The 287,135-nt window shown below is 44.2% G+C and overlaps 3 protein-coding genes, 10 long non-coding RNA genes and 1 other non-coding gene across 16 annotated transcripts; 5 read left to right on the top strand and 9 right to left on the bottom strand.

The window, feature by feature from the left end:
• Positions 1-87,794: 87,794 nt before the first annotated feature.
• On the bottom strand, positions 87,795-93,053 carry LOC147648925 (uncharacterized). Its single transcript, XR_015279772.1, has 2 exons — positions 92,815-93,053; positions 87,795-92,004 (listed from the first exon to the last, which is right to left on the bottom strand). It is a non-coding gene; the product is annotated as an uncharacterized LOC147648925 (long non-coding RNA).
• Positions 93,054-143,496: 50,443 nt separating this feature from the next.
• Positions 143,497-146,948, bottom strand: LOC147648924 (uncharacterized). The gene is made up of 3 exons (XR_015279735.1): positions 146,319-146,948; positions 145,108-145,507; positions 143,497-144,872 (listed from the first exon to the last, which is right to left on the bottom strand). It is a non-coding gene; the product is annotated as an uncharacterized LOC147648924 (long non-coding RNA).
• LOC111938793 (uncharacterized) lies at positions 144,623-151,582 on the top strand. Its single transcript, XR_002869087.2, has 3 exons — positions 144,623-144,837; positions 147,379-147,535; positions 148,482-151,582. It is a non-coding gene; the product is annotated as an uncharacterized LOC111938793 (long non-coding RNA).
• A 15,320-nt stretch (positions 151,583-166,902) lies between these two features.
• Positions 166,903-170,953, bottom strand: LOC111938792 (uncharacterized). The gene is made up of 4 exons (XR_002869086.2): positions 170,738-170,953; positions 169,805-170,060; positions 169,015-169,110; positions 166,903-168,704 (listed from the first exon to the last, which is right to left on the bottom strand). It is a non-coding gene; the product is annotated as an uncharacterized LOC111938792 (long non-coding RNA).
• Positions 170,954-178,132: 7,179 nt separating this feature from the next.
• Positions 178,133-214,185, bottom strand: LOC111938794 (uncharacterized). The gene is made up of 9 exons (XR_002869088.2): positions 214,085-214,185; positions 210,035-211,291; positions 206,265-206,519; positions 189,189-189,345; positions 188,173-188,282; positions 184,834-184,942; positions 183,184-183,332; positions 179,426-179,776; positions 178,133-178,480 (listed from the first exon to the last, which is right to left on the bottom strand). It is a non-coding gene; the product is annotated as an uncharacterized LOC111938794 (long non-coding RNA).
• A 3,220-nt stretch (positions 214,186-217,405) lies between these two features.
• Positions 217,406-223,533, bottom strand: LOC111938795 (uncharacterized). Of its 2 annotated transcripts, none has more exons than XR_015279733.1 (2): positions 223,374-223,533; positions 217,406-221,083 (listed from the first exon to the last, which is right to left on the bottom strand). It is a non-coding gene; the product is annotated as an uncharacterized LOC111938795 (long non-coding RNA). The 2 variants fall into 2 exon arrangements; XR_015279732.1 differs by lacking the exon at positions 223,374-223,533 and adding an exon at positions 221,194-222,047.
• Positions 223,534-224,822: 1,289 nt separating this feature from the next.
• Positions 224,823-225,674, bottom strand: LOC147648923 (uncharacterized). The gene is made up of 2 exons (XR_015279734.1): positions 225,363-225,674; positions 224,823-224,879 (listed from the first exon to the last, which is right to left on the bottom strand). It is a non-coding gene; the product is annotated as an uncharacterized LOC147648923 (long non-coding RNA).
• Positions 225,675-227,602: 1,928 nt separating this feature from the next.
• Positions 227,603-229,739, top strand: LOC111938927 (uncharacterized). The gene is made up of 6 exons (XM_023940896.2): positions 227,603-227,846; positions 228,274-228,396; positions 228,649-228,738; positions 228,839-228,934; positions 229,096-229,294; positions 229,628-229,739. Exons 1-6 carry the CDS (start codon positions 227,705-227,707, stop codon positions 229,704-229,706), a joined length of 729 nt encoding a protein of 242 aa, XP_023796664.2. The 5' UTR covers positions 227,603-227,704; the 3' UTR covers positions 229,707-229,739.
• Positions 229,740-230,293: 554 nt separating this feature from the next.
• On the bottom strand, positions 230,294-235,548 carry LOC111938750 (uncharacterized). The gene is made up of 8 exons (XM_086865358.1): positions 235,415-235,548; positions 235,192-235,253; positions 234,570-234,720; positions 234,178-234,434; positions 233,889-233,974; positions 233,403-233,524; positions 232,862-232,970; positions 230,294-232,550 (listed from the first exon to the last, which is right to left on the bottom strand). Exons 1-8 carry the CDS (start codon positions 235,491-235,493, stop codon positions 231,377-231,379), a joined length of 2,040 nt encoding a protein of 679 aa, XP_086721484.1. The 5' UTR covers positions 235,494-235,548; the 3' UTR covers positions 230,294-231,376.
• Positions 235,549-240,174: 4,626 nt separating this feature from the next.
• On the bottom strand, positions 240,175-242,086 carry LOC147648922 (uncharacterized). The gene is made up of 2 exons (XR_015279731.1): positions 241,921-242,086; positions 240,175-241,814 (listed from the first exon to the last, which is right to left on the bottom strand). It is a non-coding gene; the product is annotated as an uncharacterized LOC147648922 (long non-coding RNA).
• Positions 242,087-247,655: 5,569 nt separating this feature from the next.
• Positions 247,656-260,161, bottom strand: LOC111938796 (uncharacterized). 2 transcript variants are annotated; one of them, XR_015279728.1, is made up of 3 exons: positions 260,083-260,161; positions 251,958-252,106; positions 247,656-250,537 (listed from the first exon to the last, which is right to left on the bottom strand). It is a non-coding gene; the product is annotated as an uncharacterized LOC111938796 (long non-coding RNA). The 2 variants fall into 2 exon arrangements; XR_015279729.1 differs by lacking the exon at positions 260,083-260,161 and adding an exon at positions 259,650-260,080.
• On the top strand, positions 255,305-256,084 carry LOC147648921 (uncharacterized). Its single transcript, XR_015279730.1, has 2 exons — positions 255,305-255,420; positions 255,680-256,084. It is a non-coding gene; the product is annotated as an uncharacterized LOC147648921 (long non-coding RNA).
• A 109-nt stretch (positions 260,162-260,270) lies between the features above and the next one.
• Positions 260,271-265,500, top strand: LOC111938797 (uncharacterized). The gene is made up of 3 exons (XR_015279727.1): positions 260,271-260,378; positions 260,711-260,895; positions 263,769-265,500. It is a non-coding gene; the product is annotated as an uncharacterized LOC111938797 (transcript).
• Positions 265,501-267,728: 2,228 nt separating this feature from the next.
• On the top strand, positions 267,729-286,248 carry ADRA1A (adrenoceptor alpha 1A). The gene is made up of 2 exons (XM_086865357.1): positions 267,729-268,733; positions 280,943-286,248. Exons 1-2 carry the CDS (start codon positions 267,851-267,853, stop codon positions 281,452-281,454), a joined length of 1,395 nt encoding a protein of 464 aa, XP_086721483.1. The 5' UTR covers positions 267,729-267,850; the 3' UTR covers positions 281,455-286,248.
• The last annotated feature ends 887 nt before the right edge of the window (positions 286,249-287,135 follow it).

Raw genomic sequence — 287,135 nt, 5'->3', positions numbered from 1 at the left:
AAAATGCAGGAAATATCTGAACTGTGCTGAGAATGCAGCTGTGTTTTATAGGGAATAGGACTTGCAGAGCATTTTTATGTGCTGGTCAAGAACCCTTTTATAGAGAAATAAGTCCATATTCTATCTCAGGCCTTTCCATTCCTGCTTGGGAAGATTCTCTGGCTGGGCAGATCAGTGGTCTGGGCTAATGTGGAGTTTCTGTATTCTTAGGGGGGAAAAAATAAAATGCAGTGCAATAACACACTTGGGGGAAAGATCTAGAAAAAGCCTAAAAATTAGAGTAAAACCATAAAAATGGCAATAAATTCATTTTCCCCTCCTGCGTTGCAATAGGGTTTTATGGGCAGCATTAAAACTGCAACATGAGTTATCCTTGCAGGACTTACTTGAAAGTATCTGGGACTGGAGCAGGGAAGTAAAATCCACCAATCCTGGGGGTGAACCCACTTTATATCCCCCCTAATTACATTCATAATCCACTCATTTGAACCACCATAGGTATTATTTAGATGTATGCTGGATGTTCTGGCTAAAATAAATTGAAATAAAAATATAATGCAGAGCTGGAAAATATACTCTGTGCAAAGTACTGCATCTCGCTGACAAGTACTTTAAAAAAAGGCAAAAAGTAATAAAAATTACTGCTAGAAAAATCGAAATGTTCCATTCCTAGATTTTATAGGGGCAATAAAAAATGAAAAAGAAGCTCTAGTTAAGCTGGCCTGATGAAGTGATATACAGCCAGAAAGGCAGTCAAGGTTGTGTGGAAACAGATTTAAAATTGATATATATCAAATACAATAATTCTGCTGCATATTAAATAGAGTTGCATGGGATGTTTGTGCAGTCTTGCACCAGATGATTGTAAATTAAATAAAAAAATAAAGCCGCAGCTGGACAAAATTGGGATGCAAAAGAGGTGGGATGGAGCTGTTAAGAGAAGCTTTACCCCTTTAAAAGGGGCAACTGAGCAACGCCAGAAATTTTGTTTATTTTATTTTCAGGAGAAAGGACCTGTTTGATGTCATTTTTACCATCATGGGAGCTGAGAATTAATGAGAATTTTGTGTTCATTTGGTGTGCAACAGTGGCACCAGAACAGAACAGCGTCAGCAACAGAAGTTAACAACGAGTTAAATGACCCCAAGTGATGCCGTGTTTATTTTATTCCCCATCACCAGCAATTACAAATCATAACGAGAGTCTTTTGACCTTTAGAATAACTGACACGTCCTGTGCGAGCTGAGCAGAGCAGCGTCCCCGAGAACACAGCCAGGGGAAGGAGTCGAGAGCTGTAATTAGCTGCGTAATTATTTTCCAAAATAAAACGTGCGATCTTCACCTCTTTGGCAGAGCGGTGTCACCAGGGCCGCTGTCAGGATCTGTGCACCATCACCGTGGGGCTCACCAGGGACAAGGAACACCTCTGGCCCGCTGGAGGATGTGCTCATCTCCCAAAGCCCCCCAGATCCTGCATTGGTGTCCTTGGATTTGGGGCTGGAGGGGTTTGGAGGAGGGGGAGGAAGGGGGTGACATCAGAACCAGTGGGGAGAAGGAGCTCCTTTCTCTCCTGGTGCTCTAATGATCCCTGAGCTTTAATTCTGGATTTGGATTTTCCTGCACTCAAAACTCTCCTCGAGTCAGGGTTTTATTCCAAGGGCTCAGGAAGAATCAAAACAAGAGATGGAGCAGGAGGGAAGGAAAGGGAAGGGAAGGGAAGGAAAGGGAAGGGAAGGGAAGGAAAGGGAAGGAAAGGGAAGGAAAGGGAAGGAAAGGGAAGGAAAGGGAAGGAAAGGGAAGGGGGAGGGAGGGAGGCAGGGAGGGAGGGAGGAAGGGGAGGGAGGGAGGGAGGGAGGGAGGGAGGGAGGGAGGGAGGGAGGGAGGGAGGGAGGGAGGGAGGAAGGAAGGAAGGAAGGAAGGAAGGAAGGAAGGAAGGAAGGAAGGAAGGAAGGAAGGAAGGAAGGAAGGAAGGAAGGAAGGAAGGAAGGAAGGAAGGAAGGAAGGAAGGAAGGAAGGAAGGAAGGAAGGAAGGAAGGAAGGAAGGAAGGAAGGAAGGAAGGAAGGAAGGAAGGAAGGAAGGAAGGAAGGAAGGAAGGAAGGAAGGAAGGAAGGAAGGAAGGAAGGAAGGAAGGAAGGAAGGAAGGAAGGAAGGAAGGAAGGAAGGAAGGAAGGAAGGAAGGAAGGAAGGAAGGAAGGAAGGAAGGAAGGAAGGAAGGAAGGAAGGAAGGAAGGAAGGAAGGAAGGAAGGAAGGAAGGAAGGAAGGAAGGAAGGAAGGAAGGAAGGAAGGAAGGAAGGAAGGAAGGAAGGAAGGAAGGAAGGAAGGAAGGAAGGAAGGAAGGAAGGATACCGAAACCTTGCTTAAGTGAATCTGACCCTACAGGAAATAACTGTACACTGACAGGGCCTGAGCTCACAAATAGCTGGATAATATTGTTTGTGTAGTGAAACAAGAATAACCAAGGTAATTTAATTATTGTTGCCCCAGAAATTTGTCATTACACAGTGTCTGTGCTGCTGTTTTCTATTTATCCAAAGCCAAGGTTACTCTGTTTATTAGAGCAGCAGAAGCTTTTCCCCCAATATTATTCTCATTAATAGAACTATAATATTATCATTATTCCAAAGCAAGCATGGATTGGAGAACTGGCACTCAAACCTGATTTGGGAGCCCTGGGCTTTCTTAGGACCAGGGTAACTCTGCTGAAACTGCAGCAGGAGCACTCCTGAATCCCTTGTTTGGAGTGGGAAATACCTGCAGGAACAGGACCACAAGGGGATCCGAGTCCTTGCCAGCCCCAAAAACTTCAGGAAAGTGCTCAGTGACATTTCTTCTTGAGGCCATGAGACAAACAAGAAACTCAGAACCCACAGCTGCCAAGGGACAGACACAGAATATTCACAGGTTTGGGGGTTTTTCATGAAGACAGAAAAATTTAATTATTCAGAACAAAACAGACCTAAAGGAGCCTGTCAATTAAAGTGACTGATAAAAGTTTAGGGTTGCTGTGAAATATTTAAGAGGGAATGCTGAATTTTTTATGGAAGAAATATTTGTGCTTGCCAGAGTCTGATGTTAATACACAGAAATTAATACAAACATCAAACCTGAGCTTTCGAGCTTTCAGAGAGGTGCCTCAGGAAAGGCTTTGTCCTCTGCATCTGTCAAAATTAACGCCAACAGGACCAAAACCAAAATCTGGGTAACTACACTCTTATGTCAGCCTGTGTAGCCAGAGTTGTCCCTACTCTGAGGAGTAGCTGCTCATTAAAATCTGTCCCCCAATGGAATTTAATCTAATCCTGACCACAATTTCTCCACTCCTAAAGACCAGAAATGGGCAAAAATTAACTCCAGGCTCCCCATTCTGTGCTTTTAACTGACCTTGGGTTTATGAGCACTTTTAAAATTAAGCAGGCTTTTAAATATTTATTGCAGCACTGCATTGTTTTAATTAGCAGAATGCAAAGCAACAAAAAGATGATGTGTGCATATTTTACAATCCAAAGAGCCAGATCATTCCCTGGTATTCCATTTTTCCCAGTGTTTTCCCTCATTTCTGGGCCGTGTTTCCAGTCTCTCCTGCATGAGTCTTGCCAAATTGAATCAGCAACATTAATTCTGACACTTGAACTCCTTGGGTAAATTTGAACATCACTGGGAAAAGGTGGTTCTGGGATAGTTCATTAGGGAATAAATGACTTCAGCACCAAGGCAAACTCTGTTTCCTTTTGCTGCCGCTTCTGAATCGTTCTCAGCCTGTTTCTGAGGCAGTAACTGGGCTTTCACTGGCCACAAATGACTCACCCCAGCCAGGTCCCAGGGCTGGAAACTCTAAAAAAATCCTTTTTCACCACACCAGTTTCAACTTCCCAAGGGGTTCTCCAGCACAGGTTGGAGCTTCACCACAGGAGTTCTGTTAATACTCAGATTATTGCAGGGCTTCTCCTTTGAACAGAGCCCTCAGCATTTGATGAAAAAGGAGCAATTTAAAAGAAAAATGAAATAAATGCCAACAATTTAAAAGGAAAATGAAATAAATGCCAACACTTGCTGCAGCAACATTGCAATATTCAGCATTACAGCTTCAGGATCACACTGGGAATGAAGGAATCGAGGGGATTCCACCAGGAAAGGCACTGATGGTGGGTAAAGCACCCAAGAGCTGGCAGGGGAAGAGCAGCACCCACTCAGCCTCATCCACAGCCAGTTTATTATTATTATTATTATTTATTATCCCACTGCCATCCCTGGGTTGGGTGTGCAGGGTTTTATTGGGAACTGGCCGAGGGAAATCATCATTGTTGGACACGATGTAGAAGTGTGGGTTCACAGCACACACCAGCACGAGTTGTCAGGAAAAGGGGCTTTTATTCTCTTTACTTTTCAGCTTTTATTGGGTTTTACACTACAGGGTTAACATGATTGATCAAGGGAACATCACCCCTTGTCCCATTGGTGGGACAAGAGAAAAACACGCTATCTACAGTTGTGCACAACTGTTTTGAGAAAGCAAGATGATTTATAAATGTTGTCCTTGAGCACGAGATTTCCCAAGAAATTTCCATTGGGAACAGATCAGCCACTGACAGCCTGCAGCTCCCTCAGGCTCAGGGAAGATCAGCTCCACAGGAAATCCCTGGACACAGCACGGGGTGAATCCCTGGACACAGCACCACAGGAAATCCCTGGACACAGCACAGGGTGAATCCCTGGACACAGCACAGGGTGAATCCCTGGACACAGCACAGGGTGAATCCCTGGACACAGCACAGGGTGAATCCCTGGACACAGCACAGGGTGAATCCCTGGACACAGCACAGGGTGAATCCCTGGACACAGCACGGGGTGAATCCCTGGACACAGCACAGGGTGAATCCCTGGACACAGCACAGGGTGAATCCCTGGACACAGCACAGGGTGAATCCCTGGACACAGCACGGGGTGGCTGTGGAGAGACAGCAGCTCTGAGAGCAGTGCTCTGGAGAGGACCTGGGGGACACCCTGCTATTAAAAAAGGCCCTGGAGAGGTTTCTGCACACATCAGGGTGTGCAGAAATGCTGTTATTTACTGATGGAAGTACTGTTATTTACTGTGGCACCAGAGGTGCTGCAGCCCCTGGAGCTGGGCAGGAACCCCGGGCTAAGGAGCAGCCCCAGTTTGGTGGCACTCGGACACATCCATCACCACCTCAGCTGTCTCCAGAGCCTGGAGAAAGATCTCCTTCCTGAAATTCCACTGCTGGATCCTGCCTGAAAGGCCAGGCAGACAATTACAGCATTTCCCGTGGCTCTCCTCTGCCAGGGAGAAGCAGAGGTGATAATCACAGGGTGCCTGTGCCCAGTCACATTCCTGTCCTCCTCCTGCATTACATTTTACCTTCAATTCAAAAATATAATTTCTCCCCTTGCTCCTGTCATTTCCTGTGGAAACCTTCCTTCTGTGCACTCATTTTGCCCTTTTCCTTCACTAAATTCTTCCCTCTACTTCTTTTCCCTTTCCTTACCCTTTAAATTAAAAATGTTGGGCTCTGGCACTGCATTAACACAACTTCATCGTGCTCTCAAAGGCTGCTCAAGTTCTCCTCCACACCAGGCAATATTTCACCTTTTCTGCGAATTTGTCTTTAAAAGGACGTCACCTAAAAAGAAGATAAAGTTGTTTTCTTTAGCATTTGATATATGCAACAATCCTGCTCACCTCAGTAAAATAAAAATGCATAATTGCCAGCCTGAAAGCCATAATTTGCATTAATATTGTGATTTTACAGCTCTTGTGCAGGCAGGGATGGAGTGGTGGCCTCAGCATTTGTGTCTCCTTTAGGTGGGCAGGGAGAAATATTGCAGGTCCCACCCATCCCCCCTGAGCATCCCCAGCAGAATATCCCTGATTAGATTTGGGAACCGGCTTGGAATCGGCTTTATCAACGATCCCCATTTCCTGGATAATGGAATTAATTTATTCATTAAAATGTTATCTAATTATTGAGAAGAAATCTCCATCCTGAGTGTGAGATAACAGCAGCTCTGCTTCCCATCTTCCCCCTTAGCAGGACTTCTAACTGGCAATATTGGATAGTGATTTTATTATTGTCATTATTCAATTCAGCCAAGCTTCTTTTTTTTTTTTTTTATCTTCTTTGTACTCTGTTTACACTTTTTAATGAGGTTTTAATCTTCCCTGACGTGTTTATTCAGGTTATTTATTTTACAAAAGGAAAGGGCCTTAAGTATAAGTGAGGAAATCAATGTTTTGTTGGGTTTCTTTTCCAACCTGGATCTGAATCTCTTTCTAATTCTCCTTTTCAAATATTCCTTCAGTCTGAGGGGAAGAAAACACACAGGGTTGTGGGGAATGTTTGAGAAAAGGATGGAGATTTTTAGATTAATTCAAGTAGAACTCAAACTCTTAGGGAAGAATGGTGAATCCTACGAATCCCCCTAAGAATAATTGATTGCAAAATATTAACTTTAGCTTTCAGAGATTTTAACCCAAAGTGCATCAAAGTAGCAAGGCAAGCCTGGAGCTGGCACTGGCCACAGCAAATCAGCATTCCCTGGAATTCCAGCAGGGCTGTGTTCTTCCCCATTTGTTCCTGCAGTGTTTGCACTCCTTGGCTGGGTTTGGTTTTGGAGGGCTCGGCCTGGAAAACCCAGCAGAGGATGAGGTCTGGATTTGCCAGGGAATAACCTGGAATAGGCTTTATGGACTTTTTCTTTCTATTTTTTATTTCTTTTGGATTTATTTCTTCTTTTAGAAATGCAGTGCTGGGCCTGAAGGGTCTTGGGGAGGAAATCCTGCAGCCCTGGAAAGCCCTGGAGCAAAGAAACAGAGGCAGAGGCACCTCAGCCTCGTCCCACAGAGGTGTGAAGGGAATTCTGTCCTTGCAGTGCAACAAAGAGAGAATATGGATTGTGTGGAGGATTCTCCACAGGATCCCCTGAATCTGTTCCTCCAGAGGGAATTTCTGCTCCTGTCCCTCCCCTGCCCACTCTGAACCAGAGCAGGACCCGGGGGTTCATCCCCTGGGGCTGGGAATTGGCTGTGATTTGGGTAATCCCAAATCCCAAATCCCAAATCCCAAATCCCAAATGCCAAATCCCAAATCCCAAATCCCAAATCCACATCCCCAGGCCAGCTCCTGATCCCTGATCCCAGAGCCCTGGAGCTCCATGGAAAGGGTTTTAGGGCTGGAAGGACTCTCAGTGCTGGTCTCAGCAGCATTTTTAGGTGAAATGAATTTATCAGGTCTCTGTTCCTGCCCAGGGAATTCCTCATCCCTGGGAATGTCCAAGGATGGAGCAGCCTGGGATAGTGGAAGGCGCCTCTGCCCACCTGAGTGGGATCTACGGCCCCTCCCAACCCAAACCGTTCCATAATTCCACAATTCTTTGCTCCAGACCTGCTCCAGCACCTCTGCAAGGAAGGGAGGGTGAAAATTAAGAATTTAAATCCCTTCCCTACACAACACCTCAGAAGGATTTCTGCCTTTGACACTTGTCATGCTGAATATCCCCCTCCTCCCTTCTGGAAGGAAGTTAATAAGATGCTTCCCATTTAATTTTTGGAGCAGCAGAATTATTTAAAGAACATTAATGGAGTCAGACTTAATTTACTCTTTTTCCTTTTTTTTTTTCCCCCCCTGACTTGCAATCATTTTTCCCCCCTCCTCGTGCTTGTTAGCTATTATTTTGTAAATGAATGACTTCATTTCATTTAGGCCCAGATTTAATTGTTCCTTATTGGAAATGTCAGCTTTCACAGCTCATTAATAAGGCACTGGTGGAAACAAAAAAATGGGGATGGGGAGACATCACTTGCCTGGTGAGGAGCTTTAGTTAATGCAGTGTCCAGGGTTGGGAAATCCAGAAGATTTTTTTCTGGAGGCCGATTCCCTGCATCCTGCTGGATGGAACTGCCTCATTTAATTAATAATTGCTGCCTTCAGTCCTTCCTGTGCCTCAGATGCTTTGAGGAAAACACAAACAAAAACCACTCCCTGCTTTCCCAGCTGGAGCAACACCGATCCCATGAATCCAGGCCATGAAATCCTGCAGAATTCCCGAGGGTGGCCCAAAATTACCTTTTTTTAAAATTTATTCACAAAAATAAAGAATGAAAACTTATGAATTCTTTCTTTGACATGTAGAATGTGACTGAAATAATTAATTGCCCTGATGGTTTTTTCCTCAGTGCTGATATTAAAGGGTTTTCTAAGTTTATCAGAGGCTTTGCTAAGTTTTAAGCTGAAGTGTTGGGGTTTTTTTTAGAGCAGTGCAACAGCTGTGACAGTGATGGAAAAAGAATAATAATTATAATAATAATTAATGTTAATGAATTAAATTACATTAGGTTTATTATTTCATTATTATTATTAATAATAATAGTCATTTATATATGGTACTATCACACATTATTATACTATTATACCACTATTATTATTACTATTACCAATAGTAATATTTTACTTTAATTGCTATTTTAATTACTATATTACATTACTACGATATTAAAGTTCAAGTCTGATCAAATTTTGTCACTCCCACCAGCTAAGAAAGAAGAAAATCCCCAAATAATCCATGAAATCTTTATGGCACGATAAAATCTAAACTTATTTATAAATTCAACAGCACTCCAACACTGCATGAATCCATCACCAAGGGGATATATCCTGCAATCTGTCCTGTAATTGGGATATTTCCTCTGGAAAATGCTTTTTAAGCCCAGTTTGGCTCATTTAGGATTTATAAAGCCCTTGCCATGAAATGGTTTTACCTCCATGTTGCTTTTTTTTTTTTGTTTTGGGCTGCCTTCTGCTGCTCCCACATGTTTAAATTAAAAGTTCCCAGCAGTTTTTGGGAGGAAAGGAAACAAAAAAAGGGAGGCAATTTTATTTTTTAAAAAGGAGTAAATAACGCAATGAGAATTGCATTAACTAGAAATAAACTTTTACATATTTCTGCAGAGCCTTCAAAAAGAAAAGGGGAATTTATTACTCATCAAAAGAGGCCAAATTGGCTCAATTTGCTATTCTAGAAAGAAATGGAAGATCTGCTGTGTTTTCCATAGACAAAGATATTAAAAGCTGGACCAAAACCATGGAAAATATCCCCTCTCTGAGGCTTGCAGATGGAGAAATCCCTTTCAAGAGAAAATATTTGATTTTGAAGGTCCCAGTTGAGCAGGACCAGCAGATTTGATGTCAGTAATGGGCCCCCATTCCCAGAGATGCAAATCAGGCACTGCTTCCTTCAAAAAGGGAACAAAAACCCACCCAGAGCAGCCCCAGGAGGTTTTTCCCTCAGTTTCCCCGAGGAAATAGCGCTGGGATAATCTTCCCTAAGAGGGGATTGATAGCTTTAAAACAGGGTTTCAAAACCACATTCAGATTTTAAGAAAACTACAATATAAATGCAAAATATTTCTATAATAAACACTCAACTGTACAAACTATAATAATCTTCATTTTTTTTTCCTTCAGAAGCAGCAAAGGCAAACATAATGCACACACTTATCAAGGTGAAATTATCCCATCTTGGAGAGGCTGTGAAGGGAAAATTCTAAGGTGGTATTTTCTTGGATGAAAGCTCCCATGCAAGTGTAAATTATTATCATTAAAATAATGAATTCTTTGCCCGGTTTAAGCTTTGCAGCTCACTCTGGAATTGAAAAATGCTCTGAGCTCAATGAAACTCTGGGGTGTAATGTAAATTTTCCACAGCATTTGCTTTTCAGCTGAATTGTACCCAGACAAAACTCCATTCCAAGAGGTTTGGGAGGGAGCACCAGGAGCAGCTGCCTCTCCATTAGAATTCCTGGAAAATGGGGAGGTTGCTCATGGTTAGGAAGTGTTTCCACACCATTCCCAGCTCAAACCTGGGCAGAGCTGAGCTCTCAGAAGTCCTGCACCAGACACTTTTTGGGGGGAATTTCAGAGAATCCTGGACTGGTTTGGGTTGGAATGAACCTTAAATCCCACCCAGTGCCACCCCTGCCATGGCAGGGACACCTCCACTGTCCCAGGCTGCTCCAGCCTGGCCTTGGACACTTCCAGGGATCCAGGGGCAGCCCCAGCTCCTCTGGGAATTCCATCCCAGCCCCTCCCAACCCTCCCAGTGAAGAATTTTTCCCCAAAATCCAACCCAAATCTTCATGTGCCAGCTTGGATCGGTCCCATCAGACGCAGTACCCTGTTCCCTTGGATTCTTTAACACCCATTTATAAACAAAACCTAAACCCAAACTCTTTCATGAGGACTTTAGGAAAATCCTTTTGGCATTGACAGCAGCCTCCTCCGTATTTCTTCCACATCACATTGGCCAAGTTAATTAATGCAGAAAGAGCTGTTTATTGTGGGCCTCTCCCCGAAGATTTCTCCCTTTTGGTGGTTTTTATCCCCTCAGTGTGCAAAGTGGGGCTCTCACCTGTGGCAGGGAGCTGAGAGACCTTGCCCAAGGAACAGACATCGTTCCCTCAGCTCTGGTTTGTGCGGGGCTGTGTCTGTGTCTGGGGGCTGGGAACAACAAATCAGTTAATTAAAAACAAACAAACAAAAGAGAGAGGGGCTGGACCCCTGCACCATCCACACACAAATGTAAAATGAACATTCAGTGGAGCAGAAGCAGCAAAAGCCCCGTGAGATGCAGCTCTGGAGCTGCTGCAGCATCTCCCCCAAACACGAGGTGCTGCTCTGAAATACCCAAGGAGGAGATAGGAAATTGTCCAAGAGATAAAGAGAATTACTGCCAGTGTTTGCCTTGAGCTGTGTTTGCAGTGTGGTGAGTGCTGGGCTGGCAGGAATCATCTCCTCGACTCCAAGGGGAGTTTCCATCCCTGGAAAATGTTCACATTCACCCCAACTGGTGCAACCTTTCTGCCCCATCCCTTTCCTGGTGCCTTTTCCTGCTGGGTCGGAGGTGTCCCATGGGCAGCAGGAGCCTCTCCACTGTCTCCAGCTCCAGGGCACTCCTGCTGGGAATCACAACCTGCAAGGCTCACCTCCCACCCAGGAGAAAACCTCCCACCCAGGAGAAAACCTCCCACCCAGGAGAAAACCTCCTACCCAGGAGAAAACCTCCCAACCAGGACAAATCCTCCCATCCAGGACAAATCCTCCCATCCAGGACAAATCCTCCCACCCAGGACAAATCCTCCCATCCAGGACAAATCCTCCCACCCAGGACAAAACCTCCTATCCAGGGAAAAACCTGCTATCCAGGACAAAACCTCCCACCCAAGACAAATCCTCCTATCCAGGACAAAACCTCCTATCTGGGAAAAATCCTCCCAACCAGGACAAAACCTCCCACCCAGGACAAAACCTCCTATCCAGGGAAAAACCTCCTATCCAGGACAAAACCTCCCACCCAAGACAAATCCTCCCTGTGCCTTGTTCAGTCCTGGAGGATCCCAAAAACTGGTCTGGGTACAACTTCTGGGATTTCCAGGCTGAAAATTTGCAACAGGATGGAGCAAACCTGGGGACAGGCCAGGGAGGGCACGGGGGAAAAGCTGATTTCCTGATTATTGATTTATTGATCACTGATTTAGCTGGGTGTCCAACCTCTCCCCTGTCCCAGCATTACTCTGACAAGGAACCTGACTGTAGGCAGGGAAGGAATATCCTTGGAGCCTCCCTGCTTTCCACAGGCTCCTTTCTCTGCCACCCACCTCACCTGCAGCAACAGCTCTTCTGCCATTAAAAAATAACATTAAAATAAAATAAAATAAAATAAAATAAAATAAAATAAAATAAAATAAAATAAAATAAAATAAAATAAAATAAAATAAAATAAAAAATAAAATAAAATAAAATAAAATAAAATAAAAATAAAATAAAATAAAATAAAATAAAATAAAATAAAATAAAATAAAATAAAATAAAATAAAAAATAAAATAAAATAAAATAAAATATAAAATAAAATAAAATAAAATAAAATAAAATAAAATAAAATAAAATAAAATAAAATAAAATAAAATAAAATAAAATAAAATAAAATAAAATAAAATAAAATAAAATAAAAAATAAAATAAAATAAAATGATGATGATGATGATGATGATGATGATGATGATGATGATGATGATGATGATGATGACACCTGCACACAACAGGAAAAAGGCAGTTATTTCCTCTTTCAAAACGCTTTAAAACATTCCAACAATAAAAATAATTATTCTCGGGGAAGGAGAGGGGGGACTGGAGTCCCAGAAAGTCTTGGAGACAATTTCTTGTCAAGGAGAAGAATAATTATTAACCAGAGCTGATCAAACAGCGGTATTTTTGCAGGCTGAGAAGTCATCCAGGAGATGTTCATCCCAGACCTGTCAGGAATGGTTAATTTGCTCAGGAACCCGTGCTGGAGGAGCTGCTGCCTCTCTCCCCTCAGCCACACTAATTGTTTATTAACATACAAAAGAACCCATGACCTTTAAAGGCAGCTTTTTGTCCCCGGCAGGCTGAGGAAATGAGCCCCGGCACAGCAAACGTGCCTGGGCTCCTTTTTATTTTTAGGAAAGTAACCTTTTAAGCAAGGAACTCTTCATCAATAGCGTTTTCACACTCTATATTTAATAATCATGGGATTAAGCAGAAACGTGTTATTTGCTGCTTCATTTAGGATTCAAAATTTACCCGGAAGAATTGAGGCTATTTTGAGCATTAAGTCATAGCTGTACAAATGGAAGAATTTGGGGAATTTAAAAACGTATAAAAAAAGGGTGGAGGTGTTTCATATCAAGCACCAGAACCACACATTGATGTGTAAACTTTTTGAAGGGTGAATGGAGCAAAATCACAGTTTTTCCCCTGGGTTTTTCATCACTCCCACTCGCTGTAACTGATCTGGGAGCTTGACTCTCACTTTTCAAAGCCACTTCCAAGTTTGGGACATTTATTGCCTTTCCCAATGGATTTGGTTCTTCAGTCTTGGAGGCACAGACCAGTTGTGGGTTGGAGGCAGAATCCAAATCTTCCTCTGGGAATCCTCCATGCAAAGCTGGGATGAGCTGCCCATGGCCACGGGAAATGTTGAGTTATCCCCATGGATGGAGAGTCCACATGGATGAAGAGTCTGGGAAATTCCAGGGCTCAGCCTCTCTCAGAGCAGAGAACTTTTAATAATGTTAAATGGAATTTCCTGCATTTCAACCTTCACCCTCTTGCCCTGTGGCTGGGAATGACTCGGGGAGCCTGGATCCACAATTCCAGCTCCCTCTCACCAGGGATCAGGATGATAAAGGCACCTTTATCTTTCTCTTCTCATGGCTGAAGAGGCCCAGCTGCTTCCAAAGAGCTCCCCTGGTCACTTCCTGGGGACACAAAAAACAGATTTTGGGAAGATCTTTGGGTGATCACAAGCACTGGATGTCCCAGGGACAGAGAAACCCATGGAGAAACGGATCCCATCCAAATTACCCTGGAAGCTGTGCAAAAATCAGGATAAATGCTCTAACAATGGACAAGTCTCGTTTTTTTAAGAGACCCAACCTCATGCAGGAAATAATTTTTATTCCAATTTGACATCTGAGCCCCTTTGCTACCAAATCATTCACTGTTCTCTCCCAAATCCATCTGAACAAAGTTTAACCAGCACAAGAAAAATGGAATCTTTAAAACACCTGAAAATCCCCTCTTGGCTCAACTTTTGGTTACTTTTCCCCAGCAGCAGAGCTGCTCCAGCATCATCTCATACAACATTTTTCAATGAGGTGAAACATTTTTCATCATGAGATGTTTTGTCTCTTTGAAAAAAATATTTCTATTATTAGTTACATTTATATAAAATATAATATAGTTTTGTCATTTATTTTATTATATATAATATAAAAATATAAAAAACATATATTGGGATACAGTCTGCAGATTTGGTTTAAGACATCTCTGGAAAGTTGTCCAGAATTTGGGACCTCTGTCAGAGCCTGAATCTCCTGCTCTGGCCATAACCACGACAGGAACAAACTTTCCACAGAAACTCTTGGGTGCATCTCTCAGCTCAGAGAAAAGTGATGATGTGACTTTATTCCATTTATTCTGTGAGAGGAGGCTTGGTTAAAGGTATCCACAGAGGGACAATTTTCAGGACCTCTCCGAGCCTGGGCAATCTGTTAGTGGGGAGAGTTTTAGTCCATTAAGCTGCTGAGCCAATTCATGAGAATGTTATTTAGTGTAAATTTTCATTTGGATGAATAGCAGAGAGCTTGATCTCTAACATCTGTAATTGAATTAGCAACCTCTTTGTTTCCCTATTCTCTTTATGGCCGGGCCACGGATGCATTTTGTGAGCATTCAAAATTACAGCAGTCGAGCCATTACTTGGGAAAAGTGCCACATAATGCCCTTCTGGAAGTGGATTTTTATTTCACTTAACTTTTTTCCCTTCCCAGGGAAGCGATGTTTTGCCTTTCACTGCTGTTATTCACCGGCTCCTCTTTAAAGCTGTTTTTTCCCTCCCAAATTTGATTAGCTCCCATAGATCTTCTTTGCATGGCTGATATAGTTTGACCCCTACAAGCCTGGAGCCAGAACTTCAGGATTCATTTGTTTTCCCATTATTTTCCTGCACAGGAATAGTAATGGGAGATTAGGAAAGAAAAATATAAGAGACTAATTTAACAAGGGATTTAAACACCTGCTTAATTACATCTCTGCTGAGGGCAGCACTGATTCAAGTGCTTAATTGGGTGTTGTTATTTGAAAATATGGAAGAATTGCATGGCAAGAGGTTTGTAAAAGTGCTGGAATGTGGAACAACATCCCCCATTTATTATAATGCTCAGCATTAAACCAGAATGTTGCATTTTGGGTTTAACCAGTGGAGCCTCAAGCTGGGTTAAGGCTCACTGAGGAAAACGGGTGAGTACAGAGGATTTTCTGCTTTTAACAACATAAAGATGCTCCTCCAGAGCCTCATTTCAATCTTTAAACATAATTTGAGCATTAAAAAGCCTGAATTCTCCTGAGGTTTGGGTCCATTCAAAGTCCTTCCACCAGGATCAGCAGTGAAGAGGAGAGACTGTGAAATGTTACTGCCCTTGGACAAATCGGGGAAAAAAGCGAGATTCAGCCAAAGCTTCGACTTGATCTTGGAGGTCTTTGCCAGCCCTAAAGATTCAGCAGGGTTTAAGTTCAAGGAAGGGAATGCAAATGTTAAAATACACCTAAGTTTAGCCCAAAATAGTCAAGTGTTGTGCTCTGTCCCTAAAATCTGTGAGCTGTCTGTGGCTGAGCCCTTTGACCTCCACAGAGAGCACCCAGCCCTGTGCAAAAATGGGAATCTCTGCTCTTGAACTGCTGAGGACTTGGGAAAGATTTCCCTGCAAAACTTCCAGCTGAATTTGAACCCAGTGAACCCCAAACCCACAGACCCACACGTTTATTATACACATGGAATAATTACAATAATTATACACATGGAATTAGAGCAAAATGAGATCTAAAGGTTGAAAAGCAAACAAGTGACAGGTGCCCAGTGCTGGACAACAAAATTCTGGCAGGGTGAATTTAGGAATTCCTCCTCCTAAAGGGAATTTATGAAAATTTTTTTTTTTTTTTTCCCCGTGGGGATATTCCTGCTGAACTCTGGATGATCTGAGTCCCCCTTTCCTCCTCCTCTGGGGTGTCATTCCTCAGGGCTCCTGCCAAGATCCACTGCTGGAGGCAGCTGGAAAACCCAGCCAGCACCAAGTGCTCGGCCAAGAGAGCAGCTCCACAGCCAATTCCTGCGGGGCCCAATTATTTGCCACAAAACTGAAGGACAGGGATATGTTTCCGACTTCAGACACTTCCCAGCCCACTTCATTTTTTCTCCCTCATTTCACAGCATCAGAAATTGAGGGGGAAAAAAAAAAAAAGCAGTTTGCCAAAAAATCGCAGTGGAAGAGCGTTTTCCTGAAGTTGAGGCTGTTTAATATTCATGTAGAAAACACTGGATATTCATGTAATCATCCTGATTATCCTCAATATGATGTTGCTGAAAGCTAATCTCTGTTGGGCAGAATTGTTTAAAGTAACAGCAATGTCTTTGCAAGCCACAATAATTTCTTAAATTCGTAAACATTGGAGTTCCCTGGGCTACTTGGGGATGGAGGGGGGGTGGAATATGAGATTTTGGGATTTAATGCTCTCAGTGGGAATTAAAAGCAATACAAACAAGAACCTTACCAAGTGACTGGGCTGTTGCTACAGGAAAAAAAAAAAAGGATTTTTATACAACAAAGTTTAATACAAAGCAGTTTAATACAGCAGAAAAGGACTGAGTCAAATGACAACAAACTCCATGGATATTGGGGCATAGACAGAGGAGATGAAATCAGGCTGTGGAAATAACTCACCACAGTGGGTTATTATTGCAAAGGTAAACTCCAAAAAAATCCTGGAAATGGTATTGAATGAAAAATGCACATTTTGCCAGCGCTGTGTGGTGTGAGAAGCTGGCCACCACCATAATTACAGCTTTAATGTCTTTGAATGTCTCCCCACACCACTTCAGGGACTCTGGTTCCAATCACTTGTGGTGGAAAGCATCAACTCAGGGCTTGCCCTGTCTCATTAAATAAATGACCTGACACCAAAAAAGGCAAATTATTCCCCAAGGAAAACACTGCAGGGAAGGAGTGGGGCTCTGAGGTGTGAAACCCTGTCTTCCAGAGGAAGAACTGGAGCAAGGAATGATCAAGCACGGGAGCTGGGGTGAATTTGTTGGGCACTTAAACTTCCAGAGCATTTGGCAGCTTAAAGGGTGGCCAGGAAAGGAGGACAAGGAGACAATCCTGGATTGGTTTGGGTTGGAAAAGACCTTAAAGCTCATTAATGCCAACCCCCTGCCATAGCAGGACAGCTCCCACTGTCCCAGGGTGCTCCAAACCCTGCCCAGCCTGGCCTCGGGCACTTCCAGGGATCCAGGAGCAGCCACAGTTCCTCTGGGAATTCCATCCCAGCCCCTCCCCACCCTCACAAGGAGGAGTTTCTGCCCAAAATCTCACCTAAACCTTCCCACCTTCAGCTCAAGGCTATCCCACTCCATGTCCTTGTGGAAAGTCCCTCTCCAGCCCCATGTAACCCCCTTGAGGTACTGGAAATCTATCCCACTTTTCCTTGGATACCCTGGCAGGTTATCCAGTCTCTGTGCCTTCATTCCATATTTTATCCCCTCTGTTTTCCCAGTCAACTCCTTTGTAGAAGGAGGACAAATCGTGGACAAATGCAGTGGTGAAAGCCCTGCAAAAGGAAAAGGTCCCTCTTGGGCCCATGTCCCAATGGGAACGGTGCCAGGTTTTCCCCCAGTCCCCTCAGAACCTCCCAAAAAGTCCCCTCTTGGCTCAGCTCAGGCCAAGGACGATTCACAGGGGATGGCAACGAAAAGCCTAGACTGGAAAAAGCCAATCTGTGCAGCAGGTGACTCGTGGCTGCCTTGGGGCCACGGGAGGCAGTTTGAATTCCAGTGGAAGCGACTGAGGAGAAGCGGAGCTGTCACATCCCACCAGCTGCACGCCCTGCCCGCGGCTCCAGGCTCGATTTGTTGTTGATTGTTTGATTCATGTTAATTCATTCTACTGTACCAGAGCCTTGCCGGGGCTCATCTGTTATTATTAATATTAATTAGCCCCAGCACTTTCATCCAAAGAGCTCGTGGCGCTTTACAAACATTAATTAAGGTTCACAACGCCCCCGGGGGGGGAGAAGGAAACTTTGGAGATCTCTTGGAAAGGTCACAGAGGGTTTGGTTTGAAAAGGCAGCTTTGGGAGGATTCAAAGGGCTGAGGAACGGGGGACATGAGCTCAAGTGGTGTTGTCATCGCAGATGCTCTTCCCAGAGAAGTGACACAGCCTGTATTCCCGGTGAAAAGGATGGATTCTGGGATAGGCTTGGTTTACAGCACCTGCTGCAGGGACAGGCTCACAAATTACCAGGAGACATTACCAGACACGGACACTGGAGACATGAGCAGAGCCTGATGAGTGCCTGGCACAGCTCTTGTAAACCATGGGCTCCAAGTGCTCCATAAATCCCACAGGAGCCTGCAGTTCCTCGGGATTCAGAGAACATGGAATAGTTTCAAGCTGAAAGTGAGTAGATTTAGAGTAGATGCCAAGGAAAAAATCCTTCCTTATGAGGGTGGGGAGGGGCTGGGATGGAATCCCCAGAGCTGCTGTGGCTGCCCCTGGATCCCTGGAAGTGCCCAAGGCCAGGCTGGAGCACCTTGGGACAGTGGGAGCTGTCCCTGCCATGGTGGCACTGGATGGGCTTTGAGGTTCCTTCCCACCCAACCCGTTCTGGACGCCCTGATACAACAATGGATAAAGATTCTGTGTTCCCATGATCCAAAGGCAAGGAGAACAGGCCTTTCCAGCCTCAAGGAAAGTGTTCCCACTCCAGGTGTGACTCTCACTCCCAGTATCCCGGGGAATGGATGCTGGAAGCCCCTTCAGCAGCCCAGAGAGGAGAGGGAGGAGCTCCCAAGGAGCACCACAACCGATGGTCCAGGCATCCCTGGCAGCAGCCCTGGGAAAACAGGCACGGGAGGAGGAGTCCCTGGGGATCCCATCTCACATCCAGCCCCAACACAGATCCTGGCTGAGGCCTGGGAGCTCCCCACGAAGCTTTCCCCTCCTGGATTCCTTTCCTCAAGCAAACGGCCCCTCCACTCCCCCAGCAGCATTTCAGGGAAGGAGATTTTGCTGTGATGGGAAAATCTCGGATGCCAGGGAGATGGGCAGAGATAAAAGTGAGGTAAGTGCACATTGAGTGCCACAGAATCCATTAGGGGAGAGAACACTGAATGACTGCAAATAACTTTTTAATATTTCCTTATTCCAGGAAAAACTCTCTGATGTCTAAAATGTGAGACATCACATGGGCTGGTGAATTAAGAGACAAATCTGGGAAAGATGAAGCAGTGAACTATAGATTTCTGAAACCAACATTAGCCGTAAGAATAAAACCCCTAAATTAGATTATTTTCCAATGGTCCAGCAGAACCTGCCTTGAAAATCAGGCTGCACTGCCTCCTTATAACTAGCTCCGAGCTCCTGCAAATGGATGGGTCCTAAATCTCCACGCTGGATTTATACACAGATGGATACTCCACTGGATTTATACACAGATTCTCTGCATCCTCCAAAATGCAAAATGATGGAAGTGATGGGGAAAAACCCCATGAGATGTTTAGGATCTGTCAGACAAGGAGCAGAACTGAGTCTAAACCACAGGTTAAGTGAGTGCCCAACCCTTCCTTCAGCACACTTTGATTTTTGAGGAGTTAAATTGTCCTTTGCTGACCCCTCAAGTTTCTCCTCCCTCCCTTTCAGCTTCTCTGTCAATTTTCTGATCGCTCCATTTGGAGGGGTGAGAAAGAGCAGGGCTCTGCTCGCTGGTTCTGGGACTGATGTGGGTACTTCTCATTTCAAAAGACACTCTGGGAAATGAAGGAAAAATTTAAGTAATTTTCTTAACCTTCTGGCTTCCAGAAGGCAGGAATGGAAGTCCCATATTTTTGTCATCAAGATGATAGCAGCAATCTGCAGAGCTGTGTGAGGCCACAAACATTTACACGGCAGGTTTTGTGTGAGTCGCAGGGAAAGAAAGATAAGGCCAGAGCAAAATCCATTTCCCTGGCAGTGTTTCTGAACAGAAGCATTGCAGAGAAAAAGCAAACAGGAGCTGGCTGTTTAAACCCCTCTCAAAAAGGGGCAAAAACTGAGCCTCTTTGTTGTGCTCTCAGAAGCTGCAGCAGAAGGTGAGCACAGCCAAGGTAATGGAATCTTTTACTGACACTTCTAAATTTCTTTTCACAAGTTTTGAGGTGAATTTTGGGTTTTCAGCAAGATCCTGCAGGTTTTTAGGTACAGCAGCAGGCCTTGCAGGGTTTTTTTTCATATTTCTGAGCTCCACATCAAGCACAATTTAAGCTGCACCTTGCAGAGACATCTCTGTTGCCAATGTGGGATGATTCCAGTGTTGCAAAACATACAATATAAAATATTTAAAGATTTAAATATTTTTGTATAACTTTGGTCAAGGGATTTTTTTACCTTTGCCCTGGGGAAAAGAACTTTGATCTTTTTTGTTCCCCAGGGCACTGTTCCACCAGGCAGGGTCTGATGAGCTCAACACATCCACGGACTGGGAGCAGATCAAGCCACGAACGGAACACCAGCGGCAGCTACCAACAGCTACCCTGCCTCTGGCAGAGCTGGAGACATCTCCTCTGGAAAATACCGACAGGAAAATCAAGGAATGACGATCTAATTAACATCAGAAGCGAAGAAATTCAGATCCAAGAGGAGACCAAATACGAAGAACTCCGTATTTGCAACTTGAAACCAATGAACTCCGTTTCTATGAGTTTTGACTGTATAAAAGATTTGGAAAATCTTGTCAAAGCTATGTGCCATGGAATGATTCTCTGAGTGTGCCATGGATGAGGTGAATTCTGTGGTAGATCCTGGCCAGAGCAATGTCCTGGCCAGATAATTAAGTAATGCCTATACACTGGACAAAAGCAGCCGAGTTTAGGTTATATTCACATTTAGGCTGGGTTTGGTGCTGAAAGGGAGTGGAAAGGACAAAGCCAAAGGGAAGCCCAGCTGTTTATGATTATTGATGGAATTATTGGGCATTTTGCATTCTGTTCTTCTTCTGACCAAGTCCTGATGGCTGCACCAGGATTTACTCCTGGAGACAATCCTGAGCTGATTCCCTGCCTTCTTCTCTCCTTTGAAAAAGGTAATAAAGGAGTCAGATGATCAATTTTGCAATTTGCAGTTGCCAAGCAGCTTTGAAGCAATTTAGTGATTTGGGTACTTATTTCCTGCCTGTCCTGATGGCAGGAGATGATATAAGGATATTGAGCCTTAATAGTCTATTCATTCCCCTGATAAAACTGAGGGACCAGGGAATCAAAAGTATCTTTTTTTCCTTTTTCATTTTTTTTTTTTTAATGTTAATTTTGGTTTTGCAAGAGCTTGTTGCTCATTGTCTTTGCATTCATTTAGGAAATCTCTGAAAAATAAAATTTCAAAGTATCAGACACCTTCCACCAGGCAGATCTGAACACCCATTCAGCTGGACATTCAGATCTGAGATGCATTAATTAAAGTGGTGGCGTTAATGAGCACAAAAGGAGTGTGAGCATCATTTCAGCAGCCAAGTGGCTCCTGTTCGCTGCAGTCTAATCCTCCTCCAGGGATTAATGGCAACAACGGAATTTAAATTCACTAAACACCTTATCAGATTGGCATTTACACCCTACTATTAAGCGTTTATCAGGACACCAAAAGCCTGGATTTCATTCCTTTCATCCTCACATCTCCAATTATTTGGGGAAAGAGCTCCAACAGATCATTCCCTTCCTGGCTGGATGCCCAGGAAGGCTCCAGGAGCACTCAAGGGAAGGGATCTGGGCACAGCCCCCTCCTGCTGTTTATCTGCCGGGATTCGGCATCCTCAGGTAGATTCCGTTTGGATATTGGGAGAAATTCTTCCCTGGGAGGATGGGGAGGGGATGGGATGGAATTCCCAGAGGAGCTGAGGCTGTCCCTGGATCCCTGGAAGTGCCCAAGGCCAGGCTGGAGCAGCCTGGGACAGTGGGAGATGTCCCTGCCATGGCACGGGTGGGAATGGATGGGATTTAAAATCCCTTCCAACCCAAACCATTCCAGGATTCTGTGCCTCAGGAACTGAGTTTGAAGTATCTGCAAAGTGCTTGAAGCTGAAGCTCAATTACTTGGCACACAATGGATTGGGGATGATCCTGTGTTGCCTGACAGCTCCTTCATGATTTTAAAATAAAACTCTCCTCTTTTCTTTTCTCTGTGGCAAAGCCCTCTCAAAGAGTCGACAGATTCCTTTCCCAAAGTTTCTTTGTGTTCTCCTCTTTGTGCTCACCCCCTTTGTTCCCGCAGGCCGACTGGGAGTAGAGAGGGCTGAACAATCCAATTTTGGAACACAGGACAAAACTCAGGAGTCAAAAGCTGCTGTGCTACTGTTCAAACAGAGGAGGGAAGGCTGAGCCCTGCACAGCCCCAGAGCCGTGATGCTCTGCAGAGAACCATGCCCAAATCCATCCCATTTGGTGACGCTCCCTTTTCCTACCCAAGGATTTGTGGTTGGCTTTCAACTCAGCACACACGAGCTGTAGCAAACCCTTTGTAGCTCCACCCCTGTGTTCCGTTCCACGGGAGATGAGAAACATCTGTCCAGCTGCACGAGTACAGGGGTGACCTTGGGGCAGAGCTCTCAGCATTTGGATTTCAGACAGATTTCGGGCAGATCTGAGCTCTCCGTGTCCTTGTTCTCACAGCCCACGGCTTTTCCTGACAAAGCCCTGCCGTTCCAGGTGGGAGCACTGCTCCAAGTCCTTCCATAACTCAGCAGGTCCAAGGCCCTGGGTGTCCCATGGGCTGATCCAAATCCCAGGATTTGGAACAAATCTGCAGGAAGGTCAGGGAGAGGCAGCATCACCTTTTAAAACAATCAGAATCAGTTCAGCCGTGGCTGAAGAGACAGATTTGCTTCCACGAGCTTGGAAACCATGCCAGCTGCCAAATCCAACCTGTATTTCATGGAAAGAAGAGGCTGAGGATCAAATCCCAGTCTGAGGCCTCTTTGCCACTCTTTTCAAGGTCTTCCAGCCCCTTAACCCCACACCCAGCCCAGCACCCTCCTCCCTGCAGCTCCTGCTGGGCTTGGGAGGCACCAGGAGCTGCAGGGTTGACAGAGCTGATGGTGCTGGAACAGATGGCAAGGACGAGTTAATTGATCTGCTGGGACAGCTCGAGGTGGCCTCGTGGAGCAGAATATGCAAAGATCCGTAATGAACTTTCATTAGCAACAGAGAGAAAAGTCCTGTGACGGAGACTTGTGCACTCTTCCCAACACAAATCCAAATCCTGGCTTCGCTCCTGCTTGTGGCCAGTTCAGGAAACTTCGCTCCCTGGCATGACTGTGGGGGGGAAAAAAAAAGTGCTGTAAAGCTTTTCTTTTAGCTTTTTTTTTCCCCAAAGTGAAATTTCTTCTGTGGTGCCATCCTCCTCAATAGGAGCCATAATTTTACACTGAGGAACAAAACTGCTCCCCTTTGCCCTTTCCGGGTTTTCAAGTCTTTGTTAGGAGAAAAGCATTTCTGCATTTTCTTACAATGTGTCTCTGACAGGAGAGAAAGAAACCTCAAGGAAGGATGCTAAAAAATCAGAAGTCAAAGCATTTCCAGCAGCATCAGGGTTACCCTGGAAAACACCACAGGCACAACCACCCTGGAAATTACAGCACAAAATTACAGCCCATTATTGAATCACAGAATGGTTTGGGTTGGAATGGACCTTAAAGATCATCTTGTTCCAACCCCCTGCCATGGACAGGAACACCTTCACTGGATCAGTTCTCAGAATAATTTACCAATTGTTGGCAACCACCAAAGAAAAAGTTGTTCAGATATTTAGAGTATTACTCAATTCTGGGTGGATTTCTTGTTTGGTTTTTCCTTCTCCTCAGATCAACAAATTAAGGAATATACACAAGATTAAAAGAGAATTCTGGAAATCTGAAGCATCAGGAAGAAATTCTATTCCTACTAATGTTAATGCTATAGTTTTGAGGAGTTAAACATTGTTCCTATTTCATGTCAGGAAGAGTAAAAGCCCTGTGGCAGAAAATGCAGAATCTTTAAAGGAGTCCCTGCACGAGAGTCTGGAGGAGCCCTGAGCCACTCCTGGACACTCCACTCCCTGCTCCTCAGTGCAGCCCTTGAGCGCCTGAGCTGTCCCAAAGTCAAGGAACAAGTAAGGAAAGTTTGGTTATTTCCCTTACTTTTTAAAAAAAATTGAACCAGTTGCTGATTTCTGGATTAATTCTGGATGTATTAACCAAAATTATCGTGCTGAAAATACCAGGACATCCTCAGTGTGCAGTGCAGGCTGCAAACCCTGCCTTCAGTGCATAGATTTAAAATACCACAAATCATGCAAATGTGTATTTAATGATAAGGAAATGTCCCTGAGGTCAGGAGATTTGAATTTGTCTCTCACAATTAAAATGCCTCTCAAAACCTAAAGACAACAAAAGCCCTACTGGAGTGACAGGGACTTTTAGCAGAGATAGTGATCAACAGGGTTCTGTATCGAATTCATTCTGTAGGAGTGAGGATTTAAATATCTAGCCATGGATTAGGAAAATAAAAGCCTTGCAGGTAACATGGAGAGTCTTACTGCTAGCTTGGAGAGCAGATCAGCCCGGAGCAGGGATTGATGAGGAATTCCCACTGGAAACCCCTGAGTTCCCACTGTTTTCCCTTTGGGATCAGAGGAGCAGAGCTGCACAAGGTTCTGGGCAGCTGCAGATCTCAAAGTTTTATCTTAACACCAGTTTTTGTGTGCCCAAAACACCTATTCCTCCTCTTCCTCCTCCTTGGAGTAGTGATCCAGGGGTTTCTGTGTCCTCAGGCTCCAGCACTGGCTGCTGGTGACCCAGAAGGACAATTCACTTTTCCATGTCCCCACAAATCTGCAGGATGGGGGCAATGATGCCGAGTCCTTCAAAATCATGGAAAGGACTCTAAGAGGCATTTGGAGCTTGGTGAGGAACAGGAAACTTTATTCCAGTCAGCCACAAGGGTCAAGGCCAGCTTGGATGGGGCTTGGAGCACCCTGGGACAGTGGAAGGTGTCCCTGCCCGTGGCAGGGGTGGCACTGGATGGGATTTAAGGTCATGTCCAACCCAAACCATCCTGGGATTCTCTGACTCTGCCTATCAGAGGCTTTTGTTCCCATTTTACACCACAAAAGCAACATTACAACTTCTCCTGACCTCCTACATAATGCAAGCGACACGATTTCATCTGGTAGTTTCAGCACTGAACTGGATTTATTTTTTAATAACGCCATATATATTTTATCCAAACTGTCATTCAGGCCCTCAGAGCTGGGAAAACAAAGACAAACATTACAGAAAAGTTTATGATTCCCTCACTCGGAGGATTTCCACTCTGCTCTCATTATTTCTGGCAGACTCGCTGTGGGGAGTTTTGCTTCTTCTCCTCGGTTATAAATATTCCATGCAGATTTTTAATTAGAGCAGCATGGGTTTTTTTTGGCTGAGACAAAAGAAATTGGATTCCCCCCCTCACCATTTGGGCTTCATTCATGTGGATGGACTTCCAGTAATGTACCCACATCAAATCTCTGCATAAACAAACCAGAGGCTGTTTTATTGAACTAAAACTCTAATTGCTTTTACCAACAGGTGTCTCGGAGTTGGAAAGCAAAACAAATGTTTGATCGGGTCCTTCCTCTAATTAGCAACAGATGAATTAGCAACTGAAGGGAAAGATGCACTTTTTAGCCCATTGTCTGGGTTTAAACTGCTCTTGTGGAATGCTTCATTCAACACGAATTTGCTTATGAAGGAGCCAGAATTAGTTGCAGGGAGCACTGAACCATAAGGAAAAGCAAAAAAGGAACTCCAGGGGGAAGGATAAAGCAGAAGGAGTAAACAGCAGAGTTCTGATTTCTGCCTTTCAGACCTCCTTCAGGAAACTTTTGCTGTGCTCTTCTTCCTCTGCTTGTGGATACCTGAATGAGGATTTTATTGGGATTTTTCAAACGAGCTGTCTCGTTTAGAATCGGAGCCTGGATTGGGTTGGGAGGGACCTTAAATCCCAGCCAGTGCCACGGCTGTTCCAGGATGCTCCAAGTCAGCTCCAGCCGGGCCTAGAATTTGTGTAGGACCCCTCAAAACAGGCAATTTAATCAAACTGAGTTTCCAGGTGTTGTCTCATCCTCAATCCCTCCCACTCCCAACCTCGCAGAAGCTCCCAGGATTTGCCGCTGGTGTTGGCAAATCTGTGTCTCTGTCTAGAGAAAGGAATAACAAAACCCCCAGCTCAGCCCTGCTGCCAATTCAGCTTTTTATCTCCTGATTTAGCTAATTAATTTACAAATTACAGCCATCAAAAGAATGCCGTGATTCTGTCAGGTTTAACACCCTGCACTGAGGGCTCCGGGCACCGATGACAACCAGGCAGGGGAACCACTGTAAATGGCTCTGAATTCCACATCAAAAATAAACTGGAAATGAAAATAGCAAAATAAGGCATTTCTACAGCACAGGAGTGTGGGATGCCTTAACTGAGAGCCTTCTGTCCTGAATTCCAGTGCTGGGCACAGCACACCTGAATTAGGTGTTGAATCAATGTCTGGGCTTTGCCATTCTGTTCCTTAGGAATCATAGAAGAACAGGTGGATGATGAAAGATTTGATATTGCCATGGATTTTTGTAGTCTGCAGGCAAACAAAATAGGGGAAAAGGGGGAAAAAATAAAAAAGAGGATGGGGGAGAGAGGTGTCTGAGCAGCACCCCCATCCTGAGCCCAGGGTGGCCGTGGGGCAGTGCTGCCCCTGTTCAGAGCTCCCCAGGGCTGCTGACAGCTCTGATCCCTGACTCCCAGCCCATGCTCAGCCTCCAAACTCTGTTTATTCACCCGACCTGGCCTTGCAGGCTCGTGTCTCCTCTTCCCTTTAATTGTTGCCACGACCTAACAAGCATTTCACAGGAGAAAGAAAACCAGCAAAAACCCAGCACACTGGAAAGTGTAAAAACTCCTCGTGTCCTTGTTCTCATAATTTTCTCTCAGTGTTGCACCCCAGGCAAAGAAATTCATTTGGCTTTACAAGGAATTCTGCTGTAAGTCAAGTGTTATTAAGGGCTTCTTCATATTGTTTATCACGGGAATCTGAGCTGATGTCTCGCTGAGCACTCCTAGGGAAGCTTGTTTATTAAAAGGTACAAGTGTTCCTGCAGCCCTACAAGCACGGCCCTGACAAGCTCCCTCTCCACACAGCTCCAGAATAAATAACTCGAGAGCCGAGGAGAGGGGCTCTGCCCTGGCTGACAGCAGCTCGTGGCTCCTGTGCTGAGCAATTAGGGCTGCAGCCTGATGCTGGAGAGCAAAATAAAGCTGAGCCCACGCTGCCTGCAGGGCTGGGAGCACGCAGATAATTCCAGGCCCTGTTAGCAGTGCCTGCCTTGCTCTGCCATCATTACCTGTTCCAGGCTCTGGAGCTGGGCTGTGATGTGCCTCTTGCTGGGGCTCCAGATCTTGCTGTGACAGCTTCCTGGTGCTGACAGAAATGCCACATAAAGGAGAAAGCCATGTGGGAAAGCCCAACAGCACCACACCATGAGGTTCAGAGTTGTTTCTTCTTTGTGTTGTTTCTTCTTTGTGTTGTTTCTTTTTTACATTGGGGTTTTCTTTGGTGTTGTTTCCCTTTTCGTGTTGTTTCCCTCTTTGTGTTGTCTCTTCCTTGCAGCTGATTTCAAATCCCTCACACTCAGTGTCATCACCCTGGTTCATGTCCCTGATAAAAGCAGCCGAGTGAGGGGCAAAGCCCATTCCAAAGGCTGCAGGAAATGCAGGATTGGCCAGTTCCAGCCTGCTGCTGTAGCCCAGAGCCTATCAATGAGCACACCTGTAGCATCAGGGTGACAACTCTGCGATATTTAAACAATGAGGAGCCTTAAACTGTCTGAACAGGCCCTGGCACAGGTGCCCAGAGCAGCTGTGGGTGCCTCTGCATCCCAGGAAGTGCCCAAGGCCAGGCTGGATCCACCTGGGATAGTGGGAGGGAATGGCAGGGAGTGGGAATTATATGAACTTTTATGTCCCTTCCAAGCCAGACCATTCCATGGCTCATGATTCCATGATAACAGTGCTTCCTTCCTCCAAATCCAGATTTGATGCTGGCCTGAACTTCTCCTGTTAAACCCCATTCTCAGTCAGGATTTTCCTGACAGGCACAAAAATCTGCAGCTCCAGCTGGTGCAGTGTCCATTTTCTCTGCTCACATTCTCTGTGATCCTTTCCTGATGGGCTTGTAATGTATTAAAGAAACATTTCCAACTCTCCATAAAAAAAAGGAGCAAGTTTCTCCTGAGTTAAGAGCACATTATTTCATGAGCCAAAAAAGAGAGACAATTTAATCTCCCAAAATTAGCATAACTTCCCTATTATTCTAGAGACTGCTTGATTAAATTAGCCTGTATCACTTTAAAAGGGATGAGGGATGAATTGTAAAGGAAGAGAGCTTAAAAATTGAAATCCAAAGAATAAAAAGCTCACAGGGACACATGAAAGTGAAAACACACGGCATTGCCAGTGCCAAGCAACAGCAGGAAATGCCACAAAGCCAGAGGAGGTGGCAGGCAGGGGACACCAGACCCTGACCCAAGGAGATTGTGCTCAGCTGGGGCTCTTTTGTCCAGCAGGGATCCCTGAGAACCTGCAGAGTCACCGGGGTAATGGGCAGAGCTTGCTCAGTCCTTCCCAAAAAACCATCCCAGGGTTTCAAAAGCAGCATCAGGTGCAGTGATGGCAAAGCTCATCTCTGATAAATTCAAACTGGAGTTGTGGGGTTTGACACCTTCACCCTGGATAAGAACCAAGTGGTGCCAGCACCTCTGTTCACGCTGCACAGTTTTATTTATTTTCTTCCTTTTTAACAACACTGCATTTTATTATAAGCCACTGCACAAGAAAATACATCACAACTGTAGGAATCGACTTTGTGCTGGAAGAGAAAAAAGAATAAAAGGGGGAGACACAAGCAAAGATCTGTAAAAGAAAATAAACCCAGTGCATAAATCACTACAAACCCAGGGTGGAAGAGGCTGCACTTCATAAAACCTGACACTGTCACCTCCAGTCTGCAAAAAGGAGATAAAAAAACCCCTGGATGCTAAATTTGCCCTTTACATTGAATTTGAAAATTATAACGTCATAAAATCAGAATAAATCAGTCAACTTCAGTCCTTGGGACCGTGTTAGGGATTGTGCATTAGGTATTGAGGATCTGGGAGCTGGATTTGTTTTTCATTTCAAGCCTGGACATTTTGACTTCCCACATTTGGGATGAATCAGACACCTCTGGTCCCTCACACCGCAGAATTTCTGTTCTGTAGATCCCACCTTAGATTCCAACCCTGATATAAGATTTATTCCTCCAGGAGCAGTGGTTTTGTGTGCTCTTCATTATTTTGCACAAGGAGCTTGGAAAAGGCAGCAGGACTGGCTTTGTCCCTGGGATTTCTACCTCCAGCCACAGCTACAAAAAGCAAAGGAAAAAAAAAATCCAGTCCTTGACCCTCAGTCAAATTGGAAAATTATTTTTAGCAAAGCCTGAAAAGTGCAGAAAGCAGGAGGGGGAGGGAAGGGATGAACACCAAGCCAGGTTTCAGACATGCCTGAAGGGAATGGCAAATATCCAAGGGGAAATGCAATCATGTGCATAAATTATGGCAATTTTTGTTTGAAGAAGTTTCTTCCTTTTTCTGTCCCTTTGGGGTTTTAGTTTTGGGGGTTTTTGTTTTGTTTGGGTTTCTTTATCTAATTTAAAAAAAAAAAAAAAGGGAGTAAGAAGTTAAATATGTTAAATATTGGAGAGAGGAAGGGATCCAACACCTGGACAAGACATGAAGTAATTTCACTTTTCATTTCAGCCACCAGCCCACAGAAGCCCCAATTTACACTCTGCTGCTCATTAATTTCCAGTGAATTACAGATGCATCAGCCCCTATTGATGAAAATATAAATGGGGGGAGTTATAATTGAAAACTTTCAGCATTGTAACCTCCCCCTCAGGAAGGTAACAAAGCCTGGGAGGAAGATGTGAGGTGCAGTTCACATTTTGTGCACTGACTTTCCAGAGGTCAGAGAGAAATTAATTAGGCCTACAAGGAAAAATATCCCACAGGAACTCCTGAAAATTCTGCATTTGGACAGGCTGCCTATCCCTAATCGTGGGATTTGCATGACTTTTGGGTACAGGTGTTTAAATTCCCCTTTGTGCTCTTGAAAATCTGCTTAAAATGGGACTGAAGAAACCGTGCTGGACTCTAAGACTTTTGCACAGATAAAGCTTGGAAATAATACTAATAAAATAATTAACTGTGTGGAAAAGCTTTTAAAAAAATAGAAAAATAACAGAACTATTAGAAGATACAGAAGACAGGCAGGTGCTCAATTTAAGTAATCTGGAAGAGGATTCAGCCCCAAAATCCCCTGCCCAAATCCCCAAAAGCTTGAGGCACTAATCCACACTTTCAACCCCCAATTAAGGACAACTCCTTGAGGATCAGATGTTAAAAAGCACAAAACAAAACACATTCAGGTTGCCTTGCAAACTGTTTTCACCCAAATGTTCCATTTTTCTGCCCTGACAGCAGATAATGGTGGGGAAATGCTCTCTGAATTTGTGAAGCAGGTGACTGTAATGTGGCATAAACATGTTCATTATGCAAATCTGATTACTTCAATCTTCAGCTGGAGCTCATTTGTTTGGATGAGGCAGAAGATGCTGAGTTCTTCGAGTTCCCTGGGTTTGTTCACCAGCAGATAATTGTTGATATTCCCCCCAAGCCATTCACGCTCCAGGGGAGCTCAGCTCTGATAAGGGAAGGAAATGTTACCTGGGCTTTGAGCTGGAATTGCACTGCCTCGTTCAGAGGGAGGGGTTGCAGTGATAAGAAAAATAGCAATGCTTCACCTTTGAGATATTCAGAGGCATTTTCATTTAATTCTCTGAATAGCACTGATGTGAACTCGGTTGTTTTTGGAAATTGGAGGGTGGGTATTAAATACCTGCAGGATAGGAGAATGAAAAAACAAAGGAAAGGAGGAACTGGGAAAGGTGAGCTGGGCAAACACCTCCTCAGGAGCACAGAGCAGGTGGTCTTTAGTCCATCACAACAAACTGCAGTAAGATTTCATCCTCGTGTACTTTCTTCTTCCAAAATCACACTGTTAAGGCCATGGGTGGCAATTCCCTGTGATCCTGCAAAGCCTGTCCTGACTAAACCTGCATGGGTCTATAAAACTTTCCTCTCCTCTCTCCTGTTTTTGTCTCTCAAGGCCACCTGATGCTGTTCCAGGTGTCCTGCTCTGAGGTGGAAGTGGCACACACACGAGGCATCCCCCAAAGGCCATAAAGGCCTGAAACTCAGGAGGATTTAAGGAAAGAGCAGCTCCCTCTTGAGCCTCAGCCTGGACAGGGGGCTCAGGAATTCCCTGGGTCCTTTAGGAGCTGCCACATTGTGGATGTGGATATGGATTTGTAGGAACATTTCCACGTGTCTGTGTCTGACACCACCAAACAATAACAATAACAATAATAATATATAATATAAAATAACAATAACAATAACAATAAGAGCAATCTTCAGCCCTTCAGGCAGCTGTTTCTGCCCAGGAGCTGGGAAAATCCAGCTCTGGAATCCTCTCCTGAGATCAAGCATCAGGTACTTGGATATTCCATCCTACCTCAGCTTACCAATACCTGGAATTTAATTCAGAGGGAAGGGGGTCCCATTTTCCATCCCAAGGGAGACTCCTGCTTTCCTTAGCAGACACCTGTATTTCAAACAAGAGAATTTGTGATCAAAATTAAGCTAACTCCTATCCATAAGTGAGTTTTTAAAAACCCTCCTGCCTCCCCAGCACCTGAATTCCCTGCAGAATTCCCTGGGAGGTGATCATGCTTCCCAAGGAGCTGCTACATCTCTGTGATAAACCAAACCTGGCATTTTAAGCCAGAATTAAAACACAAATAATGGGCAGAGGGTCAGGAGAGAGCCCATGCTTGGTTGTTAGAAGAAATTTATTAGCCAGGCCAAAGTGAATGGCACAAAACCAGGGCTTAATGGTCAGATCTATAAATATTATTATTGCTGTCACTGAAGACATCATTAACTTTAGAATATTTGCATAAGGAAGCTGAAAACAAAATCTTAATCTAGCAAAAAAGAAAAAAATAGTAGCTACTTTTTATTTTTATCCCACTCTCCAAATATTATTTGTGTGCTTATTTAGACACAAAATCCCCAGAGACTTCATCAGGATATATGGAGATTATTTGATAGCCTGGCTTCGTGTTATTTAATTCCCAGAAGAGAAAATAATTTCCCCAGCAACAACAAGAAACTTTTAATGTGTTTATTTCCTGCCAAGATCAGCACCTTGGCTTTTGTTTGGGGTGTGGGAATCACTGGAAGGGTCGCAAAAAAATCCCTGCCCATGGAAGGATCTGCCTGTTCCCTTCCACATCCAGAACTTTTAGAGATGTCTCTATACAGGGATGGAAAGGGGGTTTGTGGACTCTGAAAGGGGAAAATTTTGGTGGTTTCAGAGCTGGTGACCCCCGGTTTGTCCCAGTCCAAACCTTCTGCTCCATGCTGGGAGAGGGGAAATCCTCATTTCTCAGCAGTGGGAAGCAGCACCTCCACCCTTAGCTGGAGCACAATAAAAATTGTTATTATTTAGCAAATTGCTGTTTTTTATGGCAGTGGGGAGAGCACAAACCAGGCAGGGGATTTGGAGCACTCAGGTGACCCCAGGTAGAGCCGCTGCCCTTGCTGGGAGCCCCAGGCTGTGCCAAGGGAGGAAAATATCAACCTGGAGCCTGCCCAGAGCTCCCTGATCCCTTCTCCAGGAGCCTTTTCATCCCAGCAGGTCGCTGGCTCCTGCATTTCACACAATTCCACACAATTCCACACAAATTCCAAATTTCTGATTTTTTTCAATTTACCAAGAGCTAAAACCACACCAGATTTTGACAGGTTGTTCTCACTCTGCTCTGAGCTGCTTCTCTTATTGCAGCTCCTTCCTGAAATGAAACAACAGCTCAAATGCCTTAAGATTATCCTGTAAATGTTGTTTTTGATTTACAAAGGCAGCAAAAAAGGGGTGCAGAGGCAGAAGAGCCCTCATCCTGTGCTGCAGGAGTTACTGTAGGGGTGGCACAGAGAAAAATGCTTCCTCAGAGATGCAGAACCACAGGATTGTGGTGGAAAATAAAATAAACCAAGGACTCTTACTGATCAAACCCCTCATTGGAATGGAAGCATTTGGAGATTGCTTTCAGCTTCTGGAAATTACTGACAATAAACAAATTTCCAAACAGTGCCTCTGAAGCCATCACAGAGCTGTTTGTGGGGTTTTTATGCATCAAGGCAAGAAAGAGAAATAAATTTGTAAAAAAGGCTAAAAAAGGGATGAAATATTACCACCAGGTCCTTGAAGGAATTTCAGCCCACGGGATGATCTGGCTGCCATGAATAAAGCAGGCGACAAGGTCTGAGACGAGGTTTCAAAAGCAGGAGGAAGAGAAAGTGGAAAAGCCAAGATTTATTTGATTCATCCCAACAGCAAGAGGGGCTCTGTTTGCCAAGGTTAGCTGACACCAGCACAAAAATGGAATAGCCATAAATTTGCCTCCAACAAGATCTATTGTCACTTGGAGATGATGAAACCTGGTTTATCATCTGACTTTTAAAATATATACACACAGAGCAGGACATGCTGTTAACAGATAAAATAATACAGTCTCTGAAATTTTAAGAGGATGCTGGTGTGGATTGGAGTGGAAATAAAGGAGTGTGTGGTTATTATTTCCCCAAGGAACCTCCTCTTCCTGAAAGGTGTGCAGGAAGCCTGCACATCCCATTCCACGCAAATAACCCCACATAAATTTGCTGATTTGATGCCAGTTAAACAAAAAAGTGGAGATGGATTAAACAAATCCACCCCATGGCACGTGAATTGTGGGAAATGGCATTTCAGGAATAGGTTTCCTGCTATATTTTCTTAATATTCATGTGCCAGGATAAATCTTTTTGTGGTACTGGGTCTGAGCTCTCTCTGCTTCAGCCTCAGCCCATTCCCATGGATTGCTCTCTGTAGGATCCACGCTGAGAGCTCAGATTCACAGGGCAGGGCAGAATGACAGCAACCCTGAAAATCAGCCAACTGCCAGGCACTGGGGGCCTTCAGTCCATAGGAACTGATTCCAGCTCACAGGAACTGTTTTCAATTCCATAAGAGCTGCCTCCAATCCCATAAAAACTGCCTTAAATCCATAAGAACCGTTTACAGTTCATAAGAATTGCCTTAAACCCATAAGAATTTCCTTCAATCCCCTAAGAACTGCCTTCAATCTATAGGAACTGTTTTCAATCCCATAAAAGCTGCCTTCAATCCATGAGAACTGCCTTCAATCCCTAAGAACTGTTTTCAGTCTGTAAGAACTCCTTCAATCCCATAAGAACTCCTTCAATCCCATAAGAACTACTTTCAATTCAGAAGAATTTCCCTCAATTCCGTAAGAATTGCTGTTAATCCATAGGAAATGCCCTCAATCCCATAAGAACTCCCTCCCCTCTGGCTCCTTCTCTGCACATCCCATTTTATAGAGAGGCTTAGGAATTATTTGGCAGAACTCGTGGGCCCACTAAACACCTTACACCCACGGAATGTGTTAATCCAGAAGGAAATAGGAATGCTGTGGGAATGATGAACCACCAGGGAGGAGATTTCCCATCCTGCTGGGACCTGACAAGCTCACCCCATCAGCCAGACCCCACAGAGCAGCGCTTGGCTGTGCCTGAGCTCAGGGAAATATCCCGACACTCCAGCCCAGCTCCAGCCTCTCTCACTGAGGAAAAAGGGAAAAGCAGCTGGATTTTCTGAGCAGCTTCACTGCTGGTGATGTTACAGGGAATTAGGGCTCTCATTAGCAGACAGAGTGAGTGAATACCCCAAAAACAGGCCAGGAGAAGGCTTGGAGTGAAATCCTGATGAGCAGGGGGTGGGAATTTGAGCTGCCAGTCCCCTCTGGTCCCATCAGGGTTTCCACAGCACACCCCAGCTCAGCAAGGACCACCCAGGACACCACAGCCCCTCTCTCCAGAAGGGAAACTTCAATCCCGACTTCTTGGCATTCAGGAATTTCTTTTTCCTGTCTTGACTTGGCCTCACACAGGACCCCTGTACTCAGGATAAATCCCTCACCCTGCTCAAGGACCAGTGTTTAATACTCCAGATTTTAATATTCCTCTAAACAGTGTTTAGGGAAAGTCTAATCCCAGTTTTGAGAGTGGATTTGCTGTCCAGTCACATCAATTCTCTGCTCCCCAGCAGTGGCCACTGCTCAATCCCAAACATTACTGGAGTGAGCCACGGAGAGAAACAACCCAGGAGGGGCTTTATTATCCTGCAGAGCACTCAGTACATGAAATAATTCCTCTGCCAGGTCAGGATAAACCTACAAATCTCAATTTCCCTCTAACTTCAGTTGAATAAAGGAAGGAGGGACTTCACCCAGGTTACTTCTTCACTGGGCTTTAGAAATGGTTTTGAAAAGGAAGGAAAAGAAATGGCCCTTCCCAGGTTGATTCATCCCACTCTGACACAGGGCAGATAAATTGCTTTTATTCCTTCAAATAAAAGGAGCCATAAGAACACTCCCAGAGCAGGACTTCAAACGTGCCTACCCACTGACAGAGATGAATTTCATTCCAACTGAAAATCCATACAAACTTTAATTTTGAATGAACCTTTGATTCTCAATTAATTTTTTTTTTTTCCAAGTCCTTAATTTCACTTGGAGATATCGGTATTCCCACAGAACAATTCACCACCAGCTTTAATGATGGAGCATAAATTGCAGATTTGTTTTCTTTTCAAGCAGGTTTCTTCCATAATATAAAGCAAATTTCCAATTAAAGGCAGATCCTATTGGAGGCAGCATCCCAAAACCACAGAGTGCTTTGGGAAAAAACTAAGGGAACAGCCACAAAACCAGCAAATACCTCCAAAAATATCATTTTTGTTGGTCCTGCTGTTCTACTTTGGTTGGCATAGCACTTTTGCCTTAATGAATAACTCGAAGCATTAAAACAAATCCCAAGACCAGCTCAGAGGTGCTGAGTGACCCTGGATTTATGGCTGGCTGTCCCACAAAATGGAGTTATCCGTGTCCAGAGGGGCTGGAAGGGCTGAATTTTAGTAAAAATCTAACAATTAAACTATATAATAATAATAATAATAATAATAATAATAATAATAATAATAATAATAATAATATAGCATCCTGATGGCACCAAGCTTTGCAGGTCCCAGCCAGGCATTAAAAATGAGGCTTTTTGCCCAGGTAAATCCTAAAAAAAGCACCACAAAAGCAGGCACAGAAGGAAGTGGAGAACACACAGACGTGACACTTGGGAAAGCAGACATTTTAATTGGAAGTGACACAATGACATAAAAATAGACAGACATAAGAGTCCTGCAAGATTAACATGGCCTTTTCCAGGCCCTGCTGGAGGACTGGAGCCTGTATTTGTAGCAGGAATTATTCCACAGTCATTTCCTACAGCAATAATCTGAAATAACCCTCAGCTGGACACCTTTCCCTAAACACAGAGGAAAATTTCTGGGTAAAACAAGAGTGGACATTTCCCAGATCAGTGTGGTTGTCAGATTAATTATCAATTCAATATCACCTAGAAACTGTAGACAAAGCATTTAAAATAAGTAGTGTCCTCCAGAGATGCTTTTGAGGGTCCAGGGGAGCTCAGCTCCCAGTCCTTCACTCCAAACCCAGGTGAGCAACCCCAGTTTGTTTTGGCTTGGACAAATTGAATTATGGCAGCTCTGAAGACCCCAAAGAGCCCAAGGTGGGGACAGAACTCATTGTTGAGTTTGGAAAGGAAAAGGGAGGGCTAAAGAGAGCTGGGCTGAGTGTGGGGTGTGGGCTCAGCAGGTGAAATACAGAGGAAAGACCCCGGGGTGGTGTCACCTGTGGGGTCACCTGTGGGGCTGGGGTCGATGCTGCAGCCCCTGATTTACCCAAACTGAACCTGCCCCGAGCCCCAGCCACAGCCAAGCTCTGCCAGACACAATCCCAAAGCAGCCCCATAAATCCTGCCTCGGGCTAGGAAGGGATTTTCAAGGGGACAGGCAAATAAAATCAGTGTTTTCAGACATATCTCAGCTGCAGGGGCATCTCCGTGTTCTGCTCCCATGAGAAAACACTGCCAGGCTCATCCCAAAGCCCACTCCAGGGAGTTCCTCCCATGCAGACACTGTGGTCATAAACTCACAGAGGAGAATCCCCCCTTCCCTGCCCCCTCCTCAGGACAAGCTTCTGAACTGGGGGAAAAAACAAAAATCACTTTAAAGGATGTTTAAAGAAAGATTGCACCATTCAGGACTCGTTTCATCAGCACTGCCGTTGTGTACGCCTTCCACACAACAGTCTGAGTAACAGCAGAAATAATTCCACCTTTTTTTGGAGCTGGGCTGTTCCCCATCAGCAGTGAACAAATGAAACCTGATTGCAAATTTTGAATCCCATCACCAGATTCCTTTTATCTCCTTCTCACCTCTTACAACAGCTTTAGAGAGTGGCACATGAATGACACCAGTCTGTGGATTAATGAGCACTGGGAAATGTTCTTACGTGCAGAGGCTGAGAACATCAGCAGAGCTGGAAACAGAAGGGGTATTAAACAGGGAGGGAAACGGGATTTATGGCTTTCATTTACAGCTCCAAACTGTGAGGCTCAGAGTGTGAGACACCCCAGAAATATCTTTTAATCCAGAACTTGTGGCTCAGTCTCTCCAAGTCAGGACGAGTGGTGCAGCAGCTCAGCAAGAGCCACAGGAGAAGATGCTCAAAGCCCTCTCACTCCACACGAGGGACAGCCACTAATGCTGCAGTGAAATCCCTCACATTGGCCTGAATTGTTCCTCTCTAATTTTTCTTTCTGCTGTTTCACACCCCACTGGAAGTTCTGCCCCTTCTGGACCCCCCAACCCGCCCTCTCAGGGGGTGCAGGTACCTTTTGCCTGCCCTCAGACAACTTTTATAGCCCAATCCAAAAATTGTTTAGTCAGGCCATTCATCCTTTGTCACTTTAATCTCTCTCTATAAATCAAACCCTCAATCTTCATCATTTTCCCTGTCCTTCCACAGCAATCTATTCCTGAGTTTCTGTTCCCTTTGGCAAGTTGATAAAAGACAATAGCAAATATTTGGACGTGTCCTGCAGTTTGCAAATTGTAGCAGCAGCTTTGTTGAGGTCTGTTCTGCTGTTTGCTCTGTCTGTCCCCTGCATGCTTGTGCTTAAAGCCCTCCCCAGCCTTCCAGCAGGGAAAAGATCACCAGATAATCAAAATACCGAATACTGAAAAGGTCAACATAATACTGAACAGAACCTGAGCGACTCCAATGTATTGGGTATTAAAATTATTGCATCTTGCACTTGTGAGAAAGAGCAGGGGAGAAAAAGAGCAAAGGCTGGAGCATTAATCCACTGAGGTGTCAAAGGCAGCAATGAAAAGGAGAAGGAAGCGTTCTGAACCATTGATGTGCTCTGATTTCTTCTCCTAAAAAAGGGATTTCCCCTTTCTTATTCCAAGGTAAATATTCAAAATGAAGCAACTTTACAAAAAAATCTTCACTAGGGAAGGAATTCTGGCCTGGAATGGAACGAGCTGGAAGATTCTGCTACAAAATCCTGAAATATTTACTCCAGTGTTTACACCCTCAAGATGCTGCTGGTGCTTTACCCTAAAATGAGACATGGGAAGAAATGACTTTTCTCACAGAGTTTTCCACAGACAGAGCAGTCAGTGATGGAAGAGGTTTTGTTGCTCATGCTCAGGAAACAAGGGCTGAAATTCCTCCAACAACACAGACACGGGAGTTGCATTTGCATTAAAGACTGGCTGAATAAATAAATAAATCAGCATTGCCAGCAGTGAGGCAGCACTGGGATGTTGCTTGGTGCTGGTAATGTTACACCACATCTTAGGCCAGAGCTGAAGTTCTCCCTGAAAAGTGTAGGCAAAGTTCCTTTGCTATTTTTTTAAAAAAGGGAATAAAGGTTACCGCACTCCCAAAGTAAAAAAAAGAATTTCTTTTCTGCCACTTCAAACTGTTACAAAAGAGTTGAGGTGTGTAAACATCAAACGGGAAAATCTCAAAGCATCTCAGTGCTGGGATTCCATCTTTTTGTTCCTCATATTTTTCTTCCAGAGAACAGAAACTATGTTTTTTAGCTGTTAAAACTCACAAAAAAAAAGTCGATTTTTAAGGTGTTTACACCAGAGAATTTACCCACAGCTTTTTGGACAGTTCTAAGCGAAATAAAAAGGGGAGGTCTGGAAGGATGGATGCAGGCCCTGGGCCACACATCTGTAACACCCTGAAGGCTCTGCCAGGGGAGGAGGAAAGGCAGGAGCAGCAAACCAGGGCTTCATTCATCAATTCATTTGGTTTTTCACAATGCCATAAGGAATCTCTCAGGGAGGGTTTAATCCAGGAATTCCAGAGGATTTAATTCCACCCGGGGTGAGGGGCTGGAGCAGCTTTGCAGGCCGCTGTTCCCTCACACAAAAGCCACCCTTGGCCTGTGGCTGGGGCTGTTTCTGGGAGAGGAAGAGGCCACAACGTGACAGGATCAGCAAAGAACAAACTGCTCTGAAGTTTGGCTCCTCAATATTCCCCTGGATTTTGTTTCCAAATTTACCAGCAAAGGCTGATGGAGCCGTTGCTGAAAATGGGATTTTGGGGACACAACCATGAGCACCCTGTGATGAGATCCGACCCTCCCTGCTCCCCCAGACTTCCCAAGACACGTTTTAGCTTCTATTTCAGACAAATCCAAGCAGGAAAATCCAGGCTGGAGGCCCCAGCTCAGGCGTGCAGTGGGAACAGCCGTGTTCAGGTGGGTCACACCTGGAGCAGGAATTCCTGTCCCTCTCAAACAGCAGCGCAGGAAACATTGCTGAGCTCCACACCCAGCTTGGGCGAGTTTGGGATTTATCTCCAGGTCTCAGAGGGGTCACAGCTTTCCCTCAGACATCCCTGAGATCCTTGGGGGGGCTCACTGGGAGACCTTCTCTTCCCACAGAATCCTGGAATTGGGTTGGAAAGGACCTTAAATCCCATCAGTGCCACCCCTGCCGTGGCAGGGACAGCTCCCACTGTCCCAGGGTGATCCAGCCTGGTCTGGGACACTTCCAGGGACACTTCCAGCTCCTCTGGGAATTCCCCTCACCACCCTCCCAGGGAGGAATTCCTTCCCAAAATCCCATCTAAACCTCCTCTCTGTCACTTTGAAAACTGAAATAATTTGTGGTAAGAACCCCAGCAGAGTTTAGTCCCTAAAGCTGGTTCCTCTCTAAATTTTTCTTTGTTAGAATATTAAAAATAAAAGACAAAAAGCAACATTCTCCTGATCTATGTCTGCCTATGACGCTTTGATTTAAATCACATCCCCCTTCCCTTCTCAGATAATGGCTCATTAATTGTCTCTTTCTGGAAATCAGGGTTAAATAACAGTGGATACAGACACAATAAATTTCTAGATAAGAAGATATCCTTAATAAAACCCTGGGTGGCAAGGATGTTACCATATTAAATTCACAGCATCTGTTTAATAAACAATCTTTTCTTCCCTCCTCTACTCCAAATGTTGCTCCAGGAGATCTTTTTATGGAGGATAATTTTTGATTTTACGGTGGGGCTGTATGCAGGCAGGGAAGCCAATATTTTAGTCCATTTCTCATGCTGGGCTCCGCTCCTCAGAGTTCTTCACTAAAATCTGGTGCCCTTTTCCAGCTTGAAAACCGAAATTTCAGGAATTTCCTTTCCACTCTTCCCAGGATGGGTATTGCACAAAGACAGGTTGGGATGTGGGAGCAGCACACAGGGAAAAGAACAGGAACAGGGGCTAAAGAGAAAAATCCCTGTTAGCCAAAAACGTTAAATCTGGGGAGAAATCAACCCTGGGGAAAGGATGGTTTTTCCTGAAAAAAAAAAAAAAATAAAATTTGGGCTTCTAACCCAGGGGGAGAAATTTTATGGCTTTAAAAATGCCAAGATCCTGAGTTTTGTTCCATCCGTGCTCCAAACCCAGCATTTCCTGTCACAGTTTTGGGGCAGAAACAGTGAATTACCAGGATTCTACAAGCAAGATCCAGGATTTATATCCCAAGGATGCTTGTTGCAACTGGGGGAAAAAAAATAAATAAAAGGAATTGGGGAATATTTGCTCTGTTTTTAATTGTTATTGTTCTGATTGCTCAGGGAATTAGGAAGGGAACCCTCCTGGCAGAGCTCTCGGGATTGCTCTGGGTGCAGGTCCATGGTGTGCTCTGCCCCAGATGGGTGAATCCTGCAGGACTGGAAGGAAATTAAGAAACAAATAAAATCTATGTATAATGCAGTTTCATATTCACTGCCAAGGTGTCACACTTGGCTGATAGGCTGGGAAAGAACCCACAACCATGTTTCCTTTCCAAAATACCTGGGCATTTCAACAGTTTTAACAGAAGTCAGCCAAAAAGTGCAGGTATTTGTAAACCTTGAACAACACCAACAACAAAAAATCTCCTTTTTAAAAGTTTTACAGCTCATAAATGAGCATGATCATGTTTAAATCGAAGTTTTTCCCCACTTGACACCGTCCAGTTATATCTCTTCCCATCGTTAATTTGAGAGCCCAGGGACTCCATGAGAAAAGAAGGAGAAAAAAATAACCAATGGCTGCTCATAACTTTGCAATTTGTTGTGGTTGTTGCCAACCTGAAAGAAAAATCTATTTCCTTATTGACAGTTTTCTCTCTCCCCAGCATGGATATTCTGCTTTATTGCCAGTGGTTTGTCCGTTGTGGGCTCTTGCATTGATTTTTCTAGTTATGGTGAGGGTGAAAAACATCAGTTTTGGGAAACCAGCATGAAATATTGCATTAAAAATACCATAAACCCATTAATTTTGGGAAACCAGCATGAAATATTGCATTTAAAATACCATAAAGCCAAGCCGTGCTTTGGGGACAAGGCTGGATTTGTCCAATATTTCTAAGGAGAAAAATGCGGTGACTATTTAAGAATATTTGGAAATCAGAGAGAAGCAGTTATCCAGTGACTGGACAGCTCCAATGCATTGGAAAATTGGGATGCTGGGAATTTGCACAGCCACATTCCTTGGGTATTCACCCCAGGAATTAAAGCCCTCAGGTGATTTTTGACAGAATTACAAACTAAAAATGCACATTCATGCTTCAAGCCCACCTGCTGATTTGACATTCAGATGGAATTTGATTCCCTCAGCCTATTTTTGTCTGACTTGTGCAAGTGACCACAGGATTTTGTTCCTCAGGCCTCTCAATACTCCCATTTTCTCCCTTTTTCTCCCCATCCCATGGGGCTCTGGGTTGCACCCACCTGATCCTCAATCCCCCTCCCACACAGACCCCTCTTACAGCCCAACTCCTGCTCCAGAGGGTTTCAAAAGCATTTTCAACTTCATTTTTCCTGTGGCTGCAGGCAGCTTTTTCTTCCTGAAATACTGACTTTTCCTTAAAAAAATATAGAAGATAAAAAATAAGATATAAAGAAAGATAAAAATCTTTCTTGGATTTGGCAACATTTGGCATAAAAGCATTTCTATTCCATTTACTACCCTTTTGTTTGTTGTTAAATAAATCCAAGGGGTTACATCCTCTATTAACAATTATAAGAAGTGAATGTGCTAAGAACCGAGTTCAAATCACTTTAATAATTTACCAAAAGAAAGCAGGAAGCATAAACAAATTATAATGAAACACTTATTAATGAATTCACATCCCAGAGCACTTGTTCCCACTCCTAAGCAATTTCTCCTGTTTTACTCGAGCTCGTAAGGACTGATGAAAATTAAACATTATCATACCTACACCTCTCACCTCCAAATTAAAGTATTAATGAACTGTGCTTGTTTCTTCTCCTCCTGACAATTTTAACACTGCTTGACCTGGATACTTCTGGAAGTCTCAGAGTGGGTAAATCTCATTTCTGTCATGTCAGCAAAGCAACAGGGACAGACACTGCACTCATCAGAACAAGGCAGTACTTGTGTCAAAAAGAAGGGAAATGAAAGCAGATTAACAGAGGCACTCAAACACAGCCAAAGAATGCCAGGTATAATATCACAGCAGTGAAAAAAACCCAGGTAATCATTTCTTTTAAAAATCTGTTCAACACTGAAATGTCAATATTGTCCCCCATCACATGGGTGGATGCTGTGAGTGCAGCCCACACCCAAATCCACCTCCCTCTCACCACTCCCAAACCCAAACTGATGCTCTCAATAATGCAAAAAATGACAGGAAACCAGACAGACCTGACAGCCAACAAAACCAATCTCTGTATTAATTTCCAAGGCAATCCTGTCCCTTGTGTGGATTTGGCAGCTCAGCTTTTACCACGGAGCGTGTAAATAATAAACACAGGCTGCTTGATCTGCCTCTACAATCTCCTGCCTCCTCAAAAATCAAAGTAGAACTAAAAAAAGAGCCCAATTTGGCAGTGAAATGGCAGCAGATCTTGTCAGGGGTGTGACACAGTCACCTTCCCTCGTTTGTCACCTCCTGGGACTGCGAGAGCTGCATGTCAGCAGCCCCAGGGGTGGCTGAGCCACATGTGATTAGCAAAGATCAATATTGCTCTATAAAAAAGGCCACCTGCAGGTCCCCTCCAGCCAAGGGAATTAAGGAATGTGCCTTTTTCCCTGCAGAGGGAGAACAGGGAGCCCTTGAGCTCCTGCTCCCTGCCCAGGCTGGATGCTGGAGGCTGTGTCAGGCAGGGATTGTGTCCCCACGGGCACTTGAGAGCCAGCTGAATTCCTGCAGGATGTCCTGTGGTGTCCCAGTCCAGCTCCGCAGCAGATTTAGAAGCAGAGGAGCCAAATGCATTGTAGGAATCAGTTCTGAGACAGGGCTGATGTGGGCAGAGGGTCAGGACATGGAGCTCTCAGCAAGGAGAGGCTGAGGCTGAGCTGGAACAGCTTCTGCAAGGGCTGATTTCACACAACCAGGGAATTCTGAAATGCTTTGGGTTGCATTTTAAACATCATCCAGCTCCCCCTGCCACGGGCAGGGACACCTCCACTACCCCAGGTTGTTCCCACCCAGCCTTGGAGCTTTCAGGGATGCTGGGGCATCCTCTGGGCAATTCCCAAAGGCTTCACAGGCAATTCCCACATTCCGAGCCCAGAATATTCACCTGCAATATAGAGAACCTAACCCTGGTGTGCATTTGGGGATCCATCCCCAAGCTGAGCCTTCTCATTGCTTTGCCAAGTGGAATTCCAGAGCTCCTTGCAGCCCTGAGCTGCCAGGGTGGACATGCAGATCCTTGGGAGCTCCAAAAAGAGCAGGAACACATCCCAAGATCCCACCTGAGCAATGGCCAGCGCTCTCCAAAACACAAATCCCCAGCCAGGTTGGGAACAGGCAGCAGGAAAAGCCAGGAGGAGCCCAGTCCATGCTCTCCCAGCTTGGAAACACGAGGCATAAACAAGAATAAAAGACAAATAAAGGTAATAATTACATTTTATACTTCGTAACTATATCTATATGCAAGAAAAAAAATCCTGCTCGTGAGACCCGGGGAGCTCAGGGGTCTTTGATCTCCAGCTGATGGGTTCAAAGCCAATTTCTGTTAACAGCCACTTAAAGCTCATTTCCATTCCAAAGCCATTAGGTACCGCAGACAGGGACAAGCTGTGACACGGAATTGGTGGCAGAGGTGAAAATTACCTTGGAAATACCGACAAGAATCATACTGGCACTACATTGTTCCTAAGTGGGTAATTCAAGTTTATCATCCCTGCGGAGGGTGTGCCATGGAACGGGAGTCCTTTGATGCTCTGGAGATGAAAAGAAATTTAAAGTAATTCCTGGAAATGTGTGGAGTTTCTGCCATGAGTGGGGACCCGTATTGCAGTTGCTTCCAAGGGATTAGGTGAAGGAATCCCTGCACATTATCCTTGTTTTGGTGGTAATTTACATTCAATTCCCAATCAATACTGTTTATTTTGCCAGCTTTAATACAGGCACCCTGATATCATGCACTGGTTTATGTTCTGCTGTAATGTGCTGTAAGTTTCAGGTTTAAAATAATAGTTTGAAATACTTTTTAGTTGTTAGTTTTAAAGAGTTTTTGGTTTTAAAATAATAGTTTTATATTGCGTAGTGAGTAGTTCAGATTAAGATCGTTTGCCTGTCTTAATAAAGAATAAAGTTATCTCCTGTCTTAATAAAGAATTCATTTTTACAAACAGATAAGATTTGCCATCACTGGAACTCCAGGGACAAAGCCATTCCTTAAATTTAAACTTTTGCCAAAATCTTTAATGTACACAACCAAACACAGTATTTTAACTGGGGTGGATTTCCTGAGAGATTTTATTCATGACAATCTGAGTTCAAGGAAGGATTTACCTCTATTTCACCCCCTTTCTGTGAAGTTTAAATACACAAATGAGTCTTTTCAGCCCCTCAGACACTGCAGAAAAGCTTCTTTAATAAACTCTGTCTGTGGTTTATTCTTCCTTCGACAGCTGAAAAGCTGGAAAAGGACCTGGGGGTGCTGCAAACGAGCCCAGGTAGGCAAAAAGGCCAAAAATATAAAAGGGCAGCTGGGCTGTAGCAGCTCCAGAGGGGGCACAGGAGCAGGGCAGAACCCAGCCAGGGCCATTCTGCACATTCTGGGTCATTCTGGACCCCTCACTCCAAAAAAACCTTGGAGGAGCTGGAGTTTGGCCAGAGCTGAGGCCACACTGAGTCCCTCAGGCTCCAGAAGTGCAGCCTCAGCAGCTCTGCCCCTTGCACAGGAAAACCTCTTTGCCCTCTGGTGATTTATTTCCAAGCACCCAAAACTCTCTCCCGAAGGCAGCAGGGCCAGCAATCCTGTGCTGTAAAGAACTGGAGGCACGTGGAAGGCAGGAGTGGGCCACGTTCCCCAGCTCTGGGGCCACCAGGGTGGTTTTGTGGCATCTCTGGGGATCCAGGAGTCACTTCCTAGGGCTGGATTTGTGTTCCTCCACACAAATACAGATTATTTGGAAAGGGGTGGGGGGAGATTTCAGAGCTGGGGGCTCCAGTCCCAGGAATTTTACTTATCTGAGGGCTGTGACCATGTTCTGGGCTTTGAGAGTTGACTAAAGAAAAAGAAAAAGAGGGGGGAATCAAAAGGATTAAAAAAACAAAAAAGAAAACTAAGAAAAGGATACAGCCAGCCCATAAATGAATGTTAAATTTCAAAGATCCACATTAAACAGGTATCTTTGCACATAAATTGGCCTTCAACTGTAACAGAAATGGGAAGAAAACAACTCCTTGCCAAGTCTGTGTTTCCAGCAGGTTTCTGTGTGCTCTGCTCAGTGCCCTGCACTAATTAACCACTTCATTAATGCCTAGAGCAGACACAAGTGACCATCCCACTGACAAAGATGGAACACGACTTACAGGAGTGGTTCCTGACAGAGGACAGGAGATCATTATGAAATTAAGGAAAACAATGGCATAAATCAGAGGAAATGCAATTTCCATTCCCTGCTTGTTCCTGGAGGCACATTTCACATTTCTGTGGAAATATTTTCAGCAGCAGGATCAGGATCTGCATCTTCCCATTCCCAGGAATGGTTTTGCCAACGCTGTGCTGGGGCACAAGGAGGGGAGGGAGCCTGAGGGAAGGGATTTCCACCACAGGGTTGATTTTTGTGCTGTCAGCACTCACAGGTCACACAACTCTCTCCACAATCCCCCATCTCAAGGTGGTGATAAACAAATATAAATAATAGCTGGGGCCCAAGCTAAGAAATGATGCTTAGTTCCATCACACTAAAAATGCCAACAAATGCTAATTATTATTTTAAGCTTCTCTTGGAATAAACTTTATTAATGATTTCTTCCTCTGCATGCAAATTTTTACGACTCTCCCACTGTAATTAAATTAGCATTGTTTATGCTTTGGAGTATTTAAAGTCTAAAATTACAGGCAATAACTAAAAAATAGAGTGATAATTAATGATAATAACTCATTCCTGCAGAAACTGAGCTGATGCTTTCGTAGTTACGACACTTTTTATTCCCAGCAGCTACTTTATGGTACTTGAAATTACTTAGCAATTCTCCTGAGCTATTTTTTATTGCCAGGCAAAGACTTTCAGGAGTGGAGGGGTCAGATTTGGTGTTCACCCTTGGGTTGATGGAGTTTCTGGTCATTTCTGGATGCTCTCTCTGAGACACTGGAATGCAGCAGAGAAGTGGATTTGACTTGTCCAGACACTGGAGACCTTGGAGGGAGGATTTATCATGGAATATTTTGTGCTGGTAAAGACCTCCAAGCCCACCCAGTGCCACCCCCTGCCATGGCAGGGACAGCTCCCACTGTCCCAGGCTGCTCCAGCCTGGCCTTGGGCACTTCCAGGGATCCAGCCACAGCTCCTCTGGGAATTTTATGTTGTGTGCTTCTCCTGCCCCTCTGTGGTTTCACCTTTTGCCCTGGGAGAGCTCTGGTCATTCCCAGCCAAGCTGAAGAAAACTTCAGTCAACACCAACACCACCAGGAGTGGATGGGAAGTACGAGCCCAAATCCTCCTTGTTGTAAAAGCTGGCACAGCACCTAAATCTTCACAAGTTTTTTGTGTTTTAGCATGGAACAAAGCTCTAAATCACCGAGACCACAAGAGAATTGGTTTTGCTTTTTAAAAAAACGGCCTCATCCACCACAAAGTCGAGGGCAAGGGATCAGCGTGGCGGCAGCAGCGGCCGAGGGATGACTCAAGGGAAAAGCTATTAACCCTCTGAGCTCCACTTCCCAAAAATCAGAGGACTCAGGGATTGTCTGGCTCTGGCACAGGTGCCCAGAGCAGCTGAGGCTGCCCCTGGTTCCTGGAAGTGCCCAAGGCCAGGCTGGAGCAGCCTGGGACAGTGGGAGCTGATCCTGCCCTCCAGGGGTGGCCCTGGGTGGGATTTAAGGTCCCTCCCAACCCATTTCAAGATTTTAAGTGAACAATTTCTTTGTTTTGATAGAGATCTGATGTATTTTAAGCTTCTGGATATCGAGAGTAAAGAAGTTGCACCTTGAAAAGAGAAGAAATCTCAGTCCTTGTGGTGTTTGTGCTTTGGCTTTTTGAACCCAATATGGCATTGCAGACCCTCTACACCCTCAGAAATAGACAAATCCTTCTTCAAAATATGTGCCAACCACCTGGAAAAGTGGTATTAGTTTATCCAACACCAAGATCAAAATTTAGGTGCAGAATTTTCTCCAAAATAGTTTTCTATTTCAAATTCCAAGACTGCTAACGAGACCCTCACATGAGATGGGACTCTCAGGTGATAGAACTCCATGGAGCTTCAAATGAGTTTGAAAGGGTGAGCTGGTTGGTCAGAAGAGATCAAATTAATACAAAAACACCCAAATACCACTTCATTAACTCTACTTTCTGTTCCCATCCCTCAAGCTGAGCACTGCTCCGTGGAGGAGCTCCCACACACTGGGTTTTCAGGTGTCTCCCCAGCTCCCACAGCTGAGCACCACAGGGAGAGCAGGAGAGCACCTGCCTTGAGGAGAGGCAGCAAAGCTGGAGCAGGAGTTTTGGGAATGGCCAGGATGGGTTCTGGCAGGCATCGTGGTGGGTTGTGTGAGGCAGGGGCAGCTTCACCCCAACAGAATCCCCCAGAGGGACTCACAGCCAAAGGCACCAGATGGTGCAGGGAGAGTGGCCTCGTGGAAAGGGAGGGTTTCTGATCGCTGATTTCAGAGCCCAGGGCCAGGCTGGAAGAGCCGGAGGCGCTGGGCTCAGAGGCTGTTCAGTCAGCCAGCAAAGCTGCACAGGAAGGATTTAAATCCAATTAAACTGCCCATTTTGCTGGCAGTGGCCGTGTGTTTCCAGCACACTCCTCACCGTGGCACCTCAGCCCCTGTTCCAGGAAACCTCTCCAGGCACAGCCAGGTCACTCCGTGTCCCTCCAGCCAAGGGGCGCTTGGAGATTTCTGCTTTTGCAAAAGTAGTTTCTTGGCAACTAATAGAGCTCTGAGGAGCCATCCCTTCTGATTAGAGCATAGATCTTCCCTCTGACACCCCTGAACTTTTTGTGGTTGGTTGTGAGGTTCTGCAGGCTCAGGAGAGAGGAAAAATCCCAACCTTTATGCGCCCAGGGAGGAACATTTTAAGCTGCTGCTGCCACCTTGCTTCTCAGCCAGACACAAAAATATGTTCTGGTCAAGTTGTTGGAAATGATGCAAAGTTTAAAATGTTTTTATGTAACTTTAGTCTGGGGTTTTGTTCACCCTTTGCCCAGGAAAATAATTGAAGTTTCTTTTCAGGGGCTTGTTTCACCACTGAGGCCTGGTCTGGGACACCAAACCCAGGGTTAGAGCACCCTGGCACATCTGGAATGACACCAAACCTGGGGTCAGCACAGCCTGGCACATCTGGAGTGACATCAAACCTGGGGTCAGCACAGCCTGGCACATCTGGAGTGACATCAAACCTGGGGTCAGCACAGCCTGGCACATCTGGAGTGACACCAAACCTGGGGTTAGAACACCCTGACACATCTGGAGTGACACCAAACCTGGGGTTAGAACACCCTGGCACATCTGGAGTGACACCAACCTGGGGTCAGCACACCCTGGCACATCTGGGGTGACACCAAACCTGGGGTTAGAGCACCCTGGCACATCTGGAGTGACACCAACCTGGGGTCAGCACACCCTGGCACATCTGGAGGTGCCATTTCCCTTCACCCAGTAAGGAACAGCTCCTCCCAGGGCTGAGGGTTTGCTCTCTGCTGGAGGAAACCCTCAGTGGTTATGGATCCTCCATCACTTCCTTCCCCCTTATCAAACCCACCTCTGTTGTCTGCATTTTCTGTGGCACTGCCGGATCCTTCTCGGTCAAGTGGGTGAATAAAGCTGGTATTTAAATCTCTTTCAGCCCACTGAGGCTGCAGAGGATTTAAAGGGCAGTTAAACAACAGGCACTTGGGCTGATGGCTCAGGGCAGAGACCCTGGAGATGAGCAAAGGGCTTTAACCTCATCAGCCAATGCACTCAGTGCTCCAGGACACCTAGGGGGAATAAACCTGCTGGGTATTCCCTCTCACTTTCCTCCTCTGTTGGTGGAAATTCCATCAGTGCCTCAGCACAGAATCCTCTCACAATTATCAGTTTAACCTGGCCCCTTCTCATCACAGGATATCCTGAGCTGGAAGGGGCCCACAGGGATCACCAAATTCCAACTCCAGATGGAAAAAGGCGAGTTTGTCACCAGGCCAGCTCACCCCTAATGCACATCTGCCCTGCAGGAGGGCAGGATCCTCTCCCAAATTCCCTGCAACTGCTGGTTTGCCCAAAACACATCCCAAACTCCTGTCTCCTCCTGTAGGACAATGCCTGTAAAGCACAGACAGTTCCAGATTGTTTCCTGTGTGCAGCTGCCGAAGGTGTTGGGATGGCAGAGGGGGAGTAAATGTGTTGTTTATTTGCAGAGGAGGCGCAGAATGAGCTGCTCTGGTCCCAGTTTGCCCACGCTGTGCCTGCCAAGGTGCTGTCCCTCATCCATGCCTGGGCTAAATTCCAGGGGCTTTCTCCTGCCACCAGTCCTTGGAGCCACACGATCCCCCTGCTTTATGAGCTGGGAAATGTGGATTTGTGCCTCGTGGGCAGGAGATGCCATCCCAGGGATGAGATCCCAGCTCTGGGAGCAGCAGGGCCTTGCCAAGGGCCATTTCTGGGAGCACAGGAGAGGCTGCAGGGCTGGGATGGGGACACAAACTGCACACGGATCCTTTGCCAGCAGGGATGGAGGGAAACACATTTCCTGGCATTGCCTCTGCTCGTCAGATGGGAGCAATAACTGGGTTTTTAAAATTATTTTTTAACTGCCCAACTAAAAATTTGATGCAGGGCAATCGTGGAACAGTATTATTTATACCTGGTGACATTCTAAATGTTCAAAAGATTGGCAAAGCTCTAAACCACACATAAATGTTGTTGTACTCCTCAAATCTACATCATAACCCTAGCACTGGATAAATTTTTGCCTTTTAGCACTTTCCTCCTCAAACCTTTGAAAATTTCATGCCATTTCTACACAAATGTTACCAGCTGGCTGCACAGAAATCAACCTCCAGAGCAGAACAAAATGCAAGTATTTGCCTTCAGTTTTATAGGAATTCAGCACTTCTCTCTTCCCAGACACAGTGGGAGAAATGACATTATCAAACCTCTTCATTTTCCTGCCTCCTTATCCCACAGAAACAAAAGGAATTGAATGTTCTCAGCCTGAAGAACCATGAACTGAATTACTGGGAGTGAAAAGAGAAATAAAGGGCTGGAATGTAAAGATAGAAAGAAAGCCTGTCCCGACCTGTGGTTTAATTCAGGTTCTGTATCAGAAGAACAAGTTTTGGGCCAAAGTATGAAATCCACACTGGGCAAGGAATCAGCTTCTACCTCGATGAACCTTTGGAAAACTGAATTGTCTAGAGGAAACCCTCACCCATGGAAGAGTGACCCTTTGAATCACTCGAGAATTTGTCATATCCCACCTTAGATTTTGTCTGTTCCAGCAGGAGCTCTGAGGGCAGAATTCGCTGCTGGAAGTGTTTCCTAACTGAGGGCTGGAGGTTCCCTGGAAAACCCAAGCTGCAGTTCAGTAAAACATTGCAAGCACCCATGAGCAGCTGTCCTTGGTCTCAGCCATGCAGTGAGGTTTTAACAGCTCTGGGAGACACGGAGAGGAATTCTCGTGCCAGGGGCACATCAGGAATGGAAGGAGGGACATGTCCAAGTCCCAGCCCTCTTGCACCTGCCGGCTTTGGGAGCCCAGCCACTCAGCCAAACATCCAGCAAATGCTGTGGATTCAGGGCCAGAACCATGGGATTGATTTCCATGTGTCCCAGTCTGGGCTCCAGCACCAGAAGAAAGCCAAAACAGTCTAAAATAGAGAATTTTTACAAGAGATGGAGGGATAGGACAAGAGGTAATGCCTTTCTGCTGCCAGAGGGCGGGGTTGGGTGGGATATTGTGGAGGAATTCTGGGGAGGGGCTGGGATGGAATTCCCAGAGAAGCTGTGGCTGCCCTGGCATCTCTGAAAGTGTCCAAGGCCAGGCTGAAGCAACCTGGGACAGTGAGAGGTGTCCCTGCCATGGCAGGGGTGGCACTGGATCATCTTTAACTTCTTCTCACCCAAGCCATTCCATGGTTCCATGAGCATCTCCTCTCCTCCTTTTTCCTACACTAACTGGCATCAGGAATGCTTCATAAATAAAAGATTCCCCAACTTTCGAGCTTTATGTATAAAGCCTATGATAAATATTCATTCCCAAGGCAGCTGCCTCCCACAAGTATTAATTCCCCTTTTTAACATGAAGAGCTGCCTCCTTTCCGTGAAAAGCAAACAAAAAAAATGACAAAAATGACAGCACGGGGATGGATTACCTGGGGCACAGCTGCACACCCTGCAGCAGCCTGGCTATTAATTCCAAGAAAATGCAAGGAAAGTTGGGAATAGGTTCCTTTGAATGGGAAACCTGGGCTCAGGCACAGCAAGCAGAAGTTGGATGTTATGGGTGGCCCACATGGGCTCCTTCGGCCCAAACCCAAACCAAAAATTGGTTCTTCCAATTTCTGCTGCGTTTTCTTTCTATTCCAGGTAACACCAAGAGCTTGGGAGCTGTTTTCCTGCTGCTCCAGGAGAACCCAGTGCTGGGGGTGTGACTAATCCAGGGATGCTCCATACCCTGCTTTGCTGGTCCCTGAGCACCCCTGGTGTGTCCTCACAGCTCCTGCACTTTGATCTCCATCCCAAACTCATCAGGATTGAATCAGCACCTGCCGCAGCCCCAGGCAAGAGGCTGGAGGTTTGCTTGATCATAACCAGACCAAAATAAGCTGAAAAGTTCTGCTTTTGATAATCAGCTCAAAATGAGCTCGAGGTAAAACATAAGGAGCTGAAAAAAATCACAACCCATCGAGATGTGTCACCGAGGGACAGGTTATGGGGTGGATTTGGCAGTTTGATGGTTGGACCCTACAATCTGAAGGGGTTTTTTTCCAGCCTAAAAAATACTGGGATTCTAAGAAGTCAACCTAAAGAGACTCAGCTTCATTCCTGTGCTCTCTGCCTGCCCAAGGTCGTGACAATTCATCCCAAAAGCGATAGCACCACTGATCCACAAACTCTTTGTCTTTGCTGCCAGCAGCCACAGCAATGCTTCCAAGGCTTGGATTCCCCATCCAACCAAGCCTATTGCTCTCCAGTGACCTTCAGAGCCTCGGGGAGCAGCTCTGGAGGAGGAGGAGGAGGAGGACAGGCCACGGAGATTTAGTGCTGAGCAGCCACTGCAGACGTGGGCAGGCAATTACAGCTCCTGCAAATGGCACTGAGAACATCGATGGAGCAGGGCACTGATCCAGAAAAGCACTTAAGCACGTGCTTAACTTTAAGAGCTCCTTCCTCCCAGGCCTGATCCTGCACTATTTTAGAGGGAGAAGAAAAATTCCAGCAAGGAAAAGCTCCTCGTGCTGCCCCAGTGAGCAGGAAGGAGCGTGAGGTGATTTAGAGTGAAGGAAATTGTCACAACACTCTCTCAATTGTTTACAGTTCAGCCTGCAAATCCCTCATCCTGAGGAGGAGGAATCAATAGAAAGCTCCTGCCCATGGCAGCAGATCAAGGGACTACAGGAACTGCAGGAAAAACAACCTTTAATTGGCATTAAAGCAGTTCAGCAGCTCCTAAACACGACAGATGTGCGATATTAAAAATAACGCTCTGGTTTTGCGCGTGTGGACTTTGCTGGAGATATCCAAGGGCTTCGAGGAAGTTCAGCTTCATAATTCATGTGGCAAATTCTGGTGTGAGTGCACCAAACTCTCCCTGTGTCTGCTGAAATGCCTGATTGATGGGTTCTGGGAATTCCAGCATTTGGAAGTGTAATTTCTTGTAGCCAAGGGTTTATTTATGGGATTGGCACTAAAAGCAGAGACAGACCAAGCTGAAACAGCACAGACTTGGGCAATGGGGTCTGAAAATAAAAGGGGAGGGAGGGGAAAAGGGTTGATCTCATATTTAGTGGGAGCTCAACACCATCTTAGCCTCACAAATTCCAGTCTAAAATATCTAATTCCGCCTTCTATTAATAAATGGTCCATATAAATATTCCCTATTTAAGCATTTTCTCTGATTCAGAATGGCTGAGTGAGATTTATCACATAGATCTCTGATTACCAATTGCTCATAATTATTTGTTGTCACCACTAATTGCAGCAGTGACAACGAGCAATGTGTTGCCTGAGTCGTGATCCTGCAGCCGAAACTGGGAACAGCAGCAAGGCTGGAATTAATAAAAGAAAATAAAAATGTTCTGTACCGTGAACTCCTCAGGACAGGTTCATCTCATACTAACACTCACTATTGATTCATCAAGCAAAATTCTGGTCCCTTGAAACTTAGAATTTGGCTCAGGACTAGGTCTTAGAAGGCAGGGATTTGGTCATGACAGAACAGGACTGAATTTATTCCTCACAAAGTCCCTGAAAATGCTGCTTCCTCCTCTTCATCCTTCCCCCATTTCAATTTCTTGGATAACAGAGGCTTCCAGGAAGTGATTATTTTTTCTGGAAGAAGATCCAGATTTGGGGATGCTCTAGTTAATGCACCAGGAATTATTTCCCTGGGATGCTGGGACCATGTCGACCATGCCAAAACTGCAAGGCGAGTTTTGAGTGCAGATATATGAAATAAAGGCCTAATTGAGTTCATTTCCAACAGCAGAGATGGAATCTTTGGGGTGTTTCAACTGGGGATAAACAACTTTGCAAAGTCACTATGGAATTATTGCCAAAACCCTGCCAAGACTCCTTGTCCTGCCATCCCTCCCCAGTTCCAACTCTTCCAAACAACTGCTTCATTAACTGAGAGCCAGGAGAGCCGAACAGGAAATATTGTCAGCCTATACATCTATAACACCAAAATAGAGGGAAAAAACCCTACTCAGGCTCTGCTTTGGCAAGGAACCACTGGAGGAGATGCAAGGGGAGGCTGAGGAGCACAAATCCCCTCCCTGGAGCCCCCTGAGAGTCCCAGATGGAGCAGCACATCCATGTGGGGCCAATGGGCTCTGACAATTTGGCGGCACCAGCCAAACCCTAATTGCTCCTGGGCTCTTTATCCAGCCCAATTCCCCAGGGAACTGCATCCACGTCCTTGTCAAACCTTTGGGATATAAAATATGGACACACACAGAGGCTTTATTTTCTCCTTGGAGAATTTATGTTCCGTTACATTCCATTATGGGTTTTTTTTTTTCAGCTGTACATTTAAATGATGTTGAATCAGTGATCATTAAACCGAGCCCCTTTTTATTCAGCAAGGTTGTGATCTTTGATCCCCCAATGCCTCTCACTGTGAGCCAAAGCCTTTTATAATGCTGGTAAATTATTACTTTCCTGCCCTGAGTTTTAATTAAATATTTGGAGTCAGCAGGTGTCAAATCACAGCTCCCATATCAGCTACAATTTCTACATGACACTGCGCCTTTCAAAAGTCAGGAGCCAAACATCCTAAAAATAAAACAAACTCGTTATTCTGCCCATTTGCAATTGAAGAAATGGCTTTTTATTTCACTTTCTGTCCAGAAGGGCCCCACCACCAGAACATTTCCAGCTCATGATGCTGCTGTGCTGCACTTTTGATTTGTTGATGATATTCTGAAACAAACACTTCTCAATTTGGAAATTTTCTGCAGAACACTTTCCTTCAGCCATCCATTAATCAAAGGAAGTTGTAGCAGTGTTCTTTTTTAGCAGTTTTACATTTTACACATCCCCAGGGGTTTCAGGCAAAGAGAAACTGTGCCTGGAATCACACACACAAATGGCATTTCTCCTTCCAACCCTTTCGAAAAGCATATGCCGTTCCCAGGCTGCCGCAGTGGAGGGAGGGAAGGCAGCAAGAGTCACTTCCAAATATTAAAATGAAACGATAAAAGCCAATTTTCAGCAGGGAGAGCAAACAGAAGTTTGTTATTGCCACATGGCTGGGTTTCTTTACACTGTTTGTGCACTGCGTTAAGTGGAGAACAATTCTACCTTTATCAGTTGGATAATGGACTGACTGTAATTTAACTAATTAAACTCATCCAGTTGCCCTACACGCCAAGTTAGGCAAAAGTGTGACAAACACCCAAAGCTGTCCTTGTCCTTTCTCTGCTTTGCTGCACATGCAGAGAGAGGCTCAGCTCATTGCCACAGGACAATCTCCTCTCCCACCCCTTTTTTATGGATTTTTATGGGGGAGTCTCCTGGAAAACCACATTCAGTAAACACTGGGTGATCATGGGTGGATTTGGGTTGGACTGGGGCCATTTATGTTATACAATATGTTATATATTAAATATCTTATTTGTTATAATATATATATTTGGCATTTATATTATATTATATTATATTATATTATATTATATTATATTATATTATATTATATTATATTATATTATATTATATTATATTATATTATATTATATTATATTATATTATATTATATTATATTACATTACATTACATTATATTATATTATATTATATTATATTATATTATATTATATTATATTATACTATATTATACTGTATTATACTATACTATATTATACTGTATTATACTATACTATATTATACTATACTATATCATATCATATCATATCATAAAATATCATATCATATAATATCATATATCATATCATATTCATAATAAATAAAATTAAATAATATATTAATGATATATCATTATATATAATGATTATATATTAATTATATTTAGTAATATATAATATATAATTAAATATATTAAATATATAAATTATATATTAGACATAATTAAAAATATATATAGATGACATATAATTTTATATATATATATATAAAATTACATATATAATTACATATATATTATTTATATTTAATTGTATATGATTCACTGATGGAAATTCTTTTTCTCCAAAATAATTAAACACAGTTGGTAACTACCCCAGCCAGGTTTGCTCTCCACAGATGGTCCCACCTTGGCCACAGCGTGTGAATTCTTACTCCAGGTCTAAAAATGGGAATGGGACTCCTCTTGAAGGAGGATTTCTGTAAGGAAATCTCTCCTGCTGTGCCAGGGAGGGGAGTCAGAAGGGACTGAATGTGCTGGGACTCAGCAACTTTCAACATCCTTTAACTGGAGAAATTCCAAAAGGTGGACACTTGGCCTATTTGCAGTTTAACATCTCTAGGTTCAGCCTCTGTTTTCTCTTCAGCCCCTGACTGTCATTTTCCAAGTGTCCATCATAAATCAGCCCTTTGCCAGAGCTCTGACACATCCCGGGATATAAATGGTAGGAAAACAGAGCAGGGAGGGATTCCTGCCCTCTCTCAGGTGCCTGAGGGAAGCAGAGACACTTTCTGAGGACACACAGACCCAGAGGTGCCTGCAGTTCTCAGCAGGGCAGATGGGCCTCCTGAAATCCCCATCTGGAATTAGGCATTCATGGCACAAAGTGAGAAACGCAGAGAGCCAAGAAACTGAAAAAGAGAATGTTACAATCAGTCATAGTAAATGGATCTTCTTTTCTGGGAAAGACCTGAGAAAGGGCAAAAGCAGATTAAATTTAAAAAAAAAAAAAAAGAGAAATCGAAAAAGGAAAAAAAAAAAAAGAAACATTCTCTAAGGTTTTTTACACCCAAGGGAAGGTTTCAAATCCAATGCAGTTATTTGCTCAAATGAAATTAAACCCAAGCTTTAATAAAGTTGGACAGGAGCTCATTTCCTACTCCCAGCCTCCTGTGCCAAACTCAGGCTGCACTGAACAACACCCTGCATTGTGAGGAAATATTTACAGCCCTTCCTGGGTGGAAAACAGCATTAGCAAGACATAAATTGCCTGGTTTGAAGATACAAAAGTAAACAGAGAGTGGAGAGCCTGATCTGTTTTCCTCTCAGCTGAGTTGCTGTGTTCTGGGTTTGTTTGATCCTGGAAATTCCACCCCCCCCAAGCTTTAACAGGTAAATTTTTGATTTTCTAAGAGTTTCTTCCCAGGACAAAATCCACATTTAGTGATGTCTTATTCTGGACACCTCATCCTTCTTCCTGAAAGGATTCTAGGGAAAATCATCAATGAGCACCAGAGCTGAGCCCTGTCAGGTGTCAGAGCTACAAAGCAGCTTTTTCCATATTTTTCCCTATTTTCCCCTCCAATCCCTGCAAGCCTGAACGCTTTCACTTGGCTTTCACCCCCACTCAGGGAAAGCAGAGCATTGTAACAACCAGAAGGTAAATCAAGATATGACAAAGCCCTTCTTCAAAAGACATGAGTGCACTTCAATTAACTCGTGGATTTTGCTGCACTAATTGTTCCCATTATGTTAATATCATAATTGCTGCCATTTTCTTACATAATCCTGCTCCTCCTCACAGAAAAGGAGAGGAAGGAAGCTTGAACATACCCTGAGAAGTTCTCAAGGCAGAGAACAGGGGGTGCAGTTAATTTGGGAGCAGCTTTTGCCAGAGTTAGATGGAGCAACTCAAGTCATTAATTCTTTGTGAGGTTCAGGAAGCCAAACTTTTAAATCATAATTAAGCAATGCTCCCCCCCAAAAAATGGCCTGTCAAGAATAGATATTCTGAGCAGACATTACAATGAATTTTTCTGCAATGGAATTGCTAATGGATTAATAATTGGGGAGATTGCTCAATAGGAGAGTGCTGGTTATTAATAGGATTGGTAACAGCACAAGGTTTGGGAAGGAAGTCTGGTTAATGATCCCTTCTCAGAGCTGAGGTACAGGCAAAGGTACTGTGCACATCCTGCTGGGAGCTTGTCTCTCATCCTTTTCCCACCCTTTTCCCTCTCCTCTCCCCTGGAATTGCACAGGAAGATCCCCATTCGCAATCAGAATGAGTTATTCAGGACCTGGGATCGTTGTGAACTAATATTGAAGAAAATAATCCCCTTCATTCCAGTGTGCTGGAGAAGCCAGAGCACAGGGACACAGATTTTACACAAATGCAGAGATGATTTCAGCAGCCTTTAACTGTTCCTTCTCTGTGTCAGTGCTGTGCCACCCTGGAGTTGTAGCAAATATTGGAATTCTTGTCATGGTCACACCTGAGAGACATTTCCCAGGGGCATTTCTGCTCAGCTCTCTCAGTTTGAAGAGATCCTTTCCCATTGGGCACCTATGTCTTACACACTTCTGCAGCAGCAGCTTTTGATAGATTTTTCCCCTTCAAAATTTCCACAGGAGTGTAAAAAGGGAAAAAAAAATACAATCCCAAACTGAGAACAAATGAACAGAACAGAGACAAACTCTGCTTGGGGAGGATTACATGGGGCCTGAATTCATGGTGGGATCTGGGCAGGTTCAGATGCTTCACAGATGCCTCTCTTAGGTCAACTGGAACTTTTTGATCACTCCAGAAGGTCTCTGCCAGCCCAGGAATTCAGCTCAGGCAGGGCAGGCACAGGGAGTGCAAATGAACCCTGTGAATATTACCTTGAGTAACGCAGGGCACATCTGACTGGAGGGAAATGTTCCTCCCAGCATCATCTCCCTGCCTCCAGCGCTAATAACACATCATTCCTAACGCCTTGTAAGCCCTGTAAATAATGAGTGACCTCCCATTAAGGACTGCTAAATGAATGAGCTTCGCTGCAGTTCCCACTGCAGGACCATTGATGGAGAGTGTCTGATTGTGGTCTGTTCTGAGGGTGATTTACATCATCCTGGCACCGTAAATGGGAATTAAGTGAACATAAATGTGATCTATGCCCACTTTAAGAATCCCTTCCTGCCTGGGTGTTGAATAAAGGGAGCTTACTGTAAATAAGGCTGAGAAAAATGACATTCAGTTGCTGTTTTGGCAAGAGAATGAAGCTCAGTAATCCTCAGGGGGTGAGGGCTGGAGCAGAGGCATTTCAGCTTGTGGCCTGAGAAAGGAACAGAATCCTCACAAGGTATTGGGACAATAAATTCAACTCCCTTTGGCCAGGTGGCTGAAAAGCAGATCCTGATGTCTTTCCTGCTTAGGAAAATGCAAGCTGGGAAGTGGGAACCCCAGACCAGGAAGGATTCTGATAGCACTAAACTGAATTTCATGGCCAGAAAGTCACATCTGTGCAATGTTAACAACAAAGGTCACCATGGTAAAAGTTAAGAAGTAAAAGAAACCAAAAGAATTCCCCACAGTGAAAATTAAGAAAGAAAAGAAACCAAAAAAAGCCAGATTCCTTACTGATAAAACAAAAGGCAGAATGCAGCACATTCCAAGATGGTTTTAAGGCAATAAAGAGCCAGCAGATCCCAAGCTCTGGCTGTCAGACATTCCCAGGGACACCCAGGCACCAGGTGGGGCTGCAGGGAAGGAGGGATGGAGCTGGGCCATCCCAGAGCTCCCAGCCCCTGCACCAGCTTCTTCTCACCAAGGCAGCTGCCCTGATTCCCAGCTGCACCACGAATTCATCTCCAAGATGCCAAAGAGAGCAGAAGAGAGCGGGTCCCACACTTAGCAAATGGCAGTAATTCCCTGCAGATGACAAAAAGCAGCTTGTCTATCAGCAGCCTCCTTTTGTGCCCGACTCTGAGGCGCATTATCTTTGCAGAAAGTGAAACGTGGGTAATGAAAGGAGGGAAAACAGAGCCTGTAAACAACACAAAGCAAATCTCCCAGGCTGCCAAACTTCACTGGAGTGGAACGAGTTGAGTGCCCGTGTTGTGCCGTGGGCTCCGTGCTCTGCCAGGGCAGGAACTCCCAGCCCAGGAGAGGCCTGGAGAGCTCCAACTGCCAGAACTGCTCTTGTCCTAAAATGCTCTTAAATCTTCTCCCACTCCCTCCCCCAGCTTCCTTCCCTCCCACATGGATCCCAGCTGCAGATCCAGGAGCTTGGGAGCAGCCCACCTGACTGGGGGTTTTGTTTGATGCCTCACGTTTTCCCTGTGTGACGTGGCTCATTTCCACAGCTGCTGCTCCCACACTTGGAAATTTGTCCTGAGGTAATCAGGATTTGAAAGAAAAAAAAAACAAGAAGCCTCTGGTTTGGACAAAGCAGAGGACAAGGGGTGTTTTCTCCAAAGGGAGTTGGATCTCTGGAAGTGCCCAAGGCAAGGATGGATCACCCTGGGACAGTGGGAGCTGTCCCTGGCATGGCAGGGGTGGCACTGGATGGGATTTAAAGTCCTTCCAACCCAAAGCATCCCAGGATTTTTGTGTTTGGGGGGTGGTGGGATTTTGTGCACCAGAACAAGAACAAAGACCCAGCAGTAATTCTGAAAGTGTATTTTGCCAATATTAAGGAATCACTGCCTCAGAACAAAGGTTATTAAATAAGGAGCAGTAGTTAAAATGTAAAAATGTAGAGATTTTAATCAAGATATGGAGGTGTTTCTCATGCCTGTTTTAAGGAGAAAAGCCACTTGAATGAGGATGAGCAGATGGATATTGGGCAGCACTGAAAGGCAGTAATGAATGACCTCAAAATTAAGAGGAGGAAAAAGTAGAAAAGTCTTTTATGTTGTTTTAACCACATGGGAGTGGAAGAGTTTTGTGTTTTATGAGAAGGAAACCATCTGCAACCCAAACCTCACCAGAAAACCTCTGGTGTCAGCGATGTGAGGTCAAATTTCAGAAGCTGCTGCTGATTTTTCATCGTTCCTTCCCAAAGGAGTTTGTGTTTAGCACTGCAAAACACACCTGGATTCCAAAAATACACCTGGATTCTGAAAATACACCTGCATTCCAAAAATACATCTGGATTCTGAAAATACACCTGGATTCTGAAAATACACCTCGATTCTGAAAATACACCTGCATTCCAAAAATGCACCTGGATTCTGAAAATACACCTGGATTCTGAAAATACACCTGCATTCCAAAAATACATCTGGATTCCATAAATACACCCAGATTCCAAAACCAAGCCTGGATTCCAAAAACAACCCCTGCATTCCAAAACCCCACCTGGATTCCCAAACCACTCCTGCTCTGCACGGCTCCATGTGGCTGTTACTCTGTGCCTGAGCAGAAGGAGAGAAAACTTCTGCTGCTGCCAATGAAATTTGGATGAAATCCCCACTACCAACGGGAACAAGAAGTTAATTTGAAGCCTTCGCTGTCAGCTCTGTTCCAGTCTCTGTTCAGGCTGCACACGCTTGGCGCTATTGGAACTGAGCCTCAGGAAAGGGCACAATTCACCTTAAATTTACCTTAAATTTACCTTAAATTTACCTTAAATTCACCTTAAATTCACCAAATGATTCCCCTCCACTAAAACAACTTTATGCCTGTCCCACACAGCAATCCAGCCACCTCTGTCATATTCCATGGTCACAATTATTTTAAAATAAATTCAGTAATTAAGATTCAGTTTGATGACCTTGAGCAACCCCTGGGGTTTGCTTTTCCCTTCCTGGGCAGCTTGAAATACACTTTGAATATCCTGAATTACACTTTAGGCAAAGTGAGGAGAATGATGACGTTTACTAGCAAAAATCCTGCATATGATGCAAATTCCCACGTGCAATCAGGATCCAGAAATGATCGAGACTCGTTTGATATTTAACAACGTTCTTTTACATTTAATATCCGACAGCAAACAATCACCAATAAAACTTAAAAAGCCCAAATCGGGAGAACCAAACCCCCCAGCCTTCCCTCCTAACTGCAAACAATAAATCACGGCAGTTAAGGAGTTTTAAGCCATAAAACTGCAAATCAGGCATTTTGTGCTGCAAATCGATTTCTATTGAGAGCTCTCCCTCCGTGCAACTTCATTTGGAGCTGCCAGGGGCTGCTAACAGAGTTTGCAGCATCAAGCACGGATGACAGGAACTAATCAGGCTCTGTGGGGGCAGCCCTTGCATCTGCAAGAGAAATGGAAATTTGGGGTGGGTTTTTTTTTCCTAAATGCAAAGCAGGTAAAATCGAAATCAATTTGTGCAGAATTGAAGTGCAAGTGAAAGCGCTGCTGCTATCCATCTCCCAAAGTTCAGCTCTGCTATACTTGAATTTTTCTTTTTCATTTGTTTTTAGCATTTATTACAGCAGGGAATGATGATGCCGTAGGAAGGGGAGATTTAGTGCTGTACAGGAACAGGAGCAGACCAGAACTAGGAGCACTTGTGCTGTCTGATGCCAAATAATATCTTTGCCTGATTCTAAAATGCACTAAAAATAAAAGCTCTGCATTCATGCACTACATTAGCACTGAAAAGGAGCCCCAGAGAACATCTCATTTCTGCAGCGTGGATTATCAAGCTGCCAAGTAAGAACTACTGCAAACTGATTTTATGATGCTTGTTACTGGCTGATAAAATTTATGTTGTCACGCAGCAAACACAGATTCTTAATACTTGGATAAAATAGCAGTTGTCATAATGAAATCAGGCTGCCTGGGAGCCAAAATAAAACAAAAACGAAAGGGAGATGGTGCTTTAGACAATTTTAGGAGTTCAGTGGAGACAGAAATTATTAAGACAGACCTGAGCTTGTTCACCTTCTCATCACAGACAAATTGGATTAGTGGGTACCTGGCTGTTTGCTCCTCTGCTTGGCTCCTGCCTGCAGTGAAGGGACTGGTTCAGGATTGCCAGGAATGAGAAGTGATGGGATAATTCTCATTCTGCATCCTCAGGGAGAGGATGCCAGCCGTGAGAGGATGTGTGGGTTCTCTGGATGAATTAAATTGCAACACTCACACAATTGAAGTTAATTACCTGACCCAAATCCTTTTCTGGGTTAGGAATGCACTGCTCAGGCTTTTCCAAGAAAAAATGCCACACAGATATTCCCAGTGAAGACACTGCAGGTACTGAACTTTAATCTGGAATTTCCTCAGAGCCAGAACAATTTCAGACACTGAAATTGTTATGAAAATTTTATGATTTCTATGAAATCTTGGTCCCATAGGAGAATTGCATCACCAGTTTAGTGGGGACACGATTTCCCTGAAGTTCATTGTTTGTAATGCAGAATGTGCTTAATTAAAGTCCATATAGGGACTTGTCTTCCCTGAGGTGTAACTTGGCTGTAAAGTTGTTTTAAGCCAAGTACACCAAGGATGCACAGATACCCCTCACCATCCTCTCTGCTCAGATGGGAGCCTCACATACACATGGAGACATTTACTCACTCCATGAAGTTTATAAAGCCATCACTGAATATAATTAAAGGTGTATTTTTTTCCAGCTGATCTTTTTAAAGTGGGTCATCATGTTGATTTAAGTAACTGCAATGGTGCCTGTGAATGTTTAATGAAAATAAAGGCCAGTGAGGAACAAGCACAGACAATTTATTGTCCCATTCCCATTTCACTGAGGTTCTTACTCTCAGCTACAAAGCCACTTTTAGAAGTCGTAATAAGATCATTTCCTCTCCTCCCCCCCTCCCCTACTCTTTTATTCCGGGAAGATTAAAAAGAATAAAAGGATCTGGCCATAAAACCTGGAAGGGACAAGATTCACAATGGCTGTAATCCCTTCCAGCCTCAGAGCGCGCCTCAAAGGGGCTCTGTCCCTGCAGCTGCGACATTCCCAACTCCCAAAACACGACCCCATCCCCACCAGCCTGAAACCACGGCAGTGATGAAGCAGAGAAGGAGTTTGGGCTCCCAAACCCCGTTTTTGGGCTCTGTGCCCCAGGCCAGTCGCTCTGGGGCACGTCCTGCACGTCCAGGGGGCTCCCAGGGAGTTTATTCCTCACCGTCCCCCCAGAGAGGGTTAAAGCCAAGGCCAAGGATTTCCTCCCCCTTCAGGAGCGTGCACAGAGCAGTGACAGCAAATAAAGAGTGAGTTTTACAGGGACCATGTCTGTGAAGGCTCTGAATTTAAAGAGGAAAATAAAAAGATGAAGATTTTGCAATGTGACTGCAATGACAGGGACAGGGCTGGGAGCAGCCTGGGCTGCTGTCCCAGGGCAGGGGGTGGGACTGGATGAGCTTTAAGGAACTTTCAGCCCAAACCACTCCGTGATTTTTTGATTAAACACCTCCCCAAAATCTCAGTATTTCCATCAGCCACACTGGTGAGAATTCTGAGAATTCAGTGTGGCCAGATGGAATTCACACTGTGGTGAAGGAGAGATTTTACACCCCACTGTTACCTTTGGGCACCTTCATTTGGAATTATTTGAGCCCAAATTTTCCCATAAACATTAAACTGTGAAAAATCAGTGTCACATAAGAGACTTTCAGAAAAGCAGAGCTATTTTTTCTGAGAGATCCATTAATAATTGTTATTAGGCAGAGGAACATAAAGCAGCATTTGCTGAATCACAGCTCAAGTGGCCTTTTCATTATGGCCTTCATCTGCCACCACTGACAGAAACAGGGGCCAGGACTGAGCTAAATTAGGTATTATTGACCAAACACCAGCCTGGCAGGGCTGCAACAAAAAAATGACTGATTTTCTGTTAAAAAATAAAAAAGATAAGGTCTGTCCAGGACAAGATAATACCCAAGAACATTCATCCCTGAAAGATCAATGGTTTTCCATACTGAAGCATTGTTTCAGGTGTGGAAAGTTCCCATATTTGTGCAAGTTTCCATATTCCCAAATGCAAAAAATGCCCAGGGAAGGAATTCCAAGGAATCCTGTCCCTCCTGGAAAGGCTGCCAGAGCTCCAGCGCCTCACCTTGCAGAGCTCAGAGGGGCAGCAGCTCCAGGTCCGTCCCCAGGCTGTGAAATCCTGATTTGTTCGTGGCTACAAACCCTTGAAAGAAACATCATTACCACTGGAGTTTGCTTTATGAGCCCTGAGTCAAGTTTGGATTGTTGGAGGGGTTTTATGGACGTGTCTGGCACGAGCAGCAAACCTGGAATTTGGATTGCAATGGCACTCGTAAAAGGCAGGTATTTACTGCTCTCTCTGCTCCCACACTCATAAACCACGCTCCCCTGGCCTGGGATGTGTTTGACACTTGGAGGTGACAAATCCCCGCAGGGATCCTGGCACAGGAGGCACAGAGCACTTCCCAAATTCCTGGAAGGGCGGCCTCATCACCCTCCCTGCAGAGCCTGCCACACAACCCCTGCTGCAGGGGAAATTCAGGATTGAGTCACCTCTGCCCAAAAGGAACGAGCGCCTCAAACACACATGGGGAGTTCATCACCTCACAAGCCTTCAAACAGCTTCTTGTCAAACCCCTTCATTCAGAGTTTAGGAAAATCGATTGGTACCAGTTAGATTATACCCCAAGCATGTTTTTAATGCCAATTTTGGGCTCAGACCCCATGCTGGTTCCTGAATCACGTGCAGGACTGAGGCTCCTATTCCAAATTGTGCCATTTCCGATATTTATCTCTGGCAAGGAGCTCAGGTGACAGGAATTCTTATCCCAGTCTGCCAAGTTATTTATTGGGTGGCCTCAGGGAAGGTCACTTTCCCTTCCTTCTCTCACTGTTTTATTTATTCACTGTATACATGTTATATATAAAACATTATTGGCTTCCTTTGAGAAGCTTTTTAGAGGCCTGGGAATGAAAAGCAGGTGCTGTTGGTATTGTCAGAGGAGTTGTTCATCTGCTCCTGTCAGACAATTCTCTCCTTTTTAAAGGGGTTGGGGTTAGGCCCTTAGGGTTCTTTAACTGTAAACAGCAATATAATTCTTTCTTTCCAACCTCCCCCTTCTCACGTGGAACATTTTGGGGGGATTTGAGATGAAGTTTTCTCTTCTGCTGTGGAGCTTTGTTTCATGAGCACTTTCAGAGTAAAAAGAGCTTCCTAAAGGCAAACTGAGTCCTCTCCCAGGACACTTCTGGCCTGGTTCTCCACTCACTCAGAATAACATGATTCCAGAACAAGCTGAGTTTCCCTGTTCAGACTTTTTTGCTATTCCCAAGTATTCTCCTCTCTTCTAAAAAAAATAAATTAAAAACAAAACCACAAAAAACATAACAAAGAATATTTTCCTAAAGGCACCACAGTAAACAAGGTTTCCACATTTCCATGTGCAGGCTCAGAATTCCAGGGGGTGCAGGGAAATGAACACAGACATTCAGGATTTTGCAGATCCCCCTGAGAACCAGGCTGTGAGGAACAGAAAATGCATCTCCTGAGGTAACTGAGATGGTCAAATAACAAAGAATCTACAAACGATTGCAGGTGTTTCTTACAGAGCCTGGAGATTCACGCCCCACTTCAACAGCAGCTGGAAAATCAGCTCCCAGAGTATTTACAGGAATCATGGAATGATTTGGGTTGGGCAGGAGATTAAAAACCACCCAGTGCCACCCCTGCCATGGCAGGGACAGCTCCCACTGGCCCAGGGGGCTCCAAGGCTGGTCCAGCCTGGCTGGGGCACTCACAGGGATTGGGAAACCTCTGCAGAAAGGCCACACACACAAAGACACAGCAAATCTGAGCTAAACCCAGCATTGTCCCTCTGCCAGTGCACAAAGTCACAGAAATTAGACTGAAGTTAGACTGAAATAATGTCTCAGAGCAGCCTGCCAGGGTCTGAAGGGGTTCCAAGGAAGCTGGAGGGGGGATGCTCATCCAGGACAGGGAGTGATGGGCTCAGATTAGAAAGGGGAACTTCAGGTTAAATACACAGAAGAAATTCCTCCCTGTGAGGAGCTGGGATGGAATTCCCAGAGCAGCTGGGGCTGCTCCATCCCTGTGAGTGTCCCAGGCCAGGCTGGGCAGGGCTTGGAGCCCCCTAGGCCAGTGGGAGCTGTCCCTGCCATGGCAGGGGTGGCACTGGGTGGGATTTAAGGTCCTTTCCAACCCAAACCTTTCCAGGATTCTGAGATTTCTGGCTCTCACAAGAACTCAGACACTCACTCATTGCTCTATGTCTGATCAATGTTCTCACCCTGAGAAACGCCTTTGTTGCCTTTAAATCAAACACCAGGTTCAAATTAATATCCAACAACAACAAAACCCCTTCAGAACTGTTCACATTTAAGAAACAGGAGAGATTCTGTGTCCCCAGCTTTGGCTTAAGCAGGATCTGGGTCATCTCCACTCCATCACTGCCCAGAACAGAACAAAAATCAGCTGAACACGGGAGGAAAACAAAACACACCCAGTGATGGGGCTGAAAACTGGGAACTGCTGCTCAAACAAGCCTCGATCACCAAGGTTGTCCTTCATGAGCTGCTTATGAACACCCTGATTTTATATTCCCCACCCTGACATTTGAGAGAATGAAACCCTCTAATCCCTTTCATAACTTTAGCAGCAGCACTCAGAGCAAGAAGGCAGCAGAAAAAAACAAACATCAGGAGGCCCTGATGTCTAAAGGGTCTGCTCCAGCTCCTGGGCAGGGAAGATGAAATATTCCAAGCATTCAAGGGAATGTGACATAAATTTGGCCTCTTTATTTTAAGTTTTCATTAAATAATGATAAATTGCTGTGAAAAAAATCTGTGGAGGAGATGGATTCTCACACCAGTTATAAGCATTGGCAGGGAGTTTAATCAAATTAATGTAAGATAGGATCTGAAATATTACATCTAATATTTACATCTGGATGACATACATTGAGCTTGGGTAGTTTTGAACTGGTTTTGGGTTGGATTATTGAAAGAAAAGCAGGATCCACTCAATGGTTTAGGAGAATTAGGTACCCAGTCCCCAGCATCTTTTGGAAAATCCCAGGCTAAATAAATCATCTGCTGAAGGCCTTTCCAGGAGTGATCAGAGAGCAGTGATTTTATTAATTTTTCTCTGTTATTATCAGCTGTGAAAGGCTGTGAGTGCCAGAAGGACAGGCTGATCTCACATCCCTGCAGGAGCCATCAGGGAATAACGGCTTGGAGGAGGAAACGTGAGACAAGAGAATTACAACACTTGTCAGTGCTTAGAAAAGTAATGAAAAACTGCAGCATGATCATTTCCAGCCCTTTCCTCTTCTCTTTCCTAAACTGAGCTGCCCAAATTTTACAAACTGAGAGGTTTTGGGTGATGGTGGTGTTTGGGTTTTTTTTAATTAATCAAAAGGATTTATTTTGTACCATTTTAATGTTTGACTTTTCAACAGCACAAGCCTGGTTGCTGGAGAAAATTCCAATTTTTCCGTAGAAAGGCAGAACCCTTGGGTGAAAAAATGGGGATTGTGACTCTGCATTGCCATTTTGCCGCTTTTTTTATTTTTCTTCCCTTCTCTAAGGTGCAAGTGAACAAAATTAGCAATAATTTGCAGAAATTCCAGTAAAAAGTTGGATTTAGTGGAGCAGAGCAGTGGGAGGAGCAGAGCACCCCAATCCTTGGCTCAGGGCTGTGATTCCTGCATGGGATAAGGGATGGCTGGAGCAGGACATGCTGAGCAGAAACTCACTCAGAATCCCTGAAACACTTGGAATTATAAAATCCATGTTTAACTTTGGGGATTTTCCCCCTCCACAGAAATAAACTGATTTTCTATCAAGTTTTGCAGAGCCTACACTCAAACACCCATGTGAGAGAACGAAGCAGGCTGGAAAAGCCATTCCTTTATCACCAAATCACACACTGGGGAGGTGAAATAATTAAAAATAAACAAGCAAACAAAGCAGGGAAGTTGGTTTGTGCAGTGCCCTGCAAATCTCTGTGGCAAATTCGGGGGAAAAACTCCCCAGTTTGGCCCAGTTCAGGGAAGTGGAACCTCCTGTCCTCTGGAAGGAGCTCATAAATCCCCAGTGCTCCCTGAGGAGGAAAGGCGGCCAATTATCCAAATAAATTGTGACTGGAACACTGAAGATCATTTTATTCTTGCCTGGAGGGGTTTTTGAAGCTCTCCCTATGAAATTGTCTCATAAATAATTCACTGGGAGTGATTTACTTTGGGGGGAACTTACAAGGGAGAGCCTTTCAGAACAGCATGTTGTCAAAAGTTATTTAAATTATTTAATCCTAAATTCTGAACAAACTGACTTAGATCAAGTTTCAATACCAATTATCAACAGCTGGTGATTTCTTTGCGTGTTAAATGCATAGAAAGGAGATAACAATATTATTTCTTCCTCCACTCCTAAAAAGCCACCAATAAAACAAAAATCCACCTCTTCACCCCCCAAATAGTTGTGCTACAATTAAAACTTCTGCAGTGAACACAGGGAAAAAGGCAAAAAAACTCCATTTAATTAAGAAATGACCAGAGCAAAAGGAGAGCAGCCACAGTGAAGGGAGCTGGTGGGAGCTTGGATCAATCCCATTCCAAACTAAGCTTCTCTTGTTCCCCTCCCTCCTTCTTTTGGGTTCACCCCGGGTTTTATTGGCAAACCAGGAATGTTTAAATGACAATAAGTTTAACAGGAATCCAGGATGAATCCAGAGGGAGAACGTGGGCTGGAGCAGTTTCATGTCGTGCTCATGGACAGGTGGGGGCTGGAGCCTTTTTGGAGGCACAAATAATTATTATTCCAAGTTAATTCAGTGGGACAGCAGCTCCTCACATCCTCCTGGAGGGAATTCCTTTGGTCAGGATGGACTAAAAGGAGCTTGGGAGTGCCCCTGTCCCTGCATCTGGAAATGTGCAGAGAGGTTTTCCCCACTTATTCACAGCAGGGCCACCCTCCCCTTCCACCTTGGACAGAAAAGAGGCACCAGGTGCTGTTTGTGATGGAGAGAAGAGCTGGGAAGGAATTAAAACAAAGAACCAGAGCTGCTGAAACAAAGGTTTGCCTGATCTGACTCAGGCAGAACAGGAGTATTTAATCTAATTTTTCCCAGGAATATTAATCTAATTTTTCTCAGAAATATTTAATCTAATTTTTCCCAGGAATATTTAGTCTAATTTTTCCCAGAAATATTTAATCTAATTTTTCCCAGGAATATTTAATCCAATTTTTCCCAGGAATATTTAATCTAATTTTTCCCAGGAATATTTAATCTAATTTTTCCCAGGAATATTAATCTAATTTTTCCCAGGAATATTAATCTAATTTTTCCCATGCCTCAGGGGATAATCTCAACTCCTGAGCTTTCCTGGCATCCATAAAACTCCTTCCAGCAGCTTGAACTCAAGCCAGTTTGGTTGTTTTTAAACCTTCGGCTGCATTCCTGTAAAACAGTCCTGGTTGAGTGTATGGACAGGGGTAAACAGCAATTAATTTAAAATTAATTTAAATATTCCTGTTAAATTGAATTTCTCCCAGCTAAAGCAGAACAGGGCGGTGCCTCGGGCCTTGCTGGGATCCCTTTGTGCCCTTCCCACGGTTCCTGTCCTCCACTGTCCATGGTGCTGATGGAACCTCAGTTCCCAGAGCTTGGGAATTCGAAGGGCAAATCGGTGTTTAATAATGGGGAAACTCGGGGCTTTAGGGAATAATGCGGTGCTACTAATCCTAATCTTTCGATGGGATTAGAGGACAAACATTACAGATTTTAATGCTGCAGTAATCACAAAAGTGGAACTTTTTATAGAAATAGTCTAAAGCTCTTATCAAATATATGCTCTATTATTTATACCCAAAGTCCCAAATCCATATTTTATGCAACTTCCAATTACTCTTCTAACAGAGCCCTTATTAATTTAAAAGCAGTGATACTTAATCAACTTTGAACCCAGCAGATGGCTCGGCTTTGGCAGCTGTGAGCACATTTTAACTCTTTCCAAGATGCTCCAAACACCTCAGATGTTTTCTAGCACCATTCTTTGCAGAACTGCTTCTCTCCGTGCTAAAAAAACCCAAAATACAGGGTGCTCAGGCAATGCCTGGAATAGAAGAAAGAGGCAGCTGCAGATCTGGGAACAAAGCTCTGAATTTAGAAGAGTTTTGGTGGAACACGGAGAAGAAAAGGAAGAGATTAAGCAAGTGGAACGAGAGAAAATATTGAATTCTGCCTTATAAATAAATAACAGGAAGAAATGTAAGAGAGAGTAGGAGACAAAATTCACATTGTAAGGAACAGCAGGAGCAGCTCGCACTGTGGAGTTCAAGGTGAAGTTGATTTTTTAAATATTCCAGGTTGACTCTTGAACCTCTTGTTCAGTTGAACCAAGAGGAAAATGTTCTCTTTTTTTCTGTAATGCGTAGAAAAAAATTATGGTCAGATCTTGACCTAAAACTGACCCAAAACCATAGAAAAAAAGGAAAAGAACTCAACCCATGGGAAATCTGAATTAGCAGCAGCAACTGGTTAATATCAGTTTGTGAAGACACACATGGACAGCCCTGCAAGGAATTTTTGCAGCTCTGCATTCAACCTAAAAAAGAAAATATAAAGATACTTAAAAATACTGTCATTGCATGTGAGAAAAGAGAGTTAAAATAAGGAATCACTGATTAAGGCAAGAGCTGGAAATCAGGAGCTCAAAGTTCCTTTCCCTGCACTGCTTTTAACTTCCAAAAAAGATTTTTCAGCCAACTATTTGTTCCAAAAATGATTTAAATAAAAAAAAAAAAGGAAACAATTCCTTGGTTTTTTTTATACTAAGGAGCCTGAAACTGAATGGAAACTGCCAAAGAGCAAGGGAAGAAATCACATCCCGTTTTCAAAAGTGGGATTTTTAACCCAAAGCCCACAAGAGAAAAAGCCACAGTGCTTATGAAAATTCCCTACTCTGGAAATTCAGGGTACTTTCAGAATTTTCTTTCCAATGTCTTCTACAATTGTCTCAGGTTTCTGCTTCTCTCACTCTCAAAAGAAATAAAATAAATAATTTAATCCCAGCTGAGTTTTGACAAAGATTTAGGCTTGAAAATCCTCTTTGGGAGGAAGATTGGAAGAGCTGCAGCTCCCACAGAAATGAAGAAAATAAAACTTTCAGGTGTGTTAAAATAACACCTGGAGTGTCTGGTTCAGAATTCCAAAGGATTCTCCATCATCCAAAATGCTCCTGGAACCATCAAGAGTAGGAAACCCCTAAAAATGTCACATTTAGAGAGCATTTGGAGGTGCCAAAGTTCCCAAAAGGGAACTTTTTACCATTCCTTGAAAAAGAATTCTTTGTCTTTTATTACAAACAGTCCCATATTTAGAAGAATTAAGGAAGAAATGTATGGAGAGAGTGGAAATCCATCCACAAACTGAAAAAAATAAAAGTAACTTTACCACTTATTTTGTCCTGACTGTTAAATTAAAATGAATTAACCCCAAATCACTTTAATTTCCACCTCTGGGTTGTATCTGTCAGCAAACAAATAAAGGTCATTGCAGAGTGTGCAGATAATTCCAAGTTCAGCTGGTGAAAATATAAAAATAAATATAAATGAGCCTGGAGATTAAAAGAAAATCCTGTCTGAAAGGCTTATTAGGAGTAATTTGTTATGTTTTCCTCCTAATTACTGGAATTAATAACAATAATATCTCCTCCAGTCCCAGGATTAATGGGAGATGTTTCCTTCCTTGGTGAATCCTTGTTTTTTTTTCAGCAGAGAAGTTTTTTCAAAGCCCCATTTTAAGAATTTGTTTCATTAGGGAAGCTTCAAACATGGAGAAGGATGAAGTGTTAAAAGTTTATACAAAAACTGATGGATACAGAAATATACAGAAATAATTAGAATATAGAGATATGTAGAAATAATCTACCTCCTTTTTGGTTCAACAAATGAATAGTAATTTAAAAAAGAAGAAGCCACAGAGAGAGGGAATAAAACAAAATAAAATTAATTTTTTTTTTTTAAAAAAAAAACTTGCAAATATTAACTTGAAGATCACTTGAAATAAATAAATAAAACATCCATTAACTTTGTCACATCCTTAAAACAAATGTTACAGCAATGGTAATTGTGCAATTAAATTACCAGGCTTTTCCATCTCCGTGATTCATTAATGTTCAAAATTCAACCCTGTTGCAACAAATATGGAATTAATAAGGAACGGGCTTATAAACCATATTTTAGTAATTTATTTGGCAGTTCATTAAGTAGAAACAATAAAACAGGACTAAGAAAAGCAGCACAGGGAGCAGTGGGTTTTTTTTTTTATCCAGGCAATTTCCCCAAAAGTGATGGATTACTTTGTTGGGTTTTTTGCTATTAACACTCAGAATAATTTATTATATTAGAGGGGAAATGAGAGCATTAATGAGGAGATTTCCACGTGCTGGGGCCAGGCTGGAGGTCACATTAACTCTGCCCTCTCCCCATCCCTGCTCCAAGAGGATTCTTTGTTCTCCACCCTGGAAAACTCCAAGTTTTCCATCCCTGCCACTTCCCCTGGGAGGAACAACACCCAACACTGTGGGGGTTTTTATTTCAGATTACACTTCCCCTGTCCTCCATCTCCCTGTTCTGTGGGAGGAATCACAATTCCTTCTTCCAAACAGGAAAAGAATCAGGACGGATCTCCAGATCCACAAAAGGCAGCTGGATAAAATACACCTTCCAAATCCCTCTGAAATATGGAATTGTGAGAGTAACTGAGGTACAAAAGCACCCAGCAGAAGTATGGGACAGGCAGAGATCCCTCTGGGAATGGGAAGGGTGCTCCACAGTCAGAGCCCACATGTTCAGTGTCCCAACACTGAGGGTTTGAATGACATTTTCAGTTTAGGAGATGGGAAAACAGTGATAAAATGCAGTGTTAAAATGCATCTCTCTCCCCTGTTTGTAAGAGGGAAATCTGCCAGATCCAGTTGTGCTGAAACAAGGAGTTTTCACCTCCTGCAACTCTTCCCAGCAGTGGCCAAACACCACCCACATCCCTGAGGGGGGAAATAAAGAGTTTCTGTTATTTTTGCTCCCCTTTTGATGGGAATAAATAGCCCTGAAGGAGCCCTGCAGCAGATTTGGGGCTCTGGGAGCTCTGCTGGAGCAGCCGTGACGAGCATTTGACATTGGAGCCAGTCAGTAACAGCAGCAACATCTGGCATGGGCACAGCTGGATGTGAGGAGCACATTTATCTCCACCCTGAGAGAGAGAGCAGAATTTTGGGCTCTTCCCTAGCTCTGCTGGCCTGCTCTCACTCCAGTCCTCAGAATCCCCAGGATTCTTCCAACCAGAGCAATTCATCACCTTCCCTGTCTGGATCCGCACTGGTGGGAGGCGATGGCAGCCCAGCTAACGAGGCATTAATTGTACCCAGAGACACTCGGTGCTTCCTTGCCATTCATTGTGGAAATAATAAAAAATAACCCTTTGCCATATGCCAGGGATCTGCTGCTGTGATCAGCCTGGAAATGCTTCCCTCTGAGATGTGGGTCCTGATGGATTGAGAGGCACCAGGAGACTCCCTGATCTTCCCACCCTCTGCTTTCTGTGCTCTGACAGATAATAAGATTGATTGCCCCAATCAGTAATTGATAAATCAAATTATGGGGAGCTAAACTAATGGTGAGGACCAGGGGAAATGCTCTGTGCTGCTTGCAGCCAGCCTTTCCTGGGTTTGCTCCTCTGGGCAGTTCTGTGCGTTGGAATTTGCTCTCCTTCCTGGCAATTTGGAACCCAGGAGCCCCAGTGTGCAGGAGAGTGAGCAGCAAACATCCCCTGTCTGGACAGCTCTTGATTGTACTTTTAAAAAGGTACAGAGAAGGCTCTGGCAGCTGGAAAATGTCCAGTGTGCAACAGGGAGCAGAGAGAATTCCAGGCTGCTCTGGGTTGGGAGGACTGTAAGGCCCATCCAGTCCCACCCCTGCCATGCCCTGGGTGGGATTCAGTATTCCATGGTTCAGCTGACAGATTTTTTTGTAAAACTTCATTCTGAGAAGGCATGGATTTCAACTGGAATTCCTCCATGCAGACACTCTTAGCAGTTTGTTTCAGTGCCCCCAAATATCTCGTCTGGATTCAAACTGGAATAAAAAGAGTTTAGCCCACTGGTTTTTATGCCTAGAGACTTAAAAGGGTTAAGAAAATTCCACTAACAAAATAATTCACATTATCTGCTTATGAATGTATGCAAGGAGAAATATTCCAAATGAAAAGGTTCAGAGCCATCACAACAATCCTGGCTTCCCGAATTCTGGGATTAGCGATATAAATGGGACATTTGGGGATTTGGGCCTGAAGGATCTTACAGTGGGAATGATCACTGGCCAGGAATAAAACTGCTCCTGAACCTGGTGAATAAATGAACACAAACTCCCCTCCATTACCCACTGACAGCACAATCCTTACCCTCTGCCAGGGATTTGCCACTCCCCGGGATATAAAACTGCCAAATTCCACACTGTCCTGGTGGAATTTAATTTTTATTTCAATACAAGAGCACCAGAGCATCCTCCCTGTGCTTCCTGAAGCAGAACTGTCTTTTCCACACAAAAGGGTCCTGCTGGTGACTCAAACATCTTCCACATTCTGATTTTTGCCTTTCCAAGCCCAAGAACTCACTTGGGCCCAAAGTTTTGTCATCCTCCTCCATCACCTCCTTCTTCCCCCTGGAGAAAAGAGTTTTCCAGGTAAATCCATCACTCAGCAGGGAGGAAATGATAAAACACAACCCAGGAGCCCTGCTTTCTTGGCCTTTTGCTGTAACCACTAGATGACACCACCTCCTTAAATACCAGCCCCCTTTTCCAAGGTTTCTGGGCACTTCCATCCCTCCTTGGCTTCGTCTGGAGCTTTGGGTGTCAATTCCTGGCTTCAAGGCAGAAAGAAAATGATTAACATGCTACAGGATAAACACCTCAGCTACATTGCAGAGCTTTTCTTCCCAAATTTTTCCTTCCCTTCGTTCTTGATTCCTCCCTCTCTTGTGCATTTTCAGTTTTCTTGCCGACTGCTGGAAATTCTGTCATTCCCAAGGCAAAGCAGATAAATAAATAAATCAGGGTTAACAACTGAGCCTTCCAAAGAGCTCCTTAAAAACTTCTGGATGCAAGGTTGTTCCTGGGACAGCCCAGGTCAGGAGGGAGTTGCTGAGGACAGAGCACGGAGTCATGGCAAACCCAAGGGATTTTAATCCAGATCCAGTGAAAGGGATGCCAAAATCATGCCTTGAAATTCCTGATCCATCCTCTTTTCCCGTCCTTAGGACTGCAAGTGCCACAGGATGCAGTAAAAAGTTCTGCCTTTGTGCAGGTTTAATGATGAGCCTTGGACAGACAATTTTAACTTCCCACATTAACATGGAATTGTGTCTTTTATTTTACACTTCAAAACCTCCTCTTTTTCTGTTCCTCAAGGGCTGGAGTTTTTGGTTTTTAATTGCCTCTGGAATGGCCCACTGTCATTTAACCCTCTTGTTCAGTCTCATTTTCCACCTTCTCTATTTTCACACACAATTGAGCTGACTTACAGCAAAATAGAATTTATTAAGCTGAAGACAATGTGGGTAATCAACATAATGCACTGTCTGCTAATCCCTGGTTACTCCATTTATTCTTTTACTGTTTATTCGACTTTTGGTCCACATTGTTGAGCAGAGAATATGGATTTTCTTCACTGAGGAGAGCCATTCAGTTGGAAAATGTGTGTGATACTTTGGGTGCACGAGCAGCACCACAGCACTGGATAAAAGGACCATCCATCAAAGCCAGGCAAGAGCTTTCATTCTTGAGGCTCTGAAAATTCCTCTTTCAAGAGTCTCTGGCCAAAAGATGTGAGGTGCTGCATAAATGCACCTAAAAAGGGTGATCAGAAGGATGGGAGTATTTCTTTTGAGAAGGAGGTACAAATCCAGTGAGGATCTGGACATGGATTTGGATGTGCATGGGATTGGAGCTGGCCTGGGCTGTGAGGGGTTTGCAAATCAAATCTCAGTACCACAAAGACCCAAACCTGAGATTTTTTGACCATGCAGGATTTGGTCACCACCATCCACCTCTCCAACAGCTTTGTTACCCCAAACTTGCCAGCAGAATGGTGTTCTGGGATGCAAGGGCCCATCTCCACACAACTACGGGACCAAGGATGGTTGGGGCTGCAAGGAACCTGAAAACTCCTCTTGTTCCAACCCTCCTCTAGACCACGTTGATCCAGCCTGGCCTTGGGCACTTCCAGGGATGGGGCAGCCTCTGGGAAACCCATTCCAGGGCTTCACCACCATCACAGGGAGGAATTTATTCCTGACATCCCATCTAACCCCTGCCCTCTGGCAGCTTGAAGCCATCCCCCTTGTGCTGATGACACTCAGGCCCTTCTGTGACAGACAGATGGACACTCCCAACTCAGCACAGCAGAAATCTTTACCATTTTAAATTAACATTTCATCCACAATCAGTTTCTCCATCTCCTCCCAGCAGCTGCTGCAGGGAGAACAAACAACCACCAAACAAGGCCTATTTTCCAAGGGGAAGGGAAAACAAACAGACTTTAAAAACCCAAGCAAAACCACCCAATGTTATAAGAAAGGGGAAGTATTTTGTGTCTTGTGCTGTTTGCTTCACAAAAAATTATGGTCAGGAAAGCAAAATCCATCCAGTCTTGGCTCTGGGAAAAGGGCAAGGCAAACATCAACCATCAAACATTTCCCAACACAGAGCCCATCTCCCCCTGCTCTCAGGGAAACAGCAAACCTGGAACCACAATTAGTGCTGGCCTGGGGGTGCCCAGGTACCAAACCCCCAACAACAGCTTCAGCCAGCTGAGAAATGGATGGAAAATTCACCCCAGCTCTTTCCCCCAGGTGGGATTGCAGATGAACAACAGCTAAATTGAAACATTTCACCAGACAGACCCTCACGGAGAATTTCAGGTCTTTCATTTTTCTTTTCAAATAAATGCCGTTTCCCTCGGAATTTAATTTCAGTTTTTGCCGTTTTTAATGGGTTTGCCATTAGGCTTCCATTTACTTCCCGTTCCAGAGCATGCCTTGCTTAAGGGAATCCAGATTTTTTTAAGCAGTCTGAGAAAATATCTCCATGGACTCTGTGCTCGAGCAGAAGGAGCTTCCCCCCTGCTCACATTAATGAGCTACAGGGAGTGTTCCCATTCCACATCCCTCCTTGTAGACACGGAAATTCAACGGGCGTTATCGGAGTCAACAATGGAATTCCAGGGTGAGCTCATTCCCTCGGATTCCCTTCTCCATCCACTGATTCCTCCCATGGGGATAATGATTTCCCACCTCCCAGGGCTCTTCCACGGCAGCAAAAGGAAAGAGGCTGGTGGAAATCAGCCTGCAGATTTCCCGTGGTCACCTCGCTGTCCTCTGAGCTTCCCGCAGGAGCGGCTCCTGTCAGGCCTCAGCCCTTCAAAGGGGCCTTCAAATATTGCTCAGATCTTGGCAAGCAAGGAAACTGCACTGGCAAATGCCATTTCTCACTGCTGAGACAAAAAAGAAAAAGAAGAAATTAAAATTAATCCTTTTATTTGTACAATTTCTACCACATTTCCCAGAGTTCTATATAAACCTCCCCATTTCCCCCTTCCTGCCCAGCTCTGCTGGAACACCAAGGACCAGGGGCAGCTCCAGGGAAGCCAGGTGAGATTGCACAAGTCCTTTGGAAGCTCCATTTGATGGGAGATTTTAAGAGAAACCAGGAAAATCATCCACTCAGTGCAGAACCTGCAGCAAATCCAGGAGGGTTTGAGCACTCGGAGCCCTTTGGAAGTTTCTGGAATTGGACACCTGTGGCTGGAGCTGACCTTCACCGAGCCCAGGCTGCTCCCAGGAGATGAATAAAACACAGCAGGATCTCTCTCCATTTCTCCCATAATCTTCCTGACAGGTAAAGGGGTTGAAAAGGAACATAACAAGGACATGTTTTGCAAATTAAACATTAGCGATGCATTTCTGGGGGAAATAAACAACTTACAGAATTCTCTTCAGGTTCAGCTCCCTATCAGCTAAATTGGATCTTGTCTGTGAGCGAGATAAAATCACCAATTCCCTATCTTTAATCTGGGATTTAATAACCCCATTTTTCTCCTAGGGCTGAGTGAGCCTGATTGCATTTCTGCTGTTTGTCAGGCAGGAGGGTCTGGCTGTTTTTGTGGGGAGTGGGGAGGGTGTTTTATTTACCTTCACAGCATCTTCCCCCTCACCTGGAGCCAACAGAAGATGGTAAATGACCTTGCCACCCGTGGAAACAAATCTGACACGGTGTGCAGGCTGCACATCAGCCCTTTGCTGCGCTCTGACTGTGCTAACAAAAGCATTCAAGTGAAATTTTGTTTCATTTACCCACAGCACCATAAATCACCGACTGGTTTGGGTTGGAAAGGACCTTAAATAGCATTTCCTTCCAAAGCCCTGCCATGGGCACGGATGAAATGTAACATATAACTTAAGGAGACTTAGTTTTCTAAAAAATAAACAATAACATTTCTGTAGTTTTTGTGGTGTAATTTAAATTTTCTGTGGTTTAATCCAGTGGAAAAATAAGAAGGTCACCCTGCAGGACAGAATTGATTCTGGCTGGGGTCTGCACACCCTCAGCTTAAAGCTGAATAAAGTGATTAAAAACATTTGTCTGGCTCTGTACAAAGGTTGGAATTCATCCATTAAACTCAAAGGGGTTATTTGGGGCCAGTGTTTGCTTCTTCCACATATCAGAGTTCTCAAATATTGCCTTTATGTTTCCTGTTCCACGCAGAAGTTCCTAAAAATGGCTGAAATTCTTATTTGAATGCTGTTGTGCAGCTGTCACTTGTGACTCCTGTAACGCAGCCAATGCTCCTCACCAAGTAATTATTGTTTTCCCAGGAGAGAGAAAAAAAAATTCCATATACAAAATTTCCTGTAAGAATTCATTGTCTTCCCTGCTCTCCTGGGGAGGAGAAGATGCAGGAGAGGTGATGGGAGGGGGTTTAGGCAAACACAGGCAGAGAAATCACATTGCATTGGAATTTATCCCATTTTCCCTTTGAATTTACACTGGAATTTACCCCATTTTCTCTCTGTTTTCTGCTGAGATAACCCAGCCCAAACTGGATTTCTCTGAGTCATAATCCACTGGTTCGGAATGACAAAGATTTAGGCAGGACTGACCTGGTACAAACACTTTGGTCTTGGCCTCCCCTCCCAGCTGCTGATATTCTCCCCCACATCATTTGGTTTCTTCTTAAATTTTGTTGACTGGAGGCTCTCAGAGGCTCTGATTCATCTAAAGTGTCCCAAATTTCACAGATCAAGGACTTGAAACAAAAATTCTTCTGAGCTGGATGATCCTGAGCAGAAAAGCTGAGGATACACAACTTTATCCATCACCAGTAGGAATATGAGTGCAGAACTGCATTTACAAGAGCAAGAAATGATGCACAGCAACTGGAAAGTGCAGAGGAAAGAGCAAGAAATATAGCCTGGATGGAAAAAGATCCATTTGCAGGTTATTTCCACAGGCTGTAAGGAGAAAGTTGGGTTTCAGCACCACAAAAGGAGCTGTAAACAAAAGAGGAAATGAACAAATGTTAATGAAGACAATCTCTTATCTCCACTGACAAAAATCAGCCAATATTATATCAGCATTTTAACTTTTCCCAGACAAAAGCAGCTTGGTTTTCCCATCCCTTCCGCCATCAGATTGATCTAAAATTCAAGGAAAGCCCCATGAAATAAACCAAAAATGTCTCACCAGGACATTTCATTGCCCGCTTCACATCCAGGGGCTCATCTGCAAAAGAGTCACGGCAGCAGAAGGAATGAAGTCATCCCACCCAGCCTGAGTGACCTGCAGGAGACATTTCCCTGACATCTCATTCCCGCAAAGAAAATGAAGCTTTGTGCCTGGAAATGCTCAGGTTTGTGAAGATAAAATCATCCCAAAGAACTGAAAATTTACAGCAATGTGCCACTTGGTCTTCTCTGAATCCCTTAAAAAAAAACCCCTCAGCCATAACAAATAATTATTGTGGAATTTATTATTTAAAACCTGCTTGGGTGATTACTCAGTGTGTTATGGGTGGTGTATAAATAGGCAATGGTATGCAAAATGGTATGGTAACTGCTTGTTCATAAGTTATAATTCATAACTTATAATAGAAATTATTATTTATATTGTAAATATAATATAGTACACATATATAAACATATATGTTTATATACATATATATACATATATAGGCATATAGACATATAAACATATATACAGTATATAAGATATACAATCTACAATATGTATGATTATTATATTATAGTATACATTCATATTATTTTAAAACATATTATTTATATTATATTATAATTATAAATAAGTTAATATATAAAAATTATATAAACAGTGAAATATATGTTATATATATATTATATACACATTATTATGTTATGTTATATTGTATTATATTATATTATATTATATTATATTATATTATATTATATTATATTATATTATATTATATTATATTATATTATATTATATTATATTATTATATTATATTATATTATATTATATTATATTATATTATATTATATTATATTATATTATATTATTTTAAACTTCCTCAATTCCCCCTTCTTATATTTTGAAAAAACATTTTGAGTTTTTCCATATTTCAAAGGAAAAGATATCAATTTGTTAATCCAGTCATCACATCACACAATCCCCCCAAATCCAAATTAGTTCCTCTAAAAGCATTTCAGACTCCATTTATCTTCTGCAAAGAGAATTCATACAATGTATTTCAAATAAATAACTTTAATTTCAATGGCTTTAACCAAAATAGTCCTTACAGAAAGAAATCATTTCACTTCCACTGACTTCAGCCTTACATCCTGAACTTCCTAATTATTTTGCAGAAGGAATTTGGGTGCTGCCCCAATTAATACCGCACCACTAACGAACTCCTATGTGGAGAGAAGACTGAGATGAGAGTTCTCACTCAACCCAAGGCAAGCAGCCTGAGAGGGAAATCTCAGCCTGAGTCTCTTTGTTCCTCATGTGTGAAAGGAATAATAGAACCTGCCTGAGTCCCAGGGCTGTTGTCAGAGTAAGAACATTAAAGATTAAGAGTGGCTCTGATAGTTCAGTAATGGAGGACAATAGCTCAGATAGTATTTCATTTATTCAAAGCTCTACAGAAACTGCAGAGCTCCAGAAATCCTGCAATCCACCCCTAAAAAGCGAAAGCACTCCTAAATCATCCTAAATATATTACCAAGCAGGGGTTTGTGGCAAAGTGTAAAACAGCTTTGTTCTTAAGAGGAAAAACGGCACTTTTATCATCCCTCCTCTTTTTATTCCCCCACTTTTATCCCCGTGCTGGTTTCCACTTTGCTTTGTAGGGGAAGTCGGTGCGACTCAAACCTCGCTGGGTAAACAGGAGAAAGGTGTTTGCATAACTCTTCCTAAAATAAGATCCAGCCCTGGATGGCTGCTGACTGCTCAGATACACATCAAAAACTGGGAGGGCAAAATAAACACAGGGACCACGAAATACTGCCCAGAAAATGAGAGAAAGATGGAACAGCAAGAATCACTCCAAAGCTTTGTGTATTTTCATGTGAACTTTGCGTGTGCTAAATGCAAGGACAAAGAGAATTATGATCTAAGTGTTTCACCATTAATAAATATCTCATAAAAAAGCTTTAAATGCCCCCGCTCTGCTTCTGATTTAAATGGAACCGGGTGTGAAATGAGACACTGATTAAGGTCAGTGAAATTAACTCACAAGTCTTAAATAAACCCTGTGCCAGTGCTGGGCAGTTTCCTAATTCTGCTTCCACTAGAAAAGCCAATCCAAGAATGCCCCGTGTGACTCAGGGCTTCAGCTCCACGGGCTTTTCCACTTTGAGAGGTTTTGCTTTGCACAAATGTTTGAAGAATTACAAAAAAACCTGCTCCAAGCTGCCACATTCCAGCACAATCCATCAGGCATTCCATGACTGACACCAATTCACCTCCAGCCCTTGCCAGCCTCGCGTCCTCCTTCCCAAAAACTCAACCAGGGATTATTGAAGCCACGAGAAAGCTGCTGAGGAGACAGAATTTTTAATGTATTTAACCTGCTTTTTGTCAAACTGCTTGGAGAGATAAAACACCCAGAATGGACGGTTTTGCATTCTGAATGCAAAACTAAAAGAAAACAACCCACAAACAAGCAAAAACCCATTAAAGACAGGACAAATTTCTTTTTTTCCTTCTTGTTTTTTTTCTCTGTTTGCTTGGAATTGTTTGGTTTTGTTTTGTTTTGTTTTGTTTTGTTGTGTTTTTTCAGTTTGGTTTGGTTTTACCTTTGGGGTTGGTTTTTTGTTGTTGTTCCGGGGTGGTTTTTCTGGTTTGGTTTTTGTTTGGTTCATTGGGCTTTTTTAGTTTGGTTGTTGTTGTTGGGTTTTGTTTTGGGTTTTTTGAGGATTTTGGGGGGTTTTTTTGCTTTGTTTTTAAGGATTCCAAGGGCCTCAATATGATGACAGTCTGGGATGAACAACTCCAGCACAGTCTGGAGCTTCCACCTGGATCTGATCCAGACTCAGGTACCTGCTGGGTTCCTCCTGACCCCTCTGGAGAAGGAAGAATGATCCATAATCCTTTAATTTGGCCTTTCCTTCATTTAATGACAATTTCCCAAATAAGAATGAGGGAATGAACCTCAATTTTCCTGTGCTTCTCTGCAGCAATATCCCAGTCTCCAAGGCAGCTCTCTGAAGTTCCCAATCTCCCTTTTGTGCTGCTTTTCAAGGAAGAAAAAAAGTGTAAATTCTTCCTGGTGGTGCCTTGGCTTTGTCTTTGATACTGGCTCGGTTTGTGTTGCAAAGAGAATAAAAATTCAGGCTGCTGGGAACCTGAACAAACCCCCACAAGCTTTTTTCCTTGTTTTCTGTTTATACCATCAGCTTTTTGCAAAGTGGAGCAGCACTGGCAGCACCATTGCAGCTCTTCCTTCCCTAAATGCCCCAAATCCTTCAGTTTTCACTTTTATTTAACCAGCAACACCATTTATTGTGTAAATGGGCTCTTGTAGAGCAGAGCACAAACCTGGAAGAGTGGAAATTCCCTCTTTTCCGTGCCAGTCAGGAGGCTGGGATACTTGTACAAGGGGAGCCACTCCTGTATTTATCTCATTTACTGCATTCACATGTGCTAAATGGAATTACAGACATAATTACACACTGTGTCAAAAATAACTGCAGCTAAGCACAGCCACCTCTGCTTCCCCTCTTTTTTTTTGCTCCCGTTAAGGATAGGCACAAAAATTTTGCAAAAATGCAAATGAAGAGCTTATTTATTCCAAATGATCAATTACAGTAATAACTAATACAGAACCAAGTTAAATAATAATTAACTATTATTATTGCTGCTGGGAAAATAATATTTCAAGTAAATCTGGGGAAAAACACTGAACATCAACGTGTGATATTTGTCACAAGCTGTTCAAATTCACACCAGGAATTCCAGTGGGTCACAAACCAAACAGAAATTCCTTCCCAAGGAGGTCACTGGTTCTGAGGTGCCATCCCAAGAGCCGTGATTGCTTTGAGAAGTAAGAAAAGCGTGATAAAAATTCACCTTTGCACCGCTTCCAGACCCTTAGGAAGTCCAGGTTTCCACACATTTTCTCCCCACCCAGGTGTTTTCATTGCTCTGTGTTTGTTTTTTCAGCTTTTTAGACAGCCAAGGGCTGTGTTCCCCCGGCTCCTGCTGGATCCCTGTTGTTACCTTGCCCTGTTTGTCAGGAACAGCAGCAGGAGCTCTGCATTTCCTCCTCCCTGCTGCTCTCTCCTCAAACAGCCAAACAATATCGTAAAAGGCTCCTGTTGCCCAAACACCCCCATTTTTTGCTCTATTTAATTTAACACGATTTCTCCTGTTCCTACAAGTTCCGGCCACTTAACTCCTGTGCTGTTTGCGAGGGCTGGAGCAGGAAGGGGCCAAGTGCCATGGCAGGAATATTCTCTGCTTCCAGCTCAGCACAACACAGTCAGGACTCCACCTGCTGCACCAGCAGCTCCCTGTTTTGGAGGTTTCAGGCTCCTGAGAGAATAAAAGTTTAAAGAGCCAAGTGCCATAAGAACCTGCACATCCCACTGAGACTTGTTTAGGAGCTTTATAAACTTCTCTGCACCTGCAAGCAGTGAAATCTCATTCTCCTTTTTTTTTTATTTTTCCTTCCCTAATCTTTGGATGTAAGTCTCAGTTCAGGGAATTTCACTTAATTTGGTGCCAGTTAGCATCAGTGGTGACAGGCTGATATTGAGAAACAGAGGCACCTGAGGTGCTCTGGGTGTCCCTCAGAGTCCCCTCCCAAGTGCCAAGGGCTCTCACTGAGCTGACCGAGCTTCCTGCCCCGAGTGCTTTCTGATCTCAGAGTGAAACTCAGCCAGGCTGACTCTGTGCCAGGCTTTCAAGTTGAAAGGAGGTGGTGTCAGGAAAATGAATCCACAAGCACCAGAGGTTTATCTCCAGAAAGGAGACAGATGAGTCCTTTTATTTTGTTTGAATAAAGGGAGAGGCCATGGGCCATTCCTCTGGGGTCTCTCCAATTTTTGGAGGCTACAGCCTCCTTTTTATCCCAATTTCCTGGCCCCATGTCCCTGTCTCTTTCCCCACTGCCTGAGGTACTTGAGAGGTACAGACTTCCTGGAGTGCCTGATACCTAAAATTCCCCTCTAATGTAGAACCCTCCCTCTTAAATTCTAATTCTTATGGAATTTATGGTGTTTCCCCATTGTCTCTTTCATCTTTCAATATCCATTTTCATTTACCAGCAAACCTACAGTTTGTTTGTAAAGGCAAATACTTTTTTTCCATTCACCAGTCAGTGGAATCCTTCCCACTGTTTCTTTTACCTCTCAGTGCTGGTTTTAGCTACCAGCAGAGCCACAGTTTGTTTGGAAAGACAAATCCATCGTTCCTCTGGGTGGGAAGAGGTGAGGATGACTCCAGCCTGGCTGCAGCTCAGTTCCAGCAGCAGCTGCAGGGGCTCCATGGCCCCCAGAGAGCCTGAGATAACTTTTTTTAATTCTGTTTATTTTTTCTCTTGATTCTCCTGTGCTTCTTCTGCACTTCTCCTCACTCCTGGATTTCCCAGTCCTGCTTATCACAGTTCTTTGGGTCAGGAAAAAACTCCAAAGCCTGTCAGGATTTTGTTTCTTGTGTTTATTAGGATGTTATCACAAAACTTGGCAGGTCTCTCCAGACTTTCTGCACAAGTTCAATTCACCACAACCTGGCTCATTTCGTTCTGATGGTACAAAATGGCCCTGAACTATGCAGTTCTTTTATCTTTATACTTACTCCTATCCAATTAACAATAGACATGTATATTATTTTTCTTAGTGACCCCATGACCCATCACCTGTGTGCTGCACTGCAGCATTTTCTGTCCAATCACCTATTATTACCCCAAAACTTCTAGAAGAACATGAAGAAGAAAGAGGAAGGAAAAGAAACAACAGTGTAAATCCTCCATCTTGTCTTCTGCTTTCTAAACTATGTTAAACTCTAAACTTTCACTTTTTTCACCCAGTGACTTAAAAACCTCTAATCTACACACTCCCACTTTTCACTTTTCTATCTAACTTCAACAGCTGTTTTCACATATCACCATGAAAACATGCCCATAAATTCCATGTTGTGTGAAATTCAGTGTTCTCCTGGATCTCAGAGCCAGGTACCAGAAACAAGGGCACGCACTCTGTGTCTCAGCCTCCACCTCCTGGCACGGAACCAGCCCAGCCAAACCTCGCCATGCCCTGGGGACAGCTCCCCACGCGCCCACAGAGGCTCCAGAGGTGGCACCACCAGGGGAAGAGCCCAGGGCAGCCACAGTGGGATTAAACCCCATGGGAAGGCAGAGGAGAGCGCTGCAGACAGGCTCGGAGGAACGATGAAAGTTGTGAATGATGAAAGTTCTGAATGATGAAAGTTGTGAATGATGGAAGTTGTGAATGATGAAAGTTCTGATCCTCACCCTGGAGGAGCTCTGGATTCCTGCTCAGGGAGTACATTTTGATAATGAAGCTCCTCAGGGCAGGGATCACCTCTGTCTGCAAGGAGCAGGCAGCAAGAGGAGAGAGTGCAAGGCTGAAATGCTGGGGAGAGGCACAAATGAGCAGGGTTGGAGCCTGTTTCAGCTGGGATAACTCTGACACTTCCATCCCTGTGCTTGGCATGAAAAGGGGAAATTCCTTCTCCTGCCCTCCATCAAATTGAGGTGCCCAGGTTGTTCAGGACAAGGAGGGCTCCACAATGCCTGCCTCAGCTCTGACTTTGATGAAAACACACTTCAGTGCAAGGTTAAAGATTTCCAGTGAAGACAAAGAATTCTGGAATGCAGCTTAGGGAGAGAAGGGGCTCAAAATGGTTTTCTACACCACAAGAAAGCCAATTAAGAGCTTGAAGCAGAGGAGGAGATGATAAAGGTAATGTACTTGACAAAGTTTCCCAGAGATACACGCTGGAGAAATCCATCCAGACCATTTATTCCTCTGTGAGCAACTGGAAAGACTCATTACAGATTCTGCCTTTGTTGCTCTATAGAAATGAGAATGCTAATTGGTTTACTTGAAGTTTAATTGAAAATTAATAGAATTTCACCAGAGATTTGCAGCATAGGACTGGAGTTAAAATGACATTTGATTAAAGTCACACTAAAAACATACTCAAGGACATTCTGAAGACAGCAGCAATGGCATTCCTTTTGGAATGGAAATAAATAATTATCATTAGTAGAAATCGTTGAGAAAATCCACTATTTTTAAGGACCATAGTAACACACAGTGATAATTTAACCATCATCTCTCTGTCCCTTCCTGTGTCTTCAAGGACCCCTCCAAGTGGTCCTGCACTGTCTTTATCCTAAACCCCACAAATATGAATATGCAAGCCTAACAGAATCCTGATCAGGATTATACAGGAAATTCCCAGGGAAATCTTGAACAAATCAATTGGAATAAATAAAATCTTTTATCTGCAAGTGACAGGAACATCGGGAAACAAGAGACACTCAGCTGTTGCTTTCCTCCAAAGAAATGAGGCCAGGCTTTTCCCACTGGCTGGAATATCCACCTTCAAAAAGATTTGGAAAAGAAATAAATATTGAACACTTTCTTAAAGCACCAGTTGCAGTTGCAGAGTTCCACAACAGAATTTTCACAACAAAAGTTTTGGAGGAATGGTTTCCCAACTGCAGACAAAACATCATAAAACACAGGTTTGAACTGAGTGCACCTTCGTGCAAATTAACTGCATCAACTGAGTGTTCATTTGATTGACTGCAATTACATTTCCTTTATCATTACTATGGTAACTGTTTGGCTGGCACTTGATATTTACTTGAAACACGTTATCATTTCAATACTATCACCAAAAGTAGGTCATTAAGCTGCCATCCCCATGAATACATCTGCACACTTCCAAACCCTCCCTGCCTGACTTAATTGCTTTCCTTTCCAGTCAAAGCTAAATCAGCCCTGGAAGAAAATATCTATTGATCTGAAGCACAGGGCCATTGTCCCCAGGACTGGCAGCAGAAAATAAAAGACATTTTCTTAAATTACCAGCTGCAGTTGTATCACTGCAGAGCCTTTGATCAGGTCAAAAGAAAGAGACTAAAGATTTATTGGATATTTAACAGCATGTTTTAACTTGGCCATTTCTGTTAATGACAAAACCAGATTTTGCTGGATGTTTAGTGGGTTTTCTGTGGAAGGAGAGCACTGAGCACCCACATCCTCAAAAGAGCTGGCACCAGGACAAACTGCCCGAGCTGTGCCAATTAAGTCACTAATGACAGTGTCACTCTCCAGGTCAATAATGGCCAGGGCATGCTCCAGAATTTACACCACAGCACAAAAATCTCTTTATAACCCACATTTTAATATTTGAGAATCATTAGCTTTTACTGTGTACAAGTTACCAATGCTTCAAATGACTTGTAATACTTAAACAAATTAAAGGATTCATTTCAACTCATAAAAAGGCCCACACAGGGTTGTTGCACCCCAAGTGTTTACAATGGGTAGTAAGATAATTGTGTTTAAAATCTCTGCTGCCAGTTTCCAACAAAATCACTGCTGTGTATAATTTTTATTATTATGTTTATTACTATTTTTATTCCTTTTCAGCATCACAAAAAGTCTCTGAGATTCTCCATCAGAATAATGGCCTGGATAAAATGGGCCTTGGGTCTGTGTGGTCTCCTTTTGCCACAACTGAATTAAACAAGGGTGGAGTCAGAGAGCTCTGGAACTCTGGGGTCAAACACAAGTTATTACATTAGAGAAGTCCATTTCTTCTCTGAGTTCTCTCCCCACCAGGAGGAATTCCATCCAGACAGGGCCCTGCCTTTTCTCAGGTTCTCAGTCAGGCTCCCAGTGCTGGAGCTTTTGCTCTCTCCAGCAAATCCTTTCCTGGACCTGCAGCCTGGAAAATAAATTTCAGCAGTAAAATTCCTGTCTTGTGTCTAAACCACCAACTGATTTTTTGGCACACGGATGCATCTTCTCTGTCATGTTCTAATGTTAAACAGAGAGATGTGAACCCACTGGAAAACTGAAAATCTCAGTTCTCTCAAGCCTTAGAAGAGGTAAAAACCCTTAAATTATACCAAATCAAGACATCAGAGATTTGTTACGTTTTACAGAATGGAACCCTCATCCCCTGTTGAAAGAGGAGATACCAGAATTTGGAATTGGTCTATCAGCAAGAATTACAGCTGCAGCATTATCTGTATCAGGAAATGTTCCTGTTCCTCCCATCACAAACACCCCCTCCTCCGGTATCTCTCTGCAATTTGGCCTCCCAGAAATGACTTCCCAGAGAAAAATGAATCAGAGAGGTGTGATAGTGCTAAAACAATTCTCCAGAGTTCCCTGATGAAAAATTCCTGAGCATAAATCACTAAGAAGCTCTGCAACCATCTCTCCTCACACGAGAAGGAAGTTCAGAATCCGAGTTCTGCCTCCAGTGTGGCTCTGAGGGATAAACGGGGACCAAAACTGAGCCAAGGTACAGGACAGAGATGGGATTTTAACCTGGATGAGTCCCTCATCAAGTGATGAGTGATAGTGACAACATCCCCAGCATTAATAATAATACTAGTAATAGTAATAATAATAATAGCTCTCTGCCATTTAGGAAGAAATTCCTCCCTGGGGGGGTGGGGAGGGGCTGGGATGGAATTCCCAGAGGAGCTGTGGCTGTCCCTGGATCACTGGGAGTGCCCAAGGCCAGGTTGGACAGGACTTGAAGCCACCAGGGCCAGTGGGAGGTGTCCCTGCCATGGCAGGGGTGGCACTGGGTGGGATTTCAGGTCCCTCCCAACCCAAACCATCCCAGGATTCCCTAAGGAACAGCCTCAGCAGAAGGACAAAACCCCCAGGAAAACTCCTCCAACATTGTCCATTCAGGAAGTAAAACATTTCCAGTTTGTCAGGATCGAAATCCTTGAGCTGCCATGGGAACTCCTCAATGCTCATCAACAAAAAAGGGCAGCAGAAGAATTTCTGAAATGTTCCTCATTAATTCCCCCTAATTTCCCTTATTAGTTTTGATTTTCACACTTGTCCTTTTTCATGCCTTTCATCCAGCACATTTAGAAATGGAAGTCAATACAAGCAAACAGCACAGAATCAGTTCTCTCTCCCTCATTATTTTTCACAGTATTTGAGATTTCACTGTGATTTTCACAGCCCTTGCTGAACTTCAATCTCCCTTCTCCAAACAGCTTTAGGATTTTTTTTTTTTGCCCATTCCCAAAATTATTTTGTTTTGCTCATGCTCTTCCTTTCCCTCAGCTTTTGTTGCAAACCAACTAATCCTTTTCATTTTAAACTCATGTCATTATTAAAGCCTCTTATTTTGCTGTTGGGCTGCATCTGTTCCAGAGCCAGATTCCAGCCTTCTACTCAAGCTTTACACCTCACAGTTTAACTTGTTGGGCATATTTTGGATATAATAAAATTGTTTGGGGTATTTTTATTACTCCCAGCTTGTCCCCTGCACCCTGGTGCCCCAGCTCAGGCAAGGAAGTCCTGAGTAGCCACATTTCATTTCAGAGGCTCAAGGTGAAGGTCAGACAGCAGAGGATCCCACTGCTCTGACCTCCACCAGAGTTCACAAATAATGGGAATCAGTACCAATTATAGCTCTCACACAGCTCAAATCCCCTTTTTTTGGCTGTCCAAGATACATCAGTGGAAGGAAAAGCTCCTGGATGAGCAGTGCTCAATGTTTAACTCAAGCAGCTCCATGACAGTGAGGGCTGGAGTCAAGAACCCAAAATTAGATACAGACACATTTAATTGAGATACATAGACCTGGGTCAGGCAGGAATTCACAGAAAAACATTCATTGGCGCCATAATCACTCCCCCAGTTCAGGGCTTGGCAGCTTGTTCCTCCAGGGAATCCCTGAGTTGAACATTTTCCCTGTAAATATTTCATGAATCCATCCCTGGGAAGTTTCCAGCACCACTTGTACACATGCTGTGACTGAGTGGGGCTGTCCCAGAAGGCAGCTGCTGATCACTGAGTGGAATAACCTGAGCTGAACAGGAATCTCGGATCAAACATCAGGAGCCAGTGTTCAACAGCTGGAAGGCGAGGAGAGGAAGAAAGATGACACCACCTCAGCCTCTGCCAGTTCCACTGCTGTGCTTCATTTTCACTAAGGCCCTGGGGGAAAGAAAAGGTTATTTGCTAGTAATTAGAATATTACTTACTAATCAAGGTCAGGATTCTACATTTCTTCATATTTCTTTCTGTTTCTGTTGAACAAACCTCCATCTTTAGATCATTCCCTGTCAAGCAGAGGAATCAAACCCAGGTTTAGCTCCTGGACAGCCAAAGGGGTTGATGGGGAGCAGGGTCACTGCCACTTCAGGATGCTTTTGTCACATCTCTTCTTCACACATCTCTTCTTCATCAGTGGGCTGTGAGGGCTCAGGGAAGGAGGCTCAGAAGGTTCCTGTTTCTGAAAGGCTTTTCAGAGATGTGACCCTGCACCGGTGTGTGCATCACACACAGGCTCCTGAGCCGGGGGATGGAAGGCTCGGGGGTAAAGATAATTCCCCATGGAAAGGGAGGTCAGGCCTTGGAACAGCCCAGAAAGGTGTGGAGTGCCCATCCTGGAGGTGTCCCAGGAAGGGCTGGAGGTGGCACTTGGAGCTCCGGGCTGGGGACAGGGTGGGTGTCGGACTCCGTGGGCTGGGAGGGCTTTCCCAGCCTCAGTGACACTGAGATTCTGTGACATTTCACTTCCTAAATCAAGAAATGGCTGTTCCCAGCTCTGCCCCTGCCCAGCTGGGGAATCCCAGCCACTGCAGCGCTCACATTCACCCCTTTGACCTCCCCATTCTTCCTCTGTTTAGGGAACAGGAGCCTGTTCCCCCCAGACCCCGCAGAGACAAACCCAGAGCAGCGTCAGGGCTCTGTGCACAGCACAAATCACTGAGGAGCAGTAAAACGGACAGGAGCAGTAATTACACGAGCTAATGGCTGCTCCAGGCTGGGCACTGTGTGTGCATTACTGCAGTCATTCACTCGGGAACATCCGAACAACAACAGCTCCTTCCCAATACGCCCGTGCAAGGTCAAGCAAAAATAAGAGCGTGGCCAGGAGGGAATCTTTGAGATGAGCACTCAGGGACCCATCAGCAATCCAGGCAACACCAAACACTCCGTGGAGAACACAGGGTCCCCAGCTGAGTGTTCAGACAGGAACTGGTCAACCAGGAACATCTGAAACCAATTACTCCTTCCCCAAGCCTTTGTAATGGAATGATTATGCAAGCGGATGGAGAGGGGAGAATTAAATGCGGTGGAGGCAGCGTGGGAGGACAGCAGCTCACTCAGTGATAAGATGTACTCTGTGCTTTTAATAAATAGCAACAAATTGCACATAACCAGTTAAAGTTGAGCGCTGAGGCAAGTGCTTTGCTGAACTGGGTCCAAAAAAACCTATTCTGATCCTTGCTGGCTTAAAAAAAAATAATAAAATAAATAAAAATTCAGTGAGCGGGAAGGTGCCAGGTTATTTCTTGTTATCTGACATATCTCAGAAAGGGAGCTTGTCACCAGCTCCTCAAATTGAGTCATCAGGCCTGAAATGCCTGGCTTAAAATACTCCTTTTTCTACTCAGTAGCATGTGCACGTATGTGGCTCTGATGTAGGGTTTAATGCATGGTACAAAAGAATTTCTAACTGCAGCAGCGAAGCACAAAGTTCTCAGGAGAGACACAGAGACCAAGGCTCCTCCTGGAGCAGAATTCAGGCTTGTTTCAGGTCTGGTTTTTATTATTATCCATAACCTTTTCACACAATCTGGCATGAAACAATTCTGACAAGTTTATTAAAGCCTTTTGTTGTTACACTTGACATTTATGAAGGGGAGATGATAAATAAGCAGAGGAATGACATGTTTGCCAGAAATGCAGACTCTGGTGAGAAAGGCTCCCCAGCCTCCCTTTTAAATGAAATTTCCCCTCTGCAGTCATTCCTGTCTCTCTAGGAAGGAAAAAAAATCCAGTTTTTCTGCACTTGAGCAGCCAGTTTGATCCTGCTTTTGAATTCCAAACATCACAACTTCAGTTTCCAAGGTCTTAGGCAAGTGAAGATTATAATTCTATTTAAGCAACCGGACAAAGGGCAGAGAGTTTCAGTGTAGCAAAATCATTAATGATGAAATAATTTTGACACCAGCTGGGCTGGTTTGGGAACTCTTCTCTGCTCACTGCAGATCCTCACTGCCAAGGATCCACAGAGAAAACACAGGAAAGTGCACGAGTCACTGGAAACCTGCATTGTTCCACACGCAGATTAGAGAATTATATGGAAAAAATCTACTCACATTACTCCATGTCCCAGAATTTTTGAGCAGAAATAGTAAAAAGTAATTAGAACAAGAGCAGGCATTTTTTGGGTGCCCGAGGAGGAGGCACAGAGGCTCGTGCTGGGCATTGCTGAGTGATTTCCTTGGCCTTTCGGGTTATTGTGAGGATGGTACCACATTGGAATTGGAAGTGATCTGTGTCTGAAAAGGGGCTTGGGGAAAATGGAAACTCCCCGTGGCACTTTCTGCCAGTCAAAAATTAAAAAATCATCAGCGCTTCATGGTCAGGCAGCAACAGCAAACACAGAATTCCCTCAGAATTCCCAGTACCAGGGCTCTGGAGTCCAGGAAAAGGGAATAAAACAAGAGTTCTGCTTCCAAGGACAGGACTTTTCTTTGGGATAGAAGTTCTGGTTTGGACTGTGTCTAAGGCTGTGAATCGGCTCAAAAGGACCAGTGTAAATAACAGAGCTGAGCAAAGGGCTGAGGTTTGCACCACCTCTACTGGCCTTGGGCAATGCTGAGCAGAAATTCTGATCAGACTCTGGAAGATCAAAATTATATTGTTAAAAATACAGGAAATATTAAAGCCTTCTGTGTTTAAAAGAATGTTGAAATTCTGTCACAAAGCAAAGGCATAAAAATATGTTTTTCCAGAGACTACTGAAAACTCAGATGAATAGAAATATAATTATTACTGGGAATCTTTAACCTTGTGCAGGAGAACAACACAAAAATACAGAGCAAGTCCCAAATGTGATTTAGCACAAAATCCTCCCCAGACCTTGCACCAAGGGAGGACTCGGTGTCAGCCAGCAAAACCTAACAAGGTGATTTTCTTTCATATCATACTTGAAAATGACAATAATTAAAATTGTTTTGGTTAAGGAGCATCAGTTTTATTTTTATAGAATTTAACTGGTTGGTTGTTAATCATTTTAAGAATTATGTCTGCAGTATCTGCATTCTATGGGGCTTTTTTGAGCATAAAAATCTTACCCTATTCTCCAGTAAACCTGCATGGAGGCGCCTTTGATCTCTGCAATATTAAAATACTAGCTAGAAACACAAAGTAAGATTAGAATTATTATTGCCCTGACAGTGCTAGAAATTATTTTGGTTGTTACAAATTAAACAGGAAAAAAAGAAAGAAGTAAAAATGAACTGAGTGTGTCCCTTGTGGGACATTTTGCCTTTCCCTCCCAGGAATGTCCCAGGGAGCTCTAAATAACCCCATGTACTACACGGCTGCTTTTAAATTGACCTTACAGAATGTCAGAAAAGTTTATTCAGAAGACAAATTTCGCATCATTTGCAACCACACAGCACATCCCGAGGTCACATCAGCCTGGGCTGCCGAGAGATTCTGCATTTCATATGCAGATGCCAATACCAGAGACTGGAATCATATTAAATACTGAGGGAGTGTCATAAAAGCACGTCTAACAGAGAAAAAAACCCCTTTACAAGCAGCTGAGGGGCCAAACTTGGGCAAGGAAACAATCCCATTACTTCTGCACATCCACCGGTGTTTGCAGGTACCTCCCAAAGATGGCCTTGACTGCTTTTATTAAAATAATTAAAATAATAATAATAATAATGATGATGATGATGATAATAATGATAATAATAATGACAATGATGATAATAATAATAATAATAATAATAATAATAATAATAATATTGATGATGATGGAGCAGTGAATGAGAGAAATTAAATCTGCAGGTACTTAATTTGTGAATCCCTTTGATGATCAAAGCCTTGCTCAGGGTTCTCAGCAATTCTGATCTTACAAAGCCACGTTCTTGTCCAGAGCCAAATCTCCAGCTCCAATCTCGTGGTGGAAATGGGGCAGAAAATCATAAAATCCTACAATGATTTGGGTTGGAAGGGACCTTAAAACATCTCCTTCCACCCATCAGCATTCTGAACAGCAAAACAAAACACCAAAAAGCCTTTTTTTGAAACTTTTCCTCCTTGCAGGTTTTAAGAATGGTGTTTTACACTTGGCTGGAGGTTTTAGGACAATAAATTTAGGCAAATCTCTCTGCTGCTGCCCAACCCAGCTGGGTTTGGCTCCAAGCAGAAAGATTCGACCTCTGCCTGGAGATGCCAGGGAAGCTCCTGGGGAGAGCACAGCTGATGGCCATCACTGAATGAGTGGTTTTGCTTTTTTATTGCTGCCTTCTCTGCCTCCTCCCTCAGCCTGGGAGATGAGTCATTAATCCGGTATTTAGATGATGTTCTGAGTAGCCTTGCTGAATTCCTTCTGTGTTTTTCGGCTGTCAGGACGTGCACAAAGCCATTGAGAAAGCTCTGAGGACTCTGCTAATTATCTCTGAGCAAACAACGCTCCTCAGCTGGAGCAGCTCAATGGAAAGCCTTTGGTATTTTTAGTACAAAGTCTCTGCTGCTTTTTAGAGTGTTTTAGAATATTGCTTTGCTTTGAATATTGAATTGTTGGAGCCTGAAATAAAGTGTTCTCAGCGGGGGTCAGGGCCACCTTTCCTGGTTCTGCCATCCCCCCGTGGTGTCTCACAGCCAGCTCCGAGCCTGGGCACAAATAAATCTACCCTCAAACAGCCTTTTCTGAGATGAGAGTCCTAAAGGTAGAGGAGGAGGTGGGGATGCTCTTCAAATCAATTAAAACAAATCATTGAAGAACAGCTACAGCTGCTGGTGCTCTAAACTCGGGAGTTTTCCAAACTTAAGTACCCAAAAAATCCATCCTGCTGATCCTCCTAAGGAAATCATCAGGGCACAGGGTTAGGGAAGATGACAAATGAAATGGTAATTAGCAAATAAGATACTAAAAACATGTTTTAAAATGGAAGGTAATGTCAAGCCAGTCCTTGAAAGGAAACATAATGCAAAGGAAATTAATAGGCATAATGAGACAAATGGATCCAATTGTCAGGTGAGCCCAAATTAGTTCCCAGTTGACTTAAAGAAATTCAGGGCTGTTAATCTTAAATTGAGCAAAATTTCTATTTTAATTAGCTCATGGAACAGTTAAACAGCAATGGCATTTGAGAGATCAGGTGAACATTTCTCATCCTCAACATTTCTTTATTCTGAGATCATTTTGCTGAGGAGGTGAGGATTGACACAGGCCATCAGTTCCTTCACTGCAGCATCTCTAGCAACCACCAAAACAAAATTCCCCAAGTCTGCAACCCTTTTCTGGAAGAATTCACCACTCACAAGGTCAGATGGATACAAACCCCACAAGGGGAATAAATGGAGCTGCAGAGGCAAAGCTCCAAATCTACTGGACTGGAAATGTCTTTAAAAGAAAAATTAAGGATTCTAAGTGTTTACATGAACAAGGAAAATGGTGACTGTGGATTTGCACAGCTCCCAGCCCTTCTTTAGGGATCACAGACCACAGACACAGAACCCAGCAGGGCTGAGGGAACACAGTCCCTTACTTTGCCTCAGAAATGACCCAGCTCATTCACGAGCCTGTTCTTCCAGGTGCCTTTGAACAGATCCACACAAGAAATGTGAAGGTTGGAAACTGGAACCAGGTGATATCCCATTGCTTTGGCACTTTCCAAGGACTCTGAACCTCTCCATTGTCCGTGGCAGCTGAGCCCAGGCTGCTGCTCCCTGTTTTACAGGAACACCCAAACAGGAGCCCGTGGTTACAGGGCAGCTTTATGGCAGGATTATATCTATTATATATATAATATATAGAGAGGATTTCTGGGCACTGCTTTCCCTGGAAGTCCCTTTTCCTCTTGCTGAACAATCTGTAATTCACAGAAGGACAGACCAGCCCGGTTTGCCAGCGTGCCTTACAAGCCCCCCTTGCCAGGAGACTCAAATCTTGTCATTCTCCAGGGCCGCCTTGTGCCGGTTCCCGGATGAGCACAGACAGGCAGCCCTGTCAGATTCCATGTCCTGAGGCTCCCCAAGAACTCCCTGTCCTACCCCTGGGCTGGGCACTGTCAGGAGCTCCCTCCCAGCAGCTCAGGGAGAAATCAAACCCAGCTCAGACGAGCGCTGCCTTCACAGCGAGTCCTGACTGATTCTGTCCCGTGGGGCCAAGATGCCCTGTCCAATCTGCTCCTGACAGAGCTCAAACCAGAGCTCCTCCTCCTTGCACGTGTCCAGTTCTGTCAGGAAAATGACCTTTCCTCATCTCCCCAGGTCCTTCATCTCCATCTGCATCACATTTCTTTTTTATTTTTTATTTTTTTGCTTGTTTCTTGCTTGGAACGAAGAGAGGTGCCCAAAATAGCAAAGGATATTCATATTACAGCTGCATAAACCACCCAGCATTTCTTCTGCTGAGCTGCTCTGTCCCATCTTATTCCTTTTCTGGCCCAGGAGATGAGGGTATTTCATTACCAGGTGAAGTAATTCCCCTCTGCAAAATTGATCAAGTTCTTTGCCATTTCCAGAAGAAAGCGGATCTATTAAACATGGATTATTAACAATAATAAATGCTTCAAACCCCTGGGCACTGCTCACCAGCCACAGGAAAAGCATTATCATAAAACCCACATTCTTAAATTCTAAAGGAATAAAGCTTGGAGCTGGATTGGTGGCAATGGCAGGGATATCTATCAGGGAAGCCCATTATGATGAAGAGAAGCACTTAGAGCACAGAAGGGCTCTGACAAAAAGCAGTCAAAACGTTTTCATCAAGGATAATGGATCTGCTCTGCAAATCCCAGCTCACAAACACCCCAACACACACACAAAAGCCTTTCTCCATTTTATTTGCATCTTGTTCAAGTGGTTACAAGAACGTTGAGTTAATTTTCCCCCTTTCTTCCCTTTGAGCACCATCTCACACAGACAGCTCGGGGCCTTTCATTCCCGAGCCTCAGCCACACTGGGATCTTTGTCCCTGCTCCATCAGCCACTGCCAGAGCAAGGGATCAGGATGATCCATGGACTGCCCCCGTTCCTCTCTGCCTCTCTGCTGCTCCTCCTGCTGCTGCTCTGCCAGAAGCCTCAGCCCCACAAAGGAAGGGAAAAGGAGAAAAAAGGGATTGTGCCCCTGTGCTCAGGTGAGGACTCACCTGCAGAGCTGCCCCAGCACAGGGAGCACCTGGAGACATCCAGAGGAGGCTCCAGGATGTCAGAGGGATGGAGCAGCTCTGGCTGGGAGAGCTGGGAATGTTCACCTGCAGAGGAGAAGCTCCGGGCTGACCTAATTGTGGCCTTGAAGGAGAAATAAGGAGAGAGACAACTTCCAAGGGATGGAGTGACAGGACAAGGGGGAACGGCTTCAAACTGACAGAGACTTGGGTGAGGAAGTTGGGAAGGAATTCCTCTCTCTGGGGATGGGGAGGGCTGGGATGGAATTCCCAGGGGAGCTGTGGCTGCTCCTGGATCCCTGGAAGTGCCCAAGACCAGGTTGGAGCAGCCTGGGCCAGTGGGAGCTGCCCCCTCCAGGTGGCACTGGGTGGGATTTAAGGTCCCTTCCCACCCAAACCATTCCAGGATTCTGTGGTGACTCAGACACACAGAACAGAGTTAGAGTGGAGCAGAGGCCTCTCAGGCTCTGTCATCAAAGAACCTCACAGAAGCCTAAACGAGGATTTCATCTTTTTCAAACTGTTTTTTTTTCCCCTGCTATCCCCATCACAGCGACACCCTCAGCCTCCAAGTGCTGATTTGAGGCATAATTCCAGTAACTCCTCCCGTACCCAGGGAGGATCTGCCAGCTGTGGGTGACCAGGGCTGAGCAGGGGTGACACAGAGCAGAGGAACAGAGCCCACAGAGCAGCAGCTGCTTTTTCCCAACCTGCTGAGTCCTTCAGCTTGAGCTCGACACGTGCTGCTGCCCAGGCCCTTTAACTGATCCCTGCAAAAGGAATCCACAGGGAAACCCTCTTGAGACAGAGATGGTTTGGCTTCTTGTGCTAAATGTAGAAATCCTGAAGTATGAGACTGAAAGAAAAAAAGAGAAATGCAAGGGGGGAAGAGCTGAAAGCCAAAGCAGCGTCCCTAGCCATACAAATCCTGACAGCTCCAAGATATCTGAACAGCAGAGGAAGCAAAAAGTACACACCAAAATAATGTCAACTATTTCTCTTTGCCTTTCTCTGAGCATAAAAGGGAACAGAGATGAGTCAAGCTGCAACAGCTTCTTGGAAGAGCTGGTAATTGATTTATTTTTATAGCCTTGTTTTGTCCCCTTCCTTCCTCTAGGGGAAAAAAATTGGGGAAAGGGCAAAATAAGTCAGTTTGCCTGGGGAGACCCACAAGCAGAAAATTAAACCAGGCTGGAAAAAGGCCCACAAGGAGCCAGTGGCTGGGGAAGGGTCCCTGGACATCACTGTGGGCTTTAGGACAACTGTTCCATGCACTGCTGCCTCACTCTGCATCTGTGGGAGCAGGTGGGGAAATTTAGAGTCCAGGAAGAAATGAACAATCTCCCAAAGCCTTTTTCTTTTCTTTTCTTTTCTTTTTTTTTTTTTAATCACTGAAAAATAATTAAAATTTAGTTCTCAGCATTAATTCAGCAGTGGAAATGAGCTGGATGAGGGAGAGGCTTTTGAACCTGCCAGGGGTCATCAGGGAACTCCTCCAAAGGGTTTTCCAAAGTTTGGCTGCAGGCTGGACCCAGCCACAGGAAATCAGAACCCACAGAGGGAGTTTTCCCCCTCAATTTATTATTGCAAAAACAAATGGATTAACTGAGGATTCAGGACAGATCCTGGATCCACTGAATCATCCAATTCCTGAATCCCGGGATCCATCAGCACAATCCTTGCTGCTCCAACACTTAACATTTCATCTCCATTAACTGTGAATAAATCCATTAAAAATCCATGAAATTCAGGATTTGAGCTACTGCTTTGAGCTACAAGCAAAGGGAAACACAAACAGAGCTTTGGAAGAACCAACAGCTGAGCTCAGAGACCTTTTGTGCTGCACATTTATCCCAGCGTTCCCTGAGTTTAATGGATCTCACACGTTTTCACACATGACTGTAGGTTTTTTAAAGGGTTTCTGCATTTCATTTCCTTTCTTTCTTGTTTTAGCTGCCTTTCATGGCTCTTCTGCCTCCTGGAAAACTCAGAAGTGTGTACTTTGTTAACAAGAACTAACTTCCAAAAGGAAATACTCCTCTCAGTTTGTGCAGGAAACCATCCCTTTAACCTCTCCCTAGACAAACTATTGCTGAAAGAAATGAGAGAAGGAAATAAAAAGAGTTCAGATTTGGGCTTCAAAGGTCTGCTTTCCATATGATAGAGCCTGGAATAAAAATATATCAAACAAGGCTGTGTTTGAGGGCTAAGCATGAAAGAAGCACAGACTGTGCACGAAACTTCTCCAGCCCAACGCGTTTATTTGAGCACAGCCCCTCAGAACAGATCTGTAAACTCCAGCTCTGCCTCAGCCTCAGCCCCATTTATTACCTGTGTTTTCAATATTCCAAGAGACCCTTTAATCACCGAGCTGTGCTTTAATTGTTATTCACATTTAGATGATATGGTAATCCTGCAGCCAGAAGTCAATATTAAATTACTGCCCTTGCCTGCTGAAGAGTAGTGTACACAGAGGGAGAGCAGAGCTGAGATGTGGTTTAAAGTTTCAGTTCAATTTTATGTCCTAATTACTCTGGAAGGTTATGAAAGGCCTGTAACACCACACCATATATTGCTGTCGTGCCACAGGCAGCTTTACAGGAGCGTTACAGGGTGCATTGGGCTCGGTACAGGGGAACAGGACTGAAATGGTACCGAGAAGTTGCCCATTGTTAATAAACCCAGCTTGGTTTGGGGGTCCCACCCACCCACGTTCCCGTTTTCGGTGCTAGGCTGAATTGTCAGAGATAGATACACAGGAGAAGAGGCTGGGGTTTGATTTTCTCTGGTTCTGTAGGGATCTGAGAGCCAGATCCTCACAGAATGGGGTGGAAGGGATCACCCAGTCCAGCCCCCTGCCCAGGCAGGATCACCTGGGGCAGGTGGCACAGACACACACCCAGGTGGGGCTGGGATGTCTCTCAAGTAGAGAAGGAGACTCCACATCCTCCCTGGGCAGTTCTTCCAGTGCTCTGCTACCCTCAAGACAAAGAAATTCTTCCCTGTATTGAGGAGGAATTTCCTGGTTTAACTCTGGCCTTGCCCCTTGTCCATCCCTGGGCACCACTGGGCAGAGCCCAGCACAGGCTGGAGAGGTTTGACAGTCTCCTGTGAGCCCTGCCACACCCAGAGCCAGCCAGGGCAGCTCCAGAGCCTTGGGATGCAGCTCTTCCACACAGCAGTCTGACTCCAGCAGAGGTTTTTATTTAGTTTTCACCGGGGGATGGAGCACAACTGCTGTCAAAGGCAGCCAAGCACAAGTTCACCACCTGCTCGGCTGAGGAGGCTCTGGCATTCCTCAGGGATGACATCCCGCTCTGTTTGAGTGCCTCGGTGCTCCTGCACACAGCCCTGCACGAGATGGGAGCTGGCAAGGGTGAGAAATGGAGTGGGGTTTAATGTTTGCTGCACGGCTCATAAACATCCCTTGGATTCCGTGCTGTTCCTGTGCCTCTGCTCCGCGGCAGGACAACACGAGTCACCGAGACAGAAAAATAGATCAAAGCTGAGAGTTCTGCTGGAGGAAAGTAAAATCTCCAGCTTTCCTCGAGGCAGCTTGGCCAGGGAGCAAGGACAGGACTTGTGTCACCCTGTGTGACACCCAGCTGTGCACAAATCTCTCCAGATATTCCTTCTTTGATATTCCTTCCTATTCTTTTGTGGCCTGGAGAGTTTTCCTGCAAGTTTCCAAGTTTTCACATGGAAATTTCCTGCCTCAATCATCTGGACAGAACTGAGACACACATCCAGCTTCCCTTGCCACAGCCCATCACAGAAATGTGACTCAGGAGAATGAACCAGAAGTTGCTGGCCAGTCTGATTTGAAGTAAATCCAGCAGTGCAAATGTGTCACTTCCTCTGGGTTAACACACACTGAGAGCTGTGGCACAGCTCCACCAGAGAAATGAAAATATCATCACTTTAACACTGAATCCTCCTATTTCTTTGGATTTTGTACTCCAGCTCCAGGCCAAGCAGTCCACATTACTCTGTCATATCCCCAGTTATACATTTACCCTCTACACTCATTCTAATTATAAAATTATAAAAGGGTTCCTGGAATTATCACTACATTCATTTATTTTATTTGGTGTTGCTACTTCCCTGTGCTTCAAAGAGATTTTCAAGTCCTGCCTGGGAAATGTCCCTTTCACCAACAGCTTTCAGGATAAAATTCAAGACAAGCCTGGGTTCAAGTTTCTTTGAAACCTGCTTAAACCTCAGCACATTCTACTCCCAATTATATCCTTTGATTATCTTGATTCTGGTTTAACACTGATCAACAAAATCTAAATGTTGCAATTTCTCATTTTTCTACCTTTGGAATGCTTCTCAGGCCGACAGCAAGACACCAGGCGCCAAAATTACCATGAAATAATGCAAATTCTCAATATTTCCCAAAACCCAGCATGTGTTTTAAACACTTCACATAAATAATTACCCTTAGATATTCCTTAATCACGTGACAGAGAGAAATCAGGGTAAAATTGGGAATTGTTTCCTGGGGATGAAGGCCCTGGCATGAAGCTGTGGTTGCTGCATCCTTGCAAGTGTCCAAGGCCAGGACAGGCACCTCTCCTTTCACAGCCAGAGCAACCTCTGCAGATGTAATTCTGTTGTAAATGCTGCCTGATCCCAAATATTAATGGAATATAGAGCCAGAATAATTCTGGCTAAGGTTAATTTATTCTACACTACTAACACAGCATTCAAAATATAATAAAACCCCTTGGTATAATTGCTATTGCTGTAAACCCAAATGATTGGTGACAGCTTTACAGTCACCTGCTACAGGAAGGGGATAAAGCCCGTTATTAGCAGATGATGATCTAAAAGTACCTGTGGAAGAAAAAGATTTTTCTTACAGATATCCTGCTAAAGGCAGGAGAAAAGGCTCTTTGCACCGAGTTAGACAAATCCTGACCAGACTTAGACATGTTTTTCCAACCTGAATGATTTTGTGACTTCTGGAAAAGCTCTGAATTGCAGATTGAAGCACTCAGAGCAATGGCAGGAGCTCCATGTCCAGCCTGATCCCTCAGCACAGGCAGGATTTGGGCCTGCCATAACCTTGTTCTGCCCTTTGCAAGGTGGAAGAATCCTCTCCAATATGCTTGGACACATCTGTTACAAGTAAACTGTGTTTAAAAAAATACCAAAACCAAACCACCAAATCATATTAAAACAAACATTAACAGTTGGGCTAAAAGGCAGGCAAATCTAAAGTTAAGTCTGTAACTCCATCCTGTGGTATGTAGGTATTACAGCACATTTTTTTCAATTCAGGGACACAAACATTTCTGTTCTACTCTTTGATTTGCCTGGGAATTAGAAAGCCTTTCAAAATTTCCTTTGGAATATCCTTCCTCGTGCAGGTGAGATACATATGGTGAGCCTTGCCAAATTGTTCAGGTTATCCTTCTGTGACTTCTTTGGGGCATTGAAGGAGAGGAGGTTTGGGCTGAGCTTGTTAAACACCACAAGGTTCAGGTGGACACAGGCTTTTAAGGCAGGGCTCCAGTCTGACTGAATCACCCCAGGCTCCTGATTTAATTTTACACATGGAGCAGCTTAAGGAAGGGAATTATCTCCACCAGCTTCACCACACCACTGGAAAAATTCAAATCTGCTTTCAAGGAGATGCTGTTTGAAAATGCAAACCCTGTGTGCTCCACCCAGCCAGGTGGAAAAGAAACCTGGGTCAGGATCCCAAATTTCAATATCTCTCAGCAATCCTTGCCTTGAAGTCCCAGTACCTGGAATGTGAGGAGGTGACATTTTAAACGGCTGCAGAAAACAGCAGCAGGAACCAGAGGAGTGGGACTGAGAGACAAGGGCCTGATTCTCACTCTAGACACACTTTTTATTGTTGGGAGGGTCCAGGTGTGCTCCTGTTCATGTCAGCACTGAAAAAAACCATAGAATAAATTATTTCTAAATAGGTATTGCCAGTGATCTCCCCTTCTGCTCGTGCAGCAGTGCCCTGTCCTGCGCGTGGCCAGGCTGGGTGACAGATCCCTGCCTTGCAGAGTTCCTGGGCTGGATAATCCCTTTCCAAAGATCTACGGGCAGGAGTGCAGTTCCAGGACAAGGGGAGCGGTTTGAAATGGAGAGAGGAGGTTCAGATGAGATTTTAGGATGAAATTCTCCCCTGGGAGGGGAAAGCTCTGCCCAGAGAAGCTGTGGCTCCCTGGAAGTGTCCAAGGCCAGGTCGTCCAGCTGAAAATACCTGATCATTCCCAGTGTGTGTGGAACAAAAACCCTCTTGGTGAAGAGACAGAAAACTGCCGTGAAAAGCACTAAAGAACCCCTCAGTCACTGACTGGACAGCTAAAGTGGATGAGTGGAATGAAAAATATCACCTCCCACCGCCCCTTTTTCCTCAGTTTGTCCAGCTCACTCATCCTCTTGTTCTGCTGCCTGTTACAATCAGGTACACAAAGCCCAACTTAATTCATAGTGATAAAAACAAAAGAAAAAAAAACTACTCCTGCTCACTACAACATGTTACCTTCCAATTTTTTTTCTTCAGGCAACTTCTCAGCATCATGAGTTTTCAGCTCGAAACAAAGCTCTTGCTGAAAAGGCTCTGAGTGACAGTGGAAGGAAAGGAGATTCATCACAGCTGTGTGTACCCACAGAAATTTTTAAAGCAGACAAGCAGAGGGAAAAGCAATAGTTATCCACCAAAACAAAGCAGCGCCTCTTGAAAGGAAACATCACAGCAAATAGCAGAGATTTTCACTCACCCAGACATTAAAAAGGAATCTTTTTTACTTAGCTGAAAAAAAGAGACAATCATGTGTCTTGATTTGCCAAGCACAAGAAGTTGATATTGAAAGAGGGGCTGTCAATTTAGCTGAAGACAAGAAATGTCCTTTTATAGCAGTGTTTAACATGCACTCATGAATTCTGTATGAACACAAGTGTCCTTGTTGGCTGATGGAGTGCACATTCCCATTCAATGCCAGGCAGGAATTCAAACATATTTTAGCAGGGCTGTGAAGGAGCACCATGAGCGACTTTTCAGAGGAACAAAACACAGGTGAGTGACACTACTGAGAGTCATTTAAAAACCTGGCAGCGAAAGTGCTTAAAAGCAACACGAGTCTCAACGTGAAGGTGTTGGATTTAATTCCCAAACCTCGATGAAGAGCTGTGAAAACAGAGGAGCTTTCCAGAAATCTGAGGTGTGGGGGGAAGACAGCAGGGACGTTCGATGGCATCGCCTTCCTTCACTTGCACTTGGTTGCTCCTGGAATCAGAGCAGGAAAATCCCTGTTCTTTCACCTTTGCTGGTGAGACTGTAACTGAGAATTTTGTATTGCTGGGAAGGTTTGGTTGCTCAGTTTAATTCCTTCTCAGATATGGAGCAATTTAAATCAACTCCCTGTGAGAAGGACACAACTTCCAACCAGGACAGACCATGTCCTGGAAAAGACCAAAGCAATTTGCTGATTAATTAAAAGAGAGAAGACTAAATTTGCTCATTAATTAAAATAAAGAACATCATGGTAAGATTATAATCCTAATGTTACACCTCTTGTTGTTTGGGTGGTTAGAGGGTTTTTTTTTTATAAAGTTTAATAAACCACAATCCTCAAACCAGCCAAGTTTCACCTGTACCCTTCCTGTCAGAAGCCTTTTTGAAATGAATATTGAGCTTGTTCTAAAGAGAAGGAAAGTTCTCACATCCAGATTCATCCATTTAAGCTCATGTCAACCTCAGCTTTAATTTTTGTTTGTTCCTCCTTTTCCCTGTGCACACAGCCCAGCCTGCTGTGATAAGCCAAGGAAGCAGGAATATCCCAATCTCTTGTTAATCATTTCCTAAACCACCCCAAAACCTCTTCCCTGCATCTGTTTCTGTTTATCTCCTTTGAATACAAGTGCCTGGAATTGTAAAGATTTTTCCAGACAAGGTTTTCCCAGAGTCATACACAGTTCTTCCTTATCTCACTTCTATCAAGATAAAAAATCAGTGACACCAACTGTGGTACTCTTGATTTGTGGAACAGATATTCTTCTACTCAAGGGTCAGAAGAAAACCCCTGTTTTTCCTGCTATGAGTGTGCCCAACGCAGTTCCCAGTGTTTAATCCCAGCTGAAATGCTGAGGGAAGATGCTGCCCCTCCTTATTTAGGATGAATTTGTACAGGGTTAGTAAAGAACAGAAATCAACAGGCCTCAGCTGGCCACAGCATGTGTGGGGTGTGGAACCTCAGATGGGAAAAAGCAGCTGGGCTTGATATCCTTTCGTGGAATCCGAGAATGGGAAGGGACCCCAGGGATTCTGTGTGGGAAGGGATCTCTGATCCAGCCCCTGGCTCTGCACAGACACCCCAAAATCCCACCCTGGGCATCCCTGGCAGCACAGTCCAAACTCTGTGCCCATTCCCTGGGGAGCCTGGGCAGTGCCAGCACCCTCTGGGAGAAAAACATGTCCCAAAATCCAACCTAAACCTGCCCTGGCACAGCTCCAGCCCTTCCCTGGGTGCTGTCATGGTCACCAGAGAGAAGAACATTTTGACAAGTCCCAATAAAAAGATACCAAAGCCCCAATGATCCTGTGACACCCAATTTCCCAAATACACCCACATGGGCAACCAGGCCTCAACAGCAAAGCTGCTCTGAACATTCCTAAGGTTTTATTGTCAGACTCCAGGAAACAAGGATATCAAATGTGGAAAAGCAGAGCACACCACCACTCCAAATCCCTCTTTTACAGCAACATAAAGTGGTCATCTAATGCAGTGCTATCATAAAATTAAATCACGCTCACTTGTCATTTTGTACGGGCCCGACCGACAGATTAAAAACTACACAGCAAAATGTAATTTCCCCGAGTGAAGGGAGAAGAGGGGGTTGAAATATCTTCGTCTGCAGTGTCTGCTCAGTCCTGAGCCTCGTGGTAATAAAACAGCAGCCCCAGGAAGAGGATTTAGCAGCGTCTGCCTTCAGGGCACAGGCAGCACTTGGCCTCCCCTGCCAAGGGAAACAGGATTTCAGCAGCCTGCCAAGGTTATCCTTCTTCCTTTGAGAAATCCTGGCAGGGGGAGAGCTTTTCAGGTTGGAAATTTAATGAATGTGCAGTTGAGAGAAGTAAAAGTAGTTTTTCCTGTCGCATCCCGAGTTCAGGGAACGACTCCTCCTGCAGCTGCCCCAGAGGTGTGGGGTGAGAGCTGCACCCAGCACGGGCTACAGAGCATCCTCTGCACCCAGGGAACCTCTGCCTCCTCAGGAATATTCCCAAATGGAGCCAGCAAGGACACTAAATGCCATCCACAACCCCTCAGAACAGGGGCCCAAGGCAGCCTGAGGGATCTGTTCCCAAAACACAACTCCCGTGGAATATTCTGAGCTGGACTCACAAGGATCAAGCCCAGCTCTTAAATGAATGGCCCCATCTGGGGACCAACTCCCACCTTTGGAATTATCAGCATTCCATGGAAAGGCTGTTGTCCCCCACAGCAGGAGTCCAGCCCCATGCTCTCATCCACACCCCCAAATCCCAAAAGCAGAGCTCCCTGGAGGTCCCAGTCCATTGGGATGTGTAAGCAGCAGTGAGAATAAAGGGATTGCCAAAAACATCAGGGCTGAGAGCATGGAAAACTCTGCTCAGCTTAGCCCAAAGCTCCCTGAGCTGCAAAGTCACACCAGTGGCTCCTCACTCCTTGAGTCCGGGAGGTTCAGCTCTTCCTGGGATTTGGCAAAGGGATAAACACATGGGAAAGTGAGGAATGGGGCACAAGGATATTCCCCCAGTGCACACACATCTGATCCAACCAGCACAGCCCCTCCAAAACTTGCTTCTCCTTTCTGTGAGACCCCTGGACTACAACAGCTGAAAAAAACCCTAAATTGGGATTAAAACCTCAATAATTTCAGCTCAGAGTCACCTTAAACCCCTTCCATAAAGCAGTAATGCCATAACTCAGATACTCATCCTAAATAAACGTGCAGGAATTCTGTGCCTTTCCCGAAAATCGTATTTCCTGAACTGGCTGTGTGCTCTGGCACACGCTGCAGGCTTTATTGATTAGAAGGTCTGTTAAGATTTATCAGACTTGATAATGCACTCTACTTGATTAGGATTTCCAGCTTCAGAGTCAATACAGGTTTCATATATGATGGAAAGCACTTGGATTCGCTCTGTTCCCTTTGGAAATTTGACAGGAATTGTCTTAGGCCCAGCACTGGAAAAGCAGAAACACAGCACTTCAAAAATTAAAGAAATCCTTTTTTGAGAAATTAAAGAAATACATTTTGAGCAGCAAGGCAGCCCCTGCCTGTCAGGGCTACAGGAAAATGAGAATCCCACTCTGGACAGAGGCAAGAAATGGGAAATTTAGGCCTCTAGAACAGTGATTCTTCTTACTTCAATATCCTGAGTCCTTCCCTCTGTACAGGATGAATTTCATCTAATATCCTACAGCCTCTTTGTAAAGGGATTTTTTTCCCCTTGTGAAAAAAAACTCACCTTAATTAAGCAGCACCATGAATGGAAAGACTTTTAACAAACCCAACATGTAATTTCTCTCCTTAAATTCATACGTACATCAACATTTACAGATCTGTTCCTTTTTAAAAGGATCCACCCGAGTGAGGCACCTTCAGCCTGAGTTCACCCACTCAGCTCTGACTACAAAACTGATTTTTCTCTCCTTAGCACTTGTGGTCAACTGCATCAATATTTCCGTGCTCACACAATGCCAGACAAAAATGACAGTATTTAAAAGCTTAAGCACCTGCATTTCAGGCTCAGTCAAGCAGCTCTTTGTCAGGTCCAAAGGAGAGGGGGATTCATAGTGAGGCTCGATGCCTGCACTGCTGCCTCATTTCATTTGGGCTTGGAATAGCTTCAGGCACTCTTGAAATGCAGCTGGAGATGGACTAGAAGTTACAAGGTTGCAGCTTTAGCCGAAAGAATGGAATCTGTGGGAGAAAAAAAAAAAAAAAGGCTTAAAATTCAGATTTTGAATCAGCACTCTCAGAAATGATCTATGTGATTATCACACACATTTACACCAGAAATTAAACTGGATTGGTTTGGGGTTTAAAATCTTTCTTCCTGCTGCACAAAGTAGCAGATTCTCTGTGGATGAGTTTTCTGGAGGTGCCCACCTCCCTAAATGTGGGAATTAATGTTCTTCAGGGTTTTCCAAACCACCTCAGATTATAAAAAGGAGTACAGCTACCTTCAGCACAAAAAACCCACCAAAACCAACCAACTTTAGGCCAGGTTGGATGGGGCTTGGAGTAACCTGGTCTAGGGGGAGGTGTCCCTGCCCATGGGGAGGAGATTTAAGGTCCTTCCAACACAAACCATCCTGGAATTCTATAAATCTAAGAAACCCATGTGTTTCTTTAGGTGCTTAAATTCCTTAAAAAGGCCCAGAGCTGTGGAGGGATGGTCAGGCAAAGGTCAGTGTTCAGTTTAACACCTGAATATCTGTCCCTCTCCTTTAGGAGCCAAGCAAATATTCAAATTCTGGAGGAAAAAGTCACATCTATAGGAATTATTAAGGAGTGCAGCATCAAAACCCTCCCATGCCTCTGAGGTCCTCTCCAAACCTCATCTGCCTAAAAATACAGCCCCAAACAAGATGTTTGCTTCAGTTTTGTTGTTTACATTTGCTGGCAACTTGGAAAATCTGAAGTGGGGTTTGATAGTGCTCAAAGCACCTCCCTGAATCACTCCAAATCTGGACCTCAGCGTTGCCTTTGAATCATTTCATTTATATTTAGCAACACCCAAATGCCTCATGATTCTCTCCAAAATAAACATGAAGAGGCTTTAATCAAAGCTGAGCAGAAGAAGCTCTAGCTGTCCCACACTTATTCTCTTCAAGAACTCTAATAATATTAAATTCCAAGTCTCAGGGATCCCAAAAAAAGTCCCTGTGAAAGATTTTTATCGTAAAAATGCCGAAAGAAAGCTCGGTGGTTCATCCCAAATTTCCTTAGGGTTTATAGGAAATGCCAATGGGGCCATTGCAGGCCTTGAAATAGGAAGGAAATTTGTACTCAATGGGGCTGAATTCTTTACAAGGTGAGTTAAACACAGTTTTTTTATCATATCAGCCAGGGAGCAGCCACAGCCACATCACTCCCAGTGTTCATGCTCCCGTTTTCCCAGGAATCCATGTCTGCTGGAGAGATTTAAGTGGTTTCAGCAGTTCAAGGATGCCCTTCCTGAGCTGTTCTCAGCATTTTTTAGGATTCCTAGAGCAGAGAGGAATTTGGGGCCCGCTCTCCTGATCTCTGCCTGTTTTCCTTGCCTTAGGATGTGTTCCAACACCAGGAAAGCAGGAATTCATTCCAAGAACTCCAATCCACGGCAGCTCCCGCTGACAGATGAAACTAAACACAGATTCTTCTCCTCCCTGCCCAGGTTTCTGTCTCAGAAGTGCCCTTCCTTCCCTTTCCTCTTTCTCTTGGAAACACGCTGAAAATCGACCTCTCCCTCCTGCTGCGTCTTGGCAGCACTGCCGGGATCTGAGTCTTGGCATTCCCGACCCTCCTCCACACGTGAGCCCTTTTGGAGGAATGTCACGACTTCCAGCACTTCTCAGAACAAGAATCCTCTCTAAAATGATGGAAAGCCAAGGGATTTTTTAATGATTTTTGATAAGACTGAAAATCTGCTACCAACCACAAATTGAGGCGATGCTCTTGGGCACAGGGTGGGGTTGTGAGGGTGTCCTGGGAGGGGTTTGATCCTGAAGGGTCCCTCCTAACTCAGGATATTCTGATTCTGTGGACTGACCACATCCACTCATCTGCAGATGAATATTAAAATATTGCAGATGAATATACAAAGCTGGCAGGATGTTCTTTTCCCATTTTCTCTGCCACTTATTTTTCCCCCAGAGAGGTTCAGCACCTCTGCCCATCCCTCCCTCTGCTTGAGGAGCCCCACCTGGATCTGACCCAGCAGGAAGGTGTTGGGGGGCTGCAGTTCCAGAGGCTCCAGCTGCAGCCACCACAGAACAGGAGGAACAGCAGCTCTTGGCAAAGTGGGAGCCTTGCAGGGAGCTGGATTGGCTCCTCCTCCTGTTTGTATTTGCCTTTTCCTCATCTAATAAGGCAGGGAGACAGATGTCCTCTCCTAACAAACTGAGCTGAGCTCTTGATACCGTCCAAGAAGCAAGAAATTTATTTTTAATCATCACATTCTCTTCCTGGACTCACCACCCTGCCTGGAGCTCAAGCTGCAGGGCTGCCAAGGAGTGAGTTCCAGAGCACTGAAGTTCTTGTGGGCTAATTATTTCTTACTTCTGAACCCAAAGAGAAACAGTGTTTCTTGCAATCTCATGTATTCAAATTAATTAGATTTACAGTCCTGACTGGCTGATCAGCCAGCAATGGAAAATAAGATTCCTACACAAATAATGAATTGCTCTGTCATCCAATAAAGCAAAGAAGCAAAACAGTCCCTTTTGCTCTCATATGAGCATAATTGCCATCCTTGCTCCAAATTAATGGCTTTTCCCAAGTATTCTGAAGTTGCTTGGGGAAGCTGCTTCAGATCTAAGTGGTGAATCCGATTTTCAGGATAAAAAACCCGACGTCTCTGGGTCAAACACAGGTACAACCTGCCTGGAAGCCATGATTTAATGATGAGTGGGCTCATTCCCACCCTCCTAGAGGCTGGAATTTCCTTAGGGAGAGCCTGGGAAGGGCTCAGGGCAGCTGTTGGGTGCTCAGGGCAGAACAGGAGCTGCAGCTCTCCAGCCTCAGGTGCTGAATTCTGCAGCGTCCCCTCACACCCAGAGCAGCAACACGACCACAGCTCTTGATAAAACCAGCCCAGAAGAGAGGTCAAAGGGAAAGGGGGAATGTTTGCATCTGCCTGATGTCACCACTGAAATATTTCAAAATCTGCTCCAAACCTTCCTAAAACAGAAGTTTCAACATATCCACTGCCACCACAACACAAAAGATGACCCATGGGTGTTTTAAGAGGGCTGTTCTACAAAATCAATCTCATCTGCTGACATTTGCACAATTACCAGCACATAAACCAGCTGAGGAGCTCTTTTATGATTTTTTAATTCATCTGGTGCAGCATTTATTCAAGAGGGCCCTGGGCTCCATGACCTGGTTCCCTGCATTCCCAGGGTGCAGGTAAAGTGTCACCGTGATTTCCAAGGTGAGTTCTTGGCACAACACTGCCAATGAATTTGGGCCTGGGTGGCTGTTAAAAGAGAAAAATGGGAATTAGCTCTTTTTCAATTGCTGACCTTGCCAGCTCTCAACTTTCAGCACCTCCCAGCCTCTTCTTTGTGGAAAACCACACAAACGAAACCTGTTCTTGGCCTGGGATGGTGAGAGCATCACTTCATCCCTCAGGAAAGGCTGCTGGGAAAGTCCATCCCTCTCCCACCCCACTGCTCCATATCCCCCCACTATAATAGTGCAATAATAGTGCAGCAATGTTTGGTCAGTCATGGGATGAAAACCTGTCCCAGGGCTGCAGAAATGGTCCCTGGTAGAATAATTTCCGTATCTGCTTTAATCCCACAGCACCACTCAGGCTTTAACTTTCTTATGAGTGACTTCGTAATCGGTGATTACCATGAGCCCAGGGCAGTAAATAGGGGGAAACAGGCAGGTTTTATTTTCCCAAAGCAGAACTGTGGGGAAATACATGAATATTTTATGCTTACTTAGGCAGTAATGATCCATTCCAGCTCTCTCACATCCCTGGCTCTGCCCCTCAGGCTGATTTCAGTCCTTGCTGGGGCAAGACAGCTCCAAAGGCAGAGCTGCAGTGGAAATGGAGATATTTTACAACATTAAGTGACTTTAATTGAAGATTTAATCCAACAAAAGTGGGGCCTTCCACACCCCAGAGCCCATTTTCTTTTCTGGTCCTGACTTCAGGTCTCTTTTTCCTTATGGCAGATCCCTTCTCCTTCAGCTCATCACAGAAGAGAATGCATGAGAAAAGAAAAACAATCCTTGACCAAGGCAGCCTGGCAGCAGAGCAGGCACGTGGAGGGAGGAGTGCAGGGTCCAGACAGTTTTAGTAAATAATGAAGGCTTTTCCTTGAACAAGAAGGTGCTGATGTCACTGAAGGGTATTTTTAATATTGATAACTCCTTCATGCCTCAGCTCCTCCATCAGCTCTGCTGCTACAAAGCCTCCAGCGTGAAACAAGCACCGTGAGAAAGGGCAAGGCATCATAAACCAGAGTAAGAGGAAGCTTTCTTCTTAGTAAACCTTATTTAAAAAGAAAAACATAAAAAAACCCCAAAACAAGACCATCAGCAGGGCCAAGAACTTGCTGTTTCAGAATTATCTTTAAACTGGTGCATCTGCCAAGAGACAGCATCATAAAACGACCAGCTGGGTGCAAGAAACATTTCTAATATCTTAATTTTCTGTAAAGCTGCTGCTTTCACTTGATATTCATTGGGGGTTCAGTAAAGATTTAATTCTCTTTTGTTTTTAAAGAGGTCGTGTACAAGTGTGAGCCAACTCCTGGTGCTGCTGGGGTCACTGTTTTGTTGGCTCTACCAGGAATTTGGTGTCCAACACCTTCTAAAGCACCTGGAAGCTCCAGGCACATGGCTCAGGTGTTTCATTTGGCCTCCAGTCCCCCCAGAGTTGGGCTGTGCTCACATTTCCTCAGTGAACCAGGCTGTGCTCAACCTGCTCCTGATGGAACAAACCCTGCACAGCCCACAGGAACAGCAGGGCTGGGAGCTGCTGATCGGGTCAGAAAACAACATTTCACGTCAAATGAAGCCCCCATCATTATCATGGCCTCAGCACATTGCCTAAATGCAAGCAAATCCTGAACTGCACCTACGTGAAGGCAGGTTTTCCATACCCAAAATAAATCTCCTAGGCTGGGTTCCTCAGGAACTGCTGGGAATGCACAATAAAAGCAGGGCAAGGCGAGTGGGGTCATTCTCTCCCCGTAATCTGCACCCCAGGAGGAACAAACGCCACATCTGTGGGTTAAAAACGGTGTTTCAGCAGTTTAGGAGAAATGTGAAACTCCTTACTGGGGTGTGCAGCCCCAGCAAGGTTCCCAGTGCTTTCCCTAATCATTCTGACATTTCCAATCACTCAAGTGCAGCCGACTGAGCTGGGGGAAATCCGTTTAGGGGGAAATCCAAAGGACTGTTGCGTCCTCCTGATGGGGAAAAAAAATCCTGTTGTGCATTTCCTGATGTGAAAACAGGAAAACAAACACAAGGCACAAACAGTGATTTGGCTTCTCCAGCTAAAGGAGAGCACCCCTGCTGTGGTGTTAAATGGTGAAATGGGGGAAGAGGGTAAAACAATCCTCCTAGCACAAGGGTTCTCCAGCTCGTTCTGTTATCTATATGTCCATCTATACATATTTATTTAAAAGTAGGATTGATTATACTTTAAATTGTTTCCACCAAATCCTCCACATCCTCCCAGATTCCAGCATTATCTAGTAAATTAATCCTCAGGCACTTCTCTGGCTTAAGGTTAATTGGTTAATTTAGCATTCCCTGTGGTCAGGCAGCCCCTTGGCAGGGGTTTCTAGGGCAAACCCCCTGTCCTCATTCCCATTCCTCCTCCCTCAAACACCCCACCATCAATATTTCATGTGTTCAAGAAATCAGCTGATTTCACCTACAAATTCTTTCACACTTTATCTTGTGAACTATCATGGAATGGTTTGGGTGGGAAGGGACTTTAAAGGACATCCAGGCCAACCCCACCATGGGCAGGGACAGCTCCCACCGTCCCTGGCTGCTCCAGCCTGGCCTGGGACACTTCCAGGGCTGGGGCAGCCACAGGACTTCTGGATAAGCGTAATTATTCAGGAAAGTTCTGGGAGAAGGGAAGGACTGGGCAGACATTCCTAAGGAATCAGTTCTAAATGCAAAGCCAGCATCACCTGCACCCCACAAAGGCTCATGGCAAGAATTCCCTGTCATATCAACTGCAAAGGGAGGAGACAGGGATGGAAACAGAAATGCAGAGTGCAGGACAGCCCTAAAGGATGCAACAAGCCCTCTGGAGAGGAGGAACTCCTGCGAGATTAAAGAGCAGAGGATGGTGAGGACGAAGATGAGGAAGGGCTGCAGGACTAAGGAGGGGTCTGACATGTGAGCAGCTCTTTAGGCTGATGAGGTTAAAATTTTTATTTATAATTATTTCTGTCCATAAGCTTTTCCTCTTTGTGGGAAAATCTCCCTAGAGACAGAGAGAGAGATCCTGGTGCCTTCCCAGGTGGGAAAAGCCTCTTCCTGCTGCCCTTTGCTGATCACCTTGACGCACAATTTCTCTGTGCCTGGGCACTGCTACTACCGGCCATAAATCCATGGAAAATTTACTATCTCTGGGAGTGTGAAGCCATTTTCTGGCACAAGATCTGCATCTCTCTCGTGTGTGCATGTGTATGAGCACGACCTATAGCGCCTCTGAATTATTTATAGACAAACAAGTAATTAAAATTTTTATTCTGCCCATTTCGAAGGGTGGAAGGAAGAAAAAAATCTGCTTTATTCTTTCATCAAGGAAGCTGCTGGCCAAGCTCATAACTCTGTCTGCACGCTGTAAAGAATGGGGTAAGTGGTTTCTCATCAAACACACTTTGCATTTTATGGGATGCACTGAAAAACTAAGTGGCTTAGTGACTTCTGCCAATGTCACCAAAGGAGAGCTGAAAACACGGAGCCCCCACCTCTCCTGAGCCCCATGTCCTCCCTGGGGCTGTCTGGGAGCAAAGGTGAAGGGACAGGAGATTTCTGTGCCCAGGGCTGGCTCAGGGCACTCTGGAGTCCCTCAGAGTGACCAGCTCAACACACAAATTGTTCTCTTCTTGACTTTCACAAGTCTTGTTTAACCTCCCTGTGCATAGCCACTAAATTCACTGAATCCTTTCACAGGGTGACCACGGAGGGCAGGGCGTTTATGAGCACAAAAACTCTTGGATCTTATTTCCATCTCATTCATTTCCTCACTTTGTGACCCTGAAAATGACTTTTATACAATAACAAATAACACCCTGGGCTGGTGGAAGCTGTCCCTGCCCATGGCAGGGGGCTGGAATGAGATGGGTTCAAGTTTCCTTCCAACCCACACCACTCCAAGACCCTATAACCAATCCTAGCTAATATTTTAAATATTTCTGGGAAATAAGGAATGCTTTGAGAATCAAACCTTGCAGCTCTGGGGCCACACACAGCTGTGCCAACACAGAATCATTCACATCACCTTCAAAGAAAGGAAAAAAGGGAGAACAACAGAGCAGAACCACATCACCAGGCAGCCCAAGAAAAATGAATAAGGTTGGTGGGAAGGTGGTTTCCTTCTTGAGATGGTTCAAGTACAAAATGAGTGAGTCAGTTCTTCACCCTGCAGATCACAACTTCCCTCTGGTGAGTCGGAATGTCAGAAAAATTTAAAAAGAGTTAAAATAAATAAAGCCAGAGGCTTCAGCCATGGCACTGCCCATGTTCTCATGGTCTTTCTCTGAGGAGTTTTTCCATTGAGATAGAATTGAGGAGAAAGCAGTTTAGTGCCTGCTCAACTTCCAAAAGCAACACTTGCTAGGGAAACTGAGACATGCAAAAGGATACAGGTCACCACAATATTTTTCCTTTAAAAAACACAAATAAAAATCACTATAAATATCACATCAGCCTCCTGAATTATCATCAATAGCCCAGAAACAATTGGCTGCAGAAATCAAATGACTGTTTGTAAGCCGGTGGCACGCCTGCATCAGACTCCCAGACTGTCCTAAGTGTCAGGGTTGATATTTTCGCCCCTTGCTGTGCCAAATAATACAAAGAAGATACTCAACATTTAACAGAAGTGCCCCATGCAGAGGAGAAAGTGATTTACAGGTGAGAGGGAAATGTATTTCACTAATTCCTCTGAAGAGGAGCCGTGACGCACGCGCCGGCTCTGGGAGAATGTCCCGCTCCTTCCTGGGCCGGGAGGTTTGCTGGGCAATATTTCTCTGCAACACCATGAATTTAATCACATCAAAATGTCAGCAGAGAAAAATGGAGCACACAGAGGCCTTTTTCCCTTGGTATTTAGCAGAAGAAATGGATGTTTCCTTAAAGAGGCAGCAGAGCGAGCTGCACAAGAGGTTGCACCTCTGTTCTCACCTCTGGTTTCGGTTTGGACTCCACTCCCCAGGGATATAAATCAGGATTTGTGTCATTTCAGCACAGCTGATTGTGCTTGTTCTGGCACAGCACGGATATAAAACGATGGCATTTGTACTCCAGCAGATATCCAGGGTGGCTGAGGAGCCCTTTCTGCAGGGATGGAGCTCAGGAATCCTTCCATAAATCACAAGTGGCCAAAACCCCACAGGATCAGCAACACCAAACATCGCTGACTCCTGCAAACAGCAACCTGGGCTCTTCCCACCACCAAACACCAATTTCTTCATGAAAGAAATGTGTTTGGAATCAGTGCCACACCTCCCAGGGTGCCTGGGGGAGTTACCACCACCGTTCTTTTACACTCGCCTGTTTCAAAGCATCGCGGACAAAGCCAACGGCAGCGAGAAGGCACCAAGGAGAAAATATCCAAAGGAAACCATTCCGAAGTGCATCCAGTTAAAGAATCAAGCTCCTCAAGGCAAGCTGGACCTTCCCCAAGCAGATAAATCCCTTTCCCAGTATCTCCTTCCCCATTTAGTGACCCCAGCCTTAACCCCAGCCCTTTAACGAGCTGCCCTGAGCTCCCCCACCCCAAACCCAGGCAGGATCCACGGCACTGGCTCCACACAGAATGGTAATTAAAGTGAATTTATATTAATCCAGGAGAGCTAAAGGAAAGGACAATGATTTATGAGCAATATTGCTGGCATTTTCAAGAGGCATAAAAAGCATTAAAAAGGAATATCTAAAAACTATTAGTTAGGAAAGCAGCTGTAATTGGAGAAGAAATCCAGGCTGTCTTTAGGGCATTTGGTTCTCCCAGGGGAGATAAACCCAGATAACCCTTGAGGAATAAAACCCAATTTTCCAACCTTTCTTTTTTTTTTTAAATAGAAAGGGTGAAATTACTCCAGTAAAATATATCTACTTGTTGTTCAAAGCAATTATAAAACACAACACCAACTCTAATTATTGGTTTCATGGGGGAAATTTGGTATTTTGGCAAAATTCACTCTTTAAAACAACAATGGGTTAACCAAGAATTTATTGCAAGTTTGGCAGAAATTTTGCAAGTATCTGATTGACTAAAGACAGTTTTTTTGAGGTTTTTTAAAAATAAATCTTTAAGTGTCAGTTGTCCTGGGTATGAATTTAAGTGGGATCCTGAAACACTGAATTCCTTGGGGTCTGAGTTAACTGGTTGGTGGCAAAGATTTTCCTCCACAACCAAAGATTCAAATCCTTCCTCTGATCTCATCTTCCCACATGAATGCTGCTCAGGCCTTCCACCCTCCCCTCCACTGCATCTAGAAATCCAATTTCTTTTTTTTAAACACAAGGTTTTTGATTTTAAATTTTTAAAAGCAAACCTTTTTTTTTTTTTTAAAAAAAAAAGAGAAAATAAGCATAAACTGGGAAATTAAATTACTTCCCTGAGTGCAACCTAAAATATTCCAAGTCCAAGGTCCCGTTCATCACACACCAAATGAGTTCAAAGGCCACACAGATGATTATGGGATTGAGGCATCTGTCAGATAAGGAGAGGGTGGGGGTGACAGGACCCTCTAAGCCTCGAGAGGGCTCAGGGGATCCCATCCCTGTGTCCAAGGACCTGATGGAGGGTGAAGAGGACAAATCCTGATCCTCATCTGCTGCCCTGAGAGAGCACAAGAACCAAAGGGAACAAGTTGAAACATGGGAAATTCCATTTAAACCCTGGGAAAAGCTCCCTTGCTGTGCAATGCTCAAACACAGGACGGGCTTTCCCTCAGGGGCTGTGGAGTTTCCATCCTTGGAGGACTTCAAGGTCCAAATGTGGTCCTGGGCTGTTCCAGAGGTTCTAATTGCTGTTGTAATTAGTCTAGGCCCTGCTTTGAGGAGGGGGGTGGACTAGACCATTCCAGAGTCCCTGTTCATCCCAGCCCTTGGGGTGACACTCCCTTAACGCCCCGAGTGACTTTTCCAAGAAGGGTGTGAAACAAAGCCAGCCATTTCCTTTTCCAGCATCCCCTTCCCAGCTTTCTGCCTGGCTTGGTAGGTCACAGCCAGCTGGAACATCTTTGACTTTGTCTTGGAGTAGAGGTGTGCATTCCCAGAGCAATCAATACATCCTGCAGATGGATTTATCGGTCCCCTCTCTCCGTAATTAAGCTCAGCAAGAGCAATAACAATGCCTTTAGTGTTCATCCTTCTCAAATTGTCCTCCGCTCCCTTTAATCTGTCTGAACAGATGGAGTCCTGCTCCATCACCTTGCAAACTTTTTCCTGAGCTGTTAAAGCCCCAGCAGAATTTAAGGGGGATAAATTGAAGGCAGCAAACCTTTAATAATTGCTGTCACTTACTCCTTCACAAGGTTTTGGGGTTAATGAATAAAACATGGTCATAGAAGGCTGGGCACAGGGAAGTCAACGGAAAATGTCCTGCTGAGCTCAACACATCATGCCAGAGATGGAGATCCAATATTTACTTCCAGGGAATATTTATCTTGCTATGCTGATACTCCAGAAATCCCTCTGAACCACAACCCCAACCCCAACATCCCAGGTCAGCCAGTAAAGTTTTTAACTCTGTAGTTTTGTGAGTTTATCAAGGATGAACTCGGTTGGTTCCTTCTCCAGTGACACATCAGTGATCAGAACTGGAAATGCCAGAATTCCTGTCGTGGGAGGCACTTTGTTATAAGATTATTTGTATTGAATTTGGTTAATGACTCTATGAAATCAGTGCCAAGAACGGGGTGGCAGAGCTTGGCCTTCTGTCCCAACTGAACATTTCACATCTGGAGTGCAGATGATGCACTCTGCTCAAGGCACAAATGCTCTTTGTGCCTTTAGATCAATAAACCTACTTAAGTAAAAAAAAAGAAAAAAAAAAAAAATTAAAAAAGAAAATAGAACCTTTGTCCCAGCCAATTTTTGAAGAAGGAAAATTAATTCTGCTGAAGTCAATGGAAATACAGGAATGTCATGGAAAAAACTGGCTTAACCTTATGATGCTGCCTGATAGAAAATTTGACCCCTGGGAACAAGGTTAATGCCCTCTCTGTACATTGAATTTCAGCTTTGCTTTTGCCAAAACTCTGTAGTGCCACAGCTCAGGCAGTACATATAAAAACACCAAAAATGCATTAATTTTCATGGGTTTATTCTTTGATACATTTTAAACCTCTAACTGGGAGCAGGACTGCACACTCCACTCTAATTTCAAAGAATAAAGACCTACGTCCTGTTGTCTCAGACAAGTTTAACCACAGCTCATCCAAAGGTACTCCCTGACCAAAAGGACTCCAAATGTGCTGAGATACCAGAAAAAATCTGTAAAATAGATCTATACTAAACCCAGCTCAGTTTATGGGGCCTTAGCACTGGCTTTAATAGGATTTTGAGCAGGTTTAAACCGCAGTGTGACACAGATCCCAGACTGGAGCAGATACTAAATTGGGTCTGGGTACATTGACAGCCAAAATCCAGCCCTGACTGATGGGAAAAGCTCTTCCTGCCATGCTCACCTCAGTCCAGGGTTTTCAAGGAAAAGAGGATGGAGAAGTCTGAGCACAGCACAGAGGAGCCTTGGAGAGCTTCAACAAGTCCCTGGCTCTCCCTTGGGGTTTTTTGTTTGTTTTTTAAAATTTTTTCACTCACAACCGAAGAGAAAAAGTCACCTTTGATGTGAAGTCTTGAGCTGTAAAACTCACTTGTGGCATGGAGCAACTCTGAGCACAGGCCACCCAGGGTTTAGGGTACAGATGTGATTGCTGGCTCCCCTCGTGTTCATTAACTACACACTTACAGACACCTCGTTTCTCCAGAAAGGTTTTCAGACAATTCACCAAACTGGTGACACAGAACTTGCAGCCCATTACCCTCTTCCAGGTGTTTAGTGGTTCTAGGGGAACATCAAAGAAAGGTAAAGCACACCCTGGATTTATGACTGGTCACCCACGACATGCTGGGAGCTCACACAGATTTTGTAGATTTGTGCCATGTTCCAAAACACTGCTGTAAGTGAAGAACCTCTGATGGAGGAATGACTGCACTGAGGGAAATCAAGACTTTCCTCCAAAATTCAGAGAGTCACCTCCAGCACTTGCACAACTTTGTGAACCAGAGTTTAACGGCCCAACAACGAGCAATGCTCAGATTTTCATTTACAAGATTTCTCTGTGCTACCCTGGGCCACCAAAACATTCCTTCACTCACCCTCAGTATTTCAAGCTCCCCTTTGAATTATAAACTGTTCACAAATACCAGTGAGCCCCTTGGTAAATGTTCTTCTTGGATTTCACATCACTACCACAGGCCCACGTCGGTCTTGCTGTCATTTCTCATTGAGGTGAAATCTGCTGCAAACACATCCAGCAGAGACAATTAAAAATAGTGCATAAAGGGCATCCTTGGCACTCCAGAATGCTGTTGACAAAATGAAGACATTGCTCACAATTACACTGGGGGTAATTTATGCAGCTGGTGGCTTCTGCCAGCACAGGCAATGCCAGCCCTGCTAATGAAACCAGGATCAATCTGACAGCAGAATGATGGCAGGTTTTGAAAACAAGGACCAACAGTTTGCAGGTGGTTTAGGAAGCTATAAAATCTGATTTATAAGGGCTTTTTAATCCTTGTTTTAATTCACCTTGTGGGAATGGACCGTCATAAAGCATCCTGCCACGTTACAAGCACCGAGCTGTTTGATCCAGCTTGGCTCAAATACAGGGGATTCTACAGATTTTATTGCAACTTTTTTTTTGTTTCTACTCCAAACTTGCTCCCTCCCCACTTTCACCCCAACCTCAGACACAGGTTTAATTCCCTGGCATCCTTATTTACATACTTTTAGATGAGGACTGAGGCACAGCCAGGCTGGAGCTGAGCTTTGCCCATTCCTTACCCTTCCCAGGCTGTAATTTATGCAGCTGCTGGTGCACATGGAGTCACATCCATCTCCCTGCAGCACCATTCCTGCTCCACAGCAAAGGGACACTCTGTGTCCTGTGTCCATAAAACCAGATGGCTCAAAGGGGGTCTCTGAACAGTCCTTTAAATGTGTCACGTCTGTATGCGCAGGAGGGGGCAGGACTAAAATATGGAATACGAACAAACAAAAAAAAAGGGATAGATTTAAAGAGAAAAATATTTCCCTGTGATGGCACAAAACATTGTAATTCCAGAGCAGAAATCCAGAGGCTCTATTCCCTCTGAACTGAGCTGCAGTTTGCTGGAGGGCTCTGCCTCCTGCAGCATTTCCTGACTGATGCCACTGCTGCAGTCAGTGCCCAGGAGATCCCATGGCTTCTCTGCTCCCCTGCAAACACCCTCCCCCAGGAGGGGGCTGCAGAATCACACCCGAGTCCATCCTGAAGTGGTTTTGGTTTGCCAGCTCCAGGTTTCTTGGCCAAAGCAATGTGGTGGGTTGAGAGCTGACCAAACTCCAGTGCACCCATTAGAATTATTTACTCTAAGGCTCAAACAAAGGCAAGAACAGGCTCAAAACTTTAAAGGGTGTAAAGAAAGCTTTCCTAACAGAGCTAAAACAAAAATAAGAAGAAATCAGAATAAACCTTTGGAACACTTTTCCTCCCCCCAACTCATCTTTCTTTTTTCCACTGACAAGGTAAAGAGATAAAACCTGGTATTTTCCATCAGTTTACCACCTCTAACATGTAAAAACTTGTCAGTGCTGTTACCTGCCTGCCAGGAGTGTGACCTGGCCACACGTGGGGGCTTTGTGCAGAGCTGCTGGGGGCTCCCAGCCACTGCTGCTGGGGAGATATCCAACATGTTCAGAACTGCCTGGACTTGTACCCCAGCACAGAAGGCACATCCCTACAAGAAACTGCTGATAGAAGAGGCAGAGAGCAGGGGTAAGGGGATGTGTTGGTGGAGCAGAGACTCCCTGCATCCCCAGCGCTGCTTGCTCATCCTTATCAATGAATTAATAAATTACCTTATTGATTGCCCAACCCAATTGTGGTGAGCTATTCATAACTCCATGAAAGAGCTGATCTTTCCCAGGCCCTGTGTTAGGAAATGTTTCGCTGTTGTTTTACTTAGAGCAGATGAGATGGAAGGAGGGGATGTGTGTAATCATTGTCCATTTGAGTGCTGCATCCTTCACTTCCCAGATATAAACCAAGGAAAAACAGAGCACAAAGTCTCTCTAGGGCTGGCAGAAATATTGGTTAAAAAAAACTATTTCAATCTCACGGAAGGAAGGAATTGGAGATTTAACTCAACACACCACAGGTTTTTGAAATAGCAGCCCTGTCTGACCTCCAAGCCCAGCACCATCACAAATCAGTCTGGGCAGCAAAAAAATTTATTAACACCATTTGTCATAAGCAGATTTTACCAAGTGACAGGGGTTTGCTGGGTGGAAGTGGAGAAAAGTTGGGTTACACTCAGAAATAGCAGCACTTCTGTACAGTAAAACAATGCAAAACAATTCCAGAAATGCTCCTGAAATTCTGCTGGGGAAGGAGCAAAGGGTTACATTCCTCATCCCTTGACTGATGGAAATATTCTCAATGAGAATCCACATTTTCCAACAGAAAGGGGATATTGACAGAAAAGCAGGATGGCAGATGTCCCAGCTAACTGAGCTCCTGGCCAGCAGGACATTATCTGTGATCCTAAAACATCTATAGGAGCACAGGGAGCAATCCTGGGTGTCTGCCCGTCAGCCAAAGGGCTGGATCACGACATAAACCTTCTGATCTGAAGAACCTGATTTTATTCTCATCTGTTCTGATACCATTATAGACACATTAAAAGTCGTCTCATCTTTTTAGTGCTGCAAAAAAGTGGTGTAAAGTAGGGTGGGGATAAATCAGGAGCAGTCCTGGAACATTTCTGCTCTTTTAAAAGGCATTTCCTGTAATCTTTATGCGCAACAAGGGAGGATAAAAAGGATCTTGAGACGTCATTTACAGCACCAAAATCCAGGGGCAGCCTCACGTTGCAGGTCATCAATGCCAGGCATTTTTATTACAGCAGTTCCTCAAAAAAGCACCACAGACACATCAAAAAAGGCTCAGAATGTTCATTTTGTAACATCATCAGGCTTTTCCAGACTTCCAAGAGCCTTCTCCCATCCCAAACAAAATTCTCAGACTTGCCAGGCTGCTCACCAGGAGGAGACCAAAGACTCCCAGGCACCAAGGGCACAGCAGGAGGAACCTCCCCAGGTTATTGAATAAATACTATTATTTAAGAAATGTGAATATACATTCCCTTCAGCTTGATGGGCACCAGCAACTCTCCAGCTACTCCTACAAAACCAGCAGGCAGCAGCAGCTTCAAGCTTCCCTTCCAACCCTTCCTGGGGCCCTGATTAAATACCTGTTTAGAAAGGGAGGAGTACCTGCTGAAACAAAGCAGCTGCAGCACCTGGGTTTTCCCCAGAGCTCTTCTGCCTCATGCAGCCAAATCCTGTTGGGCTTCTGTAATTTGGAAAATGCCTTTTGAACGGTTCCAGCTGCAGCAGCCTTGGGTTTGAGTGCTTTGTACATCACCTCCGTTTATTATCCTTCAGGCAACCATTCCCCTCGTTTTATTCCTTAATTTATTGCGTGTTTACCTGCTGGACCACACTGGGAACATTGGTGCTTTTCCAATCAATTCTATCATGGAAGATATTGTCAGTGGGACTCTATTAACAAATCTCTCACACTGCAGCCCTGCTCCCAGCAGCGCTCAGGGTGTGACTGCCACGCTTTCCTCGGAGCAAATTAGGCAGGAGAGAGGCTCAGATGCTCTTGCATAATTTATCACCAGCAGGCAGGAAGAATGATGGGGCAAAGCAAAGGAGAAAATCAGCTCCTTAACTGTGTTTGAACACTTCCTAAATCTGGGGAGAGAAAAGGTGTTTTGGGTTGGTTGGATGGACAATTCCAATGGTCAGTCCATTCACACACCTGGAATTTTGTGTATTGATCCAGCTATGTAGCTACACAGAAGTCATAGGAAGGTTGTATTATTAGGAATAAATAAATAATATTCCTGCTAGGAAAGGTTATTATTAGACATGGAGAATAAATGAACCATTTTGTCACCAGGAGGAGGAAGCAGGTAGAAAACTCATCTGGTTTGCGACTTTAGGGTACAGCTGAAGGCTCTCTTTCATTAATATATTTATTATTAGTTACTGTGTAGGGTTTTTTTTAATATATTACTATTGTACTAAATAGTTCCTATTTTTCATTAGTAGCAATTCCCCACTAGCCACCCCATTTATCAGCACTCATTAAATGCATCTCTGAAGAGGAGGAGCAGAAGCAGCTCTGCTCTTATGTCCTCCAAGCCAAAGGGTCTCATGTTCCTCATAAATTGAGAGGGATGTGGAAATGCCTCCTGATTCCCAGCCATTCCCATAGATCTCATTTTAGCCCAGCACTTTCCAAAGGCGAGGAAGTCAGGAGAAGCAAAGGGCATCTGTTGGTGCACTCCAGACAAGCAATAAGAAATTTTAGGTCACTTCAGTTACAGCTAATTAAACTGCAGATAATTAATGTGACATCTAGATCCATGTCCACCCTCAGCACTTGGCAGCTGGGAGGCCCCAGGGCTTTGCTTGTGCTGCTCCAGCCACTCTCCAGCACAATTCCCTTGGTGTGTGATCTCTGCCTGGTCCCTGAGAGGGGAATGGGAACAGGGGGCGGGGGACATTGGCCAGAGCACTCAGACTTGTGTCCCCTGGTCAACAAAGGAGAATTAAGGGATGAAAAACACATTCTATTATTATCTTGGAGCCACGGTGCTTAAGTAATTTAATTTTAGAAACCAAAGTTCTCAAGAATTGGACGTGCAAGGAAACCACGGCCATTGGACATGGGCCATTTCTCAATTCCTTGTCAAGGCCCACAAGGAATGATAAAATCATGGAATGGTTTGGGTTGGAGGGAACCATAAAGGTGGCTTAACTCCACCCCCTGACATGGACAGGGTCACCTTTCACTGTCCCAGGCTGCTCCAAGCCAAATCCAACCTTGGGCGCTTCCAGGGATCCAGGGGCAGCCACAGCTGTTCTGGGAATTCCATCCCAGACCCTCCCCATCCTCACAGGGAAGAATTCCTTCCCAATATCCCATCCATCCTTCTGTCAGTTTGAAGCTATTCCTTGTGTCCTGTCCCTCTATTCCTTGCAGTTTTTCTCCATCTCTCTTGTTCCCTTCAGGCACTTGAAGGCCAACACTGAGGTCACCCTGAAGATTCTCTCCTCCAGGCTGAGCAAACACGAGGCATTTTTACCTCCAGGTCTCAAAATAAAAGCAAAACTTACAGCATTTTACACCTTTTTTCCCCTGCCAGCCAGAACAACGCTTTGCTGTTTGCAGCTTTATAGTTAAAAAAATAAAAATCCCTTTTTCATATTTGTTGCATCTACAAGTTCTGCTCTTCTCTGACACTCTGACAAGGCCCCATGATAAAAAAAAAGGAATCAAGGATGGGATCTCTGCAAGTTTTATAGCTCTGCCAAGTTTCATCAAAACAACTTACCCAAGGGACTGACTGGAGAAATAGAGACACATTTTCTCAAACCCTGAGCGCCACAAAATACATCGTCAAATACCCAGGCTGAGCCTGAATCTCAGGCACGCATTCATTTTAGTGCAGAATTTCTATCACAAGTCCAAACCTTGGTTCAATAACCTCCAGCACGTACGTGATCTCTAAACTGCAGAAACGGTTCCTTAAAACTTCCTGGGAGCAAACCAGGTCAACACTTGATTAAATTGTTAAATTTCATTTGCTAAAAAAGGGGTAGATCCTGTACTCTGTTACTCCCTCCTCTGGGTTTAAAAGCGCTCCATGAGGAGGGAAGTAATTTCTCTTCTACAAACATTCCTGTGCTTCTGTAGGAAAATGAGGAAGAATAATTGGAGTACAAAGGAATAGGAGAATTGAACCCTGTGTTTCACTGGGCAGAGCTGGGTCCTGGACACAGAAAGGGATTCAGGCACTGCCATGATACCAGTGGTGAGGGAGAGGATTTTTCTGTCACTGGACTTCGCTGCATGCTGTTCTTGTCCCTGGTCCCCTCATCCAGCAGGAAATCCATGGCAGCCTCCAGCAAAAAATCTCAGACCACCACATCGTCCTTATGGATTAATTAACTTCTCCTGCTTTCTAAATTCTTCTTCACTTAAATCCCCCAAAAAATAAGTGACAAGGCTGCACCAAACCCCTGCACCCTCCACTCAACTGTTGGTTCAGCCTAAAACCTCCATTTCCAGCCACTCTAAGGCACTCATGAAGCCGATATCACTGGGAATGTTTTCCTGGCTTTTCCCTCTCTCTGCCCCTGCCCTCTGCACCCCTGGGCCACCTCAGGGCCTGCTCACACTGACCCTCTGGCCCTTAATGTGGCAGCTCTGTGCACTCTGTGCACTTCCCCCTGCATCCCTGGCTCAGCTCTGACCCTGGCACTGAGCAAGGAGCAGGTGATCCATGTCCAGCTCCAACCAGCTGAGATTCACAACGTGTCACTGGGAGGGAGCAGGGAGCAGAGCTTCCCTTTGTCCATCTCGTTTTTAACAGGATTTGTACAATATTGACCCTTTTCACTGTGCCAGGATGGGCTGAGCCAGGCAAGGTCTCACTGGCAGCTGCTGGGAAGAAGCCACAGCCCCATCCCACCCTAATTCCACCCAGGACAGATGTTGGATGTGCCAATGTTTGGCCTTTACAAGGCTGCAGGGAAGAGACCAGGCCCTGCTACAGCCTCTGCTGATTCTGGTAGAGGTGTGTTGGAGACAATTGAATGGGAAGAGGGTTTGTTTTATTTATTATTGTTTTATTTATTAAGAGGGGGTGGGTGGATGGGGGCTGGAGTTGTCCTTAAAAAGAAATCTTTCTGCCTTTAGGAACATAAAGGGAATAATAGGTAGACTTTCCCACAACAGAGAACAGACTCAGCACAAACTTTATCTTCCATGGGCTGCTTTGTCTCCCCAGAGTGGTTTCAAAGACTGTCCAGGGTGTGAATTTTAGGAGGAACCTCTGTTTGGGGTGGGTGGGTTCATTATTAAAGCAAGCCAGTAACATCCAGAAATGGTTTCTTCTGCAGGCATCTCTCAAGCACAACCATGGCAGACTCTCACATCCATTTCTTCTCTCCCTTTTTGGGCAGTCTCTGGAATTTTAACACCAATTAGGTACCTAACAGCTGCTCCCCTGTGAGCAGATTGGAGCAGACAGTTCCAGCCCTTGAATGATCAGAGGCAGAAGATGTTTCTTAACTCCTGACGTGTCTGTGACTGCACAGTGCCCCCAGCCCCACTGAATCATTCATCTCCTTTGTTTCCATCTCCACGACCTCATTAAGAGCTAAACTTTGGGATTTATTTATAGCTGGAGTTAATTTATTACATTAATGACTAAGACAGCAGGACGCAGCTGAGCATCTCAGATGGAAAATTAAGAGCTTCTATTGTGACCTGCATTATAGAAAAGCTGCTCTTTGTGCCTCAGCCTGAAGACTCTACACCTTGGAGAAGCAGCTTCCACTCAGTTCCATTTAGTTTTATTTATGGATGATGAATATCCAATTCCATGTCAGTGCACACCCGAGGAGTGAGGGAACATCACAACATAAAAATGATAAAGCAAATCACAGCAGATCAGGCTCACCCAAAGGGATGGCACACCTCTGAATCCCAAAGAAGGGGGACAGTGTTTCTGCCTCACAAAAAGATTATTTTCGGTTTCAGACAAGGTGGAAACAAAGTGTGGCTCACACCAGAGGTCAGAGCTGTGGGATGGGGGACATGGATTGGCAATCAGGGCCAGGGCAGAACAAAGGCACAGCCCTGTGCCACAGATAACAACTTCTGCTCCTCTGCTGGATAATTTGAAATTATTTCTGCTCAAAGGTTTCTATCTTTATAAAACCTGGTGCACACACACCAGTCAGTTACTCCCAAATGATCAAAACAAGCTAACGTAAAAGAAAAATTTGCAGATATTTAAAATAATGGCTTTTAGGCCAAAAAAACCCCTAACAAACCACCAAACCACATAAAAGTTTATAAATACTGTGTAAAGTTCATAAATAGCGTGTAACACAACTTTTTGGAGGTTTGATGCATGTCCTGTCCCCACACGCACACCCTCATTTGAGATAAAGGATATCTGTCTAACACATTTACTCACGAAGAACTAATTAACTCTCTACGTTCATTAGTGAAAAATAATACCAGAGTGAGCTTGAGTGAGAATGATCTTAAACAATTAATGATAATTGCTTGTGCTGGTATGAAAGACCTTGACAAATTCCCAGTAATAGTTTATCCTCCTTCCAGGAGCAGTGAGTGCCCTCCCAGGGCTTTAGGAAGGGGATGATGAAAATAAGCCCCATTTCAGGACTAATTAATGGTGCATGTGAAGAAGGGGGGAAGAAAATATACTTAACAATAATGATAAAGTACCCAGAAATTGATTCTTTTTTTTATGAGTTATTTTAATGCATTTAACCTTTATTAAAACACTGCGCCCCCCCCCAACAAAAAATAAAATATCTTCAGCTACCTGAGGTTTTCTCAGCCAAGATATCAAAGAAAATATCAAATTTCTGTATAACATAAAGAATGAAAACCATTCCTGGACTAAATGATATTGGGATATTGAAGCAGCACACAGATAATAACATTTCACTGAAAAATTCCTCATGGCTTTTCTGTTCCCAGCCTGCCTGAGCCATGGTGGAGGAGGAAGCCTGCAATGATCCCAAGTATCCCAAGGGTTTCTCTTCTAGGAAATGGAGAAGCTAATAATTTCCCTTTCTCCTATTGCTGTTACACCAGGATGAAAGCTGAGTTTCTCCCAGCTCCAGCTCCTAAGTTAAAATAAAAGTGCCAGGATGTGGGAATTCTGCTGTGAAGATATGTGGCTTGGGCCCAGGAGGAATCCTGCTCTGGTCATAATTATCTGAGGAGAAGCCTGCTCCAGGCCTTGGGCCCTGGACATGAACTGTGGCCCTTATCCATGTTAAATAAAACACTAACTTCACCCCAGGATCCTGATGTCATTTTGTCATTGTTTGGCACTCCAAGGGCAGCTCCAGTTCTCGGTGGGAGCAGTTTGGGTCCAGGAGGAATCCTGCTCTGGTTGTAATTTCCTGAGGAGAAGCCCGCTCCAGGCCTTGGGCCCTGGACACGAACTGCAGCTCTTTTCCAGAGGAAACAAAACTCAGCCCCCCAGAATCCTGATGTCATTTTGTCAGTGTTTGGCACTCCAAGGGCAGCCCAAGTTTTATGTGGGGGCAGTTTGGGTCCAGGAGGAATCCTGCTCTGGTCGTAATTTTCTGAGGAGAATCCCACTCCAGGCCTTGGGCCCTGGACACGAACTGTGTCCCTTTTCCGTGTTAAACAAAACACTAATCTCACCCCAGGATCCTGATGTCATTTTGTCAGAGTCTTTGGCACTCCAAGGGCAGCCTGAGTTTTATGTGGAGGTGCTGGCCCATTTGTGCTCACCAGCAATCAGCACTCTATTTATTGTACCCTGCTTTTTTAATGTCAGAGAAACTCTGAGCTCCCAGCACCGATGATTCCCATGGAGCCTTGGAGCTGGGAGGAGAAAAAGCTGCCTAAAATCTGAGACCCATTCCCTCTGCCCCTGCCAGGAAGCAATTCCTGAGGCCCACGAGGCAAACCTGGAGAAGTGGGGTGGAAAGGAGCTGGATTTTAACTCCAGGCTGGTGGCAGAGCAAGGCTGCCACTTCAGAAGGACTCGGACTGTAACTACAGGAGACTCACTGGAGGAATTTCCTGAGTCTCCAAAGTGCCATCTGCTCAGGGAAACAAAACCATGAAAGGATCATTTTCTCCATGGCTGCAATAGGCATCACAAAATGCTAATTTAGGGTAACCTTTCTAGAAGGGCTTAATCCAGGAGCCAGAACATCTCTGTCTTCAAATGCCTTAAATACCCTCACTTCAGCCAATATTAACCTCTGATTCAACCAGTAGTTCATTAACAACTGAAAACCAGCTATATGGATTGATTTTGATTAAAATCTTAATTTATAGATGATTTCATTGCTAAAATAGGAAGTCTGGGCTGTATTAATTTACTCAGAGGTGGCATCAGATGGCTCCAAGTTAAATATTTCTGTAAACCTGAGCCTTTCTCTGCCTCTGTTCCACATCTTTAAGCAAACAGCAAATATTCCCAATACAAAAAGCCCATGCATATCGTTCTTGGACAGATATTTGTATATAACCTTGGGAAAACAAAATAAATTGATGAAATAGAAGCCATGCAAATGTAGAAAAAAATGCTGAGCAAGACATTTTTGTCCTGCTTCCACTTAGAAACAGTGAAGATATTTTTGATCCAAACACATCATTCTGTTCCAACACATTGATTTATTCAATTTGATGAAAATAGAATGGCCAGAACATAATTAATGGGTGAAACTCTTTCTGTTTAACAAATTGAAATACTTTGAATACTAACTAGCCATATGTAAAGCTCATCAATATTAATGAAACTTTCTGAAATATATCATTTATTCTTCATGGACAGAAATAAGTCTGGGTTTGCTGAGGCACAGAAATGATCAGGGAGGAGTTCACAGGGGCTTCTAAATCTCTTGGAATCGAAAGTTCCATTTGAAAACTGAATTTTCTGAAAATCTCAGACACTTTTCCTCAGTGTGGATGGCCAAATATCTTCCAAAAGTGGCCTTCAGTCCTGAGTCTGCAATAGGACACAACATGAAAGGTCTTAAAATGCCCAGGAAAACAGAGATGGGAAACAGAGTCTCAGATAAGATTGTAAAAAAATGCAAAAAAAAGTTGTTTATTCTGAAAGAAGAGGAGGTTAATGTTGAAACCCAGCGCAGAACTGTTCCCAGAGTTATCTGTGGGATTCATAGTCCTTACAAGGAGAGGTTAAACCATGCAAAAGGTTGGATTTCAATACTTTGACACACAATTTCCAGAACTACAAAGTCCTATTTGGCAACAGGAGAAAAGGAGAACATGAGGGGTGGCAAAAGAGGCTGCAGGGATGGGACAGCAGGACCCCACTGAAATAATCACAAAGCTGAGATTGTGCTTCCCCAACTGCTGCTTCTCAGGCATGGCCAAAGAGGACTTTAGCAGAGCACATTTGAGAAAAACACAGCAAACCTGGTTTATTCCTTTTTTTTTTTGTAACTCCCTACCCAGCATTTGAAAAATGACATAGAAGATGAGGAGCCCACAACGTTCACATCAAATTTTGCCTGATGAAAAGAGCAGGTTTTTATCCTCATTAACAGCACCCAACTCATTTGCATGTGCACAGATGCAGTCCTTGCACATGGATGCAGGACATCCTGCCCATGGCAAAGGCACTTCATCAAATTATTTATTACTTATATCAATTATTATTAGTAGTAATAGTAAATAGTATTAGTAGTAGTAATAATTACTATTACTAAAATAAATTAATAATAGTAAATTACTAGTGAATTAAATTAGTAATATAATTATAAAATAGAATATATAACAATATTATAGTTAATTGTAATATCATATTGCAATATTGCATTATTAATAGATCATAATATATGTAATTATAATTATATAATTATAATATATTGTATATATTTTAGTGTATATTATATACAATATTATATAATATTATAATTATAATTTAATATTACAATACTTAGAATATTATAATTATACTATTAAAATTATAATGTTATGTTATAATTATTACCTACCAATTATGTTAATTATACTACTACTAATTATTATTTATTATATTGCTCTTCCCAAAATAAAAATTACCAAAATAAAAATTAGGTTGCTTGAATTCCTTGAGTGACAACTTCAGGTCATCCTGCGATGTCATGAACTGACTTTCCCAAGATTTATTAACCCAGATTTGTCATTAAGTAATTGCCAGTGGAAACTTCGCTGTTGTTGGGGTTTATACTTTTAATATCTCTCTCTCATCTCAGCTGTTTATTGGATCCAATTTATGAAGGGTGAGAGGAACACGAGTCATTAAATCACCTGGAGGTGCTCCCTGTTTATGAGGCAATAACCATTTTCCTGGGCTAATAAATCGCAGGCCCGCAGCTGAACATTTATTAGCCCAAGCTACAGTTATTGTTGAGTTAATTGGAAGAACCCTGAAGTTGTTATTATAATGAAACTTCCAATGATTAAAGATTGGGGAGAAATCATCTGTTTTAAGGTGTTTGTGGGGGAGGAAGGGTGGCTAATGAAGAATTGAGGGGTTTGGGCAGCGCCACTGGAGGAGTTCCAGCACCAAGGGAAAGGGAGACAATGTGACCCATTCCCAAACCAATATTTGGTAGTTTCACATGGAATGGCTCCCAATTTATTTATTTTTTTCAATTTTTCCTCAGCAGACACAAACACTCATGAGCCAACTCTCCTTCTTTCTTCCCCCCTTGAACACCACCAAGCCCAGAGGTGACTTTTTGTGGTGAAATGGAGGGACAAGAATGGATGAATCCCCTCTTTGACCCATCCAACACAACCCCAGGACAGCTGGGATGGGAAGGAACCTCTGGAGATCAGCTCCATGAGGTCATGCAGAAAAGCAGATTATTTTGACCTGACTTTCTATAAATATTCATAATGAGTAGGATGAAGGGCTCTGACCCAAGTGCTATTGCACAGAGGTTTTGGGGAGAAATCCATGAAATTCCTGCAGGCCAACTGGTGGGGCTCAGCTGGGGGAGCTCCCTCAGCTCTCACAGCTCCTCTGGAGCTCCCCAAACCAGGCACACGACGGCTGGGCACTAGAAAACGCAAGAATTAAGGCTGCATTTGGAAAAATAAATCCTGTAGGAACAGGATCTGGTTTGTGATGACTTAACAGTGCTTGTCAGAGAAGCAGGAAGCTCCATCCACATCTTCAATGCATTTTTTTCTCCTCAAAATATGAGGAAGCTGCTTAACCTTGAAAATACCACTTAGCTCACACACACACACGTGGTAATTAATTTTCTACAGAGGCTGAAATCACTTTGCCTAAAGCAAAATCCTTCTGACATTATTAAATGTCACAGTGCAGTTAAAGCACAATTATCAACTAATTCACAGAATAAATCTCATTAGTTTCCTGAGGCCTTCTGAATAAACTGAAAGGAAAACGTTGCCACAGTTGACTTTCATCTTTGCTTTTCTGAGCAGATACACAATCAAAAAGCATAACATTTTAATAATTACAGATGATTAAAAACAGATAGTTTGGGCAAACAGGCAGGTAAAGCTGCTGCACACAGAGCAACGGCAGAGTGCTCCATCTTGAATTAATAAAATAGGGTTTCAGTTTAAATCCCAGACACAGGGGCACTTGAACTGCAAATCCCTTTGTCAGACTGGTGCCAGCTCTGCTCCAGAGGCTGAAAAACTGAATCAGTTCCCTGCTGGAATCCAGGCAAACAAACCCCACTTCTCATCAATAGTTCACAAATTGAAGCAAGCAGCAATTGGAAACAAAGGAATAGAAGAAGTGTTTCAGAGGCTACACCTACAAATAAGGAATTTTTGAAGGAATTCCTCCCTGTGAGGGGCTGGGATGGAATTTCCAGAGCAGCTGTGGCTGTCCCTGGATCCCTGGGAGTGCCCAAGGCCAGGCTGGAGCAGCCTGGGACAGTGGGAGCTGTCCATGGCAGGGGGTGAAATGAGATGATCTTCAAGATCCTTTCCAACCCAAACCATTCTAGAATTCTAAGATTTTGAGAAATCTTTGTGCTGTTTGTTGTTTGTTTAGAGATTTTTCTGGGGAGTGTGTTTTTTGTTTTTGACTTGTAGGAAAATCTATAAGAAAATAGTGAAGACCTTTCATTTTTAGCTGTCTACAGCTCCCTTCAAATTTCTTCACATTTCTCTAACACACCCCACAGATATGCAGCAAAGAATGCAGGGGCTGGATGGTTTGAGACAAAATCCCAGAGATTTTCCTATTTCCTTGCTGGAATACAAAATCCCAGTTCTATTCCTCTTTCTTTCCTAGCTGTCTGTGCAGTTGTCACCTCCATGCAAAAGCATCGAGGTCAGGATTTTCCAGGGGGAGAAGAAGTGCTGGGCTGAATGCAGATTGTTATCTCCTTAGGAGATCAATTCAATTCTGCTGGAAAATTAGGATGACTAAAAGTGGCCACTGAAGGCGAAAACTTGCCGTGCTGAGGTGGTGACAAGGGATTTATTCTCTTCAAGTGTTGCAGACTGATCCTTACAGCACTTTCATGAGCCATCATGACATTTTGTGTGACAAAAACACATTTACTGGAAAACTCGGAGTTGTAAGGACACACAATCTCCCTGTTGGATTCAATTTCAAAGGACTCATTTCCTCCTCCTCAGCTCAGATCCAGAGGCGTTGCTGCATCTTTTTGTTTAAATAGGGATGAGTCTCCTGGGCCTGGGAATTTGGCTTTGATTCAATTACTGCTCCAGGCTAAGCTGCTTATCCCCAGCTCAGCTCCAGTGAGATCCGGCTGGCCACAAAGCCCAGGTGACAATGGAAGCTTAGAGCACAAAATGTGGATCCAAAATTTGGCTCAATCCACATGAAAGACAAAGAACAATGGGCAACAGAGATGGGGACAATTCCTGTGGGATGGGACGTTGGGAAGCACAGGTTGGATGTGTCTCTGAGCAACCTGGTCCAGTGAAAAGTGTCACTGCCCATGGCAGGGGTTTGGACCACAAAACCAACCAACAAAAAAAACCAAAAAACAAAGAGAAACTACAAAAAAAGAAAGAAAAACCTCAAATATCCCTTTCAAGCTTTGGCCATACTGCAGCACAGATAAAATCCCCATGCCAGTGATTTTCCTGCCACAAAGGAAAGCAGAGTGTGAAGCAAGGGTGGGATCAGGCTTGGGAGTGCAGCCCTGGCTGGGGAGCAGCGCTGTCCCTGGCACTGAAATGGCATCTGTGGCACCAGGGCTGAGATACCCTGGCCATCCATCCCAAGGGGTGTTGAGCCCTGCTTTTGGGGCCATCAGCCCCATTCCCACCTTTTCCCTGCCCCTCCAGTGTCTTCTTGCAGGGCGTTCAAGATGTGCTGAGTGTGGCTTTGAGCTGTCCCCAAACAGGTTCTGCTGCTGGCTGGAAAGGGAGAAACAAGCCTGAAAGGTCTTGGAAATTCTGATCTCCTGCAATTTCTTCCCTGCTCTGCTCAATATTGGGAACATCAAGCCCACAGCAAAACACTCCTGTCAGATTTTACGGGTTGGGCTGGAAATGAGGAGAGATTTTCCATGTTGCCTCTTATCTGTACATTTTCAAGGTCTGTCTTTCATCAAGTTGAGGTTAAAAAAAGCAGAATGCTAGGACTCAGCTTTGTCATTGACATCAATTCCCACACAAAAGCATATCCCATGATTTTCAGTAAAAGGACAAGTCCTTACAGCAGGGATGATGAACCCCTGATTCAGCAGGGTAACCTCACCTCCAGGGAAGAGGAGTCCTTAGGCTGGCTGTTAAAAGCTTTGCTGAAATCCGGGTATTATTTTTTAAAAAATCAAAATTTAACTTATTTCTACAGAGTTCTTTCTCCGTGTGAACAATTCAGTTTGCAAGAGGCACCTGCAGCAGCCACTGGAGCTTTGAGCAGCACCAAGGCCCAGAAATCACCAGCCCAGCACGAGCCCAGCCCAAGCACACACAACTGCACTTATTCCTGTTTTTCAAGTGAGTTTTGATTAAAAAACACCAGGCTGGCACACAGGCTTCCTCAGCAGCTTGAAATGCAGGCCTGTTGCCCTTGCCACACACAAATGTTATTCTTAAACCTGTTTCTCACCAAAGACCTGGCCGGGGGCTGTCCCAGACAAGCAGCAGGCCCTGGCAGATTTCACCTGGTGTTGGCAGAAATGTTCTGACACAATCCCTGCTTGACTGGTGTCTCTGAGATCAGCCCTCGAGCTGCTGAGCATGTCCTTGACTCCCTGAATTTGCTGGGAAACCAGCAGCTACAGAAAGTCAATTATATTTGTGTTTCTCAGGAGGAAAGGTGTCAGTACCAAGGGCTGGGAACAGGTCAGCTCAACAGGGTGAGTGAATCCAGCGTTTCCACATCTTGTTAAATCTGTTTGCATGGAAAAGCGAGAACCTGCTGGCTTCAGCACAGCCAATTCAGCACTTTACAAGCGAGGGAAGAAAAAAAGCCCAAACAGAAAGTGTTCTGGGCTTTCAAAACGTGCTCTTTGTTCTCCCAGACAGCCTCGGTGGCAGCCAAGGATGTGCATCCCAGCACAGGCAGCTGTGCATCCCAGCCTGGAGCAGATTGCATGTTTTTGAGCTGCTGCTTTCCATCTGATTGAATATTCAGATTTGTTGGCACACACCAGCAGCTGAAAACCAGGGGCCTTCCAGAAACTCAACATTTCAAGTCATCAGAGGGCTGTTCATGTGCAGCAAAACAGAAAGAAGCATATGGGGGTGGCAGAGCAGAGCCCAGCGAGTCCTTTCCCTCTCCTCACAGTCCTGAAGCACAACTGGAAAACAATTTGAGAGATGGGCTTGGGAAAAGGGAAACACACCAAGGCTTCCTCTGGTTCTGCGTGCTGGGATGGGAGCACATGTCCCAGGCAAGGGCTGCTCTGAACTTTGTGCAGCTGAGCTGCTCCGAGCAAGGATGAAACTCCTCATGCTCAAATTCCCCCGGTTCCAAAGGCATGACATCAGCCCCGAGCTGGAATTTGGATTTAAAGGTTATCCCAAACGTGGCCATATGTAAGTCAGAGCTCGCCATGAACACAGAGGATGGGATCACTTTGATTCAGGGTGACATTTCTCACCACACTCCAGTAATTAGATTAAGTTTCGGGATACAGCTGTCTCGTGCAATTGGAAATTCTCCCTAAGCTGTCATTTACAGGAGGCACTCTTCCATATTTCCCATGTGGTCCTTCATGCCTGTAATTTGAATAAATAATGCTCCTGAAGTTCCTTCCAGCCGCAGAGCGGTTTGGGAGTTACGGCTCCGATCATGCAAAGCCTCTTGTGGTTCTAACGAGCTGTCAAGATTCTGGAGCCAGCAGCAGAAGGAAGGTCAGTGGTGGGAGCAAGGAGACACGAAGCTGAGGAACAGATTTTCATTCTGGCAGAAAGAGGAGAGAAAAAGGAGAAAAAGAAGAAAAAGGAGAAAAAGGAAAAAAAGGAGAAAAAGGAGAAAAAGGAGACAGCTTCCCTCTTGGTTTTTTCCATGCTATAAAATGCTGCTTTGATTGGTTTCATCAAAACGCCAAGGGAAGGCCTAAAGGTGCTTTTGGCCCCCAAAGTGATGATTTTGCAACAATAAAACGTTATGGCTGCTTTCACAAGGAGAAAGAGGAGTGTCCAGGATGTTCTGTTTGCAAAGTGGAAAGGACATTGCAAGGAGCAAGGAACACCCAGGAGTGTTCTGGGGTTCACTCAGACTTTACCAAATGTTCAGGCCTGGCAAGCCAAGCCTGGGTGGTTTCACCAAGGTGCCACAGCCAGGGACCCAGAGAGCTGAAACCTAAGGGACCCCAATATCTCATCCTCCTGCACAGAAACCAGGCTGTCCACACACTGATGGAGCAAAGAACCCATTAATTCATTTCCATCCTCGTTAATTGATCTTCATCCTTTTGGAATAAGTCAAAAGTTTCTGCTGCCAGCAAACTCTGATGTTGGATTTTGAACTGAGTATCTCACCTCATGTCAGGCAGAGCTTCCCCAACAGCTCTTACAGAATTAAAAACACTTACAATTTCTGATTACTCCTTGGTCTGTGACATCAGGAGGACATTTCTGCACATTTAGGAATAGTGGGCAAGAAAATGTCAAAGACTGATTTAGGTTGAAGAGGATTTGTCCCACAGGTTGGGCATGGTTTTCACTGCATGGGATGGACTTTGAGAATTCTTCATTCTACAAGGCTAAAACTTGAAAGAAAATCCCAAATCTCTGCAAATTTACAAGATTATCAGCAAAGTCCACCTCTCATGTCTCAGTTAACAGGTGAGATTTTTAAATTCCGCTGCTCAAAGGGCACAGGGATTGGCCAGGGAAGCTGTGGAAGGGCCCAAGGCCAGGCTGGACCTTGGGGTTTGGAGCAGCCTGGGACAGCAGGAGGTGTCCAGGGCACCCAAACCATTCCATGATTTTATGATTTCTCTCCTCACACTGCACTTCTGGGGAGTGGGCACAAGGTGGTGGATGACCAACCACCAATTCCTTTTGAAGAAACACGCTTTAGGCAGAAGTTCTGAGCAGCACAACTGCAGGAATTCTTGAGTGGTTCTAATGCACATTTCCAAACTGCAGTATCTGCACTGACCAAAATCCCAGGTGTGTGACACCAATCCCACCCAGCCACTTGGCTTCTGCTGGGGCTGAGGACAACCATGGGTTTAGGGGATGAAACCCCAAAACTATGGGATAAACCTCACCTTAATTAAGACCGATCTCAAACACATCTAAAACCCTCAAAGACGGCAATGCCTGAGACCGTCACTGCCTTGAATCTGGCTCACATTCCCCAAATTTTGGAGTTATTTCAGAGCTGGTACTTAATGGGAATTATTTCTCCCTCCAGAGCAATGTGGTCGTGACTCTCCATGTTTCTGATTTGCATTTAGACTGCAAGGAAAAGAATTTCCTTTGCAGCAGCCATCTCCCAGCCCTTCGCCATGTGAATATTTCCACCCTAATTAATGTCACTTAACGTAAAATATTATTCTGTGTTCTGCAGAGTGGCTGTAAATTATTTACTTGTAAAACATGTTGACTTTTCATGAGTTGTTTGTACAGTAAGAACTGCACCATCTAAACTGGAGGAGGAGAGAGGAATCAATCATTTGTAATAATACCCAATAGGAGGTTTACCACATGTTATATCAATTTTTATGGCCGACACAAATAGCTGCAGCCATTACTTTGGATTTTTATTTTCTGAAGGGAATTAGAAATTCACTGTTACCTTCTGCTTCTCTCATGCTGCCCTGAAAATCACACAATTTAAAGGTGTTTGGAGTCTTTTTTACCCACTAATTAAGGTAGTGCATTAATAAAACACCAGTTTAGAATATTCATTAAGCACACAGTCTATACGAGGCAAAAAGCTGATTTGTGTGTAAGTTAATGAGCCCAGAATCAACCAACAACACAGCATCAAATAAATGAAATGGGGTTTAAGAAAAAAAATCGTATTTAAACTTACTGCTCATCCATATTCTTACTCTCCTCCATATTCTGTGTCACTTTTTACATTCAGTGAGATTTTCAATACTGATTATCTTCATTAATTACTTCTTTTATTTGGTACTGCTTGGTTTTGGTACTGAAAGGTGTCTGTGTTAAGCCACCAAAAGCCACCCTCAAAGATCTTCCAATAAAACCCAGAGGTTTCCTGGCTCAGGCCTTTGCCCTCGGGTATTTCTGGTCCCCAGATTTTCCCGCGCCTGCTGTAAAAGCTCTGCTCTGAGTGGGATGAGCACAAACCCATCCCAGAAATGTGGGTTGCAGGATTTCCCGGAGCAGCAGGGCCCTGCTGGGCTGTGGGAGAGCTGAGCCGAGGGCAGTGATGGATCTGAGCTGCCCCTGTCACGACAGCGAGGATGGCGCTCGCCACGGGCAGCTCTGACCATCGCAATAACTAAAAGATCACCCAAAGCTCTGGTGCCAGGACGTGTCTCACAGGTCTCCCCTCCTTGGGCACACGGAGATTTTCTGGCATTAGCAACAATCTCATCCCTGCTGAAGTCAGGGAGCAGGGCAGAGACGTGGGATAGGCAAGGAGTAAAGCAAAGAGGGATGAGTCTCACCACACTGAGCCAAAAAATTCTGTCAGAGCTCTGTTTGTGAGAGAAGAAGGAATTGAGAAATCAGGATTGGAAAAAGAACAGGAAAAGCAGAAAAGGAAACAGCAAAAAGACAAAATTTGAATTGCAAAGCTGGATTGTCCTCTCCTTCTTCAAGCTGGCCAGAGGAATGAAAGGCTGCCCTCGTGACACGGGAGCTGAGAGCCACCAGCGATTGAAGGTGGGCTCTGTTTAGCTGCTCATCACCCTCCAGAGCTCCTGCTCCCACCCTGCATATCCTGCTTGAGACCCAGAGTAAAGTAACTCCATGAAATCTCTGGCACCTCCAGGGAGAAAGGCTCCTCTGGAGGTTGATCCTGTTGGGGATGTCACAGCTGTGTGTACCAGCTGTGCTTTGATAATGCAGTTCAGACCCTGCAGGTTAAAGGAACACCCCATTCTCTGTGGTTTCTATTCTGCAGTGAAGGTGGGAACTTCCATGGCAGATTTTCACCTCAATTCCAAGCCTGAAGCAGAACTCAGAGGCTTCAGGGCATACAAAGCAAGGAGCAACTCGTGTCTCTCACCCCAAATCCCACTTTCCATCCCTGCTTCCATCAAAGGCCCCATTCCTGCAAGTCCAAGAGCAAAGGAAAGAGCAAGTCCAGCAGCAAAGAACCTTTTTCCCTCCCCTCTCTTTGCAGCAAAGGAACAGGTAAGCAGGGAATTTTGCTGTGCACTGAGTTTATGACATCAAGCATGCAGAGGAGCAGGTATTTATCAGCCAGCTCATCAGCTCGGTGTCAAAATGTTTGTCATCAAACTTAAACACAAACCAGAGGCACAAAAGTGCAGCTGGAGATGAATCACCGATACTTTCTGTGCTCTGATCAATACTTCTGCTGTGGTGAAATATGAGAGCAACAAAGACTGATGTTGAAACTGTAATTGAAGCACGAGAACTCCAACAAAACCTTTCCACTTGGAATATTTTAGAAGACTCCTGAAATTCCCACTATAGGTAAACCTATTTTCTCCCTGACAATTGGCATAAATTTAAAAGAGATTTTTATCTCCATCGATGCTTAAGGCATCATTTGATCCAAATTTCCCTGACATTTTCCCCTTTTCCAGCATGATTTTAGAGGCCTTAAGTGACTGCAGTGTGACCAGCATGGAATCAAGAATGTGCCTGATAAATAATAGCTCTGTTCTCAAAAATTAATGAACAATGTCCCTATAAATACACAATCTCTCCAGAATGACACTGGATTGTGATTTTCCTACTCTCATTCCCTGCATTCTTACACGAATTTACATAGGATGATAAATTATTTAGAAATCCATTTCTACTACACAAAATCCAGTTTACCCATTACTTATAAAAAGCCATTACAGCTACTTAAGTTTTCTATTACAGCCAATTTAATTTATTACAAAATAGCGAGTCCATAAGATTTTGATCTATCATAGGTACCCAGAGATAATGGAACGCTGGAGGATATTATGACCATGAAACATGAAGAAGAAGGGAAAGAAGTCATTTCCATTTATAGTGTAAAGTAAACATCGGAGATAATAAACTGGCCAATGTAACCAGGCTGAGAATTGGAAATGGAACAGAAGAAGAAGAAGAGGGATCCCATTTTTAAAGGCTTATTGGTTATTTATGTAGATGCTGGAAGTTATAAAAGGAAGAAAAACAATCTTGTGATAAAAGCTGCTTATTGGAACTAAATCTGAATTCCCATCCTGACTGCTCCGAGATGAGGCTGTGGAAGTTCTGTCAAGTGCCTGTGCTAAAACTCCCCGGCCATAAAATGGGAAGAATATTTCTTTCTCTGCCCAACTTCCCCTCCTCTGCACATTTCCAGTGGCACAAAGGCAACAGATATCTTCCACAATGACAAAATAATGGCCCCTGGTCTTTGGAGAAGAGTTTTTCATCTTTATTTGCACTTCTATGAATTGCTCTTTAGTTTCTTTTAGAGATTAACACACGAGAGTTTACTTCAGTTTGCTGTCACACTCTTTGGAGCATTTTTAAACATTCTCAAATAATTCCAGGAGGTTTAGGGATGTGGCATTGCTAAACTGGTTCCAGGTGAGAATGGCACCATGGCAAATTGTCCTCCCTTCCTGTGGAATGAGACTTCAATATGGAAAAGGGGTGAGGTTGGGTGAGGGGTTAAAAACAGCACAAAGCACTGCAGCTTTCCTTCTCCACTGATTTTCTGTGTAAAGATTTTCAAGTCCTATATTTGATTTTGCTGCCCTGCTGTATCAGTTTTCTGGGCCTGTTGGTGATTTTCCCTTGAGCAGATCCTCGACTCTCCTCAGAAAAAAAAGCCAAGTTCATTTGTGTCACCCAACACCAGGCAATTGCCAAGTTAGAGGAATAATGTTATTTTAATCAAACCACCAAACCAGATTGAAGCCAACAGCTGTAACAATGAAAGGAAGCTGAAAACCATTATCCAATTTACCAGGCATCAGTGAGCAGCTACAACTCCGAGCTGCACTCCTGCAGCTTGGCTTTAACTCCTGGTAAAGAATTCACTGCTTCATTGCTGATGATCCAAAAAGGGCAAATTGCTTTGCTTTCCTTTAAAAATCACATGCTGGAAAAGGAAATGAGGCAAGAAGTCAAAGGCAGCATCTGAGTGACTCTTGCAGCATCACTAAGGAACATCCTGTAAATCTGTTCCTCCTGATGTCTTCTCATTTAAACACAAAGCCCTGCTGATGGTGGGTAATGCTTCCTCTTCCTGATCAGCAGCCAGCTGAAATGAAATTAAACATTGATCCTGATCTTCAGATCTTTATCTTTAGGAGTTAATTCTGTTACTGTCTAGACTTTTAGGGGGGGAAAAAATTGTTTTTCTTAACTTCAGGCTTTGAATTAGTCCTCCTGCAGGAAAATGGGAATATTCACTCTCTTCAAATTGAAATGTTTGCATGACTGGAATATTTTAGTTAGTATTTTATTATTGAATAGTGTTGCCTTTCAATTGTTACCTGGACACAGGAACCCTTTCAGTTGGCAGCTGCTTTGCACCAGGGGCTGTACAAACACAAATAGACCAAAAATACAGACAGATTTCCAAAGCTTCCCATGTGGAAAACCCCCAATTTCTCTGCAGAAGTCTCAGAATTCAGAGGTGACATCAAAACAAGGTGCTGAACTGTAAACTTTAGGCCCATAAAACTTATTTTCCACGCTGGCTGTAGGGACAAGACTCCAGACATCTGGAAAGCAAAGCTGCCTCTCAAAACCCCCTCAGCAGCTGTGAGCAGCAGCTCCATTTCCGACTTCCAGCAGAGGTTGGATCAGCCACTGGTTTTAACTCACACGAGGAAGCACACGTTGGGATGCTGCAACAAAAGCAGCTGATTGTACCTTTCAAAAAAACACCACCTAAAAGGGAGAGAGAAAAGGGTTTGAATGCTCCGAGCCCAGAGTTGGATCTATCACGCGTTAACTTAAAAGAGAGAAAAATCAGCTTATTGCAAAGTTGCCAGCTTTAATCTTCCTGAATTGGTTTGAAATACGTCTTTACAGTGAAATACAGGGGTTTGTGTGCAGTAATTTCTGCACTGAGGGGATCCTTCTTTCTTTGCCTTTTTTTGCTTCTTTGTCAATTGAACTAGTTTTTAGCAATTTGCTGCTGTCTCATGATCACTGAATAAAGGGCACCCATGACCCTTGCTGAGAAACCACAATTCCCAGGAATTAAGTGCAAAAGGTTTCTAAATTGGCTAAGTTCTCATTCACCAGTAGCTTGAATTTCTTGAATTGAAAGCAAGGGCCAGTACACAACAAACTTCTTGAAACAGCCAAGGTTTGCTCAGGATCATGGAATCATGGAATGGTTTGGATTGGAAGGGATTTCAAATCTCATCACTCCCCGCCCTGCTCTGGGTAGGGACACCTTCAACTGTCCCAGGCTGCTCCAAGCCCCTTCCCTTCCCTTCCCTTCCCTTCCCTTCCCTTCCCTTCCCTTCCCTTCCCTTCCCTTCCCTTCCCTTCCCTTCCCTTCCCTTCCCTTCCCTTCCCTTCCCTTCCCTTCCCTTCCCTTCCCTTCCCTTCCCTTCCCTTCCCTTCCCTTCCCTTCCCTTCCCTTCCCTTCCCTTCCCTTCCCTTCCCTTCCCTTCCCTTCCCTTCCCTTCCCTTCCCTTCCCTTCCCCCTCTCTATTTCCACCCAAAAAAATATTAGAAATTCACCTACCACTGCACCAAAGATATCTTCCTCCACAGAAAATCTTCCCACACAGGTTGGTACTGAAACCATTCATGGATATATCTACAGGAATTTATTTATTTTAACTAAAGGTAAGAAAAATAACTACACAAGTTCCATGTTTTTATCACTTGTAACTCTATTGGCTGTATTCTCCATGGGGATTTTTATTTAAAAAATAAAAGCACAGATTAACAATAAAAAAATTCTCCAACAGCGAGAAGTGGTTGAAAAGTAATTTTGCCTAGAGCCTGTATCTTATTGATATTTAAAAATGCCATTTAAAGCTCTCAAAACATGTATGGAAAACACATGGAAATGGTTTTGCTGTTCTGGGGAAAATGAAGCCAAATAGAACAAAAGATTTTGATCATTTGCTCAGTTATATTCATGTTCTTAAAAGTTTTTTAGAACTGCCTGTAGATAGAATTTTTAAAATTCAGGCTTTCCTTGGCAGTACATTAAACCTCTGGCTTGTCCCAGTGATTTGGGATCATTTTCAGAAGCAGGGCTGGGGATTTTAACATCCAAAGGCTTTCCCTGCTTGAGATTCCTCATCCTGAGCAAGCTGAGGATGGCCCAACAGGTGTTTCTCAGCTCCCTCCTACAAGAAAGGGCTAAAATTCCAACATGCAGCTGCTCTTTATTCCCCAGCCCATTTCCAAAAGCTCCCCACATCATCTCCACCCTTTACTTCATGTGACTATTTTATGGCAGGGGAAACTGAGGCAATGAACATTTGTTGACCTGATTGCCTTCGAAGTTGCAGCAGGAAGAGTCAACAACTCCTATTTCACAGTGCCCATTCCCAAATAAATCCTTTTCCTGTTGAGCCCCAGATGAACTTCAAGCCTGCTTTAAAAACTCTTTATTTACTAGTCCTTACATGATGAAGACCCCACTTATTAAAGCTTTGGTTATTCCTATTAAATACTTCGGTGATTCTCCAAGCAAAGGAAGAGAAACCCAGGCCAGGAAAATTTTGGGTGTCTTTTTGATGTTTAAACGTCAGACTCTCAGATCTTTTTTCCGTTTCACTTGTGCAAAGCTCCTTTTGCTCAGGCCCTTTGGAAAGGCTCAAGTTGCCATGGCAATCTGCATCTCCAGGCAGCGCAGCCCACCGCATCCCCACGGCATTCCTGGCGAGCAGCATGGCTCTGGGGCTTGGAAACACCTCCAGGGATTAACTGGGCTCACTCTTTCAGGTAGGACAAGGTGAAGGAGCAGCCCAAAAAACCAAAAGGATTGGTTTCTTTCCAATTGGTTTTTGGAAATTTCCAAAGAATTGGAAGCCAGCAAGGGGAAGCAGAGCTGCACTTGGGGTTTGAGAGCTCTTGCCAAGCAAAGCGTGGATTCCTGAGCTGGTCTGAAGTTCAGCTGCACCTCCAGCCGTGGATTAGCTCAGCTCTTCATGAACCTGCTCTGTTTCCCTCTGGTCCCCCCAGTAAATACAGCAAACACTCCTCAGTGGGTTACGGAGCAGCTGATCCTCCCCAGCCCCTGCTCTCAAACCTTCCCCTGCTCTTCATCTCTCTCACAAGAAATCTGGGCTGAGAGGTTCCCCCCCACCCCAAAAAACAGCATTGCTTCATCCTGCTGGGATTCTCCTCCCATCCTGAAGCTTTTCTGCTCCTCCCCTTCTCTCTTTTACCTCCACAGGGATCCCACCCTCTGTCCTGATCTCCTGATCTGCTTCCCACCCCTTGTTCCACTCTTCCCCCAATCCAGCACACCTCCTTCCCCCTTACAGATGTATTCATAATAAATACTATTAATTACAATTTATATTATATTATATTATATTATATTATAGTATAGTATAGTATAGTATAGTATAGTATATTATAGTATATTATACATATGATATGATATGATATGATATGATATGATATGATATGATATGATATTATAGTATAGTATAGTATACATAATATATTATATTATATTATATTATAGTATAGTATATTATATTATATTATATTATATTATATTATATTATATTATATTATATTATAGTACATTTAACTATATTATTATATTATTATCATGGCTATATTATTATATAATTAAATAGTAATAATACAAAACAAACAAAAAAATCCATTTCTTTTGCTAATGCCTCATTTCCATTTCTTTTGGAAATCCCTGCAGATGGTTTGTTGCTGCTCTCCCGGATCAGCTGTGTGGAGAGGAACTGCTCCTGCTGTCCTTTTCTCTTGCCTGTACATCCTGTCCCTGGGGAAGCTCATTCAGCAGCACCAGCTCAGCTCTGCTGACAGCTTGCAGATCTGCCTCTCCCCCTAATGAAAATTACATCAGCTCCAACGATTAAATCTCTTTGGGGATGGAATTTTCAGAACTGGTTATTGGCTTGGAAACAGATTAGCAGATATTTGCCTGCCCATCACCATCCCTAGGTATAAATTTCTGACCCTTGCTTGATATCCATGACTGGTGAGTGCTTAACATGCAGCATAACCCCACCTGTGACAGGATTCATGGCTTAATCACCAGCACCCAGAAATGTGGCCCAATTCTCTTTTCAAAGAATATCTTGCTTGTCCTTCGTGCATTCCAAGTGTACAGACTCCAGGAAAGGAAAAAAAGCACGTGAGGATCCCCTACATTTTCCATGAATTTGAACAAATCTAATCTCTTTCCTGTGCTATTTCTCTTCCTAAACAAGGCTGACATTTATTTGCTTAAATATCCTTTCAGTTAACAGGTACCTGTCCAGTATTTGATAAATAAAAGAGGGGTAACATAGTGCTGGTGAATGCCAATAAATCTGCCATTGATTCCCAGCTGAAATCCACACAGGAGAAAATTGCAATTTTTCCCCTACATATGCAAAATCCGGTGGGATAAAGCAAGTAGGAGGCAAAGGGATTAACACAAGTTATAAAAGTGAGGACAAAAGTGGAAGATGGAAGCTTGGAGGGGAGTATTTGGAAGTGTTTCTCCTGCAATGCAGCAGAAATGCAGCACAGGGGTGAGCAGTGAGAGGGGGCCTGGGTGTCCCAGCCCTGGGAAAGGGCTGGAGGGTGAGGGTGGCTGATGGAAGAGCAATGATCATCCTGGAGCACCAACAGTTACCTGGTGCCACAGATTGCCAGGGATTCCCAGGTGCTTCCTGCCTCAGAGTGCCCAAACTGCAGAGAGCTGGCAGGAAAACACCTGACTGTGCCACCCTGTGCTGCCATGAGCCTCTCTGTGTCACCCTGAGCTGCCATGAGCCTCTCTGTGTCACTCTGTGTCACCCTGTGCTGCCATGAGCCTCTCTGTGTCACTCTGTGTCACCCTGTGCTGCCATGAGCCTCTCTGTGCCACCCTGTGCTGCCATGAGCCTCTCTGTGTCACCCTGTGCCACCCTGTGCCACCCTGTGCTGCCATGAGCCTCTCTGTGTCACCCTGTGCTGCCATGAGCCTCCCTGTGTCACTCTGTGTCACCCTGTGCTGCCATGAGCCTCTCTGTGTCACCTTGTGCCACCCTGTGCTGCCATGAGCCTCTCTGTGTCACCCTGAGCTGCCATGAGCCTCCCTGTGTCACCTTGTGCCACCCTGTGCTGCCATGAGCCTCTCTGTGTCACCCTGTGCCACCCTGTGCTGCCATGAGCCTCTCTGTGTCACCCTGTGCCACCCTGTGCTGCCATGAGCCTCTCTGTGCCACCCTGTGCTGCCATGAGCCTCTCTGTGCCACCCTGTGCCACCCTGTGCTGCCATGAGCCTCTCTGTGTCACCTTGTGCCACCCTGTGCCACCCTGTGCTGCCATGAGCCTCTCTGTGCCACCCTGTGCCCCCCTGTGCCTCTCCATGCCCCTCTGTGCCACCCTCTGCTGCCATGAGCCTCTCTATGTCACCCTGTGCCTTTCTGTGTCACCCTGTGCCTTTCTGTACCCCTCTGTGTCACCCTGTGCCCCCCTGTGCATCTCTGTGCCACCCTGTCCCTCTCTGTGCCCCTCTGTGCCACCCTGCACCCCTCTGTGCCCCTCTGTGCCTCCCCTCTGCTGCCCCGCTGTTCTGCAGCCTCGTCCCACGGCCACAGCTCAGCTCCATCCCATCTCCTGGCACAGCACTGAGAGAGACCTGGGACAGAGCTCTGAACCCTCACCTAAACACAATCAGGTCCATGAAGTTAATTACAGCCAATTCCTTGAGCTCAGCTTAGTTGCACTGGCAATAAGGCGCTGTAGCAGGAAGAATTTAAACCTCACTTGGCTGTTCCAGCAGCAGATCGAGGGCAAACACGTATTTAATTGTGCAGGGACCTTTGCATGCCCAGAATACCCGACCAGCTTCTGTGGTTTCAGCTCAAACAGCACCGAGCCAAATTCTGTCTCTCTAATATTCCACCACCCTGGAACCAGTTCATCCATCATCTAAATGCTAATCTAAAGGAGATTTTATTAACACCGCAGGAATAATCGACCCTGAAGTGGAGGAGAATGACTGTGCTGCTAACAGGGAGCAAAGCAGAGTCTCCCTCCAGAGCACTAACAAGTGTTGGGTCAGATTTGTGATCCTTCCAGGTGAAGTCTCTCTGTGGGATTCCTGCCTGCCTTCACACACATTTTCCAATGAAACAGGACTCCAGGCACTTGAAATGAGATAAAAACCATACCCATGTTTAAAATGGTCCTTCTCAACATTATTTAAAGCCCTCAGAATAAACAACAAGCACAGGGAGTGTGGCTGATGTTCCACAGGAGCTACAGGTGGGAGCACCTCCTGAGCTGGGGGAACAGTGGGAGAAGCAGCATTCAACATTCATTCAGAAGAAATCAGCAGCAGATTTAATACAGTGCTGGCACTTCTCTGTGGGACCTGTCAGCACAGCTGAGGTGGGGACACACACAGGGTGCACTTTCTTATGCTTTGGGGGACCTCCAAAAATCAGCAGGAGTTTTTTTGCAGAGCAGCCCTTGCACAGCAATAAAATCTGCTGCAGCCTCCACTTTCCCCCTCCCTCGCCAGCTGTTTCATCTCCAGAGCACATCAATACCTGCATTTCAGTCCCTGGCTGCAGGGGTGGGTTTATTGTCTCAACATCAATCAACTTCCCACTCACCAAAATTAAAGCAGCTCCTTCCTTTTGATTTCTGTATTCTCAGCCACTCTATCCCCTGCTGCTCCTGCTGGAGCCTCCCGTGCATCCCTGAGCTCCAGGAGCTGACTGCAGCTTTTCCAGAGGGAAGGAGCTGATTAATCACAGCCAGTTCTGCGTCCTCTCCTCTAAACAACCACAGGACCTTCATCCACCAGGGCTGAGGAGCCTTTTCCTCAGGCAGCTCAGCACCAGATCAATCGCTGCTTGCTTTGATCACCAGCCACCCTCAGATTGCACAAATCACTGGTTTCACCCAACTTTCATCTGCTACAATGCAGCAAAATACCTCCCTCTCCTTGGGTTTTTGTCCCTATTTCTCTTTTGTTTCTCTGCTCCTGTTTGATTTCGTGGTGCCCAGTTTTGTTTCTCGCCGTTTCACACAGCTCAGTATTTCACAGGAGCCTCAAACCAGGCCATGGAGTTTACAACCTTTCCTTCTCTTCCAGGGGACACTTATTCATCAGAAAGCTTTCAGCACCAGTTGCAGCTGTGCCAGAAAACTGGAAAATTATAAATACCAGGAGATTAAATCTATCTTTCACATTTAAGGGAGTCAGTCCTTTGATACTTCCTGAAGCCCTGTGCTTTAAATCGTTAATTTAGAGCTCCAAAACCTATTGCTGAAATATCCCCCTAATAAAACATCCTAAAGCAAATGGGTGGAATTGAAATGGTGCTGTTAAACTTTATCGTGCCCCAGGTGCTTTGTGACTCACATGGATTCTGAGTGAGTGTCACAAACTCACAGGACCTGTTACACATTTATTCCCCTTTGTCACTCAGCTCCTGCCAGGTGCCACTTGGGCCCTTCTGTGTGTCACACTCTCACTGCCACTCGTTTGGCTTCATTTCATAAACCCTTCAGGGGCATAATCTACTGCATATGGCAGAACAACACAAATACAAATTATAAAGGCATTTTTTGTTTCTCTCTACCTGGCAAATATTTGAGCTGCAGAAACGTCTCCACACTTTAAATCACTCCATCTTCAAAATGCATTATCAAGGATAAGGTCAGGTGAATTAGACCCTGTAAACAACAACCCTGTGGCTCTTGCAGGGAAGTAGAGGAGGAAAGCTGGAAAAAGTGCAGCTGTCATTTAATATAGGCATCGTTTTTGTATTTCTGTTCTAAAATGCAAGCCCCATATCTGATGAAATAATATATATTAAAAAATAAAACTAATAAAACCTAAAAAACCTAAAGGAAACAATGTATATATGTGATAAAAAAGACCTACAAAACCCCCTAACTAGTACAAGGCCTAATTAGCAGCCAGGACTCAATTACCTTGTTCATCAAGTGGTTGGCTCTGGAAAGGCAGCGACAGAATCCAGGCTCCAAATCAGCTGCATTGCTAATCCCTGACAAGTCTCACCTGCATGAGATGGTTCAATACATTTTTATTTATTTATTAAGTGCTTACACGTTTCCTGATTTCAAAATCAATTCTTCATTATTTCCCTGCCTGGGCAACGCAAATGAAGGCATGTGTGACTGGGGAGCAGTTCCCAAGATTTAAGAGGTGGAATGAAGACCTGGATTAGGGACCTTAATGAAGTTTTGGGCTCTGGAAATAAATCAAAGCAGCTTTCTGAAATATTTGCTGTGTTCAACAACCTCCAGATTTGCTGTGGAGGCAGACAAAGAACCTCTGCCAAGGTGAGGGATAACTCCAGCCAGCTCAGGGCTCCCCACAGAGGTGAGGTCAGCCCTAAACCCACCAAATCCTCTCCAACACTCCGCAAAGAACTCCAGTTCCCCCTGAAGCTTCTCCTGCCTCTCACATTCCATCACTGCCCATAATTTACAGTTCCAGGCTGGTCACCAATCCAGGCTAAACCCAAGGAGGAAAATCTCCAGTTCCAGGCAGGTTTTGAGGCGGATTCCATGCGGGAACAGCGCTCCAGGCACTTGTTAAAACCACGAGAAGCTGCAGCAGCCCCAGAGCTGGGATGCAGCAGGTTTTAATTGCCTCCCTCTCCATGTGCTGAGAGCAGCTCCTGCTCCTGCAAGAAGTGCTCCTTCTGGTAATTCAATTACAACAAAGAGTCGACTTGTGAGATTTACATTTTTATGTCAAAGATGACATTGGATAGTGGTAATGGGAACACCTTGGAATCTGTCTTTGCAGCACTAATGACCCTGGCAGTAATAAACACCTGGTGCTGTGACCCCTCCCAGGCTCTTTGGGGATGTTTATTGCTGGGGATGTGCCTGTTCTATTCAAGATATTGCCTAAAATAACCATAATCCTTCAGTTGCCTGCATGGATTCATCCACCCTTTCTGATTTCATACCTTTGTGGTGGAGAGAGTGTTTACAGGAGGATTTAGTGGGCTGTATAACTCCTCATGAAAAGAGAGCTTGTAATATCTGCAGATGCACAACACTTATTAATAATATTTCTGTAGCCAAAGGCTACAGACAAAATCAGAGAGCCCAATAATGAGCATTTTGCACATTTGTAAGGATGCTATAGAACCATTTTGGGATATTGTGCTTTTTTGCCAAATTAGTTATCTGCATCATTGAGCAAAGGCATAAATACAAAAATTTAAAAGAAAAACTCTCCACACACAGCTCCTTATCTAAGTACACATTTCTTTTGGAAAACTGCTTGAGAACCGAAAAAATAAAGGAATAACCTATGATATTTTCTTTATTTTATTATATTTTTAGCCCATTCCCAGTCTCCATTCCTCAGCCTATTCCTACCTGGAGATGAATTACTGAAAGCAATAAAAATTCCAACCACAGCTCTGCATTTTTGGTGTGGTTCAGATGCCTCCCAAGGGACCCTCAATCAGTCACAGCTGTAATTAAGCAGAATAAGTAAAGGGCAGGTTAATTTATTTATATATATGTATGTGTATATATATATATATATATATATATATATATATATATATATATATAAAAATATATAATATCAATAGAAATAATATCTATAAAAATGATATCAATAGAAATAATATCAATATAAATCCCAGGATGCCATCCCTGCTCCCTTTTTGGAGCAGGACAGAAACACAGCAACCAAAGTGCCACCACCCTCTGTTTCCATATCCCACTGCCACTGCTCAAATCCCCCTGAGCTTCAGCCAATCTCTGCTGGGCAGAAATCAATAAAATCAAACGTGAGCAGCCACCAGGGCTGCTGAGCACCTGTGTTTCTGCTGCTCCCTGTCAGATTTAGCATTCAGCCTTGCTTCAGGCAGGGCATTCCCCAAGGGAGGGGTTGTTTGTTCTGCTGCTCTTGTGGTGCTGAGCTTTACACACGCAGGAATTTGTCAGCATTACTTTTATTGACACCACTTAGGCCTTTATTACATTTTCTGAGATTCATTATGTGCAGTAATTAATATACCAGGCTACCATTCACATCAGCATCTGTTTAACACTGGGGGAGGAAGTGAAGTAAAAATACAAAGGGAAAGCACCAAACAAAAAACAAACCCCACCTCTAGGAAAGAAAAAAAGCACAAAGCAGACACTAAGGTACCTCCAAGACAGATGAGAACACTTGAACTGGCACAAAAAAAAGCCATTTTAAAATACTCTATCACAAAGTTTGGCTCCCATAAAATGCCTGCAGGGTTTTTGCACTTTTAGCCGTGCAGTTACTGAGCCCCAAATTAGATAATTATCTGAACTTCTATTAACATCTGCATATTTTGCTGCTTTTGAGGTAACTTGAGAAATTGTTCAATCTCTTCCTCTGGCTCCTCTGACTGCAGTTCCTCATCTTCCCTTTTGATTCTGGCCTTCTATCCCGTGCATACATTTCCAGGGATGATGAAGTGCCTTTTAATATTCCCCATGAATCCAGCATGAAAAGCTTGCTGAAATTAAGACTATTCAAGAAAGCACTGACACTTTAATTGTGAGCAGTTCTTTAAAGGTGCTTAATTACCATCTCCCACGAAACCAGAACCACTTGTCCTGTGCCTTCAAAAGAGTTCATTATGCACAAGTTCTCTCCAGAAGTCAAACACAGACATTAAAGAACCCCAGTGTTTTCCTGATGGTAGAAGAAATCATTATGTAACAGTTTGTTTGCTTTTTTTTTTTTCTTCTCTTTGGATCCTAAGCCTTTGACAATCTCCTCTCACCGAGATTAAAATTCACATTTCACCGAAACATCCTGCCTAGGTTCAATGCCAATTTGGGCTGATTTTTTAGGAGCTGGCTCAGATTTCCCTGTGATAAAACCTCTTTCCCTTCCATGCCAAAAAGACACTTATTTTCCCTAACTCTTTCATGTCCCAATTTCGCTTTGGGTTCATTGAGCTTCCATGGGGAGGTGGGAGGAACATTTCACTCACCAGCACCCAGGGACAGCAATCAAATCTGGGTGGTTGAGACCATGACCAAGCTGGCTCTGGCACACAAGGGGGTTACAGGGAGAGGGATTTCCCACCAGGAAATTCACAAGTGGGATTTTTCAGCTGTACCTACACATCAACCTGCTTAAATCCAGCATATCCTGAGCCAGGCTCACCCCATACCCACAAAATATGTGGAGTCTCATCCTTCTAAAAACTTCATTAAATGATTTATAGTAAAAAACATCCTGCAAGATTGGAAGTGTGTTAAGACAATTTTGACAAAACAGTGGCTTAGGCTGAAAATATGTAACCACACTCCTCAGTTTAAGGACATGCTAAATACCCTGGAAACCCCAACTTTTTAATGGAAATAATCTTTGCAATGAAAATCAATGAGAAGAAACTGGAACCTTGTATTTAATCTTTCTTCTTTATTTTAAATAAAAACCAAAACCAGCCTTATTTTCTGCTGTGGGTAATGCAGAGTGACACAAGTGCTGTGGATTTGAAGAGTTCCTCCTCAGTCACTCGAGCTCCTGCACTCTACAAAAGGCTACAGACAAAATTAGAGAGCCCAATAATGAGCAGCACACAAACGATGGATCCCAGCCCTGGATTATGCAGCTGATGGCACCACTGGAGGGATGCTGGCAGGAAAATCACAAGGGTGCCACCAGAGCTGCACTCTGGCCGCAGCCAGGATTAATTTGGGGATGTGGGAACAAGCACAGAGGGGAAACGAGACATGGTTGTAGCACCCTGAGCAATTACAGTGCCTGGCAGGGTAATGGAATTACAGAGCCTGGGTTTCCTTGGAACATCCATCACCTGCTCCCTGCCCGAGTGCAGGGAGATAAAATAACTCACTCACCACTGACAGCCACTTGGAGTTTATTGGCTTGCATTTCACAGGCTGATTTTTAAAATATATGTGGAATAAACTAATAGCCAGAGCTGCTGGTTTGTAGCTCCAGAAGGCTCCGAGATCACATGCATACACAGAGATAAAATGATAGCCTGATTCTTATCTCGCTCATTTAATAGCTGCTACATTTGTCTAATGCCTTAAGCTGTTTTCCCAGAGTTACACCACTTGTAAGGCTGCAATTAGTGCTGTCATTCATTGGGTTTATTCCACTGCAGGGGAGAAAAATCCCTGATTTCCTCCAACCCTCCTTCCACCATGCTGCCACAGTGCCATATTTCACCTCAGGACATCAGGATTAGGAATAGGTGCATTGTACAAATCAATCCAGGCAAGCAGGAACATTAAAGGAGGTTGGTGGGGTTTCCAGGGACAAGCACACCACAGATCCCAAGGCTTTCCTGCTCAGTTCCTTGGAGCTCAAATGCTGCCCCAGGAAATCCCCTTGATGTCACCAAGGCTCTACACTCCCAGTTCCTGGCTGTGCCAGCACCAATTCTGCTCCTGACCAAACTGCTTTTATAGGGGCTTTTCTTCATGGCAGTCTCTAATACCTCACTGCCCCTGAAAATTGCAATTTTCCAGGCTCTGCTGTGGTTTTTGGAAAGCTCAAAGAGCACAGGTCACCTGCATGTCCTGCCAGGAGTGTCCTGGGGGTGGGACAGACCACAACTGTCAGGATGGTCTCAGCCCAGCCTGTGAGCACCAGGAAAACAAAATGACCATCACAGCTAGAGTGCAAAACGATGGATGGAAGCAAAAAAGATTTTCTGACTTCTGATTGCAACTCCTGGGGAGGAAAAACTACAGAAGAAAATAAATTCAGATGGAGATGAATTTTGGGTCTCTGCTCCAGCCCCTCTGAGGTGCACAGAGACACAGAGCAGGGAGCAGGGTGTGGAATTCCACTGATCTCTAGCACAGATCAGGGTCTGTCATTAAAACCATTAACTCTGCTGTTAAACTGAGCCTCTCTTGCTTCCTTCAGGGCGTGCCTGACTTTTTATTTATGCACAGCTAAGAGTGGCATTGCTTCCTCTCAGAGAATAAAACCAGGGCAAAACCTCTCTGAGAGCTTGGTTCAACTTTTCCACTGCCTTCAGTCATCTCCCTTTGAACTCCTGGATTTTCCTGATAAGTAGCTCAGATAAAAACCAATCCTTGCCTTTTAAGAAGCTGAGAGTAAAAGTAGCCCATCACTGTATGTTGGTTTCAGATTTTGCAAAGGAAAATGGGATTTAATTCCATTATTCAGTGATAGGTTTCCCTTCCAGTTCCATCCCTCAAGTAATTCCCAATCACTTTACAAGCACAATATAAAGGCACAATGCTAAAGGGATTTGGTCTGTTCTAATTATTTTAATATCCATTTTTATACAAAACACTTTCAATTTTGTAACCTACTTTTTTCTCTTCCCTCCCCACTCCTTTTTGAACTTCCATCACAAGCTATTATTCAATTTGCTCCCTTTTAAATGTCTTCTCCTTTTGGGGAATTATTTCTCCAAAGGAAAATGGTGAAACTACTCACGGATATAAATTTTGTTCAATTCAGACACTAAATAAAGATTTACTGGCAGTTTTATATCAGGTCTCAAAATTTGATTAAAACATCATGTAAAAATCTTAATGAGAGTATTGAGCACCTGAGCCCTAAGTCCATTTTTTATATCCTCAACTAAAATAGTGAAAGAAATATTTTATTTCGTCCAGATACAGCCCAAATCTGCAGTCTCAGAAAAACTGTGCAGCTCTGTACAATTTCTGGCATTGTAGATCTCTGATTATTTTAGTCATTTAGACATTTTTCAGCTCTAATTTCACCCAGGTCAGGCACCTGTCTGTTCACTCCCTCACCAGGACCGAGATTTTTGCAGCTCCTGCCATTGACCCAAAAAATGACATTTTATCTTCACTAGCTGAGTCCCAAAACATCCATTCCATGTGCTCATTAATTCCCAGTTTACCACCTTCCCACTCAGCTGCCAAAGGCAGACACAAGGAAAGCTGGCCCCAAATTTTAGCCAAAAAATTCCTTCATTTTTGGCAAACCAGATGCTGAAGAAACCTTCTCGTCCTCCCAGGCTGGTTTTGCACCTCAGGATTAAAGTCCTTCCATTTAATCCAGCCTAAGTTAGGAGACAGGCAGAAAGCACATCTTGTTTTCATGGGAGCCTCCAAAATGCCTGGACTTCAAACTTTTGGGGAACAATCACTCAATCACTCACTGCAATGCAGTTTATCTGTACCCGGATAAAGTTGATCAGCTCTGGAACTGAACATAAAGATGATCTTATGTGAAAAATTGCAATATTTATGGCATGTTTGGGGTGCCTGGAAGACTCTGCATGTGTCTTTAATAAAGCCTTTGTATAATATATACATATATATATATTAATATAATAAAATATAGATAATATATATTTGTATAATGCATATATATATAATATATATTATATATATATATTATATATATATAAATAATATTTTATCATGCTTTAAAGGAAAAGCATCACTCCAAGCATTTCCAGCCCTCTGAGTTGTACCTTGGAACTGGAGGGAAAAACCTCTGTAAGCTCATGGAGCCTCCCAGGTGACTTTGCCCTCAGTGCAAAGCACAGGGATGGGCTATCAACCAACCTTCCAGTCCAAAAACATTCAAGAAAATGCTATTTAATCAATGAGCATTAAAAGTGCAGCGACAGATTGTGCAGAGCTTTGGGAATTGAGCAGTGCTTGATTGTGGATTTCCATTTAGCAACTGCCAAAGCAGGCATGGAAAAGTGGAATTTCACTCTCTTCCTCCATCTGCACGAGAGGTGCTCGTAACCAGGGCTGGCTGAAAAGCTGAGGCTGGGAAACAGCAGCTCCAAACACACAACAGATCCAGGGAACACCTGGATTCTCCTGGCTGCCAACCTGAATTGAACACAAATTTATCAAACCCTCCCACCAGTCCACCAGCACCGCTGCAGAGAATAATTGGCATTGCTTAACACAAAAAAACCCCAATCACATCACTGGTTAGCACTAATTCCATGGGGGAATTACACAAAGATGGATACATCTGACATCCATTTTATTAATCAGACTATTTTTAGTAGATAAACCAGTCAAGAAAACAGCAGGGGTTTAATAAAGTGTACATTAGCAGAACAATTACGGAGTAGTTGCAGCAGGCTGTTCCCTCTGATAGGAAATGTTGTTCAGCTGGAACACAACCTCACAATGCAGTATTTAAGCAAATAATACATTTCATGGTGAGTTAGGCTGTAGGTTATATTCTGCAAAAGGGTTTTTGAAAAACTCCAGGAATGTCTGATACATTTCCATTTCCCATCCAGCCTTTCAATATCACATTTGCCAGTCAAGGATCTGGAAATCATAAAGGGCTTTATCATCTTCCTCCTGTACAGGGAATTATTAATGTACATAATTGGCAGGCAGAGGTAGTGTTTAGATTTTATGACTTAGCCACGTGTAGCTGGAGTCAGGATCAGAGCCTGGATGGCCAAAGCTCCCCTCATCTTGTGAGAACAGCTCCTGCTCTACACACTCAGGCTGAAATGTCCAAATGATGCTTTCCAAGAGAATAAAAATCAAAAAATACATCAGGTATTTCCTCAGCAGCAAAGCAGAGCATCACACAGCCCAGCCAGAGAGTCCATTTCAATATTAGGCCTCTTTTTAGCTACTGCAGGACTGACAGAACCTGTGGAAATACTGAGCATGTGACAGCCAGCCTGGATAAATTTTATTTAAGACACTCGTGGAAACAAGATTCTTTCAAATTCCAGCAGCCAACAGGGCCCTGGCTGGAAGTTTTAATAACTCTGGTGTTATTCCAGCAGCCCCTAAAGGTAATGGATATTCTTTCACAGCCACCAGCTAGCTCCTGGACAAAGACACACGAGTGTGGACAGAGCTGAGCAAACTTTGCTGCAGGGAGGAAATATTTGCCAGCAGCATCACAAACAAGCCCAGCAGAAGCTCAGGGAGCTCCATGGTCCTGTTGCAGTAGCAGGGGGAGGTTGTGGCTGATATCTCACCAGGATTTGCTGACAGGATTTGCTGCCTCACCTGCCACTTCAGCTGGGTGCAAAACTCCTCAGCCCCATCCCTCTGCCTCCCGACCCTCTCCAAGGAAAGAGCATCTATCCCCAAAAACCCTGCAAGGAGGACAGGCAGCACCTTGCTGTTCCCACTGGCTGATTTCCAGCAGTTACAAATCCCTCCTGATCCTTCAGCTCCACTAAATTCCCTTCAGACCACCCTTCCTGTGCCCTGCTGTTCCCTGCTCTGTTTCCCCACCAGGCACTGAATGCTCAGTGGAAAACTGATCCAGTTGCTCTCAAAAGTGACATCTCCCCGATGGTTTCACCACTGCTGCTTTTCCCTGCTCCTTATTCATATTCTTTCACAATAAATCTTGGAGAAAAAACTGTATTCATTGTCCACACCCAGCTCATCCTGATGGATACGAGACATTTTATCTCCTCAGCACTGAGCATGGGGTGCATCAGCAGAGGGAAAATTGACTGCTGCTATTTTTATTACTATTATTAACAGGGATTTATTCCCATTTTTGTTATAGAATCATGTGCACCAAACAATGATTCACATGGAGCCAGTGGTTTAGTCAGATTTATGCAAAAATTCCATTTCCACACATTTCTGTGTAATGCACCTGGGGTTTTTTGTTTTTTTTTTTTTAATACCTCTGTTCACATGGAGGGGTCGAGGTAAGAACGGCTGTGAAAGGATGTGCTGGTGCTTCAGAGTACCAAAAATGAGACACAAGACACCCCTCTATTCCCCCTCAATTTACAGAATTACACTCAGTTGGCAGCTGTGGATCCCTGTGAATCCAGAAGATCTGCAGAGGTGATCAAATCACCCCAGAAGAGCAGCCTTGATAGAAGCAGCTTCTTTTAAAATGTCAGAATGAAGTACAAGAGGGGCAGGGGAGCAGTGACAGGGTGATGGATGAGGAAAAAGCCCTCCACAGTGATCCCATTGATAACAGGAATCTCAGAGTGCAGAAAATGATGTTCATTTAAAGCAGAGCACAACCTTGTGGGGAGCCTGTGACAGCTCTGCCTCCAGGGACAGCTCCACAACCTGGGCCTGTCAGCAAGAAATACAGACCAGGGCACAGCTTGGGGCTGTGGGAGGGCTCCTCACACCTGGAGAGGAGAACAAATCCCACAGGGCTTACCTGGAGAGAAAGGGAGCTGTGAATTGGTATTAAAATGCAATAACTGTGTTCACGCTACCCAAACATGTATCAATCTTAAATACAGGCTGCATAAAGAGAAGGCAAACTGCAAGATGATTGGATTTAATTAAGATTCCAGGCATAGTCCCACACTTTTTATTCATGCTGAAGACACTTTGCTGAAGACCTTCCCTGCTGCCAGGATTTCCAGGGCTGCGGGTTCTGTTCAAGGCAAAACCCAAGTTTTGCATGCAGGCTGCTGCCAAGGAGCAGGGAGAATATTTGTTAATCAAATGCAATCACTACTAGCAGAGTAATTTGAAAACATGGGGGAAATACAAGATACTTAAACTGGATTTGCAGCTTATCTGCTCTGGCAAAATAGAATTGACTTAGTTTTAGAGCAAGGGCTCAGATGGAAGAAGTGGCTTTTCCAAGCTCATACAGGGATTCTGTCACAGACAAAAAACAGAACTCAAAACTTCCTTGCAGAGCCACTTCTTCTACCTGGATCAGGGTGCTCTTCCCAATTTCCACTCAGTTTTGACAGGTCAGTTTTGCTGAGCTCTGCTCCCAGGCAGGCAACGGGAAAAATATTTCGTATTTGAAAGAATCTTTTTGTAAATATTTGTTATATTATTATACATTATTATATTATATATAATACTTATAATGTATAATATACAATATTTAATATATAATGTATAATATATTATATATATTTACTATATTACATATTGTATATACTATATATACTATATATTATATATATTATATATATTATATATATTATATATACTATATATAGTATATTGTATATACTATAATATATAATATAACATATCATCTATAATATAGATTTTATTTTATTGTGTTCTATATTATGTATAATATGCATTTTATAATATTTTATATCTTATAATATTTAATGTATATATATATTATACATTATATATTACACATTATATATTATACATTATATATTATACATTATATATTATAACAATAGTATATATTATATTTCATTTATTATATTTGAATTTATTTGTTCATTTGAATTTTATTTAAATCTTATTTGTAAGAATGAGAAACATAATAATAATAATAATGTGGAATCTTTAGCAGCTCATCAATTTGAGAGCCAATGTTGGTGCCTTTGAGTGTCCTTTGGCAGCCCAGGGGAGCCTGTGGGCAGAGGTGCCCCTGGCTGGGAGTGCAGCCTCTCCTCCTGCTCAGCTCTCACCAGAAGAGCTTTCCATCATTCCGTGAAGGGATGGATCAGTTTGGATCCAGCCCCCTGGAGCAGCAGGCAAGGAGTGAGGAAGGGAAATCAATACTATTGAAAGGCAATTAAGAGCATAATTAGAGCCACAACTGCCTGGAGAGAGGGGCCAGCAGCACTTTTATTCATGAAAAGCAAGATCAGAGCATTCCAAATTCTTCAAAGCCACTGCTCGTCCCAAAGCTTCCCCCAGCCCTTGGAGGGGACTCAAGGTGCAGTTCTTACCAAGTATCTCCACAGGGGTTTTTTAAAGATTTCTGATCTGTAGCTCACTCTAGTGATGAGCTGTGGAAAAATGAACTAATTGGCCTGAAATAAAAACCAAGACACAAAGAGTGTGCTCTGATCAGTTGTGGCCAGGTTTCATGGCTGTGAAGATGTGTGAGAGCAGCCAAGAGAAAAAGTGGGAGGGAGCAGAGGATATGGGAAAGGGGAAAATGAAAATTTTGGTCACATGGCTTGTAAAGAGAAATTCTGAGGGAAGCAGCACCGAGAGAGGCACAGGAACCAAAGGGATTGGGAATCAAGAGCGTAGGAGAGCTGGAAAAATCAAAAAGCTGAGTAATAAACAGTAATTTTGTGATATTCCGAGCCTTTAAGGGTGATAACGTTGATTTTATTGCCACTGCTCACCCTGGGTATCCAGGAATCCAACATTGCCATGAATGAAACTGAATCCTAAGAAGAGACTGTGATTATTAAAAGCATAAATTTATTTGTAGAAATTAAAACCTTTGGACTGAAAAGCCAACAACACAAATCTAAATTAATCAACTGCTTCTTCTCCTTCTGCAAATTCTGGCCCAGAAGGAAAAATATGGCTTCATTGTACATGCTTGGTTCTTGGAAGAATCTGCTCTTCAACATATTTAAATCATCAGTCTTAAACCCACTAATGATTGAGATCAACATAAAATCACCAATTATTAAAATCAGCATAATATTTAAATTGTTTCTACCTTGTTGAATATTTTCCTTTAAATTAGGGACATGTCACAAAACATCTTATTTGCTTTTCCTTCCCAGGAAAGAGAGATTGCATTTGAGCCACAGCGATTGAGAAGACAAAAAAGATTCTTTTTTAATAACAATAGTAAGAAGGACAATAAACATGTGAGCAATATGTGAGTAGTCTGAAAGCTATAATTTAGCAGAAAAAAAAACCTTGGCATTTAAGAGGGGAAAGAAAGCCCAGGTGCAGTGGGAATGTGCCTCACACTGCTTGGTTTACATGGATTACAACTTCTATAAAAAAACTAAAACTCTGGAGGATTTTTTGATGTAACAAAAGCTTTGATGACATTTAAAAAACCAGGCTATTTACCTCAAAATATTTGTATTATATCACATTTAGTTATTACGTACATTTGTGTTTGAAAATATCCTCTGAGTCCTCCGGGGAAATAAATGGAGTTTCTCCAAGACGAAGCTGGTTTTAATAAATGAAATCCTGCTGTGCAAGGAGCAGGACCACAAATATCTATAATTAGCCCATTCACTGAAATAATTAAACACTTGAATTTTCAGCTCTCAGAGTTTAAAGTGCCTCCCTATTTTATTACAGATACACCTCAGAGATGGAGCTGCTGGGAAAACAGCTCTGCCTTGTGACAAAAGTAAATGTTGTAAGAGAGTTTATTTCTCTCCAAAGTGGTAAAATAATACAATTTTTCTTTTTTTTTTTTTAATAAGGGCTTGATGGGCTGAGAGAAATGCTGCTCTAAAATAAATACATTTCTAGGATGTACATGTACAGATAAATATATCCTCGGTTTGAAGTTGTTACCTGCCTATCCTGGGTGCAAATAAAGCCATCACTTAGGCACTCAGGAAAAATTGGAAATGTTGGAAAATTCCACGTAAATCCCACTCTCTGGGAACACAGGATGGAGTCTGAAATGCAGTTTGAAATACTTTGCTCTGAGATTAATGAATGAGGTGGCCTTTCCACAAGCTCAGGGAGATGCAATTACCATTTAGAAGTTGTTTTACTTCTCTTCTTCCATCAGCTACAGCCGTAATGAGGAGACATTAAAAACACACTAAAATCAGGCTGGAGCAGTTGTTCTGCCCAAGTTTGGCTGTTTCAGAAGCACCTTTTGTGCTCCTCTTGGTGTAAAACAAGTCTCTCCCATCCCTTGCCTTGTCCAGTGAGGCTCTGAATGAGGATCAGAGTCTCTGGAGAAGGAAAAAAGGATTTTTTCACTCTTTTGATACCAGCCCAGAGAGGAGATGAGGGATAGCAAAGAACACGTGAGGAGTATCACTGATGTTATTAACACTGAAATACAGGCAGAGAGCTCATTACCCCCAAAATTCAGGAATAATCGTGGGAATTACCTCAGTACCTTCAGGTTGCCCAACATGGCATTCCCATGAATTTCCTCTTCCTGCCAATGAATGGGATTTTATTAACACTGAAATGATGCTCATCTGAGGAGGAGGGATATTTAGGGATGTTCTAACACAGGAGACACTTTTGGTTATATTTGGTGGGATCTGCCTGACTGCAGGTCTGAGTCTGGTCCTTAAAACCACAGGAGTTGCTAAGGAAACCTGAGCTCCCAGAGTTCTGCTAGAAACTTCTTCCAAACCTCCAGCCACAGCTCTTTCCTAACATCCACTAGCACATTTGGATAGAAAATCCTGCGCTTAGAAGACAGAGCAGAGCCCCAAATCCATTTTATTTAATGTATTTTTTTAACTTCTTGCTGCTTGTTGGCACTGCACCATTAACAGGCTGTCCCCAGGGTGCCTCACAGGTAATTCCTACAGGTCCCACCTTCTGGTTGGGCTGGAAATGTCCTGCAGTGATCACTGCGTGTGAGAAATGGGGAATATGGACTGCAGCAGGCACTGAAATCCAGTTTCACTCTCAGATTGATGCTACCAAAATTCCGCCTCAAAAGCGTGGGAATTAAAATGCACCTACCAGCTGTAAACCCAGACACTCATAAAAATTACTCTAAAACATCAGGAAAAGTTAGTAGATTGTGTTTTCCTTACTCAAACTGAGTTTCCTTTATCAAATTCAGTTCTATTCCTGCTGTGGAAATCAAAGAAATCTTCATCTTCCTTGTAAGGGGTGCAGAACCCAATCTCTTCCCCAACTGGCATTGAAGGAGTGACCTCCATTCCTATTCACCAAATGAAATAAAGCATTTTTCACTTTCAGAATTTTTCACTTTAAGAATTTAAACAGGTCCTTAAAAAAAAAAAAAACAAACCCACAAAAGCTGTTTGGAGGCAGTTTGAAAAATGTTGAGCGCAGTAAAGGAAAAATACAGTAAAAAGGAACTCCAAAAAACTTCATCTTGGGTTTTTTTTGTTATTTTTTAAAAAAAACCCTTAAATTTAAAAACATTAAATAATTAAATAGAATTTGATATTAAAGAGGTTTTTTTTTAAAAAAAAAAGAAACGGGGAAAAAACCCTTAAAATTTAAAAAATTAAATAATTAAATGGTATTGGATATTAAATGGAGGTCCCTAACCAATAAGCAGATCTAATTAGATTAAAACAGGGCATGACTGCTTTTTTTATTAAATAGACCCCGTTTGGGTTTCAGAGCCATTTTTTAATCATTCCCTAGCTGAGAGCTGGCACTGCAGCATTTTAGGCTGGTTCCAGGACTAACTCTGGCAGATTTAGAGCGCAGATATCAATGAGGCCTTAGTCATGGAATTGTTAATGCATTGCTACAGTAGCCCCAGAAACACACAATGATTTTTATTGGAACACACATATTTCTTCCAGACAGTTCATGACATTTTATCAGATTTGTTTCTGTATGGAAAATTTTCATATTATAACCAAGCCATTTTACCGTTGCTGTGGTAACTACAGAACCAGCTTAAAAAGGTAACCACAGCATAAATGCAATTGCTGTGTAAAACCCAGAGCCAAGCTTCCTTTACTAGTTAAACAAAGAAATATAAAGGAATTAAAATTCAACAGCAAAAACCATCGGGCACCAAAATTAAAACTCAGCCTTTCAATTCACTGTCCAGCATCAGCTGCCTTTCTTCTACTTGATTTTTACTGGCATGTTCTTACCATGCTATTTTCATTTCTGAAGTCATCACCTGTTTCTTCGTGCTCAGAGCCCTCATCTCCTGTCAGCCTCAGAATTTCACAGCCACAAACCGAATGGTCAGTGATGCACATGAGATGGATGCTTTGGGTACTGCTGTGGTTGAAGGAAACTCTTTCCATTGCAGTGAGATTTTCTGTTGCTCAGCTTCATTAAAAAATGGGGTTTTCTTAATTGAGAGATGAATTTTCGTTTGCAGGGTCAATAGTAAAAACAATTTCTAGGTCTCCTTTGAAGCTCAGTTAGGGAGCTTTGAGATATAGGGGACTTGCAAAGCCTGAATTGTGTAAATTTGAGTGCAGGGTTGTGTCATGCTGTGAAAATGTGGCTAATTCCATTTAAAAAGTTTCTTCTGTCATTTCTAATTCTGTTGCAGAGGCACACATCTCTATTTTCCACAGCCAGGGAGGCTCTAGTCCAGCTTCTCAATAAGCTGAGCTGCTTCCCTGCAGGAATTTATTCCTTCCCCTCAGAAGGATGCTTTTCAGTTTCAAACAAAAACGGGTTTGTCTACTGGATGGATTTGATCGTTAGATAAATGTGTTTTATCACTGGAATGGATTGGGCTGTTTGCATTTTGTCACCACCATCTCAACCTGTCCTGCCAATAACACACATTCCATCAACGCTCTGGGCCACCACGCTCACAGGGTGTGTTTTGTCAACAGCCTAAATCCATCCTGTCAACAAAATCCATTCAGAAGGAAAATAACTCAATCTCTCCTGTCAACATCAAGAGGAAAATCTTGGTGTTTGGAGCATGAAAAGAAAACCAAACCCCACAGTGAAAGTATTTGCAGGACTAAATAAGAAAATCACAATATATCCATTAGCTTGACATCAGTAAATGATAACAGTGAGAAAATTAAATAACATGTTAATATTTCCTGGTGGGATTGGGATGTGATCCTGGAAATTTCTAGGCTGACACCTGAAGTTTCCACCACACAGAACCTAACTGAACACCTGGTTCCCAGAGATGCTGGATACTGAGATTTGTATTTCTTAAGAAAACTCAAAGGCTCAGCAGGCAAATTACCAAACTTCCTAGAAGATGAAGACAGAGGAAGCCGATTTCTCTTGCTGACAGAAACATCACAGCAGTAGAAACATAAACAAAATCTATCGGGCCTTCTGGAACTTGAGAACTAAAAGGATTGATCAAGAGTTCCACTCAGTCACGGTTATTCCCTCTCTGCCTTGGCAGCTTCCTGCAGATCCTTTGTAGAAGAACACCTTTCCTTCCCTCTTTTCCCTCTCCATAATAGAAATTCATCTCCAAAATGTGTTAAAACAGCCTCAAACAAGATTGCAGAGAGTAAAGCCTGATCCCTCATTGTCTTTTATTCACCCCAAAGGCCATGTCTCCTGGTCTGTCCACAGATGAGGCTGTTAACAGAAGTTTTCATTTCAAGACCTAAAACAAGAAAGATTGGCTGTTATCATGTAATAAAAGCCAGGCACGGTTTGAAAAGAGACTCAGTATCTTTGTATGCCCACCCTGAGATGCTGCAAGGTTTTCCTGAAGTATCAGTCACATGCTGCTTTGTAAAAGATGGATTTTTTCCCCATAATCTCAGGGTGGGCATACAAAACCAAGCACATTTAAGAAAGTTAAATTCCCATTTTTTTTCTCTGAAATGTAGTGTAAACCCAGGACACAAAGGAAGGTGAGAGAGGAGAAGGAAGAGAAGCAATAACCAGAAGCAGATAAAAATCAAACAAACCATTTATTTTTCAGTATCTAAACAGAATATGCAAATCCAGAATCCTGGGGCCATTGCAGGGCAAGTTCCATTCTGTCCCAGCCTGTCCCTCTCCTGCTGCAAGAATAAATAAAGAGGTAAAGGCTGATGTGGAAATGCTTTTGACTTGTGCAGTGTCAATTAGGAATTCATCTGGAGCACCAAGATGTCACAGTGATCCCGCCCAGTTAAGGGAAGGCTTGATTGTCAATTTTTTCCAATTTCTTTATATTTCTCCACTTCAGATGAAGTTCCTGCTACTCTGAAAGTGCCTTTGCCTCTTATTATATTTCCTTCCTCCACCCAGGCGCTGCTAATTATCAGCCTTTTGCACTGCACCGGTTGGGGATGTATTGTGAAGCAAAAGGATTCATTTTAATCACAGAACAACAAAATTATCTCCAGGGGGAATTCAACAATGGGCTTTTTGCACCTACAAAACAGTCTTGAGTGTTTCATGATTTATTGATGCAGTTGCTTTGGCTTTCCAGGCTTTTTCATTTTGTTTAATATGCAAACTATCTCCCAGACTCTTGATTTCTACTCACCTTGATCATTTACAACATCATCTTAGCAGCCTCTTCCCCAGCTCTGTTTCCCAACACTTGGCTAAGGAATATAAACAGCAGCAGGGATTTATTTTTTCTGTTAATAGAGGGCCTGGACCTTGCATTGTGACCCTGGGAAATGGGATGCAATACCCTCATCCATAACCAGACTAAGTTATTCAGGACAGGGATCATCTATTAATTACCTGTGCAGAAATTCCTACCTCTGCAGAAATGTTGTCTTCATCTGATCAAAATAAATGGTTTTTCTGCCTGCCAAATTCTCCTCTGGGTCACACAGGCACTAATGCCTTGGCAGTTTTGCAGAGTGATTTCTACTGTCTCTCGTTAAATTCTTCTCTATGTAGATTCTCTCCTCCTCTGTAACTTGTTAAATGGGATTTTGTTCTTATCAAACAGCTCCAGGAATCCCAGAGCCGGCCTGGCCAGGAATCCAGAGCTTTCCTGGGGGCAGTCATACTGACAACACAAAATGAAAGAAAAAATTCCAAAATCAAGGGTACTTCAAGGGACAGTGGTGAGTGGTCACTGTTAAAATGCAGCATCAGAGACAAAGGGGAAACCCAGAAAGACAAAGTTTTGCATATGTCTATTTATATACCTTCATCAAATATATATAATCTACATTCAGCATCATTCCTAAAACCAAATAATTGCAGGGGCACGGCGGAGAGAACAGTTCTTGTTGCGGCACAAAACCCCTCATGCTTTGAGGGGCAGTGAGGGCAGGGACAGCTGAGCATTGGATATTTTATTAATCAAACAAAATCCTAATTGAAACCTTGATGAGCTGGGTAATTTCCCCAGCCCACCTGATGCTTGTCCTCTGCCCAAACCAAGCGATTGTCTCCTTCCCTGGTCCCCCACACTGATGGATCTCACCCCACCCAATTCTAATCCACACAAATTTCATTTCCACAGGCTGCATTTATAGTAGGATTTGTGGCACAGGGAGTTTGAAACTCTGCTGAACTCTTCATCCCTTCTATCGAGAGCAAGGAAACAAACCCATCATCCTCACCCAGCTTCTAACTCATATTTTCTTCCCTGGTTGAGGACAGCCCACATGCACCCTCTGGTTCTGCCGGGGATAGCTCAGAGAAACACCGACAACCACACCACGTCTGGGGAATTACCTTGGCTGCATCAGCACCAAAGGCAGAACCTTTGAGCCTCGTGCTCGACAGGCACGATTGTCAGCTGCACTCCAGGAGTGGGTGAAGGAGGAGCAGGAGGCTCTCAGTGCGAGGTTCCAGCAGAGAGAGGCTCACTGCTGAAAGGAGTCAGGGACCAAACAGCCCTCAGGGCTGCTGTGCTCAGGATTTTATACACAGAGCTTCAGGGGCGGGTACAAATGTTTGACCAATCAGGGATAAACAGGGGAGGAGCACAAGGCACTGCAAGAACCAATGAGGATAAGGGGGCAGAGAGAACAGGTCACATGGGCCAATGGAGTGTTGAGATTCAGGAGATTGACAGAGGGGGAGGTGCAGTGAGGGGCTGGCCCAGTACAGGAGTGACAGGGAAGGTTCTGGAACAAAGGGCGGGGTTTACAATGATGGGCATGTCATAGGAGGGGATAGCATTCAGGAATAAACCAACTTTGGAGGAAGGGGGGTAACATAGGAACAAACCATTAACAATAAAATGTGAACAGAAATCCACAAACTAATCAAACAAGCACACGCCACAGCACACCCTCAGCTTCTGGCACTTTTGCACAACGTTTTTTGGGCTTTGTACCTCTGAGGGACTCCAGGAATCAGGGGCTCAGCCCTACACTCATGGCCATAGCTTTCTTTTATGAGGATTTGAGTCTCAGCTGAGGAAAGGGGAATTTTTACTTCCCCAGTGAGCAATAGGTTGTCACTCAATGTCTGCCCTACAGTCAGGCCCCAGGTGGATGTGCTTCCTCTGCAATCACTGCTGAAATGCTGGGACTTACAAGCCGTTAAAAGCAGTTGATTTTGGGAAAAGAAACATCAGCCCAGGCACTGCCCTGCTGTTCCCTTGCTGAGTCCTCTCATTCCTCTGTACCCACTGGTGTCTCGCCCACGCTTTATTCCACATTAAATATCTGGACTGTAAATTTTTGCAGGTCAGAAAAGGGAGCCTCCATTTCACTTGGTTCCTCTCAGGACTGAGCATCCTTCAAAGTCCACCTGCAATTTCCCCACAACCACATTTTCACAATATTTGGAATAAAAAAAAAAACAAAACAACAAAATAACATATGCATATTCATCATCATCCTGGCCAGAACAAGTAGATTATTTTATTTTTAAGAACTAACTTCCAGCATTTCTAGTGCAGGATTTCTGCATTTGCATTTTTATTAAAACCTTATCAGGTCTAATGCTTCGATTCGTCATGGTACAATTACATAAAACTGGAGATTAGGCAGAGTCTCACACGTCCTGGGTTTTAGGTGTTTTATCGTGCCCTTGTAGTGATGGCATTTATCAAGTCAACACAACTGCTCTTCTCTACCATCACATGTACTAATGGTTCCTTTGCTCCTTTACCTGTTTCCTTTGGCTTTTCCATGGATGCTTCCTTGACAAAATGCCTCTCATTAATGTCAGAGGGACCATTAGAAAATCAGCCATGTGCTTTGCAGGTCTGGCTGGAATAGACCCCAGGTTGAAGTGAACTCAAATAGAAAACATCCAGATAAAGCACCAAAGGAATCCCTCTCAGCCTTTAATCCCAGCAATTTCAAATATAGAAGCAGCAGGTGTATAATTCATGGAGGCTCTCACCACAAGGGCAAAGGATATTGCCCTGCAAAATCCAGAGCTCTCATTCAGCATCCTGAATCATCTCAGCTTAGTCAAACATCCCTTTTCTGGGGAGGGGTGGAGGGGGGAAATAAAAAAACCTCTGTGCTGCTCTTTACTTTGTGGAAACAAAAGGCTGTGTCTGTAATGCTCTCTTGGAGGAGGGAGCTGGCAGCTTAAATTCATCCATTAACCAGGATCCTGAGCCAGAGCATTGAAATTGTCACTGCTTTCTGTTAAATGCATTTCAGCCTTGCTTGTCAGATTCTAAATTAAAAGCCCTTTAATTTAAACACGACGCAGGCAGTACCTAAGCTGAGTTCTCTCCAAAGCCTCAGTAAATTTGAAGGGTTATTTCAACCTTCATAGAACCTCCCATCACTTTTGTCCTCTCTCAAGGTGCTATCAGTGAAGAAATGCAGGGAAAGCAGGCTCAGCACTGCAATGTCAAGCTTTTATTTTAAATTTTAATGTAATTTTTAATCCTCTGCCACCTTTGGGCCAGCACAGAGCAGGACTGGGAGAACTGGAAAGGGACAGGGGAGGTAGAGCTCTGGCTGCCATCCCATCATATGCAGGCAGACCCTGAGTCCCATTGTAACACACATGGAAAAAATCAGAAGTAAAAATTAATATTAACAGGTGGCCTTGATGGTTTTAAAGGCCTTTTCTGGGCTAAATGGCGCTATGATAAAAATGTCCCAGTCTCATTGAGAAGCTGTGGCTGCCCCATCCCTGGAAGTGTCCAAGGGAAGGTTGGACAGGGCTTGGAGCAGCCTGGGATAGTGGGAGCTGTCCCTACTCATGGCAGGGGTGGCACTGGATGGGCTTTAAGGTCCCTTCCCAGCGACCATTCCAGGATTCTCTGACTCACATGTCAATAAAAATATGTCAGTATTTTTTCCATAGAAAGTGATCCTCATATTCAAGGCACATGACTGTGGTTTTCAGCAATAAATGAAAAGGAATTACTTGCTGACCATCCCAAGCCATCGATTCTGGAGAAGAGCTATTGGTGTCTGGGTGTTCCAAACACATTTGAAAATCCATCCATCAAAGCAGAGGAGGAGGCAGCAGCCAGCGATCCTCAAAAGAGAAACTTAGGACCTGAGGAGATCCTTTTCTTGAACTCAAAACAATCCCAAACCAAGTACAATAGCCAAAAGTCTCAGCTCCCTGGGAAGTCAATGGGAAAGTTTGAACCAAAATTGTTCAGGGCTGAGCTGAGTGGGCCCAATTTCCCTTTCAGCCTAATGTGACTCCATTCAAGTGAGATGAGTGATTCCCTGGTGGATGAGGAGCTTTCTGCATCCGAGGCCTTCCTGAATTGTCAGAAGGTGATAAAATAAGGGATGGCATTGTATGGTCTTGTACTGGAGCTTTCCTGGCCTGCTCCTGGTTCAGAGAGCAAAGATCCACATTTCCAGCAGGTGGAAATTGCTTAAAAGACTAAATATTTCAAAGTGGGCTTGTGAAGGTAGAGGCATCGTCTTTATTCCTGAATTCTCTGGGGAAGGAGACACCTCTCACCTGAGCTTTTATCTGAGCTCAATGAAAGGATGAAGTGGAGGGGAAAAAAGCAGGAATGTGCCTGTAAATTTTTAAGTGTTCTTTCCTTCCTTCAGTGAAGTGTATTACAGACCTGGAGCAGAGTCACAGAGCAGCAGTAAAATGCCAAAGAAGCCACCTCCTCTCCTTCCTCAGTGTCAGCTCTGAAAGCACCTCTTGATTCCATGCAGAGGACTGGGGATGGAGAAAAGATGCAAATTGGTCCAGGGCTGGCAAAGAGCTGCCAGCTGATGGGGTTTGGAATGATCCAGGGTGACATCTCCTCTCTCTCCCCATTCCAGCTCCAAGCACGCTGCTATTGTCCTTTATTAACCTGGGATTAATCCATGTTCCCCTGAACTTCATTTGGAAACCTTCTTCCCTAATTCCCACAACCAACCCAGCCCTCCACAAAAACATCTACAAATGCTGTTGCACCCCAAAAAATCACAAAAAACCAACGAGGCAGAGGCAGGCCAGTGGTGCTTGGAAATGAACAGTTGGGAAAAACCTCTCTTGGAATAAAAAAATGCTCAGCAGCAAAGCCAGTTTCCAGCAGCACAGGACAAAAGAGGCTTAGCAGGCCGAGCATTACACTCCAAACCCCAGAAGAGCTGGTCAAATAATGGAAAAATGTATGCAAGTCTGAAGTCATTTGGTGCTAGATGGGGAAGGATTAAGCCCTGCTGAATAAGTTATCCTCTGCAGAATGGATTTCAGCCTGGCCACACTGCCTGACAAATAATGGGTGGATTAATTGGCTAAAGCTTGCACATTGTATTGTTCCCCAGTTTGTCAAACACCCCTGGAGCACACACAAAAAAAGTCTCTTTTGTTGTTGCTGTTGAAACAAAAGTTTGCTGAAAATTCCCCCCCCCCACACACACACTCAGGAACCTTTATCTTTACAAATGAACACAATAAAACTAATCTGCATCAGGGCCTAAAATGGATTTATTAAACTGTATTAAATCCCCAGAAAGCTATTTGTTCAGTGCACTTTAATATCCTTCAGAAATAGAAGGTGACAAGTTGACCTAAGGCTACTCTGAATCTGGATGAGAATTAAAAATGTGCTTTAATTAAAAGTTCCAAAATAAACATTTCTGCCTTCCAACTTTCTGAAAACATTCACCCATTTTTCCACTCTGACCAGATTTTTGTCACTGTCAACATGTTCAGATACCTGAAGTGAATTTCCATAGCAGAGGCCTGAGGAGGAAACAATTTGCTTGGGGGGAAAAAAGCAAACCCTGGCTATGAAGCCAGCATAGGAAATGGGAAAAAGCTGGAGAATGATTGATCCTCTCATCACATGGAGCTGCCATAAGCAGCTGTCAAGATTTTTATGTAACTTTCCTTGAAAAGCTTGTATTTAAATGAGCAAGAAGGTAAAAGCAGAGAGAACAGAAGGCAAATTCCCTTAATTTTACAGAAGGAGCCACAGCTGAGATCCTCATCTAGCCCTGATCTTTTCCACTTGCCCCCATTATCTCCTGTGCCAGCCTCAGTAGCCAGGGAGACACAACTGCTGGGATGGTGGGCAGAATAAATTAAACAATTTTTCAAAACCAGCACCGGGTTAATAAAAACCTTTTCTTGTGGCAGCATTATTTTTAATCTTCATCTTTAATCTTAGTATTGCATCTATCAGCCAAACCACAGCTCTTGAACTGCCACCTGATAAGGCAGAATTTCAGCCTTCCCTGATGCTCCCAAACCGGAGATTTCCTACACATTTTATAAGGAATGTTCACTGCCTGACAGTGAGCCCTCATTGGAAGGTAATTTAATCAATAGTCAGGTCTCTAGCAGCCTCTATAGCAAGTTATAGATGGCATTTAATAGAAATGCAAAGCAGAAATAGCTTTAACACCAGTTGGTATTTAAAACCACATAATAAATTCACTGCTACTCTGTTCCATATCAATTAATAACACTAAACATCTTTAATGTATTAAAAAAGATGTCTTTCAGATATTAAAATTCACTTCAATTAAAATAGCAACGAGGTTTTAAACATCCACTATTTTAAAATTCACCTGATCTTTCCAGTCATTTCAAAAGGCCCTTTAACTAACACATAACTGCCTCATAAAATTTAAATTGGAGGTGAAATTAAGCCAGGCACTTAACGAATATTGCTGCAGCATGTTTGACTCCAGGTGAGCAGAGAACACAACAGGCAGAGCCAGCAGCAGCCCTAGCCCAGCTGAATTAACCCAAGAGCCACTTGAGGAGCTCGATTATTTTCTGAGCTGCACTTGAAGCAGCTCCCTGCACAAATGGAAATGGAGACAACCACTCTGTTTTGAACGTCACAAGTGGCTCTGCCCAGCTGTGGCACCCACAGCTGCCGTGCTGAGCGGGGTTTAACAGGCAGGAAAGGCAGGAGGAGCACAGAGCCCTCTCTGGAGTGGCACTTGTTGACCTGGGAATAGTGAAGGAAAGAGAGGCAGGAATAATGGGCCAGGCTCAGCCTGCCCTGAGCTTCCAGCACTGAATTACCCCAGCCCATCGTGGCCCACTCTGAGTTGCTGGATTTTTCCCCCCTGACTTTCACACTTTTGTCTATTTGATTACTTTGACCTATTTGACTAAGACCCAACCAAAATGTTTACAGAGCCACCAGCAGCTCTTTTGCTCCAAGAGCTTCACTTTCATCACATCAGAGATGTATTTACCACAGACTTCCTGCCTTTTCTATATGGGATTCTCCCCACAAGGATTCCACGCACCTGGAGTGGGTGTAGGAAAGCTTTCTGTGCTCCAGGATTAAGGATTTTGCTGGCAAATTCAATATCATTTTCACTTCCCTGCCTTGTTAGGGGGAATCCCAAGCCCAGCCTCCCCACCCATCTCAACTGCGATGCTCCTGCCCTCACCTGTTCACCTTGGCTGCAGAAGCTGCTGATGCCCAGAAATATTTGCTGAGAGAAGGCTTCAGCCTCTCTGCTGCCAACACCACACTGCTGAGCGCTGCTGTGAAGCAGAAGATGAGAGGAAAGGCTGATTGGAATAAAGGATGAGCAGGCAGGACTTCCTTCCCTCCTTTTGTAATCATATCCTAAAGCCTTGCTGGGCTGCAGAGCTGTGGAGCCACCACCTCCTGGCTTCCCCAGAACAGAACTCCAGAGCCTCACGGCAGCTCCTGTGTAAAACCAGAGGGGACTGAGCGATTTCATGGGGTCACTCTGTCAAATTGGCCTCTGCAGCTGTTCCTGATGCTGCGTCCTGCCTGTCCCTGCTGTGCCTGCATGCACACCCACAGCTAAAAGCCCCTGAATTCCTCTCTAGCCTCTGCTTTATGTTCAGTTCTAATGCTGAGAAGGCTAAATCCCAAAATCTGCGATGATTTGCTGTGCTTTTGAATGCTAAAATTTGATTTTACCTCACTGCCTCCAGGTGGGCTCCATGGCTGAGCCCTGTCACTTCAAGCAGAGGGTGTGCAATCAATTCAAATTAGACAATGACTGATATTTTGCATAGCCTGCAATTATGGTATTGAAAAAGCTGGTGTGTTTTTTGATGGGAAATTATGTGGGATTTCAAGAGATAAAATGCAATTCCTCTTTTTTGGAGCAGGGTGGTGTCAGGAAAATCCACCCACGCCAGAGGTTTATTCCACAAAGGAGACAGAGGAGTCCTTTACTCGAATAAAGGGAGAGAGTTCACGGGGCTCATGCCCAGGGGATTTTCTGTCTCTCTGGGTACAGCCCCCCTTTTATCCCAAACTCCCACCCCACGTTGGGCTCTTCCTTTCCCCAGCAGTGCCAGGGAAATTTCCCGAATCCCATTCCCCCTGAAGCTGCTGCTTTTACCCCAAAGCTGAGAAGTTCAGGCTCGTGCAGACCCCGCCTGTGTCAAACCCAGGCTGGGCCTGGTGAGGAACCTGCTGCTCAAATTTAACAGGGACATCAGGAGATGTTTCAGAGATGTTTACACCCATCAAATTGTTTGTGAAGACACCAGCCCACATCTTCCCTCTCAGTGGGAAAGCCTCCAGCATCCCTCCTGTTTAACATTACCAATCCCAATTCCTCACTGCTATCTATGGCTCTCATTCTCTTCTCTCCTCCCCTTCCAGACAAAAATCACCTTAATCAAGGGGTTTATCCTCTCTTGAAAGTAAATTCAAGGTTACAATCAAGCTTGAATTTGAGGAGAGATAGATGTTCTCTGATAACCACAGAGGAAGTGCAATTCCAGAATAAAAGGGCTTTATTTAGTTTAATACACTTTCTTTAATCACTTATCTTAAACAGGTGATTAGCCCTTTATTACACACTGAAACCAGAGCTGAACCCTTCATGAGGCATTTCTCAGAACTCCCTGGATAATGAGCATGGAGCAGCTCCTAATCAGGCTGAGAGACGAGCGGGGCTCTGCAAAGCCAGGCTGAGGAGGGACAGGGCTCGTCCTGAAGCCACACTCCAAGTCCCAGGCTCAGATCGTGGTTCTCTAGTTAATAACTGCTCTCTGGATGTGGGCAGAATCCCCAGCAGTGCTGGCTGAAATGCCTCCTGCTTTATTTACACCTCCAGGAGAGCTCTGGAAAAGAGGTTTTTATGATGTGTTATAACAACCCTCCAGTGCCGGGCCTTTGCAACCAGAGATTTCAATTTATTTGCATTAACATTTAAGAATGAGTTGTCCACAGCAAAACACCTTTAGAGCATCATAAATAACACACTGCTGAGAGAGGAGCTTTGGAAGAAATGCCTCAGCAGAGAGGACTGGAAGAAATGTAAAGAAACACCAAAAATGCAGGAATTACACAGGAGAAATAACAGAGATGGTTGATAATCCTAAGCTTTCACAAGGAGCTAACAGCTCTTTATTCCTGGGGGATTTATTCCTTTTATTTAAATTAAATTAAACCTGTCTGCAGCAAGTAGAAGTGCTCCCAAACAGCCTTGCAGGAGATAAAATCTCATGGCACAGTCTCAGAGGTCTGGATCCCTGCCCATCCCTCAGGAACCAGGACAACTCTTCCAAAGTCTCCCAAGTGAGAGACTTCCAAGTCTCTCCAAAGCCCAGAAGTGTCACTGGGGAAACCATGAGAGGAGAGATTTGCAAAGCACTTGGGTCCAGCATCAGCTTCCCAAGGACACTTTTGGAAAGAAAAGCACAAAATGGGTGTTACCCACTTGGTTTCTCCATTTCCCAGGGGCGTTGGGAAGCAAAACACCTCAATGCTGGAAAAACATTCAGGTGGTTTCAATGCCAGGAGAAAGATTTAGTGAGGGAATTTCAGGCCTTCCCAGAAATCATAGATATTTAACTCATCATATAGATTTCTTTAACTAAAACACAATTATCTGTTCTTCACCATTTCCACATTAAATCATGGAAGAAATTCAATTAGATTCAACAAGGCTTTTAATTCAGACTGTAAAAAGTCCACCCAAATTTCAATAAGGGATTACTGAAGTGGATGCTTAAAGCTCGGGGGCACTTGAAAATTGAATCCATATCTAAAATCATCTGCATTACCTTTGTAAAGCAAATCATTACAACTCTGGTTTAGAAGCAGTAGGTGCCAGGAGAAGCTCTGTTTTTCCCATAGTCTGTGATGAAAAGCCCTCCTGTTGATCTGTGTTCCAAGCATGAATATTTGGATTAACTCCAAAGGTGCTCACCCAGAGAAGGTCTGTGGGATCACACAGCAGGGGAGCTCGCTCTGTCTCATCCCCATCACTTAATCCCCCTCTTAGGAGGCATTAGTGTGGTTTTAAGAGCATTCAAACCCCATCAGGCCCTCTCTGTCAACTCTGGTGTCAGATCAGGTTCAATGTGTTGAGTACGAGGCTCTCAGAGGTCTGAGGATGAAGCTCAGATGCAATTCTGGAAATGTAAAACAATTAGAGCAATATTTATGTCCACATCCATCTCTAAAATCAATAAACAATGAAGTTCTTTATTGCAAATTCATTTGGCATGGCAAGAGAATTGAACAGTGTGATGTGAGGTCAGGCTGAAGCTGCTCATCTTCATTTAGGGTTTCCCAGATATCCCTGTTAGACATTCATGGACAATTCCAGGAATGCCACAAAAACCTGGAGCGAAGAGGAAGTGCTGAGTTTAACCATCCTCACGTGAAAATTCAACAGTTTTGTCTGCTGGATGACACAAATTCCTTTCTCAGAGTGGAGAATGCCATCAGTGCCTCATCATCGTGCTCAGCAGTTTCAGGACAGCAGCAGTACTGTCCTAACTCTCCAGGGGATTTGTATTTTCTATATGTCCCCATTCCTTCTACAAAAAATTAGGAAATACAGGAGCTCAGGTTGTATTTTGGACATTTGGGCTACAAAATGTGTGTTCAAGTACCTCTCTTTGTGACAGGGACAGCTGGGCTCCTCTGTGTATTCAGAGGAGTGATGAGAATATTTTGTTTGATAAGACTATTTTGTTCAATTAGAAGATATTTTGGGATAGTGGCCAAAACATAAATATATGATGCCATTATGCCCTTAACACTGGTGAAGCAGAATCACTTATGCATTTAATATTTCTTATTATTTTGGGATTGTGGTTTTTGAATATTTGGGGCTGGCAATGAATATTCAGGTGCTCAGGATACAAATCTATGAGTTTGATCTTTGAAGGTGAAGATTTCCAGACCTCAGTCTTTTATAAATCTCTTCCTACTGCAGAAATGGAGTGACTAACACAAAGAAATATCAATTTCTTGCCTGGGGCAGCTGAACATAGACTAGAGCAGGAGGAGTCTGGCAGGCTCAGGGGGTTCTCAGTGTCCCCAGAATCACAATGAACGTGAGGCTCAGGCACCTGACCCATCTTCATTAAAAAAAGCCCCTTGAGGACTGTAAAAAAAAAATCTTATCTGGGCTTGTAAAATTCCCAGAGCCAGTCTGTACCAAAGCTGCTTTCACCAAAGATGTGCTAATTTTTAGGGCCCCAGTGCTGGGCACTCAGATGAGCTTTAATTCTTCACTGAGAGCTCGAGAAGAGCCTTTCTAAAGAGAGTTGGTCTGCAGGATGCAACGCTGGGGTAATTTCTGGGGATTAGTGCTTGGAAAACCCAGTACAGTTTGGAGCTCCAGAAGGAAAGGATCAGTGAGGCAGCACTGGGAGATATCAGTTTAATATTGATATCAGCAATAGCAGATCCAGCTCCAGTTGATAGCGCCGGCCACGACAACATCACCCAGCACATGTGGAGAAGTTCAGGGAAAGATCTGTCTCTGCTCTCATCTTCCTTTCATTTTCCCACTAGGAATAAACCTGATTCGGGACAACACATCTGCTTGTAGGATCACAAGAAAACTTCAGTGCAAAGAGGCACATTGGCACAAATGTAATGTAAAAGCAATAATTCATTAAAAGCCTGCTCAAGCAGTTTGAACTTCAGGAGTTTTTAAAGCTAATAACACAAGCTCTTTCACTGCTGCCACTCAAACAGCTTTTCTAATGAGTTCTCTGAGCATAAATTGCAAGATGAATCTTGACACAGTCAAAGCAAATTCGCGGTAGCAAAGCCACGAGGTGTTTGCACACCATGAATCCGATCGGGAACGCAACAGCAGCTCCCAGCACAGCAAGACACCAATTTTCTCCATTATTCTTGAGATATTCTCCCACAAAGCAAGGTATTGAGTCCGGGGGGAAATGTTAAAAAGTTTACTACTGCAATTAGCACTTTCACAGTATGCTTAGCACCCTGTAGTTCGATTAAAAATAAATAGGTCAGGTGGATTGAATGAAAAGGCACTAATTAAGGCATTTTTTATTTTTAATTTTCCTGTAAGAACTGAATACTGAACTAGTATTTTTATTGAAGCTACCTGATTTATACAATGCTGGATTAATTAATTTTGAATCACTATTTGATCTTTTACGATATTGCTTTACTTTCTTCCCTCTGCTTGCAAAGAATGATTAAGCTGTGCCACTAATGAGAAACATTAATTTAATAGTTTTTAAATACATCATTAAACTCATTTCTCAAACACATTAATGTTTCTGATTTATTTGAATTCAAATCAGAGTTTTCTCCCTTTAAGCCATGAAAACTTCACTCTTCATTTTTAATGTGATCTGTTGAAGGTGTGGAAGGGATAATTGGCCTGCCTGGCCCTGCTTCACTTTATTGAAGCACAGAAACTGCTAAATTCAGTCACAGATCTGCTTTTTCTTTATGCTGCCTCGAATAAAAAATGTTTAAAAATGTAGCAGAAATCCTAATGTGTCCTAAACACCAAAATGTTCCTGGACATAAAGAATATTGTCTATACTGGAGATCCAGGTAGTCCCCCTGGGTGAGGAGACTCATCAGTCCCTGGGGCAAATGGCACTCCTGGGAGAAAAATCACAATTTCAACAGCCAAGGGGTTTGTCCTGGGCTTGAAATGGGCTGAGAAAGGAATCAGATCCATGAACAGGATGTTGTGTCCAATGAGAAATTTCTTAGGTTTCTAAGCATTAAAATGGAAACGTGAAACCAACTCACTTTCAGCTTTTCTTTCTGCTCAGCCGCCATGATTTCATCACAGAAATTGGGCAGAAAGGGGCATTTCGAGATCATCCAGTCATGCCTTTTGTTGCTGGACAGCCCAGTGTGGATGGAGCACATGTAAATACAGCTCTGAACAAAACATCATCCCAGCTCTTGTTGGAGTCAGAGGCACAGAGTGGATGCCCCTGATACCTGGCTATGACATCCAAGAAAACACCGAATTTCATATAACACCCTGAAAACAACTGTTAAATACAACAACTAGGAGTGTAAATGTGTAGATTAGGAAGTTTTCTTGTCATGGGGTGAAAAAGTTAAAGTCTGGAGTTTAAACTAGTTTAGAAAACACAAGGCAAGATGGAGGATTCAGGGTGCTGTCTCTTGTCCTTTCTTCTTCATCCTCTTCTTCTAGAGGTTTTTGGGTAGTAGTGGGTGATTGGATAAAGAATGTTGCAGTGCAGCACACAGGTGTTGGGTCATTGGGTCACTAAGAAAAATAATTTACTAGGCAATTGTTAATTGGGTAAATGGACATATGAAAGACCTTGAAGAAGATCTTTGTTAGCCATCTTACACCTTTCTGTCTTACTGCACATAGCTCCTTGTGCTCTGTAAATATGTAATATCGATAAAAGAAGAATAAACAGCCAAGTCTGAACAAGAGAAAACTGCCTCTCTCTCATCAACCTCAGTCCAAGGGGGAAAAAACCCAACAACACAAATGTCCTATCAAGACAAGCTCTGATCTGGTTCCTGTCACTTTATAAAATACCTGCTGGTATTGCCAAGTGGTTATGGTGCCAGTTTGGGAGCGCAGCTCTCACCAGGGAATCCAGCTGGGAAGGAGATGCTGCACAAAGCCCCAGAGGAGTTCAAGACAGGCAAGGGATTCTTCCATTTGGGTGCTGGACACAGTGAGACCTGGACAAAGAACTTTAGAGACTGACTGTTTAAAAAAAAAAAACCACAAAAAAACCAAAACAATTTACCTGGAGGTGTCCAAAGCCAGGCTGGACGAGGCTTGGAGCAGCCTGGGACAGTGGGAGCTGTCCCTGCCCGTGTCAGGGGTGGCACTGGGTGGGCTTTAAAGTCCCTTCCCACTCAAACCATTCCATGGTTCTGCGATTCTTTGCAAAGCTTTTCCTTTTTTAAAGGAAATTTCCCCATCACTTCTTCCCTCTCCCTCACCCCCCAGTTATTTGAAAGCATTTTAGGCAGTGAGGATCATCTTCCATATGTGCCTCCAGCTTGTCCCACCATGGTGCCTCAGTGTCCTTGCTGGGATCAATAATCAGCAGCAAAATTTCTTTGCAAGATCAACCCCAGGTAGGGTGAGGTTTTTAATGCAGGTTTAATTTATTGGTGAACAATAAGGGCTATAAACCCAGTCATTTCAAGGTTAACGTGCTACTCGGATATCCAGCAGCCAAGCTGAGTGAATAATCCATAACTAATTGCTTATTTAATTGCACATCCTTTGTACAGGAGGCAATTGAAATATTCCTGACAGCTTTGGGGTTTTCCTGCTTTGAAATAACCTGTAAAATTTCTGTATCTGTTTTGCCACATGTGTACTTTTGTGGCTTCACCATTTCAAGCAAATGATTCCCCAATTAGATTATTTCTGTAGCCATTAATTAATGGTAGTAGCTCATATATTCCCAGTTATTCCAAACTAAAGCTGGCACAAGCTGAATTCCAACCCTGCTTTCAATCATCCCATTGTTCATTGCTTTATTTTATTTTTTAAAATTAAATCAGAACATTTTCCTTCATGGCATTTCAAACATGTTAGACTTGTGAAACTCAACACCTTAATTAATTTATTAATTTAACATGTAGGAACATCAACATTTCATAGGAATATATTTTTTTTTTCTAAAAAATTACAATGGACTGTCCAATCAACAGATGTGACTTGATACTGACTGAAATCCTTCTTGCATGACAGAATTTCCTTAACCTGGTAATACCATTATTCTTAAAATATTCCTTAGGAATATAGAACATGCTCCTAAATACAATTTGTGCAGGAGCAGCCTATAAAAGAAGGAAATTGTATTAGTTAACAATGTGATTGCATATAATTATTTATTGATTTTAATCTCTACTTTGGGAAAGAAAAGGCAGAGTTGAGGGTAAAAAAGAGTGTTGTAGTCTTTCAGATTACCTCCTGCCATAATTTCTTTTTAAATCAACACATGGAATAAAATTTTCCTTATCAAACTATCCCAATTAAGACCAAGGGACCCTCAGCCTGCTGCTGACATCCTTCAAGCGTTCATGGGAAATTCAATTTAAACTTTATTCACTTAGTAAAACTTCACTGCATTTTAATGCAATCACCCAAAATTGAACAGTTCACAACAAAAAATAGCCCAGATTCATTTATTCAGCTCACATTTTTATGCAAAAACATTACCTGCAGGTTAAACTGCACATTAAATCCCTGACTTAGATTCCGATCTCCTGGAGAAGAAGCAGGAATGTTTTGGATGGACACCTCCTTTGGCAAGCACTGTTACCAGATCCTGCTGGAGGAGGGGGAAAAGAGAGATACAGGAACCTTTATCAGTGATCAATGCTTGCAAGGAGGATTTGAGTATTATTATTATTAATAGTCAAGTCTGTTGATTGGATATTCTGTAATAATTATTTAGAAAAGAAATAAAATATTCTCATTAAATGGTGATGTTCCTACCTGTTAATAGTAAATTAACTAATAATAATATATATAATAATAATAAATAATATATATAATCTATATAATAAAATCAATTTTAGTAACTAATAGTAATAATAATAACAATACTAATTAATAGTAGTAATAATATTAATAATAGTATTAATTATTATAATATTATATAATTGTATGTTATATATAGTAATTATTAAATAATTAATTATTTTAAAATAATAGTTAATTAATTGCTATGTTTCACATTTCCATGTCTCTGCTCTCTTAAAGCCCAATGCACCCATCAAAATGAAAGTGGCACTCTTAAGGAAGTTATAATATATTAATAATATAGTAATGTGTAATGATATATTAAATAATATAAAGCAATAATATAAAATAATAAAATACAATAATATAAAGTAATAAAATAAAAACATAAAATAATAAAATCATAATAGTAAGTAACCTAATTAATAGTAAATTAATTGTTGTATTTCACATTTCCATGTCTCTGCTCTCTTAAAGCCCAATGCACCCATCAAAATGAAAGTGGCACCCTTCAGGAGGCTCTTTGTGTGAATGGAAGATTTCATGAGCAGCAGGTCCAGTGGCTGTCCCTGTGTTGTCCTTTCCACCGGGAGTCTGGAGGAGAAGGAAGGGCTGTTCTAACCTTGCCATTGGCACAGGCAGCAGCCCCACCTCCCCATCCTGATGGCAGCACTTCATCCCTTGCAGCTTTAGCTCAGCCACAGCTCCTCTGTCTCTGGAACGAGGAGATGTCCCTTACTCTTCCCAGGGTGGGTGCTGCCTTCTCACCATGGAATCCTGAGCTCAGAAAATCCCTCTGGGACCACCAATCCCAGCAGTGCCCAATGCCCTTGTTATGAATAGCTCACCACAGTTGGGTTGGGCAATCAATAAGGTAATTTATTAATTCATTGATAAGGGAGGAGCAAGCAGCGCTGGGGACATGGGGAGTCTCTGCTCCACCAACACATCCCCTTACCCCTGCTCTCTGCCTCTTCTATCAGCAGTTTCTTGTAGGGCTGTGCTTTCTCTGCTGGGGTACAATTCTGAACATGTGGGGCTATTTCTGTGCTGGGGTACAAGTCCAGACAATTCTGAACATGTGGGGCTATTTCTGTGCTGGGGTACAAGTCCAGACAGTTCTGAACATGTGGGGCTATTTCTGTGCTGGGGTACAAGCCCAGACAATTCTGAACATGTGGGGTTATTTCTGTGCTGGGGTACAAGTCCAGGCAGTTCTGAACATGTTGGATATCTCCCCAGGAGCAGTGGCTGGGAGCCCCCAGCAGCTCTGCACAAAGCCCCCACGTGTGGCCAGGTCACACTCCTGGCAGGCAGGTAACAGCACTGACAAGTTTTTACACGTTTGCACAAGCCTGCTGTTTCTTTAGACACAAAGAGTGGGTACAATTCATCATTAAAGTAATTACATAGTGGCAAAAATACCTAACAGCAAAAGCTAGCAATGCACAGCAAAGGGATTTAAACAAAAATAATGAAACCTTATATTTTCCTTTGTCTCGTGTCCATGTTTTACTTTAAGATCAATATTCCTGTTTATACTGATGCCATGGTGGGTTTCCATAATGGCACCAATCACTGTGGAACATCTCACACCCTCCTTGTTCCCAGCCCAGAGCTCCCAGTGCCACCTCCAGCCCTTCCTTGGACACCTCCAGGGATGGCCTCTCCAAACCTCTCTGGCAGCCCCTTCTAAAGCTCAGAAAGCCTTTCCATGGGGAAATTCCTGCTGTTGCCGACCCTGAGCCTCCCCTGGCCCAGCCTGAGGCCGTTCCCTCTCCTCCTGTCCCTGTTCCCTGGCAGCAGAGCCTGACCCCCCCATCTGTCCCCTCCTGGCAGGGAGAAAGGGGCTCATTTCAAACCCAGACCTGGCTCACCATTACTCAGAGTTTGTGCCATGATTGTCCTTCCAGTGGTTCTGCACAGCCACATGAGCCTTTATTAACCTTTAGCTGTGAAAGGAGAGCTCTGACAAACTTGCCCCGCAAGTCATGAAGACATCTCCGACTGAGGCAGCAGCTCCTGCTCCCACAGGGCCACTCCACCTGTGTAAAAAGCATTTCTGTTCCAATTTATTTAATTATTAAGCAGAAACTTGCTGTTCAATTCCACCAACACCTCCCAGACAGCAGCTTTTGAGTGCAGGCAGAATTTCTACCATCATTTCCAGCTCACAGAACACCTTTTTCCTTCCCTCCTTTCTCCATGCCCTTTTCCAAAGTGACCTCTAGCAGAGAAAATATCACCCCCACACCTGGATTATACCCACAAGTGCTCATGACAGAGCAATGACATTTTGCCATCAGCCAGCATATGCATTTTGCTGCCTACTTGCAGTAGAAGAGAGAGGTGGTGATATATAAAAATTCTAATTCTATTCATACTGACATTTGTTGTGGAATTCCAGCAATTGAGAAAACTCCTCATTTTCAAGCCTTGCTCCCAGGCAAACATCCTCGAAATTGGGGTAGTAGTTTTTCAAGCCCTACAAGGGATTTCATCCATGATAACACTGGAATGTGTTCATTATGAAAATTAAATATTTAAGAAGCTGCACAATAATAAGGTTTAGAAGACAAAGTGATGATTTCCTACCAAAGCTTATTGCGTAGGAATTTGGATGGGACAAGACAGGTGTTTATTGGCTATTTTGTTTTAAAGGAAGCTAAACCACTTACAGGACACCCATTCAAGGGGGAATTGAGCATCTTTATCTAAATAAGACTTTTGGGAGCTTTTTAGTACAATTCTCCATCAAACCATGGCAGGCAGCAGCAGGGTTTCCAACCCCTGAAATGAAGATGTTGAAGTTTCTACCTGCCTCTTGGCACAGACTTACATGGAGATGGATTACGTGGGGGTTTGATATCTAATTGTTTTGTAATTCAAATTGAACTGTTGTCATGGCAATCCCAGTTTGGAAGATGTATTATTTAGGGAAGTGTCTCCTGAAAGGAAAAGTCAACCCAGACACTCATTGACAGCTTCAGTGGGAGCCCGTGAGCCAACCTGACTTTCCAAATGTCTGCACACCTGGGGCATCTCAAAGCCACAGTTCTGGGAAGAGGGAGGTCAGGCCATGGACCAGAACCAGGAGCCACTTTCGGATTCTCTGTGGTATCATTTTCTAGCAGGGAAGCATTCTGCAAAAAATACAATTTTGTTAATGTCGTTGGCTTTGTGCGGGGGTTTAATTTTTTTGGTTATTTGTTTAAATTAATGACTTATGCAGTTACACAAAACTCCTTATCAATTATGACACTTTAATCCTCAGGAGGATGAATTCCCCTCTTTGTTTATCAGCAGTAGCCTGGAAATGCCCAGTTTATTCTCTGAGTCACAGATTACCTTCACAACCAATGTTTGAAATAAACAATAACCAGGGGTTTTCTTATGCTTTATGGAGTCATTTAGCTGGTGGCTACAATAATGTGAAGAGATAGAGTAATTTGCTTTTGACAAAATAAATAAATTGTACCTAGAAATGGTAAAATCCTTGAATGGTTTAGGTTGGGAGGGACATTAAATCCCATCCATAAATCCCATGGAAAGCAGGGACACCTTCCACTGTCCCAGGCTGCTCCAAGCCCTGTCCAGCCTGGCCTTGGGCACTTCCAGGGATCCAGGGGCAGCCCCAGCTGCTCTGGGAATTCCATCCCAGCCCCTCCCCACCGTCCCAGGGAAGAATTCCTTCCCAATATCCCATCCACCCCTGCCCTCTGGCAGCTTGAACCCATTCCCTGTGCCCTCTCACTCCATGCCCATGTAAATTCTCATGGAATTCAGTGGGATTCAGGGATGTTCTGAACCTGGTGCTTGTCCCTTTGCTGCAGCCCCGGTCCCTCACCTGCCCCCTTGGCTGACCCCAGCACATTTCCCAGGAAATTTGGCAAGAGCAGCCAGAATGGAACAGAATCCCTGCCTGCAGAGCGTGGCAGCTGGAGGGAGGTATAAAAATGCTTGCACACGTTTGCACTGAGATTTCTATGCACAAATGCTCATTCCAAGTTAATTAAAAATAACACAGAAAAATAGTTAAGAGACCTTACCCTGGGTTCTGGGAGCCAATTAGAGCTGATAGCAGTTGCTCTTCTTCCAAATGAAGTGATTGAGCAATTCATTGCAGAAAGTTTCTCTAGTTCAGCAGAGATGGTGCCACACTCAACTTCCACCCCTTCCCATGGATTTAGCACCATGCTTTTCATGCTAGAGGAGAAAAGAGAAATTCATGGACAGCAATTCACCTCCAGGATCCCAGGAGTCACACAGTGCAGTTGTTTTCTTATGCATTCTGTGGTCCAGAATAATTAAGAAATTCAGGACAAGCCTGGAGCCCCACCACCATGTTTTTTTAGAGTCACAAGTGGCATTTCTTAGACTGAAAGGTTCCAAGGTGTGGGGGAGAGACAATGCCTTAGCAGACAAATTATTTGCAGACCTTCAAAGATTTATTTAAACATTTAAAATTAATCTAACATTTACCTTGATCTAAATAGATCACAATAAGTGAGTGAACACTGTGATATTATTACTTGAATGTGTTTCATGTCCTTTCACCTTTAAATTCTCTTCTGTACTCTTTCTACCAGTAGTAGTTTTAATATTTTTAGTTGAAGGTCTCTAGATTTCCTCTACAGCTTCCTGCACAGCTCCCAATTCCCATTGCACCCCATATATCAACCCACTCTTTCAACTCCTGCACTTCCAAACATTTAAAACACCTTAATGGCTTTTCTCACTGAACCATAAAAATTATTTATAAATTCATTTTCAGACATTCATACAACGAGAAACTCATAACACGTCATGAACTACAAATTATGTTTACTGGAGTATAAAAAATTCTTTGGGTCTATGTATATATAATGAAGGAAAAAGCCAACTGCTTCTCCAAGTGGACTCTTATTATAAGCAATCACCAAATGCAAGGTGAGAGGATAATGAATTATTTGCTCCAAAGTACTTTTTAAAATAAACACCTTGACAGGAAAAAGCAGTCCCTTCCAAGACTTAATTTGAATTAAGTACATTTGGTGCAGGTTCAAGGAGTAGTCTCACTATTTTTTCCAGTATTTTTCGCAACAAAGCAGCTGCAGCATCTCCTTCCCTCTAAGGTTAAAACCAACCTCAGGGGCTGTTAATTTGAGTTACTTCTGGAGCTCAGCAAGGGAAATCACCCCAAGAGTTCAGTGACGCTTCAAGGGAAATGCCATTCATCAAAACACATAATTTGGGCCCCAGAAGGAGAGATTCCTCCCAAAAAACTGATGGAAATATGAAGAGTGGAGGTCACTTTGGAGTCTTTCAGCCACTGGAGGTGTAACCACACTTAATGCATCAAACTCAAGGTGTGAAACTAAAAAGTTAATTAAAAATAGCTAGGAATTAAAACTAAAGACAAACACGTTGAAACAGCCTGCAATTCTGACCTGAGGACCACATGCCACACTTGCCCTATAGCATAATATGCAGATGGACTAAAAATGAAACTGCAAATCAAAGGTTTTTCTTCAGTTCTCTCTGGTTCCAGCCACTCCTAAAGCCCAGGCTGCCCTTCTGAGCAGGTTTGGGCTGTGCCTCATCCCAGATGCTCAGACTCCTTCACAAAATTCCAGTTCTTAGCTAAAGAGCCTTGCCTGTGCTTCCACACAAGGTCACTTGGTCACCCTCAGGGCATCCCCTCAGCCCATCTGGTCATTTCCCATGTCTCTGAGCTCTGTGGGTAGGACACAGTGCCCTGTACTGCACATTTCCTCTCCTTTCAGCACACACAGAGCAAGAGCTCATCATTACCCCCATTAAAGCAGGACTGCTCAGAGAGAGGGGCCTGTGTTTTGAGCATTGATGGACTGGGGTTCTCCTCTCTGTGGCAAATAGGTCGTAACATCTCTTTTCTACTTTATATCAAAGTATTTCAAAGCAAAGCTTAATCTGCCAGACCCATAATGTAGATTTTTAGTAAGATCCTTTGTGTGAGGAAAAGGCCATAAAGCAGCTGCCTTGGAGCTCAGATGGAAACACTGATGATCTAAATCATCCAAGCCTGGTATATAAACGAAAAGCAACAACCAGAGTAGGGACTGATCCCAGGAGAGCTCACTGATGATTCACTGTGGAAGATGAAAAGCTGTCTATATAAACAAATTGTTTATGGTCTGTTAAACAAAAGTAAAACCAATGGAGTGCAGCAGATGCAATTCCTGCTGAGGATTCAATCTTAGCAAAGTGCAGGGGTCTGACCCTGCAGCCCTTTTCCATAAGAACCAGAACTGGAATGAGAAGGGCCGGCAGAATTTGCCATCTGATGGAAGGAGTCAGAGGCTGATGAAGTGCTTTGTGCTGCCACCTCAGTGAACACACAGAGGCCAGAGCAGGGTGTGTGACAGTCAGGGTTCGTGACTTGTGATCATCCAGGCAGACCTGGAGCAGCCCCACCCTGCTGGGCTCAGCCTTGGCAGATGTTGGACAGCTCTGTCCTTTTGCTTTCAAGCTCAACAGACCTGGAACAGCTCCAGCATTTTGGGTTCCAACCTGAAGCAGCTCTGTCTTTTGGTTCCAGCCTTTCCTCAGGGGATGGATTTTGGAGTAGCATCACAAGGGATCAGAAAGGAAAATAGGGATTTAGGCAACAGAAGTGACTTAAAATCCCTCTTCCCTCCATGCTCCAGCCCACCCACGACAGCTCCGTTCCCAGGGAAGGACATGGGACACACACAGGCTGGGTCAAAGGAACACAGGTTTGGGATGGTGTCACAGCAGCAGCTGCATTTAAACACCACCAGAGATGGTTCTGCTCCTTTCAGTCAGCCCTGCCCAATTTCCAACAGGTGCTGTTGGGGGTTTGCTTTCAGACATCACTGCCTTCAACTTTGGGTTTCCCTGTTCCTCCAAGGAGCCGCTGCAGCTGCAGTGCTCTGAGGGAAGGCAGTGAAACATCTGCTCCCAGAGAGCTCTGGCCAGATGGGAGTCCTGGGGATTCTGATAACAACCTCTGCTGTGCCTCCACGCTCACCTGGCTGCCCCTTCTGGCAGCTTGTGCACCCCCGACCACGCCTGAACTTGGGTTTTAAAATTAATGAACCTTTGGCACTTCTTTGCAGGTTGATGATAATGGTGACACTGTTAGACACAAGAAAGGATAAATACCATGCCTGGAAGAGCTTTAGGGAAGGAATGTGTGATTACACAACATAAATTCACAGGAAAAGTAAGATTTTAAGTCTGTTCTCCCACTCAAGATGCAACTGAGGTTTACGATTTGTAACCACCCCACGAGTACTAATTAAACTGAGCTCTGCAGCCTTACACCACAAGAAATATCAGCTCTCCTAAGTGGAGAGGCTACAGGAGGAGTTCAGCCCTGGAAAATATTCAAACAAAAATCCAATCAAGTGTGAAAAAGAAGACATTTGAAATAGAAACACGTGACTGATGTTAAGTAGTAAATAATAAATAAAACCAGGCACTGTTTGGAGGTCTGGCCTCTGTGGTCTCTCACAGGGAGAGTTTGCTTAACCCAGTTAATTGTCTTCAGAAAAAATGGCAAAGATTATGAAATCTGTAGCATTTTCATACTTGTCTGGGATGCACACACACATAAAACAGTTGTCCTAATTACTTCTGAAGGGGATAACATTTATCTCATTAATAAATTAATGCCAACAACAGATAGGGAAGATGCTGTGACAAACCAGCTCTTAATAATTCTCAAATGCATCTTTAAGAGTATTGTCTGAGCATCCATATCTCCAGAAGGCAAAAGAGACTCATAATCACAGGACAAATCTAATCCTAATAAGCAGGAAATCGTGGGAGCTTCCCACATCTGTTTTCCTCTGATTAGATTAGCAGTGGTGTCATATCCGATGTCATGCTGTTGTACACTGACCTTCAGCAACTCAGCAGAGCCGTTATTTTTGCTTTTCAACACCAAGAAAAGCTTTTTGGAAGCTGCCTTTCTGGCTGAGGAGCGTCAATACGTGCATCACGTGAGGATGGATTGCTCTAGGAAGTGCTAGAATTGTGTGATTGGGGATTTGGGGGACCCAGCTGCCGGTACCTTCACAGGATTCATTGCTCAGGACTCCACAAGTCACCAGAAGTTCTGGGAAATATTCATTACAATAAATAATTATTTCTGCCATTGGCATTTCCAGGATCCAGGGGTGCATTAGTGCCATGTGTGCAGCTGGCTCAGGAAAAACGCCACCCACAGACAGCTGACCTGACTTGTTCTGCCAGGTAAAATTCTCTGTGCCAGGCAAAACTCCCTGTGCCAGGCTGGTGCACTGGGATGGCATCTGGAATACAGGCAATGAGGATTCAAGTGGGCAATATTAAAGTTGCCAGATAAACTTAAGCTAAGTTGTGGAAGATCAGGAGTTCTATCCTGGAGATCTGCAGAAGCACAGCTGGCCTTTAGTTCCTTCCAAATTCCCTTCAAGTCAGACATGTTAATGCCAATTTTGTTGCTGCAGGATGTTTTGCTGCTCATTGTAATCACATTTCAGATTTTGGCTGATTTCTCCTACCACAGCTACTGGGAGACTTAGCAAGTGTCTGGATTTTATCACTCAACACTATTATATATTGGGAGAAAATCAGGTCCTCAAAATTTTAATTTTAACTAATATTATTATTGTTGACTCATCTTTCTGTTTACCACATCATGAAACATCATGTCCAGCAGTTTTTGGAAGCTGGGAAAATTCAGTCAAGGTTTTCCCTTGCTCTGCCTTTAAAAACAGAGGCTTTGCTGGTTGACAAGAACGTGAACAGCACCAGCATTTATTTCTCCTTCTGTTCTAAGGGTGGAGCACAGAGGCAAAGAACAAGCAAACCTCCCCTTCTCCAAGAAAAGGATGGGGTTTTGTTTGTTTTAAAAACAGAAGTTGCCTTTCCCCTGGAAACCCAAACCATCCAGATTTCAAAACATCCCCCATTAGAAAGTACAAAACAAACAAACCCTCTGTGAAACAAGCAAAACAAACAGCCCTGAAGTACTTCAGACACATCAAATCAACCTGGTATCTTCCCTGTTAATTTAGATTACAGAAGTCTCAATTACATTTTCTGGCCTTATCAAAACATCTAATTTAAACTGGCAAATCGCCACTGGGAGGATTTCATTAGGTTTGTATTTTCCAGGGTAAAATTGCTGTTGTAGGAAGTACTCAGCTACAGCCCTTTCCCATCAGCAAAAGTATATATTAATGACAAATATTCTTGAAGTGTTTACAGCCAGAGAGGCTGGTGCTTGAACAGGTCACTGCTAATGCCATCTGTAATCTCATTTTCAAGGCATCCTCATTTCCTAGCTTTTCCCACTAAGGTTCACAAACAACAGATTTGTTTCGTTGCCTCCTACAAGATGCAGTGTGCAAACATTATTTGTGGTGATATCAGCTCTCAACACATCAGAAACTTCTTAATTCCTGCAGATCTCAGACGAGATTGGAGCACATTTATCAGGGACTCTCAATGAGATAAAGGACATCCACCAGCCCCCGAAGTTCCTGGGATCCCTAACAAAGCATTTTCCAAACCATCATTTTTGTTGTGTTTAATTAACCACAGAGGGAGAAAAGGAGGAAGGGGGAGCACTCCAGAATCCAGCAGGAATTATTCTGCAGTTACACAGCTAAATTACAGACTTTAGGAGTGCTGTTGTGAAACACAAGCAGAGAAAAGCCCGAGTTTGCAGATATCCTAGAAAGCAGGAAGGTCAGGGATAGCCAAGTCATGACTTTGCCATTTGAAGCTGGCAGAGCAGCCTCAGAAAGGTTTGTTTGTGAACAAGGACAGCCCAGTTTAGGGCAAGACGCGCCGTGGTGACTCAAGGGATTGAACTCCACACCTTTATTGAAGCTGTGGAAAGCCCTGGTTGATGCTGCAGTGTCAATGAGTCCTGAGCATTGATGAGTCCCCTCATCAGCGCAGGGAAGGGCTGTGTGGGGCCAGGTAAATCCTTAGAAATCAACTCCTTCTCATGCTGGGGAGCACCAGACTCGGATTTGTCCACAGGAAAGAGGCAAAACTCCGTGGTGCAGGCAGTGACTGCAGTGCTGGGCAGGGACTCTCCTTCCACAGGCAGATACAGCCAACTGCGAGGGGGAAAAGCGAATTGTGTCATCCAGATGTAGGAGAACATTTTGACAGAGCAAGGGCATGATATTTTAGTCAAAGCCTGTCTGCACAGCCCAGCTTTCAACCCAGATGACAATTCCAGGGACAGTGTCCTTGGAATGTTCCTGGAGCAGCGAGAATGAAGAAAAACAATGATATTGTGTACATGAAAAGGAATTATAAACAAAATGTATTAGCCAATAGGAATTTGTTAAACTGTGTGAACATTGTAGGACCCTATAAAAGTGTGCTAAATATAGAAATAAAGTGAAGTTCACTTCTACCTCTATGAGGACTCCATGAATATTCTGAGCGGTTTTTCTTTATCCAGAGCCTGCTCTCACGCTCTGCTTTGTAAATACACGTGGATGGGTTTGTGTTAAACACCCATTTATGTCTCTGCTGGAGCTCCTAGAGCAGCTCTGGAGCCCTGATCATAGCAGCAGTCCCTGCAGTGAAACACCTGCAAACAGCAAATTCTTTGTGATCAGACAGGGGCACCGAGGCACAGATGGGCCTCTCCTCCTGGGGATCCTCAGCAGGAGCTTCCCCTGAAGCTGTGCTCACCCCAGAGGAGCGAGGCTCTGTTCAGTGCCACATCCCTTGTCCCAGCATCTGGGAGCTCGGATCTGGCAGAGGTGACACTCCTGTCTCCCGAGACTCCCACGTTTCAGGGTTTAGAAGTGGAATTCATTACAACCAGCAAATTATCTTCATTCACAGGAGCCTGAACCAAAGGGCACAGAGCTGGCAGAGCAGGGAACAGGCAGGGAAAAGCCACTTCAAGCTCCCATTTCCAGGCAAAACTCCTTTTCCAATAAACTCCAATAAGAAGAGGTGCAGGAGGAGCCTGCTCCAGTTGTTTTTACTGTGGCTTTTGAACAGGAGTCTTTGACACGGTTTTAAAACTCATCAATCCTCTCTCTGTTTATCTATGCTGATGAGCATTATGTTCTGCTTCAGAAATATCTATTTCTGCACTTGGGTTATTTTATTTCCCTATTGTTAAAATGAAAGATTGGCTAAACAATTTCAGCAGTGCCTGTCAAGCACTTCCTTTCCTCTGCAAATCCTCAAGCTCTGATCCTCATCATTAAGTCACTCACAATATAAAGACAGACTTCTTCAGATGAACCATCATCAACAAAGATAAATGCACAGAAATTGGCCTGAAGCATCATTGCAGCATAAATAGAATTTTCTGAAGAGGAAATACATCCCCATTCAATACCCAGAGCTCAACACAGACAATAATGACCTGCATTTTAAAAGCCCTCTTGTACCAAATGCTGTGCAAGGATTTAAAAGGTTTTCAAACTTTGCAGACCTCGTGACAAAACCCTCTGTTCCATGATGGCAGATTGAGCCATCAGCTCCACCAGACAGCAGGAACAATGCAGTTATCAAGCACTTCTCCCCATGAAAATGCGAATCCAGCTGGAGGTCACCTCACCCTGCCTATCTGGATGCTCAAAGAACAATGTAATCAAGGACAAGTGTGCAATGATTTGTCACCAGCCTCCAAGCAGCCAGAGGGTTGCATTTTGTCAGAGCTGGAAATGGCAAGAGGAACACTGGAATATGTCCTCCAGGAAATCCCTTAACCTTGTCTAGAATTAATCTGGATCTTAAATTGCTGCAGCATCAACTGCGAAGGCCCCACAGTTTTATCTCTGGTTTTCTTAAACATTAGCTCCATTTTATTTTGAAGCCCATTTGCTTTCTGATTCCTTGTAGTGTGAAAAACAGCATCCCATGGCAATCATCCCCTTGTTGTCTCCTCCTTATCCATCTTGATTTTCATTTCTATCATTTAATCTAAACTGAAAGCTATGCCTCCAGTCGCTCCTCTTACCCTGCACTTGTGCTCCTGGTGGTCTGGGCTCAGAGCATGGCACAAGTGGTTGGAGCACAGCCCAGGAACCCACTTTTGCACTTCCCCAGGCACAAGACATGGAGTTTAGCACTTGTCCAAGCCACATCCTGGACTAAAACCTTGGCAGTCCACTGGGAGATTACAATTGCTGCAATTAACCAAGTGTAAAAAGATTAACAGTATTTTATCCAGCTTTTGTACTCCTGTGGAAGACTGTAGTGAATTCTCCTCACACCTTCAGCCACAGAGAGCCCAGGCCCAACAGCAGCTGAATTTTTCCTGCATCTTCTCCATTCTTTCCTCCATCTGGAGTGGAGCTTGGATGCCACAGAGCTGCCAGGATATTATAATCAGAAAAAAAAGTCAGGAGTAGAAGCACAGCGTTAGACAGATGGTTTAGGTCCTTCCTTCATTTGCTTTTCAAATTAACTAAATGTGTCCAAATGAGACACTTGATAACTGAATATCAGCTCTCCCTTTCCCATGCAGCCCCAACAGCCACACTCTGGAGAAACCTGGGATTTTGTCTTCCCATAGACGAATGTGAGCCACAAACGCTCAGTTTATGTTTGGGAAAGGAAAGTAAAGGATGCCTCTGAACCTGGCTTTATGGGGCCACTTTTTATGGGACATCAAGCTTTTCAAAGCGTTTCCATGCCTCAATAAACGCCTCTTCTTCGGAATTGTGTCTGAAATCACAGCAGGCAGATGATGCCGGGGGGGTGCGTGTTCCACACGAGCAGTCAGCTTTTCAAACAGCACAGGTAGAACTCAAAAAGTGCAATTAATCACACCTGGAGAGTGGATTGAGGTATTAAAGAGACCATTTGAGGAGCTGGGGAGCCAAGTGCGATGTGGTGGCACATCAGGGTGACATAAACAGCTGTGACAGAACTAAAAATACAACGCAGAGCCTGTGAGCGTCAGAGCTGATCTTCCCTTCTCCTCCAAACAGCTCCCAAGGTAAGAAAACAACACACCAGGGGAGCGACACGAGAGGGAAAAACCATCCTCTCTCATTTGCTGGGGTCACTCGAGCTATTTGTGGGATGTCTCCTCTGTCCTTTCCCTGAACACACGTGCAGAACAAAACTCTTGGAGCACAAAGTGCTGGGTAAACAAGCAGCAGCAAGGCAGCAGCCAGGGCTGCAGACGCCTGGCACGGCGCAGGTACCTCACTCCAACCTGTTAAATGCATTATTCAATGTGCACCACGTTCAAGTGACAATTTAGACTGCGTTTACCTCCCCGTCAGCAAAGGTATTAGAACAGAACGGGGAGCGCTGGAGGAACAGAAATGAGGCACTGGAAGAGAGATCTGAGCTGGAGCAGCAAAGGAAACAGTTTACAAACTCAGATGTCTTGATCCCAAAGGGAAATTTCAAGCAGTGCTCGGAGCCAGAACATTTTAGTGAGCAAAGCCTTTGTGTTCAGTATGCAGACACTGTCTCCCATAAAGGAAATTTTGCAATTACATTTCTCAAATCCCCAGAGCTTCCTATAGAAGTGGGTTCTCAAATTGTATCATCTACCACTTTCCTTGTATTCCTAATGATCTGGAGAACCGAAGGGGATTGTCTGCATTTAAGTCTGCTCAGATCCAAATGTAGAAGATCCCGAGTTCCTTTTGCTGTGAATTCAAATGAATAAACTGGGCATAAACAAACCTGGGATATCTGCCCAGCTTTGCCAGGTCCATCTCCCCCCTACATTAACCCCTCCATTTGAACTGAAGATGATGCTGATAACCCACAGCAGAACTCTTGGAAACCAGTGAAAATGAAACATAAATGAGGAATGGGATGGAATTCCCGGGGGAGCTGGGGCTGTCCCTGGATCTCTGGAAGTGCCCAAGGCGAGGCTGGAGCAGTTTGGGACAGGAGGAGCTGTCCCTGCCATGGCAGGGGTGGCACTGATGGGATTTAAGTTCCCTTCCAACCCAAGCCATTCTGGGATGTTCTACTAGAGCTGGCACCACTCTCACAGTGCTGTAATTAAGCACAAGACCTTTAAATTTCCCCTTTGAAAAAAAAAATTCTTTCAGCTACAAGCAAGCAAAATGTTATGAAAAACTTCTTTAAGCTTCCAGGGTGAAGCTGATAAACAAAAAATTTCAGTTGCTTGATTGAGGCACAGGAGCAGAAAGGTGAAGAGGATGTTGAGAGCTCAGGTAACTCAGCCCTTCTGCTGCCACCCAGCCCCGGAGCACAAGCTCAGGGCTCGGCTTTCCTCCAAATCCCTCACTACAGTGGATGTTACACAGCATCAAAAGTGTGTTGGGTGCTCAGGTGTAATAAAAAAAATTAATTTACCATTCACCAAGCTTCTCATTTAGTGAAATCAGCTGTGTTTCAGCTCCATTATCTGTATGTTTCCAACGTATTTATTCCCTATATTATCAAAGCCAGCTCGAACCAAGCTTTATTTTGTATTATTGGCTTTATGTAATTTGTGTGTATTCCTGAGAGAAACCCACAGTGTGACAATGACACTGCCACATTGCCATCTCCAGGTGAGACAAAGAACTGAACAAAAAAAACCCTCTTTCAGAAGTGCATAATCATAGATGGATCTTTAGAATACAAATTTTAAATACCTGTTCTTTTGGAATACTCTCTTATTTCAGGGAATGCAGGAAAAGCTGTGTTTTACTTCTGGAATATTCCACAGCTGCACTGAGGCAGAGGTGGATCCAGAGCAGCAGCTCACTCTTGATCATCTGTACCCTCAAAAAAAATTGCAATTTGCTTCTAAGTTGGATTTTAAACCTACAGAAGAACAATATTGGTCTCTGTCATCCCTAAGCTGACAAACCTTGAGACATCGAGCCCACACCCTCCCCATGAAGCTCCTTCCAGGAGCTCTGAGTGACAAGGACACAGAGTCGGTCACTTGGGATGGACAAGCTTGATTTTAACATCTCCTGTCATATCAGGACTCACAGCACATTAAAAAGGAGCAAAAAACCAAGCCCAGCTCTAACTCCTGGCCAGGCAGGGCCAGCCAGTGCTGCCCTGAGGCTTCCTCAGCCTCACACAGGCTCTGACTGAGATGTGGAGGCACAGAAGAGCTGCCTTCTCCTCCGGATCGTTAAGCTGTTGTGACTAATTACTGCACTCTCCAAGTCTCACCGTGAGGAGTGACATATGTGACACTTCTGGGGAGTGTTGTTCACTCAGCAACCTCCCTGCTGGAGAACAAAAGGATCAAAACCAGTTGTTAAACTTCATTGAAACACAGGTTAAGGATGTATTTGCAGCAGGTTTTTTTTCCAGGAATTATCGTGGTTTATGATGGAATAAAGGTTTGCAAAGGTTTGGGGTGATAATAGAGCTCGGGTGAGATGCAAGGGAGCTAATCTTCACTGGAAGCAAGAAATATTCCCTCATTTCACCTCCAAACATAACTCAGCACTGACTCCAACTTGTAACAGTTCTCAGGATCAGCTTCTGGAATTGAAATATGGCCTTGGGAAAAAAAAAAAATAACACTGGCAGAGAGATGTCTTTCCCTGACAGCAGCATCTCTCTGCAGGGGCTGGGGAAGAAGCACAAGCCTGCTGACTAATGATACATGCAGAAAAACAGGCAGTGGTTCTAAAAAGCAAATATCTGGTGTTTTGAAACAGAATGAAGAAGGAAAAAATCCTTCTGTTCCCAGAGCAGACGCAGGCACACCTTTAAGATTTACTCTTAACTGCTTCAGCTCTCATCAAAAGTGAAAAAACCCTTGACAAAAGCAGGGAAAAGTGGCAGTTTAGTCCAATGGGGAAAAGCAGAGCACGGGCTGTTCCTTCTCTGCACATTCTTGTGATGGAGGATACGCGGGTGCCATCCAAGGCTGGCAGGAGAAAACCCCCAGTTTGACAGGTTTTTGGTTTCTTTTTTGTGTTACATGTTGTGTCTGAGGTAAAAGTTTCACCCTGATTTACATCAGACATGTGTAAAAGATGAATTTGGTTCCAATGCCCACAAAGCATGGAACTGGAAAGAAAATCGATTCATTCTAGGGAAATAAAAAAAAAAAAAAAAACCAAGAAAAAAGCGCTTGTGCTTTAAGAAGTGAAAAGCTTCATTGCCCAAAAAGGAATTAAAATGTGTTTTGTGACTACACTTGGTTTCTTCTTAGGTCATTCTGGTGGGTAGAGAGGAAAGAATACAAAATAATAAAACATTATTTCATATTATTGGATATGGATTCCTGGATTTTTCACCAGATACAGCAACCCATGTAATCCCACCGTGTCAGCAACACCTCTGTGTCTGCAGAGAAGCCCAAACCCACCCTAAGGAAACATCCTGGAATTTATTTTTTTCCATGCTAGCAAGCACCTTGCACACGTGGGGCTTCCCTCAGCAAGCACTGGCCACTCTGCCCTGGCTCTGTGCTCGCTGTGTGATGGAGACTTCAACACCTGAAGATTCAGTGGTGTTTTTTTAGTGGTGTTTTCCCCTGCAAGAGGTTAGGAATCATTTCAAGCAATTGCAGCAGAATTTTCTGCTTTTTAAAAGGCAGATTTCTGTCCCTGCCCTGTGACCCACTGCCTCACATTAATTGCAGGACATTAATTGGGGTTATCCACAGGGTGTTAATTGTTAACCTGTGCTCATTTCAGCAGATTTAGCACTCCCCTGCTGTTCCAAAGGAACCACAGAGTTACCTTGTTCTTCCCACTGGAACAAGTATTTTACTGTTAACCAAGGAAATCAACTGGTTAAAAAGGCCAAATAAACAATAAAAAACACCCAAATGAAACAAAATAAAGGAGCCTGTAGATCTACAGATTAATATCACACTGAGGCCACAGCAAAGGAGTTCCAACCCCTGAGAGCAATAAAACCTCTCTGTTTTCTGAACTCCTGGATTTACAAAAGTGAAAGGCTTCAAATCCTTAAACAGAAAACATTTTTCTTCTAAAGCAGAATTCCAAAAATTAAACCTGATCCATTGATCTTTAAGCTCTAGCTGTGATTTTAAATGTTGCAAATAAAGCAGATCTGAATGCGGAGCACAGAGTTAGTAGTGCCACTGATGCCACTCCAGAGCCATCCCCTCCATCCAGAACCTAAATTATGCAGAAATTGGAATAAATGGAGTAAAGTAATTGAATTTTTGGATGCAGACCTCAGATATAACACCAGTTTTTGTAGCCACGTGAATACACTGGAGGCAGGCAGGCAAAGCCCACATCTGGTGTACCCCAAATCACTGAGTGATTATTATCATTTACAATCCAACTGGCACATATTAATGGTGAGGGAATTGCATCTGGTTAAAGCAGCTCACTCTGAATAAGGGCTCAACATTGGCTACTCAGTCTTGGATTCTATTTTCAATATGAACTTATCCACCTTGCACTTTTCAGCCATTTAAGCACTTTGTACATTTGTCTTTAAGATGAGGAGCAGAGCTCTCTCTCTGTGCTGGTTGAACCCACTGATGTGTATTAAGAGTATTTTTCTTCCCCCAAAAAATGCAAACTCAAATAATTCAAAACAAGACATTTGTCAGCAGCTAAAGAAATCCTTTAGTCATGGTCTTCCAAATACGAAATCCCTTCCAGGCAGGAAATTCCAGTGAGGAAGAGAATTCTTGTGGAAGGGGTTTGGAATGGCTCTTCTGCCCTACACTGTGCATTTGGATTATTGCTAAAACACTGCTTTCCAACACAATACTGGGTTTTTATTCCCCCAAAATCGAGTCTGCTTCTGGCAGAGGAATTCAAATTTTCGCTGAGGGGGAATCAGACTGGGAGGCCGAGAGAGACACAGGAAAAGACACATACAAACATCACCACACCATCTCCAGACTCCATTTCCCTAAGGCAGGGCTAAATTAAATTTCTAAATTAAATCTCCCTCAATTCACTCTGGCAAAACAAAGCAGCATCCCACCACAGAGGACAGGGGGATCTACCAGGAGCTGCAGAGCTCAGCCAGAGCAAGCAGGAAACACTCAAAAGCAGAACTGCAGCCACAGGCAGGTACCAGACAAAGTTTCAAGTGTTTGTTTTCAGTCTGAAAAGTCTTTTTTTTTTCTCTCAGTGCTGAGTCAAACACTTCCACCAAAGCAAACAGCTGAAAATATTATCAAACATTTCTAGCCAGGGAATTCATAACCATAAAATATAAATACAAAGTTAGGACAAAGTGATGGCAAACACGATGAAGGTCAAAAGAGTGCAGGATTTATCCCTGCCAGGCTTTCATTTCCTTAATCAAATTTTGGACAGCCAACTCTTGGTAGTGGCTCTGTGACAGACTTCTGCCATTTGCAGGTTTGTTAGATCTTTTTACCACAAATCACCAGTAAAACACAGATTGCAGAGAAGCCTCAAGGCTGAGGAGCCGGGCAGAGCAGAGCAGCAGTGTGATGTGCTCTGCTTCTCCAATCCCATTTCCTCAGGAAACCAGGCCTAGAGGACGCTGCAAATTAATTCAGGTATTATTTTCAAGCTCGTTCCTCATCTTGTGGAAAAATGCATGTGGCAGAGAAACAAACACTTGGATGTTTTGAGCATATTCAATGAGCCCCTGTGACACTCGGCTGCTGCCAAGGCCATCCAGGCCCATTTATCCCAAATAATTTCCATAATCTATTGTGCCTGCATCTGCAGGCATTTGGCTCCCTGGCTTCCAGAGGCAGCTCCGTTTTCCAGACCTCTTACTTTCCATTCTGCTTCAATAAATGTCTTTTTCCACACCCCCTGCACCACCCCCCAGCCCCATTTCCACTCACTCAATTTTTTTACAATTTCATGTGAAGAATTCCCTTTGGATCACTTGGGAAAGAATCTGACAGTCTAGAGGGAGCACTGAGCAGCAATTTCCATGGGAATCCTTCTCATGAAGGCAGCTGACCTATCCATAAATATTTATCTTTACAATATCTAAGGAATAAAACAAGGTAAGAAAAGCCTTCCTAAAGGATTATAAAAAGTCTGGCACTTGGCACATACCGGAACAACACTTCCTTTTTTTTTCCTCCCAGAAGCATAAAAATGCTGCTGCTGCAGGGCTCTGGCAGTTCTGGGCTGACAATTCAGTATTTATACTAAAGAAAATAATGTACAGTTTAATAATAATCTATTATTTAACTCCTCTGGTGTTCATCTGCAGAATCCCAAAGGTTCCTGGATGTCATTCTCAACGCCCAGACAGAGGTTTTTTTTAATTTTAATTTAAAAAATTCCAAGGCCATCCAGTGCAAGGGAAATGTGCCTGCTGTTAGTGCTGGCCATGGGGAAAGCCAAGACCTGTACTAAGCACTGCAACACCTTTAGGTCAAAACCAAGCCAAGGTGTAAATAACAAACAGATTACTGACAGAAAAGCGTGGGTTGGAATGCAGATGACAGGGCATTGCTGCTGGTGGGAGGGTGAGACCTTCCAAACACATTTTACTCCTAATAATGTGAGTAATTACAGCTGAGAGTCAAGTGACACACAAGGAAACAGGTGAAGAGCACAAGTACAATAAATATTTACGTGTGTGATCATTTGAAACAGTCAAAAAGTCCCTTCTGTGTTTTGGAGTTTTCTTTCATGGAATCACAGTTGGAAGGAACCTTAAATCCCATCTCATTGCACCCCCTGGCCTCGCAGGGACACCTTCCACTGTCCCAAATTGCTGCAAAGCTCCTCCAACCTGGCCTTGGATACTTCAGGCCCTTGCAGAAGCAGTCCAGGGCAGTGGTGGAGTCCCCATCCCTGGATGGATTCGATGCCTGTTGGATTTGATGCTCTTAAAGGCCTTTCCCAGACCTTTTTCTAATTTCTACACAATTCCATGGTTCTCTGCCACCTTCAGGGGAGCTGGGGATCAGCTCAGCACTACCCACTGTAAATTCCAGTCCTGAATATTTTAATGTCTGAGCTGTGTTGGGTTAAGGGAGGAAGGAGCAGGGCCTTTAGGAGCTGTTTGCTCCCCAGAAGAGACAAAAGCTGCAGTAAAGAGCACTACAGCTATTGCATCTGAGGTCCTGAAAGCAAATCCATGGGCCAGAGGCACAAGGAACAGCAGTAAATGGAGGTGTTCATTCCAGTGCATAATGGGATTCAGATGGAGGTGGATGTTATAACCAGGAGAGGATGAAACAGGCAGTGATGACAAAAGTGACTCCACCTTCCACCAGCAGTGGAACCCAAGGTGGGGGCTCATCCTGTGGGAAGCATTTTCAAGGCCCAAGGGCTGCCTCATTCCCAGGAGATCCCCCTGGATGATCCCTTGGGGCAGGAATATCTTTATTCAGCACTGGCCACCTCGCACCACCTATTTCAAATCCAGGCCTCCCCTTCCTCCCTTCATTTTTAACTTCAGCCTGGAGCTGTGCTTTCCACATTCAAATCCTTATCTTCAGGGGTGTTCTGGGAAATATTGGCATTATTTCTCAGCTAAAAGAGCCATGAAAGAGCAGAGTGATACCCAGCAGTGGTAGAAGGAAGAGTAACAGCCACGCTGTGCTGCACACATTAATAAGTGAGGCAGCATCCCTGCAGGTAGAGGTGGATTAGTGATAACTGATTAGTCCTTATCAAACATATCTCCAGGTATCAAAAAATGAAGAAGCAGAGGGTCAGAAGTAAAGCACGTGGAATGAATGAGTGAATGAATGGTGGGGAATAGGAAGAGAAAACCCAAGTCTCCAGGCCATAAAATGAAAAGAGTCTTAGTAAAAGAGCTTTAATCACAGATCTGTTCCCCACCGTGCACCAAAACAAGCTCATACAGCAGAACAGAGTGTGGGAGTGGGAGTTAAACCATGCTAAAAATTTGGGATGGGCTCTGGCTGCAAAAATCAGATTTAAGGAGCAATTTTTCCGGTCTGATGTGTTTTTAAATAAAAAACACTAAAGAGCTGTGCCAGGAGGTGCAGTGGGGTTGGACCTCAGGTCTTTCAAGCGGGTTTTGAAATCTGAGCGAGCCTGGGAACAGAAAAGGGCACCGAGGGTTTGTTTATGCCCCAAGTCCATGCAAATTGTTATTTGTGCCACAGAGACAACGAAGAGCCTCGGGTGTCACCCCCGTGCAGTTGGACCCTGAGTGAACTCTGCTCCTCAGGATCCACGGGAAAGCAGCTGCTTTGCTCAGGGCCAGGAGGAGAATGGGCAAAATAATCCTTTTACCTGTAAATGTGTCTGAATTCCAGCTCGAATGTGTTGGTGTGGGTGACACAGAATCTCATTGCACCACTTCATTGGAGTTCTGAAGAAAGCTGACTTTGAAATCCTGTGTTTTGGGGCAATTCTCTGTAATAACTTTCTAATTTTCAACTGTCTTTTCCATCCAGAGCTCTGCTCCTTCCCAGGCTGCCTGGAATGTGGGATTGCTGCAGAAGCAAAACCCCTTTATAGAGTGTTTGCAGATCCTCTCTTTACAAGCTGAAATTTAAAGGAGAAAATAAGGAAATTGAGACAATTTGGAAAATTAAAGATTGGAAAGTTAATTGGAATATGAATTGGAAAATTAAGAGAGGCTTTTCAGACCTCTCATAGAGGAGGTTTTTCTGACCCTCTCTTAGGCCCAAGTTACAGCCCTTCAGCCAAAATTTAGAACACACAAAAATCTTCAAAACCATCTCAAAAAACATTTTGTTCTCGGGCATTTCAGGGGTTTGGAGGTGACTGGACACAGCCAGATTTTAGGGGCTGAGGGGAAACTTGGAGATGGCTCTGGTGTTTAATGAGGAAGAGAGTCTGGTGGTTTATTGTTAGCTCAATTATCTTCCTAACTCTGCTAAAGCAGCCAGGTTCACAAAGAGAGGCCAAAATTCTCCATCATTATTCTGCTGTAGCTGAGCTCAGGGAAGGAACAGAATCAGCTCCCCTGTTTTTCCATGAATGGCAGAGACTATGGAGAGGCAGAAGGGAAAAGCTGTCTCCAAATGATCATGCAAATTTCTTCAGTGGCCTTGGGGCAGGGAGAGACGTGACATTAAGGTCATTTTGTAAGACCTTGAATATTTTTAATTCAAAATATGTATCACATTTTAATCAAACCAGCTCGGTGCTATTTCTATCCAAGTAATTTGCATTCCAGCTCTGTCATGGGGGCAGTTATGAGTCAGCTAAGCTCTCTAATATAATAACTATCAGAAAATTGTCTTGCATTAGTCATGTTAATTATGCTGAACCAAACACTGAAGACAGGCAAATGTTTTTTCCATTGCAATATTTTTTTGCCTTGTAGAGATTTTAGGAATTGATTGGAGCAAGTTTCTTTCTCAAGATTAAACCTGCAGACAAAAAGGATGTCAAACATGTCCGTGCCTTGGCAAACAACAGGAGCTCTGTCTCTGATTTTTGTTACCTTGCTATCTACAGAGAATAGATTTTGTTTCTCTATAAACAGGCAAAATAAAAATAAAAGCCAGTGCCCTGAGTGAGCAGCACACTCATCATTTACGGATGCCTGAATCATTCAAGGAAAGCATCTGTTAAGAGGGATGGTAATTTTCCTGGCTTGCCTCTGCTCCAGCCAGCCTGCTATTTTGATTTTTGATGTAAAATGTTAAAAAGCAACCTGCTTTCTCCTGAGTACCCTTGTTAAAGATCCCATCTCAGGCTGTAACACAAATACAGTGTCTATTGCTCTCTCTGCTTCTGCACTTCAAATAAACACAAAGCTGGCAGGAGGCAAGTTTTGGGCACCTGCACCAATAACAATTTTACTGGGAAACTCTGTCGGGAAAAGATCCCCATCATAGAATCACTGAGCTTTTGGGCTTGGAAAGGACCCCAAAGATCTTTTTCCACCCCCTGCCATGGGCAGGGACACCTTCCACTATCCCAGGGCACTCCGAACCCCATCCAACCTGGCAAAACCAAACCCAAAACTTCCTAAAATGTTACAAACAGTGTAGTTAAAAACATCAGCTCATTAACGCAATTACCTGCATGCCATCAACCAAACACATTAATTCTTCTGTTCAGGTTTTGGTTTTCTACTCAAAGAAACTCTGCATTGTGTTGTTTTTGTTACATTTAACAGATCAGTTATCTAAACTCCTTTGTTTTCCTGCTCTTCCAGAAATTCTACTTTAAATTGCTAAAGAAAAGATTTATAAAATGGCTGGTGACACTTGTAGTTTTGTTAACAAAGTCTCTTTGGTATGGAAAGGAAATTAATGGGCCAGGGAAGATATGGGAGAAGGAAAAAATGAAACTGTGGGATTTAAACCCTCCCCTTCTTTTTCCCAGCTGTAACAAACCTCATGGAAGGAGTTCCCTACAAATATTTAGGTGCAGGGGCTGGGCTGGGGGAGCTGATTTAATCCCAGCCAGGCTGAGGAGGTTCTGATCCACCAACAGGCAGCAAGGGAATGGAAAGGGATTTATCCCCATTCGCATCCATTGTGCCCTGTGCTGCTCAGGGGCTCTCTGGAACCTCACTGGTGCCGTATCCTCGAGGATGTGCGACATCAAAGACAGTAAACCCCCATTTAGGTGGGGTTTATTGTGGTAGATTTATTGTGCTGCAAACACCAGCAAGTCTGAGATCACTAAAAGATTGATGGGCTGAACACACTTAACCCTAAAGGGCAGGGGGACAGTGCTCAGGCTTTATCACAATAATTCCACAGGTACGGGAATGATAATTGCAGGTTTTGTGTAATTATGATTCAGGTTGCTGGTGGGTTGGGCAGATGTTTGTGGATCCAGCCAGATAATGGATAGGCAACCTACAGAATTTCTATGGAGTGTGGGCTAATTACAGAATTTGGGTTGGAAGGAACTGTAATGACCTGCTGAAAGGGACAAAGCAATGAAACACTCCCACTGTTGGTAGCCTGATGTAAAGGAGCCCATATAAGAAATGGAAGAGTTTTGTGGTTTAGACCGTGGCTAAAGAGTCTTTTTAAACACCTTCCCATGGCTTTCTCCAAGGAAACTTGCAAAAAAACCCAGCTCAGCCTATGAACTTCTCTGAACCAAGTTTTAATGAATGCCTGTTATTTTCATTTTTCAGAACAGACTCTGCCAGGCTTGGGAGATTGATGGAAATTCCAAGGGCAGCAAACACCAGGATTTCTTTTATTATCTGCAGTTTTTACATCTCGGAAAGAACAAAGGTGGCAGGTAAGGATGAACACACCTGATTAAGCTTACACAGGTGCAGAGACACCATTGCCTGATTCCTGCCAGGGCTGTTGCTTTTATCTCTACAACTGTCCACAGTGTGACACCCATCTTTGGGGACTCAGGCTTGCTGGTGTTTGTCATTAATCACCGCAATTGCCTGGCCAGGCATCATCAGAAGGAGCCCCAAATAGTCACTAGACTACATCTTAATTGTGTTTAGAAAAAAACCACAAACATTTGCTGGGAAAGCTTCAGAAGAGGAGCTGATCTCCCTTCTCACCAGCCATTAAGTGGTTTGCCAATGCTTTTACCATTTCCTTCCCCTGTGCCTTGACCTTTGCTGAAGAACAACTCTGATTTATGCCCACACACCTGTACCACACGTGCACAGCCCTCCCCAGCCCCAACAGGAGCCTAATTAGCCCCTGGAACAATACACCAATTACCAGGTCGACTGTAGTTGTTGTAATTCTTCTTAAGGACTTAAATAACCTTTTTACCAGCTAAATAAAAAAGGTCAGCCAATGCTAATTAAATATAAGGCTGCTTTGCAAAGCGAAGGGAAAAGATGAAGGAAGCCCATTAATGAGCTAACAAAATCAAAATTAATGGGTTTAACACCAGGTCCTATCAATTATTTTGCAGCGAGTATGTCAGGAGCACGCAGCAAGTGGCACAGGGTGGAGTTTACCTTGCTGGTGTCACTTGGATCCACAGGGAGGGTGGAAAGTGGGGGATACAGTGAGTTAAAAATCCTGCATGTGACTCTGACTGGGGGATTCAGAGGACAAGAATGTCTGTATCTGTTGGCTCACCTCTCACCTCCAGTTTTCTTACTCCACAGCACCATCCACAGATTCTGCAGGGTTTCCAGCTCTGGTGGCAGACACCATCCAAAAAGGTGTTTGCTTTATAGGAACTTCTGGAATTCCTGAGACACCAAAACAATGCCAGGAGGATAACGAGAGTGTCCTGCAGCAGAAATTCACTGAGGCCATCACCATCAACACTGACGCTCCTTCAGGCAGGCGCTTGTCTTTCTTTGGCAGAATAAACTCAGCCCTGGCACTGTCTGACTGCTGTGAGCTGGGACAGAGGGTAAAAGAGATCTCACAGCTCTGGGCCAATGAAAAGATCCAGTTACAAGAATGGATTTCCTTTTCATTGCCTGGAGAGCAGCAAAGCACCCAGTGAGGGTGGCGAGGGGTTTCAATCACCAGCCCACATCCTGTGCAGCACAACATTGTGTTAGCAGCAACTCCCCATGAGATTCTATTTATATTCACCAATAAAACTGAAAAAAATTGAGGGTTTTTTTCTGTAACATTTCTCACTAAATTAAGCAAACCAATTTCCTCTGTGATATTCAAGGCTCATCTGTAACACTACATCCTTTTGCATCTGCCACAGGTTTCAAAGTCCTTGTGCTAGAGCTCAACCCCAAAGTCAAACAGATGAACTCTGGCTGGACCATGATCAGCTTGGATTTAGACTCCCAGTTTGCTCAGAGGTCAATTCTTTACCAAGCCTTTAACTTCCCACTCTAGGACAAGCTTCCCAGCCCTCTTGTTACAGGGCTGCATAAAGAAAAGCTCTTTGAAATTCTCCTCCTTGTGGATCCAAGTCAGCCAACCAGCATTTTGTGCTCTCAACCTATAAATAAATTAGGAAGCTGCTTTGCAAGGACCCAAGTAAGTGTTAAAGATGATTATCCAAACTGCTCAGGAGCAGTGTGAAAGATCAGATTCCTGAAGAAATTAGCTTTTCCCTCCCACCATGGAGGCTGAACTTCATCCTGACTGGGGATTGCAGGTAAGTGGGGCAGTGCTGAGGATGTCGACGATGACATGCAGCCCCCCCGTGCCTGGAGACCCTCCCATTCCAGAGGGGATCATCTGGAGCCTCTGGCACAGCCACTCAGGCAGAAACACTCCTCTAGAAAGGGGTGTGATCCCCTACAGCTGGCCTGCAAACTCATGGAAATGGCATTTTTTTATCTGCTTTGCTTATTTAAGGGGGAAAAATATCTGAGTCGAAAGATGAGCTTGATTTTTTCAGTGAGATCTCTCCCTCTGCAAAAGAGAAAAAAAAAAAAAAAAAGAAAATCCTGTCTACATGGTGATGAATTTACTTAAGAAACTATAAATCCATCTTTAGGTACTGATGGTAGCACAAACTGCAAAAACAAAACTAATAAATCAGTCTTAGCTCCCAAAGACTGAGTTCACTGCATCTATCTCCACTCATTGCTCTCTCTCTAAACCTCTTTTGCTAAGAGAATACCATGATTCCCAGGGGCATAATTTACTCTCACAAGCTCCTATCTTCAGCTGATTTTGAGCACAGAATTTTTCCAATTTAGGAAATCATTTCTTCAAAAGTTTGCAGCTCCATTTTCAAATAACACCACCAAACCTTGAAATAAATTGGGCCTGGAGATTCAGCCCCAGCATCCATTTGTGTCTGTAAAATCTGACTTCCTTTCCCTCCTCTGTATTTTCTTCTGTTATTTACCAGGTGAAGAGTCACACTTCACCTAAATGATATTTTAAAACACATCTCTTTCAGATTATAACCGTGGTTTTGTACATGCCAACAAGAGATGGGGAAGCAGCACAGAGTTCCCAGCCAAATCCCAAGCTCACAGGTGTTCAAAGCCAATTTTGATTTTTTTTCTTTATTTTTAGAGCTCACACAGCTGCAAACTATTTAAAGATCTCATTAAAGTCCTCCAAAAATTACACTTTAAGTGGTAAGCTGGGATTGAACATGAGCCAGGGAGAATCCTAAGGAATTTAATTCAAATCACACTTAATATTTTCTTGATGCCATGAACTCCCACCTATAAATGGGCTGATTTTGGGACCCAGCTTGCCCAGGTGTCTCTGCATAACTGCTCCTTGGCCAGTGCTCAGATATTCACACCAACCCTCGTGCTGTGAACTATTTATTTAGGCCATAAACTCCAAGGCAAAAGCCATCCCACATTTTATAATCACTTATCCAGCTGTGCCCAGATGTGGCCAACGTGCAGTTTCCACCAGAGTAAAATGGTTTCCTAGTAGGAAACAAATTTTACATTTCATCCTGGGTGTCTCATCACAGCCAACTTCTCAGCACAGCTGCAATGCAAAGTTTGCTTCCCGTTCCTAGCAAACTGAAAATGTTTGATTTTCTTTTTGGGCTGTAACTGGATAAACTGTTAAATCAGTGCTGTCAGCAGCAGCTCCAAGCTCAAACACTCCCTCCCCTCTCCACATTGCACTGCTGGCTCTGTTAAGTCATAGAATCACAGAACCATGGAATTGTTTGGGTTGGAAGGGACCTTAAATCCCACCCAGTGGCATGGGCAGGGACAGCTCCCACTGTCCCAGGTTGCTCCATGTCCTGTCCAACCTGGCCTTGAACATTGCCAGGGATCCAGGGGCAGCCACAAATTCTCTGCAACATCACTTCCCTGCGCCTTTGCCTGGGTGAAAATAAAAAATTTAGACAAGGTAGTTGTTTCTAAATCATTGCAATTTGGAAAGCCCAGCAGCATTTTGGGAAAGGGAGCTCTGGCAGGAGACAAAGATGAGATGTGACAATTTCTGCAGAGCCATTCATGGCAAGCAACGCTCCACAACCCAAAACCGTCAGCTCCTGTCATGATCCTGACATTGCTGGGGACTTTAACTGCCTCTCATCCTTCTCGAGTGAATGACAGAAAGGACAGGTGGGATATTAGATTTTAAGCCTCTGGAAGTTTAGGCCAACACATGTAAAACAAATGTAAAATCCTCCCTGTGTCCTTTGCAGCACAGTGAGGGTGTCAAAGAGCAGTTCCAGCAAGGCAGAGCCAAGAGGGAAACTTGGGATGGGACAGCTCTGTCCAAACCCCACCACAGGTAGATCACAGTTGGGTCTGTTGTGCTTCCCAAACTCAGCCACTCTCACTGATGTAAAACAGCCAAATAAATGCTCTGAAAAGCTTACTTGTGGAGCTCAACGCACAAATCAGAAAACGCCACAGCATGGGAGAGGACATGGGAAAGGATAAAATCGTGATTATTACTGCGAGAGAGCAATATTCCCTGCCAAGACCCAAAGGGAAGCAGGGCTTGGAGATGGAAGAAAGGCACAAACTGCATCAGAAACCTTATTAAGTCCTTAAGGACGAGTGGAACAGCATTAAATCACCATCACTCTGCCACAATCAGGTGGTGACATGTCCTGGCCTTTAAGCCCTGGAAAATCTCTTTTGGCCAAGGAGAAAAGCCATGTTTCCCTCATCCAACCTCCACAGAGAAAAGGAAAGAGCCTTTTCCCTGGAGGCTTTTCTCACAGCGACTCCACTCCTTTCCTGACACTCACGGGTAATTGATGTATTTTAAATAACAACAAGAACTCCTGAACTTTACCAGCTGAAAGTGGGGCAGCTTCGAAGCACTCCTGACCCGCTCTAGGAGGGGGTTATATCAACTTTCAAATGTCAGGCTTGGTTTCCTTTCCATTTGAAATTCAGACTTTAGCTTTCTTTGATATCTTTCTAGAACTCCTTAGTGTAAGAGCCGAACAGCACTCAGCACTGAAGATTTCTCTGCCCACTCACTCAGACCTTGGATGGCTGTTAACAGATTAATTTTCACAGTATTTTTATCTATAAAAGAAGGCCATGCTCATCTATTTAATAACTAGAGCAGAAAGCACTTGCATTTCCCAGCAAAACTAATAAAAGAAATCCAGCCTCTGATGCTGAGCCAAGTGGTCAACCACTGCTTTAAAAGAACACCCTTATCCTTTGGGCTGTGCTAGAACCCAGAATTTGACAAATCTTAGCTTTTGTAAGAGAACTGAAATTTTAAAAGCTTTGAATTGAGTCTTACCTGCAGCACACAGTTAGGCTGTGCGTTGGCCGAGTTGAGACACAACTTATTCCAGCTGTGGATATGCAAATTCCATGCTGAGAGATGATTTCTGTGCTCTGGAAAACACAGTGGGACACCTGACAGTGGCTGCCCAGTGGGTCACCACAGCCTTGCCATGAACCCCTCTTCTCTTGATGTTTATTATTACAAGCTGCAGCAACAACTCAATTTCTTTCCCCTGTTTCTCTCCTCCACACATGCTGAGAACTTCTCCAAAGTTACTCCTGCAATATATTTGTGGAGGTTAATCCAGGACAAAAATCCCAGGAAGCAAATAGCACAGAAACTACCAACGTATTCTCTTTTTTATTGTTTCTGACAATCAGTAGTAAAACGTGTTGCTGCTACCAAGGGAGCCAGTTGTAGCATTACTCATTTCACATTAGGGCCCAGAAGAATAAATCTTACCAGAGCTCTTGCTGGCATTAGGCTAAAACATAAGTCTAGGTTTGTAAAGGAAATGTATTAAACAGATGGGACAGCAGTGGAATACAGATTTAAGGGAGAGGAAAACCATTACAGATTACTTCTCTATTAAAGAACAAATTTAAGGCAATGACATGGAAACAACTGAGCTGCAAATAATTCATCAGCTAATATAGAGATGGACAATTTGAAAACAGAAATAACCCACTGTGTTCTAGTCACAGTCTGGAGTTTCTGCAAGAACAGGTAGAACCTGTAAGAGAGTGACCACACAATCAGGTGGAAACTGCTCAAATTGAGTTTCTTACAGAAAAGTAGAGCTCACATTGAACATGAGAGGATTGTTCTCTATCTATCATAAAACCAATGTAAAATCAGGACTTCATCCTCCTGGACAGGGCAGAGGAGCTGGTAGTGAAGGAGCAGAAACAAAATTAAGACAAATACTTTGAGGTTCATGTGAACAGATTTAGTGCAGCTTCTGAACCTGGAAGAAAATAACTGATGAGAGAATGGGCCACAAATGCCTTTTTTGCTAAATTTGTAAGTCCACTCCACATTTAGTGAGTCACAGTGGGAAGTGAGTGCATGGGGAAAAGGTGTCAGGTTTCCATCAATGTTCTTCTAAAGGTCACAGGGATGGAAAAGTCTCCTCTACTCGGGCACATGTAATGAGCAAGGAACAATGGAACAATCTGCAGATCACACAGACGTTCTAATCCGTGCCTCTATGTGTGACAATAGCATTGAGGCCTGTCAAGTGAGGCTGCCCACTGCTGAAAATTGATCTGCAAACTTTCAGTTCATCAAATTAATTGTTCTTTGTAAGGCCTTTAGCCAGTCTCTTTAATATTTGATTATTTTCTGCTGTTAAAAGAGACAACATTATCTGCAGAGGAAGATCTGGCTCCTCTTGGATGGCTTCCCAGAGAGCCCTTCCCAAAGCCAAGTGAGCATATGGGAAGCAGTGGCTGGAGCAGAGTTCTAGGGAGCTCAGGACCAACAAACCAACCACAAAAAGAAGCTTGCAGAGCAAGAGCATCTTGTTTTCAAAGGTGTGTGAAAAAGGCCAGCCCTGATCTGGCCACAAAGCTGCTCTAATAATTGACATAAACCAGCTGGGGACACATCCAAGCTTCTTCCTGCATTGCCTCCTCCTGCAGCAGCTCTGGGAACGGCAGAGCTGCCAGGCCAGCCCTGAGCAGCGCTTTTCCCTGCTGGATCCATGGGGAAAGGGGCCCACGGCTCCTCAGCTGCCAGCAGGGACACAGCAGCCAGGAGGCTCAGCCAGCCCCACTGAGGGGTGAACAGCCCCACTGAAGGGTGAACAGCCCCACTGAGGGGTGAACTGCCCCACTGAAAGGTGAACAGCCCCACTGAAAGGTGAACAGCCCCACTGAGGGGTGAACGGCCCCACTGAGGGGTGAACGGCCCCAATGAGGGGTGAACGGGCCCCAATGAGGGGTGAACAATCCCACTGAGGGGTGAACAGGCCCCACTGAGGGGTGAACGGCCCCACTGAGGGGTGAACGGCCCCACTGAGGGGTGAACGGGCCCTAATGAGGGGTGAACGGGCCCCAATGAGGGGTGAACGGGCCCCAATGAGGGGTGAACAATCCCACTGAGGGGTGAACAGCCCCACTGAGGGGTGAACAGCCCCACTGAGGGGTGAACAATGCCACTGAGGGGTGAACGGCCCCACTGAGGGGTGAACAGCCCCACTGAGGGGTGAACGGCCCCACTGAGGGGTGAACGGCCCCACTGAGGGGTGAACGGGCCCCACTGAGGGGTGAACGGCCCCACTGAAGGGTGAACAGCCCCACTGAGGGGTGAACAATCCCACTGAGGGGTGAACAGGCCCCACTGAGGGGTGAACAATCCCACTGAGGGGTGAACGGCCCCACTGAGGGGTGAACGGCCCCACTGAGGGGTGAACGGCCCCCACCGAGGGGTGAACAATCCCACTGAGGGGTGAACAGCCCCACTCAAGGGTGAGCCAGCCCCACTGAAGGGTGAACAGCCCCCACCGAGGGGTGAACAGCTCCACTGACAGGTGAACGGCCCCACACAAAGGATGAGCAGCCAGCCCCACTGACCTCATCCAGAGCCACTCCAGGATCTCAGCTTTCAGCCCAGAGCCTGCAAGGAGAGCTACTTTTCACACAGGCTCTGAAATCCTTCCACCTTTCTCAGAAAAGGCAAAGCCTGTTTGCAGCACTTGGTGCCAGTGGGGGTGAGAAAGCCACTGCCATTGCCACCACCTGCTCCCGCAGGCCTGAGCAGCGCTGAATCTCAAATACCTCGAGGTCTTTAATGTGGTTTTTGGCAAATCTGACCATCTCGTCCATCAGCCGCGTCACACAGGTAATGCTGAGCTCACCTCTGTGCCATGCAGAAAGGCACAACGCTTCCCCAGGGAGTATTTTTAAAAACACAAACCCTCTTCAACAATGAATTAAATTTCAGGTCTCATTCAATCTGGAGGAAATTGTCTGTACAACAGGATTTTACGCTCTGTACCTGAGCAGGAGGTTATATTCATCAGCTGCTCCAACAGTTGGTTTCACCAGCTGCATTCTCTTTATGTTCCTCTCTTTCATCAAAGAGCTGAATTTTAAATTTGACAATATTTGAGCCTGTATTAGAAGAGCCAACACAGGTACATTAATACAGAAAGGAGAAATGTTCTATTGAATTTAATTAAAATTATGTGATTTGAATAGGGGATGCTTTGAATACGCTGGAGAAGGTAGGCAAACAAAAAAAAGACTAATAAAACCCAAACACAACCACTTAAGTGTTTCAGAAAAAACTGAAGACTGCTTAAGAGGGAAATTATAAGCCCAAGCATTACAATGTTAGCAGAAACAACCATATTTTATTCAAAACTAAGTTTATTTCCAGCTACTGAACTGTGTGATGCATAATTACAGGTATTCAAATACAGAGTATTTGCTTCACCAAATACTATATAACATTAATGTGGCCCAACACACCAAAGAGTGTCTTGGGGAGAAAAGGGATTAGGATCCCTTGCTACAGCTTTATTCCAAGCAACAGTGGGGTTTTGCCATAATTCTACATGGATGGCAGCTCCTGAAGGAGATTTCCAGGTAGGAATGGGCAGCCACTCCACCTGCACCCAGCAGGGCAGGGCTGAGTGCTGAAGGCATCAAAACTGTAGATAAAAATCTATTTTTATTTGTCCTATTCAGAATAATCATTTGCAGCCTAATGGAAAGTTGTATTCATGCCAAAACAGTCGGAGGAGGTTTAATTTGTTGTTTAAGCAAATATTTAAGATAATTCATTTTAATTTAAATACTTATAAAAACTCTTAAAAAGTTATACAAACCATTAACGCTGGCAGAACTGGAGCTGAGCTCTCCCAAGCCGAGCCCTGAAGCTCACACCTTTAGGCAAGGTTTTACCAAAACCCTGTTGATGGACAACAGTGAGAGCAAACAAGCTGCCAGGAGAGCACAGAAGGGCACATCAGCCATCAGCCCTTTAAACCCCAAAATCCCAGGCTGCTTCCCTTCCTTCCCTGCTCTCAACAAAAGCTTCAGGGTGCTGAGCCTGCTGGCTTTGTCCAGTATTTAACACCACGAGCCTGGGGCCTGCCACAGAGCAGAGGAATAATCTTGGCAGCAAATGACAAGCAGTGTGTGACTAAACCCTGCTGAAGGAAGAGTCACTAATGCAACTCTAAATACAGGGCCACATTACCAAAATCACTCATTAAATGCATTTAAATAAATACTACTTCTGCACCACTCAGATGTCAGCATTTACACCTCAACTGCTTTTTTAATCAAGCCTTCTTCCAAGTCTTGACACAACAGATTATCCTTTGATAAGGCAAATTAAGGTCTGCACAGACTTCAGAAGCATCCCAGTAAATGGCTGGGTTTGCTTTTTGAGGCATATTTGTAAATTGGTACATTTCAGAATTGATACAGTCACGCAGCTGGAGGACTCAGAAATGTTCTTCTTAATAGCACAGCATCATTTCTTTGAACCTGCTTGGTTATGGGTATTTATGCCTTTGACTCACCAACTGTGCCTCCCTCACAGGCTTTTCACACAAATTGCTGCTCTGGATGAGGAGGGCACAGCTGTGGCTACAGCCCCAACATACCAGGAGCTTGTTTTGCCTTCGACTTCATTTATTTGTGATTGAAGGCACTGCCATCCTGTTTGTGACAGACACCTGTGTGCAGTGTGGCCCTGCTCCCAGAGCTCCAGCAGACCTTGGAAACAGCTTTTGCTGAGGCTTCAGGGAGCTGCCTGTGCCCTCTGCTCTCCCTTTAAGAGGCAATGTTGTGTGCAGCATCACCCAAATCACTGATGGGGAGGTTCCAGCCATCCCCTTACACTGGCTTTTATCTGCAAATATCATTGTTTGCATTAAAATATCCCCAATTTGAGTGTCTGCACAAAGCCTTACAACAGGGAGAATAAACATTGTGCAGGTGCTTTTCCTCCTGCTCTCTCCCCTGCCAGCTGACAGAATTGCCAGGGATAAAAGGATTAATGCCCAACCACCTCTGACAAAGAGATGTGGGGGGAAAAGCACCCACACCATCTCCTTGCAGTAAGCAGCACCCAGTTGAAGGCATCAGATTTTTCCTCCTGAGACCAGAGAGTTTCTCTCAAGTCTCTGGACAAGATAAAAATCAAGATATTAACAGCTGGTTGAGGCCTTAAACCACCCCCATGCCCTGATCAATGCACACACCCCCACCCCAGTAAGGCACCCAGTTTGACCCCTTGTCTGGAAAAGGTAAAAATCAAGCCATTAGCAGCTGGACAAGGTATTAAACGATCCCCATGCCCTCCTAACTACACACACCCCAACACAGCGAGACCCAGCCACGCTGGATTTGCTGGAGAGGGGCAAATTCCAACTCCAGGTTTCTATGGCTGTGCCCAAGACAAGCTGCAATACAAAAATCTTAGGACAGGCAGATTTTATCTGTGCAGCACCACAAGAGCTGGTGGGGCATTTCCAGCCTCCTAATAGATTCTAGAAACAGGCAGAGCTTAGCAGAGCTTTCTTCCTTGCCTCGCTCTGCTAAGAATTAATAAAATTTAATGAAGCCAGCGATGTGCTGTAGCAGATGGTTCGATGTATTTAAAGTTCAGCTCTCTGTAGCCCTTGGATCAGCCTTGTCCATGAGAACATGGCAAACACAAAGCAGACTTAGAGGGCAGCAAGTTCCTGCTGTGCCTTCCCAATTCACCTTGATGAAAAAAGCCCTGAATGCATCTCCAGCCTTGACAAGATGTGATAAATGTTAATGGAAGGAGCTGTGCTTCCTACAATGGCTTCATTATTAGCATCAAACAATGCATTAACATTTGTTTTATTAATGGGAAAATATAGTTTAATAGCCTAATCCACTGCTAGCAGTGCAAGGCAGAGCTTAATAGAAATTGTGTTCTTTGGGGTTTTTTTTTAACCTGCAAAGCAGACCATGCAATGCTTGGGCTAAACAATTGTATCTGTAATCACCAAAATTTACTGTATCCCCTTCATTACTTGTTTCCTCTCCAAAGCAATATCCCTGCAATGTTTAATTAAGCAGTGCATTACAGATTCATCAACTTTACAGCAGAAACAAGTATATATGGAGAAATCTCTCTATCGTGAGCAAGAATATTTTTTATTGCTTACAACCTAAATAATGGAAGGTGTTATTTGTGTTAGTTACTCAGCAAGGCTTAGATTTCAAGACTCATTTCTTTTAGGAAGTCTCTCTCTTTTAAAACTGGTCTTGCATTCAAGCTCCACGAACAGATATACCCTGCTTTGACAGCCACCCTTCCATCTGCTTCCATCCCCTCAACAGGAGCTGACACCGGGAACAAACAATCCTAATGGCATCCAGGTGGCTGGACCAGTAAATTATCCAGAGATGTTTGGAGTTTCTTTTTGTTTTCAGAGAAAAACAGACAGTTCTAGTGGCAGGGGGGTTGCAACTACATGGTCTTGAGGATCACTCTTGCCTCAAACCTCTCCATGATTCTATGAAAAATATTATCATTATTGGAAGTCCTTCTCTGGCAGTATTTAGTTCCCTCTTTGCCTCAGAATTTTGTCACCTTGAGCAATTCACCTCAACTCTAAGCCCAGAGCTCAATATTAAAACAAACAAGAAAGAAAATCACAAATTTAAGACAAAAGTTCAAATTTAAAACAAAACATAAGAGTACCTTAATAGGGGTTATCAAAGGACACACTCAAAATACCACATTCAATCACTTTTGGATTGAGGGTGATGCTGGCAGAGTCAATCAACTGATGGCACTTCCATCCTACCACAGAGTTTGGCTTCAACTGTGAAATGTTTTATAAGGCTCAGGAAAAAAAAATAGGAATAAGTTAATAGGGACTGCTAGACTATTTTCAACTTTCCAGACTCCATTTCCAAGCTGATGTCACTCCCCACATCATCTCTTGACATCCCGTGGGCTCATGCAGTGACTTGACAGGAGAGAACCGAAGGGCGAAGGCAAATTTCACATCTAAAAAAGACAGAAAATTTATTCTTACACATTTTTTTTCCATATCAATGCCTCAAGACCGAGCAAGCCTCTGTACAGCAATATCCAGGTGAAGGATTAAAAAGTCTCACCCTTTGCTTGTTCAAATTATAACTTTCCACCTATGCCAAAGGCTCCAGCTGAAAATTCCCTTTAGATCAGTGATAAGTAATACATTGTCTCCCAAACACAACTTTTCTCAGTGCAAGGAAATCAATTAGAGCTGTCTCTTGGCAAAAAAAACCATAAAGCTCTCACAGTCATAAGTTCATTGCTTGAACTGAGCTGCCTCCCATCTGCTTTCCCCAGAAACTGGGAAAAACCCGAGGAATACATCAAATGAAATTGCAATTTGGCTTAACTTCTGTGCCCTGCTGGGAGGTTCAGCTTCATTCTGAGGCTCTACCCAGAATGACTTCTCTGAAATGCATTTGGGTTTCAACATCCTGCTCCACACATCGTCCTTGGGAGCCAATTTTAGTCATGGAAAAGCTGTCTGAACACGGGGCTCAATGACACGTCTCAGCCAAGTCCAGAGCTATAATTAAAACTTGCATGGGAGGAACGTAGGTGGCATCAGACTTTCTGCTGCTCTCTTTAATGTATTGCTCCTGCCTATCTAATGCCAAAGCCAGTGTGATATTCCAACAGCAGCTCCTTTCCTTCCCAGCCCTCCTTTTTGAAAGCAATGTCCCCTAATTGGTGATTAACCACTCTCCTAATCACTGGACACACCAAGAAGAGAACTGACTGCGACTCCAGCGATGGCAGGGATGTTGCTGGGAACCTGCCAGGTCTGTCGGACACAGCCCCAGGGGATGGTTTGTGGTTTTAGTGCCACCTGCCCCGCCTGCAGGGAAGCAGAGTTTAGGGTTCCATAAGGTCACCACATCCTGAGTTTCCTCTTTCTTTTGCTGGAAGAAAAGACTCTCCTTTCAAGCCAACCAAGGTTTCACGCCCTTGATATCAGCAAATAAAAGGATGAAACATAGAATTACAGAGTGGTTTGGATGGGAAGGGACCTTAAAGCCCATCCAACCCCACCCCTGTCATGGCAGGGACACCTCCCACTGTCCCAGGCTGCTCCAACCCAGCCTTGGGCACTTCCAGGGATCCAGGGGCAGCCACAGCTGCTCTGGGATGTTAAAAACCAGAGTTCTTCACACAGGCACAAGACAAGCATCACAAACCAAGGCCCACACAAACATCTCCATGCCACCCATACTCAAGCTGGGCAAAGGAAGGAAGGTGAATTCACGTGACAAAAATGGATCTGTTGCAAAGTCCAGAACATCCCAAGCTGGAGCTGGCTCAGCTCCACCCTGAGGGAAATGAGAAAAACTAAAAAACTCTTTGCCCCAAGGAGTGAGTCCTGTCTTGCTGTTCTTTGGTTATTGCCCTGTCCCAGAGCTCTGTCTTTTCTCTCAGAGCTTGTTCCAGCATCTCAGATGATCCTTACAGGTCTTTTCCAACTCAGGACATTTTATTCCTCTATGATGAAACCGCAGGTTTAAAAGGACTCTGGATTTCTTTGGTGCTTCCCTCCAAAAGTACCCATCCCCTCACCCCTGTGCTCTGAAGTATTTGTGCAATAAAACACTGAACAACAAATAGGAGCCCCCACTGCGAGAAGATTTAAAGGAAAGACGGAAGCAGAGCAGATAATCTGTCCTCAGGTACATTAGGCATTTAATTTAAATTGCTTGGGTTTGTTTTCTCATGTTTATATCCTCAAGCGATTTAAGATTGGCCCAGGTCTGACAGAAGGGAAATATTGTTTATGTCATACAAATCACTAAACCATAAGCAATTTCATTAAATGCTTCTACACTCATGGAGCAAATGAGAAAACAGCTGGTTGTTGAATTTTACTGAAATCTTTACACACAAATGCTCAGGTTAATGCAGGCAAAAGCTGGTGCAACAGCAGATCTTTGCCATGGGATTGATAAGGATGGCTTACAGGAGGATTGGTAACCATAGTTTGCAATAGGATTGATAAGCACAATTTGCAATAGGATGGATAAGGAGAGTTAAAATTCTTAACTGCAACAGTCCAGGGATATTGTGCTTGCAAATAAATTGTTATTTCCTTGTTTTATCTGATTACTAACAGTTTTTTTACCTGGATGGGACAGGAGGGGAAATTCCAGAGAGTAACAAGCTAAACAGGAGGTTTCTCGTGTATTTTGAAAGCAGAAATGATAAATAAAAAGTCACCCAGTAAACCACTAAACCCATCCATGTAAAAGTAAGCTCATAAACACAAAACCTGGGTCCTTCCTCTGCAGTGGTGTCTCCCAGGGTTATTCCTGGACACTGCAGGTTGAAAGCTGAGGAGATGCTGCTTTCTGAAGGCCCTTTATAACCTGCAGAGAAAGGCTTGGATGAAAGGAGCTGGGATCCACCTGCTGAGTGCTGCTATCCAGCGTATCCTACTCATGGTTTACACCCCACCCCACCTCACTGACCCTCACCAGTGCTGACAAGCAGCACCTGCAGGGTGAGGGTTTGGTTCCTGTCACAAAGCTGAGCCAGTGAAGGGGCTCTGACAGCATTCATTGCCCCCACTGGCTTTTCCCTCCTCTTTTCCCCGTGGTTTTCACATTCCGTGGTGTTTTTTCTTCTTCTTCTTAGTCCTTTAGCCCCATCTAGTGCTAAAGCCAAATAAAAAAATCTTTGTTCTTTAAATAAGCTTAAGGAAAAGCCTTTTCTCCCATCCCTGGCAGTGTCCCAGGCCAGGCTGGACAGGGCTTGGAGCAGCCTGGGACCGTGGAAGTTGTCCTGGCCCATGGCAGGGGGTGGCACTGGAAGCTTTAAGGTCGCTTCCAACCCAAATCAGTCTGGGATTCCTTCACCAGCCCAAATTGGTCTTCAAAGTCCAAACCAGAGCACAACTCCTTTGCTCTGTAGGGAATCCTGCAACTCCTGGGTGTCTGTGGGGGGAATTTTGTGAAAGCGATGCCCTGGACAAAGGGTTTTGCAGCCTGGGAGAAGAGAAAAGCATCAGGCAAAACCCAGCATCATCTGATTTAGTAAACACTGTCTGGCAGCCCTGCACAAACCTGTTCTACCTTCTGCCTTCTCCAAAATTCATGACATATAAAATGTTCTTACACGCCTAAATACAAATTGCTTGGAAATACTGCATTTTTCAGTGCTCTAATGCTAATTATGATGTAGGAAAACCTTTTCTTCCTCCCAGAGTAAGTGTCTTTTGGTAGAAACATTATTTAGAAATGGGAAATTTAAAAACCAATACATTTTACAAGTCAAGGCTTATGTTCTCCTTCCCATCACTTTGCCTTAGATGCAAACAAAGATGAAGGGGGTGGATACATTACCCTGATATTGTATTAAACTGGGATCAAAACCTACATTTATTTTCTAACATTTGCTAAAACAAATGCAGAGCAGTGACAAACACAAGAGCAGAAAGGCTGCCTGTCGATTTTACAAGAGTCCTGATTTTTATTTTCCTGCCATGAACACAAGATTAGATCATCCATTATCAACCTCTAAGGCTGCACAGATTTGTCAAGTCTCCCAGAGCAAATACCCCCGGCAGCAAAGCAGGTAATTTGGGAAGAAGCCTTCTGTGGTTTGCATTCCTAGCACATGAATTTGGGCATTCCATTTGGGAGAGTTGGGGTAGTCCTTACCTGGAATTTCCACTATAAATAAACTCGAAGTCTTGCAGAATTCTGGGCTATGAGTTCTGTTTTTATTCTGTTATTATCTCAGACTTGCTATATCCACACTGACACACAACTGCTCACTGTGGAAACAAATGTACTCAGCTCTGGGTAATTCCCAGCATAATTCAAGCACTAATTAAACAAAATAGATTTTTATTGTGATTCTTAAATATTTACCCAGTGCAAGGAGCATCCCTGAGGAACAGACACCTCAACAAACATTCAGGAGCATGGTAGTGAGGCAATATTGAGGACTGACTTATTTAACACAAGAGAAGGGACAGCAACAACCCAGGGAGGAAGAACATGCAAATCAACTCCAATTTTATCAAAGTAATTAAATCTTTGTCTGACTTTTTCTTCCTTCCAAGCTGACCAAGGGCAGATAAATGTGGGAAGGCAGGGCAGCTCTTTGGTAGTATGCTTCCCACTCTGGCATCAACACAGCCCTGAGCTCAGGGGAAAAGCTTCAGACAGGGGGATTGAGGGCAGCACTGCTGGAAAGTCAGATTGGACCAAACCTAAATTGTCCAGCAAGTATTTTGTCATGATTAAACCCCTACCTTTGTACTGCAGTCACAGCACAACCTTCAGCTCTCACCAGGCCCAGCTGCCAAGAGATGAATCCTCCTCTCCACGGTGGAGAAAATTCTCCGGTAGTTCAGAGGAGCAGCTGACATTTCTAACCCTCCTCACATAAAACCAGCCCTGAGCTTCCCTTTGGGAGCTGCCCTGCAGGAAAACCATGGTTACTGCACAAGCTGAAGCTCCAGGTTTTTGCTCCTTCCCATCTTGTATTTGCCACATGTTTCGGGGTGCGGTCAAGCCTCATGCCCAGATCTGGTTCACTCCAAAACAGGATTTGAGGTTCAGCACTGCACACACACAGATTTGAGGATTAATGTGAAACCAGCCAATTCTACATTGTTTTGTTTGCCAAAACCTTCCCCACAGCAGCATCCAGACAGGATTAGTTACCTACACAGATTTTTTTCTAAAAGCCAGGCACATTTTGGCAGCTGGGTTGTGCCAGGGCTGGCAGCATCTCTTCTGTATTCTCACTGCCCAGCTGAGACGGGACTGGTGCCCATCAGAGGGCTCTGGCTTTGTTTCAGCACAAAATTGCTCAAAACATCTGCAGTGCTGCTTGAAGGAACTTGTTTGACAGAGCCCTAAGACAGACCAAGGGCGTTTCAGCCACCAAATGCATCTGTGTTAGAGGAAGCCATAAGAAAGGCCATTAACTCAGTCTGGAATCCTGCTTAGGAAGAGCAGACAGCAGTTAAGGAATACTCCAGTGTTGTGTATAACTGCAGGCTGACATTGCTGTGTAAACATGTTTATAATATTTAATAACATTTAATTCAAAGTCAACTTCACTGGCCTCTGTTACAGTGAGCTAATACTTTAAATCTGACAGTGAAGTTTTCCCAGATCCTCTTGAACAGGCAGAACCAGCATTTCCACAGCAAAGCTTATAAATGGTAAGAGCTGTTAGCAGGGAAGAAGTGTGTGTGAGTAGCAGAGTATGCCAGGAAAAAGGATATCGGGTAAGAAACTTCCTAAGGGCAATGCAAATGCAACTTTAAGCAGTTGTTGAACCCAATATCAAGAGTGGCAGGGAAAACCTTCATCTAAGACATTTTATTTTGAAGGATGTCAGACAAGCCCTTCACCTGCTGCAGGTTTTGCATCACTTCCATGTCTCATCTTATTTGGCCTTCCCTGGGAACAGGTCCTGGGTAAGAACATTGGGTTCTTAGGCAGTTTCCTGAAGAGCTTTATCTATGCTGGAGTCAGGTTTGTGCCTCATTGCTGACTGTGACTCCTCTGGGCATCTCCAGGAGCATTTTGGTGTTTCCTGGGGAGCAGGGAATTCCCTGGCATCATCCCCAGACTATTCTGAGAGAGCTACATGTGTGTGTTGGGGGAAATTCATGCCTGGCACTTGCCAAGAACTCCTCCCAGGCATCTGCAGTCACTTCTTGGCCTCCTCTGGAGACAGAGGAGTTCCCAGGTCCCTGCTGGCTTCTGCCCAACATCCCCAGGCAGGTCCCTCTCTCCCCTTTTTTCCCACTGCAAATTGGGCGATTGCTCTTCTCCTGTTATTTGTGAGACCAGCTGCAGGATAAATCTGTGATGTGTGTTTTGGCAGGGGGAAAAGGGATAAAAGTTTTTTTGTGGTGGGTCTAGAGGAGTTTGATGGCTCCAGAGGGGTTGTGGGTTAGAAAGTGATGCTGAAGGAGGATCTGGTGTTGGGAAGCATCTGGGTTTGGACACCCACAAGCCAAATTTTGGCTCCTAAACTGTGACTTTGCTGCTTTCCTGTATCCTGAGGATCAGCTGTGTTAAATATCTCCCATCTCCTTCCCTAGCAAAAGATGTCCCTGCCCATGGCAGGGGGTTGGAACCAGATGGTTTTTGTGGTCCCTTCCAACCCAAACCATTCTGGGATTCTATGATTCTGACCCATAACAGAAATGCCGTCCCAAAAAATCAGTCTGATCTCCATTTTTCCATCAAACAGCTAAAAATCATGAGTTTGGAGTGCTTCCTTTTGCTCTGGGATTCTCTCTGGAGACAGGTGAAGTCCCAGGGAACCTACACAGAGTTTCCTAGAGCAGAGAGCTTGGGATGGGATGGGATGGGATGGGATGGGATGGGATGGGATGGGATGGGATGGGATGGGATGGGATGGGATGGGATGGGATGGGATGGGGCTGTCCCAAGCACCTGCAGGACATTTGGGGCTCCCCTGGAGACAGTGGAATGTTGGTGATAGAAGCCTCCCATGAGGTCACACAGCTCCCTGAGGGTTGACATAGCCCCCTGAGGAGTCACACAGCTCCCAAGGGGTCACACAGCTGGCCTCTGGTGTGCAGTGTGAGGCTTCAGCAGCCTCATCATGACGTGGACACGATGGGCCATGGTCACCATCGTCCTCCTGGCTCTCCAGAGAGCCCTGACGGTCCTGGTGTCTCTGGTGATCCTGCTATCCCTGGCAGCCCTGCTAGCCCCCAGGGCCCAGCCCCCCATGGAGGAGGCAGGTACGTGGGCAGGGAGGGGCAGGTCCCACAGGTCCCTTCAAGGAGCATTTAGGTTTCAGTATCCTGCTGGCAGGAAATTTAACACCTTTCTGGCTGATGCTCAGCTGTGCAGCGGAGCAGAGAGGCGATGGGTCTGGCTCAGGGATGGCCTCAGAACACACAGCTATGCAGAGCCGTCCCTCCCAGGTTCCAGGGCCCTGAGCTGCTTCCAGGAGCAATGCCAGCAGGATTGCTGGGGTTGGCTTTGCCAGCTCCTGCACTGTTTGTTTGGGATTGTCATGGGTCAGACACCTGGCCCCTGCCTGCATGGTGCTCCAGAGGGGAAGGGACAAACAGGTCCCCAGAGCCATTCCATGGTCCAACCACAGCTCCTGCCATGGAAAGTACATGGAAATATTTAATTTGAGCTTCTCTGTCCTGTTCACAGCCGTGGCTGGAGGCAGTGGAGATCCAGGTGCTGGATCTGACTCTCCTGGATCCTACGTGGCTTTTGATTTGTTTTGGGAAGTGCCAGATCAAGGCCCAAATGTGAGTGAGGCATCTCCTGCAGGTATGAGAATCCAGCCTTGCCTGTGTGTGCTGTGTCATTCCCTGAGCCCCTCCCTGTGCTGCTGGGCAGTGAGGACAGGGAAAGCCACGTGTGATGGGAGCTCCTCGGGGGGGTCTGGTATCCCTGAGCTTTCCCAGCTCCTCAGCCAGACCAAGCAGCACCAGGGTCACTGCTCAGTCCTGGCTGGCTGCACAGCCCCAGAGGTGATTCCAGGGATTTCTGTGGTGGGAATTTTTCGTTCTTTCCCTGAAGGTCTGAAGAATGAAACTAGATTGGGAAACATTTCCTGGCCATTAATGGAACAGTCTGAATTAATCACTTTACTGAAGGAAACACTTCCAGGTACAAGTAACTCTTAACCACAGGAGTTGTGGAGCTGGACTTTCAGATTCCCATGAGGAAGGGTGACTTGGAATTAAACTGGCACACTTTGTGTCTAAAGTGCTGGAGCCTGAGCCTGTGGACAAGGAGACACCTCAGGAAGACCATCAGGAAGAGCCAGTCCCTGAGGGAAACAGTGAGGCCCTTCAGCCAACAGGTGAGTAAGGGAATCCCCATCCCCTGGCCATCCTCAGGGTGGAGGTTGTGGCCATTCCTGTGCCAAGGACACACACTCGGACCCTCTGTGTGTGCAGTGAGTGCCCACCACCCCTCACACCCCATTCCCAGGGATTTCAGAGCTTTGGGGATTTCCTCCAGGTGTGTTCAAGAGATTCAGCAGTGCTGAGGACAAGAAGACAGACCCAAACACTGTGGAGGACATGGAAAACACAGGCACAGTTGATGCTAAAATCACCTGGAGTGTTTTTATAAGAGCCTTCCTCGTGTCTGTGGTCTGCAGCCTGATTGTTCTGCTGCTTCTCAGGGTGGCCCCTGCATGGGCAAATGACATAAAAAAGTGAGTGACCTGGGGGGGGTGGGATGCCAAATGTTGGTGCTGGGGGGCTGAACCTGCCGTGAGCCATTTCCAGGGTTGCCAAGTTTTGGGCAGGGTAGCTGATCTGCCATGAGGCATTTTGAGAAACAGAGCCCTGGATGCCCAGTTGGTCACTGGCCAAACTCAGCAGAGATCTGTGCTGGGAGCTGCTGCCCCCTGCTCCACCCAGAGCTGTCTATGCCCTCAGCTCCTTGCTGTCCACATCCCATGGGATAGCCAGCACCGCTCCACATCCTCACTCCCACCACAAACCCAGCCATGGCAGGCCTTCAGCAGCCTCCTCTCTCTCCACAGGCGCCTCACGGCTTTGAGAGCCAATTCTGAGCTCCTGGACAATGAGACTGAAGACAAGGACTTAGTGGTAGAAGTCTAAATAAAGATAAGCAGCACAGTGGTGTGTGTGAAAGTTTTGGGTTGGAAGGAATTCTTGCTCTCTGCTCCCTTGTCTGGAGCCTCCACATCATGCAAGACCCAGCCCTGTTAGATCAGGTCCAGAGAAGGCCACAAAAATTATCCCAGGGCTGCAACAGCTCCCTGGAACAGAAATCCTGCAAGATTTGGAGGTTTTCTCCTCCTCATCCTGGGGGAGAGAAGGCTCCAGGAGACCTTGTTGTGACCTTTCAGTGGATAAAGGGGGTCATGGGAAGGGCACAGAGATATTTCTTTATCAGGGTCTGCAGTGGCAGGCCCAGGGCTGAGGGTTTTACACTGCCAGAGGCAGGGATAGATGGGATATTGGGAAGGGACTGCTCCCTGTGAGGGTGGTGGGGTGCTAGAATGGAATTCCCAGAGAAGCTGAGGCTGCCCCATCCCTGGAAGTGTCCAAGGCCAGGTTGGACAGGACATGGAGCAGCCTGGGTTAGTGGGAGGTGTCCCTGCTCACTGGATGGGCTTTAAAATCCCTTCCAACCCAAACCATTCCATGTCAGGCAGGCAGTGCAGGAGCTTTGCACTAAGGCAGATTTTTAAAGCACTGAGCAGCTTTGTAGGTTCTTACCAGCATTTAATAAATGTATTTGTATTTTCTTCTTTCTGGCACGTTAACTTCTTAAATACATGTGGCCATATTCCATATTTTATCTGAGTTAAAATTGTGAAATGAAACAAAACCAGTCCTGAATAAAAGAACAGGGTAAACATCTTACCTGGAGATACACAATACTATAAAAGTCAAATGAAAACTCACTAGAATTCCCATAAAACACAGTGCAATTTTGAGTATTGCATAAAAGCATTTGCAGGTTCCTCTTTCTGTAAAAATACCCCATATTTACAGAGATTCTTAAAGCAAACAGAACTCAGTGTTGTGCAGGAGACTTTTTTAAAGGAAAATAGAGATAATACAGTACAGTGGAAAAGATTAATCATTTACATTGGAGACATTTGTTAAAGCTATCAGCGCTTAAACCTAAGGGACTGAAGGACAAGAAATGGATATTGAAGGTGTGCAAGGGATGGGCTGTTCAGTAGAACAGTGAAGTCTGTTTAATTTGCTACTCTGGGATTTTTCTTTTAATACAATTCTCCTGGATGGCTTCAGGTCAGGACACTGACAGAAGGGCAACTCTTTCTCTCTTTCTTTCTCTATTTCTTTCTCTCTTTCTCTCTTTCTCTCTCTCTTTCTTTCTCTCACTCTCTCTCTCTTTCTCTCTCTCTCTCTCTTTCTCTCTACTTTCCATTCACTGCAGCCTCTGCAGCAGCAGCACTTTGTTCCCAAGCTTTGCCCGACCCTCCCAGAGAGGCTTTGTGTTCCCAGTGGGGGTTTAAAGAGAAGCCTTGTGCTGAGCTAGGCTTTCTCTAACCCCAGGGAGCCTGGCCAGGGTGTGTCCTGAGGCTCCTTCTTGTTGGAAAAGGAGTCCCTCGGCCCTGGGGATGGATAAGCCCAAGGTGGCACCTTGGCCATGACATCCACCAGAACTGAAAGATCTTTGAAGATCCCCTAACTCTGCACTTCTAGGAAGAAACAGCCTCCCAGAATAACAGTTCCTGTTCCAGTCATGTCCCTGTTTTGCCACCTCAGGTGCTGCTCCCCCCCATCCCTGCTCACTCCACCCAGGGCCACGGGCCCCTGGAGACCATTTCTCTCTTCTTCAGCATGGGCACCTTCGAAGGCACGGCGCCCCCGGGCAGGGGGGGCAGCAGGCGGGAGGATTCAAAGCTGTAGCCTGCCAAAATGCTCTTCTGGGGCTCCTTGAGCACTGACCAGAAGGACTCGGGCCTGGCTCGCAGGCCCTGCGCTGCCTCGGCCCCCGGCCGCTGCCGGATGAACATCTTGGAGTCCTGAGGCTTCCTGGCCTGGGCACTCCATGGCACTGATGGGCTCCCAAGAGGGGCTTCCCTTTCTCCTTCTCTTCCAAGAGGAACTTGAATTCCTTTGAACTGGAGGAAACGACCAAGTTTCTTTTCTCTTTCTCTCTCAAGGAGATATTTCACTTCTCTTTTGAGATGAAACTTTTCTCCTTCTCTTCCAAGAGGAACTTCTTTTTCTCCTTTTCTTCTAGAAGAAACTTTATCTTTTCTTCTTTTGGAATGAACTTTCTTTTCTCCTTCACTCCCAGCTGCATCTTTTGCTTCTTTTTCTCTTCCTCGTCCAACTTTCTTTTCTCCTTCTTTTCTGAGAGAATCACTTCTTTCTCCTTCCTTTCTGAGAGAATCCCATCTTTCTCCTTCCCTTCTGAGAGAATCCCTTCTTTCTTTTCTTCTAAAAGAATCTCTTCCTTCTCCTTCTCTTAAAGAACCTCTTCTTTCTCCTCTTCTGAGAGAATCCCTTCCTTCTCCTCTCCTGAGACGAGCTTTTTCTCCTTCTCTTCCAGGAGATTCTCTTCTTTCTCCTTCTTTTCCAAGTTGAACTTTCTTTTCTCCCTCTCTCCTGAGATGAGCTTTCTTTTCTCCTTTTCTTCCAAGGGATTCTCCTCTTTCTCCTTCTTTTCCAAGTTGAACTTTCTTTTCTCCCTCTCTCCTGAGATGAGCTTTCTTTTCTCCTTTTCTTCCAAGGGATTCTCCTCTTTCTCCTTCTTTTCCAAGCTGAACTTCCTTTTCTCCCTCTGTCCTCAGAGAATCTTTTCTTTCTGCTCTTCCTCCTCTGCCCCTCTGAGCTGTTGCTGCCTCTTTGTTGCTCTGCTGTGGCACTTGGCCCTTGGGCACAGTTTTGCCCTTGGCTTGGTCAGTCACAGGCTGCTTTCTTCCAGCAGCAGCCCCTGGGGTCCCTGGCAGCTCCCTGCAAGGACACAACAGGAGGGGGCTGAGTGGGGCTGGGAGGGGTCTGGGGCCACATTCTGCCCACAGAAGCTATGTGTCCTCAGTCCATGGCTGTGCCCAGCTCAGGAGATGAACCCTGAGCTGGAAGCCGTGGCTGATACTTGTGTGTCCCCATGGACGGCTCCAGCAATCACGGGGGGCTCTTCTGGAGGGATGGAGAAGAACCAGCCCTGTGACCTGGGGCAGCCCCAGTCCATCTGGTGGGTGTGCTGGGGAACAAGCTCTGGCTGGATGAGGAAAAGGCCCCGTACCCTGAGGCTCCAGTCTCACCTGACCCGAGAATTGTGCCTTATCTCCATCTCCTTCTCATGCCAGGGCTGCTCTCCTGCCTTGGCAGTGGAACCCTGGTGAGCAGGCACGGGCAGGCCAGGAAACCTCCCTGGAATCAGGAAGGACAGAGGCTGTCAGAACAGCACAGCTGTGATGCTGCTGGCCACAAGTGACACATGGCAATGTCAGTCCTCTTCCCAGCACATCCAAGAGGGAATTCCCAGCCCCCTCACACCGCTGTCTCCAGAGGCCTGGCACCCTCCCATCCACAGTGCCAGGTTTGGGACAGAATCTCTTCTGGAAGCAGAGGTAATTTCTGAAGGCAAGTATGGGCCCTTGGATCCCAGGGATGAGCATCTTGGGCACCTCCCAGCCCAGGGCTCAGCTCCTGTGGAGCCAGCCCTAGGAGAAAAGGCCATGAGAAGCTCACTCCAAGCTTTGGCACAATCAGATCCTTGTGACAATCACAGCTGGAGATTCTCTCGCCAGATCAGAGCCGCCAGTTGCCTGTGCTGTGGAAACGAGTGAGGAGCTGCTTTACCTTCCATGCCTTGCCTGATGGATGTCAAACCCATTTTGTTCATCTTGTCCTCCCCAGGAACAAATCCAAAGTCCTTGAGATAATCCCTGGGCAGCGATGTGGGCTGAAATGTCTCTTCAAAGCTGGAGACAAAGAGACAACACAATCCTGACCCATGTCCCCACCAGCCCTGGCCCCTTGCCACCATCACCTGCTCACAGGTGAGTTTGGGCAGTAGGGTAAAGGCCATTGTTCTCCCAAGTCAGCTGTGCCCCAGCCCCAAGGACCGTCCTGGAAAACAGAGCCACCCAGGAAAGGATTCCTGGCCATGACGGAGAAGCAAGGCTTGCCTAAAACACTCCCTCTACCCCCTCAGGTCTGCTGACAGGGATGACAAGCAGGCAGACACAAACGAGAGTCAGTGCTCTGCAGGGCTGTTGTGGTCACGAGGAGAAACTGCTCCCAGAGCTCTGCAGAGGCCAAAGCTGCCAGGGTGTTTTGACTCACTTGGGAAAGATGATGATACGGCCGGTGAAGCTCAGGGAAGCAATGGGTACCTCCTGGGACACCACCATGTCCAGCTGCTGGAGAGCCTGCAGCACAGAAATGGGAAGGTGCCAGCACATCCTCAGTGTGGCTGAGGCACTCAGGAGGAGCTCAGGGTGAGCAGAGCAGGTGGAGACTGCTCACACTCCTGCCTGGCCACAGCCCCTGGGCACATCCCCATGTCCATGTGCCAGCAGTGCTGGGGAACTGCTGTGGGTCTGCCCAAGCAGGGGGGCAACAAAAGGCTCACCTTGAGTATAGCCCTGTCCTGGATCCTCTTCCCAATCACCTTCTCCAGGAAGTCCAGGTAGAATCTCATTTGCACCATGCTGCCTTCGATGAGGAGCACGCCCACGTCCCTCAGGACAAAGGCGACACTCACGCCCTTCTCCAGGCAGTGGTACAGCAGGGACGTGGTGCCGAGGATGCAGCACTCCACTTTCCTCCGGGACACAGAGGCCTTCATGGCCACCTTGGCATATTTCAGAGGCTCCAGCTGCTTTCCTCCTGGAGAACCACAGGAGAGGGATGGAGGCACTTCCCCAGGGCTTGGCCAAAGGCCATTTCCCTGGAGATGCTTTTAGAAATGTGGTGTGGTACCCTACTCCACCCTGGGCTTCAGGGTTAAACCCTCTGTCTTACCAGCCAGGTCATCCTTATTTTCCAGGTTCTGGACTCCTCCAAGATTCCTGGCCAGGTGGAACACTGGAGTCTGCAGGATCACTGTCTTGTTCCCCACCAGGGTTTCTGTGTGGACCACATCAAAGGACCCAAGGGTGGGAATCCGGATCCCCTGGAGCAGAAGGGAAAGGCCCAAAGGGTGAGGATTGGACAGAGGGAAGAGCTGAGGTTGGTTCCATCAAGGGATGGTGCCTTTGACCAAACTCTGCCAACTCCCTGTATTCAGAAGTCAGGACAGGACAGTGGGGAGAGCCCTGGGGAGGAGATGCTGGGGCCTCTCCTTTCTCTTCTCTCACCAAAAAAATCCATGCTGGAGTCAGAGCAGACAGAGGCAGCTTGAGGGCACCCCTGGCCTCCAGTGACTGGGATCAGCCCTGGGGTACAATGCCACCTCCTAGAGGTGATACCACCCTTGCACAAGCTCTGGTAGTCCCTCAGCAGGGGATTTTGGGGTGGGTGTGCTGCATTCTGAGGAGAGCAAGAGGAACTGCAGGCCATGAGCCATGAGGAGGGCCATGGGAACTCCTCACTGCTCTGGGTGGGCAAAGAAGGATGTCGGTGCTGTCCCAGGGCATCATCCCACCTTGTGCAGCAACATCTGTTGTTGGACATAGCCAGCCACTGCATCCCAGACAGCCTTTCTCTCTGGAAAAGCGGGAAACACCAGGTTAGGCTGTGCTTCTGCTGGCTCTCAGCCTTCCAGCAGCCCTGGCATGTGTCAGTGCTGTCCCCAACCCCACACGGGTCAGTGCCAGGTCTTGTCCCTGCATCCCTGAGAGCAGCTCCAGCGATGCTCCGGCCCGTACCTGCGGGGGTGACGCTGGGCATCATGAACACGGCCTCCATCCCATCCCAGAAATCCATCTGGGCTGGGTCAACAGCCATGTCCTCGGTGGTGAGGATGTTCACCCTCAGGGCTCTCTCCAGAGCGCAGAACCCACCTCCCTTTTGTCCCTCTGTGTCACAGGCTTTGTGTGACATCACAGTCCCACCAATATTCCACATCAGGCTTTTGAAAAATGATTCTCAGAGCCCTTTAAATGAGGCTTTGAGTTTTAAAATCATAACCTTGCAGCTTACAAGTGTGGTTTTGTAGTCCCAGAGAGTGAGTTTGGACCTCAAATCAATTCTTTGGTCTCCCAAATGTGGGCTTTGGGGATTTAAAAGTGATGCTCTTCTCCCCAGTTTTGAGGCTTGCATTATATGAGTAAGGATTTGGGCTTGGAAAGCTCAGTGTTGAGTCTGACAAACAATCAAAAACAATTATTTGGACCATGAAACTGTGTTTTTGCCTCTACTTTTTTTTTTTTTTTTCCTTTTTTTTTAAAGTAGTATTTCAATGGATGGGGTTTCACTACCCAAGGATTTTTTATTTCAGGATCCCATTGTGAGGGACCAGCACTTAAAGCAAGAAGAACTCAGTGTTGTGCTGGAGGTTTGTAATGCAGGGAAAACAGAGGCAATAAAATACAGTGAAAAAGATAAATGGCTTGACTTTGGAGACATTTAACGAATCACTCAGTGCTTAAACCCCAGTGTGCAAAGAGGCCGAAGGATGAGGAGTTGATGAATGCTGTGGACTCCTCTGAAACAACTGGAACACAAAATACCAGATGACAGGATAAAATGGGCTTATAAAGTGAGCAATACTGTGATTTGGAGTGACCTCCAGCCTCCCTAATCTTTAATAGCAAAACCTTTCTGACACCAAGGAAAGCATGATGGATCTTTTATGGCATTCATCTGCCTCTGGAAAGTCGACAAAGGTTACCTGGGAGAGTTTATCTAACTCCAGTCTTCAGTGATCAGAGATGCCAAGGGGATTAAGGAGGGAATTTGATGCAGTCAGGGCTGTTACATTTTGAGAAGATAAAGTAGACATCAAACCAAGTGGTTTAAGGTCATTAGAGAGAATGAGGGCAACCTTAAAGCAATGTGAGAGGGAATCAAAAGTCCAGGGTCAGAGCACACAGAGGAGTCTGGAGTAAATAAAGAAAAATCTCCATGGCTGAGATGGCAGCTGAGGACTCTCCTGAACCTCCTCCAGACACAGTTTGTCCTTGCATGATGCAGCAGGATGGAACCTCAGTCCTGTTTGTAAAATATCATTTATCAAAGCTTTTTATTGCATAGAACTTTCCAGATGTGCCTCTCAAACTGAAGGCTCCCACTGAAAGCCACGAGGTTTTGTCTGTTTGGCCCTCACAAACCTTCTCATGTCCTCCTCCTTCAATTCCCCAGATATACAAACCTGATGCCCTTCAATGATGTCTGGTTCAGCCACAACTCCAAAGGAAGCTGTGATTCCCTCCAACTACACATCAGGCCAAGGGGATTCAAAAAATGCCAGAGAAAACCAAGTGGGCTGGTTTGATTTGGGTTTTTACAATAAAAACAAATAGTCAGAATCTTCAATTGTAATGTCCTTTTAGGCAGGGGACACAATACAACCAGCACAGTTGAATATTGGCAACTCCAATATTTCCTGGGCACGGACTTGTCAGCATAAATTGGGGAATAATATTGAATTTTGGGGTATAATATTGAATTTGGAACAGAAATCCCCTGAAGCTGCAAAGCCACGGGGGAAAACCCCCACATCCTCCAAGTCAGGCACCAGAGAACAGGAAGGGAAAACAAACAGAAACCGGGAGGAGGAATTAATGATGCATTTAATGAAGAGAAATCAAAACTCATTTGTTGTTTAGGGAGGAGAAAGCAGCTTTGAGCACCATGGCAATAGAAGCTGAACAACATCAAATTGATGTCTTGCCTGTCAGAGCGAGAGCAATAAATTATTATTTTCCATTATTTAATTTTCCCTTTTAAAGCAAATACTTCATTCTGCTCAGCTTTAAAGGGAGAACCAAGCCATTTAAAACAACTTTAAAATATCAGCCTAATGAGCTATAACACAGACATTTATAGAATGCAACGTGGGGTTGTGATTCAGCTTCTTTTAAGTAGCAAGGAGCAACATTTGTTACTAGGAGGTGTTTTCCTGAGCAATTAGGCACAGGAGCCTAATTAAAATTAACTCAGTGTTCAAATAAGCATAAGAGAATAATATCAGTAATCTGCAGACACACAGGAACAGCTGGAATGTTGCTTTTTTTTTACACTTTCCTTGAAGAATGATGGAAGTTTCAGGAGCACATCCCAGAGGCTCCATTTCCAAGGTCACCTTTGGAAAGTCTAAAGATTTAAAATGGATTGGCTGAATGTTAATTGCTGTTACAGGTGGAATTTTTCAGATTTAATAATTCTGGGTGGTGATCCATGTCTCATTGTGATGAGCACAAAACTAAAATTGTTATAAAAACTGTGATTTTCACAATTAATAAAAGCTACAAGGTGTATATTTTTCAACACGACACTGATGTTTATGAGATTTCTGGCAGTTTAATTGCAAGTCAATTAGCACAGAGTTAATTACTAACTAAAAGTGTTGTGTTTCCTTTCAGTACAATTCACTTGAATTTGGACAAACCCTCACAAACTACTCAAAAAAAAACACCATCAATTTTCTGCTGTATTGGCACAAAAGTCAATAATTCTTTAGATCAAACTGGAATAATCCAAATCTTCTGATCCTTCTGCTCCAGCAGAGCAGCCACAGGTTGAGAACAGCATCTCAGTGTCTTCTGCACAATAATATCTTTAAAATAAGATTTTTAAAGCAGCATCAGTGAATTATCTATGGTGGCCCAACACACCCAGCAGCTTCCTTGAGTATTTTGTATTTACAGGTCTCTAATGCTGGGCTTTATTGTCCCTTATTCCTCCTTCCCAATTAAATAATGACAGCTTTTTGGCTGCCTGCTCACCTGCTCCCTGCCTTTGCCACCTGACATCTCCATTACCTGGAGATTCCAATCAGCTGGGAAAAAAATGTTAATTAATAAATTAATTTTTATTATTAACATTTTTATGTTAATTTTTAGTATTAACATTAATAAAGCCTCGGGACAGTAAAACATTCACCAATTAGCTCAGGGAGTAGAGGGGGCCAAGTGGAATAGGAATGTGCTTTATTTTTAGAGCAGAATGCCTTATGGTTTTGGGGACTTTTAAAATTGGAATGTGAAGAGGAGAAACGTGGAGCTATTCAGCCAATTGATAGTTTTGGGGGAAGGTTTTTTTGTCTAAAATAAAACAAAATACACTGAGCATTTAATACCTGGATTTTTGTGTGCAGTCAGGGCACCTTTGTAAAAATGACAAAAAACATGAGGCAATGGTTTTTACTCGGCAGAGGGGGGAGATATCCCAGTTATGGATCTCTGGGAGTAAATGCTGTGCAGTTTAATAGAGGGTGTAGAGAGTGAGTAAAGCACTCACAGCAGGACAGGAACGTGATGGAAACATCTTCTTCTTCCTAGAGAGCAAAGGGATGGTTTAGAAAAAAACTGCTCTGGCTGTTGTTTCTTGGCTCTTTATACAACTTGAAGAAATAATGATTAGGTAAAAATCGTGGGTGTGTGCTGGCAGGAGGGAAATTGAGTTGGTTTCTGTGGCAGAACTCTGTTGCTGCTCCCCCAAATCTGCCCAATTTGTAATATTTAATTCCAGTTCCGCAGTGGTGGGGAATTAAACTGCTCAGGGAATCAGCAGGAAAAGAAGGAAAGCCAGGAGAGGGAGCCCTGGTACCACTGACTGCAACAAAAATGTAAATTATCAGCTGTCAGGAGTTGAATTATTGAGGTAACTCAGTGAAACAAATTTTCTCTAACAATGACAGAAAACAGTGAGATGTGTTGAAAACCAAGAAGTCCCTGACACCAGAAATGAAGTTTTATTAGAACAAAATACAAGTGGCAAACCTTAGCTAAACATGTCTAAGAAATTTTCAGCAGCAAAAAAAAAGTAGCAAAAAAAACTGTTCAAAATATGGCATAAAAATGTCTTCTCTGCACAGGAAATAAAAATAGGGGGAGAAACTACAAATTCCCATATTTTTGCCAGAGTGAGCTGGTATGAAGGGAGGTGGGAAGAGGTGGACACAGCCCAGGGCTGCATCATGCACAGGATGCTAAAATAAATCAGAAAATATCTGTGTGCCCACTTCAGCCTCTCCAGCTTGACCCCAAACTCAAGGAGTCTTGTCAGCCCTCAAGAACTTTTAAAAATAACATCAAAGCCTCGAGCTTGCACAGTAAATTTGTTGTGCATGTAGACAAGCACAGAGCACAGGACATCACCAAGACTCCCCAAATGATTTTTCCATCGAATTTAAGTAGCACAAAAAGCCTTGGGCTGGCTGGAGGTTGAATTCCAAGACATAAAGAAATTATCCAGGGGAAGTTCAGCTCAGCAGGGGCCACATAACCATTCTGGGACAGAATGTGCTGTTTCTTTATGTGAGCCAGAGCAACATTTTTCCCTCTTACATCAATTCTGGCCATTTTTTAGGTCACAGAGCTGTGCTGAAGTCACTGCAGTTGCACCTTTTTGCAGCAGGACTCTGCTTGGCTGGGCAGAAGTTGTTTTTCTTCTGGAGAACATTCCCTGTTCAGCTTCTCAAGAATCCTTGTGGGAAAATAAGACCTCAATGCAAACTGCTGGATTTTATTATCATTGTTATTATTTATATTAAAACATGTTTAGTTGGAAAGCAGAAAATTTCCCAAAAAAGTAACTGTAATACATTAAGAGAGAAATTCACATCAAAAATCCAGGCATTCCTATGAGCTGTATTAATTTTATTCCTTCTCCCTTTCTCTGGGCTGGATCCAGAGCTTTGTACAGGCACTCAAAGAAAAGAACTCAGCTGTAACTCTCAGCTTGTTCACCTACATGGGTTTGCAACATTGCTCCAGAAATGTGCCTGTCATTTGAAAACTTCTGATTTATGCTTTCCCTTAGACATTAAAATAACTTGGCATTAAAATCTCAGCAGATATTGGGTGACTCATCCAGCTCCCACCCAATGTATGCAGAATTTTGCATTGTGAAAACAGAATGATGTCCAAAAATTACTCAGAGAATCATCTTCCACTGAACCAGGTACCCTCTTCACAATAACACGGCAAAACAATGGATTTATTTTGCAGTACACTGCTTGGTGTTTGGGGTTTTAAAAAGCAGAAAACTTTATCTTCCATCTGCTATCTGTGTGCTCTTAAAAAATATTTTGAACCCCCTTTACTTGGGGTTGTGCTTGTCTTTAATTACTCTTTAGAGTACATAATTTCCAGCTTTCATTTCTCGTGGTTATCAAACCATTTACAAATGTTGGTTATCAAAACCATTTACAGATAAATCCTCTCTGGTGCCTGCACAGAAATGTCCTCCAAGGAAGGCAAGGAAGAGCCTCGCTGTGCTCTGACCTCGTTGGAGTGCTTGGGCTCCAGGGACCTGTCTGCTGAAAGCTGCCTGGGTGACCTCAGGTCTGTGACATTTCTGCTCCTCACACCTCAGCCAGCACAGGGCAGCTGATGGGGCCGGTCTCCTCCCTCCCTGAACTTGCCCTGCTGAAGGTTTTTTGGAGTGAGGGCTCTTTTGCCACGTGTTTGCTCCCTGGTGGGGCTCTGTCCTGCCTGCAAGTGCCACCACACACACTCAGGGCAGAGACTGCTTGGGCAGGACGGCACTGCTGTCTCCAAAATGGAGAAATCATTTCATTTCTTGTCTGCAGAATCCTTCAAATCCCAGAATGGTTGGGGTAGGAAGGACCTTAAAGCCCATCCAGAGCCATCCCTGCCCCACCTTCCACCCTGCCAGGTTGCTTCAAGCCCCATCCAACCTGGACACTCCCAGGGATGGGGCATCTCATCCTGAACTATTCTTGATGGATCCCAAGGATCAGGGCAGGTAAAATGAGGCCAAATATCCCCATCTGTCCCACGTTTTCATTCCCACACTAAAGAAAGCTCAGCCCATTTCCTGGTGCACTTTTTGCTTCTTCTCAGTGTAGCTGAAAATTAAAGTCTCTTCAGCCCGCCACAAGAATGTGATCTGGTTACAGCATTGGCTGATGTTTACTTTAGCAGGAAAATCACAGGCACTCTCTAATCCTTCAATGCTTCCACCAATATTTCTCATGTCAAGGAAAAATAAAAATGAATCTGCAGCCTTTTGAAATGGGTAAATATAAATATATAGTGCACAACATGTCCTGTTCCAGCCGGGTGAGAGCCCTCGGACTGATTGATAACACGGCTCCTTTCCTGCTCCACTTCTGCACTAGGAACCCTAAATAAAGGTCTGATGGAGAAGTATTTCTGTTTTTAGTATGGGAGTGTGTAGTCACCCCAGTCTTTGCTAAAATTCTGCCTGTACCTAAGCTGGCTTTGTCTGGCAAAATACTCACACTTCTTTTTGTTTGAGAGTTTGAAATGCTTCAAGTCTACTTCACACCTGAATATTGGCCAGAAGTGCAGCCCAGATGGTCTGTGGTGATCATCAGGCTGATCAGAAGGACACAGTTCTTCTTTTGGATTTGTAGATGACAGCTTGGGAAGGAGGGTGTCTTTTCCCTACAAAAATATTGAGCATTAAGAAAGAACCCAGGTCAAAACTGCAACAAAAGTGATGTGAATAGGGAAATACAGAGAAATAGGAAAATATAATACACATCAATCAAACCATGTTTACCTTTTCAATGTATTTAATTCCATTTACAATACAATTCTAAAACAAAAACCACTTGGATATTTGTTTTTCATTTCCTAATAAAATAGTCAGGCAACTTGTCTAAGTTTTTCTCCCTGACAAAAGAACTTTAACAAGACCTGCTGTCATTTTGGCAGACTTTTGTATGCATAATATATCATTTTTCATTCTAAGAACCTTATGCTGAAAATTTACAGACAATGCTTTTGTTTTGCAAATACAGAGGGAAGCATCTGCTCTGAACTGATGGGAATTTCTGCTTTTTTTTCCATTTTCTCCCTGCAATGGAGATGTCTTCTGGGGAAGAGCAAACTGCAGCGTGGTTTTGCTACAGTGCACACTGACAATGAGAAAACAAAGAATGTTCCAGGAACTCAAGAATCAATGCAAGCTATAAATCAAACTGCCTCCAATAAAGTCAGTAGTTGTGCTGCAAGAATCCATTTGAATTTCATCCCTCTTATTTTAAATATTTCCTTCATAACAAAACTCTACTTCCAAACATTCTCTTCCTTCTTTCTTTTTTGTCATTTGTAATCCTCAATCCTCAAATCCTTATCTTTCCTCAAAACCATCAAATGAGTTTAAACCTGGGACCAGAGAGAAAAAGTTGGCAGGAACTTTCAGTAAAAAAATAAATCACACTTTTTCCATGTTGTGTTTGCAGAGAGAGTTCTTTATACCTGTACCCACTGGGAGAAAGCTTTATACTAAATGTATTTTTAAATTAAATTTGAAATTTGATTTGAAATTAAATTTTAAATGTCATTTGAAATTTAATTTGAAATCAAATTTTAGATTTAAATCTATCAGGCAGCCATTGGTGGCCACAGAGGGACAGCACTGTAGAACCCCAGAAAAAGGTAGAAATGTCTCTCTGTATTAAATTTCATATAAACCATGGCTACAGGAGTGGATTGGGCTGGAAGAGCTTGTGAGGTTTTGTTGATATTTGTGTGATTGCTGCTGGATCTGGGCCCATGGGAGGCAAACTGGTTGCAGTTAGAGAAACGACTGGCTTGGAGATTTTCTCATGGAATGGGTTTCTGTTGGAAAATGTCAGATTCTCAGAACCCAAACTCTTTGTGGGAACGAACATAGCACATCAAACAGCAATGGTATTCCTGGGAGAAAGGGGAAACAGAAGAAAAAAAGAAAAGAGGGGGAAAATCATTCAGTATTCCAAAAGGAAGCATGAATTATTTATTAGAGTAATAGTAATTATTTTAATGGAAATAATAGAAATAGTAATTATTCCGATGGAAAAAGGAAGAACTGGAAGGATGTTGTTGAGTATTTTGAGTATATAAAAAACTGTAGATTGTATAGAGCAAAATATATTCTGAGTATTTACCAGAAGCCTCTAGTTCTTGATCAAAGTAGAAAAATAAGTTTTCTGTTGATTGTATTCATGTTTCTGTATCATCCTCTCCTGGCAGCAAATTTATTTCACAATACATCAAATTGCTCTCTTCACTTTTTTCTCTGTAGGTTTAGCCAGGCATGAAGTGCTAATAGTAGTGCTGGTAAGTGCTTTTCAAGCTTAATTAATGGTCAGAAGGAACATCAAAATTCTTGACAGGATTTTTTCAGTGTGAGTAAATATTACTGTGTTGCTCAGAGTAGAGATGAAGTCCCGGGGAAGTTTGCTAGAGGAAAATCATGACATTGCCTATTAATAATAAAGTCATTGCAGATGTTTTAGCAGATAATGTGGTCATAGAGGTGGAACATGAAACAATTGAGCACTTGGGCAGTGATTTTGAAGAGCAAAGAATTTAAATTTCAGAGTAGAAAACCCTCCACTCACTCTTCCAGCTCATCCACTTTTAATGGAAATTGTCTCCTGTATTCATTTAGGAGCAGGGAGAAAAATGAACACATTAGAGACACAGGAAGAAAAATTAATGAAAAACAAATATTTTCACCTTCAACTTCCTTCTAACATCCTATCTTTCGAGTCTGTATACATTTTGGTCAAGTTTTAATTAAATATGACAAAACCCCACTTAGCAGTTTTCAAATAAGCTTGAGCTGTGAAGTGGTTTATTTATTTCCAGGAATGAACTGGAGGTTAAAAATCCAGGCTCACAAAGGGATGTAGAAACTGCATTTGTATCCAGGTGTTTAACTCCCAAAATCAGTGAGTTTGCATCTTTACACAGAACCATGGACTGGTTTGGGTTAGAAGGGAGCATGAGGATCAACTCATTCCATGGGCAGGGACAGATTCCACCATCCCAGGTTGCTCCAAGCCCCATCAAACCTGGCCTGGGACATTTCCAGGGCTGGGACATCTCATTCTGAACTATTCCTGATGTATCCCAAGGGTCAGGACAGGTAAAACAAAGCCCAATATCCCCACCAGGCCCAAGCTCCATCCAGCCTGACAAACTTACAGGATTCTCCTGAACTTTCTTAATGTTGATTGATCCCTATGTCAAAAATGAGGAGCCAGGTCGAGCAGTTGCAGAAGAGAATTCCCAAAGTTACCAGAGGTTGTGGAAGGCACAAACCAAACTGTTCTGAGTGGTACTCATAGCTCAAAAAAGCGCCCATCTGGTGGCAGAGCTCCCCAGGGGTTTAAAAATAGCTGGGCCTGGTGTGCAGGCTCCTCGTGCTGATCAACCATCTGATTTGTCCTGTGTTTTACCCTGCCAACTGCTCTGCAGGACCCTGCAGTGTGCATTAAGCCCTCATAAAAACACTTAGGGGCCGTAATTGTCAGTGCCATACTGGATGTGCCAAGCAAAAAATTAACATAACGGGATTGTTATTATCTCCAGGCAAAAAGTGTTATTAGCATGACTGGAACACCTCCAGTTCTCTCCCCAGTCATGCTCAGCTCCCACTGCTAATGGGATCTTGCTCATTTTAGACTCCAGGAGCAGGACATGTCACCATGACGAGCACACACACACCACGGTAAATGGTGATTACATATTCTACAGCTGAGCTGTAGAAATGGCAAATATCAAATCCCCACCATCCCAGCAGGATTCACTGGGAAGTCTCCATCATTCCTGGGCAGACAGAACAGATTAAATGCGGTATCCAAGATTCTCTTGATGAAGTTCTCCTCTTCAATATGCATTTTTGTGAAGTCTCAGAGCACTATTAGCAAGATTTAATCAATTAATCAACATCCTTTATCCTGGTGGACACCAGTGAGGGTGTGCTGATGCATGAAGCACTCAGAAAGTTTTGCAGCTGAAGAAACAGCCTCTAAAAGCCTTTCCTCTACAAAGACAGCGAGGTCAGAGCAGGGTTTATTGCAATCTTCCCCATAACAGAGGTCAAAAATTAATACTGGGGGTAATTAACACCCTTGCTTGCCTTGCAGTCACAAGTGATCAGTTTGTGGAAAAGGCTGGGGCCACACCACATTGCTCATGGCTTTCACTGCCTTGGACTGTCACAGACTGGCAGTAAATGTTCCAGGCACATGTATTAACGGGATAAACATTTGCAGAGGGAGCCTGAGCAAGTTATGTGGAGGAATTCAGAAGGAGAAGATCAATACCACCTTTAGCAAATAGCTTTTTTTATAGCATCACTCTGCTTCCCTTTCTCCTCTCCTCTGCTGCCTGTCTCAGCATGTTTGGGTATAATTTGTGCTGGACAGTGAACTGTGCTGAAGCATGAGATGGAGTTTTTATTACAGCAACAACACCACGAGCAAGGCATGGATGTCTCAGAATGTAGACAGAAAATGCTATCAATAATCTCTGCACAAATCTCCTGCCTTGGTTTAGAGCTCTTAACAGCCTTCAAAGAGGGTCTGTGATTTTCTTCATTATCAGCCTCTAAATTGCTTTAATTTCTTACCCCCTTGTTTTTTGCTTTCCCCCCTGAGAGGATGAGAAATTTTCTCCTGTCACAGGGTCCTCTTCCTTACTTTGTCAAGATCCAGAGGTGAACAAGTCGTGGCATCAAATGTTCCAAACTCTTTAGACAAAATATTAATTAATATTGCATTGTTCGTGGAAGTCAGTTAAAATAAGGATATTTGTGGTTACCTGAAAGGAATGCCAGGAGCATTTTGAAGGTGTTAGTCTTGGATATCTTGGGCTCTCTGATTTTTCCCTGATCTAACCCCGTAGTAGAAAATCAGATGTCAATCATGAGACAACAGAGTTTGGAGCTCCCTGCTGGTGCACTTACAACACACTGGGAGGGAACCAAAACATATTCAATAAAATATAATTCAGACATGAGCATAAATATAATTCAAAAGGCTAAATTCTTCACCCTTGCTGGTATTTATGAAGAGCTAAACTGTAGGACTGTGTTTCAATTATCCCTCAGAGCCAATGAGATGGGAAATAAATGGGGCTTTATCTGAGCAATGCAGAGCAGCAGCATTATCCATCCCAAATTACTGCTGCAAAAATGGGCCAGACACTGAACAGTCACAGCCTGAAGCAGGAGCCTGGCAAGGGAGGAAACCTGGATGTGGGGAAAGAGCAGGCAGAGGAATTCCTGACCATTCCTCTGTCACTGCTACGAACGTCCAGGACAGTTTGGATCTCATTCTCTCAGGAGCTGGGTTGAGGGGAGGCACAGGGGTGAGGTGCTCTGATTTATCCAGGATACAAGGGTCAATGAAACATTTTAGGGAGCACAGACCACACGATACATGTTTAATCAGCTAGTCCTAAATAGACTTCCAAGCCTGGCAATGTTTTATATTATTAAAAAGTCTGGTAATAATTTATGTTTTCCACCTGTGGTTAGTAGTGCCAGTGACTAACCCCCAGCAGCCTGTTGAAAATAAAAGAAACCAAAAACTTCCTTCCAATAGCCAGGAGTTTTCCCCTCTTCCATCACTTCAATTCCATTACTCAGGTTTGTTTTCCCTTTCATTCTGTTGTTTCTCCAGGCTGCAAGTGAAAGCACTCAGAATTTCAATCAGAACGCAGGGCAGGAGGGATTTGTGAGCTCAGTCCAGCAGGTGCTTCCAGCTGAAGGGCTGCACAAGCTGGAACAGACGTGTTTCCTGAGCAGGTGCTGGCACAAAACTGCCACTGAGCAAAAGCTCCCACCTTCACTGACTGTCAAAGTGAAACCTCATCCTACAGAATCGGGTGGAATTGTGCCATGGGCTTGTGTGAGGTCACATTCTTTGTCCATGGCACTCTGGTGCTTCATCATGAGCCCTCTTCTGCATAAAGGGCTCCCCTAATCCATTAACTCTCTACAGCCTTTTTATTTAATAGAGCAAATGCAGCCATGTATTTATGGGGATTTTGTAGTGGTAATTGCATGGACTGCTCCTCTGGGACTCTGGAGGAGTCTGCCAAAACATTGTTATTGTTAATTAATCAGGTCTGCTCTTAGCCAACTGCTGCTCCCACTGAAATCAATCGCTTGCATTTCAATAAATCCAGGTTCATTGAAATTTGGCCCTTTTTTTTCCTGCTATACTCTGTATTTCTTTTGTTTCCTTAAGGAAGGTTGCTTTTCCAGCAATTCTGAAGATTCCTGACTTATTTTAGCAGATTTCATGAGAAATTTCCTCAGCCTGAGGCTCAGCTCAGTAAGAGCCAGGTTTGTGTGTCACATCCAAAGGGGTTTCCACAAGGCACCAGCCAGAAAAGAGGTTTTTTTCACTCATTTTGAACTTGAGACGTGCAGACACTAAAGAGTGGGATATGCCACACATGCAGTAAAAGAGTTAATAATAAAGAAAAGAGAATCCTTTCCTGATTTGCATAGATTTGGAGGTGCAAATACTGATGTTTGGCTCCTTGGAGGTCTCTGAGTTGCGACTGACTCGTTTGGTGAAACGTTCTCAGTGTCATCACCTCAGGGTTTTATTTAAGACCTGTGAATTCCACACTGTGCCTTGTTTTCAGGCACTCAGAGCCTTTTCAGCCTCCAAACTCTGCCAGCACTTCCTCACACCTACTAGAACAGTACAAACAGAAAGAGAGATACATGAGAAAATCGTGGATTTATTTATCCTAACCCCCAGTTTAGGATTCAGTTTTTAAGAGGAAATGTGTTTTATGGCATGAAGTGGCACCTGGGCAGGCCATGAAGAAGTTCTCAGAGCTCTTGATGGAAAATCAGGGTGTTTTCTTTCAAAACCAGGAATTTGAACCTTCTACAGCCAAAGCAGGAGATTTGAGGGCTAAAAGATAACAATAAATGCAAAGGATGTTGATACAACAAGTTACTTCATGATGATGGAAGGAATGGGCTGTGGTTTAGGGTACTGACACTGATTTATTCTTTCTCCCATTTAATTGACATGTGTATAATTACCCTAATTACCCTTGGAGGCAGAGGAGAGATTTCTCACTGTCAGGGCTGAACAGATTGGCTCAATAGTTGTCACTGGAATTGCTCTGTTGATATAAAGACAGGAACATTTTCCACTAATGCTAGGTCAAGTTAGGACCAGGAGTAGGTCAGGTAGTCTGTGGCTCCCTTACATGATTCTGTTACCCTCTAGTGACTGAAATCTTTGAGATGCTGTAAAATGTCTTTATTGTAGACATAAAACCTTGTTCTTCATATTAAGAGGTCAAACATTAAATCCCTGCTACAGAAAATCTGCTGCACAGAGACAAGGAAATTTGTACACCCATTAAAGGAATACCAGAACTCTTCCACCATTAGTAAATAAATTGGTTGTCAGGTTCCCTGTATTCACAATTCCCGAGCGATTCAAGAGTATTCTAGGTAATTCAAATTACCTAGAAACAAACAGGGAAATCTATCACAGGGAAAAAATTCTGCTTAGGGAGATGGACATGCTGGTTTCACTTGTTCCTGGTGTGTTTCTCTCAGTCCTCTGCTGACAAAACACAGATAAACCCTTCAATCTTCATGTTCCTCCTTTGTCCAGCTGTATAACATGGGAAAGGCTACACTCCTGGAGCACTGGGAGAGCTTTTGTGGGTCTGTGCAGCTCCCTCAGCTCTTCTCAAATGATTCAGTTGGGCTTGGATTTCTAAGAAAGCACCTGAATTTCTGTGCTCAGAGCCCATCCTTGAATAAGTCATCAAAGGGATGTATACATTTAATGAGTAATAATTCAGAGGGAAGGGGGTCACATTTTCCATTCCAAGGGAGATTCCCAGGCAGACACCTGCCTTTCAAACAAAGACACAGGGGAATGAAAATATATTGGCCACAAAAGGAAAAGAAACGTTCATCTAGATCCCTCCAGCCTGAGAGGTGCCTTGCACTCATCACATGGAGACCTTTGGAAATAAATGTCCTTTTATATTTACAAAGCATCTCTCATCCACAGGACAGAAAGTGCAAGGAATTACTATTAAATTTTATATTGCAATGCCAAGGCATTCTGAGATTATAGCAAATAATTTTCACGTTTCAATAATTTATTGAAGGTAATTCTTGAGGAGTTTACTGTCAGGCATCAGGAGTGCTGATAATTAATCTGTGGTTCCCTTGATGCAGAGCAGCCATGGGAATGGGGGTGTCACATGTGCTTTTCCCCTTGTTTTATGATAAATAACTGAGCTCACTTTGTCAGCACTTGGATCTGCCTGAGCCATGGCAGCTTCCAGAAAACCAGCAAGGAAAATCTGACTACAAAAAAGTCAAAGCTTTGCTCCATCAGAAAAAGGAGCATGAAACTGTTAAAAAAAAAAAACCAAAAAAACCCCCCAAAAAACCTACAGATCACAGAAATAGAAATGGTGAAGTTTGCCCGTGGTCTCTTGGCTCCAGTGAGCGTCCCAGGATGCCAAAGACTTGTCATCAGAGCCACCAATGGAACGTGGGAAGAGCACGCTGCTCCCCTGCTCCTGCTGCTGCCCAGGCTCCGCTGTTTGTGTCACTAACTCCTCCTGGGAATTTCTATGGATCAGAAATGCCTTCGTGCTGCTGACACCGGGTTCATGGAAGTAAAATAAAATACCTGCTGGTGACATAAAGAGTAGATTTTTCTCTCCATGAGAAATTACATGCCAGCGTGTTCTCTTTAAATCACAGCTGAACATAATTAAATACTTTAAAATGAGATTAGTAAATATTTTCAGCTCTCTGTCATTCATGGAATCACAGGACCCAGTGCCTGAAACTGCTGGGACAACTGCTAGAGAGTTTATTTTCCTTGCTCCCTTCATGCTTTGCTTTTCATGAGAATGTTTGCACAACCCCTGGCTGAAGTGGACTTTGACGCCAAAGTTTATTTTTTCAGTTTCATCGCTGATGCCTTGATTTAGTTCTTATTCTACAACAGCATCATTATCCCAACTCCACTGCAGTCAATGAATTTCCATCAATGCAGCAGAACTGGAGCAGCGCTGGGTTTGAAGGATCTCATGGAGCAGATGCTGAAGTCAAAGGGAAAAGATTTTAATTTGGGCTTGTTTTGGGTCAGACCACAAAAAAACCCAAACTACACCTCCCAGGAAGGGGCTGGATGTGGCCAGAGAAGGAACTCAAGTCAAAGAGAGGGTTTTAATTTGGGCTGGTTTCACGTAAGACTCAAAAAACCCAAATTAGGCCTCTCTAAAGAAGGGGTTGAGGTGGGCTAGAGGCCAGAGGGGGAACACGCTGCAAAATGGGGAACTGGGTCAGAATGGGTGAGTGACCTTTGTCTGATGGAGTAAGGGAACAAAAACGTTTTGTTTTGCTCCCTGTTTGAACACATTCAATCTCTCCCTGTAGCTCTTCCACGTTTTCTATTAAAATCTTTAAGACACCGTGCAACAAAGAAGGATTGGTTCTTACACTGGCAGCATTAAAGAATCATAAAGTGCATTTCTGTTTACTCAAACCTCCTCCCACCAAAAGGACAGCAGTGTGCCAGAGATATCTGCTGAAGAGCTGTCTTTGCTCTCTCAAGTGTGGTCCAGCCCATCATTTCATCTCTCCCAGTCCTCACAGCCTTGATCCTCTTCATTCCCAGCTCCTCCACTCAGGCCTTCAGGGAAGCCAGAGAGGGACTCTGAGAGCCCTTCACCACCCAGAGACATCAATGGCTTGTGCATCTTCTGCTGCCTCAAAATGAGGTCAGAAAGGTGTGGAAAAGCCCCACTGGCTCCTTCCTACAGCACCTCTGGTTTTCCTGCTAAGGAATCACAATCCAGCTGTGTACCAGCTGTTACCAAGTCCTGAACTCTTTTATCTGATGCTTTAGGCCAGACCATGATACCCAAGTAATCAGCTGAAAGAAAATGAGGCCAACAAAGATCTTGAAGAAGCTGCAAAGCAGCTCCACAGAGTTAGCAAAACAAAAACCAGCTTTCATTCCCGACACCCCGGTGTCACTGGAGGCTCTTTGCTGGCACAGCAACCAGGGGGAGTGGGGTTTTTCTGCCTCAGATAATGGATACAAATTCAAAAAATCATTTCACGCTGGATGAACAGCTTGTTTGTGGCTGGGCTATCAGCAAGACATTGGAAGCTGGGAGCTGAAATGGGGAGAGGAACCAATGAAAGTCTGGGCAGCTTCTGTTTCTGCAGTTGTTGCTGCTTCCACATCTTCTGCAGGAATCTGGGAGCCCCCTGGGAAGGTTGATGTTGCAGAAGACAATAAATATTTACCTCAATAAATGGCAGAGTTAATGCTCTGTGTTTCAGGTTGCATTCTGACAGGTTTAACCTTTCAGGGGTGTAATTCTGCCAGCACAGCCCTCCACTCATCTATCTTGAAAACCCACTGAGAGTAATTTTGCTAAGAGTGGGACTCAAAAACACCCTGCCCCTAGCCACAGCCATCCTGCAGACACAATTCTAATTAAAGCTCACCTTACAGTGGAATTAAATAGGAAATTCTGGCTCATGCATCCCTTGACCTCTTCTTTACAGCAAAGTTTTATCCACAGGTGTGAGAATTAGGTGCTCAAATCTTGCTTAACAAGAAACTCCTGAGTCAGCTGCTGGCTTCTTATTGCTGCCTGGGGGACATAAAAATCAGCATTAAATCTTGTGGGTTTGAAACCACCTTAGCAATGCTGCTCTTTCATTTTCTCTCAATGACTGTGGCTGCAGCTCTGCATCATTAACTTAAAAATGGGAGTTCTTTTTGAGAAACACACAATCAAACCCACTGTGCCATTAGTGGCATTGTCCTCCAAAGAGCTTCTTGCTGAAACAGATTAAAGAACATCATAAGAAAGGGTTAAACCAGCCACTGATAGACTTTATCAGGGCCAGAATGCATCACTTGCAATAGATACAATTTTTTCCTGGTTATAACACAAAAATCCCCATCGTCCTTTGTCATGTCTGATCATCACTGCTGCCTCACCACTAAATATCAGCTCTGACCATCACTGCTGCCTCCCTGTGAAATAAATGCTGCCTTCTGCCTTTTTGTTGAATCCTGAAAGAGAATTTTTTTTTCTTTCTACAGCGAGATACTTGAGCAGTGCTCCCCTCCTCTGCAGCTGACTCATCTGCAGTGGCATTTATCCGGAATATCAGCACTCTACCCATGTGGTGGGGAGTTTTCTGATAAAAACAAGGAGCAAGCTGACACTTGGGCTGTATCAGAGCAGATTTTGTGGTGGACAGGTTGTTTGTTATTCAATTGCTCTCAGTTTTTTGAGGCAGAGAGAGAATTCCAATTACCACAAGAACACAGCAGAAAATCTGCAGCCTCTTAACAACCCCAGTAAGATTTACAGGTGCTACTCAGAATGCTTACATTAAATAGAATTTTTTTAGCCCTGAGATTTTCTTTTAAGTGACTGTACAATATGTAAAGTGGGCCAGGAGTATCTAAGAGGGTGTCTGGCATTTAATGCGCAATTTTCCACTTCTTCCATCATTTCTTCTCCTCATTTCATTTCCTTTTTTTACATTATGGTGGTTTAGTATTCATGATGATGATAAAATATCTAATCCAAGGCACTGCCAAGGGAAATTTTAATCAAAGGCCTTTCACAGCTGAAAGGCTGGCTTGGTTAAGTGATCAATATCTACTGATGGAAAGAGTTTGGAAGAAAAATAGTTCTCTTTGCTTACAGAAAGGAAGCTGCTCCTAGAAATTATTAGAAACTTCAGCCACTTTTTGAGGTGGATCCCACCTTAAATAGGTTGGTTGAAATCATCACGCAGCCATTTTAAGAGCTGAGCTGTGCTATTCATTAAAACCTGAGTATGAACAGTTTGTAGCTATCTGACAGTTTGGGAAAGAAAAATCTACAGCAAATGTAATCTGTGCACAGCAGGACTTGTTCTCTGTCTCAGAGCTGCATTTTTTACTTGACTGCACAATGGGCTGAAAGTATCGGTGGAAATCTGCCAGGCACGTGGGGTAGGAGGATGAGGAGCACTAATTAATATAATTGTTTGACAGCATAACAATTAGGATGTAAAGATTTGCCCCAGCAGCAAGTGGGGATCTGGGATCAGATCCCATCAGGGAGGGATGGGCTGTGGAGGATCTCAGTGCAGGTTGATTTGGGAGGAACATCCCTTCAGTCCTGACAAAAGTGATTTTTTACAGCTTGATTACATGGGAAGAGGCTCCTAATGCTGCCCCTCTCAAGGCTGTCCATTCCAGAAATCCTATTACTAAGCAAAATACAAATGACAAAATGGGTTTTGTTTTCAATTGCTGTGGGTTCAAGTCTTTCTCCAAATCAGGGTGTGGTGGATCAATGGATACATTTCAGAACTTTCCTGGCTGTTGTTCTCTCCTGTGCCCCTCCAAGCCCAGTCTATTCTTGGGATCAGGGAAGTTCCAAGAACTCCTATGAGTTTCTAGAACATACAGTTTCTACTTCACCTGATTTCTGGTGTCAACTACACATTTGTGTACATTACCTATACAATTAAACACTTTCTCCCTTTTTCCATGTATTTTTATAATTTCTTCATCAAAATAGATAATTCTTTCCCATCCTTCCTTTAAAAATACTGTCAGGTCACATCAGCACAGTGTGGTTTCACCTTTCTCAGGCATTGTCCGTGTTACTGACTGGCCATCCCCTTAATCTGGAGCTCAAAGTTTCCCTTTCCTTGGGAAAACTAACTGTGGGAAAAGGTTTTGTTGCAGTAAAACCTCCCCTGGACTAGGGTCTACAACCAAAAGCACATCATCATTCACAGACATACAATTCCCTGGCTGGCACCAGCACATGGAGCATCCAGGGAAAAACCAAATCAGCCCCAGAAAGATTTAAAGATCTGAGCCATGTCTGAGCCCTGAGAGCTCAGATACTGCTCAGGTTTGGAGCTGGTTCTTGGACCCAACTCTAAAAGAACAGTCCAGCATCCTTTTATTTCAAATATTTTGTGAGATGACAGGAACACTTACAGTCAAAGGCTGATCCTCCAGCCAAGTTATTTTACTGAGAACAAAAGCCCAACCTTGCTGAAGCTGCATTTGCTTTGCCAACAAATTATCTGAAGGAAGAAACCCTGGATATAATGTAGCCTCTGGATAAATTTGCTGCAGGCAAAAAGCTTTAGATTTTCACAGCTCCCTTTCCCTTCACAGCAGCTCTTAAACCCATGGATTTGAACAAGAGAAATCAGCAGTGTTGCTGTAGAAATCCATAGTTATTCTCTTCAAATTGCTCCTTTCCTTGCAATGGAGCCTGATCCTCTCCCCCCAGGATTCTCAAGGCTGTCTGGATTTCCAGCTTTTCTCCCAAAACAAGGCTCTGCTCCTTGCCTTGGTGCAGCCTGGAGGCTCTGGCTGGAGCTGGGCAGTCACTGCTACTGGGGAAGACTGGGATTTGGGAGCACTGCTGCTGCATGGCAACGAGCTTTGCTTTTGGAGATTACTCAGAAAATGTGAATTCATCCAGGGTTAAACCACAGGCTTTGAAAAACTCCTCAAGTTGCCAGCTCAGCAGTCCCTGCTGTCCCCTGAGCCCTGATCCCTCTTCCTGCTGCTTCACTTCAACAAAAACTGAGCCCCTCCCTGCTCCATCCATGGGAGAGTCCTCGGTGTGAGAGAAAGTTGGGTCAGGGATGGATCTCTTGGTTAACTTTGGAACCAGCTTTTTCCCCTCAATCCCCAGCTGCAGTGATCACATTTTGCTTTGCCCATCTCCTCTCCCAATCAGCAGGATTGACTCCACAAGGTGTGAGACAGGCCTGAGCTGGCAGAAATTACCCTGGCTTCACGAGATCTTCCTGCTTTCTTTTGGGGCTTCCTGACCAAATCCAGCTCAGGCAGGAGGTCTTGACAGGCACCTTCATCATGTGCTTTCCTGACCTTGGTGTCTGAAGTCCTGGACCTCTTCCCAGTCTGGTGAGTCGGTGTCAGGAAATATCTATGAATGCAGAATTAGAACTGGGATAATGGTGAAAGTCTGCCTCCCTGGTAAGCCAGGCTGATCCCAGCTCACTGCTGTGCCTGGCTGCTAACCAGAAAAACCGTAATTCCCCACCACACCAGCTCCCTGAGAGCATCTTGAGCTAGCAATAAATCCATGCAAATGGAAAATGGGTACACTGCTTTTCTCTCCTGCGTGCTGCCTGTTGGATATCATTGTACCTGTTCCCTGCAGCAAAACCTGTGTTACAAAACCAGAGCAATTCGAGGTAAATGAATGGATCCAGTCCCTGCCTGACTGCAGAGAGGGAAGAATTTTCCTTGGATTGTTTTCCACCCACAGAGATATTTACTGTAATACCCAAATGCTGTTTCCAGAACTCCTGCAGATGAAATGCAATCTTCTGGAGCACCAGGAAAGGAGGCTGCCTTCCTGAGAAGGAGATTTGTTGTCAGATGTGCTGCTTGGGTGTGCAGGCTGCATTCCCAGGATGTTGGGAATGCTCCTAGCTGGGAATAAAGAGAAATGTCCTATTTCAGAGGGGAGTTGTTGAACTCTTGCCTCTTGCAATGCTAGAATACAAACATCAGCAAAATCAAGATTAAACCAAAAGGAATAAAGCTGCAAGCAGAGCTGGGAGATGCTCTCCATCTGGGGTTTTTATGAACAAAACAGCAGCTGTCCTGTTTTTGATGATGCAGCCATCAGGATTGTTCTTTGGACCAAAAAAAGCCCCAATTTTCTTATGCTGCTGCTGCTTTCCGTGGGTTTTGGATGGTTTGCAGGCAGTGGGGAACACCTGAGGAGTCAGAGCTCCCTGTTTCCCACAGCTGCAGTCACATCAGCACAGTGAAATTCAGGGACCACCAGGACCTCTAATGAATTTGTTCAAGACAGATTCTCATTTGCACCAAATAATAAAGTTGATCTGAAACCTGGAAGAGCTTGCACTGATCTTCCACTCCCCCCCACACCCTCCTATAACACATTAAAAGGGCTTTAATTATTTCTCATTCTGAGCTTTTTTCTTTTCCTAATGGAGTTACAGTGAATTTTAAGCTGACCACAAATAAGCAGCTGCTTTTAAACACTTTAAATGGAGCTAAATGCAAGGCAGCAGCTTTGTTTAAAACAAAGACATTCCCAATATGCCACATTACATGGAATAAGTCAGCAAATCCTCAGCCTGAGAGAGTGAACACACACAGAGACTGCCCCTTCCAGTGCCTAAAGGGGCTCCAGGAGAGCTGGAGAGGGACTGGGGACAAGGGAATGAGAAAACAAGGAGCTTCCCACTGCCAGAGGGCAGGGATGGATGGGATATTGGGAAGGAATTGTCCCCTGTGAGGGTGGGGAGGGGCTGGGATGGAATTCCCAGAGAAGCTGTGGCTGCCCCTGGATCCCTGGGAGTGTCCAAGGCCAGGCTGGATGGGGTTTGGAGCAGCCTGGGTTAGGGGGAGCTGTCCCTGCCATGGCTGAGGGGTAGGGATGGATCATCCTGAAGGTCATTTCCTACCCAAACCACTCCATGATTCATTTTATGATTCATCCTTTTCTTCCCATACTCCTGTGCTATTTGTTACCTCGATCTCAAATAAATGTCATATTTGTGAAGTACGCTGTAGCATATGGGGAGAAATAAATACAGGAACATATCCAAGGAGTAATTCCAGCAGCAAGTGTCCCTTGTACCTTGCCAGGGGTCACCAGCACTGAATTTAAAGGCACCACGTTGGGCTGTGACAGGGCCATTATTCTGTGCAGACCAGCTCTGAGTCTTGATGGGAACCCAAAGCAGCGGAAGTTTTACAGCTGGCTCAGACTTGTGGCACCAACAAGAATGGAAAAGCCAAGAGGGCAGAGCAGGAGGTTATTTGGGATGTCTGGGGTCAATTCTGTGCTCAGGGAAGACATTATTTAACCTCTGTGTCTCAGGTTACCCCCACTCCCCAGTGAAATCTTATTTCATAGGGGCTGTTTAGTGCAGAATTGAGGAGTTTGTGACATTCCAGAGCTGGAGCTGCCTCCAGCATTTCATGACATTTGTTATTTTCCTGCAAGGCACAAGAAAGATGAGTGATGGGTGTGATTTTTACAGTTTTAAAATATAATCTAAAATTAATATCTCTTTTGCTAAAATAAGACAGTGTTTGAACCCCAGCTTTTTGGAGATAAGGTTTAGAAAATGTGTGTCCCTAGATACTGGGAACTCTGGTGTTGTATTATTAGTTGTAGTAGCAGCAGCAGCAGTGGTAGAATTAATCCTAAACAAACCAGGCTCAAATATTAGGCAATAGGGACATTTTTCATCTCCTCAGCCTGATAAACCAGCAGTCAAACAAACAGCAAAAGGAGCAACACTCCCTAGAGAGGCTCAGAAAATCCACACAGACACTTTGTAAATTCAAACCTCTGCTGGATCACTGTCCTTGGCAAGGGAATTTTTGATTATGAAACAAGAACTTAAATAAGTCAGCAGTTAGTCCTTTCCTCCAGGTACTTAGTACTGTGCCTAGAACCAGGCATTAAAAATGAGAGGTGTCACCACTTCCTGCCCCTCCTTGCATCACACTGACTTTAGGACAAGGTTTAATTGCAAAACCCAGCACCTGAGATGGGTTTCTCTCAAGCTGAGTCACAGGAATTCTGTGTAGTGTTTGTCTGAATTATTTTTGGAGGGAATATCTTTGGTTTGGGTCCATTCTTTGGTATATAAAGACCAAAATACTGGCACTGACTCCACCCAGACTGGGGGCATTGGTGGGCACCAGTTTCAAGGTAGAGAACAGCCTGAGAAATCCACATTTCTACACATGTGGGTTTTGAAGCTCCAGGGAAGGAGGATTTTCTGACAAGGATATGATTAGGACTCATCTGCCTGTGGAGTGACCACCACAAACCAGGGAGAATGTTCCAACCCAGCAGCTATAAAGACTCTTGCTATTTTGGTCATCTTTCCAAGAGTGATCAAGAGCACCTAAATCAAAGTCTAGTCCCGTGTGAACATCAACAACCATGTGCCAGCTCACAAAGGACCACAGAACATCTCTACAAATCACTTTGCCACATGCCCAAGCCAGTGTTCCTCACTGCACTAAAACCCAGAGAGCACTTCATAGAAAAAAATCGAAAAAAAAAAAGAAAACATACATATATATATATATATATATATATATATATATGTATATATATTGTATATAAGGGGTATCAAGGGAATTGCTGACATCTTACAGCTCTGAAATAAGGAGGCATTTATTGAACATTAACAACCGTGCAATGCTAAGAAATACTGTTTTCATTAACAGTAAATTCTGACTACCTTAAAGCATAGGCAACATAAATGTCTGCTGGGGAGCTGGGAACAGAACCCAGGAGACAACTCCTGAGGCTGCCTCTCCACTGCCACGAAATCAGAACCTGAGTGCTACTGGCCCAGCCACAAAACCCTCTGTTCCTCTGGACAGAAACCCATCCATACCCATGGAACAGTCTGTGGTGCCTTTCCCATTTTCAATTAGAATTTATAACCACCCTCCCAGCCAGGAATTCCCTCCCAATATCCCATCCAGCCCTACTCTGTGGCAGTAGGAGCCATTCTCTGTGTCCTGTCCCTCCATCCCTTGTCCCCAGCCCCTCTCCAGCTCTCCTGGAGCCCCTTCAGGCTCTGCAAGTGGCTCTGAGCTCTCCCTGGAGCTTTCCCTTCTCCAGGTGAACACTCCCAGCTCTCCCAGCCTGGCTTCAGCCCTTGGAGCATCTCCATGGCCTCCTCTGGCCTCTCTCCAGCAGCTCCACATCCTCCTGATGTCCCCAGATCTGGAGGCAGCTCTGCAGATGAGGTCTCACCTGAGCAGGGCAGAGCAGGAGAATCCCTTCCCCTGGTGCTCTTTAATGTGTAAAATCATTTTGCTTTGCAAATCTGATTACCACCCTTGCCTGTCTGGTGCTTTAAGTAGAGTTTTAAATTCCCCAAGTAGTTGGGAAGGTTTGTTTGGGTTTTTTTGAGCTTTTTGTTGTCTCTTTGTTTTCCCTGAGACGTTAATTTGTGGTAATTGCATTCTGCAGCCATGAGAGCCTGGCTCAGAGGAAGGGAATTATTGGTGTGTGTATTTTAGTAATAACCATCAGAGAGCCAGGAAAAAAAGAAAGAAAGAAAAAAAAAAAAAAAAAAAAAAGACAGAAGAAAACATATCATTAAAATGCTCACGTCCTTCAGAAGAAAGCTCCAGCTTGTTCCTTTAAGGGAATAAAAATCTGTCTGGTGTCTCTCAAGCACCTATGTCTGCTGGCATCCCATCAAATATACAAACTGTGTACATTTCTACAGACAGCCTTAATTTAAGGCAATTAGTGCAGATTAAAGAAGAAATGGAAAATGGTTTTGGTTGCAGTACAAGGTGCATGGAAGCTTCTAACTTGAGCTTCTTGCTGGAAAGACCCTGTGGAGACCCTGGAGCACAGAGGCAGTGATGGTGTGGAAGGAGGCCTCTAAGGTATGAAATTAAAGCATAAAAGGAAGGTTTTCCCCCACATAAAGTTTGTAGGAAAAAGCTTTTCCCATAGTTCTTTGCACCACCATGTTACTGTACCCCAGTTCTATGTACCCAGCTGGTCTGTGGGCTGTCCCTCCCCTTTTTTACCTTATACGTCCTTTCTCTAGAAAGTTCTCCCTTCCCTGCTCCCCCATTGGCCCCAGTTTGCTGCAATGCTCCACCCCTGTGAGCCCATTGGCTCCCCCTCCCCCTGGCCCCGCCTATGCACCAATTTACTCTGTTCCTATTGGACCCTGACCCTCAGCTCCACCCCCCAGCCCATCCCTGGCCCCTCCATTGCTCCTTGTCTTTGTGCCTGGGCCCCTTCAGTGTGTGGCTGCAATAAACCCCATGGGAGCTCCATACACGGACCTTTCTTGGCTCTGGGCTGTCAGCTGTCTGTGGTGTGTCTGTGAGTGTGTGTGTGTGTTTGAGTGTGTGTGTGTGTGTGTCTGTGTGTGTGTGTGTTTGAGTGTGAGTGTGTGTCTGTGTGTGTGTGTCTGTGAGTGTGTGTGTGTCTGTGAGTGTGTGTGTGAGTGTGATTGTGATTGTAGCCCAGACACTCTCCTCTCTGGAGGCGTTTTTAGGAAGGTAGCATCACCTCACCACCTGCACCCAATGCTACAAAACCCATCAGGAGAGAGAGAATAAAGCCCAGCTCTTTGTTGGTGTTATGGCAATACCTTAATACCTTAATTAGGAACAAATATCTTAATTAATGCTCTCTTCTGTTCAGGGCTGGGCTGAAGGGGTTGTGCTTCAGACACAAGAGAGCAGGTGTGAGAAGGAGCAGGGAGTGCAGCAGGAGACAGGAGTGGCTCATCCTCTGCCTGGCCAAACCCACCAGCTGAGGAGGAGCCTGCCAGGGCAACAGGTTGGCCTGGGAAAGGTTAAAGCAGCAGCTCCAGAGGTCTTGCACAGGTATGATGTTGATTGTCTGGTCTTCTGTAGACTTGTGGGCTTGTTCTACAAATGTCTCTTTGTCTGGAACATCCTGTGCTGCCCGCTGTGTGACAGGCTCCTAAATTAGCCTGATCTGTCCTGGCATGGCAGTGTCTACCCGTGAGAGAAAGGGCCCAGTGAGCTCAGCAGACATTTCTGGGGCTCCAGCTGCTGCCTCTGACTTGGGGGGCTTTGGATCTCCTCCCTGCCCTGGCCAGCTCTGCTCACAGGGACACACAGCCAAGAGGACTCTGCTGCCACATTCCTTCCCAAGCTGCTGACTTCTGCTGTCATCAGCTCGGGCCCCTTTCCTTCCAAGGGGATCTCAGACAAGATGTGGTGATAAGCAAATAATGGGTAAATATGTGCCTATGGAAAGACTGATACATCACTAAAAGCACATTCTTTCCCATCTGTCCCCTAAACAATTTTTTTTCCTAGCAGTTGCTGCCCAGGGATGGCAGAGGGTGACACGAGCTTTGCATTTACAGTCCTCAAGTACCACAGCTCCTTGGAGATGAGAGGCTCCATTTGTCAAATGTAGCATCACTGTGGGCTGGGCTGCTTGGAGGATTGTTTAAACACAAACTGCAGTTGGGAGCACAGGAGGGAGGTGGAGGCTCAGCAGAGATGACAGAATTATACACAAAGTCATGTGGCAAGAGAGTTCTGGGCCTGGACAATCCGCCAAAACGAGACAATACACTCACAGCAGCTTCCAACCCCTCTGGAATAAGAATAAAGACAGAATTTCTTCGCTGGGGTTTTTCAGAGCTATGTTTCCCTAAGAGATTTACTGCACTGCGTGCCCTTGATGGTAAGGAAATCTTAGAGGCCTGTGGTGAGTGCTGAGGCACAGGACCAGGCCTAAATCTAGCTCAGATCCAGGAAAGATAAAGCAGAACTCTGGGTTTATTTCTGTTCTGGGGATTGTGACCTGCACTGCACAAAGAGCTGGATGTGCCACACAGGACACACTGTCAGAGCTCTGGCCCTAAGGGGGGCCTTGCCTTGCCAAAAGCTGGATTGGGAAAGGGAGATGGAGGGAGATGCCTTGGTGATGAAATCAATTCATTGGGATGGAGGAGGTGTTCCAGGGCGTTGGATCTCGTGGCTTCTCACAGGTGGGCAGGCAGCAGATGAAAGAATGAAGGAAGGATTTAAATGAGTCTGAGAAAGGCATGATTTAGACACATCTTCAATTTCCCCCAACTATTTTGCATATTAAAGACGAATGTTGAGCTAAAGCTCAGAAAAGTGGTATGAACTCTCAGCCAAGGGAAGCAGCAGTGCCAGGATGGGGAAGGAGGGAGGAAACTGAGGCAAGCACTCATCTCTGGGTGGATTTATTCCAATTCTAGGTAAAATCGATATTCCTGAGGCTACAAAAGAGCTGTGTCCCCCATATGTGGGCAGCTTTTATCAGATCATCCAGCTAATAAATCAAACCAGGAAATTTGTTGTGAGTTACACAGGAATAAACATTTAACAGCTTCTCTCAGTAATTAGGCAGCTTTCAGAGCTTCAGCTGTACACAAAATCCAGTGGCCCAAATCTTCATCTGTGGAGAATTAAGAAGGTACCCTGAGTTTTAATGAGGCTGCCTTGATTTATGCAAAAGCATAAATAAATGCAAAAACATAAATCATGTTTAACCAGCCTGTGCTTAAGTGATTTAGGAACATGGTGAAAAGTCCCTATGAATCCCAAGACAGAGAAACCTCTAATACTTGGACATAATATCATTAAGTATGAGATCACAGACAGATCTACCTTGTTTGAAAATTTCAGCCTTTTTTTATGCCCAGTCCACTTTTTAATCCACATTTTGAATGCTCACTCGGAGTCCCTATGCTGGGTTGGGTTTTTTCCTTTCTAAACACTCAGAATTTCCCAGTTTATCTTCAACTCAGCCATGCTAAAAGCTTCAGGCTGTCCTAGTCCTAAAAGACAGTGGAATGAGTCCAGCTTCGAGTTTAATAGACAACATTTAACATCTCTTGCCTTTGGGTGGGTTTTCTTTCTTATCCAAGCAGAAGTCAAACCCTCACTGAAATGTGAGGGATGATTCATCAAAACCACCATTTTCACTTCTTTCTGGGCAAGTAAATAATCATTGCAAGGCCTGGAGCACCTCAGAGAAGTTCCCTCACTCCTGGGCCAGCTGCCTGCATGGTCTGGCACTGAGCTGAGCAGATTACCAACAACACTTCATCAAATGCCATCAGACACACAAACAATTGGATTCGGGCCTTTTCATGAGATACTTGTAATGAAAACACAATTGCTGCCCAAAAGTTGGGATTTAAGGCTCTGATTTTAACATTTTTTAGCTCAGATATAGCTGAACTGCTGTGGATTGCCAGGAGCTCTCCCTAGGGACCCTCTCGTGCTAATGAGTATAATTATTCATAATTATAATTAATTAATATGTTATCAATAATATTAATAATTATTTATTAATATCTACATTAAGAAAATTTAGTAATATAAATGTTTAAATATAAGAATATATATTTCTATATTTATATAGAAAATAGAAATATATTTATTTATTGATAAATATATACTTATATATAACATTAAATTAAATAATATATGTTATATATAATAATTTATATATTTTCAGATAATAATATATTCGCAAATATATGTGACATATATGCACATTATTATATATTATATAGTTAAAATGTATTTGTTTATATATTTGTATATTATATATAAATATAAAATAATTTTATCTTAATAAAATTATTATTTATAAAATACTATTATTTTCAATTATTAATTACTCATAGTTTATCAATAACAACACCACACAGGATCTGATTTGTGGGTGCTACCCACAGCTTCTCCTTTTGTTTTCTAGACTTGCATCCCTCTCTGCTTTCTCCCAAACTTTGATTCATCCCAGACTTTTACACTGGACACAGACAATTCCAGCATGTCTTGCCAGAGCCAAGCACAAAGCTTCACCAAGGCTGATGTGGCACAAATCCTGCCCTGTCCCTCCTTGCCTGGGGACACCCTGAACTGTGTTTAGTGACCCTCTGACCTCAGGCTCTTGGTGGTCTCCAGGTGTACGAGCTCTTCACTGCCATAAATTCATTTTTCTTTGAGGATTTTAGGAAAAAATCTGCAGTCCCTTCCTTCTGCTTCCCTCCACTCTGGAGAGATGTCCCCTAACAAGGGCATTACTCACAGATGAGCTGATATATTGAGTATATTAATGACTAAAGCCATGAATATAAATGTATTTATTTCCGTCATGCATTTAAGAGCCTGGAACAAGCCACCAGTATGGCAGAGTGAGTACCAGTAGAAACAAAACCCAGAGTGGGGTTCAACTCCTTTCCCAGTCATTTCAACTCATTTCCCAATGGATCGATGAAAACAGAGCTCATCTGAAGACAGGCATCTAAAATGAACCTGCTCGAATCACAGCCTTCAAGGGTCTTTAATAACTCCAGAATCCCTTCATCCATTTAGGGTTTGCTCTGTCCCAGCACCTTTGTTACTCAGGGAAGGACAAGACCTCCAAGCAGCCTCCAAAAACCAGTGGAAGACCTTATGTGCAACGGAACAGGGGCCACGTGTGTCAAGAAAACTGTGGAGAAACAGCAGCTGAACATTTAAAAATCACCTCATTTTTATAGTTTGCAAGTTCCTCAAAATTAGCTTGAATTTTTTCCCACCACCCCCTCACTTTGCTGTTTGTTCTCATGGGGTTTTTTATCCTCACACAGGCAGCAAACAATGGTGCAGCTGGATCTGCAAGGGTCACTACGCTGTCCCAAACTCTTTGCCCAACCTGCACAAATTCCAGCTTCCTGGGAGCTGCTTTTATCATTTTTCCTCCAGCAGCAGTGGCTGTCCCAGCAGCAAGCAGGCACTCTGAATTTGTTGGAGCAGTGATCAGGGCTGCTGGCAAGCCCAGATCTGCTTTCAGTACTCTCCTGGGGGAATCTGAGCATCACTCGGATCTACCTCTGTCCATGAAACTCTTGAACCCAAGAGCCCAAAGTTTCCCTCTCTGCCCAGGAGGAGGAGGAAGAGGAGGAGGAGGAGGAGGAGGAGGAGGAGGAGGAGGAGGAGGGTCTGTCATGCGAGAACAAGGACAAACCTTGTGGCTACAGGGTTTGCTGGCCTTTGGCTGTGAAATCCCACTCTGTCCACCTCAGGACATCACTTTTGTATCTGTTCTTCATCGGGGATTTCTCCGGGCACATTTTTTTTTAAACTGCAATTAAGAGCCACGTGAAAATCAACCTCCCTTCAACAGCACAATGTGCTGGAGGAATTTCCTCCTTAAACCCCCATCTCCAGTCAGCTGTGCTTTGTCCCACCATGCAAAACCCCAGGCAATGTGTCCTGCCTTCATCTCCTTGTTCCGTTTGTCCTGCAGTTCTCTTTTTAGATCCCCAAAATTTCTTGTTATCTCATAAACAGGAGCTTGTTATCTCCCCTCCACTCTCTGGTCTCTGCAGGAACCAGGAGTCTGAGTGGGAAAAAAGAAAAGAAGATTTAAAACCACGCTTGAGAGTGCTCTTTCTTTCTGGGCAATATGGGAGTGGCAGTGAATTACGGTAATGGTGAGACTGCTGCTCTGCTACATCAGCAGGGCAGCACAGCTCCTGCTGCTCCTTCCCAGTGTGGAGCTGAGCTCTGATCCGGGCTCGGGTCCCTCCAGGGAGCCTGGAGCCAGCCCCCCACAGCCGCGGGATTCAGGGAATCAGCCCCACTGCCAGCTGCTGGAATACCAGTGGGAACATAAAGGGAGGGAAGCAGAGGATTTCCAGGCACGGAGTCCCATCCCTGTGTGAAAGAGGAGCCTGCTGTGCTGAATCTCCTTCCCAGATGCTCAGAGGAGCTGTGCTGCCTTCTGGAGACTAAAGAGGTGAGTGTGGGGCGGGCACAGGAGCCTGGGGTCTGCTCTTCCCAGCATCAGCTGTCTCCACAGGCTGGGCATTATTTGGTTTGGAGCATGGAAATCTCTCTCAGTCCTTTCTGCTGCATCTCCTTGAATTGCTGGGAAGTTTTTCTTCATGTGCTTAAAAGTCAAATTAATAATTTCTCAGTTTTCTCTCAGCCCTATAATGACCTCATTTTGTACCCTGTAATGACCACAATTATCATGCTCAGAGATGCTCCATGCAACACTCACTTTTCATGCTTAGATAATCTGTCCTTTTCTTCCTTGGGATTATTCCTCAACTTGTTCCGTCTGGCGGGAAAGAAAATAAAAGATCCAATTTCATTTTAGTGCACTGAAGTAGAATTCCCACAGTATGATACCTATCCATCTCCCCCTTCCCTCCCTCCTCCCTTGCTGTGAGCTGGGAATTTCAGGGCTTCAAGGGTTTGAAATGCTTTAACTGCAGGGAAGTTCAGGGTGGAGGTTTGGGAAGGGGACAGTTGTTGCTGCTTAAAGCACGATCTGAGGGACTCATCCCATGGACACTTAGAGAGTCATTCCTCATCTGGGGTTTTACAGCCAAAGTCTTCATGGTGATTTTTCACATCTGATTAATATTTGAGATGGGAATTATATATCCACATGGAGGTGCTGGGAAAGGTTTTGCAGCTCCCACTTGCAGCCCTCCTCTCCGTGCCCCCCAGGTCTTGGTTCCCAGGCTAATCCTCACTTTTCCATCCGAGGTACCTTTTCTCCATATTTAGTCAGCAAAGGCTGAGCTTGGCTTCCAGATACTCTGAAATGTTGTGTTACTCACTAGGAGGCTTGCTCCTTGCAACGTCTTCTGCTGGGCTTTGGAATTGCTTTTCCCTATAGATTTTCAAAATGGGCAGCTCAGCTGAATTAACACTTCAGTGGGGAAAGGTCTCACTTAATAAAGAAAGCTGAGATTAAATCCTGGGCTTCTAAATCTGCTTCACAGTTTGTATAGTCCTGAATTGTGTCCTGCAGGCTTCTGTCTCTCCTAAAGCTGGTCTCTGCAGATGAGCTGGTAATTAGGATTGATGCCTATCGCCATATAAAAGGGAAAATTCAGGCAGGAAAACCCACTTGGATCTCTCAGTTGCTGTTAAACAATGCTGGGCTGGAAAAGGTTGGTTCCACTGGCTGGAGGCAGCCTGAGGAAAGCGCCCTAAAATAGCCTCCTGCTCTATTCTTATATGGGAACCCTAGCAGCGAGTGTGGCTTCTGGGAATCACATTGTTCGTGTTTTTGTCTTCTCCAGGGGGGTGAGGATCTGCAGAGAGCGCAAGAGCACGGCCCTGTGCACACAGCAAACTCCACTCTTCCCCCTCAGAGCCAGCTGATGTAAATGAGCTTTAATCTGCGGCCCAGGACCTCGACTGATGAGTGCTCCAAGTATGGAAAGCTCTGACTGACAGCCTAGACCCTGAGGATGGGTATCTCAAAGAAAATTGCTGGGCAGACACAGCAGCAACCTCTACACAGTCAGGTTTCTAAGCCAGTTTTAAGGCAGAATCAGGATTAACACCAGGCAGTCAAAAGTGTCGGTGATTTCCTCTCAGAAGCTAAATTGGAGGCCCTTTGGAATATTTACTTTCCTTAAATACAGAGCCTTCCCCAAAATACAGAAATGATTTTAACCTGCAGCTCCAGTACTTCTCATCACATAACCATGGAAAGTGGGATAAACAGCCTCAGGTTTGTGTAGCCCCATTTGTGCACCCCAAGGAAAATGCAGAAGGAGTTAAATTTGACTCGATACTGGTGAGTATCAACCGTGCTATTCTGGTGAAAGCGTAGGAGCAAAGGTAGGTTTTCTAATATGTTTCTGGATCTTTCTTATTGCTGCTGGTGCTGCAGTTTTAAGACATTCTTCAAAACTCTATTCCCCAGCAAGGCCAGGCAAATGTTGCCTATAGGACCTTCCAAGAACTGATCTTGTCCCTGTTCCTGCCTGGAAAGTTCAGCAGCCTCACATGGACATTTCCAGCCATGGCTTTCCTCCCTGGAAACTCCTCCGAGTGCTCCAACTGCACCCACTCTGTGGAGCCCGTGAACATTTCCAAGGCCATCTTACTGGGTGTTATTCTAGGGGGGCTGATTGTTTTTGGGGTTTTGGGGAATATCCTGGTTATCCTGTCCGTAGCCTGCCACAGACACCTCCAGAGTGTCACCCACTATTACATCATCAACCTGGCTGTAGCTGACCTCCTCCTGACTTCTACCGTCCTGCCTTTCTCAGCTACCATGGAGATTTTGGGCTACTGGGTCTTTGGGAGGATCTTCTGCAACATCTGGGCAGCTGTTGACGTGCTTTGCTGCACTGCCTCCATCATGAGCCTCTGCATCATCTCCATCGACCGGTACATCGGGGTGAGCTACCCGCTGAGATACCCCAGCATAGTGACCGAGAGGAGGGGCCTCCTGGCCCTGCTGTGTGTCTGGGCTCTGTCCCTGGTCATCTCCATCGGGCCCCTTTTTGGCTGGAAGGAGCCGGCCCCCGAGGATGAGACTATCTGCCAGATCACCGAGGAGCCTGGCTACGTCTTGTTCTCAGCACTGGGCTCCTTCTACCTTCCCCTGATCATCATTCTGGTGATGTACTGCCGCGTCTACGTGGTGGCCAAAAGGGAAAACAAAGGGCTGAGCTCTGGGCTGAAGACGGAGAGATCCCATTCCGAGGAGGTGACCCTCCGCATCCACCGCAAAAACGCACCCGGTGCGAGCGGCTCCGCGCCCAACCCCAAGAGCAAGCACCACTTCTCTGTGCGCCTGCTCAAGTTCTCCAGGGAAAAGAAAGCTGCCAAGACCCTGGGAATAGTGGTAGGATGCTTCGTTCTCTGCTGGCTCCCATTTTTTGTAGTAATGCCTCTTGGTAAGTAGAGCCAACCCCTGTGTGTCTTCCAGAGCCTTCTGCGCAGGGAGGGCTGTGCTTGTGGCTGTGTGTGATAACGCTGATCAGAAAAGCTCTGAGGGAACAATTTTGTCCTGCAAAGCTGTCAAAAAACCAAAACACTCACCACCACAAAGCAGGGAGCGTGAAAGAAATGCTCAAATGAGACCAAATGTCTCTGGTGATGAGAAACAAAATTCTGAAAACCAGGGAAACAGGCTTGTATTTTTCCCACATAGAAAATCCTCTTTGTGAGCTAGGGCAGATATTTGTGACCATCTCTGCTATAGGAACAGGATCTTTAGGAGTTTGTGTGTTTATGTTTGCAGCCAGGTGACTTAAATGTATAAAAGGTCAGGATATAAATACATTCAGGGTTGAAGCAGCTGTTCACAGATCTCACGGAGTGCTCAGCACTGATGATTTCCCCTCTAAGGAAAAAACATCATTTCCCTATCAGGAAATTCATCCTGTGAGATACCATAACTCCAAACAAAGTTAATCTTCTAATCCAATTTTTCATATGACCCGTCAGGAGACATAAGTGAGGATCCTTCCAACCAATTTTATACTGCCCTGCTTTGCATCTTTTCTGGGAACGCGTTGAGCCCACTGGCCCAACACTGGCTCAGCCACCATGAATATTTATTCTCCAGTTGTCATTCCAAAGAGGAGCAAAGCTGGGGATTTGTTCTGCTTTGCTGGAATATAAAGAAGTAATTAGAATTTTAATTAAACCTTGCTCAGTTACCTTTGATGCAGTTGCAGGATGTAAAGGCAGAATACTAATTTCATACCTATATCTCAGGGTGAGGGATGTGGCTCATCACTCTGAGTCGGGCTCTGCCATTAAATATTGGGGTTTTCAAGCATGGAAACTAAAATCTGTGACTTGCTCAATTTCAGGTTTTTTTTTTTTATGGAAAGGGCTTCTGCTTTTATGCTTTCTGACTATCTTAAAACACAGGCAAAATCACAGGAAAAATAAAGTAAGATTTTATTCAGCTTTAGTTAGTAAGGAGCTTTAGTTAGTAAGACAACAATATGGACCACTAAGAAAAATGTAAAGCAGCCTTACCTAAACATGAAAAGAAAGATTTGGGGGTTCTATTTCCCATTTTTTTTAAATTCTGCTTTTTTCAATCTTACAAATAACTGTTCTTTTTCAATTAACCTCTAGTGGTTTTATCAAGATTTATCAATTCACACAAAAACCTGTTGTTAATGTGAAAAACCCCCAAAAATTCAGATTTTTTTCCTCTTGGCCAGTGCTGGGATGTGCTGGATTGGAGCTGTTTCCTAAGGAGGAGCCCCCAAGGGCCTGGCTGGTGCTGGCCAGGATGTCAGCACGTTGGAATGCTGCTTGCCAAGATGACTGAAACATACTCAGAAAGGGTTTGGGAGAATGCATTAAACACACTTTTCATCTGCAAATGTGGTTGCCCGCACAGAGCTGTTGTTAATAAATTTGCTTTGGATTTAAGAAATCTTCTGGGCTCCAGAATGGTTTTGCATCTTCCTTTGATTCCTTGTAAGGAAACTCTGGAGGTTTTTTCCTCTGTTTTTGGGGGTTACTGGGTTATTTTTAAAGCATATATTATAGGGCTTTCAAAACCTATTTGCTGCTGATTAAAAAACTGATTAAACTGGCAAGTGGCACTAAAAAAGTCCTCAAAAAAGCCAAGGACTCACATCTTGACGCAGAGCACTTTCCAAAAGACAACAGCCACACTCGGGTCTGTCCTGCAGGCAGGTCCAGTTGGGAAGGGGAAGGGAAGTGATCTTGCAGAAGGGATCAGAGTTTCCAGGTGTATAAAATGCTCCTTGTGGAAACCCTGGTGGAACTCAGAGCACACATGGCTGTGAACTGGGCTCTGCAGCTCTGTGGCCATGGGACAGACCAAAACATGGTCCCACCATGCAGTTCTGGAGGGATTGGACAGGTGTGGAGGTGCCGTGCAGGGACATCATTTATAGGTGGATGGTTGGACTCAATGATCCAAGAGATCTTTTCCAACCTAAATGCCTGTAATTCCATGATTCCAGTGCAGATTGCCCATGAGACAGACACTCCAAAACTGCTGCCCAGACCTCTTCAGACAGCTGTGCTCATTCCATGCAGCACAACTTCCCCAAACCTAGATTAACTTCATTGTGATCTCCAGCACCTTCAAGATCTCCACATCCCCTGACATCCACTCTGGCAGCCAAGAGCTGCATCCAGGCAAGAAACACTAGGTTTATTCAAGTGTGTAATAAAGCAGGGCAGAAAGCCTTGAGGTGCAGGTATGGGAAGGGCAAGAGGGATAGAAGGATACTGAGAAAGGCACAATATCCATGTTGGCTGATGGAGAAACAGCTGAAGTATCCCTGCCATAAAAAATAACCTGAATTGAAGCTGGGGTGTAAAGGTACCAGTTGCAGTCTGTGTAAGGAATGGAGTTTTTTTCTTACTGTCCTGGATTAAGTTTCATTCCAAAGGGTCTGTGCAAAGTCCTTCAGCTCAATAATCCAACACTCCTTCTCCCTTAGCTTGCTGTTTGTGGAAAAAGCCAGGAAATTATAATCCTGTTGCAGGAAAATAAGTGAGGCTAATATTTGCTTTTCCTCTGCATGCTGGAGTGTGAACTCACTGCTCACAACACTTCTGTACCACACAAGGTTGTCAGAACTTAGGTTTCTCCTGGAAGAAGTCAGGTTTTCATTCCTGTGAGCAGAACCAAGCAGAGCTGGCATCAATGATGGCTTCAACTGGCCGTTCAGTGACCACCAGGCACACAAAACAACAAAACAGAGCCAGGAAAGAGCAACTTTGAGCCTGTCTGCATCTCTCAGAGAGGGCTAAGGGGAAGAGCCTGAGCTTATCTGCAGCTCCTGGGCCAAGGGGCAGGGGCTTTGTGGGGAGAGGCTCAGATCTGGGTGCGTCATCTGGGCAATCTGGGCTCTGCATTCCCAATCACAACCTGCAGTTCTGGCTTTGTGCTCTCCTCTTGCAGTTCCTAGAAAGGGACATAGGATATAGATAGAGAAAGGGATATAGGAGATAGATAGATAGATAGATAGATAGATAGATAGATAGATAGATAGATAGATAGATAGATATAAAGAGATAGATAGATAGATATAGATAGATAGATAGATATAGATAGATAGATAGATAGATAGATAGATAGATAGATAGATAGATAGATAATAGATAGATAGATAGATAGATAGATAGATAGATAGATATAGATAGATAGATAGATAGATAGATAGATAGATAGATAGATAGAGATAGATAGATACATAGATACATAGATAGATAGATAGAGATAGATAGATAGATAGATACATAGATACATAGATAGATAGATAGATAATAGATAGATATAGATAGATATAGATAGATGATAGATAGATAGATAGATAGATAGATAGATAGATATAGATAGATAGATATAGATACATAGATAGATAGAGATAGATAGATAGATAGATAGATAGATACATAGATAGATAGATAATAGATAGATATAGATAGATATAGATAGATAGATAGATAGATAGATAGATAGATAGATAGATATAGATAGATAGATAGATAGATAGATAGATAGATAGATAGATAGACAGACAGACAGACACAGAAAGACTCAGAGCTGGAAGAGCCCAGAAATCAGTGAAAGCCCCCAGTGATGAAAAGTTTTCATGTTACAAGTGACAGAACAGACCTTGTCCTGTAACTGAAATTGATGTGTTGCCCTGGGAATTCTTCATAATCTTTCTTATCAGCAGCATAAAAGACAGTGCTTGGAGTTTTTTTTAAGGTGAAACGTGCAGAGAACTGATGGAGAAAAAGGGTTGGGGGTGTTGTAAAAATGATCCCAGCCTGAGATTGATGATTTATCTTAACAAACCCTCAGAGGAGAACAAGTTCCCAGAGCTTTGCTTGGGGTCTGTTTCCTGTGGCTCAGCTCTGGGTGTAGGTGTTGCTTCCCAAAGCTGGAAGAAATGAAAAGAGAAAGTCCAAGCTAGGAGGCCACAGGAAAAAAAAAATCCTAAACTGGGCAAGGGAGAGGAAGGGTTTAACATTTGTCAGTCATTCTTGTAATTAAGAAAGTAAAAAAGAGGATCTGCTGGAGGGTGTTTGTGTTTGTGGTCGAGGAGTAAATGAGTCCTGTGAACTGACACAGACACTGTCAAGGGAATCCTCTAATCCTGTCTGCAGCTGGTTTCTGTTTACTATTTTGTGGTAATTTTTTTAACTGTAGTCAAAGAGAACCACTCTGCTTTCATTAGACATAAGCCAGAAAAATAAAGTGCATTTTTCCATCTCTGCTGTTGACATAACATGACCTCTCAGAGGGTCAAAAGGCTCAGAGTAGCAACACACACCAACACAGACTCCCCACGTGAATATTTCAGTGTTCTCTCAGTGAGAAAGAGAGAAAAAAAATATATAAAAGTGGGAAAAACCCCCCAGAATAAAGCTCCAGCTCTTTCTCTGGAGCCCTGCTCAGGGAGAGGAAGGATATTTGCACTCCTGGAGTTCAGAGCACAGGGTGTGTGAGTTAAACCATTGAATGGGGAGAACTTCAGCCATGAGGATAAACAGCCAAGACATTTCCATGGCAAGGGATTTTTTTAGGTTTTTTGCTGATCACAAGGGGCATTTTTCATAGTCACAGACTGTAAAGGCAGTGTTGGTCTGTGTCAAGAACTCAGCTAATGACAAAGATCCCACAGACATCCCTGGGCCAACATTTCTCCACCATTCCCAAATCCTGAAATGCCTCCCAGTGGCTCAAAACACAGCAAAGGAGGGGAAGAATCAATGTTAAAAAACCTTTTATACTGATTTATACTAAAACCAAGGGAGGGAAGGTGGGATAGCTGTGCTCTGCTTCAGGAGATCCTGTCACGCAGCCACATCCTTGTCCCAGAATATCTCTCCTCACACAGCCACCACTTGCAAGTCCCCAGAGTACAGGAGGCAGAAGTGTCATCTCTCACCCATTCCCAAATGCCACAGCACAATCCAGGGCTGGGGAGTGATGGAAAGGTTGTGGTGAGTGATTCTCCCACCCTGCTGGGCAAATGTCAGGATTTGTCTGCAATTTGGATAACGGGAGAGATGCTTGGCTCTTGCTGAAGGAGATAATTCCTTGTTTCTAACTCCAAGGATTCCAAAATCATGACAGACAAAAAGCTCATGAGACAGCCTGAGACAGGCCCAGCTTCTCAAACTATTCTCTGGTTTGTTTTTTTTTTTAATTTTTAAAGGAAAATTATTATTTTATTGTAAGTGAATGACTTCAAGAGCGAGGGCTTGAGGGCAAATATCAAATATCTTCAAAATGTCAGCAATGGGATCCAGACCCATTCCACAGCTTGGGAACTGGAACTGGAGTGACAATTACACTGATTTGTGAAACAATGTGATTATTCGTGTTTACAAGGGTAACAAAACCTCAGTTTACCTTCCCATGGTTTTTTATCAGCTTTCTAAATCTGCAGCTGCCCGCAGCGAATCTGGAAATAGTTGCTTGCTGAGACATTTGCCAGAAATATCATCCATCCTAAGTGGGTACAATATGAAACAGAGCATAAATTAGGCCTGAAATAATCCAAATCATCAGAGCAGTGTTCCCAGACCGACCCATTCCTGCTGCTGAGCTTTTCACCTCTCACCTGTGCCCAGACACCCTCGTGGTGCTGCACAGAGCTGAATGCAGGGCTTTGGGAGGGAAAACAAACCCGCTCCTCCTTCTGCATCTGTTTTTTTATGGACCAGGGATAGCCAAGCACAAAGTCCCTCTCATTTTCCCTCTGGAACAGCCACGATATTCCAGACCCTGGGGAGACACATCTGAAAGTGCAAGACTTCCTCACATCACTGCTCTTTCTGCACCGGTTGTGTTAATTGGATTCTGCAGAGTCCAGGATCATTTTCTGCTGTCCAAGGGTTCCTTGATACCATTTTTTATTCCATAAAAAATACTTCCCATAAGGGAACAGTGAGAGCATATGGGGGAGGTCCTGTGTGCACAGGGGGCAGCTGCTGAATGTCTGCAGCAACATATATATATATGTATATAAATATACACTTATATTTATAAATACACTTTCCAGAGGGCAGATTGTGCCATGCCCTGAGATGCAGTATAGAACACTTGTCTTAGGGAATAAAGTTTAGAGCTAGCACTGGGCTTGGGAACACAACATGTAGCATATTTATCAATGTTTGTAGAGCCAGGAGAGATGTAGGGAGGCCCTGGCACACAGTTCATTCCTTTTGGGATATCAGCGCTCCTCTGTGCTTCATCCTCTGGGTTTTTATGGCTCTGGAGGAGCTGCTGCCCTCTGGACTGACTGCTCCAAGGCAGGACCTGTGGTGTGAGCTTTCCTTCCCTGTAACCAGAGCACTCATCCTGTTCCCAGCCTGAAGGGGCTCCAAGAGCTGGAGAGGGACTTGGGACAAGGGATGGAGGGACAGAACACAGGGAATGGCTTCAAAATGGAGAAGTGGAGATTTAGATGGGACATTGGGAAGGAATTGTTCCCTGTGAGGGTGGGGAGGGGCTGGGATGGAATTCCCAGGGGAGCTGGGGCTGTCCCTGGATCCCTGGCAGTGCCCAAGGCCAGGCTGGAGCAGCCTGGGCCAGTGGGAGCTGTCCCTGCCATGGCAGGGGTGGCACTGGGTGGGATTTAAGGTCCTTTCCCACCCAAACCAGTCTGGGATTCTCTATGGATACAGCCCTGGTCTCCCCCAAGCACTGAAGAAGCATCACCCCCACATGACCTCTGTGCTCTGCCTCAGTCACCAAATTTAAGCTACACAAAAATAAAAAAAGGGGGGAAAAGCAGCAAACCTAAACCAGATTCAGTAGCAGAGATGGGTTTGTAGCAGAGATGGGTTTGTAGCTGAGATGGTTTTAACACCACAGAGGGTTCATGGGTCACACAAATATACAGGATCTGATTCCCATGGTGCTGGCAGTGATGATGCAGAGTAAACAACACGAGTTTTTACAGTCTGGCAGGTTCCAAAACCCTCTCTGCTGCCCATCAATGAAATGATGCAGACATCAGGGCTGGTTTTTAAACAACCCATAATCAAGCAACTCTTGTGACAAATGACAAAGTCAAATTACATCTTTGAGAGTGAATTGGCACTTACTCACCAGGAGGGACGTGGCAAACTTATCTCTCAGAGCTGCAGAGACTTCCAGATGTCAAACAGGAAAATAAATGATGAGGGAAGAAAATGCAATCCTGACATTTCCAGGGATGAGTGATGAAACACCTAATGGCAAAAGATCTCGGGAGGCTCATAGTACATTTTATTTTATTTCATTTTACAAGGAGCAATTGTATTTTGCTACTGACACTTAAGTGTCCCCAACCTTTTGAAAACAAAGCAGGAATTCCAGCATCATTTACTCAATCCATGATTCAAAATGCATGGAAACACCTCTTGAAGCTTTCTTTACTGTTCCTCCAGCACAGACTGCAGGGAGACAGCGTAAGGTGAAACCTTTAAACTTTAACCAGGTTTGCCACTATTTACCATTTAATTCCCGACAGTGTGCAAAGGAAGATATTAAGACCAGTGAACAGCACAGAGAATTAATTTCAAGGGTAAAAACTTAATATCTTAGCTGCTGTTCACCTACCAGCTCTGCTGGAGGACACCTGGATGGCACCTGTGATTCCACCTGGTCTGGAGTTGAGAGGATTGGAAAAATTTGCTCAGAGAATTAGGTGCATTGATTATGTTTTCTCAGCCCTGGCTGATGGTATCCAAGTGCCCAAACTTTGGCTGACATGCACTGGCAGTCACCAAATGGTGAAGGATTGCATGGAAATGCTCATCCCAGCTCCACCTGCTCTCACTACTCAGTAGGGAACATGTCCCACACACCCTAAAAAAAAGATAATTCACCACTCTTGTTTAATCTCATTATTAATTATGGTCATTGTTTAAAAAAAAAACAAAAAAACAACCAAAATCATTGTTTTATTTCTCCTTTGAGTTCCTCTGACCTGGGCTGTCCATTCTGAGTGCTCAGCACTGAGCAAACCCCTTTGTCACCAGGTTTGAAAATGCCTCCTGCTCATTACCAGATCCATCAGCCACTGAGATTGATCACAACAATATCTCTGAATATTAAAGGTTTGGAAGAAAGGGACACATTCATAGGACTCTCTGGGGAGGAACACCATTCCCCAAGGATTTGGAAAATAAGATATTTTTCCCCTTTTCCTAGATACTCAGGTAGCCAACAGGAAAGATTAGGGAATGGTTCTGAGCTACAGAGGTAACTGTGTGGCTGCAAGAGGAGGACAGAGATTTCTGCGGCCCCTGAGTGTCAAGCACACCCTACAGGGAGGCTGGAGAGGGAGTTTTTACCAGGGCATGCGCTGAAAACACAGGGGGAATGGCTTTAGGATGAAGGAGGATACACTTGGATTAGATATTGGGAAGAAATTCCTCCTGTGAGGGTGGGGAGAGGCTGGGATGGAATTCTCAGAGAAGCTGTGGCTGCTCCATCCCTGGAAGTGTCCAAGTGTCCCAGGAGCACTCTGGGACAGCAGAAGGTGTCCCTGCCCATGGCAGAGGGTTGGAATGAGATGATTTCCAACCCAAACCATTCCATGATTCTCTGAGAGCCAGTGAATAGAGGGGTCTGCAGAGAGCAAAGTCCCTGTGCTGTTAAAGCTCCTTCATTTTCTTGCACTGTGTGTTACTCCAAGGCAACAAGGCTCTCCCACTGATGAACCAAAAAAGGCGACATTAATAAATTAACATGCAGATCCCACCCCAAAAAAAGAGCAAGGGACAGAGTCTGACACTGGCTGTTTTCTATTTTTATCAGACTTTGGCACAGCCCTTGCATTCCATCTGGAGAGAGCGAGGAGTTGCAGCAAACAGGAATTGTTATTGTTTACCCGTTTTTACACTTGGCCTCACACAGCTGATTCCCTAAAGCGGGATTTGGTTCACCTTTTGTCTCGCCACAAAAAGGGAAAGCAGCAGATACACTGCATTTAAATGAGGAAACAAACCAAAAAATTGAGCGTGATTTGGACATTTAGAAGCCTTTCATTATTTTTCATCTGCCAATGACTTCAGCCAGAAAGTTCTTTGAGAATGTTATTCAGTTGGTTTTCACTAAAGGAGAGAAGCATTAATTTGCTGAGAAAAATTTTAGGTTGTGGATGCGCGTGCTTGCTTGTGCTTCACTGCAAAACAGCATTTGTTTTCCTTAGCAAAAAACCTTTTTGGTCTTAAAATCTGGTTGATACTGAAAGCAATAATGAAACTTCTCTGCCTAGGCCAGCTTGGGGCAACCAGAAGCCACCATGGAGACAGCGAGGGCCATGCTTGGTGGCCAGGTCATACCTGAGGCTGGAATCAGAGGTTTGGTACAGAGACAGAGCTCCTGTGGCACGTCCTGCACTGCCTGGGGAAGGGACAGCTTTGGGAAAGGCTCAGTGCCCCTGGAGGCTCCAAGAGAGCTTTGGGAAAGGCTCAGTGCCCCCAGAGGCTCCAAGAGAGCTTTGGGAAAGGCTCAGTGCCCCCAGAGGCTCCAAGAGAGCTTTGGGAAAGGCTCAGTGCCCCCAGAGGCTCCAAGAGAGCTTTGGGAAAGGCTCAGTGCCCTTGGAGGCTCCAAGAGATCTTTGGGAAAGGCTCAGTGCCCCCAGAGGCTCCAAGAGAGCTTTGGGAAAGGCTCAGTGCCCTTGGAGGTTCCAAGAGAGCTTTGGGAAAGGCTCAGTGCCCCCAGAGGCTCCAAGAGAGCTTTGGGAAAGGCTCAGTGCCCTTGGAGGCTCCAAGAGAGCTTTGGGAAAGGCTCAGTGCCCCTGGAGGCTCCAAGAGAGCTTTGGGAAAGGCTCAGTGCCCTTGGAGGTTCCAAGAGAGCTTTGGGGAAGGCTCAGTGCCCCCAGAGGCTCCAAGAGAGCTTTGGGAAAGGCTCAGTGCCTCTGGAGGTTCCAAGAGAGCTTTGGGAAAGGCTCAGTGCCCTTGGAGGTTCCAAGAGAGCTTTGGGAAAGGCTCAGTGCCCCCAGAGGCTCCAAGAGAGCTTTGGGAAAGGCTCAGTGCCCTTGGAGGCTCCAAGAGAGCTTTGGGAAAGGCTCAGTGCCCCCAGAGGCTCCAAGTCAGTTGGAGAGAGACTTGGGACAAGGCCTGGAGGGACAGGGCAAGGGGGAAAGGCTTCAAACTGCCGGAGGGCAGGGTTAGAGGGGATATTGGGAAGGAATTCCGCCCTGTGAGGGTGGAGAGGGGCTGGGATGGAATTTCCAGAGCACCTGTGGCTGTGTCCTTGGATCGCTGGAAGTGTCCCGGGCCAGGTTGGACAGGGCTTGGAGCAGCCTGGGTGAGTGGGAGCTGTCCCTGCCCATGGCAGGGGTGGCACTGGGTGGGATTTAAGGTCCCTCCCAACCCAAAGCACGCTGTGTTGATCCTGCCCTGGTGTCACTTCCCTGCTGCTGTAGCACACACAAAGCCCCGCTCCCAGGTCAGAGAGGCCTGCATGGCTCCTCTGGCTGCCCCATGTCCCCTCCCTGGCCGGGCCTGGGCCGTGGGCTCTGCTCGGGTGCAGAAGCTGCTGCCACCACGAGATCTGTGCAGGTTCCTGGCAGGAATGTCCAGCAGGATGAGCAGGAGATGGATCCCCTGCACCTGGAGCAGCCCAGGCGGGTTCTGGTGCGTTCCCACACACGCAGAACCACCCCAGGAATCGCTCTGGCCACTGGTAGGCATTTGCTGCAAATGCTGCAGCTTTGTTTGACCAAGACTGAGGAAAAGGGTTTGGGCAGCTCTCAGATTTCTGTCAAAGCACCCTCGGAGAGCATTATCAGCTTTTCCTGGGCCAGGAGAGGTCCAGGCACAGATCAATCCATGTAAAGCTTGGGAGCTGATCCCAGACATGGTTAAACTGCAGAGGATGATGGATGCATCAATGCCTAAACCTTCCAAAGAAAGTATTTCTTTCCACATGCTTACAGTTATTCCAGGGGAAGCAGGAAGACAAGGCGTTGCCAGTGCTAAAAGTCCTGTTTATTATAAATTTGAGTATAAATTCCAAAACAAGTCAATTTTGTTTCTGGGATTTTTATTTTTTTTTAATAAAACCAAAGGTTTGGCATCAGGAAAAACATTGCCAAGATTTTAAATCAGCAAATAACTCATGATTCTATTGGAAAAGAAATGCCAAAGTACTTTCCTTGCTAAAGAGCCATCAAAGGTCTTGCTCTTTGAATCATCTTGGGAAGGTAACATGGAAAGTGTATTTCAGAATATGTGTGTATAAATATAAATATAAATATAAATATAAATATAAATATAAATATAAATATAAATATAAATATAAATATAAATATACATATACATATACATATACATATACATATACATATACATATACATATACATAATATAAATAATAGTATAAACATATATATAATAGTATAAATATATTATATATATTGATATATATAATATATATATTGAATGTAATTATATATAAATAGATATAGATATAGATATAGATATAGATATAGATATAGATATAGATATAGATATAGATAGACACACATCTCATGGCTTCCTAAGAGACCCTCCCCAGTGTTCCTTGGTATGAGAAAGAATCTTTCCTTTAACTTCTCTCAATTTTCTCAATTTTAGCTGCATTCCATGAGGCAGGATGTGGATAGTTAGATTTTCTGAAGGTTTTGGGCAATATCAGTACCCAATAATTCATCATTTCAATTAACACAGTCAACTCTAACCCCTCTTTTCTCTAACCCTTCTGAAATGGTGTGATTTTCTTGCCATCTGAAGCCCCATGTGATGACCTTAAAGATACTGCTGTCATCTGGGTAATTAATCTTGAGTTAGGAGTCCCTGAGGAAGGAATTTTCCCCTATCCCTGGAATCAGCTCTCTGGCTGCCTCTCTAGCTCTAAATGGGAATATAATGCTTATAATTATAAAATAGCTCTCTTGAACTGATTTCTGATGGAACATCCATGTAACTGTGTGACACCACAGATCCCAAAATGCTTGTTCCTGCAGGAATTGTCCTTCCAGTCATGATTTTTTCAAGACGGAACAAAATCCTATTTATTTTTTCCAGTGTTTTAGTTTCTTTGGTTACCTGCAATTCCTCACTGCCTCTGCCCTAACACTCTGCGTATTTTCCATTTTAGGTTCTTTCTTTCCTGCAATCAAACCCCCGGACACACTTTTTAAAATAACATTTTGGCTGGGATATTTAAACAGCTGCATCAACCCCATCATCTATCCATGCTCAAGTCAAGAGTTCAAGAAAGCGTTCCAGAACGTGCTGAAAGCTCAGTGCCTCCTGAGGAAGCAGCCAGCAAAGAAGCAAACCCCCAGCTTCAACCTCAACCATCCTGCTGGCCAGGGCATGGAGAGTGGCAAAGGGGTGGTGAGGATCCCTGTGGGGTCGGGAGAAACCTTCTACAAGATTTCCAAGTCGGACGGGGTCTGCGAGTGGAAGATCTTCTCGGCCGTGCAGGGCGTGCCCACCAAAACCGCCGTCTCCAAAGACTGCACGGCTGCCAAAGCCAAGAGCAAAGGGTTCCTGCAGGAATGCTGCTGTCCAGGAGCTTCAGGGAGCCTCGGCCACGAGAACTGCAAAGTGCCAACCATTAAAATCCACTCCATCTCCCTGAGTGAGAGCGGGGAGGATGTGTAAGCGGCTGGGCGCACCAGGCTGCCGGCCTGGAGGCCTCGCGGGATGGGGAAGTAGGAGTAGGTGTGGTGATAGTTGAAAGGATGCGAATCTGAACAGGTGAAACAGGGCCAAATCTTTCCAGGAAGGATGTATGTGAGTGCTGGGAGCATGAACAGAGCCCCTCAAAGACTGGGCAAGGCTTCAGTGGATGGTATTCTGAGGGTCCAGTATCTGCCAGGCGTTTCCTTGGCATTTAAAGGCTTTATCTCTCTGTTCTCCTCTTTCAAAGTTCCCACTGCTCTCATTTAAGGGCAGTGGAGGAGAAAGAGAGAGCCACAAAGAGCCTGTGGTTGACCTTTCAGCCTCGACAGTCTCTGACAGCTCCACCTTCAGAGCCATTTTGTGATTCCACCCCTCCCCATAAAGCCAAACCTCAGCTGTGGATTTCAGTCAACTCCATTGCCAAGGAAAACTTGATCCAAGTGACTGCACTCCACCGAGCTTCAGAAACCAAGGAGAACTTTCCCTTTTGTACAATCAGCCTCCCTAATCTCCACACCAAACCAAATGAAAATGTGCATGTGCCCCTGGTTTGTTCAGACGATCCCTACGCCTTGATGCGGGTCTAATAAAACTCAAAACTAGGTAAGTCCTCATCAAACAAGGCTCAAAGAGCTGACTTGCACTCATCCTTTTGTTTTTCACCTTCTGAGTCCATCAGGAACCTGCTGAAAGGCTCAGCAATTCCTTGCTCAGGTGCTCGATAGCCAGATCAGTGCCACAGTCACTGGAAAAGCTGCAGATTTTTCTTGTCTCCCTGCCCAGTGTTTTGCTACATTCCTTTTCCCGACTCCTTCAATACCAAGTGCTCAAAGCTTTCTGTGAGATCCTGGGTACTCTGGAGTCAGGAACTTTCCCCTTGTTCTGAGCAGGGGGAGTTAAGCATGTTAAACAGCTTAAGGACATCCATCCCCATGAGAAAGGGCCGTCCCTTGGGAATTTGGGAGGAAAGCATTTGGAAGCATGTTATATTTTAATACAGCTAATCCAAATAAATAAATAAATGAGATGGACAGCATCTGGAAGAAATAGTGGGAGGAATTCTCTGTACAATATTAGAAATAAGCAGCTCTTGACATGACTCCTCCCGAGCCTGCCAAGTAAGAATTCAGCTCCTTGAAACAGCACATGAGCCCCTACTCTTGTCTGTGTCGGCTCCTGTGCTGAGGATCCCCTGCCTTGAAAAGGGAAAGGGCTCGAGATGAGTGTCATTATCACAGGACAGTGCCTTGAAACAACACCTTGGTAGTGTTGATGAGAAATCATTATTTATCTCTCACTCAGTATTAAGTCCCCAGTGTCAAGAGGATTTGTCGCCTGTGTCTTTTATTTATGCACTCCCAGAACACAAACCTGTAGCATGATCCCGGTTTTAGTTTAAACAAGGAATCCACATCACTCTTAAAGTTCTTCAGGCCCAGAATTTGAAGCTAAAAGTGTGGAAATACCACGTAAGAAAATATTCTCATGGTGCTTCAAGCCAAGAGAAGAAGGAGAAAAGCTGGAAATCTCATAAGAAAGTCACATGAGACTCATGGCCGAGGTTTCCAGTCTCACAGGGTTCAGATACGTGGGACGTGTATTTGGACAAAACCTGAACTTTGAAACATTTTGAAAAAACACCCCTTAAATTGAGCAAGGCTGGCAAGATTTAAAGTCTTCAGTGCACATCCTTGGTGCCCAACCCTGTCTTATTCTACAACCAATACTTGTTTTATTACCAGAAAGGTCCTTTTTGCCATCTCTCCTTTGGAGCTGGGAGATTTACACAGGGTTGCTGCAGCAATTTCAGATTTATTGAGGTTTCATGGTGTCAGGCAAGGAGTTGTTGTGGAGCTACACATGGAGGCTGCCACAACTGGATTAATTTAACTCCAGAGCAGTCCTGATGCAGCAATATAATCTGACCCTGTAAGATGAAGATAAATAAGTCAACCTGCTGCTGGCAGTGTCAGGATGGACATGGATATAGCACAGTTCTCCTGCATGGCAGAGACAGAGGTTGGAATAATGAAGTCTTGGTCTCATCTTCATCCTTTTTTTTGTCACCAAACAGATGCTAAGGGACCTCTCTGTGTCCAGTGACTCTGAAAAGCTCCCAGCCTTCAGCATCAGGTGAGCCTGGTCCCAGCCACGCCTCTGCTGCTGCCAGGTTTGCCAGCAAAAACAAACACAGCATTTGCTTGGCTCCCCCAGAGAATTTCTGCAGGAAAACTGCCTTGTTCCCTTGTCGCAAGAAGGGTCATTGGCACTTGTCATCTCAGTGGATATTTGGACTGAAAAGTCTCAAAAACCATAGAAGGAACTCTAGGAAACAGAAAAAAAAACCGTGCAGATTGAAACAGCCCATTTTTTTCTGTTATTTAAAGTGAACTTGGCACTGGTGAAAGAGCTGCAGCCACGGAGGCTGAATGTATCTGTCAGTCTGAAAGCACAAACAGGACAAGGCTCTGATGTCCCAGAGGCTGGACATCAGTCATCACTTGTAAAACCTTCCCAGCATCAGGATTGTGTGGTGTGAAAGCTGGCAGGAGCACAGGGCAGAGATCAGAGAGGGGCCAGATGGGGAGTGAGAACAGCCGAGTGCCGGGAGGTCCCCTCGAAGCCACCCTGACCTGGCAGTGGAAATGTCCTGCCTGAAACCTCCGAGGGATGGCTCTGACATCCCACCATGCTCTCGGATCTCTGCTGGGAGTGACAGCCAAGATTTCCATCCTGGGGGGAGCACAGTCTCTGCTGCAAAGAGCTGGGGGCTGGAGCATCACAGGGATGATTTAATTTGCGCAGACTGAGGTGAAGCAGGTCACCAACCCCTCTTCATCCCAGGGCAGGGAAAGTTCAGTAGTCCAGTTTCCACACTCAATTCAGATCTACTGTCTGATGTTTTTGAGGCTTTGTGTACTTTGCAAGATTATTCAAATCTCAAATATTTAACTTCTGCCCACTATCCAAATAAATGTCTTCTGATTTTTATATTCTTTATTTTGCTCCACCAACTCCAAGGATAAATTGTGCATTGTGTAAAGGAATATTCTCCTTTTCCAGGCCTGAGTGTCCTGAAAATCAATAGCACTGAAAAGAAGAAAGATTATGCCAGGAATATTTCTTGCTTCTCTGCTTGGAGTAAGCAAATGGGTTTCACACAGCTTCTTTATAAAATTTCCCTGCCTGACTTTCTTAATTTTCTGAAAGGCAACACTGACAGGCTGCAGCACCTTATTCTGATTGAAGTCAGTTAAAAAAGGTCTTACTGCTCTGCAGAAGTGGAAGTGCCCAGTTCTAGGTGTGCCTGTTGGCCTTGAGCTACTGCTGCTCATGTCTCAGTGGAGTTTTATTAGGAACTTCAGTTTAAAATAAAGCTACTGAGGCACAGAGCAACTCAGTGATTCATCCAGCAAGGTTTCAGCTGGCCCAGGCTGAATCCCTGCTGGGTAATCAAACTTCACATCCTACCCAGAGATACCTTGATCCTCTTTCCTGTCTTAATGTGGTTTGGATAAGCAAGACAAGGTTGAAAATGAACTCGAGGGGACAGGCTGTTGACACCAATTATTCCCAGATGATCTCTTCCGACAGCAGAGCTAAAGAGAAAAGCCAGTTGGTCTTCAAAGTGTTGCACTTAGCTCCAGACAGATTTGGGACCTGCACCAGTGTTATCCTTTGCCAGGAAGAAAAAAATCCAACAGGTGGTGAGAGAGCTGCTCTCACAGCAGCATCTGCTCTCTGCCTGCACCCCTCACACACTCAAATGTTTGTGAAGGTACTTCATAAACGACAGTGGTACAAAAACCACAAGACACTACAGAGGTGCATTAAAATACAGCTCTTCCCCCCAGCTTGATAGATGTAATTGAAGCTCTGATTTCCCGGGAGGAGACGGAGCATTTGTCTCAGGGATTGGAGTGAAATGTCATTCCTTCTCCGCAGAGCACGCTGCATATTTCTCATGCTGACAGAGAAGGAGAAAATAGCAAATGTGAGCTAAGGGGAAATGAATTGCTGAGGAGGAGAGCTCTGGATGGCGACCATCACACGAGAAATAGCACATCCGTCAGTCCCACGATGGCTCAAAGCTCTGCTTAATGCACATTTCTGTCCCAGCACTGAGCCCAAACCCGGGGCAGCCTCTCCTTACTCACCCTGCTAGCATCAAGATCTTTTTCAGAGGCAAAAACCTCCATGTGTTAATGGTGAAAATAAACATGATTTTACAGTTCTCCACCAAAGAATGGGACTTTCTCGCATTAATCCAAATTTTTTTATCAGCTGCCAAATCAGCCCTTGTAAACCATTTTCTGAAGTACAAAAACACAAACCTGCCCAGAATTTCAGCAGATTTCCACTTTCAAAGCAAGTCCACTCAACCAATGATAGAAAACCTCCCTAAATTTCACTGAATACTCAGTTCTTCCTGACAATATGACTGTGGGAATTGTACACAATTTTTGCTTTGCCAGTTTTTGGTTGCAAAAAAATGGTTTTGTATTTTTTTTTCCTTCTGCCTGCAGCAGCTGTTTTGCCTGGATGTTGTACAAGTTTGACTGGTTTTAAAAGATTTCTCCTGAAACAGGCAGTGCATTTTCTGAATGTGGTATTCTTGTGTCATTGAATTTTCTATGTGCTGTTTTCCAGCTTTATCATGTTTGAACAGTCCATGCTGGTCATTTCCCTGAACAAAATACTGAATGTATATGAAATCTTGCTAAGTTGAACAAATAAAATTTTTGGGGGGAATGTGCACTTTGGGATATGTGAGCTGCAAGTCTGGTTGGTTGGTTTTTTTCCTCCAAATTATTCATACAGATTTGTCTTCTGTTCAACAAACATTTCAGGCACAGGATCAGGTAAAGATTCTTCCCAATACTTCTGATCTTAGTGGGGTTTAGTAGGAGCAAGTTGCAAAGTGAATAAATGAATTAAACTTAGATTTCTACTTCAAAAAGTTTAAGTTCTTAAAAAAACTCAGAAGAATTTCATTTGGGCCCCAGGTCCTTACTCTGCTCCTTCAGTTTGCTTACAGTAAAACATCAGGTCCCAGATGAAATCCAGCCCATTTTGCTGTATTCCTTATAAACAAACACCAGGAGAACAATCCTCATCCACCCAAGAATGTAAATGGGAAAGACAAGTGCTGAGTTATTATTTCCTGATTTATAAAGGGAGAACTGAGACATGGGGAAGGAAAAGACAGATTTCAAAACCAGCTGATGCACCAGGAACTTGGAAGGGCCTGCCTGTGGCTGCTTCCAGTGAAACCCTGGGAAATTTCATCCAGGGAAACTCTGGAGAAAACTTTAAATGAAAAAAAAAAAAAAAACAAACCAACAAAATCAAACCTCAGTTGCCCTCCTGCTTCTTTCACAGGTCTGTTCTCCTTCTGGATTAAAATGTGCATTTATCCTGCATATTTTGTACCGCAGTAGAGCCCGTTACCTACTTTTAATTAATGTTAATCTACTTCAAAAAGACCTTTTGCTGCTATCAGATATCACAAAATATGAAGGCTAGAAGCTAAAATCTTTGTTTGCTGCTGTTTCCTTCATGGAAAACAATATTTCAAGCAGGTTCAGTAATACCAGCAGCTCATCTGGGCTCAGGGTGGTGGAGCAGAAGTGGATTTGGAGCACTCGGCACAGGAACAA

This window comes from Cyanistes caeruleus, chromosome 29, assembly GCF_971803275.1.
Source record: "Cyanistes caeruleus chromosome 29, bCyaCae1.hap1.1, whole genome shotgun sequence".
Taxonomy (NCBI): Eukaryota; Metazoa; Chordata; class Aves; order Passeriformes; family Paridae; genus Cyanistes; species Cyanistes caeruleus.
The sequence above is the reverse complement of the archived record's forward strand: the minus strand, read 5'-3'. Positions and strand labels throughout refer to the sequence as shown.

Excerpts from the sequence above, each read along its gene's own strand:
- ADRA1A (XM_086865357.1), top strand. The coding sequence starts at position 267,851 with ATGGCTTTCCTCCCTGGAAACTCCTCCGAGTGCTCCAACTGCACCCAC. Across the intron at positions 268,734-280,942 it reads TTTTGTAGTAATGCCTCTTG|GTTCTTTCTTTCCTGCAATC; the intron begins GTAAGTAGAGCC and ends TTTCCATTTTAG.
- LOC111938927 (XM_023940896.2), top strand. The coding sequence starts at position 227,705 with ATGACGTGGACACGATGGGCCATGGTCACCATCGTCCTCCTGGCTCTC. Across the intron at positions 228,739-228,838 it reads ACTGAAGGAAACACTTCCAG|TGCTGGAGCCTGAGCCTGTG; the intron begins GTACAAGTAACT and ends TTGTGTCTAAAG. Across the intron at positions 229,295-229,627 it reads TGGGCAAATGACATAAAAAA|GCGCCTCACGGCTTTGAGAG; the intron begins GTGAGTGACCTG and ends CTCTCTCCACAG.
- LOC111938750 (XM_086865358.1), bottom strand. The coding sequence starts at position 235,493 with ATGGCTGTTGACCCAGCCCAGATGGATTTCTGGGATGGGATGGAGGCC. Across the intron at positions 235,254-235,414 it reads GCCCAGCGTCACCCCCGCAG|AGAGAAAGGCTGTCTGGGAT; the intron begins GTACGGGCCGGA and ends CCGCTTTTCCAG. Across the intron at positions 232,551-232,861 it reads AGGCACAATTCTCGGGTCAG|GGAGCTGCCAGGGACCCCAG; the intron begins GTGAGACTGGAG and ends GTGTCCTTGCAG.